This window comes from Diadema antillarum, unplaced genomic scaffold (assembly GCF_040938485.1).
Source record: "Diadema antillarum isolate AM-2024a unplaced genomic scaffold, OU_Dant_1.0 seq00000619_RagTag, whole genome shotgun sequence".
Taxonomy (NCBI): Eukaryota; Metazoa; Echinodermata; class Echinoidea; order Diadematoida; family Diadematidae; genus Diadema; species Diadema antillarum.
In genome coordinates this window covers 396,145-645,248 of record NW_027271542.1, presented here as the reverse complement: position 1 = coordinate 645,248, position 249,104 = coordinate 396,145, and the positions used below count along the sequence as shown (strand labels likewise).

The window sequence follows — 249,104 nt, the reverse complement described above, 5'->3', positions numbered from 1 at the left end:
AATCAAAAGTAGATCAGTAACTTCTGTGTGTAGTTTTCCTTTTTTATCTTGAGATGATATTTGACTGCCATAAAGGCATCCTTTTAGTTTGTTGTTTAAGAATTCATTAATCTGATCGTCTTTCCTGTGTAAACAAAAAAGAAGATACTATTCTGTATGCCATCCATTTAACATTTGTTATAGTTTTGTAGTCATTTGTTAGACACTTTGAATGCCTGAGAGATGTCCATGTACCAGTAACATGTTGCTGTGGAGCTCACATGATGTCATCAGATACAGATTGATGTGGGAAATTACGTCTCCATGGCAACAAAGCTGGTTTTGCATCGCCCATTCAAGCAGTGATGTTCTAGATGGTAATGTCACGATTCTACAGTCTCCTGGGGGAGTATCTCCCTGCCTCTCCGCCCGTATGATGCTTTACTGATGCTCCACAGAGCAGGGAGAGAAAACTAGGAGAGAAACGTGACTTGAGGATGCCACAAGAGATGGAGACGCCTCAGGAAAGAAATCCAGGAAAGGCCAAGAGCTACATCCGTGCGTCAGAATAATGGCTGGACTTTTCTCCTCATTATACTGAACGTTATATAGCCATGGCAGCTCCTGTCCATGTACTGGCCAGAGTGGAGATGTGTGTCATGTAAAGGTGAATGGACATTGGACTGATGGGCTTAAGTCAAGACCAGTTTTCTGTATCATTCTGCATCACTGAGAGGGGGTTTGAGGTGGTGCTAGCCTTTAGACACTCAACATTCAGGGGGACACTACTGCCCGTCTTTACCTCTGTGGTATTCCTAAACCTGTCTTGTGTGAAATTTGCTACCGACTAGACCATCGTGCCTGTTCCCATCTTTCTTTGTGCTCGTCTCACTCTAAAAGAGAACCCTTGTTCCACGGCAACCTGTAGTAATATCTTATTTAATATGATTAGCATAATTTTTCATGTGTTTGTTTTTCAAGCTACATTGCACATGAGGGGGAAAAAAAAGAGAGCAGAACTCGGTGCATTCCAGTTGATATACCTGAAGACTTTTAATAGCAATTGAGTGAATTGATGTGAACACTTTTCATTGAAAGTCACAAAAAAAAGTTGCAGTAAAGCACATACACCTGTAGTTGAAGGCAAAGTTAAGTGTGCCTGGTATGTCTCTTACCATCCTTTGTTTTATGTTGTAGGTAATATTGCCTGATGTAATTCTTTTGTGACAAGCTGTCATTTCACATTTTGCATGTGTGAGTGCTTTTTTCATCTGTACCTTTTGATGCTGCCTTTTTTGCAGGTCAGTGCTTGTGTAATGATGCATAGAGATTATTTGTTGTTGCTTATTCAAGGATTGTGTGCACTGTCTTCTTGTGTAGAATTTTTACACTGTAAGAAGCAAGAGCTCTTCAAGGTTAGTGAATACACTGACATACTTTATGTGTGTTTGCCTTGTATAATTACAGTGACAAGCTGTGTGTCGCAGGCATTGACAGTGGCTGCGTTTATCATCTTTCCCCGTGTTTGAAACTTCATTACCCACTATCAAAACGTGTTTGCAAAGGCCTTTCTGATCGCGTTTCTCGAGTTGGTACGTCTATCATCTCTACAGCGAGTTGAAAGGAAGGCCTTCTCACTGCGCAGCTTCATTGCACTGTTTGACCCAAGGGCCAAAGATCATGTAGTTAGAGTGGGAAGGTCTAAGCTATGAACGCATTTCAGAATGACTTTGCATTTATCATCTCCACAGAAGCATGTATCTGACTCAAACGCATTTGCAATTGCATTTTTTTTGGCATTTCAGGAAGGCGCTTCAAACCCCATGATCAAAACAGCTTTGCATTTCATCATCTGCTCAAACCTCCCTGAAAGTTGTTTGAAAACCTTGATTCTATGCCAGAAGTGAGTTGATAAACGCAACCCCAGATGAAGAATTACCACATGTGTGTGGATGGTTTAGAAGGTAGCAAATCTATTTTCATGGTACAATATAGTTTTTTTAGTACAATCATAGATGATCTTTGCTTGTTACTTGACTGTCTAGCTATCGCAAATTAGTGCCAACCTCATTTTATCTTATATATTCTTGTGTAAGCAGGATATTCCACAATAGTCTCTCAGTGATTTGATTTTGATTTCTTATTGTTGATATGCTTGCATTTATTGTAAGGCTTCACAGTAGCACAAGCTTGCAGTAATGCTGTAAAGATAATTCTTTGAGTACGCTGTGTGTATATAAGTTCAAACAAGCAGTTCTACAGAAGATGAATTCAGCCAAATATAGGAAGAAATTTTGACATGTTCATAAAGCATCAAAGAAGAAAGATTTATCTTTATACAATCAGAATGAGTTTTCATTTTTGTCAGATTTGGTGTAAATGGAATACGAAAGCATTTTGTGGTGTAAAGAAAGTGGAAAAAAAGACTGGTTAGTCAGCGGCTATGACTTGATTGGTTTCTTTATCATGCTTTAATGGAAATGATATTTTGCATTTTGAATTTCTCCATTTGATGCCTGATTAATGGACATCACATTTCATTTTCCATATTTTATAGCAGATGGAATATTTCTTTGCCAATGAATGGGTTATAAGGAAAAATCCAGTCAGATGAAGTCAGATTTCTGTATGTTAAGATGCATCACACTAAGAAACCAAATGAATTTTATAACATCAGATCATACGCTGATCTGCAATGCCCAGTGGTAGAGATATGAGATATCAGGAAATGAAGATAAGTTCTATATTACAATCAGATGGAGAAGATAGTTGGTGTGCATCTGAGATTTACATGCTGAAATTGAGACTGGGATCTTTTTGTTTTCAACGTATATACTGACAAGAATCAAATATAAACCCAAAAGAAAAAAAAAGTGTGTGCCGCTATTGTCTAGCACCACATACTCTGAAGTTCTCTGCAAACTTTTTGTAGAAATATTAGACAACACCTTTCTTTTTTTTTGGGGGGGGGGGGGGGGGCGGGGGGGGGGGGGTAATTTTGTGTGGTTTCGGCAGTCCATATGATACAAAATGTGCATGACTTTGCATAATCAACACTTTTGAACATTGTAATCTTTAATAGTAGAGGCTTAAACTTGTCTTGGCCTGTGTTCGTTTTCTATCAAAAATCTACATTTTTTGTTTCGCTCTCACTGAACTGAAAGGATTGTGAAGCAAAGTATGGAGCACTAGTTTGTGTTTTGTAATCCAATGCAAAGTATGCTACCTGTAGTACACAAACACTGTGTTACCAGCGCTTCTGTGTGTAGGGACTTAAAACTATATTGTACCCTGGAATGTGTGAGTGTGAATGAACTTTGAATGAATGAATGACTAATCCATGTTAAGAGTGTAACTTGTACATTTCTGTATGTGGGGCAACCTGACAATGTGTCAGTGTGATGTGTGTAAATTTTAATGCGGGGCTAGCATTGTATAAATATGTACATTTGATTTTTAGATAAGACTATTCATAAACATAATTTTAATGAATGCAATTTATATATGTGAGCTTGATATTGTCTATACAAACATGTATACTAACACAGATAGATATATTTAACTAGGACAAAAAGTAACAGAAAATCATGCTATATATATGTATCACTGCACAATTGAGAGTTTATCATATATAACACAATATCTATGAAGACCTGTATATTCATATCTGTCAAAGGGGGGAAATATGCTGTCACCCTGTTGCCTAGAGAACATACTATTACATTGTGTGTAACTTATTGCAGAAGCAATTACCATGGTAACATCTCATATTCTAGAAGCAAATTGCCTCTCTCTGGCAGTTGCAGTTGTAGTAAGTTGCTATTGAGAGTTAGTTTTCTATGCCACAGGGCTCACCTTATTATGCTATGTCACACCACATCCTAACCAGTGTCTATTAATGATCTGTAGCATATTTGTGAAATAACAATTTGTCAGTATTTTTGGATCACATTTATACAGCTAAATTGCAACACGATTGCAGACGGCTAACTTACAATTTGTACTATAGATTGAGACAGGGTGTACATATGTATTGATTCATAATACAAACATATGTCAACAGAAAGAAGTCACAAATCATTTTTAAAGAAGAATAAAAATACCTGTATGATTTGAAATCTGTCATCCATCTTGTCTTCTTATGTGTCTGTAGTGTAGCAGTCAGAGTGAGTCAGTTTGTTATAATATCATTGGTCTTATGCCAGAAGGGCCTTAAACCTCTTCCACTGTTATGCCAAAAGGCCCTTTACACTATAGACTTTGTACACTATAAGTGCCCTTTGCATAACAGGGGAAGTTCTTTAAGGCCCTTTTGACATAAGGCCGATGATATAATTATGCAGTTCTGTTGTGTTGCTTTTCTGCCCTTATCTTTTACATTTCTCTACATACTTGAATAGTTTGTTCTCAAAAACCGATAAGTCCATTTTTAAAGATTTTGAAGTATGGTCTCTGTCATAAAGTACAAAATAATACCTTTTAAATGATATTTTGGTCGCTACATATAAAGGTACATTTTTGAAGTTATGGTCAAAAGAAGCAATTTTTTTTTAATTATTCTCTTTATTTTTCTTGACCTTTAATCGCAAATTTTGTAATCATATATATGATGATAATTATGGGACATGAATTTTTACTTTGTTGTAACGAGAATTCCATTATGATAGTGTTCGTTATAACAGGAGTGCACTGTAATAAATTTAAAGGACTTGCCTGTGGAAGGAAGTTTCACATCATAAATACTAGGCAAACAATATGCTCACTGATTGGAAATTATCCTCCTGCATTTTCATGTTCTGTATACACTTCAGTCGAAGTTCTGATTTAAACAGTTTGTGTTGTGTTTTGTCTTGTGTCGTGGGGACTACACACCACAGAAGCTGATATGTCTGTTTGTGTCTCCAGCTTGTATCATATTACCTTATACCAATCCAGATACTGTATGAGATGTATAAACAACAAGTAACTCCATCATGCATACATCTATGTAAAATGATCTAATCTTCCATGTAATGTGAGATGAAACTATGATGTCACTGAAATTGGCCCGTCTCATTGAGTAGTATATGCTCATAGAATGTGTTGTCCCGAAAGTCATATTGCCATCCCCTTTGAGTAAGAAGATCACAAGACTGAATTTTCCCCTCAGTCAGCCCTGTTCAGATGTCTTGTAGCTAGAAATCATAGCAAGAGTCATATTGTTTTAGGAAGAGAACCCTGGCCGGCAGGAATATCAAGCTAGGCCTTTACATGTATGTATTATGTTAAGGAGGTTTGAGTAATGATGATGATGATGATGATGATGATGATGATGATGATGATGATGATGATGATGATGATAATGCTAACGGAATTCTACTGATAATCTGACATAATTGTACATAATGTGTTCCATTGCAGGAGGAAACTGCAAATTTTAAACACAAAGTTGACTTTTTGTTAGATGGATTCATTGACAAGATTCAGAGTCCTTCTTTGTGTTTGCTTCATAACACATGGAATGAACATTGGACAAGACCAAAGACACGAACAACCATAACAATATCTTGGAATTACATGAGAGCACTAACCTTTGATATGTTTCTCAGTGATTAGTTTTAGGACATACTGATGATAGTGCCCTTTTGTCAATCAGAGTAAAACACCACACCACATGCTTTGAATCACTTCTACAGACTCTCTTCCACACACACACACACACACACACACACACACACACACACACACACACACACGCACATGCACTCATACAGCTATGTAGACATTCTATAGCAAAAGGAGGTAAGTAACGACTCAAATATTTGTTGCCGAGTGTCTTGATAATGACTTATGTGTTACTTGGAGATGCCAAGCTTTGTCCACATAATATATCCACCTGAGAGATAATCACAATGTCAACTATGTTACATTGCAATGATGCCGATTGAAAATTACAGAGAGGGTTTGCTTGTGTGAGAAATACTACTTTTTTGGCTTCCTTTGGATGAAGAATGGCAGGTGTGCAGATGCGTTGGGCCCCACACAATGGTGAAATAAAGGTAACAATTAGTGGCTAAAAGATGAAGGAGATAATGACTTGCATCAGAGGGAACAAACAGAAATCATTTCTTGAAGTGTTGTTTAGGAAGATTGTATTAAAGTCTGAGACAAAGTCTGAAGATCCTCAAATGCTCTCCAAAATTGCACTTCAAACCCTGATCTTGAGACATTTTCTTATTCTTAATAACATCCTCTGTTATGGGTTAGTCATGATACTCTTAAGAGCATTGATTATTTCTTCAAAGGAAACCAAAACCCAAATTTAGATGTGAATTGAGAGAAAGAAGCAACATTAGTAAAACACATCAGTGATAGTTTGAGGAAAATTGGACAATCAATTAAAAAAAAGATGAATTCTTATAGTTCTGCACTGTCATCACTTGATAAGGAGATTACTTCACTTTATGCCATTAATATGGACATTATAAGAAAATATAAAGAAAAATTAAACATACATGTATTTTCACTTTTCTAGCATAAAGACAGACCACTTGACTTATCTCTTTCAGAAAGCAGGAGGAATGGTTTATATGTAAGATAATTCAGTAACAAGTCGATGGAAAGTGTACTTTTCATGAAAGTGACATTTTGTGGAATTCTTATACATGTATTTTCTTTCTACTGTCCTTATATCTTCTTTCTATGTCAAGATGTGTAGTAGTCTCCTTATTCAGATGTGACGGAACAGAAACTTTAGAAATTCACAACTTTTCAACAGATTGTTCAATTTTCCTCAAATTTTCACAGATGTGTGCTACTAATATTGCTGCTCTCACTTAATCTACATTTATATTTGGGCTTTGGCTAAAGTTAGCATATTTACATCATCATCACCACCAACTAGTCCAGCACAGCATGCACAGCAGGGCTTTTGTGCGTCACTGCATTATGCGCAGTGTCCCAGTTTATTACATACTTCCTCAAATCCCTGTGTTGCTTGCATGGTTTTGAGTGTTGCATAGAATACAAATATTTGTACTATCAATTCTGTTCCAAATATTTGCTATCTTTTTCCAAATGCTCATATGAAAAAAAAATGACATAAGGGAACACATCAAAATGTTCTGCTGGTGTACAACTTAATAAAATGGTCAACAGTCAAATAACCGTGTTCGTCTTTAAATCACTGACTGGTATTTGACCAACCCATTTCAGGGGCGGATCCAGGAATTCTGTAAAGGGAGGGGGGGGGGGGGGGAGGCGTGACTAATATTTCTGGTGCCACTTCCGGGTTTCATTTCATTTTTTATTTTTATTTCTTTTGTTTTTAACGAAAAATAAAGGGGGGGGGGGGCGTGTGCCGGTTGCGCCCCACTCTGGATCCGCCACTGCATTTAGCTTGATTACATTTTGACCAGGAATTGAACTGAGGGTGTAATACAAGCTAATCTGAGACACGTCACCGCCACAAGTGACTCCTGGGACTGGCAGTTTAGTTCTTTCATTATATCGAAATTTCATTATAAATGAATAAATAAACTAAAAAGATATATAGATGACCATTTTGGACCTGAATTTTTACTCCATTGTAACGGGAATTTAGTTAAGATCATGTTTGTTATAACAGGAGTGTACTGTACCAACGTCTTTGCCTTGATGGTTGTTCTATAACAGAGAGAATTCGATTTTAATCACCATCCCTTCACGCTTCATCTATCCTTGTACAGTTCTTTTTTTTTTTGGTAAACATTTCCATGTCTTCTGTGCTGAACATAAGCTGATGAGAGCTGCTCTAATTTGGCTCGTTATTCTTAGTAACTCGCTTTATATGACTGCACAGACAACACTCGGCAGTTCTTGAGTCTCCTCGATGAATGCTATACAGTGATGTCTTCAAGGGTATTTATGGTGATTAACACCTGCTCCATTTGCCACTGACATCTCTAGATAGAATGCCTCAGTCAACTGGCATGCTGCTCATGCAGAATAACGTGAGTTATAGTCTGTAGTATCATCGTAGTGCAAATCGTTTCAGTAAGAAAATAATATCCTTTATGATCCTATAACTGTACTCACAACTCACTCAGAAAGATGTATGTATTATATACCAATCTTTCTTTTTTTTTTGTATTGCAACCATAACAACGATCAAAATAATCAAACAACACACTACACAATGAACAAAAATATCAAAACTTTTTTAATCACCAGCCAAACTTTGAAGAGGGCAAAACTAGACTGTTTCAGTTTCTTGTCGCTATATTCATACATTGTGGATCAAACTACACGTACTTGACTACGTATATAAGTAGTAAAGTAAAGGATTACCCAATGATTGCAGAGACTATTAGTTTTTTCTTCAAATGGCTCTCTAATTGGCATTTCTTTTGAGCTATAAGCAGTAGGGCCTATGTATTTAATTTTCTGTTTACCTTTTACTAAAACCAAATACATTTCAAAATTCAGGATCGATCCTTTAAGCTATACATCTATAAAACTGTAAATTAATAAAGAACATAGAAAAAATATATACATGAAAGTAAATCTTTTTTTTTAACGGTTATATACAATAATCCTGATATTTAAGGCATTTTGGTTCACAATTTACATCATTGATACTATACTACTACTAGTAGTAGTAGTAGTAGTATAGTACTAGTAGCAGTATACTAGTGGTAGTACTAGTACAGTCTAGTAGCAGTAGTAGTAGTAGTAATAGTAAATCCCCTTCCTACCCTCAAAATCTTATTGACATTGTAGACAGACAGGGGTTGCATGGTTAAAGGGACTGTGTCCAGTACTGGTTGAGGTGAGGATTCAGGTTTATGAAACACTTCTTAGTGAGATAATGAGAAACCTCTTATGAAATATGAAAGAGCATGTAATTTTAAGAAGGATTCAACATTTGATGAAAATTGGTTTTCAAATGTCTGAGATATCCCAAAAAGTGCTAATAATAAAAGGCTACAGGCCACGACTTTGATTAGGATCTCTTTGTTTCACCTTGTTTTTGGATATCTCAGCCATTTCAAAACCAATTTTCATCAAATAAACTTTTGATACCCTTAGAATTGTTTGCTCTTTGACATCTCATAGAGTGGTTTCTGAATATCTCACAAAATGCTCAAAGCTAAATCCTCACCTCAACCAGAACTGAACAGTCCCTTTAATAATGACTGATACCTTTACAGTACAGCTTCGATGGGGAACGGACTTCATTCAGTGACTTAATTAAGTGTGGCCAAGGACAGTGTATTGTGAGAAATGTTTTGTCACATGTTAAGTATACCTCAAGGTTCCTTTTTGGGTCCCTCACTTTTTATTTCATAAGTACCAGTAAATGATTTTACAAAATCCTCAGAGGCATTTTCTCTCTTCTTGTTGTTGCTGTTATTATTTGCAGATGATATTCTGTTCTCACAGAAACTAAGAAGTTGTTTTCAAAACAGTTAATAAAGAGCTTGGTGTACCTGGTATTGACTTATTGCATTCATGTAAATAAACTGCCTGTGAAACCATCAGTGCCGGTAGGATCCATGGTGAAACCAAAGGTTTTTCATTAATAGAGAAATTGACATACATTTTTTTTTATTAGTTAATGCTGAAAGTTTGATTTATCAAAATTTTAGGCCTTACATACATTGATGCAAAATCATGCAAAGAAATGGAGAAATCAGGCAATGACAAAAGAGTTTTGTTCCAAAAGGTGCTAAATCCAGCTGGATCCAATGAGAAACCTGTGTGCATGCTTGACTGCACTTTCACCCCAGTGTAAAGCCAGCATGGCTACCTTTCCTGCCTGGGTAGCCCTCCAGAAAACCTCATCACTCAATTATTGGCTAGGAATATTTCATTTCTATGCATACAAATTATTTCGAGAGATGCATGGAGGACCCGGGGGAAGAATGTGTAGAGATACCGAATCATTCCAGAAAAAAAAAATACACAAAGACACAGAAACTAGTCACTGTGATAGAACAACATTAATTTGTGTGTTGTAGGCCTCCCCCTTTCATATTTATAGGTCCCCCTCCATAAACTTGTTGTAGCACACAGCAAATATACATATGTGAACAAGAGGTGACAAATATATTATTTTAACCACAATAGGATAGCCATTCAGATTGTCTTTTAATATTAAGTTTTCTTACTTTTGATTGAAAACTTTATTTGTAACTATTATATTCCATCAAAATTGGGGGTTAATCCCATTAAGTGGTGCTATCATGGGACACTAGTAATGCCATTGAATGAAAACACTCAGAACCATGTGAAATGAAACTCCAGGTTTTTGGTGTCCTTACCATTAAATGTGGATTTAGCACATTTTGGAAGGAACTTATCATAGTTCAAGACTAGAAATCCTTTCTCTCTGTGAACATGTATCATGATAGTAAGTATTAAATTGCCATTTTAACTCAAAAAATAGATCAATTTTTAATTTAGTGATAGATCTGATATCTATCTACTCTAACTATAGGTGAATGGATTACCATTGTCTCACCCCACCCCCTCCCGCATCATACATACTCTGTATATGCAATATCCCCAAATCTTATTTAGGGTACTTTCATTATCCTTATTACTATTTTATCTGCCTTTATTCTTCTTGCATGCAGCATTGCAGCTATTTTTTGCAAAGGAGATCTGTCGATTTTATGGACCACCTCATTTATTTTCAAATTATTATTTTTTTAATTAAACAATTCATTTTTATTGTTCATGAAGTTATTGTTTTCGCTTTAGTGGAAACAAATAAATTTGAAATCCCCAAACTTAGTCTTATAAGTTGCTAAGCCCGACATTATTTTTTTTTTTTTCACATTCAGCTTATCATACACCAAGCTCGACTCTGGCGGTATTCCATACATTACGCACGTTGTGCATTCTGATCGAGCATCATGCATGTGCGATGTTGAGCGAGGTGAGCGAGCTAGACGACTCGCCTTGGCTGTATGCATCCACGCCATCTACACCTCGCCGCGCCGCGCCGCCCCGTCCCGCAAGCTGTCCTTCGCTAGGCCGCTGGTAGTACCTGTAGCTAGCTAGCTGGTTGGCATAATCTGGGCACTCCAAATTGGCTTGTATTTCATCTCTCTGTCAAGCGAGCTCTTAGACGATACTTCTTCTTCTTTTTCCGTGGAGTGCTGCGTCATTCTTGAAGATTACGCACTGTCGCACTGCAGTCTAAACGACTGAATTAATCAAAGGAAAATGTCAAGCAAAAAGAAAGGTCAGCATGGCCAGCAAAGAAGCGTGTGGCAGAGTATCCGGAAAGGTGATGTCGATGTTTTCATTCAAACCAAGGACGTTGAAAACTTCAGAAAGTTGGTTACGACAGAAAATCAGAATAACGTGGAGCAGACAACGGTGGAGAGAAGCGTAAATTATGTGCTAGATGCCGCCAGGAAGGCTCGGATATCAGTTATTTCCAATCGTGTCTTACTGGGAGAGACCTTACCGCAGGTAGACAAAGGTAGGTTAAATTTACCTTCATTTTTTTTTTCTAACACCAACATTTCAGTCGCTAGTTCTGTTTGCTGAGTTCTGTGATTCTGCTGATTGCCTCTTACACAGGCTACCTGGACTGACTCACATAGTAATAGACCGTCTAGTAGGCCTAAATTTATTTCAAATTCAATGATTGATGTAGAAATTGTTGTAGTAAATTTATCAAATCATGTCAGTGTCAAATGATTGATCAAACATCCTGTCAATTCACAGTGTCAGTGGTGTGCCCTGTAGCTGTAATAAGTGTAAAGTGTTGTATAGACTGGTTGGAAATGTCATTTCTTTACACTCATCAGACCAATAATTTGTCAAATTATATTGTTGAGTTGTCACCCATTAGCATGCTCAGTGTAACTTTATAATTAGATGAAACGGTTACTATACACAGCCCAGTCCCTGTACGTAGGTACGTCGCGACACAGCGTACATACAGCGTCTGGTCGGGCTAATGAAACGGTAGAGTGCAATGTGTCATGTGTTACTGTAAAGTGGTTGGTAGAAAGGTAAATCGTGCGTGGGGCGCGGTAACAAGTCGCTGGTTATTCTCCACAAGGTATCAATGGATGTTTTAAAAAAGTATGCATTGTATTAAAATGTGAGGGTTGATGTGATGATTTTAGGACATTTTGAGTCAAAATTATGAAATGTCTAATCTTTGCTTTCTTTTGAAGGTGTGACCAAACTACCCCTGTCTGCTAAAACTGATGTCATCCAGCTAAACCCAGAGACCATGACCTTGTGTGAACTCTGTATTGGTCAGCCTACCATTGTAACATCTGGCCAGCAGGATGGACCCAAGTCCATCTGCCTGGCCTGGCCTGTCAAGGGGTTTCCTCCAGCGTCCATTGGTGTTCACCCCAGGCTACGGGAGATCTGTGGCTGGAGGGATACAGAGCTGCTGAGAGTGGAAGGAATACATGGCAGTGTTGGGGTTGCTGCCGCTGCAAAGTTGTCCATTCGGTGTGTATTACTGAAAAGAAGTTTCTGATCAGTGACATTTGTAGACAAATGACAAAATCACTTGCTGTTATGTTAGTGCATCATTCCATGATTCATTTCATCAAAGTTTATTTGTTGTTTTCTTTCCTCAACTTTCCTTTATAGTCTTGTAAGAAATTCAATTTGCATCCATACTTTTTGCAGAGTTTACTGTCAAGAGCAAACTGTGGAGGCATAGTGTTTTGATAAAAACAAGTCATCTTCCGTGGGTCTGTATAGAAATGTTTAGCTGTGACAATTCTGTGCAATGAGATATATGAGATGTATGACAAAAATCAGATTATCTTGTATTGTTTGGTTAGCATGAACATAGCTAATCATTGCATTTTTATGTGATTTATTTTTCATGCGATCATTTTATGCAGGCATTATTTATTGTTTGCCTGAAAGTATACAATGTACAAACAGTAGTTACCCATTAACTCTGTCTGTAATCAGTTTCCATTTGCCTAACAGTCTACTGACAGCCATCAGAATGAAAAAAAAGGAGAAATTCAGCAGTTTGGTGGATTAAAAGGTACAGGTATTTTAAAAAATACACGAGAAAGTAATAAACAACACCTTCATTACAGAAGTTCTGATTACAGGTGTGCATTTCCTTTAACAATAACATCTAATCAGATTTCATGTTGTGCTTACATTCACAGTGCCAATGAAGAATCAACGTTGACAGAATCTGCTGACTTCAAGAACTATCTAGCTCGCAGCCTAGTCAGTAAACACATCATGTGCGATTGTGTCCTGAGTGTCTCTTACTATGGCAAGCCAGTTGTGCTAGAAGTAGAAGAGGTCACAACCCTGACAAGCAAGGGACCCTCAAATCCAGACCTTTTGACCCAGAGAGTGGACTGTGATGACCAGTCATCCCTCAGCATGACAAGTGCCGACCAATCAAAGCTTCACAGTTCTCACAATGTTAGCTCACGCCTCAGGAGAACTGACATATCAACTTGTTCAATTACTGAAGATGAACAATTGGATGCAGACAAGAGCATGGAACCTTTGAAGAGTCTCGAAATGGACAGTGTGACTGACATCAGTGACCCAAGCATAATCGTTGGCATGGTAACAAGTGACTGCTCTGCCCTAGAATCTTCCAGTGAACTTGAAAATCAATTCACATCACTAAGTTTGTCAGAGACGAGTAGCGTCGTGGCATCTTCAACTCCCAAGAGGAGTTCAAAATTGTCTTGTGATGATGATGAACAAAAGTTTGCCAAACACAGGAATCTGTCAATAAGCCAGAGTTTGCCAGAAGAGAGTGGTATCTACAGAGTCACAAAAAGAACAGAAATCTCCCTAATCTCTCCCGCTAAAGAGGGAGTGGAGAGAAAAGAAGACAAGATGGCTGCCAAGCTTGGAAGTCGTGTGACCTTTGACATGATGGGAGGTATTGAGAGACAGCTGAAATCCATCAAGGACATGGTACAGATGCCTCTCAAGAATCCAGACGTTTTCGTCTCTCTTGGTAATCCTGGCAATCACCTGTATTTTCTCAGCAAATCAGTGATTTTGCATAAAGGAAATAATGACAATATCTGATGACTTGAAGTAATTTTGGTGTCTCATTGATGTATTATGCAAGGGGCAGATAGAATAGTTGAAAAGAATTGAGTAATGCCACTTATGAGAGCATTCTTAGAGGTTTGTTGATGTTTTCATGATTGGTATCATGTTTTCATAAAGTGTTTGTTAGTAATGGCAGGTTGAGTACTGCACACATACAATATTACCGCAAAATAAATCAATAATGAATGATGACTACAAAAAAATGTGGAGTTTACTATCTCACTAAACCCAGTCAATGTTCACTGAAACTTAACTGGCAAGTTTGATTTTGTTTATGCTGAAGCTTGACAAAAGTTTTATCAGCAACAGTTTACACAACTAAAATGCTTTGCCAATTGTATCTTGGCAGAAAGTGATGGTACAAGACAATTTATGAGCATTACTTTACTTATCAAATTTTGTAACATGGATTCTACTTAAAAGTATCATATTTTTACACTTTTTTTGGTCACTTTTAGGTATTCCCCCACCCAGGGGAGTGTTGCTGTATGGTCCCCCAGGGGTGGGGAAGACCATGTTGGCTCGTGCTGTGGCATGTGAGACTGGAGTCCACACAGTGGTCATCAACGGGCCAGAGGTTCTCAGTAGGTGAGCCAATTAACCAACACAGATGTAAACATGATATCCTCAACAGTGGCGGATCCAGAGGGGAGCACACCAGGTGCACGCCCCCTCTTTATCATTATTTTTTAAACAACAGAAATATAATGAAAAAATGGGGGCGTATGCGCCCCCGTTTACAATTGTAAAGGCGCCTCCCCTTTACAGAATTCCTGGATCCACAATGCTCAATATTCGACACCTAAAAGATTTTAGCTATGGTGATAAGCACAATCAGGGTATGCAGTCATGACTTTCTCACTTTAAAAAATTGTAACTTCTAAAAGAATGCACCAACTGACTTAAAAATTCACATGCAGCATGCTAAGACATCAGTAATCACATGTAAGAAAATAGCTAATTTTTTCTCATTTACTGTTAATTATTAAAGATTAATTACCAAAAAGTCCCCCAAAACCCACGTAATGCGTCAAAAAAAAAACGTTTTACAACTTACGTAAAATCAAGATTTGAGGTCCATATTTTAAGTCTTGTTTGGTATCAAATTAATGGATTTTTTCCTGTCATTGCTTGCACGCAATAAAAAACAGTGGTTCTTTCAGTTGGAGAAAGTTATAAGGTCTGAAGTCCCATCCTGGTAGGAGTGTAATGCTGGCTTATTTTTGTGACATTGTGACCTTTTAACCCATGCTGTACAGCTATACATGGAGAAACAGCTTTCAATATTTTTCTGCTTTTCCTGAAAGTACTGAAGACACACTACAATGTGGTGCGCTGTTTGCCAATAAATGTTCAGCCAGTTTTGAGTTTTGAGCCATTTTCAAATGCTGAGGAAAATAAGTGCAGCCGCTTTTCAGTATTTTCAGTGAGGTATATCCTAATCTGACTACTTTAAAGAATCTTTTCCCCTTATTGAATATCCTTGTTTTTTTAACCATGAATTGTACATATGTAGAAATCTATTGTGTGAAAATTTTAGCAAATTTGAGCAATAGGAACTTATTTTTTTATATTTTTACAAATTGCTGAGCATAAAAAAGTGTGATACACGCCCATGTTATACTGCATGAAGGTCATATGATAAGTGTTCAGTGTTCATATTTCAATGCTTGTTCAATTTCTAAAGATATCATAAGCAAAAACATAGTATTTTGGCTTAATATGTCATTGTTTGAGTGTCACAGCTTGGATATCAACTCAAGTCATCATAAATCTCACATTCATTCTTCTATCTGTGTTTACAAATATGAGAATTGATCCAAACACTGTGCGCACATTCAAGGTCAAACTGTACAGATAATTTTTTGATGAAAAATATCATATCTTCCAAAGTACCAGCCCTAATTTCATAAAAATTTGTAATAATGGCCACTATACAAATGTATGTCTGTTACCTATTCCTGAAAGTTTCGCCTCTTCACTCTTTGGCAAAAGTGAAATATGATAAAATATGTAAAAGTGGTTTTATTTGAATTCAAAATAATGCCTACAAAATTGATCATCCATTTCGAGAAGTGAAAATATGAAATTTATTCATATTTTGTGACATGTCATGGCTATGTGCTGGTGGTGAATGAAAGGGATATTTATCAGGAATATCTAACAGCAATATCAGATGAAAAAAACATTCTCCTTTTTTTTAATGAATTTTTCCAATGTATTAGTCATTTCAATGTAATTCGACACCCCTAATTTAAATGCTAATTTATGCGCAGTTTAATGCAAAATTTTGACTCTTTCTTTACATGAAATGAAAATTTGAACACTCAGCTACAACAAACAACAAAAAAAGCATTTTCACCAAGTTTTTTTTCATTTTTGCCCTGTTACACAATTGCATACCCTGATTGTGCTATTGACCCTATTCGATTCGTCTATGCTTATCATGTGACATATGCAATCAAAGATACCTTTTGTTTGAGCAAATATGGATAGTGCACTGCCAGTGTCACCAACGTAGATTGACTCCCATTTTAAACTTGGTATCAACTCGTAGCTTTTACACCAGCTCACCTCTAACATGACAATAAGCATACATTTTCTGCACTAAATCAGTTACAAGCGTGCATTCAAACTCTCATTTTACTGTCAATGGCTTTAACTGATCACTTTCGTGAATAAGTATCTGTATTGTGCCACCCATTTGTCTTTCCTGCTAAAATGGTTGCAGTTTGTGTACTAAATTCAAGAATTGAGGAAGACTACATCTGTACATTAAAACAAATAGTCGATGGTCTTTACTCATGCAATGGAACAAAATTTCACACTCGGTCACCTTGTTGAATGAAGGGCCACTATTTTTTTACCTGTGGGAAGTGGTCTTATGACCATTCTCTATCTATTGTATACACAATGAGATATGATATGAATTATCCCAGAGTGTAATAGGAGAGAGTGTTTCGTATTGTCACAGCATTATGGTTGACTTGCAGCCAGATCTCCTTGTGTAAACACTGTATTAACCCGTTCCTTACGGGAACCTGGTATACCAGGTTCCCAAGATAATGACAAGAGTGCCTGCTTTCGTGGCCTAAATTCATGTTTCTTTGTGTTATAATGCCCAGAAAAATGGGTTTTAGAAAAAGATAAGAGTTAATTCTATCAGCATCTCTTTATGTTGGAAAAATGCATATAGTTATATCACAGTATTATGTGCCTTTTTTCTGATTTAGTTTGCGCTTGTTCTGCAATAAAACTTGTATGAACATGTACATAGCGATCAAAGCTGAGCTCAGTAGATTTCTGTGTTTGCTGACCCCAGTCATCCCATTCAAGTGCCTAGTTTTGTGTAGAACAAAAGAGTCTGTGAGCCCATCAGCGCACGCTCCATTCATATCTTGCACCCGATCGATATTTTCATTGTTCGATGGCACATGTAGTTGACCATGGAAAGGGGATACATGTACCGCATGACTGCTTTCACACAGGTGAATTACCAACTTGTGCGTTCTCTGTCGACGGGGCAAATAGAATCTCGTTTGGGGGTATCAAAGGCACTCAGAGAATTACGGAAGGAACAGGTGAAATTATAATCCATAAAACTGAACACAAACCTTCCAAGATAGAATGTAAAATTTTTGTAACTGCTAGTAGCAGTGCTTCCAGGATGATCAGTGACTTACAGGGGGTGTAGAAAGGTGCACATGTAAAGCCCTTTATAGCCAACTCTTGAATTATTAATTTGTTTCTTGACTTTCCTGCTGGGGTATTTGAAGAGAAAAAGTGTTAACAACACACATTCTTTTACAGTTTTTTGTGAGTTGTGTAAGATGATTTGATGAGAAATTATTTAAATTGATATAATGGGGATTTGAAATATATTTTGTCCATGATATGTTCTCTCAATGTAGCCCAATGGGTATTTGCTACATGCCTATAAGAAGTCAGCCTGCCAAGCTTCAGTTCTGCCATTGCTTCTGTATTTTCCCCCAAGGTACTATGGCGAGTCTGAGTCAAGGTTGAGGGCGCTCTTCACCGAAGCCACAGAGAATGCTCCGAGCCTGATCCTCATCGATGAGTTGGATGCCTTGTGTCCTAGACGGGAGCGTGTCCACAGTGAGCTGGAGAAACGTGTTGTCTCCATGCTACTCACTCTCATGGATGGCTTGGTAGGAGAAGTAGTGGTACTGGTGGCATTAGTCATGGTAATAGTAGTTGTAGCAGCAGCAGCAGTAGTGAGAGAAGTAGTAGTAGTAGTAGTAGTAGTACAGTAGTATTAGTAGTAGTAGCAGTAGTAATAGTAGTAGTAGTAGTACAGGGGAGGATCCAGGAATTCCGTAAAGAGGGGGCGCTTTACAAAATTATGGGGGGGGGGGGGCACACACCCACCCCCAATTTTTTTCCTTTTATTTCTTTTAACATAGAATAAAGGGGGGGGGGGGGGGGGGCTGCCGCACGCCCGGTGCACCCCCGCCTGGATCCGCCACTGCAGTAGTAGTAGAATTTAGAAGTAACAGTAGTAGTAGTACTAGTAGTAGTACTAGTTGTTGTTGTTGTTCTTGCTGTGGTGGAGGTGGGGGTAGTGGTGATAGTAGTATTAGCAGTAGTCTGATGATAGAAGTCCAATAGAAGCTGTAAAGATAGGGGCAGTAACAAAGGTAATGATGATAATTTAGCGACATTGATGAAGATGATGACAATATTAGTGATAATACAACAAATGGTAATGATAACAGAAAAACAATGATAATGGTGACAGTGATAGTCAACATACCTATCCACCACAGTTTGTACTATCAAAGCTTACACCTTGGGACAAGAGATGATTAATTGAATTTTTTTTTTTGCCCCGTCCTCTGCATCTCTTTCTCCTGAGATGAATAAGAGAAAGAGAGGACAGGGCAAAAGATACAGAAATCATCGTGTTTTGCTGAAAGTAGTTTACGAAGCTAGCTATGCAAGCCTTGGGGGTAATGTTGTTTGAGGTCATATACACAACCTAGATTGTATGATGTTTTCAGAGATGCCATGAAAATATTATTTTGAATATTAATTTCCTGTCATAACAGTACTAGTCTTGCAATGTGTGCCACTAAAAAAAAAAAAAGAGAAATCGAAGTTAAAGGAAAACTAGATGTTCTTATTTTTCTAGCGTAATTTACCTCCTCCTTATTAATTAACCTCCTTCAGAAGGCAGGGGGAATATTTCAGTAACATGTCAAAGGAATATGCACTTTAATAAACATGACATTTTGTGGAATTCTTTTAATATTTTCTTTGTATTGTTGCCCTACTTTAGATCATGAATTGTTGTAGTCTTATCCAGCGATGACAGCACATAGATTTAATCAAAACCTTCGTAACTTTTGGATGGATTGTCCCATTTCTGTCAAATTTCACTAGTGTGTACCACTAATATTTCTCCATTCACTTTAAAATTTGCATGTATATTTGAAGTATATTCTTATTAAGAAATGTATATTTTCCACTTTTCATTTGTTTTCTTGTTTTCAGACAAATACACAAATACAATTTATGCTGTGTATATTTGATCAAAAGATATGTATCCATCAAGCCATATCAGTAAGGCTGCTAATAAGACCAACAGGTCTCGCTACTTTAGACAATTTTTGACATATTTCAAATAACTTTAAAGTTTTAATCATTATATGTCAGATATTCAAAGGAAACTGGCTTCACTCCAGCTGTGTGAATGGCTGATGATCAAAACATACCTCATGGATGATCTGAGACAGCAAAAATGTAGCTGTCGGTCCTGACAGCTTATTCAGTAAACCAAACTTGATTATGGCAAACCCTATTTACTATGATTTTCCATACATGTGATTGATCTTTGCCTTACTGGTAGTGTGGGCTATCCCAGGGACATGTCCTGGTGCTGGGTGCAACAAGTCGCCCCGATTCTATCGACCCAGCGCTGCGAAGACCAGGCCGATTTGACCGCGAGATCGAGATAAGCGTTCCAAATGCACGAGAAAGAAAAGAGGTATATTCAATGACTTGTTTGTTGCCATAGGACATCATCAATATCATCTTATACAGTTGACTCGCCTTAAATTCTGGCTGCAATGCAGTAAAATTTCAGGCTGCAACATCATCCATTCTCTGTTTTTTATTAGATTTGTTTGGTTTTAACAAAATTTCGATATAACGAAAGAAAATTGTCAGTCCTGAGAACTTCATTACAACGGGTGTCCACTGTAGTGTAATTGCAGGCTGATTTGTCACAAAAAAAAGTTCACTTGTCAAAAATCATATGGACAATCACAGGAGACCTTATGATGTGTTATTGCAATGATTATGTTATCAAATCTGAGCATTGGTCATTAACCCGTTGAGGACGAGTCCCGAGTATACTCTGGCAGGTGTCTATGGGAAATGCATCTTGTAGCAAAATCAAACCGTCCTCAATGGGTTAAGAAGAGCAATATATTCCTAGGTGGATGAAACATGAATCATTTTGTATTCATTTTGTTTAACGTCTAAATATTTCACATTGATATGTTAATATCATACACGAATCTTAATCCATAAGGCATATGTGTTAATGTCATACACAAAACTTAATCCATAAGGCATATTATAAAGATACAAATATTGTCAAGATGAATGTGTATAGATGATACATTAGTGATTAAACCACTAGACTCGTGTGATCCATACCTGTCATAATTCTACTTTTATAGTTGTGGTGGTGGTACAGCTAGTGTTGTGCTGCATTTTTGAAATTGCATCTTTATTTTTTTATATATCATCCTAACTCCAGATTCTGGACAAACATCTGGCAAGTGTATCAACTGCCCTGGGAGAGGAAGATGTAGCACATATAGCAGACTGTGCCCATGGTTACGTGGGAGCAGATTTGGCCGCTGTCTGTAAGGAAGGTCAGTACAGTTTACCTGTACCAAGCCATAATGTCGCTTATCTCAAGTCAACATTGAAATTCACAAAATGAACTACAGTTGTATACTGTAAAACATGATATATTCGCGGCACGAAATTTTCGCTAATTGGAGCCGACGGCCTTTTTCGTGGCAAGAAATTTTCGCGAATTGCCTCTTGCGTTCAACGCACATAGTGTAGACAAGAAATTTCGCGTGCATTTTAATTTCGCGAATCTTGGCGCTCGCGAAATTTGCGAAATTAAAATGCATGCGAACATTCCTCGTTTTACAGTACATGTTAGAATTGTTATTCATGAACTGGTATGTATAGACAGATGTAAATGTAATGCCATGTGTATTTTTGTTTATGTGTATGTGTTTTACCTTATTCAGACCTTTATGCATCTTTCCAAACCACTTGCCCAAATCTTGACTATCATCTGTCCCAGGCATTTGTGCAGATGTGTAAATGTATATAGCACATTAGATAGATAGGCCTACATAGATAGGTAGGGGATGCAGATGTGTATCTCCAGAAGTTTGGCCTTCTATAGACAGTTACCTGTTACTTTAAAAGTTGTCCACCAACGAGAAAGTTACCCTGTAGTACATGGAGATGATACACATTACTCTCCTGCCTTTGCTGTGTACACGGTGATCAGAGAGTAAAGTTACAGCCTTGCAAGTGGCCAAAAATTAGACATCAGATGAATTACCTATGCCTTCAAAAGTTATTTTAGTCCTACGAGAGAGTAGATTTAATTGTTCTATTTGTGTTATATTTTTGAATATGAATATAAAAGATTCTCATCAGCTATTGCTACTGTAAAACATGATATTTTCGCAAATGGGAGCCGACAACCTTATTCGCAGCATGAAATTTTCGTGAGTTGCCTCTAATGTTCAAAATTCAATGCATATCGTGTAGACAAGATCTTTAGCGTGCATTTTAATTTCGCGAAACTTGGCTCTCTCGAAATTTGTGAAATTAAAATGCACGCGAACATTCCTCGTTTTACAGTATGTGTGCTTCATTTATATCATTCACAGCGGCAATGAGTGCCTTTGAGCGTCTACGTTCCCAGGGTCAAGTTGAGGTCAGAGATGCCATCCCAGCCAGCAGAGCAGTAACCAAGGAGGACTTTCTTCATGCCTTGACCCAGGTCAAGCCTAGCGCCCTCAGGGAGGTGGAAATTGATATCCCAAAGGTATGAATCAAAGTTCTTTGCACACAGAATCTACTATAGTACAGTGCACTCCCGTTCTAATGAACCAGGTAATAACGAAATGCCGGTTACAACAAAGTAAGAATTCAGGCTGCAACATCCGCTCTATTTTTTAAAAAATTGTTTATTTGTTCGGTTTTGATGAAATTTTGATATAATGAAAGAAAACTGCTGGTCCCGAGGACTTTGTTATAACAGGAGTCCAGTGTACCACAAGCCAAGTGCAACTAGCAATTACATTGTATAATTACAATTTCAGACATATCTCAGCTCATAATTGTATAAGAGTTGTCATTAAGACAGGACTAGTTTTTCTTGAGACTTTATGCCATGATTTTGTGTTTTCAAAAGAGTGCAAATTTTATGAAGTAGTGTAGACTTTTATGAATGATGATGTGTTGTAACAAAAGTTTAGTATAAATACATATTCATGTGCCATGCAAGACTTGACGTTTGAGGTAACGATCCTTGGCAACTAACGTTCAGTGTCAAGCTATAGAAAATACCATGTTAGTGCAGTCTGTTGTGAAACCGAATTTTTTTCATTCAATTTGACTTCCATGGGAGGTAGTTTGAAGATTTGACATCAGTGGCATCAATACGTGGTGCCATCTACAGACAAATCATGCCAGCGGTTTGAAGGGAGTACTATAAAGGACTTTTTCATGTCAAGATTTATGAGGTACTTGACTAGCACTTTAATGAACTACTTGATATCAGCAGCAAATTATGAGAAAATGGTGTCACCTTTCAAATGAAACAGTAGATCCTGTTAATCTTTCCAGAGATCAAATGCACTTTTAATAATTGATTGCTACAGGTGTACTGGTCAGACATAGGTGGTCAAGACAGCATCAAACTCAAGCTCCGTCAGGCTGTGGAGTGGCCCATCAAACACCCAGAATCCTTTGCCAGGTTAGGGGTCACTCCACCAAAGGGCTTCCTCATGTTTGGTCCACCTGGGTGTTCTAAGACACTCATTGCCAAGGCTTTGGCTACAGAGAGTGGACTTAACTTTATCTCTGTTAAAGTGAGTGTTATAACCCCTTTCTGTGTGTGTAAGTGAGTGTGTGTTTTATATTTTGTTATTTTGTGTCTTTGTTTTATATTGCCTGCATGTTTCTCTCTTCCTTTCTCTTTTTCAATCTTCTATGGGTCTGTTTGACTCTTTCACACACTCCATATATCTCTATCTCTTTGTTTATCTCACTACCTTACTGCATGTTTTATTTGTTCTCTTTCTTTTGTCATCAGAGTTGGTCATCAGTATTGTATCATAGGAAATATGAAAGCCTCATTTATGTTGACTTCATGTGCACATTCAGTTCAGAGAAGATTTTTTAATTGGGTTGAAGGGAAGTGTATTCCAGAAATAGATGGCTGATTTCTAAATGTGCATGAAGTGGAATGAGTAATAAACTCACTTAATATTATGGAAACATTCCTGAAATCTTGTGCCTATTTCTGAAGGATAAGTTCATGACTATTAACCCGTTGAGGACGGACTAATTTTTCTACAACACACATATCCCATGGACACCTGCCCGAGTATACTCTGCTCAGGACTTGTCCTCAACAGGTTAAGTTGAGTTTTATGTGTGTTCTATGTTCTATTCACCCAATGAATCAACTATCCTCAGGGCCCAGAGCTGTTCAGTAAGTGGGTCGGTGAGTCGGAGCAAGCTGTGAGGGAGGTGTTCAGAAAAGCAAGATCAGCAGCGCCAGCTATTGTCTTCTTCGATGAAATCGATGGCATAGCTGTAGAGAGAGGAAGGTAAAATCGCCCGTCTTTACTGACAAATGTAACCTGTTGAGGACGAAGTGATATCGCTACAGCACTCAGCACTCATTTCCCATAAACACCTGCCGAGTATACTCGCGACTAGTCTTCAATGGGTTGAAGGGGAAATTTCCCCTGAACATACATTTGGATTGAGTGAATGCAACAATATTAGTATATACAGTGTAGTAGAACACAGCAGAGAAGTTAAAGGAATGTCAGACAAGTTGTTCAAAAGTTATGAATTTTTTAAGCTTAGGTGCTGCCGTTTTCTTGAAAAGAAGACTACAATGTACAACAGTTCATGATGTCACTGCAGAACAATGATATGCAGAAAATATAAAGAGATAATCACAACATTAATTCTTTATGAAAAGTACACATTCCCTTTACTTGTTGCTAACTTATTTCAATGGTAATATTATTCCTTCTGCTCTCTGAAAGCAGTAAGTCTGTTGCTCTTTTATTATGCTAGAAAAGTGAAATTTTGCAGAATCCTCTTTAAATTTCCTGTACAAGTTGTATATCATTTTTGTGACATGACATCACAAGTTGTTTTTAAATTCTCTTTTGTCTGTTGAACAATCTTAAATAGCATCTCAACACATTTCAGCAGATATCCTTCTTATTCTTTTTTTCTTGTAGATTTAATAGATTTAACACGTTCCATCTAATCTTTTTGCAAACTTAGGTATGCAGTGAATTATAATTTAAATAGAAGATCATTATTTCTGCAGCAAAACTTGTTGGGTATATTTAAAGTAAACCTTAATTTAGGAATCAGTTACTTACCTCTATAACCACATGATGACCTTTCACCTTTCTTCACTACTTTGGGTAGTTCTGGTGGTGGAAGCAGTGTTGGAGACCGAGTGTTGGGCCAACTGTTGACAGAGTTGGATGGTGTAGAAGGGTTGAGGGATGTGGTAGTTGTGGCAGCCACAAACCGTCCCGACATGATAGATAAGGTGAGATCTTTTTTTAAAAGCATTTCTGGATAGGGCCTAGGGCAATTATCCCGTGGGCAATTACCCCAGATCATTCCCCTGACCATAACCCTAATCCTAATCCTAACCCTAACCCAAACTCTAATCCTAAACCTAACCCTAACCCTAATCTTTACTCTAATCTTACCACTAACCAGTATTTAGCCGGGGGGGGGGGGGGGGGGGGGGTAATTGCCCTGATACATTCTGGATAAATTACAGATTCTTTTCTCACTGGAAGGAAAATGTGATAATCTTTCTGTTCATATTCTAATAGTAATATGATGTTAGCAAACACTTACTGTGTTAAGTGATGTTAGTGCTGAGGAATTAAGCTTTGCCAACTTTATCAAATTCTCTCAAGCATTTGGTCTGGTAGAAATTGTCACAATATCTGCCTATGTTGATGTTTATACTCAGTACATCCAATAGTAAAAGTATAAGAAATTTGATTTAGGTTTATTCTTCACCTGAAGCAGTTGTATGAATGTCAGTTAAAAGGGCACATTGGTGTAGTGCGCATATGCAGTGTATCATTATTATAATTATCACTTTTTTTGGGTATGAATGTGACTGTGATTATGAAGAGTATTTTTGTTCTCATTATCATCATTATTCTACAGGCTCTGATGAGACCGGGGCGTTTGGACCGCATCCTGTATGTCTCCTTGCCAGATGACCACACCCGAGAAGAGATCCTCCGCATCCAGTTCAGGAGGATGCCAGTCAGTGAAGATTGTTGCCTAGCAACCATAGTCAGACAGACTGAAGGATACTCCGGTGCTGAGGTAGGAAGATGAGTCCATAGATACATATTGTTGCCATGGCGACATATCCTCAAGATAAGTTTGGACATATTAAAAGAGTGAAGGGTAGAAGTTGATCAAAAGAAACAGGAAATGAGATGTGGTGAACAAGGATATTGTAGACTATTAGAGTGAGGGATTTGCGGATGGAAGAAGATGGTGGGGTTTCATGGCATATTTAAGGTGAAAATTTTTAGACAGGATTTGCACACTAATTTGAGAATTATAACTAAATAATGCATCAAAGTTGTTGATATTTCAATCACATTTTATTGTAAATAACCTGACTCCAATCTTATTGCTTTCATTCTTTTATCCAAATGTTTTCTTAAAGTCGGACGATCGTCACCCCTAATGGTGCGTTATTTCGTAATCTCCCGAACGACCGAAGTTTGTGCATGCAATTGCGCAATGCCAGACTCGGTGCTATATCCATAAACGTGTGGGACAATGCTGCCACTGAGACAGTGTGTGTGTGTGCGTGTGTGTGTACGCATCATACACAAACATTGTGACCGCGAGCTGCGGTGATTAGAGGAGAGAGGCCAGAAGACGCATGACTCTTTTGGCCTCTCTTCATGCGCATGCGCACTGAGAGTGTGCGTCCATTCGGAAGCTCTTGTGGCTCGGGCAGCCATTTTGGGTCAGGAGATTTGTAGTCTAAAGTGTTGTTCGCTGACCCATTGAGCCAACGCTATTCTCATTCGGTGTCACTACATATGGTACAGAATGGGGGAGGCAGCGTGTTGCGTTCGTCTCCGTGCCGCGCAAACCACTCGCCACAATTGTAAGGCCTTAATGGTGTGTCAGTGAGGAGAAACTGAAATCTGTAATTAGGTAAATTTGTTTGCAATGTCAAATATAAATAAGATATTATTCCATCAGATGCACCTTTGAACAGATATCTAAAGATAAAGTACAGGTCTGGAATATTTTCTGTTTTCAATCATGAAGAAAATTTGCAGACTTTTTGAAATTGTCTTTTATTTCACACAAATCTGCCATTGTTATCATGATTACAGTTGTATTTGTATCAATTTGCGCCGTCAATTAGCTTTTGATCTGGAAAACAGTAGGAAGGTCAGTATGGAACATATGAACATGCTAGTCAGTTGAAAACTGAATTATGAATTCAAGATATCTCTTCTGCATTATTTGCCAGCCCAATTTGTGTTGAGACAAGATGGAGAGTTTGCATTCATGAAGTGTTCTTTGTATGCAGGTTGTGGCCGTCTGTCGTGAAGCTGCCCTGGCGGCCATGCAGGAGAGTTTTGACATCCAAGCGGTCAGTATGCGGCATTTCAATGAAGCCCTGTCCAGTGTCCAGCCCCAGACCACCCAAGAGAGCATCCAGTTTTACCAGGACTATTTGAAGAAGAGTGGACTCTACACTTTGTGATGTCTGCATCAAAGAGCTGCTTCACAACATTTCATCAACCCTTTTGGTGCTTTGAGTGCTTATTGGCACAGAAACCCCATGTCATTGTACACACAGTCTAAATCCCTGGTGCAGACAGGGTCAAAGACAAACAAACCAACAAACAAACAGTACTCAAACATGTCTTGAATTTGATAATAGCAGAGTATACAACTAAATTTTTCTTGCCAATTCCTTGCTTGTGATTGGATATCACACATGTGGTGAACCTGTGGCCTATGAGGTATAGCAATGCTTAATAGGCAACTCACACATTGTACATAGTTCACCGTATTCCTAAGAGCAAGGAAATAGAAAGATTTATTCCACACTTGAGTTATAAACTTCCATTCAGCAAAGTTGTCTTTGAAAAATTCTTCAAAACTTTTGTGTACAAATTCAACAATTCAATGACAATTATGGCTGCCATACCTTGCACTTGCAAAAATGAAGAGTTTTGGGTCCTTTAATCACAACAACTCCAAATGAAGTTCATTCAGCACAACACGATTGGTAATGATGATGCACTTAGTTGAATTTATTCGCACGATTAAGGAATCATCTGTTCCCAACTCGTCTATTAGGTATAATGTCTTGTAGTTGCATAAAACACTTGTAATGCGTGACTGACGTAGACTTCATGCACTGTTACTAGACAAATCTGCCGCTTGGATGTGTTGTGCAGATAATAATTGGAGGCTTGGAATTCTCTGGCTGCAAACTTGACTTAATAATGGATTTGACTTCTGCTCAGACTGTGTGATTAATTTCTCTCACTGAAACTTTTGCGGAGACTGAGGTGCTTGGCACATCACTGGCTGGTGTGTACCAGGCGATGGGTGCTGTAAAGATATCATTAGTATGACTTAAAGGTGCATGGTCCCGGTGTTTTAGTCAAATGTGTACGCGGGCGCACGGCGCAAGTTTCCTATAGAGACCTACGCTATCGACTCCTCTTTGGCGCTTACGCTTTGGCCCACTTCCCCGAGTCCGAAGAAGTCCGATCCACTGTAGTCAGTGGTCCGATCACAGTTCGGTTCATGATTCGGCTGAGAGGAATGATAGCTTTAGCAAACTTCTTTTGTGAAGTCATAATACGAAGCACATATGCACGCACCATGGCATTACTACAGACTGCGCGATGCGCAGAGAAAACAACGAAGGCAACGTTACTTAGCAGCACCTACGCGCTTTACTCTTGATGACAGCTCAACTTCGGTAATCTTCGTATCAATGCTAACGGTGATCGGCAGTATCATCAATAGCGCCCTCTACACTACCGGGACTATCTACCTTTAATATACTTCTTGGAATAAGGGTGCAACTTGCTTTCACTTTGACCATTGGAATTTCTAAAGCTAAGACAATGTCCACCAGTTTGGTAGTTGCCTTTAAAGGGACTATATTATGTGTTTATGCATTTCTTTAAACTAGTATATCAAAATACAGCACAATTAGCAATCATCAGTAAATTTCTCACTGCAAACCACTGCAGTTACAGCAATTCATAAATACGTTATACACCCTCATATTTGTGTCTTGTTTACTTGGGCATTTTCAATATTTATTTGTATGAGTGGGACATATACTTTCAATATGTACCACCACACAAGCAGAAGTTAGTCTTAGTTGCTGTTTTCAGATCAGTGGCATTCCTGTGCTATTTCTGCACTAGACGACCAAGTAACTATGTCTTGTCATCTGCAGTGGTTGGCATTTCATGAAAATGTCATGCCATTTATCTCGGGTCTGTGTTCTGTGACGACTGGTATTTATGTCACCGATGGCATTGTATTTTGCCTGTTAAAAGATGCTGGAATCAGGCAGTGTAATATCCTCCAAGCCAGTGTGTTATTCGTCAGTGAGAAGGAAGCTTCTGGAGTCAGAGTGGCCGATTAAGTGACAGATGGTCATAACATTCTGTCAAAGAGGCTTAAAGTATTCCATGTAAGTTGCTTGAGAAAGACGACATCAGTATTTGATATGATTGTTCAACATCTTAAACACAAATAACATGATAAAATTGATTGAACATAAGACTAGACATAGCGTCGTGATTACAAAGAAGACAAGAGAAGACAATTTATACAAACATGAAATGTGGGGGATCTGCTAAAAAGTAGAGCTTGTAATGTATAGGTCCCTTGATCCTTTGTTACTTATATAACAACTGCATGCCATTATTTATCATGTGTAGTGATATTGCCATACACGATGTTCACAGATTCTTACCTTCAAAGTGTTTTAAATGACAATAATTCTGTCGAAACAGGTAAAGGGGCTGTACAGTACTGGTTGAGGTGGGGATTCATGTTTTTTACATTCCTAAGTGAGATAATGAGAAACCTCTTGTGAAATATGAAAGAGTATGTACATTTAAGAAGGATTCGACATTTATTTGATGAAAATTGGTTTTCAAATGGCTGAGATATCCAAAAAAGGGATAATAATAAAAGGTGACAGGCCACAACTTTATTAGGATCTCTTTGTTTCACCTTGTTTTTGGATATCTCGGCCACTTCAAAACCGATTTTCATCAAATAAACTTTTGATACCCCTTAGAATTGCATGCTCTTTGACATCTCATAGAGTGGTTTCTGAATATCTCGCAAAACATTAAAAGCTAAATTCTCACCTCGACCAGAACTGTACGCACCCTTTAACATTAGAGAACAATCTACCCTTACCTGCAAGCAGACTTCATGCGATCAGTCAGAAGTCTTTTCATTCAAAGTCATGCACAGCTGGTATGATTATGTAGTTTTATTAAGGAGCAATGCTTTGGTGTATTTTATACAACAGGTGCAGTCGAGAAAGTCATCAATATTTTCTGTTTTTAACCAGCAGTTTCTGTGTTTCGGGATTGATATATCTTTATCAAGATTGGTTTCTTTTTATCATGGTCTTTTGCCATAATCATGTTAACAATTGAAGGGGTCGGTGCAATATAGTGCTAACCCACACTTTTGTCAAAATTGAGATACATACATTTTCATATTCCCTATCCTTCACTCTAACCTCCGTGAAAATATCATATTTGAATTCAACCAATAAGATGGTTAAAATGAACGCATTCATGTTTTATTAATGTACCATGTATGGACAAACATTCAACAGCGATGTTCTCAAAATGACTATTGTGTGGGTTAGCACTATATTGCACCGGCCCCTTCAATTGGAGATGTCATGATTATGAGAAAAACAAATCATTTTTGCTCAGCAGGTGGTAATAATGATATCATGCTTGTCAACTCTGTAAAAATGTATTGATATTTGTTCCATGATTCCGTAATTAATGAAGGACATCATCCTTGTGATTTCTTTGGTTCTTCAATATAACTTTATGTAATTTTTCAACATATTGCCTTCACTGAATGTTGTTTTTTATTTGCTTGGTTGTATGTGTGTGTGTACGTGTGTGTGGTAGACTAGAAAGTTTAGGGTGATAATGTTCATGATGAGGATAATGGTAATAATTAGGCCATTAGCATCATTATTATCATCATTCGTTTTTTGTCACATCCCTCAAGGTAAAAAAAAAAAGACTGGAATTTGTCTAAAGACTGGACCTATTTTGTATGTGCTTGTAACTTCATTCAGCAATGTCGTGATGACATAATTGAAAAGGCAGGGTTGTATTGCAAAAGAAATGCACAACTTATTTGAAGTGATAGTATGAAGGAGAGGGTGGGGGGGGGGATGATAATGATGTAGTTTTGGTAGAGATGGGGATTCAGGATTTGACTTTTTGCAAAATAATTAGAAACCACTTATACACGTATTATTATGAAGTACATCATAGAGCATACAATTCCAAGAGGAATTACAAGTTTACTTGATGAAATCGGTTTTGGAATGGCTGAGATGTCCATAAACAAATTTAAACAAAGTGGTCCTAATAAAAGGTTGGTCCCATCACATGTTCGATTGTTCTTCAGAGACATCGCTTGTCAATTTTCAGCTGGTCTCGAAGATGCTTCCGTGATGTATCTTAAAGTTATCACCTTGTTTGGAGACGTCTCAGACCCTGAGGAGTTGCCTTTTTTGGTGAGAGCGCAAACCATGTCTTGTTTTCGAGTCTTCATCACACACATCACACACATGCACACACACGCAAACACACACACACAGACTGACACATACGCTGTACAATGTGCTCTTAAAGCTGCATGTGCCCACTAAAACAAGGTGTTTCCAAGTTCGAGGATGTTTGAGCTGGTAAATATCACCTCGCACCTGGAGAAGTTATCATTAAAACACCTTTTTCCTGAAAATCTGCAATCTATGTAAAATCTCTGGATGCACGATTCTACTTACGCCATATTTGAATGTTATTTGTCACTGCCTAATGTGATAAACTAAAAGTTACCATATTTCAGTAATTTACGTCTATTTTGAGATATGCAGCGGAAATTGAGGTGCCCTGTGGCTCTAGACTTTCATGAAAGCCGGACAGGCTAAATGAAACTTTCCAACAGCTCCCAGTATGTCGTCGGTCTATATACAGAAGGTAAAAAGAATCAATAAAATACAAAAATTAAACTTCACTTGAAATACATGTACAATGAAAACTTAGTTTAAAGAGTTGCAATCAAAAGACACAATCATAATATATCGCTATAATCCTAACAATTTAACACTATATTATTTTCCCCTTTTCAAATCATCCCTATCTCTATAAGCTTGATTGGCCAATTTCTCCATCGAGTTTATCTCTCTAGGATGTACTGTCCTATTATTATTATTTTTGATTTTTTGCATGTTAGGTCTACTATTTTGTAGAATGTAAAGTTTTCTGTCAAGTGCATGAATAAAGATCAGCTCTACTGAAAGGGCCATGCATCTGGGCACAGGAAATAGATAGAGTTCAACAAAATCTGTGTGAATCGAAAGTATACAAAGTACGAATAGCCTTCACACGGAAGAGTGAAGGTTGCTATTATTGCTAATTTGCTATAATGCTTCATTAGTTTTATAGCGCTTTCGAAAACTGACGATTAAAGAGATCAAACTCCTTGTTATGAGATTAGTAATACCAGGGAGGTGAGAGGACCTCCCTGGTAATACCCTTACTCTAATTTTGTTGCCTCTTCTTGGCACAGCAGGTTAGGGCTCGCTGCTTGCTCAGCTCCCCCCCCCCCCCCTCTTACCGTAAGCGCCTTCTATTTCACCATTTTCCTTTCTTTATCCCTCTGTTGTTCCTCATCTTGTTTGATGTTGCCTCCCTATTCATCCTTATTCTTCAAATTAATGTTGCCCCCTTGGTCCTCGGGATCGTCACTGACCCTCCTCTGCCTTTTGTCTGTCTACCCTCCTGCTCTAATCCCCCTCCCTTTACCTGTTGGGCTCCTTACCCGTGACCTCCATCCCCCCCTCTTTTGTTTTCTTTGTTCTTTGTCCCTAGCCCTCCCCTGACTGTTGTTGTTGTGTGTAGTCCTTATATGTGATTGCTTTCCCTGCCAGTTTGTCATTTTGCCTCTGACGAAGATTCTGCTAGGATCGAAAGCTCAGGCCCCTTTTGACTCGAGATTAATAATCGTCAGTAACTTATTTGTTAGCAGACCTGCGAAGTTCTGATTACGGAGGCAAACTAATTTTCCCCCTTTTTTCGGGGGGGGGGGGGATCTTTCAAAAATCGAAAACCTTCCCGCTGTGGAATTATTTTTACTTATGAATATATTATATATATATATATATATATATATATATATATATATATATATATATATATATATATATATATATATATATATATATATATATATATCATATAGCATCTTGTATTAGTGCTCTTTGGAATAATTATTCCAAAGAGCACTAATACAAGATGCTATATGTCCGATTTCAATGTGTGACTGTTGGAATTAAGCCTTTATTGTGCATGTGTCATCGGAGTGTGCACTAACTTATATACCATGCGTACTCTGTCATTACCAATCTCATAGCCCATTTGACCTGAACAACGACTTTTACGTTGGTGTTATTGCTTCTTCGGATCATATGCATTTGACCTGTAACCCTAAGGCTATAGCCTTAAGGTTGCAGGTCAAAAGTATATGACTGTATTCATCTGCGTGTCGTGGCACCAAAATGACTACACAGGACTTCTTACTCCAGGCATATCTGAACTTTTAGGACTTCAGATACCTGATGACTTTTCGCGGGATTGGAAATTGTACTTTTAGTACACTAGCTTAGGCCCAATGACAATATTTGTGTCGCTGTGCAGTTATTTTGTATGCATCGCTTCTTTTCCATCGACATGAGACATGATTAAACAGACTGTAAATCACTGTAGACGTAATATACATGTATTATGTTCACATTATTATTATACGCTAAGGAAATCATATATTTTGGAAGTTGACAAAATACTGGTGTCAAAACCGGTTACAAATCTTTTGCACACCTGTGTTCCCTTTAAAATGGAAGACGTATGTTAACTTTGTGGTTGTAGTCATGTGCACATTCGAAGATGACTCTGCAGCTCATTTTCAGCTCGTTAGTTCGTCTGCCAGCTTCGATTAGTCATCTGGCTGCAAAACAATTTCTTCTCGGAAATTCGTAGTTAGAGATTGCCAGCAAACAGTCAAATCATCCACCAAGAAGTTGGTGTTAAACGATGTAGATCAAGGCCTCCCTATAGTGCAGAATGGCTTTGCAAAATTGATTGCGCGCCCTCTATTGAAGCCTTCCGCCAGTCGAGTGCCCGTCAGCATTGTCCGTGCCTCCGAGTGAAATTCAATGAACCATTTCATCAATAACAAGGACGAAAGGGATGTTGATTTTTAAATTACATCACCAGACTAGTGCACCTTTTAGATTTGTTTGTTTTTGTGTGTCTATTATTTTGTTTCCCAAGGCGCGGTTGGCCTAAGCCGTGCAATATGTAGCATTTGCAGCGCAGAATCTCACGGTAACTCGCGAAACCCCGCGATACATACTCAAATGACTTACCACCTCATTCATTATCCTAATAAATTTCATAGATAGTATGACGCAATAATTGGTAAAATTTGCACCGCAACTACCTCCCAAAGACTTTTCTTTTATGAGTAACAAGAAAGAAAGAAGGCAATATATGGAGATAAATTTTTACTCTGTTTTCATTGAGAGGTACAATTTGGGTTGCACGCGTGCAGTTTTGAGTAACATCAAACTGATTTCTTCAGATGTCTGTATATTATACACACACAACTCGATTACCATTGCTTACTCTACTACTGCTCACAGCAGCCAGACAGTGCAGTGATGCTGGTGGACTGGAACAGAATCCCTCGATCCATCCCGCAGACAACAGACATAATTATTACCGTCAGTGGCACGGCCAAGGACTCTGTTCACCTTAACCCTTTCCATTCGAATGTGAATTCTTTCCGTAAGCGCAGTTGATGGATGATTCCTTGCTCATTTTTTTTTGTCTTAATTTCCACCGCAGAACGCCCTCACAGTGATTAATTATGAGAGATAAGTAAAGCCCAGCTCTGCTCGCTGACGATAGCTCCCCTTATACCATACATTTCATCAACCAGCAATGATATGTAATTTAGTGTAACAAGAGATGTAGACAGGTGTATTATAGAAATGAAACGGTGACATTTTAGATAGCCTGAAGGACACAATTTGTGCTAACTTGATTAAGCTAGGAATGACGTCATTGATATAGTTTCTGACTTTGTTATTAGCTCCTGTATTCAGCAAATTAATATTGGTGAGCTATCCTTGACGCCATGATTACATGTTGTCTCAATTTCCGATCTTATTTGGTGTTTATACTGTCTGTTTGCCCGTCTGTTTCTCTTGCTATCCGATCTAAAACCGTCGTAAAACGTAAAAAAGATAATATGATATGAATCGGTTGTCAGGCACTTCGTCGTCATTTATTATGTTAACCCATTCTGTACGGGAACCTAGTGACATGTGTATGAAGTCTGTGGGCATTTCAGAATTCAGTATGGAACGGGTTAATGAAGTTTCTTCACGTGTATGATTGTATGCCTTTAATTGTTAACAATATTAAAGTGCATGGATTCCCTTACTAGTATATCCCCCTACACCTACTGTGTCATGATTCAAGGTGTTCTGATTTGTCTCTTGAGTTTGAGTAAAACCGTTTCACACATATCTAAATCTGTATGACGATGCGAATGCATGCGCATGTGTATGAATGAAATGAGTTCCGGCGAATTCGTAAAGCAGACATAACTTACCTCAATAATTTATCTTCCGTTTTCCTCTTAAGAAATGTTTGATTTTCATTGGAACACAACCGTAGGACACCTAGAAAGTGGCATGTAAATTTTTCAAGTTCGTTTTCAATTTAGTGCGAGCTACATTTTTATGCGGAGAACGTATATTAACTTGAATTAATGGCAGAAGTATATAGAAGTATACTGAAACAGTTAAAGGTATTGTTTACCATCGGAAGCAGTGATGTTCAAGTTATCACATTTGATGCATATTATGTTTAGGCCAGTTGTATCACAAAACCTCCTGCCATATAACACAAACATTTTGCAATAAATCCTAAAATATGAGGAGATGCCGCTATTTTTCTCAATAAGCTATAACTGCTGTAAACGGTTTATTTGAGAACAATGTAATAAATATTGTTCGCATTTTTTTTAACAATACTGAACATTTACTATACTAATTGCAATTTTTGCATTGATTGTTTCCATCCCTAACTCTTATATTCGAACAATTTTGGAGCACTAAAGCTTAGTTTTTGTTTCATATGCAAATGGTAAATACTTTCATGTTCGGATTGACCTCATTGGATAGAATATCAACAAAAATGATATAGATTTCAGCAAAATTGAATCTGAGATCTATAAGGTTATTGAAGTGAATGGCATCAAACTTTTACATAGTCCCCTATATCGAGGAATTGAACCTCACCATTGAAAAATCAAACAAGGAAAAGTAGAAATTACGCGGTGCGTAATATATGTCCCCGCCGGAAGTAGCATTTTGTAGCAAAATGTACAATACAGGTCAAAAATCAAGGTCAAAGGTCAAAGAAGTCAAAGGTCAAAATTCTGTGTAGAAGTTTTGAAGCCCTCACCTAGTGCCATCACATAAAGCAAACGGAATCGAAATCGGGTTAGAAATGGCGAAGGAGTAGCATTTTGAAGCAAAACGTACAAAATAGGTCAAAGGTCAAGGTCAAAGGTCACAACTGAAATTCTGCGTAGAAGTTTCAAAGCTCCCATGTAGTAGTGCTATCATATAAAGCAAACAGAATCAAAATTGACAGAGAAGTAGCAAATTGAACATTTTGATCACACACGGACGCACACACACACGGACAGACGGACACACACACGGACACACACACGTACGGAGCCCGTTTCATAGTCCCCTGCTCGAACTCGTTCGGCGGGGACAACAATAATCAACTCAATATGCTTGTTGATATCCTGGAAGAAAGTTCAGAGGAAGATGCAGGAATGACGGTTCCTATCTTTAACGAGTTAACCAGTGAAGGGACTTCTTGGTTAGCTCAAACCGAAGTAACCAGTATTCATGACGTTTGCTGCCTCCAGGGAGGAGTGTCTATAACAGTGATGGTAATCCAAGGTCGCATCTTGTCTTTAGGCAATTATAAGACGGAGAATTAGATGCTTGAAAAGTGTGAAAAGAGCCTTGGAAATCCAACAAGGGAAGTAGCCGACTCCCTAAGGCTGAAGAGGATGTGTGGATGTAGTGTTGGTTGGTCAGTGACGAAGAAAGATTAACTTCTGCTGTCTAATTTTTGACATTATTCAGTGGTGCTGTGCAGCGCCGACGAGGGCGCTATTGTTAAAAACTAGTTCACCCTCCTGTCAAAACAACAGCAACAAAAAAAAAAAAAAAAAAAACAAAACAAAACCAACAAACTTCTTTACCAGCTGAGCTCATTACTGGAATGAGACTAAAAGAATGGCAGTGGTAAAAGAATGGTAACATACAAAAATGTTATTTTTTTCTTTTCTTGTTTATTTATATTTGTATAATCATGTTTTTGATCTCTGTAATTTTGTTTGATGTTGTTTAATAAAAAAAATTGAAAGATAAAAAAAGAATGGCAACATGGGAAAATATGAATAATTTCTAATTAGTAGAGGGTTTCTGTGTGCATGCGGGATCATGCTTTGTGCTAAGATATGATTTGGAAGTGTGAGATGAGGTAGCTTTAGCGTGGTAACGAAATGATTTATTCAGCATTATAGCTTTCTAGTATAGTGCATTTCTCTTCTCAGTTATGTAAGTTTCCCCCTTGTTAATGTCTTAACCCTCTAAATTCGCTCGTGCATTCTAACTAGCCAGCACATTGTCAAATGGCATGAATGTGATGTAATGGGATGCAGTATGATAATGATAATAATTTATTTTACATAATTATCTATCGCACTGTGTGTCTTTAGTCTATTCTCTCCCAAATAAATACACAAATTAGACATTTGATAAAACATGACCAGAGCATGCTTGTATTAGCATGTAAGGGAGTGTTAGGGAACTAAAATCATAATATCGAGGATTTTCTTCATTGTACGGAAAGTGCAAATATCATTAGCTGAAATCTTGATGGAAGTATCTTTAGACTAGTAATACCAGCTAGTATACTTTCTTTTTCTACTTATCTGCCTACACAATAGCTCTGTCTTCCTGCTAAATTTCTTTATAGTTTTTCATTGCATTGTCCGTTTATCGTCCTGTGGTACATCCATTTATCATATTTTCATCTACTCATCCATTCGCCTATGCACTATAATTAATCTCTATTTCTTATTTTTCCATATGTATGTAGGTCCTATAGGGTATAACATATATCTATGTGTATATTATGTATGTATATACATATATGATATCATATATATATATATATATATATATATATATATATATACATATATATATATACATATATATATATATATATATAAAATGATAGTAATAATAATGATGATAATGATAATAATAATTATTACTATTATCATTATCATAGTTACACATGGAAAATATAAGTATAATTATATTCCAATCAATATATCTACATATCAAATTGTGATATTATCCGGTGTCTGTTGTAAGACAGCGTTCTTTTGGATGCAAACATCGTCTTCTTCCCTTCATCATCCTTTATCCATTATTCTCTCCTTCCCGTCATCATTCCTTCTCTCCGTCTATCCTCATCTCTCTGACGTCAGCACTATCTCATCCCACGCCTCCTCCCCTCCGTACTCTAAAATGGTTAATGCGTGTGTAGCAGCCTTCACTTTTGTTTGTTTATGTACTGTATAGTGCGCCCCTGCATCGCACAATGTTTGCCTCTTTGCTCTCGCAAACATATTTGTGACTACGTCTTTCTTGAGGGCGATAATGCGGTTCATTGAAACAATTTAGAGTGTTGCATTTTTTCTAGGAATGAAGAGGGGAAGAAGCGACTTTTCTTAATGTAGACTCATTACACTATTCGAGGAGAGTCAAGCGTTCCTCAAGACGCCCAAAGATGCTTGATGGGAATGCCAGAGGCCCGGGCTGCCCAGGGCGGGTTTGTGGCGTCAAGCGGAATCCACGCCACCTCCATCTTTCTTAGATAGAGACGGTCCATTTGTAGCGGTAGCTGAGTAAACCCGAGGTAATGGTTTGTGTGAGAGTCAATGAAGTGCCTCATTCGTAGGATGAAGGAGGATTATTTTCTCCTTCGTTTCTTAAGACCACATTGACGCAGTCACTTTTTCTTTTTCTTCTTCTTGTTTTTTTTTTGCCAGGCGTAGGCTCGTTGTTCCGCACTTCTCTTTAGCAAAGGAAGATATGAGGATACTTTTCTTTCATCATATCATTTTCTCTTTATTTGACAAGGTAATATTCACGATTAGAAAACGCAAAATCAACAAAAATAATAATAAAAGACTGTCTTGTTTTCACGTTATATACGTTTAAGAGCAGTTTCTTTATAAGTCTTTACGTTTGGATAGTGAATCATGGGCGAGATTACAGCATGGTCCTAGCAATATTGCAAGAAGGCCAAATTATCATTATGTATTAATATATATTCATTCATGTTTGATAAACATACCGAATGTGGGGAACTCAATCAAATAATTTCCTCTTTTGACACAACAAAGCTCGGAGTTGTTCATTTGTTTTGCCCTTAGCTTCTCTAGAGGAATCTGTCATAGATGCAGATAATTTCTTTTTTAAAGCTGATGATGATTACCTGGCACCAAGAATATTTTCCCCGCTTGACTTATTAAACAGACATAATGTGATGTATAGAAAACGTGTTGTTTTGAGAAGAGATACACTAAACAAACCAGAAAGGAACCAAATGGTGCCGAAAGACGATTTCAGTCTGTCGATACGTATAGCTTTGTTGATGCTGAGGAAAAAACTCACTAAGAAAGTATACAGCCCGAAATAAAGTGGCGAACATCAAGACATTTAAGTGTGCTAACCAGCAATATAAAGATTCAGTGATCTATATAGACTACGTGTGTGATGTATGTTTCATTCAAAAAGAGCTGTTGACTACTCGTAAAGCTCTCCCTTTTCGAGATTGCAGCAGTAGTGCGTCAGAATGCCCTTGACTTATCTGGATTATGGATTGGAGTTACAATGACAGTTCATAAGGTTTTCGTGTTATCTTTAATGAATAGAGTACGCTCAGAGTAACAGAAAAAGTTTCATCAAAATCTGACCGACAATAAGAAAATTGTAATGCAAATGTTTTCGCAAATCAGTAAAAGTGACAACCACATAGTCAAATTACGAGTCTCTCAATGAACATTACACAAATAATATTCACCGAAATTCCCGTTTTGACATGGAATCAATGAAAAGATATATTCTTCGCATCCAAATGTTGCAGTTCTGTACAAACCTAGCAAACGATGACGGGGGGGGGGGGGGGGGTATTAGTTGCTAAATCCTCGCCCAAATTGCTTTTATTCGGTGAAAACGTAAAATTGTAAAATTTCGCAACTTTCTTTAATAATGTCCAATGTCAATGAAATCTCTAACACGGAGTTCGTCCGATCGACCTCCATTTATTAATGTTACCTTGGGCAAGGTGTGGCATAACACTCGAGATAGCTGACAGGCACCCGTCCTTTGAGAGCATGGAGGTACAACTTCTCAGCCCCTGAATAATGAAAAATGTTCCGATGTTACTAGAGCCCGGATAACCGACTTGCTTCTCCCGACGCTAACATATAAGTCGATCAATGCACCTCACAATTCATAGTTTATGATTACTGGATACCTTCGTTTGAACGTTGAACTGGCGAAATTTGCCTGCAACCTGCAGACCTGACTATCAGCTTTGCTCAAAGATTCCAAGAAGTCAGCTTTCTGTGTCTGAGAAAAGTTACGTCTGCCAAGGAGGGCTAGTTTACTTGATTGATTGATTGATTGATTGATTGATTGATTGATTGATAGATTTTATTTCCGAATTATGTACATAGCTTCTAATTGAATAATACAAAGAAATCATCACAAAGTACATTAAACTGCGGATGGATGGCACTACTCAGCTCCGCCGTCATGGTGGAGCTTTTCTACCGAGGGGTTCAAAACAAAACACACTCGGTATATCCAAAATTAACACACAAATTTGTATCAACATAAAACTACACTATACAAAAGAAAAACGACATTCATTATTACACCTCGGTTATTTTGCGAACACTATTACCATAATTGCAATAAGTAAAATCAATGAATCCAAAAAATAATACATCTACCCTTCAAAGAAAAAAGAAAAAGAAAAAATACATATACAGATACACTTAAGTTGAAAATTGAATACTCTTATATAAACATACGATCCTCTATAATTTAAAAGATTTGCGGCAGTCTTGAGTTTGGGGTTTGGGGGAGAACAAGAGTGACCAAGCAGAACGAAGATTATATGGATTATAAGAAAATCAAAACAGCTCTTTTAAATACGGTGGAGAAAAATTATTTATGGACTTATGTATCATGGAGTACAATGATCTTTGCGTCGGGATTCTAATGTTTGAAGGTTCATCAAAGTATGGATTTTTTTATTTGAAACCTATTCATAAGGGTTTATTCGAAGAATTATTCTCAATGCTCTATTTTGTTGTTGTTTGTTTTGTTATCTATCTGGGAGCATGATTTGAACCACCGATCTTAAAACTGTGGTTCTAGTTTTCTCGCACAGGATCTCGACACCGACGCATCGTACATTGGTCTCGATAAACAATGGATGACAAATGATAGGAAATTGCTGTAATGGTATAATGGCGTGCCAGCGACATGCGGTATATAGATCATCATTGCAGACTAGAAGAAACAGCAGAAAAAAAAAATCATAAATCATGTCTTGTTGGTTCATATCTCACATATGATTCTGATCTTTATTTCATCAATTTCATCCAGTTTTGTTACTTTTTTGTTTCAGTTCCCCTTGATGGCGTCGGTGATGGTAATAATTATTGTTTATCACTTACTGGATGCACTTGTTTGCGCTCTTCATTTCACTGATGCGATGTGTTGTTGATATACTAACAGGAAATATTGACGGAAATTGAATCAAAATAACTCAATCTTCCTTCCCCACATAATCGCATCAACATCAGTTGTGTCATTGCATTCGACAGCCTTGCGATGTGGTTTGACAAAGGATGGAAGGAAACATTACTACACACACCTTGATTGCAAAAAGCAAAAATAAACCAATCTGCTCATATTATAGATACTGCGTTCGCTGCGTTTTCGATAGACAATGATAGAAGTAGGCAAATGATGTCATACTTCAATCATGTCAATGCTATTCGTTACTTACCTTGCCTTATTTTGTCAAAACTCATAATGTAATCTTGCAATGATTCTTATTTTTTTCCTTGTCATCGTCCCTCTCTTGTCGCTCCATAAATATTTATCAGTTCGTGCTAGTCGCAAACTATGCGTTCTGAGTCATCTACCCTAATCGTTTTTCTGCATGCCGGATGACATCATACATTACACCTGCCTGGCTTTACATTTTTCTCGAGGGAGAATTCAGTCCCTCTGCAAGGGTCAAAGTTCATCATTACTATAATTGATTTCGACTCGAGTGATTCAATGCCTAGCGAATGTTTGCAGCAGTAGGGGAAATCGCTGTATTCATAAATCATGCTTCGCTGTCTTTGAAATATGAATGAAATTAGTCATCACTTTCTTGAACTTATCCGATTTTAATGACAGGAACTGAAATTGAAAAAGATTATGATGAACGACAATGAAAGAAAACGACCTCTTGATGTAAGATGAAAGATCTAGATGAGCATATCTAGGATAATGTTGCTTAAGAAATAAGAAGTAATAGGCCATCTTAAAAGTTACAGAATCATCAGTTTCTAGTCAACATGAAACAAAAAAGTTATCAAGGTTGTGTTAGGAATATCTTATGTTTTCATTGGTCCACTGGCTCTTTTTCCTACCTTCATGAATCTTTAATTTCCTAACGCAGAGTTCAATCAACCAAAAATACGCTTTACAGTCAGTTTATATGAAAGTACATGGAGGCTAGCTTATTTTTGTCTTCTTAATCATAATTCCTTGATTTACATTTCAAAAGAATTCAAGAAGTCGTCTTAATACCAAGGTTCGCTTTGCTAATGATCTTGGGGTATTGTATGTGTGGATGCGTAAGGGTTTGCAGATGTCCATTCGTTTAATTTTGTATATTTCATTGTCAGTAATTATTCCAACCCAATGTCATGACTATTATGAACCGAGTCTGCTAGGTTACAGCTGCTATATGTATAATCAACGCAAATTGTCTTACCACTGACAGGTAGTGTGAAACCACCATCCTTGACGTCATCAATAATATTGAAGACTACAAAATGTTTGTTCAACTGTAATAAAAGAAGCGGCGTCAATGGTAATTCCGGTTGGTCGTACAATAACAAACATTGACTCTATTCTAGTGTTTCACACAACGCAATCCACTTCAGGCACAAACAAATCACCCGTTTTTAGAGTGGACGAGTCCGAGAGAACTTATTTCGCGCTTGCGCACTAGCCACGGAGTCACGCTTCGCCACCAATGACAGACGATCAGAGCTCGCACATATCGTACCGTGCACGAAGTGCGAAGAAAAAAAGCCTTCTTTCTTTCTTACTTGTCTCTCTCCCTCTCTATCTCACCCAGGTTTTAAGGTCATCTAACGTTGCGTCTTTCTTAGAGCTGACGATTAGAGGTTGGACCACAAGCGAATAAGCACAGAAATAAATTTCTGTATCTGTAGGACCTCCGTTGATGGACGGCCGTCAAATTTAACGTAACCTAGCTCCCGAGACAGTAGGCGTGTGAAGAAAGGTAGAAAGCCAGGGACTCCTGCGTTTGGTGCGTTGTCACATTTTGCCGGGCTGCAAGGACGGACGTGCTATCTCCAACGCTTCGCGGCTGCCGACGTTGACGCTTCCCTAAATCTGATGCCATTACCCGCGCTCGTCCACCTTCGTTTGCAACTGTCCTACTTCAGCTGAAACTCTTTCTGTCTTCTCCTTGTATATCGCTGTCGAGGAAAGCTACAATTCTAGAAATTAGCAGGGTCAGAAACAGGAGCGTTCGGATTCCATCCCCTCCTCTTTGAGCTGCAATCTATTCATTCTTACGGATAATAGCTGAAAAAAAATTCCTGGATTGCTTGCCGATCAGAAGTCATCATGCAGATCATTCTGTTTCTTTCCGTTTTGCTTGCAGTCGTCTCAGGAGTCATGAGCAAGTAAGACTTTGAAAACCTGTCATTTGAACTTTGTAACATCTCTGTATCAATGTGTAAAGAAACTTTGTGTGTGTCTGTGTGTTTGTGTGTGTGTGTGTGGGGGGGGGGGGGAGGGTGGTTCTCTAGACGTTATGAAGGAATGACATTTTTGTCGACTTGACAATAGTCAGGACATGCGATATATATAACACAAGGAGATGACAATATTTTCCATCGTCATTTTTCTAAATAAATGAATATGCCTAGCCATCAAAATGTAACCAACTGAGCGAGGAAATTTGCTAGTGCTGATTGGAAACACCAACATAATGAACACTTTTACCTCCGTTTCGATTAAACGCAGTTAGATGCCATGCATGATTTCGTTGAAGACATGAAATGCCGACGTGAACTCTAACTTTCAGCGCTCCCTCTCTCTCCGTTTTTCCATAATTATATCTACATATACATCATACATGGAAAACTGCGCGTCTCTTTTCTTACAATTGCATTTGTTTCCTCCGCAGTCGTTGAGCACATAGCATATTTGCACAGCTTTGTAATGAAGGCAGTATCATCCATTATCCTCCCCAGTAAGACGGGGTGGTACAGACAGTAGATTTTTTTTTTTCATTCTCATTTTTTGATCGTAGGCGATTGGTGTGTAATTTGCCTCAAGCCTCGTACCATCCCTCGCAATGACATTCTAATCTATGTTTGTTAGTGTGCAAAAGAAACTAGAAATTGTTCAAAATAAAACATCAAACAGGAAAGCGATGTCAAAAATTCGATAAAAAAGAGAAGTAACATATCACAGAGAGCAGCAGAGGTAGGATCATCCTATAGTTCAAAAAGGCACTTGGTTATGAGGTCACTGTATGTAGAAAGTACTGTTAGGGCTGTACTGTGTAGGTAGGCTCAAGTATAGATCCAAAAACTTAAAACACGTAAAAAGAAAACAAGAGAAAACAAGAGCTCTGCTTTTGTTTTGATTTCATATACAAATATCAGCCTGGTGACTTAACTAGACACAATCTTTTGCTTGTGTGTCGAATCAAGAAATACATTGTATACTGTATTTATAGTCACTATCCAAAACAGACTTGACTACTCAACGTCTCTTTTTTTCTGATTTACTTGCATTTTTCAATAATCTGTTCCTATGTCACTGCTTTATTACGTATTCAAAGCGTCTGACCACAGTGAACTTTTCGTCATTGATTGAATGGCGCGCACACCAAAGAATGTAAAATACTGCTCTTATATGTCTCGTGAATGAGCAATCGTCATTTTGTGGCCAGCAAAAACCCCCCCAAATACCCAAACAGACAAACAAAAACGAACTCCAACGAGACGTTCTGACACGAGATGTGGAGTCATGTCATATCATGTATAAACACATCTCACCATCTCTCGCTTTTAAAAAAAAGATCGGCCTCCTACTCCCACGAGGGATGTAGCTAATCGAAACGAGATATTACTCTATCCCCTTTTCCGACTTTTGTCGATCATTTCCGGAGATGATTTTTTTTTTTTTTTTGCGAAATAGGGGCCGTGTTAGAGGTCAGGGAAGGACGGAATGGGGATAGTTGATACCTAGGCTAGATGGAGCGTGAAAAAACGGAGGAAAGGTGTGGGGAAAGGGAGAACAAGAGGGGGGGGGGGAATGTAGTGATGATACTGATGATGATGATGATGGTGATGATGATGATGATGATGATGATGATGATGACGATGACGATGGTAGTGTGGAGGTATGACGTACGGTGGTATCAGCTGATGATGGTATCCAGCCGGTTTTCAGACATCACTTGTTGGCTCTGCGTCTAGACGATAAACTGTCCTTTGTCTACATCAAGGAGGCATCAACTACTTAGCTACATCAACGGATGAATGATAATATACGGACCCTCTTCCCCCATCCCCCCCCCCAAAAAAAAAAGGAGGGAGGCAGTGTCAGTGTGGGGAGATTAGATACCAAGTTCTGATTCATTCAATTTTTTGTCTTTTTGGTTGAATATTTTGTCATTTATGTTGTCAGTCTCGCGTCAGCAGCGTGTGTAAAATGCGTCAGAGTTACAGTGTGTAAGTGCGTTGGCATACGTTTCGACGACAGGTAATCTTGTTGTAAAGGGGAAAGTGGTGAAAAACAACAACAACAACGACTACTTCTAAAATGCTTTACAAAAAAGGACCTGGTAATCTCACTTTCTATGACCTCACAATCTCTCATGGACTTGACTGACTTGTTTAATGTGACAAGGATAATGATAGAAATGGATTTTTCTCTAAGAGGACGACGCTGTACAAGAACAAAGAAAAAAAAAAACACAGCCATTTGACATAGCGTGCCAAGCCGTACGGAAGTCGCCGGATTGTCCTGTGTACATTTGCTTTCTACGCAGTCTAGTAGGACAATGTTGCTCGCTAAAGGAACATACGTAGTTTCCATGTGCACGTTTATGACATGTAATATTTCCACAGTCATATTTGTCTGTCTGTTTCTCTCCGACTGGGATGGTGGGGGTGGATTTCTTGTCATCTCTCAAAGCCCCAGATTTCCATGCGAGAAGCCGCGCCCTGTCCGCTCGGGTCAACGTCAGGTTCCCGCTCAGCATGCCTCATCAGTCGTTCCCCCACTCGGGCCTTAAAGGGGCGAGTTAGCTTAACTCTGTCACAAATATTAGGCTGGTATACCTTCAAAAGTCAATGGCACTTTCTTGTATCGTGTTAGATAATTCCAAGACTGATGACCGTATATAGTCAGCGTCTTGTTTGCATGAGTGCAAAGACGCTAAGTACGGCAGAAACTTTGCATGTAGATCCTAAAAAGCGACAAATTAACTCGAACTCTTGTGCGTGCGCAAAACCAACAAAATTTTGACATCATAGTACTGATAGGGTTAAAAAAGATACATCTTTTCTCAGCATTTAAAGCACCTCACCTGTCACATGCGGTAAAAAAGAAAACAAAATAAAATCACCACTGTCGAATTTCGACTCGAACTGCATCCGATTTGATCCGCGAGAAATGCAAACTTCCTCCTCTGATCAATATAACTATATAGGGACATGATTAAGTACGTTGATTTAATGTTAACTGTTTGTTGTATTGCTAATAAACTCAAGCTCGCCAAAACCACAATTACCAGTGTGCTTTATGGATGATTATTTAATGGAGTTCATTATTCACGATTAGCTTTACAAAGAGACACGGATATTTTCCCTAGTGAATATTTAAGTTATAATGGTATTATGCACTTCACTGTTCACGGAGGATTGATCTTTAAAACGATAAATTGGATGGAATGTGTTTCTTTGAAATATTTTCGATACTTTCATGTGACTGAACTCTGACAAAATCTGTACAATTATCTGATGCAGAAACAAATGCTCTAGTGCTCATGTCCCTTGAGTTTTCAACGCAGTTGGCACCCAATGTAGGTAATTCACGGAAGCTGGATATACCTTCATTATTACCACAAGAGCTTGCATCGCATCTGCTACTCAGGCAGAGCGCTCAAACAATGGGTGTTTGTAATGAACCTGTTTCCCTCGCTTTATGAGTCAAAGCGAAAATTAGCCCACTTCCAGGGAAGCAGCCAGTTGCTCCACAGTTACCCACAACCAGGGGAAAAAAACTTGGTTCATTTGATAGACGAGAGCAGCGAAATGACAAACTGTCAATATTCCATTATTAACGTCTGGATACCCAACCCCATTTCAGTCCCAATGATTAATAGGGAAACGAAGCAAATCCAATGAATCAGACATTATATCTCTGTGGCATACTGCGGGAATGTGTTTGCGATATGCCGTCATTGCTGTGCGAATCTATTACCAAGAACAAAGCATAGAGCCAGTTGTAGCTCCATGATCAAAGTCATGAAAGCAATGATTGTACAATTGAAGCGAGTAATCTGACACACGAATATGATTGAAAGGTAACAGTTTGTCTTTTTTCGCAGAGTCGTTCAACAAAACAGTTGTCAAATTAAAGTGAATAAAGTGAAACGGTATAGAAAAGCACTACGTTACATAAATTGCGGGTGTTAGATATAATTATGCACACACAGTGGTGCAGGAATAAAACGCTACAAGGAAAATACTGGTATGAGATGTGGTTCTTGTTTTCTGTGTAGCTGGCTGAGTTGTCTGTAATACGTATATGGAAAATGGAGCAAGCATTTTTATTTTTTTTTTTTTTTTTTGGGGGGGGGGACATGAAAAATTGCTATACAGCAAGACAATTACATGATTATCAGCAAGGGACGTATTGGAACATGATTTCCTGTATAGAGATTTTGTTCCACTTAAAATAAAAAAGAAGGATAAAAAAAAGAACTCTTTTGCCGATATTGGACCTTACTTTTCAAAACCCGCACCTGACCCATAGCGCCAGTTTGATAGAAGTTTGATAGCACAATCAAAAATTATACTATACAATACTTAAATTTGTAAGGTTATCGGCTTGAACTTCACAGTAAAAGTGGTAAGAAGACGTAAATCGCTTAAATAAAATAGCGACATGGTTTACGAGTAATCGATCTTCATGGTGAAAATACGATCACTGTGACAAACGAGTCTTTCTTTCGCACCATATCTGCGATCGAGGTAAATGTCGTATGATGTAGGAGAGGAGAAGCTTGGAAACGGATCACGTTCTTAAAGGCTTGTCGTATCAGGCATCGGCCATCTTTCCGCTCTTGTTTCCAATGTTGAGTGCTAAGAAAGGTCCCGTCTTGAAACATTTCCCACCACAGAAGCTTGCTCCACCGTCCGTTCATGTCACCATGGATTTGAGATTCACCGTGAGAAATGAACAGAGGAAAGAGCTTTGTAAGTGACTGATGACGGTAGACTAATTTGAGTGTCAGCCACGGGCATTTCACTCATGAAGGATGTGACTCGATGCAGCGAATTAACGCGGGCAAACCGGTCCCTACCTTGACATATCAGACGAAGATACCGATTCCGATGTGACAAAAACATATCTATCGTGCCGTGGAGGAAAAGAAAACACTTCTAAAAAGGTCTTTGGTTTGATGAATTCTTGAGCATAACCGGCAGGGTGAGAGGAAAGTAGATGGGCGTCTTTTCGTTTTGTTTTAAATGCATACAACAGATCGAACCAACTTGATACACCAGTAGATCTTACATTAAGTAGTACCAAACTGACACCCTCGATCTTCGTCTGAGCGGGAATCCTAAAGGAATGTTTTTGACGTTGCATCGAAAGGACTGACTAAATTATGTATGAAAGCAATGGTAAGATAATTAAAAAAAAAATCTACTTGGGATATGTGCAAAATGTGTTATCGATATGAAGGTAGCGAGAGACAAAACTAATACCAACAGAAGACAATGTACAAGGAAACATGTCAATGAAATCATGCCACTTGTATCCAAGACTAGACAGAAATATAATATGACATCCGGATAAAAGGCATAAGAATAATGACAAGGGGAAATGACATGTCATGTCAGAAAGCTCATGTTTACATTATTATACATCGAATGTAGAAACCGGAAAGGCAAGGAGGCTCTGCTTTGACACGCATGTTTTACACTGTGGCTTGTTGGAGTCTATAGCGATTAGACAAACCTGAAGCGGTTACCAAGGTTACCATGAAGATGAGGGGGTGGAAGTCATCACACTGACGTCGGAGAACAAAATATAGATAGGTCAAAAGATTTGAATTTGTAGGAAGATAAAAGATATGTTTGAGAGATGAGCGTGTGATAACACAAGCAAGGACAGCAAAGATAGATCATTAGGGACCAGTATAGCTTAAAAAAAAAACTTCCAGTCAATTTTTTCCTTTTAAAAGCCTTTCTTCACTGACTTTCCCTGTGTGCTTATAGCTGTTAAATATGTGTAAGTGTATGTGTATTACGCTAAAAAGGACCTCGGGACAACTTAATGAAAGTGCAAAGCTTTGGGTACTCCACCCCGAGCATTTAGCCCCAGCCTCCGTCCATCACTTAGCGAGTAGAGCAGGAAGTCAACGCGTCCTACAAAACGTTCTTGACATTCTCTCACCGGGCGGCAAGATAGAAGCTCGAAAGCGAGATGACCCAGCCAATAGGGGACGGTATATAAACACACTTTTTGTACCCATCGCATGGTAGGCGATTGAAATGAAAATGGGCAAGTGAAGTCTTGTAAGCACTCGGGGCATATTTCTGTCACGTAGACTTCATTATAAACATTGAAATCCCTCATAAGTAGCTATGATGACCTTGTCAATCAAGCTCAGTACCACTGTCAAAATAATGACCAGGTCCGACTCTCAGTGCCGACTTTAAAAGAGATGTGGGAATCTTTTGTCTATTTACGGTTTTACTATACATCCATTTTCCAAGGTGATGTATGATGCTGGAGTCTGGAGTATGATTTTAGGTAGGCATACTTTGTTGTTGTTGTTTACAGGCGCGATGTTATTGTTTCCTTTATATTTGCGAGGACATTCATTTTAACTTCGTAAATAAGAAGCTCCTAACTAAAGAGTCTATTGAATTTGATGCTTTGTTGGGTTTTAAGATGAAAGTAAGCAGATGGGTGAGGGGCACTGTTTTTCATCAATGCGTATATAGCCACGAGTGGTATAGTGTATGACGTGGGCGTAGAAGATCAAAAAATTGATAGTTTTACAGTATGTTGCTATCGGCTGCACTTTAACTCGTCAGCCACTGTATCACCCTTAATAAATCATCACCATAGCTGTTATACGTCATATTTCTAATGAACATCATCATCCTATCCCAGGCCGTCAAACTTACTTCAATCCGTACACCACTCACTCTCCTCCGTTGCCTAGGATACGCATCAAAAGTCAATTTCACGATATGACATCAATGATCGTGTTTACTCATAATAACGTCCTTGGTTATACTATATCATAGCCGTACACGATATCATCATCATCATCGTCATTATTTTCAATCTGGACATCAATAAAGTCCCTTGTTATAATACATCATAGCCATATATGTTATCATCATTTTCAATCTGGGCCTCAACAATATTAAAGTCCCCACATTATTACTGTTGAGCAGTGAGATATCAACAAAGTCTTGGACCATACGACTCAATCATGTCTATTGTGATCAAATTGTTTTTTCCTGGAACTTCAATAAGCCATATCACATAGTCTCAAGGTCTGCATGATGCGAGGGTATAATTGTGTGCATATTTGTCTTTAAATCTAATTTATTTTTGAGCATGCAGTGTTGAAGGGAAAGCTTGGAGGTCGATGTAAATGAAACTTCTCCAAACTTAAAACTCACCCTATGGCGGGGCAAGAATAGAGCAACAGGCATGAGAGTCATAAAAGGTAAAACATATGATATGCGTCAACTGAGGTTGAACCACAAAGGCGTTACCACGATCCAATTTATCAATCTCTATTTCTCAACCTTGCAGCGGACCCCACAAGAACCGTGCGATGACCTCTGGTTTACTCACTGTTATCGTCAACTCATCTTACTTTGAGGCTGAGAGTATGAAATAATTTATTATAATATTTCAATATCTCTGCAGGCATAACTTCTTTCGAGTGCGTAATTTCTCCTTCCATTTTAAAGACTTCATCCAAGCTCGTGATTCTTCTACTTCTAAGAAATAACTTTGTTTGCTGCTGTGATTCTTTGCTTAGACATATAATATTACTTTCATTTTTATCTATCCACGAATGATAGTGTCAGATAACTCAAGCACTGTGAAACCAAGGCTATCATAACCATCTTCTCGATAAGATGTAATGATTACTGCATTACTGTAATAACTTCTCTCTCTCTCCACGAGATGAATCGGTGACAGCGAATGCTAGAGAAGATGATGGGTTCGTACTTGACGTATAAACAACCACATATCTGTCTGAATCTACTCTATAAAGTCCAATTCCACTCCTTCTATTTCCCATCATCAAATATATTGTTTATCCTATGCCATTGTTAAATGACGTCATGTATGTTAAATGTCATCTTTATGACTGTTGTTACGATATGATAATGGACAAAACTAGCTCATTGCACACATAGCACAAAAATATTGCGATCATCCGGTATTGAAATTGAAGTCACCAATGACACCGATCTACTCTAGATTTTTATGCTGATAAGAAGTTAGTGATTGTTTGGCCACAATTGCTATCAGAGATACATTCCGGATCGATAAAAAGGATGCCATTCTGAAGCCTGTTGCGCACTATTCAATGAATTAGCCAATGTTTTCAACCACTAGTAGTTTGGGAAAAGTTTTCTCGAAGTGTTGTGAAGTTCCTTTTCGTCGTTGACTTCATGAATAGAAAAGTGGTGGGGATAAGTTACTAGTAATAGTTTTCTACCAGCTTCAAGTAGGACAGAGCAAATACGATTTTGCCGAACAAATTTACAATTTCATTTCCTCTGAATCGACGTAGTCCCACGCCATTTAATCTTATGTTTGTGTGGATCAATGAAGGATAATAACTTATAACCTCCGCCAAGTATGGTAACACTTGAGTCTCTCGGGGTTGTTGAAGGTACCTGCTACATGCTCGTCCTAGACCGCAATCTTGCTGTGTTTGCTCAGAGTCAGGCGAGGTTCACTCGACGATCTTAGCAAGGTGTCTCCCCCATCGCTAATCCGTGACTCATGTCATCTAGAGATCAACATCTTAGCCGTTCTGGTCTGACATACAGACATTCATTTCCCAAATAATCCACATTATAATGCAGAAATGAAACCTCACTCTTAAAGATGCACCCGGGAGATGCACCTAGTTAGTTTACTAACGGATGCAGCCACCAGTTCGTGAATAAGAGGTTAGAACGCCATTTCGTCTTGGACCGGATGTTTTCTGCTCATACGGATTAGTCCTGTTCTCAAGGGTATACAGACGTCTGGAAGCAATACTACACTGGTCCACCTGGGAGATTCGTTCTGTCTTCAGGTGGTAAAATCAATACCTTGTAGATGATTCTTGACACGTCAGACTAGATTCTTGGTGGATAAAACGTCTGATGCACCTATGTCTTGAATTCCAACCTCAAGCCATTACTCCGAGCTCAAGTTCACATCCAAAATACGTTCATGTCGCAACAAGATCGAAAAAGTCTCCACCTTCAGGATATATTGCAATGTGCAATCTTCCTCGATTAATTCATGTCTTGCGAAGAATGCATCAAAAACGTGAACAAGTAGATACATTTCTAGGCAGGACAAATGCAGGCAATTGTTCTATATGCGTGAATAGTGATGGAAGTTGTAAGCAAGGTGAATGCAACAGAAGAGCACGCTTTCAGATCACGCAACCAGCCACGCAATCTTTATTGATGATGGCTGAATACGAAGAAAAAAGCTCTGTATAGAGTTGCGGAGGACACAAATTAATTCTCAAAGAAATCGTCTTTTCGCAGCTCAAAATTAATAGTAAGAATCAGGTGAAAGGCACTCGCTCTCGAATACTCACGAAAGGCAAAGTGTTGGATGGAGTGTCAGGGAGAAAGGCAATAATGAGCTAAAAGGCTGAAGGGTTCTCCTCCTTGCTATAGGCTCTTATTTATCGTTATTATAAATTGAGTATGAAGCAGCTAAAATCTCCACCAGAAGTGAAAAACGCTTCATGTGACATCGCCAGTCGAAGGAGTCTATTAAGTCATAAAAGTATGTTCATCCCCCACTCTTATCTGTGCACGCCATAATGGGTGGCAACCTGTAACCCACTTCGTCTGCAAAGCAGAAGTCCAGAAATAATCAAGGGACATATGGAGAGCACCTGGAATAATTTTGTGTTTCCTTCGCCACTTTGCCAACAAAACAGTGGAGCAAAATGTCGGCATAAACCTCTGCCCACGACACCCTTTATCTGTTGTTTCCGTATGGCAAATTTTAGCAGACGCGTCTGTACAACAACCAACAGTATAGTTCAAGGCTCCCAAACAACGTTCCTGCTGGCAAGATGAACTTTATATTAGTAAAACGCCCTTTGTCAACTTGTAGAAACGTAACGTGTACCACGGAGTCTTCACTCGACTTTGAAACGTGAAATTTGACTTTTGAAGTCGCCAATCTGACCTTGTCAAATGAATATATTGAGAGCGCTGTTCAAAATATTTCTTTAGCTCCAATCCAAGAATCTTTTACATATCATCTTAAAAGTAAACCAGGTAATAAATATCTTATGTTCGACACAGCTTTCCTTTTCGAGTTAGATCGCAGGGATTTTATTTCAACTAGAGAGATTTTCATTATAAATGTTTTGTGCGAAAAGGGGTTCCTTCCTTCTCCACATGATATTTACGATCAAGTTCTTTCCGATCTGAAGCTTCACTGGAACTTCGATTCACATTTTGTTACATATCTATTACAGAGTTGTAGAAAGTGGGCCTACAGCGTTTCGCGTTGAGAAAGTGCAAACATGCCCTACAGAGGCAGGGCACACAGAAGCAGTAGATTTGTTTGATCCATTATTATGTGTATACAGGAGCTCCAGGAAGTGCCATATCAAACCATGAAAACTTTGTGTCTGGCATGCAGTAATCGCCGTCGTGTCGAAGGAAGAAGGAATTCCCGGTCGCCGGCGCTTCGAGGATAAGGATGCCTGCTACTGAACTTGAGCTCGCTGCACGGGTTCTTCCGGAACCCCAGAAACCACATTTGGCGTCTGACCTGTCTCTAATCCCATGTATGCCTTTCCGGATTAGCCTCCTCGAAAATGGGATCGATACCCGGATCGGTGACCCCAGAGACTTGTCTACAACCACTGAGAGCGGACTAACATATTACAGCTCGGTCCTTTGGCTCGACCTTTGTCTCTCGCCGTTCGGGCCCGTCAAGCTCGAGCTCGAATTGTTTTCAATCATTTTCGGGATTTATGTTAGAAGGTTAGAAGTTCAAATCAATGCCTTTTAAAGGTGTTTTTTTTTAACTACTGGGATTTTCACATTATGAAGTAATTATAATTTATGTGTTTTAGATTTGAGTGGAGGCAGAATGTCTGAACAAACCCAGACCGGAACCAGACAACCGTATAGATTTCCTTGAGATTTTTTGTTCCATTGTCAATTGGAAATTGTTATTTTAGATTTGGGGAACTGTGCTATACTAATCCATGGTTTGTTTATGAAGTGGCATAAATTAGATTACCGAGCCATATCTCGCTGAAAATATGTGCAGGTGAAATGCAGAGTTGATATCCTTTTCGCACCTCTTTCTACTGTTGTGGCATTGCCACTGACTTATATTTCCATTTTCTCTAGTGGACTGTCTTCCTTTCTCGCAGTTAAATTGATGGAAATTATCTGGAAATCGTTTTTGTCATTTGTTTGACCAGGGCGGTGCATGGAATACCCCTTTCACTTCCCTGGTTTGATCCTCTTGAAAAAGGGAGAAAACCAATCGATTATAGCACGACGTTTGGGTATACGGTTGCAATTGCAACAATGTTATGTATAGTTTACGCATCGTCCTCGAGAACGATAGATTAATTTCATTTTCAATTTATTTTGTTTTGCAGATAATTGTCGGGTCAAAACATTGCTCACTCGCTCTCCCTTCCCCCTCCCCCTTCTCTCTCTATCACAATTGCTCTCATAAAATGTTCACCAGTCCGACGAGTAGAGTTGATTATCGTTGGTCAAGACTAGAATGGTCACCCGTGGCACAGGATCAGACGATGTGCTAATTCAAGATTTCCTCACACCCGGAGGCCTGGGGAGCTCCTGCTTTCAATGCTTTTATGTCATTATGGTGACCATTGATCTTAGGAACTAATCCGACGATGACAGTTGCTTTTAAATAAGGAGTAAAGCAGAGTTTAGATCCTTCCCATGCATTCATAATCATTTTATCCAGTGGGTCATCCTACAATCTTTACACCACTGATGTACCATAGACTCTTCTGAAATTAGTCACGCGAGTGCTTTTTACCTTATCTAAACCGTGCAAAAAAATTGTCCGATATATAATCAGTCTTTCATTTGTATTCATCTGTTTTGGATGATGCTTATGCATAGTTACTTACATCTTAAGCAAAGTTATGATGAACATGCATTTGACACACTTCAGTTTCTTCGAGGACAGAGAGTTTCTCTTCATACTTGCTTTGTTACAATTCACATAGAAACCAGATGAATGGCGCCAAACGTATACAAAGACTGCATCCATGCACCAGTCTGTCTGCAACATGATGCTTGTTGTCAAGCAGACTTTCGAATACTTTGACTGTTTGGCTGTAACCCTTTTGGTCACTGCTGTGTTTTCCTGACACCCCTCACCTTAAGTCACATGAAACCTTTTAAGGGTGTACAAAAGCTGTGCATGATATAGGTACTCCAAGAGGCGGCCACCGTATTTAGTCTTACGTCCATCTCTGTACGGCAAGGTCATGTCAAGACCATGGCAATGGTCCTACTCCCCCTTATGCAGCCTGGCTAACTTTTTGACCAACCAACAACTTAGATAGCTGTATATGTCACTTTTTGTGTTCTGCTGAACACAACCTTGTGATAGTTTTAATGCAATATTAAGTGTATATTTAAGTAGGTTCTGTATGTAAATCATGTCCTCTTTCGGTAACAAATGATAGCTTAGTCACAATTATGGTTTGCATTTTAGTATAGTTTAATTTTTTCTTTTATTTCTTAATCATATAGGCATACCCCGCTTCCCTTATTTAGTACCATTAAATCAGCTGGTCTGAACTTCTATTCGTTCTCCGTTTCTCTTTCACAAACACTGATTATCTGGGGCTTACAGCCAAACAAGCTTGCTTTCATTTAGGTCCCATCATACTTCTCTTTGTACAATTATCATTACTAGATATTTTTACTTCTACCATTACAAGCTTGATTGCTAGCTCCTTTCCGATGAATCAAAAGTCATAAAGAATTTTTTCCAAAGTTCATTGAGATTCATTGTGTAACACGGATATTTTTGCAGACCGGATCATTATCTGGATATACAAAAGGCAGTGATGATTCTCATGCGTAAACTGCACCATCTCAATTTATTTTTCCTAGAAAGAATTATTACTTTTGCTTAAATGTATTATTTCCATAGACATCAAAAATTACCCGCGATTTTCCTAGATTTCAGTCCTGAGTTTCTTCGATCTGGAGGTCAAACCGGTCAATAATTGTGAGCAACTCTTCGAAATTGGCCATATATGCAACCTATTCTTCCTACCACGTCTGACCCTTTTTTTCTCCGCACGGCAATTTAGGACTCCTTCTGGTGATTCGCGCTTTGCCGCTAAATTGTGATAACCTCAGAAGCATGTCTGCTCATCCCTCGCTCCCCTTAAAATAGTGCTCCATATTGGTGACTGCGTAGCTGGCTTTGCTCGCTCCCCTGTACGTGGTGTGATAGAGTTCTGGCTATAATACCTCATTGAAAGGACTGAAACGCGTTTGTGCTTGGAATGACGCCACATCCAGGAGAGGGTGAGACAGACGTATGAGGTACAAACGAAAGGGGAATAAGTGAATGAAGGCCGTTTAGTAATCTACTTATATAACGGTTAAAGCGGCAATGCGTGTCATATGGATTTTAAAGATGCCTAAAGTGAATTATTGAGCGTAGTTCATAACTTGTCCAAACGATTGAGCAACTAGTGCTCGAAGCTACTTAAAATGCCGTAAGAACGTATTTTGCCCCTTCCTTTTGCTGATATGGATAGATTGAAAGAAATAAAAACAATCAAGTGTTGCATTGTTAGGTCTCTTTTTGTCGTGGCTTGTTTGAGAAAGATCGGTAAATTGATTTCTTGTCCCGTCTTGAGATGTGATAAAGAGGTCATCGGTTTATGGTCACGTGGTATATCTCAATAAAAATGTCTGCTGCCCTCACTCTCCTCCAACTGATCAAAAGTTAGAGAAAAGGCGGAGGCGGAAGGGAGGACGGATTCGGCATTCCTAAACACAACCCTCCCTCATTCCGGGCAAGAATTTATACAATAAAGAACTGTCACCAGTTCACTCGCCTTTAGACTTCCTACAGCACTGAGCATTGCTGAGTGACAGCAAACCTCCGAAATGTCTACAAAACATTGAACAATGTTTGTTACATACTAGTAACTAGGTCTGCCGTGAGACAAAACGCAGGAAACAGATGGGCATTCGAATAATTAAAATTTGTAGTTTCCGTCATCCATGCAAAATCATCCCAGTGTCTCCTTTAAGCCTACGATTTGAAGTATGGTGAGCACATGGCTCATATAGTTAGTAAGACTTGTGAGCTGGGCCAAAACAGGAAGGACTGCAGGAGATGTCTAATTAGCCAGCAAAGAAGAAAATAGACTGGAAAGGAACGAGAGGATCAGCGATAGAAAAAAAAAGAGGAAGGAAAGAAATGCTGGAAACAAACAGAACGTGAGTAAACAGGGTTTGCAGGGATGTAGATTTACAGTCAGCACGTCAGGTGTGTACGAGGCAGTATCAAAAGCGCGCGTGCAAGGCGTGATTACCAACAGGCTCTCAAGCACGACAATCTCTTATCGAGACAATACAGTCAACACCTCATAGAAGTTTGAGTGACAGCTCAAACTTCAGACCCTGTAAAAGTCACAAAAATGTAATATTCTCCATGCACTAGGGAATTAAAAAACGGTACCATGCAAGTCACTGCAACATTTATGATAAATGAGCTCTTTACACGAACGAAGTCGACTGGGACGGCATGGGTAAGAAGCATTTTCTAATGATCCAAGAACCCTTTTGATTTTAATTCCGCCCGAACATTGACCGCGGTATTGTGACGTCATGACTAAAGGGCTGGATAGCAAAAACAAAGTTATTTTCATAGCCAGTTTAGCTTTAATTTGTTTCTTTATTCGTCATTGTGTGGCTAGGATGATGGAAAAAACGATTACCTGAGTGTTTTCTCTGTAGGCGTACTTTGTTTATGTCATTAACGAATGTGATCTCGGTGCACTGTTCTCTCCTGAAGTAAATTATATCCTCATATTCAAGAGTTGAAACCAACCTTCTAAGCAGGAAATTAACATTACGATATGCTTTCATTGAATGTTAGGCACAAACAATAAACCAAAAGATAACAGAACAAATCAAGTGTGACTCGTTGTGGGAGGGGGTTCCAAGTCTCGACCGTCAGGACTTTGAAATAAAAGATCAGAGAACCTTTAGACAGAGATATCCGGGCTATTTCGGCTTTGAAAAGACCACATCTTACAACCTCACCCAGACACAGTTTCCTGTATGGAGAATCCCGCTTTGACGAAATATCACAACCTTGGTATGGTCGTTCAACTTTGCACTCAGTGCTGGAGTGTTGGGGTTAAGGGAGTTGGTCTTTTTGTTTAGCGTCAAAATGGCGACGATCTGATACAGCTGTGTCATCTGCACACTGCTCCTATTTGCTTGGTCAACTAACGTGAGAGATCTGAATGATTGATAGGGTTCATTGACCATTATGAGTAATGAGAGAAAACTTCCATGTGAATTACGCGATGATAAGATGTCATAGCTTGACTTAAAGCTCGGGTATGCCACGCTGCTTTAACGGATACCCCGTCGACTCTACCCAGGCTCTACTTCTAATCTCTGTCAGAACACAACAGGAAATATGCGACAGTATGGACTGAGATTATTATCATTCACTTAATGCTGTCATTGAAACATTCAGGAAAAAGAGCAAGTTAGAGCACATTTGGATTATGAGAAATTTGCCTTTGTTCAATCAAGTAAATGAAGTATAGAATACATTTTGTAGTCTTTGACGCAGGCGCTTCACAACTGTAATCCATGTTTTTAGTTGAATTTGTAGAAAAGTGGTAGAGGAAGCAGAGTAAAAAGACGGAAGCCTTGAGGGTGATAGCTCCTGTCTGTCGTAGGGCGATCTCCCGTCATCTTCCCGCTCCAAAATGGATCTTCCTGCCCCTGCCAGCCAAAATTGGTCGCCATATTGAATTTAAGATGTCAGCGGGGGTGACGATGGCACTTTGATGGAAACTGTCTGCACAAGCAGCAATCCTCACCACATTCCTCCATGTAAACTCGATTTCACTTGTCCCTAATTTTGTTTTCTACCCTGGGTTGGTCCACTTATCGTTTCATCGAACCAGGGTTCCTATAACACGAGAAATTGAACGGTACAGAAGAACGCTTTAACGTGTCCACACTTTGGAGGAACTTGTCTATTTGTCACTCATATACACTTCATCGACAACCTGTACAAATGAATAATGTTTTGCTACACATTTGTGTCGCATATATCCACGCCTTTCATGTTTGTGATTGTTACATGTTTTTTGCTTTATGTATGAATATCTTCTCTGTAGGCCTATGTCTTATATGCATCTGTAAAAATATGAAGATATTCAGCTAACTTCATTTCGTGAAGAGATTATTTTCTTTGACGGCAACAAATGCGTGGAGCCATTTGATGTAAACATTTTAGAAAAAACTGTGTAACCATGCAAATGACGTGCTACCGGTATGCATCATCCAAATACTTCTGATTGTATGATTTCTTTTTCAAACTTCTGTCTGAAATCGATGGAAGGCAAAAGAGCGGAAAATGGTGGCGGTGAGCTGTTAATACCTAGGTTGGTGCAAATGAAAAGCACATGTTTTGTCTCGATATCTCCACTTGGGGAAACATTCGCAGGAGGAATGGTATTATTGGTTAACACGAACATCCTCGGCGGCAAAGTCAAGCCCTCACGTGCAATCTGTCTCTCCTGATTTCACCTCAGAAGCAAAACATGTTCTCCGCTCGCTGTTTTCGCGACACGGCTCATGCTTGGCAACATACATGCATTTGAAACGAGACAGGCTTGCATGTTAAGCTAGGGTTGATTGCAAAATCCGGTCACCTGTGAAAAGCGCCACCACTGATCTACACGTAATACCCATACTCGCTGATGCGGCGAAGATGAGACAGTTGTTGAACATCTCCAACCACCATCGTCAACACCTGTTGAACGAGTGAATCGTGTTACTTCGTAAAGGTCGCCTTCTGCCCCGCTTTTGAACTAGATCAAATGCTCCATAACCAAAAATCTACTCGGTAGCACTAATGGGCAATTAGAGCGTTAGACAGGCTGATCTGGCTTATAACCTTTCCCTTGAATTCTCATTTTGGAAAGGGTTTAAGCGTATGTCTATTAGACACAAACTAAGTATGTGAAGCAATGTCAAACTGAGTAAGTCCATGGTCTTTAGGCCCTTGTAGTCTTCAGAAAAAGGCAATATATTTTACTCTTTTTTTTGGTTACTATAGTGATGTCCAAAAAGATTAGTTTATAGGACCTCATTGTTGTCAGCATGGTATTAAAGAGATTTCTTGACTTTCCGTATTGATTTTCCCTTTTCAAGCACGTATGAATTGTCTTCTGGTCATTTGTCATTGAAGTTTAGTGTGGACACAAAGAGAAACATATCAGAATTCAAAACAAGCGTTTGGCACACATTCGCACGGTATATAAGATAGTCTAACGCGATACTTGATGCTGTAGAGTAGCGGTGCGCATGTGTTTTGGCGCCTTAAACAGGATATTATGTAGTCACCAACAGTGGGCTATTTAAAACCTACATTACAAATTACTTTGTAGCATTAACCTGAGCTAACATACACTCATTCAAAGTACATTGTTATATCGGTCGTGCGGCTTAGAGTTTAGATGACAAAGTGACAGTTATGTTTTCCTTGAGCCCTCTCCCCCTCCCCCCTCCCCCGACCTCCCCCCCCCCCCCGACAAAAGAAAAAATATATATCGTAGTTTATGACAAAACCCAGACACAATAGAGTTAAATCTATTTATACTGCACTGTCATTTATTGTAAAATCCTCTTTTTCCGGGTAGAGCTGAGAGGATGCAACCCTCGATATCAGTCGGGTAAACTATGTCATCTGTTTCACTGAGGGGCTCCCCCCCCCCCCCTCAACCATTATGACAGAATTGTTGGGAAGTCCCTTGCCAAACCTGCTTGCAATGAAAGATTCACTTAGCCGCTATCTTCACAGCCAAATGGAGAGATGTCCCCGTATGCTCGCAAGCTTTCTCTATACGCATCCTGGAGAATGTTACTCGTAAAGAAAAGGTCATACAGCGGTCACACATAGCCGCTTTATCTGATATCCATTGCGTAATTTCATAATTACAAGGTCTAAAATGTTTTTACGTCCAAATAGCCTGACGAATACCATGGCCTTCGATTTCAAATGACGTAATATTCAGATTTCATAATTTTCAAAGCTTTTGTGTTTGGTTCCACTTTGAAATGAAAGAGTTATAAATGATCAGTTTAATGTGCCGTTTGAGAATAAGATGAATATAAATGACAAAAAAAAAAGGAAAATATGAAATCACGAATGATTGAGAATATTCGGTGCATCGAGATTCCCCAATGTTCATATTTGATTTACATATACTGTATATATATATATATATATTTCATTATTATTATTTTTTTGAACACTTTATTAAGATTTATTTCTCGTTGCCGGTAATGAAGCAGTGCGTGCTTGTGGGAAAGTGACCACGGGCCCAAGGACATGCTGAAATACACAGCTCGTGCGTTTAGTGGTATCTTAAACAGAATCAATGTTTGTTATACAGTTAGTAACATTTGTCTTGTCAGTCGACATGAAACTTGTCTTGTTTTTGTGTGTGAATGTGTGTGTGTGTGTGTGTGTGTGTGTGTGTGTGTGTGTGTGTGTGTGTGTGTGTGTGTTTGTGTGTGTGTGTGACGTTTCCATCCCTTATTTCATGTCTTATGGCTAATTTCTCTCGCTGTATCAAAGTTTACCAGACTTCTTCCACTGATACTGGAAATGAAAAGGACACTTTTTCAACACCATCCAGCCATCGCCAGATCCTCTCCATCGCGCTACCGTCTCCCGCCAAAATCTCTTTTAATTTAATGAAATTAACTAGTAGCTTCCTCCTGGCTTTCGTTTGCTTTCATCCCCGCCTATCACACGGGGTTACAGGTGCAGCCCCCTTTTCCTGAGCCAGGGGATGAGACGGAATTGAAATAGATTTGGGAGCAATATTAATAGATCTGGAACGTCTGATCACGTATGATAAATGCTTCAGGTCGCAAACCTGCCAGTAGTAATTTTCACGATTCGCCCGCGGGATCACACTGCTTCACATGTTATTAGTCAACCTTCCATGAGCCATTGAGAAAACAGACTCCAAGGCACTGACATACCACAGCATCCATCCAGTCACGAGACATACCATGTTGATGCAAAAATTACTTTCATGGATTTCTTAGGAATACATTCATCATAAATTTGCCATACAAATTATCGAGAATGACCAGATTTAAACAAACCAACCAACAAAATTACAACGATCTATAATTATGATGGAAGTTCTGCAGATCTTGTAGTTTCGTATCTGACAAGAGAACGCAACTTGGTTACGTGAAATGATATCTGCACAGTTGAACCTAAAAGTAAACAAACAAACAAACAAACAAACAAACAAACAAACAAATGAACAAATAAACAAACAAACAAAGAAACAAAAAGGTTCGAAGATAGATGATAATATTTCAGTCTTACGTCCAGCTCCTGCGACTCTGTAAGCCCCGTGGCAGCTAGGTTTGCCTCTCATTTTCTCTCAAACTCCAGGTGTATCTTTGCAATCAGTAGACACGGTCAACTTGCCTGCAATAAAGTAGAGCTTTCAAAAGTGCAACACTTTTTAGAAAGTCATGGAAACAGGTGAAAACAAACAGTACCTTTGTCTGAGAGGCGACCCAGATACCACTCCCGTACCCCTCCGAGACTTTCGGACAGACACCACCCGCTGGGCGGGGCCGTTTGACGAACGACACACCTTAATGGTCAATCGCTGAACTCTCCTCCCATGAAATTGGCTCTGACTGGGGCTGAAGGAGGATCGGGATGGGGAGGAAATATCCTGGGGAGTGGTGGAATGGGACAAAAAATCACCCCTCGTCTGATGTTTGCTTGAATGATGTCAATATAAAGGCCAATGCTATTGTTATATATAAACACTCTACCTCCCAATTTCAACGATTTCTCCGTCAGTGGCATTTGAACTTCTATGAAATGTGCGTAGGACCACCTCCTAGTCCTATCTGTTTCTTTGTTTAACCCTCATGTGTGTGTGTGTGTGTGTGTGATTTATAACACCGTTTTTATAACTACTATGATATTCTGCGCTAACTTGACTTTTCGTGTATTTCAGCGTATGATTAAACCCAACTTTACTGAAAGTTCTATCTCTTATGATTCAATGAATCGCGCATTCCTTGGAATGTACAGACCGGAACGTCACGAGGTATTACTCTGTATGTAAAGCGTTAGAGGAAGGAAATCCATGTCTATGGGCGGGGGCATAATTATGTATATGTCTCATATGCGTGTATGTTTCATATGCGTATATGTTTCATATGCATATATGTTTCATATGTATATGTTTTATATGCATATGTTTCATAAGCATATGTTTTATATGCAAATATTTCATATGCATATGGGTAGTACGTGTATCATACTTTGATCTCTAGGCGTCTTTCATGATAAAAAATATCATTATGTGAATGCTATCATGCTATGCCATAAAATGAATATTTAGTAAAATTTAATCATATTAAGTACTGTACATAACTAACATAATCATTATATTTTTTTTTCAAATTTGCAACGAAAATAACAACTAGAACCAATCATTTTGTAGAATCAATTTGATGGCAGTAGTCCCTACTTCTGCGGCAGTTTTCCGTGTCTGCTTTACAGCATTTTACTTGCCCGAGTATAAAATGTGATTGCCCGAGACTATCCATTAAGTGCCATATTGAGGCCCGCACGTTGTGTCAAACAGCTGAACCATACGTGGAAATAGAAGTCGGTGTATTCTATGAATAGAGAAGACGAACAAAAAAGAAGAAGGTAGGAATTAGAGAAAGACTAATAAGGATTGACAGATAGATAAACAGACAGAAATGTTGTTCAAAGAAGGATTAAATACTTATAACCCCTTAATAAGACTTGAATGAATGAATGAATGAATGCATGCATGCATGAATGAATGAATGAATGAATGAATGAATGAATGAATGAATGAATGAATGAATGAATGAATGAATGAATTAATTAATCAATTAATCTAAAGAAATAAAATGAAATGAAAATGAAATCTCAAGTTCGTTATGATTACCACTTGGTATACATGACTGCTGTCGCATATTGTTCAATGTCTGGGCACCCTTCCCATTCTTTTCCCCCCTTTGGTTCTCTAACTCTCTCCCCCTCCTCCCTCTCTCCCCCTCTCTCTCTTTCTCTCCTTTTGTATCTCTCTGTGGCTTTCTGTCACCGTGACTAATGCAAGTTGGACCGGAAGTTTCGATTTCCGCCTTGACGATGTGCTCGCGTGCAACATTTCTCAGTTTTGCTCTTTTTTTTCTCTCGCTCTCTCTCTTCCCCGCGACATAGTTCTATGATATCTGTCAAATGATTCAAGTTCAGGCAACAAACAGACTTTATTCCTCCCTCACATGGGAATGGTATTACAGACGAAGCGCGAATAGTGAGTGAAGGGAATTCCCGCTGAATACCTGATAAGAGCCCGAGTATGGATATTAGAGTTCAGAAAGTATACAATGGATCCCATGGAATGAATTTGTAATGGGCGATCCATCTTTCTCCTGTAATATTTCATAAGATTCATGAATGATTTATGTATATCGTTTTGTATATTTTTAATGTGAAATAGAGAATAAACAACAAACAAACAATGAGAGAAAGAAAAGAAAGTTCGAAAGAAAGACGACAACAACAAAAAAGAGATAGGCCTACATTGCTTTTTTTTTGGGGGGGGGGGTGGGGGATTGTTTCAGGAATTATGTGAATAAAGGATACAGAAGTAGAACAATAAGTACAATACGATACAATAAGTTTGCAAGGGCGTTTATGCCAAAAAAACCAACAACACAAAAAACAGCAACGAACTATTGGATTTTGAATTTGACTATCAAATTTTGACACATGATTAGAAAACGTCTTCTTATTCAATTCAATTCAATTCAATTCATTTATTTTTCATTCTTCTTTTTTCAACAAAACATAACGCATAATATATTTGGAATTACATCATAAACATAAACATTCGACTTTGTAAAAGATAAATGATACAAATAAACAAAAGAATGCATACTGGCAAAAAAGTACAAAGTTATGCTTCAGTTGAGGAAAAAGAAAGAACTGAGAGGTCCACTAAAAAGCAAGCTTGTATGTTGTGAACCACTCAAAAAATGAACAAACTTATGAATTACTTATTTACAAATACTTATCACAGTTATAATTTACGACAGAACGGAACGAGACAGAGAAATTATTACAACGTACAACGCATCCTTATTTATGATGTTCCTTTTTCAAAGCAGATCCCTGCAAATTCGGAGAGTTTCGTTTTGCATTTGTTACTTCAAGCGGAGTGACAATACAAAGAAAGGGCAGATAAAGGAATGCGACTCGAGACACAAACGAGATAGTGATCAAAGGAAGATGTGACGAGTTTAAAAGGAGGGGAAGAAAAATATGTAGAAGATGACAAAATGTGAAGAAGAAGGGAAAAGAAAATATCAAGAAGAAGAAGGAGAAGAAGAATGAGGAGGAGGAGGAGGAGTAGGAGGAGGAGGAAAAGGAGAAGAATAGGAAGAAAATGAAAAAAAAAGACAAGGAACAAACAAAAGAATACGGAGGATGGGTTTGGCGTCTTTCCTCAGCACACCCCTTCCAGCTGCTGTGGAGACGGATATGTGGGGGAGCTCGTTTGGTGAGATAGATGATGGTCGTTAAACGGTCATTTGTCGGATTTCTGTCGCTGAGAAAGAGGCAGTAAGGAAAGAATCAAGGGTCTATTCACAACCAGAGTCGGGAGAAATGCGTGTCACGGTGCAAAGGTTAATGTAGTATTCCACCAATTTCAAGGCTACTCGAGGAGGACGGGGTGGGGTGGGGGAACCGTGGGGTAGATGAGAGTTATCAAACCGTGATTATAGAATTACCCTGCTCTATCATTCGCCAGGGTATGCCTACATAATTTAGGCATTTAGTTGATAAATGTCGCTTCGTTCGCGCTCCCGTCTTGTAACCTATACAGACACGTTATACAAAGCGCAGTGTACTGTACTCTACGAATAACAAAAGTGCTCTAAAGCCCAGGTTTGTTACCAAGCGTCATAATATGTAAACGCATAGAAGTTGTTACTCCTATAACCTGTAACCGATGGTTCTTTCTTATAGTATATCTAAATCTTCATGTATGTATGTATGTATGTATGTATGTATGTATGTATGAATGCATGTATCTATCTATCTATCTATCTATCTATCTATCTATCTATCTATCTATCTATCTATCTATCTATCTATCTATCTATCTATCTCTATCTGTATATCTGTACATCGATAAATAGGTAGATAGGTTTTCAGTTAAATGCAAAAGCACCATACTGGAAGGTGTTACATGGTGCCATTGTTTGCGGTTGGTAAGTATACACGTAGTAAATGAGCACAATTATACCATCTGTAATTTTCAGAATCTGAACTGAAACTATAAAACCCAATATCAAACATCTGGTCTTTGTTTTATTCTAAATCATCATCTGATATAGATTTAAGCAAATAAAAGAGATTGGCTTGGGTGAAAGGGCATGAAGTAAAAGCCTTTTGACAATTTTCTTTTTATAGTAACACATTCATTTTTAAACAAACCACAAGCAAACACAAATTAGTATTATTGATCAGGTATTTTTTTCTGTAATGAATGGCTTATGCTCATGATATCTGTAGACCATCGAGTTAAAAAAAAAGAATTACAGGTGATTATTGTTATTACGTAGCATCACAGCGATATACATTTTTTTTCCGCCCCGTTGTTCAGCTGGTAGAAATAGTTCGCCCAAAGTGCCTTCTTCTAATCGTGATAGCTGCATATTTTCAGCTTACATGACGTATAGACATGCCTTTTTCCATGAATGTCTGCCGTATGACCAAGGATGTGCGAGAGTGCCTCCTCGGTCATACTCCTTCCACCGGCTGACATAAGAGGGAGTCCAGAGGGGAGATCTAGGGAGCTTTGATATGATAGGAAGATTATTCGTGCAGGAACTCGTTTTATGACAAACACAGAGTATAATCATATCCCCCCCCCCCCCCCCGTCGTTCTCTACCACCCCTCCATCTTTTTTTATTTTTATATTTTTATAAAGACCTCCAGAATTCGCGAGGATATCGGTGTTGTTGACCCGAGCCTGGTTGGTGTTCTGTGCGCAGGAACAGAAATCATTTATTTTGTTGATCTACTTTTCCGTACGCCATCCCACAGTGAATATATTTGTTTCCATGGCAATGGCACCCAGTGACTCACCAAAGTGAAGCATTCCGTCCGTTTTTCGGATGTGTTGTGGACTCATTGAGGTCGGAACTTGGCGAGAAATTTTCCACGATAGAAGAAAAGAGGGTTTGTTTTTCCTTTGCCCCCGCACGTGCGATTTTGTATGTATGAATGGTTTCCTGTGGGACAGAGGAAGCATTTGACCCTGGGTAGTGGGAGGGGACTTCACGCACGCACGCAACGTTCGATTCAAGGCCGCGGCGTTGTCTGATCGACTCGCCAAAATTTATATTTCTACAACACTTTCAAACAAAGTTAAGAAAGGCGTAAAATCATCCACCACTCTGATTACTCTAGCTTCCGCTCCTTCTCTTCTTGTGCATTAAATATTCAAGGTCATATATGTACCTGAGTAAGCCTAGGCGAGCTTTGCGAATGCATGTATGATTCCAGATATCATGTTATTATAAAAGTGTGTGTATAAGAATGTGTACTTTGTGTACTTGTGCGCCTTTTTTTTTAGTTTGTGTATGTTTATGAAACAAGAACCGAAGGAATCCATATTAATTCCACGCCTTCTTTCCCATGTTCTATCTGTCCCTCTCTTTCCATAATACTTACCTCTCATTTAAAGCTATAGGCTTATACTTTAATTTTCTTTCCCATTCATTCATTGCAAAGTCAGAGTTACTAACACGGTAGCTTGGATTTTTTTCGATATTTTTGAATCATGCGACAACGATGTATTAAGATGAGAGGACGAGATGTGCCTACGGCTAGTTGTGAACTAAGCCTGGCTAGGTAGCCGACTGCGACTAATACAGTCTGTCATGGCCGTCTGGTGTCAGAGATTCCACCTGAGCTTACCGACAGGAATGGGAAATTGTGTCTTCCGACTTACACCCGAATTTCGTCTGCCATGGCTTTCACCTTGTCATAACTGTAACGCGGAAGGCTTGTTTTTCGGTAAACAGAGGCAGGGAAACTCATAATCTATCTACAAGGGATGCTCTGTTGAGGCAGTGTAAGAATAAAAATATAACACAAAGTATGGTCTTGTCTATTCGGGATAGAATATCAAGTGTACATAACTCTTCTTTCAGAATGAATTGACAGTATCATTACTAATTAATGACTATTTACCAAACTTTATACTAGAGTCGAGAGGGACATCGTTTTCCAAATATTTTGACGTGTGATTTTCGCTCCTTTGAGGATTTGAACCAGAGCTCAGAATCCCCCTGATCTCCCTTCAAGAGCAGTCTTATCAACTACAAATCGATGCTCCTCAGGTTTGCCTTGGAATACCAAATCACTATTTTTGTCCCCTAGTGAACATCTTCATCATAATTATGATCGCTATGATATTGATAGGCAAAATTTAATATCTCTTAGGGGAAAAAAAGGAGATATCTCTTATTAAAGTACACTTCCCCCGTCTAATTCTATGTAGACGTCTAATTTCAACATCATAGATGTGAAAAGCCTGATCGACCTTTGAGACTGGTCTTCTTGAAACATTGGAACGATTATTCTGAAGTTCACTATATTGTTCAATTTCATTCCTTTTATTAAAAATGTCATCTGTTATCAATGACCCATTGATCGTTAAATGCACGTCATGACAGGCAACTGAGAAAAGTACAGTTTGCAGTAGTTATGTGCGTAGATGATAACTACGGATGACAAATAGCCGCGTGGGCTTAACAGAGTGCATTCGGGTTCGGTTCCCATGGAAACAAGAGGTGGTTCTCGGAAAACCATCTCATCCCACGGACACACCTATCCGCCAACAAAGTGTCTGGTAGTTTGAGACTAGAGTGTGAGGTCAAAGTTTGCTGGATGTCTCAAGGCTTGTAGCACATCCTCATTGAGAGACAGTCAGAGGGGAAAAAACAGAATGCATAAACACTTTAGCATTGACATCTATTCCTGGATGTATTGACACCCATTTGTTGTGACTGATTTAAAGAAACCGCTGGGATATGGCACCCGTTCGGTGGCTTGCGGTTGAGCATGAGAATTATTTATGTTGTGCAACGTTGTTTGTATCGATATCTGCTTTGCCCTCTTTATTTTGGCAATCTACCTTGGCCCTGCGGAAGAGCCGGAATAAGCTCATAATGCCAGAACGCCCTCATACGAAAGCTGTTTAGAATTTTGAGGTTTATACCGCGATTCAGGTATCGCTAGCGTAATTTGTGACGCTGGGAATCCAACACGGACCCAACATACTTCAGCAATCACCGGAATACTCCTCTGTCAGATTTGTCCTTTATTTCTTGGTTGATCCTCCATGATTTAAATAGGATTGATTGTCCCTGTCAGGTACCAAGTCCCAAATCCTCCAGGTTGTTCTCAGAGATTCCACAAGGAGGAGGGTATCGGTGTAACCCTCTATATCCATGACGTCAGGGATAATGCGGTCATGAATATTACATGCGCCCTCTAACGATGACCCGATTAACATTGAGGTCAAGGTGTTGGACTCACACATTTTTGTTTGTCCTTGATGTAAGCTATAAAGACATGTCTTTTTGCAGATTCAATCCCTACCAGTGTGAGTGCAATGCGTTCAATGCTATAGAGGCTCGAAAACACACTCAAAGGCATACTATCGTCTTTTTCTTTAATGGTATTTATTCATTTTTATTCAAAGGATATGAAGGCAGTAGTCTCAACTAGTATTTCTGTACAACTTGGCATGACAAAGTATACGCGTGGTTTGGACAACTTAACAAAAAACATCTCATTTCTGTGCATTTTTTCTACATAGTAGAAGTAAGAATTAAAGGTGGATTATAAAAAATGCTTGACATTGATCATGAGGATGGTGATAATCATGAATCAGCACAAGTCAGCATGCGTTTTCCGTCACATAGTGAAACTTCTCTACAGGTAAAGAGTGTTGCAAGGAGCTATAGTCGTATCATAGGGGCTGACAGCTATAGCATCCACTGATTTTATTAAGATGGATTTGGCATGTACATTCCGAGAGTGACGGTGGACCTAACAAGACGTGATACTCAATGGAGCGAATTGCGTGATACCTTGAGTCACAACCAGTGACAGCTCTACACAGCTTAAAGAAGAGGTGTTTGACTGTGTGAGTACAGTTACTGTAAAAGCATTACAAATTACATTCGCTAAACGACACATGAATTCAACCATATACTCTTTGCAATTGATAGTACTGTCTTCGACCTTCGCGAATCAAATTGAATAAAGAGAATGATACATTTAACCGTTCCATACTGAATTCTGAAATCCCCATAGACTTGATACACAGGCCATCAGGTTACCGTATGGAACAGGTTAAGGTGACGTACATTGCACCCGTTCAGTAATGCTCCGTATAGATAAAGTTATGCACTTTTTATACATTAAACCTCTTCTTTCAATTCTATCTTTATATTCACACTGTATTCCTTATTGTTCGGGTATTATGGCACACTATATTTAGAATGTTGTGCATGATAGGCTAAGACAATCTCCAACTGATTCACATTGGTGAGTTAAAAGAGAGGAGGAAGTGTGGGAAACCAAAGCCACATGCTGACGTTTATGGTTTCACAAAGAGAAGAGGATGACGGGGAGATGGAGGGGGGGGGGGGGAGCTTTGGCCCACCCTCAATTTCTCGATCACAGTAACAGGACATTAACCAACCTTAACCACTGAGTGAATTTCCTCTTCATGCCGATTTTACTGCTTCAGAAAGTTAAGGCTCATACTGCACCATTGTGCTGAGTGAAGATAGAGGAGAATCAACGAATGGTGGTTACTGTAGTATGCATAGGATGTAATCTCTGTTTAACAGACGATGTATCTCTCTCACCTTCCTGCTCGCACCATAACGAATGTAGTTTGCATGGTAGGTTATGTCAAAGCCTTAATCAATATAAATATAAGTACAATCCGACCTCTTCTATCCGGCCTCCCTTTACCCGGATGTCTCTATTATCCGGATGCGATCTTGGTGTGATTTTTTTTTTTCAGTTTAATAATTACGGGGAAAGGGGGGATTTCAAACTCAAACAAAATTCCTACACAATCTCACATGAAATACATAAATGTATTATTCCCAACAAAATTGACATAGATTCACATCAAATTTTCATCGAAACAGCATGCATTCAGACACTCACTACCCCCTCCCCCCCCCCAAAAAAAAAATGACGCTGATGATGACGACAATAATCGTGATCATGATTACGAGAGTAATAACTATGACATTTATTATGATAGAGGTGCTGATACTTATTTTTGTTCATGATGATAGGCGCCTATTTGGATTCTTTTTTTTTTTGTAATGGAGCTGCCAGACAATTAGCAACAAGGATTACGAAAAAATATCAAGTCCACCATTGCAGATAATCCCGGAAATCACAAGGGAGCATATGAACAATATAAGGAAATTTTGAAAATAACCTATTTGTATTTTGAAACGAAATCAAAATAATTTGATAACAGGTTAATGAAAAACGTGACATCGGTCCTACATGGAAACTTACCATGATGACTTTACCCCTGCAGATTGTAGATATTTTATCTCCAGTTATGTAACTGGACAGGGAAACAATATGTAACTTTTGTTGTGCCCATCGAATTATAAAATCCTACAAACTACAAACAAACAAAAACGTGATTGTGCGTCTTTCTAAACTGAAATAGCAATGACTCTTTTATCCAATCCAATTCCCAAATACAGTATATATTGATTGCACAAGAGTGGAGAAAACGGTACCATGTCTCATCCTCCGAATTCGTACCAATGTCACTTCCTATACTCCCAAAAGTTGAATCACCCAGACAAACCTCGTCTCTTTTTAAACAGTTGCGTCCCGTTGACATACGATGTATTTTCATTTCTTCTGTTGTTATTGGGTCATTCGCTAAAACTGCGAGTGAGTGCGTGTCAAGGTGCGCTGCATACGAAATGACGTCACCCACGCGCAGTCGGGCCAGACAGACAGACGATGCGCTGATCGCCCGCCACGATCGAGCTGGGCGGGAAACACCGTGACGGAGGTTGAGACCGCAGAGACACGACCGCCGTGGTGAAGTATCCTGTCTGTCAAATTACCAGAAGTAAGACAAAAACTGTGTCTGGTCTTCTGGCCAGGTTCTTGATAACACTTACCTGGGACTCTGGAGGAGCTACAGGGGGCAGTTATTGACAAAATTATGAATCGTCTAGAAAACTGACTGATGCGAGCGCCACCTACCTATCACTCCTTTGTCTGTCATGTTGAGCCGCCTGTCTGCCTACTTTTTTTCGAATTGATCGTCTGCAAACTTGATGACAACGATATTCAAATGTATGACACGATATCAGGTCACTGCTTCTCTTAATGACTGATGTTGTCTTCTTACTTTTCGTACAAGGGCGGCGAGGTGTTTCAGTCTGGAGCGTAGCTGCATGCCTTGCAATCGAATGGCTCAGGTTTGGGTGGGGGTTCGAGTCCCAGTGAGTCCTACTTAGCAATGTTGTTTGTTATTATGGCATCCCCTCTAACAAGAGGCAAAAACACTGTCCCTCGGATGGGATATAAAAGCTAATTAATGGAGCGAGAGAGAGTCATAACGTACACACGTGAAAATCCCTTTTCATTCATTCATCGCAAAGAGCAGGATGTATATTGCAACACGGAGTAAGTGGTCCGCCCCAAGTACATACAGTATGACTGAACTGGACCTATACGGGCTATCCAGACAAAAGGAAATGAAAACAAACGAAAAAACAAACAAACAAACACACAAACATACAATCAAACATTTTTTTTCTCAGGTCTCTCTGACTTGTGTCTTTAATGTAGGCCTATTGAACTGATGCGTAAAATTGCAAGTTTTTTTAGGCCTATGTCTTATTTTCTGTCTCCTCTTTTTTAAGGGGCTGCAAAATAGTACAAGGTTGAGTGGAAATAAAGAAGCAGCTAATGTAGCACCCCTCATTACGTGACATCTAATAAGACTAATTTTCCCCCTCCTGAAACTCTTGTTTTGTCATTCACCCGCAAGACCTTATTTCAATGCATGGAATAACCCAATATAACTCCCGCTATAACCCTAATGGAATACCCCGTCTCGAAAGGCTGATCTGCCAACTATTTTTTTTTTTTTGTGCCTAGCAGCACTTTGTTTTAGATTGCTCCCTTCGCATAAGCACCTTGAGATATAAAATACATTAGGAGCCATCATCCCCGACTGACTCAGCGAAATGAGAGGAGCCCAGACTTGTCTGCGATGGGGAAATGCCTGTTTTAAGGGGGCTGGAAACCCGGCGAGACACTCTCAAAGCCTCACGATCCCTCCAAAATATTTGGATAAAGTCGAGATGATGATAGTTGCCGAGAGATGAAAATGATTCGATGCACTTAGACTTGAAACCAGACTCATACTCGATATCTTTACTTCACTTCACTTTACTTTGTTTATTGTCTATACTTTGTTCTACTTAAAACATGTTAATTGCAAGTCTACTGTAGTGGGTGTACACTAATACTTTGACCAGACATTAATTGACCTCAGCTTTCTTTCCTTCTGATCAAACCTAGCTCTCCTAGAGCAATGTTCTTCTACACCTTGAAAAGCTTTCAAGAAATATTTGCACCTACCCATTGAGTGGAGAATATCTCGACCTGACATCTCTCATCGTTTCATCCGATGTAAGCTGTGTCTATCAATTTTCCACCCATCCCTTACTGGCTTCTCCCTAAAATCATTAGAAACCAATATTTCTATGATTTAAGTATTACAACTCCCAATTTTGACAGTGATCGCTGCTAAGTCATCACCTACAGAAATCATGATATTAAGGATAAATGTTAGGGTCTCTGTTTGTTTATAGTAATAGTAATAGTTGTAGTTGTAGTAATTAATAGTGAAAACTTGTGCGTAAACTGGTGGGGAAGATATGATATGATATTACTATCATCATTTTGTCCCGTTTTGAAAACTTAATGTAATTGTGAGTGATATCGGTGAGTCGTGAAAACGTATATACCGTTAAAGTTCTCCAACATTTTCATTTTTTTCTTGTCCGATTCATCGAACCCAGTCTCTTTTTCCTGTTCATTGGTCTTTGGTACCCCACTGCACTCGTTGTAGTCAATCCTCTAGATGAAGCCAAACTCAGGAAAAGAGAATCTAGGTGATGCGGTGAAGCGGTAGACCGTTGGCAAGGTGACACACCTGCCCGGGACCCCTGCCTCCTAGCACTTCCATCCCTGATTGTCATGACCACGTAAACTCATCACCAGGGGGCGGGAAATTTGGCAGCCGCTGGGAGGTTAAACTATGAATTTGAAGGAATTTATCCAGGTGCCTTGTGCCAGACGTTCCCGGTGACAAGAAATCGGGCATAAACACGAACCGAAGATCCAGTGACAACAAAAACATATTTTGTTTCATTCATCGGGGTCTATTTAGCAGCTCATATGCTCCCTAATTGTCGTCGATATATTTTGTGTTCTAAAATTTATTGGAAATGCTATCACCTCTCGAAGAATTATGCCACATCTAGCTTTCCTACTGGTGTATAAATTTCTAGACTATCCAGTAACGATGTCAATGATTCTCCATTGGAACTACGGTCCACAAATCAAACATTTTACGTTAAAATAGGTGATTACGGTTGATTCAAAGCAAAATGCGTCTAAGTAACTGAAATTGAGTCTTTGCATGGAATATCAATTTGGCGTTCAGCATGATCTATCCCTCCTGAAGGCTTCCCACTTCTTGTTTATCCGCTAACAGATTCCCACTTGGAAAAATCATCGATGTAATGTATCTAATGAGATAAAAAGGGCGTAAAGTTGCGCCTTCCCTCCTGGATTCCAGTCCGTGCTGCTTTAGTGGCTGCGCTATTCTAAACATTAACCTTTCTCGGCACCGATGTTTGTTGTGCGAATCGGTTTCGCTCCGCCGGAAGCTGCTTGGCATTCATCGTTTCCACGAAGAGATGATAAAAATGAGTTGATGATAAAAACATGACGATAAACGTCGCCGAATCATCCGTGAATTAAAATGATTTCAGGCAGGGCGCGCGAGCTATATCGGGCTACACAGCAGTGTACAGAATAGGGCATCTATAATAGACAACTATTTAAAGATGGATGTCTTAAGATGAAAGACTTAGAAACTCTTCTTCTCCTATGAAAGTAACCCATCTTGAACGCCTTACTTATTTTTAATGGCGTCAATGTGAGTGTCGTGGGAGTTCTGTGATTCAGGTGGTGTAAGGCTCCGAATTCTTAAACCTGGGGGTCTTTGATCGAATCCTGGTCACACTGCAGACAGCCTGGGACAAGACCCATGTGTATCCATGGTAACTAGCAGTGTTCCAGTTCTAGTAATGATATCTCCCTCAAGGTCAACAGTGATTACTGAGTCCACCCTGGGTAGAGATTGTTTTCATCAAAATCATGTAAGTGTGCATGCATTTGACATACATACATACATACGTACATACATACATACATACATACATACATACATACATACATACATACATACATAAACACAGGTCCTACACACACCCATACGTACATGCATACAAACATACATGCATGGGCTACATACATACATACATGCATACATGCATGCATACAAGAATATAATCATGTACGGACCCTATAATATCACACATTCATGCATTCATATATCAAATCTATGTTGAAAGTCACGTTGCTTATATCCGGGGATAGCCTTTTTTTTTTCTTAGTCTGACACCTCCGATACGATCACGTGACAAGGCTAGCGATTCAGGAAAAGTTCAAGTCTTCCGAAATTCATGAAAGATGAGTAAATGCAGATGCGGACTACATCAGCCAGAAGGCTTGTTAGAAACCCGTCTCCGCCTGGACTTGGTTAAATGGAGAAAACACGCCAAGCACGGCGTCTCAGCAGCAGCCGTCCCTTTATCTTAAAGGTGATAAACACTTTTCCTTTGCAGTCGACCAAGATGTCGGCTTGATAGGACGTATTTCTGGAATAAAATGTCTGCGAGTCTTGTCTGAGATGCGTAGAGGAGACGAGCTTCTTGCTTGAGATATATCGAAGAGACGTACTCCTTGCTGTTGATATGCAGAAGAGATAAGTATTTTCCCTGGAGCTGTAGTGGAGGAAAAGTCAGTACCCTTATGCCTTTAAAGTTGGCCAAGATTGGCCCCAAACCGATAGTCTACAACACCGTTTATTTTTGTTTGTTGTTGTTATTGTTTTATTTTATTATCTTTTGTTTATTTGTTTCTGATCTCGTTTGGGGGGGGGGGGGTCATTGTTGAAAAGAAAATCCCGAATTGTCGTAGCATTTTTTTGTTAACTTTAGGAACGATACGTCAAGCGCGGACAACGGAATACAATTGATTTTCATACCAGCATGACTAAGATATACACATCACAGAAGGAGCAACTCTGGCCAAGTGGAAAGCAATGTATGTTTATTCTTGCTGAAGTGTTAACATCATGTTTGAGTGCATTAAAGTTTAAGTCTATACGTGTATTCTAAAAGTGATAAAAGCACGTTCATGTAATGATGCTCATCTTTTGTGTTGATATTTTACAAGGCAACCCCACAACTTAAAGTTTACCGACTGTTACAATACAGTAACACAGGAAAAACACACAAACACATATACACACACACACACATTCAAAAACGCCGAGATCATCGATTTCTACGAGCGAATTCTCTGTCAGGTATGCAGGTCTATATCTTAACGATTTAAACAAATGTTTATCCGGAACATTCTGACTTGTACTTGTATTGGCGGGACAAAAGCCCCAAAATGTTGTCACGCATTCCTAATCAATTGCAATTCTAAGCTTTTGAACGCGACCGCGCACTTTGCACACATTTTATTCCCTCCTCTGGATTTGCGTTTGTGGAAAGTCGAAACAAGCGTCTTATCCATGAATGGATCACGTTTGGCATATAGATTTTCTTCCTTGCACAACAAATTTAAATTTGCTCGTCCTGCCAGGAGTGTTTTACGTTGTTAGCGACACCGTAAATAGCATCACCAACAAGTACTGTCAGTTCCCCTTTGAGCGTCACCGAGGCTGTACAGCAACCCAACGATGGACAAGAGTCCAACCCATGTGAGGTTCACGGACAACGAAAGGCCGACAATAGGCTAGTCTAGCAGACGACTAAAGACGTATGTGAGCATGTGTATGTGTGTGTGTGTGTCCCCTCTCTCTCTGTACATAGTACTATGTGTGTGAAAAGATGAATCCTAATGTAGAAGAGACGCAAGTAACAGTTATTAAAAATGGAAACGAATAGTTGACAGTGTTCTCGTTATGTGGCATTTTCGGAAACAAGTAACCTTACGTTATCTAGATTAATAAAGGCCTATGTTTATTCCCAAATCCAAGATTTAAGGCAGAGTCTAACAAGTTTTTACCTTTCTTATAGCAGTGTCGAACTGAACGTCAGATTGGAAATGACTCCGCATCTTGCATCGTAAGAAGTTGTTGTTACGAGTTCGTGTTTTCCCGATGCTTCACTCAACTGTAACCCTGCAATGTAATCACATTCGGAATGATACCAATACTTGGTAAATCTCTTCCCCCCCCCTCCCCTTCTTTCTCTCTCTCACTTACCTCAGTTTAAATATCTGGATCTTGTTAACTGTGGAACCCAGTTCCCTATTTCCCACAAGCGCTGCTTTTGAAATAGGTTGTTTTGTCCCACTTTCTTTATCATTGTCTCGTCTTAGGCATCAGCACAATGAAATGTAATTTCCCTATAATTTGTTTGTTTGCTTGTGTTTTTCTTATCATAATGTTGTTCTGAATAGGATTATACTACAACCTACTGTATAGGCCTACTGTATATAATTATTGTGTTACATTGGACTGTGGAACAGAACGAATACGTAAACTGAAATGAAATTAAGCCAGGACACCACGCTTTGAACAGACGAGAGATGAAAAAAGAGAATGTCATTTACGAACGTTCAACTTCATCTACTGCTAACTTGTATAGTTTTCATAATTTCATATTTCTGGAGCGTGGTCTATCAAAATGCATCATGTATGTTAATGACAGCACAACATAACTTATTTGATTTCAAGAGATGACGTTATTTAGCAGCACAGAACGGTGACATAGAAACGTTTCCAGTGACCTACATCTGCAATGTCAATAGCTGTCAATAGCCCTATATTAAAAACCACTTCAAAATTGAATGTATTCACTTCTATGTTCATCCTCAAGCATTTAATTTGACATACATGTATTGTCATGGATCTAAAAGGGATGTCTGCAATATATCAAGCAGTCTGTTTATAATAATCATTTGCCGTACTGTCTGACAATTGCCTTTTTAGAGTATCAGCTCAGTCTAGTGCCGGAAAACCGTTGTTGAAGATACGTTATCAACTTTTTGACTCAAATCAACTCCGCGTTGCCCGTTGGCGGAGATGACGAACCTATATACTCTTGACATGAATGTATCTAGATAACAACAGGGCGAGCTTTGTTTACGTCCCCGCGGGAATATACGCTTATATGGACTGATTGAATAGATTTCCTATCGGTTTATGGAATTTCCTCCCGCCCAATCCAGCACAGCAATGTATGTCCGACAACGCGCAGAGTGGGAAGCCTTGTTTTTGTTAGCATGCCCTCGAAAAGCTCCCCAGACATAGAAACATGAGACTGTCGCATTTTGCGTCAAAAAGTGACATGAACGTCCCCAATTTTCGAAAAGCTCTTTGCACACAGAAACTTGAGATTTTTAAGACTATACTGTCGCATCTTAGTGCGTTTGTGGCGCCCTTAAGTTGGGTAATAGCTTCACATTTCTGGAGTATAATTTTATACGTACACACACACACACACACACACACACACACACACATGCGCGCGCACACACTCGCGCATACACTCACACACGTTGAGAGTCACACACACACACACACACACACACACACACACTCACACACACACACACACACATGGACTTTCTTATAATACTTTTATATCCGCCCGCGCGCACGCAAACACACTCAAAAAAATTGCCAATAGAGAGCAAAATTGCCAATAGAGAGCAAACCCAATTTATGAAAACAAGCCTGTGCTCTTGGTGTACGGCTAGATTGACCATGCATCTGGACAATTTTTGACCCCCACTCAAAAAATATTGACGACAACAAGCGAAAGACACTGAAGAATTTCGAAAACATGCAGGCAAATCTTTTCTTTATCATGACTTTGTGCTCGATATAGGAACATGCCGTAAAACCGTGTATTCGAATGTTGAAATTAACTACATGCTTTTTGATGCTGAGAGTAATTTCAACAATTTTAGCAGCACAATAATTCTAAATTTAGTGGCTCAAACATTTATGTTGGTGAAGTAAACGCCTAAATTTTTGGTTTAAGTCAAAATTGACCTCCCCTTTGTTTTTGTTTTTGTGTGTATGTGGTTATTTTGTCTCTTTGGATGTAATATTTTGATGCTCTATTGTGCAATGTATACCATCCCATCTTTATACCAAGTTCTTGTTTTTTCTCGAGTTTAACGAATGATTAGGGAGAATGTTTCAAAACAATGTTGGGGAGGCCTTGAGAGCGGTGGCGCAAACCAACATAATGATATGAAACAGTGCACCCGCGCTGATGTGTTAAATATTCTTCATAGGAAGACACTGCGAAATGTATCAACCAAATAGCTTTATGTGAAGTGTGTGATAAGATTTGAATTCCCTACCTTTATTTTCTGAGTACCCTGGCTCGTGTCTGGATAAGCAAAATCTATAGAGATTCAGTTCTTCATCTAAATTGAAATGGCCGCGGGCGTGCAAATAAAGGCAAAAACATGACACGGAGAAAACAGTTTACTTGAACCGTCTCCTTTTGTCAACGCGTTTACCCTATTCCAAATTTTTCAAAACGACAGCTGAAGTGATGTGAATCTACTAAGTAAATATCATTATTTAACAAAGTTCTCTTGGAAGCCGAATGTACTCCTTTCTTCGTTTTCCGTCATGTTTTTCCCTTTCACATGTCTGCATGCCGCGGATAGAACGGGAAGGTTATTGTCATTATTCGTAATAAGGCTCCATTAAGTTAGGAAGGATACAAATAGTTTACGTCGGATCATTTCATTTTCTACCATGCATTTTCACGTCAACCAAACATGTTACAAAAGTAGGTCTTTTCCTAGGAAGGGCAAACCTTTTGTGCAACTAATATTGAGAAAGATGTCAAGCCTTTTTCTTTTCAATTCAAACGTTTCCAACTTTAACAATTTTCTTCTGCATTTGATGAAAGGAATAAATCATTCCGGTTATTCGAGTTCAAAAACATCTTACACCAGTCCTTACAGACATACACAAATACGAACAAACAATTTGACAGAAGAATACAAGAAAGGCAATTATTCCATCTTAGAGTTCCGAGTGGCAAACGACACCAATTACAAATCGATACCGTATAGATGGCCTGTTTTACCATCATGTCTTATCGCTGAATATCTCCATCTTAAGGAGTTTGGTGTTTAAAACCAGGGTATAGATTGCACGATCGAGGTCGGAGAGCAGGCTGCCAATACCTTTTGCCCTCTCGCATACTTCTCCCTTTGGCTTCAAGCGGGTGTTCTCCTCATCCTCCTTCGTTCTCGCTGGGATGAGGAGCGGGGCTCTCAGGGTGGGAGAGGGTGTGAGGATGGGAGCGTATGGCGAACCTAAGATATGATTAGAGCAATGATTACTTTAGGCAGCGATGGAAGGAAGACGACGGAAAGGAGAAGACAGAGGGGTGAGAAGGCCTGGGGGAGGGGAGGGATCGTGAGAGGGTGCTGGGGCCACAAAGAGCGTAATAAAAACAGTTTCCAGCTAGGCATGATGGGGGTTCAGTACAGTAAAGGGAAAGGTTACCAAACTATGGTCTCTATAGGCGGCGAGGTGACCACAAGCTCGATGTTTAGTGTCACAATGACATTCATTCAGAAAGTTTGTTGGCTTTGTCATAAATCATACTTGATGAGCAGCTGTAAATGTCTGCATTTCAAACCTCCGAAAATAATTGAAGGCGAGCAGTCCGAAAGAGGAGGTGAGAAGTAAGAGATCCAGCGAGAGAACGAGCGAAGGAGGGGGGGGGGGGTCGATTGACGGGTGGAAATACACCACAAAAAGAAAAAAAAGGGACAAAGATATTAGGAATCGAGGGGAGGAGAATCCATAGTGACCTTGGCAATGAGCCTGGCACTGCCGTCGGAAGTATGTCAGAGTTTAGAAAAAGTCACCTCTGCGCAGACGATCTTGGTAAATTTGTACAGGCATTTTTATGGGTAAACCCCTTAACTTTCGATTCCTTCTCCGTGAGTACCGTCATTAGTCAACGTGAAACATACAGTACTCACATCCGTGTATTCTCCACTTGTTGTCTATTTTTGGCACATGAAATCAATTTTAGATGATATCTTGTAAGACCCTGAATGCCTTGGTGATATCATCCCCGCCGAACACGTGCATGTTCAGTCTGCCCCTTCCACGTCTTTCTCCCTTCATCGAGCCATACGTGACTCTCAACTTTCGTTTGAATAATGAAGGATGGGTAAAGCACTTTCTTACATCAGACAAATTATGACGAAGACAAAGGTGTATACACTACGGGCTGAACTTGAATCAGTGACTCTTTCAATTGTCTCTAACCATCAATACTACATGAATAGGGGACAACACTCTGGCGCATGCGCAAAGCTGTCAACTGATGCACACGACTCTTATCACGGGACATTCAGAGAAGTCAAATGCCTGCACGCAAGCACTCGCTGGGATTGTCCCGACTTCCTCAAACCAACATGACTTTTAGTCCCCGGGACTCTGTGATTTCGTTGATAGGGAACTTGAAATTGTCTTCTGGAAGGCATCAATTGTATTCATTTCCTCTATCATCCACACTCCATCGATTGATGTTTCTTACGAGTTACGCCACGGTGAAACAATGCAAAACGTTTGTCGGTGTTTGTCAGATAAGCACCTCTATCCTCCATAAAATGACAAGAATGACAGAGGGAAGATGAGAAATGTGAGATGAGTTCTCGCTGATAATACAGGACTGGAGAAGGTTAAAGAGCAGAAGAGGTTTGGAGGAAAGGACCAAGAGATGGAAAAATGAGACGAAAAGGAAGATAGACAGATAGAGAGAGTCAGAGAGGAAGCAAGTGAGACGGAGAGAAGATAGGATCGGAGAGGAGAGAGAGGAGGATACTTGTGGAGGGATAAGGGGGGGGGGGGTGTGAAGCCAGAACGGGAAAGGAGAACACTGCCTGTGGTTCGTGGGGTAGTTTATAATGATCAGAAGAGGAGCAGAGGGGGCTTGTGGTGAAAATGTCTTTACCGCTGTCCTAAAACTTGTCTCGCCAACTTGACGTGACAGCAACCACCACACACAGCAGCAATATACGCACACGCTATCTACGGGCGAACCAACAGTAATCAGCTGCGGATATGAACGTATCAACGGAGCGGGTGTGCGCTTCCTCCCCTTGTCCGGCGGGGTGGCCTCGGTGACGGGGCGCTGTACCTCCGACTCTCATTAATCTGTCGTTCATTTCAACTGTTTGTTGTCTTTATTTTTACCAGCTTATTGCTAGACAAGAGAAGATAATGTCGCGTGCGTTTAAAGCGCGAGTTCGTTAAGGTCGATGATGTAATCCTTGTGAAAGTCTAAGCATTCTTTCCAAGGCATATTCTAAAAGCGTGGCACCCTCTCTCCCTTCGCTGAGATGAGCTAAACATAGGACAATCTGACCTTGTGTGTATAGAGGTCGTGTAAACACACATCTGTCTTGCCTAGAGAAATCTAGAAGGATTCATTTAGTGCCCAAGGCGCGCACTTTAATACTTTCTACTCGTCGCTTCCCATATTCAGTGAAAGCGGTGAATGAATTGATTGCCTACATGGCGGGAAAAAATACTAAAATAAAATACAACAAGAAACGTTTCTTGCATCATATTTCTACATCCCTTTGGAAAAGGCGACACCACACGAACGATCTGAGTTCTGCATAGGATGTCATATTAGATGATTTATCGACATTGGAGGGGTCATGGTTTTCGTGTTAGTCGTCTAACTTTTCTTAAAGTTTTACTGATTGGTCACCTGCGAGCCCTGATATTTATTGATAGAATAATTATTAATGATTGATTGGTGTTCATAGTTATATGTTTATTTATTTTCACTTTGTTATTAAATCTTCTTTTATCCATCTATCTAGTCATTCAATTCTCTCTTTTGTGTGTGTTTGTGACGTCACCCTAAGGCTCTTAAAGGCACCGCATCAGACGAAAGAATGATGGATTCGGAATGAAACCAAAAAAAATATATAAACATGAATTTACAAGACTATATGAGGAAGAAAGATAAGTCCATTTTCATCGTCCCGACCAGCAGAATCTTAAAGTAGTTCCTTTCGGAAACATCAGGTATCATTTTTATGTGCGTGAAGTTGTCCTAGACCCACCTCTAGGTTTTGTTTTTCGTTTTTCCTTGATTTAAGCATTTACAGCTACTTCATTCCAAATTTACATTCAAAGCTAATTGATTTATTTAATTCATTTACATCTAATTTATTCCAATTCGTCTACCAGATGGAATGCAAGATTCAAATTTGTGAAAATGTTTTTGCCATAATTTCACGTGCAAAAGTGATCTCTGTCTCTCTCTTCACTAACATCTCTGCTATCTTCCACACGTGATCATGAATCGAGTAAGTCTTCGAGTTCAATTTGTTACAAACTCTAATTGGCCACCTAGACCTGGCATCAGGAATGTTCATGACTAAGAATACATAAACATAAATTCTGGCCCACAAATTATATCAGATAAACCTGAACTTTAAGGAAGCCTTTAGTTTTTCATGATTAAAAAACTACAAATACAGAAGGGAGTTGCAGCAGCTGTGGTTAAAGATAAATTTGTCTTCCTTGCGTGGAATAAATTGAATCGCAAAAAATACGTCCAACTCGTTAACGCTTGGCTGGTAATGTGACACAAGAAAGGGACAGCTATCTTAACGTCAGTGCAGCAACAACAACAAAAAATCATTCCCCCCTCACATGTTTCAATGTGAACAGTGTAAAATCATGAATATCAATGATACTGATACACTGTACTACTACTGCTAGTGTTACTGACGGTTATAATTATACCTTTATTACATACCTCTTTACGCTTTGGCAAGGTTTAAAAAATAAATTAAAGTAACGTAAAGTAGCGTAAAGTAGCGTAAAGTAAAGTAAAGTAAAGAGTGAAGGAGGAATGCTGTGTAATGAATATCACAAACACAAGTGTGTATACTTAACATCCGATCACCAGCATTTTTCCAGCATGACTCCAAGTGACCATCATTTTTGTGTGCCTGTACTTCCTCTCTAATGATTTTGCACGAAATGCCCTCGTAATGAGGCCCTTAGAAGTGTAAAAACAGCTAACTGGCAGCCAGAGAAGTAAACAAAAACACGCTGAAACAACATGACGGGAGAGGGCGGGCTTGATATGACTGGAACAGATAAAGTGTTACGTCAGCCGTCCTGCTTTTGTCATCTTATAAATATTGAAGGAGATAATTTCACACAAGCCGTCTCATTGATCTACCTAACATCTGCCCATTTTTCATAATTGTGGCAGGATGATAAATAATGGAAGATTGTTGCAAAAACATGTCATTTTGCGGCCAAGTTGTCTCCTCGGAGCAGCAAAAGTGAAAACCAACTGTAATCTTAATACCTGGGTGTTTAATGGTTCTCACTATCCATCTTGCCTGACAAGAGAGAAATTGAGAGGAAGAGAAAAAGGGATAAATAAAAAGATAGAGGGAAAAGGAAATAGAAAGAGAGAGAGAGAAAGGAGAGATGAAACGGTTCTTAATGTCACTTTGTCATGATGCCTTTAGTTTTTATCACTTGACCACGCAGCGCGGATGAACGTTAGTCGAAATATCCTGGGGAAATATTTGTGTTCTTTCTTGCTTTGAGGTTCACGCCAAATCCCTCGGGCCTTGTAGGCTATCCTCGCTCAGAGTGTGTCGACGAGTTTTCGATGAATCCGTTTCCTCTGTTCCCCTGTTAGTCGCTCTTCCAAAATCTACCCGTGCCGTGTCCATTTAAAGGGCAACTTGTGGTTATATATCTTCTCATTGTGAAATTTCAACTTCTGTATTTGTGTAGAATAGATTACGTAAACGCGATTAATCTTTTTCTCGTTTTAATCATTTAAAACTTTTCCGCTGTACTTCACGTATATAATGATACTTCTTAGATCTTCATATTCAATAGTAATTCATTCTACTTTCTTCAACTCACCTTTCTTCCTGTCTTTCTTTCTTTCTCTCTCTCTCTCTCTCTCTCTCTCTCTCTGCTTTCCTTTCCCACTTTCATTTTTTCTTTTTTTTAGCTTTTCAGGAATCAAGCACAAGGGTTTTATCATTTACACTGCGTAATCGTCCATGAAAATCGAAAGGGTAAAATAATGAAGATAGCATGAAAACGATATCTTATTTTTTCTTCAGCCGCTATACACACTTACTCTTTCTAATGTCACCATTAACGACGACGCAATAAGTCAAATGCAGGTAACGCTCTATTCAGTAGGCCCTGAATTCTGACAAATGTTAAAGCTTGATATCTTTCTTTGAAGCAACTGGTATAAATCGTCGGATTCTCAGTGCTAGATTTCTCTCATCTTCATCTATAGCTTTCTAGAAATATACATTGCAACTAGATTAGAAAGAGGAATTTAGAATATTGCAGGATTTTTATTATTTATAGCCTGATACCAATTGATTTGAAAGATGTAATATGGTAACACCTCACTGAACAAAAAGACTAATAGCTACAAAATTACTCAATAGCTAGGTATTGAGTTGGATAGTCATCTAGATAATAGATAGCTACAACTTAAGTATTCAAGCGTTAGGCATCAAACTATCATACTATGATGACTACTCAACATAAAAGTATAGAACAATTCTGTTCGTAGAAATTTGCAATATTACTTTCTCTGGCTACATTACTGCTGCAGAGAATTCAGAAAATATCTGAATTTATCCCCTCCCTCCGATGGGAAATCCTTTATGGGCGTGTCTCTTCGAGTGCATGACACTTACTCTAATATACTGAATTCTTGTTTTTCATTTCTTTTGCTGAAATTTGTCGTCTTCGCGTTGCGGGCTTAGTGTTTTCTCCTCCGGGAAATGTTCTCATCGTCATGATTGTAGATGAACAAAAAGCTCTGACCGATATGTGTTTGTTCTCCTAATTATTGATGAGAATAGTGTTTTTGTAGCTCTTCGATAAGTCCTTATTTAAGGAGTGGGGCTTAGCCTATATACGAGAATGTGCTATTTTCTGGCTTTATATTGACTCTGTCTGTCTGTGGCTTGACTTATGTAAACGATTTATGAAATGGTACAGTGTGCATTACTTTGCCTACAATGACCAACCATTGGATTTACAATGAAGAGAGAGAGGGAGAGAGAAAGAGAAGATTGTGAAAGAGCTGTTTGGAATTAAAAATAGGAGAAAATCAGAGCTACAGATCAGCGAAAAAAAAAATCAAATCCATTATGACATTTTCTGAGCCGCAAACCTACTCGTGATTTTTATATACCAAGATAACATAAATAAGCTGAACGTAAGAGATGAAGATACGATGCAAACGTGCCAGATACAATATCGGCTATGTATTGTTGCGCTTAGGGCCTATAGACCTTAATGTCTAATCTATTAGTTCAATTATCAGCAAGAGGAACATTCAGTGTCTCAAGATTATGAATGAAAAAGAAAATAGAAAATAATGAAAAAGCTTCTTGATTCACTTCCGCATGAAAAATAATGGAATGACACTGATAAAAAGATACTCCACCCCCAAAACTTCGTAATATACTTATTCATTAATTGATTCATGTATTTGTATTTACTCTTTATTCAAATTTATTTATTAATGTGTTTATGTATTTATGCATTTACTTATTTATTTAAATGATTAATTATATTAATTTATCTGTCTATCTATTCATTACCTCATTCATTTATCTATCTATCTATCCATTAAAACATGTACATCACGTGCAATTGACGTAAAAAGATCAGTACCAAATCTTTGTTCAAAATATCGCAGAATTATGAATCATGTTCTTAAATCCCTTTCATCTTTTCTGGACAACAGTTAAGAAAGATAAAGACAGGCCACTGAACGCTGGCAATGTCGAATGAAATTCTGGGGGTGGGGTTATTGTCTTAATGCGAATGACGCATAGAGGCTCGGAGTTCACTAAGTACATGCAGACGGATAGACTTGTGCGTTATTTGCACTCTCATAGGGTTGACGCTAAGATTTTCAAGATGTTTTCACTCGATCTGTCATTACTTCAGCCGATGTCTCGTATTCGTCAGTTTGCAAATCGAACGTGGATCTTGAAATGTTCATCCCCCAGCCGGTACAATCACCTCGTGCCATCTCTTAGCAGAGTTCGATGCCAGCATGAAAGCAGACAAGAAGAACACTCAATCCGTCCTGCTCCATTAGATTCTTTCGCGCGCAAATGCAAAAATAAGAGCCTCGCGTGAGCAAAACTCTAAATGCACCACAACGTGGTATTTAGCATTGGGTGATTGTATGTTCAGCTTGGTTTAGAAAATGATCCTCTAATTATTTTAGCGTTACATAGCTCCAAATGCAGGGACATAAAGTTACTCATCTACTTGTTATAAACACACATGGTAAGGAGTCCTTGGTTGTCATGCAATATGCATTTTGAACTTTGTTTTCTTTTTGCTTGCGTGCCACAAAAAAGTGAGCCATAATATGTAGGCCAACAATATAACCTCTCAAACCATCCGCAAATGGCTGCTACGACACGATATCAAACTGGACCCGATGGTTTCCCAATTTAGGGGCAATATTTTATTGATTAAGAACTTGTCACTCTCTTCGAGGTCAGAACACTACGAATCAGGGAGGGAGGGATTTTGTCACATCGAAACGTTTTAATGGGTAACATTAAACACCTCCATCCTGTATATGATTGTGGACATTCTTCTGCATGTTATATCACTCGATGTCTCCAAATAAAGTAGATCGACACCATCATTTAAGATCAGAAATATTATTATGCATACCTCACAAGCGATACACCCTGTAAGACCGTCACATTCCCAAGTTGCCATGGTTATTTGTTGATGATGATATGTATGTAGGCGTACAATAGGCTTGAAGAGAAACTCATTCATGGTCTGTTTTTCTTCTGTCGTAACGTACCCACTCTCTGCCATTATCCGGCTCCTTGAGGTTTTTGAATGGAAGACAAGCCATCGTCTTGTAACCTCTCGAAGCCGAACACGTCATAGAGGGGAAAGTACAGCTTGGAGGATTTTTAGACCAAGATGGCGAATGAGACTGACCCAGTTTTATGTTCCAAGTGGACTCTCGGATATGAAATTGGAGTAATCCTCGCCAATGCTATATTTCAGGATAGCGACAACAAACAGAGAAATATTAAGTAGAGATTTGAGCAAATACTCTCCAATCCTCCGTGGCGCTGCTGAGAAAGATAAAAGCTCTGTCGCTTTTGAAAATCGGTGGTCCCAAACTCTTCTTGGAGACAGGCAGTGAATTGAAATACATTTATCTCATTCATTTGCGTATGTTTGCGTTACTTTCTGCCTTTTTATGACTAAATTCGAGTAAATTCGAATGGCACAATAGTGAGAAATAACTTATCAATACTAATACAATGTACCGATTTCTTGGAGACCCAGTAGATAGCAATACTTTTCGAGCATATCTAACCCCATAAAGTCGTTCTGCTATGGTTTTTATTTGCTTTCGCTCCGCAATGAAGACGAAATGCCCGGAGAAAATGCCGCCAGGAGAATTACGCTGTATCCTTCGATGATCATATTCTTGGTAATAATGTTTTCTCAGTAGCTCTAAATAGCATTGATTCTCTGTACCAGAAGCAATAGAATTGATGCCATAAATATGACACAAATACCGATAGTAAATAAGGGGAAAACACCAACTCATGGACTTCAACGTTCTCAGAACTAATGAAAGTGTCTCCATGCTGATCTGTGAATCTCAAATTTTACAAAAGTTTTCGTAATCATCGGACAAACAATAAATTTCTCCATTTTATCTGATTCTAGGTTACCGCCGTAGTATCTTTCAGATATATTTCTATATATTGATTGGATGGAAGCTCATGTGTGTCTTTTACCCGACCTTGGTTACCTATAAATCGTAATATTTTGTCAATCAGCTCGGGAACTGAAATCTTTGAATCTTGTTTTCTGTGAGCCGTTCACTGCCTCATCTTAAAGGGATACCATTTGAGTCCCATTTCATGGAAAACGTAGAAGCAAAATTCTCGCAAAAGAATCTAACTTCCCCTTGTAGTCTATTCAAATGAAAGAAATTTCGCAAGAGAGTCGTGACAATGACTGCCCTGGATTTTGGCGCCTGTTTAAAGACCGCCCGGCCTCATGATTACTGTCGACCGTTAGCAAACACGCCGTCCTCGTAGAGATGATTACATATCAGTTGCTATAGTACACGTTATGATTAAAGGATGCCGCGTTTTTCTCTCACGCCGGGTCGTTCAGATAACCTTGTCTTTTCAGTCATACTGATGTCATTATGCTGTACGTTCAAGGACGGTACTTCGGTTCTCTACGTAAGATTCCCGTATGCGGTAGCAACAACTAATGTAACGTTTAAAGAAGATATACCGTGCGTTTTGCTGACTCATTTCGACGTCCGACCATGATAAAGTGTCCTACTCGTGAATAACTGTGTTAAGGAAAATGAGGTGTAATGGCATAAACAAGATTTGTCTTTACTGTTTTTCTCCGTTGTGCAAGTATGCTGCAGGTGATAAGGTTTATAGAACGGCAATAGGGACCTACAATGTTAATATTGTACCGCACTACCAGTAGAACTAAGTCATTTAAGTATATGTTGCCAAAAAGAAGTTACTTTGACTCCACGGCCGAAATTGCACTTTAAAGGTACTGTTTACCATTGGGAGCAGTGATTTAAAAATGTTCAATATATCACATTTGATGCATATGGGTAGGTCAGTTACATTTCCAAACATCCTACCATATCAAAAATTTCGTAATACAGCCTAAAATATAAGGAGATATCACTATTTTCCCCACTAAACCATAACTGTAGACGGTTTAGTCTAGAAACATTTTCATTATAACTCTTGTTCACATTTTGTATAATTGACAATACGTAAGATTGATTATACTGATTCAAATCTTTACATTAGATGTTTCTATCCCTAATTCACCTTCAAGAAGTATTTTGAAGCACTAAAGCTGAGTTTTTATTTCATCAGCAAAAGGTAGATAATGCCTTTAAGAGAACGTGACGTCAGATTCTGTCTTTCTGCTTGAACCAATCATGACAATCATGGATCAATAAAGGTGTTGATGACAAAGCAGCAGAGTTAATTTAATTAACATCAACAAAGCTTTCGAGGTTTCCATTATTCATCACGGCTGTGCATCACTCTTGTCAAAATAATTAATGAGTCAAAAGTAGGATTACACACAGTCATTCTGCGCGGATCGGTATGGTAGTTGTAAAAATCAAAGCAAATCATTGTTCACAAGACGTTTGCTGTCAGGGAAATGGGGCAACCATGTAGGTCCTAATTCTATAGAGCAGTAAGCAAAAATAGGTCATTTGTACAAGCAGCCATGTTGATTTGTAATTTCGCATCTCTGGTGTAATGATTATTTATTCCTTTTAAATGATGCTTGCCAGCACAGCCACCTTAGAAGAGTAACCCTGGTATTTGACAATATCAATAGAAACAGTTTTTTAATATATTCAATGCAAAATAATGTAATGTATGTTTCCCCAATTCAGTAGTAGCCGACAGACCATTCTTGTCACCCGCAAGGTCATTCTTTGTTTGAACATGAATTCCATAAATTGTTATACATACGTCGGGCAAGCTTATGCATCATGTCGCTTTGAAAACAGTGAAGCACCTAAAAAAAATGAGGAAAAAAAGAAAGGTCATTTGTACCAGGGAGGTGTACCACCTCCCTGTTTGTACCCATGTGCGCATGAGCTAATAACGAACTAACTTATTCCACTTTTGTGTCGGTCTTGCTGGTTGGTGGATGAAATACCGGTAAGTAATCGCCAGAAGTAAAACTGCTCACGTATTGCGTCTTCCTCTGGAGCCAAACATACCCCCATCAAGGGGTGACCGCACACCCCCTGGGTGTGGTGTTTTTCTGCCTGCTCTAGGGGAAGCCAACGCCCTTGTCGCTCACCAGACAATATTAGTCCAATGATCAGCAAGAATTCGCTAGTCGTCAACCAAAGCGTCTCTGAATCTGCAGTGGGTACCAATCAGGCTCAATCACTTGGACTTCCTCGCAGTATACAACTCACACCGGAGGAACATGACACAGATCTTCCTCCTTGTTGATTGTGTTACTTAGAACGCGAAAACTTGATAAATGTCTCAAAACTCGCTGATTTTACCAATATCTGACATATTTTCCACACTCACCTACATTTTGCATTGAAAAATGTAATAAAGTCCTCAACAAGGCAATATTACCTAAGAGAAAAAAGAATAACAACCTTCTTGTCTCTGGTAATGCAGTCACTCATAGGGTGGATAAAAAAAGAACCAACCCCCTCTCCCCTCCCAAATAAAGAAAAAATACACACACACACACACACACACACACACACACACACAAAGAAGGAGCAGACAGACAAACAAATAAACGTACTAGCCAATAAACGTATCGTCCAGCAAAAGTAACAAACTGGCCAACAAATCAACCAAACTAGATAGCCATATACCGGAGGGTATAATTATCTCTCATATCCGTTTCTCAAGGGCAAATATCGGAAGAACAAACAAACAAAGATCCAGCCTCAAAACAAAACCAGACAGAATAATACCAGAAGAGAACGGTCGACACACGTGGTCCATGCGTCCAATGGTGATTTGATTGCAGGGTCGAGCCATTATTATCAAAAGATATTGAGTTGCAGATATCGGATAATGGGAGAGCGCAGTGGAACCACAAGGCACGCTGAGGCACTCGGATCATATATACAGCTTGAGCCTTTCAGCAATTTACTATGATATGAGAATCCGGCTTCTATACCATTTAAGACATAATTGCAAGGGGAACCGCACTACAATGGAGAGCAGTGTAATCGAGTGTTTGCAGACGACGCACAAAATGAACCAACAATGACCCAAAGTAGCGCGGCAACGGTTGTGTTACCTCGTAGCATGTTGTTAAGTTACCGTTTACCTTTATAGCACAGTGCCCTTCCAAATCGAGATAGGATAAACGTCCCGTCCCAAAACAGGTCTACCGTATAGTTATCTGACCAAGAAGATATGCCCGAGGGATGCTCTAGGGGTTGAAATGCAGGCACTCTACATTCTATGTACGTGTGTATAGGGGAATTTCAAACACAAATGCAGCGCCTTTGCATACGAGCCTTTATTAAGAACCCATAGAGAAATCAGGCGACGCCATAGTTTCTCGCCAGTCGACAGGTGTGGTAAACCCGTGAGTACATTCATCAACCCATGTAGCAAGAGAATAAAGTGATGTGAGGCGATTTCATTCAAACTGAGTCATGATTTTTCTTCGAATAGAAACTGACTTTGGCATGATGTGACGTGCATGCTGCGTACATTGCAGTCGTGACAATTTGTATGGTCAATAGCCAAAAGCTCCTACACAGAGCCATTTGGGGTTTTTTTTTCATGATGTTGATGGAAAGACCAGTGCTTCTAGAAGATAAAATTCTCACTCCGTCATGAAACAAATTTACCAAGAGAGACTTTTTTTTTTTGTATCTCCAGACAGCATGCAGTTTTCAAAGTCTGCTTCCACGCATGTGAGAAAAAACAGCAACACTTTGGCAAATATAGGGTTGAAGATATGGTGTGTGCATGTGTGTTTTGAGTTTCAGGTTTTGCTATAAGAAAGAACAAAAGTACGTGTGTATTTTAACAACAAGTTTTATATCAGGAAACTTAATTACGGGGAGGACAAACGACCCTGATTGGGAACTGTTTGATAAGAATAGGTCGCATTGCATTTTGAATGAGAATACTTGCACTTAACCTTCGCAGTTAGTGAGTGCTTACATCTTAGTGGATTCCGCCAAGGTGACATAATTATTGTACTTGTTTTGAGTGGCATTGCTTGTAGTCCCAAAATGATAGGGAGCTACGTCTTTTGTTTAATCGTCATCGTATAAAAAAAACCCAAGTTACAAGTTTATTCTCATTAGTTAATTTGGCAGTGTCATTTTAATAACATAACATCTTTCTTTGTGTTTATGAGTGCGCGGGATATTACGTGTAATTTCCACCAATTACCACGGCTCAAGAAAATCTTATTTTTGTCGCATGAAGCATGCACCATTCACCTATGGGCATCTTGCATGTTCTCAAACGTTAATTAGCGAAGCACGTATTGCTTTCAATTGGACCAATTTCCTGTTCTGTTATCTAAAGATACCGTAGATAGTCCCGTTCAAGGTTCGCCAATTGTGTAAGGGGAAACGCTTTATCTATCGACTAGCCTTGGTTGTCCATTGCGCGCGTGAGACAAATGGTCACGTGCCATCTAATGACATGTCAATGGAAAAAATTATGACACGATGTGTAACCGGACTATCTTTGCTATCGAAAAAAAAGGGAAATACTCACAAGACTCATTCTTATATGATACTTTAATCATCACCTTCCGAGACTACAGGGCTTAGTTATAGGATCTGAGGAAAACACAAAACAATTTGTCTCCATTGTAAGTCAGTTTATTTATGTCCTTTAGATATTTTTGCAGTCCGAAAGTTCATTGTGTCCACAATAGCGGCATAAATCCGGAATTTCGGATAGTTCTGAAATGTCCACTGCACATGCAGTATTGTCAAATTCTAAATTAGCAACAATTCTCAATCGTACAAATCTTTGTCACAGTTATCATATAGATATGATGTGGTCTCTGTTGATGTACAGTATATTGTTTTTGTATATCCATACAGTTTGGTTTATCTATACAAAAATTAATGTTACATTGATTAAGTATTAAAAAAAAATGTACAATCAAAATAACCTAATATTCAGATACCTCTTTTGATCTGAGTAGGTTTTTTTCCTTTGTGTCTGACATGTTAGATTTATTTACGTCATAATGTTATTAAATTACCGTGGATATTTGTAAGTGGAGAATGTGCCCCTCCCCCTAAAAAAAAAAAAAAAAATAGCGAAATTGAAGTTATCAAGAAGAGGGTAAGTATCCAGTTATTGCATATCAAAATGAATTTTCAACCTCTAGTCTGCAGTAAATAATTATTGACTGGTCTGCTAAAGTGTTTCAAAATATCAATGAAAAGAAAATAATTACTGGTTTTTTGCAATATGCACTCATGTACTGAACAAAGAGAAAGAGAGAATGATTCTCCCCTCCCTGTCGTTGGGTTGAGATCAGTTCGCCTGCACATCTCAGACACTTCGTCGGAACTCGTCTCTCTTCCGACTAATCTCACTCTCGTTTCCTTTTCTTACACCTCGTCCCTGGCGGTCTGTCAGAACAGTTTAGTGCGAGACAAAGACATCGTCTCTTGGAGGATAATTCTCGTCCCAGTTGATGTCAAGAGTAATCTAGGCTTTATCGCTATTCAGTATGGCCGATTTCTCGGTTCGAGAAAAACAAACTGACAACAGCCCTTCCTCTTACGACTTACTCATTATCCCTCTACAATCATCATACTGTTAGCGAAATTGAGCGCATTATTATTTGTCCTCGCCCTTACTTCTTCTACACCTTTTCTTTTTATTTGTTCTTCATCTATCTTCATCTTTCATGTCATCATCATCATCATAAACAACACCATCATCATCACCACCACCACCACTACCATCAGTGTCACATCATATTTCCTCATATTATATTCAGTTCTTTCCTCTAGTCATTTTTCTCCTTTCTTCCTTCTTTCCATTGACCTTTGATTTCTCCCCCTTTAACTCCTTCCGGTTCATTCTGGTTTCGTCTCTCTGTTTTGTAAACCACTCCGGGTCAGGTTTTTACCTCCCCCCCCCCACCCCATACCAATGCAACGTATCGCTTATGTTCTTTTGAGCACACACAATGAATATTCCACACATGCACATGGGCACGCACACCAGTGATCATGTAGACACACGTTCATGTAAGCACAAAAGCACGGACAAAATACAGAAAATGTACACACTCGACGGAATACGTCAACCTTGTCTGTATTATGTATTGTTGACGTGTTAGTGTAGTACTAGTAACTATTCCTTCTCATCTATTCCAACTCACCTTTGTCATTCTATATAGGATGTCTATATGTCTCTAGTCCTTTCTCCACTTCTATCTCTTTCATCCTCCTATCTGTCTATCGTTCTCTTTTTTTTGACACTCTGTCTCCTCTACAGACCTCCTATCTTTCTTTCTGTCTTTCTTTCTTTCTTCGTTTTCGTTCTTTCTCTCACACAAGGCGGTTGTACGCCTCAAGAGTACTTCCATATCTGCCAAAGATATCAAGAACATTCCATTGAGGACCTCGCAGCTACACTGGTCCAATGTCGCACGGTATGATCGCTGTGGCGTGGCTCAGAACATTCCTTCAATTGGGGGAAAGGAATGCTAACATTATTGGTACCCCTTCCACACTCAATCATTCATGCCTTCTAGTATAAGGATGGGATTTTAAAGGGAACGCGTACAAGAAGGGACATATGTCATTTTCTAACAGCCTCGTGAATTAGGGATGTGATCCAAGTGTATAGTGCACTTTATTCACCAAAATTAATGTTCATAATGAAATATAATGAACGCAAATTTTGTCCTGTTGTATCCTTCATTACGTATGAGAAAGTTACTCTGCCTGGTGAACCAGGTTTAAACACAGCCATGAAGTCTAAGATTCGTCTCGAGTAGTATTTGCTTGTAGGGGTAGATATATACCCTTTAATTCACCATCAATGTCTCAGCACACACGACACAGTACGAGCGCACTTTTGACGCAATGCGAGCCTCATACTCGCTGGCAAACTTGTAGTCTCTCAAACGGGCGCTGACAGAATTTATGTCCTCAATAAACCCCAGGCATTTCATCACATCACCCTACTATCTCTATGTCACTGGACTGTCCAAATTTATGACTTCTTCTCCTGTAGAGACATCGCGGAGACAATCTGCCATCTGACTTGCATAGCAAGTGGGAAATCATGTAGACGATGTTACCATGGCAACGGAGAGATGAATTATGGGGCGTTTCTTTGCTGGTGTCTAATTTTGCGCTGAGTATCAATCTTTGCGCTCCTGATTACATTTTCTGTGATGAGAACCTCATAGTGTGTTCGTCAAGACAAAGAAGTTCAACTTCGGTATTGGTTGTGAATTTTCCTCAAAGACTATATACATCAACACGTTTCTTTCTACTAGTAGCTCGCTGTGAAGTAAACATTTGAGTCATCTGATATGCATGACTCTGATTGATTAATCTTCATTCACATAGATACCAATCCAGCGTGATACACTTTTCTTCCATTTAGGCAAAATGAAAATTTGTTCCTCATCCCATCAAGTGTCTGTAGGCCTTGTCGGAGATTTTTCTTTATTTTTTTTTGTCTGATATTTCGCTTGTACGCTGCCACCTACAAGAAGCACAGTGTGGAACCGCAACGTTAACATACCCTGTCACCTGTGAGAGACTTGTACAAGTTAGTAAGCTATCACGAGCTATCACAAGCCTAGGGAATTTTGTGTATAATGACCTACACTCCTAGAGGTTCCTGCTTTCGTCATAAGTTAGATTCGTTGACGATGACACTGGTAAATTTATACATTTATAAACATGATATTATTTTCAAATACCTTTGCATTTTAATTCTCTTCGTTTTATTTTCGCTTCAAGTGTAGTCCAGTATACTTCCAGCCAGATTTCTATATCATTATCAACTTTTTTGTGTGTCTAATGGAAGTTCATATATTGTCTTCTCGAATATAATTAAAAACGGAAAGCTGATTTTCGATGGTCACGAAGTGAAATTGCCATTTTGAAACAATTTTGAGTCAATATATGAATTTGTAATTGTTTCATTAACTTATGGTATGCTTCAACGTACGTTAGGGAAGGATGGGAGTATCTGTTGCCATAGCAACGGCACGCGCATCTTTAAAAGGACATCCAAGGTTGATTCAGCTATTTTGTTGTTTTGTTTTCTTTTGTTTTGTTATGTTTTGTTATGTTTTGTTTTGTTTTGAAGAAACGGGTGTTTCCAAAACGTCAGGTGCCCAGGGACATGTGTACAATTAAATGAGCTCTGACAATCTTCAGAAAAAGAGAGGGGTAGAACAGAAAAAAATGCCCTTTTGTTTCCTAAATGCCACGTTTCTGCAAGCTGGATATTGATTTTTTATATCATTTCATATTGAACAATTTCTTTCGGACATTCAATCTTTTGTTCAACGTAGATGCTCATTAGTGTGCCCCGAGGAAGGCTGGAGGCAGTGTATCCTTTGTGGATCGAAATGTCGGCTGCTCCAAACGCAATACCGAAACATACGAACGAAGCAAATGCCCTGACATTTATAAGATTTTGAATGAGTTTTCCTGATATATCAGTTTCAGGGAAAAAGCAGATGTAGACATTGTACATAATCTACATCATATCGGATTGGAAAACATCTGCAGCGAATTCTTTCATAATTGACTCCTGAACTCAAATCAGTAGTTCAGATTGGGGGAGAGCCTTAATAAGTCTCAACAAAAAGGCCTTTATACTTAAGAAAGAAAGTGTACGGCTGAAATCTTTGTACATCGCAATACGAATTGGTATCAAGTTCTGAACACTGTAAAATTTCTTTGTTCTACTAGTTGGATTGAGATGAATCTCAAACGATCATGTCTGTAAGAAGATGTGAAGAATCCTAAGGGAAGTGCAATGTAGTCCAAGGCTGAGTGACTATTGTGATGAAACTATATACGTAAGATACATAGAAGCAATGAGCCAGCGAAAACAGACAATAATATATATCTTGAGATGTTCCACTGGTAGAATGCAAGGCCAATTAGAATTAATTCCCCATCCGCACAGAAAAAAAAATCATAGTGGAATAGAGGTTTTTAAACAGTATATTTTCATTCATAGCACACTCATACTGACAATGACATGATAGTATCATTTCAAGTCGTTTTCAGTTTGTCTCCACACAAAGAACCATCAATCCTGTCCTTATCAGAGTGTCTGCATATCTATTTGTACAGCTAATAAAATGCTTCTCCATTCGGTTCTACAATATGCCAGCCGAGATTTTCACGTATAGCAACCTTACGTTGAGTTGAAGTAAAAAAAAAATGGCTCACAATCAAATTAACACGCTCAGATACATTTCTCGCGTTGTAGAAATAAAGAAATCCACGAAACCGGCACAGAAGGTCAATTTTTACGCCAACAATTTAAGTGGCGGCTGCGGTCCACATCCTCCAACATCGATTTCTTGACTATCAGAAAGGCTGCGTTGGGAGATGAAGCCGGTATATACCTCTAGCAGAGAGAATATTGTACCAATCAATCAATGCATTGATATCATAGCATATACTCAAGTTACGACATAGTTTAAGACATGTTTGCCAAGTAGCCAGTATGAAGATTGACATCAATTTTACAAATTCTACAAGCTTACACAGTGAGAGCGCAAGGGGAAAATTCGTGGAGTGTATCAAGAAGTATAGAACGATAGCTAGAAGCCCAATTTAATCAGAGAAGGCGGACTTGTTGTTGAATCAAGTTTCATTTACCTTTTTCATAGATTGCACCATCCACCATTTACATCAAGAAATGTAATCTTACTGTAAATCACCATGACAACTACACACAAGCTCTTTTTCATTGATAAACTAGCCTTTATAATTTATTTCTAGTTATCCAACACATTTGACTATGTGAAATCGACAATCCATCGAACAAAGCAGTGGTCGCATATCTCTAATTAAGCAATACAATAAATGCTATACCCTTCGTGTAAGACAGCTTAAAAATCTTATATATTGTACCCGAGCACCGCTGCGCTGATAGACAAGGACAAAAATGTGTTATTTTGTTTTAGTGTTACAAAAGAAAAACACGACAATTTCTGATATGAAGTAATTTTGTGACTTCTCAAGCGGAAATGTTCATAGGATTAACTTCTGAGAATGGGCCGTCTCTAATGTTTCCTGTTATCATCTCGACTGGAGACTGTTCAGGAAACAAACAATGGACTGATGTGATTCCTTGCTCAACTCATCCGTGAAGTCAAGCACTTGTAAATGACCTGAAACTCGCATATTATGTGTGTGCGAGCGATGTGCGTGTAAAGGCTTTAAAATATATTCTTCATTTCTTGACAAGAGTGACTGAGTGCATGATGACAACGTAGAGCAAGGAGCTATTTCACAACAGACTTTAATTCCTTGTAAAGATGATAGAATGAATTGGACAAAATGCACTTGAAATTATAGCGTGACGAGGGCAGTCGTTTACAATGCAATGTCTCCTTTTTTTTTCACGCCAGGGTGTAGTTAAAGCGGTTTCTCTTTCCTTGATTTCAATTTGTGAATTTTTCTTGTTTAGCTCTGAGTGTGCATGTCTCGCTGTCTAGCGTGAAACTTCAACAGGCAAACATGTCTTGACATTTTCTTGACATATTGCAAAGAAATCCTTTTTTTTTTTTTTTTTTTTTTTTTTTTTTTTTTTTTTTTACTAAAGCCTGTAATTATTGACTTATGACGCATTTCCTGCCTGCCATGTCGACTGTTTCATTCTAGAGTAATTTCCTGGCATAAACCATGGCTCCGTGAGTGGAGAATGAAATTTTCAGAGAAAATACAAGAACAACATTCCCCAGATATTGAAACGAAATACATGTCATATCAAGTTTTGGTTCTGATAGCAAACTACATAGCATAAAAGTGATGCTTTTAGATGGAGGACAAAAATCAAAGATGTCTTTCAGAGAAATGACACTCAACTTAGCTCTTATCTGTAGAATAAGATCTGAAGGAAATGCCATTACTGTTTGAATTGATTTCGTAGAATGTGGGGGTGAATTTTCATTAGGAATTTCTTATAGTGTTTATCTTTATACCCAATGCTAACAATAAGTTGATTTGAAGATTCGCTGGATCTGAGGACACTTTGGATTGCTGGCACTCTAAATCGGCAGCCATGTTATGATACTGAGGTTCAGTGGGGTTTAAAGTGACCGTCTCTATTTCACCGCGGACGTGAATCAGTGAATGACATATACACCAACCTCACGTCAGACTTTTCAAATTTAATTTCCCACTGCTGGACTTTGGCAAACTGGTTTAATATCTCCCCTCTGTTGACACGAAAACCAGTTTTCGGCATGAAGGCATGATTAGCCGAAAACATACCTGGCCGGAAAGCTGGAGTCTTCTTTCCCATATAACAAGACATTGATCCAAATGGTAGAACCTCATTGAGGAATATTAATCAAACCTTAAATATCGGCATCAGACACATTATGACTTATATTCCTTAATACATCCTTGATGTAAGATATTAACAGTCTAGGTCATGTACTGCTTAGCATATTATCTTGCAACCGAGACCAAAATGTTCCGTGCGGCTTGTATCCTGACTGCTGATGTAATCAACTAATCGCTGTCGGAGGGACTGAATTACGGCATAATGATGTCGATTAGCGAAAGACTAGCCGTTTACGGTGCGGCGAATTCAGATCCACTTTTCTCTCATCAATACGGGAAGGATGAAATGATAGAGATGAAACTGCTCTATCGAGGGACAGAAGAGGTCCTCCGGTCTGTTAAGAGGGATTGGTTACGCGTCTGCGTCGCTGACGTAGTTAACGACTTTTTGAACTTTATATAGTTGACATGGTTGATACTGACTACTGCAGAAGACAGCTTGAAGTCTTACACACGATCGTGTAACCCACTATGAAGTAATATGACCATTTCTGGGGTGCTAGTAATCCAAGCTACAGGAACTTGTTCAAAGTGTCTCAGAGAGAATGTGCATAATTATGATATCATGACAGCTCTGTGAAACATGTGTCTTATGTACCCACCAGGAAACAAAAAGGGTATAGAATTTTAATAGAGTATTGGAGAGCAACTCGCAGCAGAACTGCTCATTTGAGACATTTTCGTCCTTACTTCAGTCTACATTTTAAATATCTTTGCGTTTGATTATGGAGACAATGTTAGTACATACTGTACAACGAATGTATTGTGAAACGTGTGCCTTGTATGTTTGGGTAACCAAGGCTTATGTTATCTTGTCAGAAGTCCGTGGAAGAGCTACTTTTCATCCTTTCCGCTTTAAATTTTGCATTTTTAATGTTTGTGTCAATATTGTGATTATGATATCAAATACATAAGGTATTTTCATGTGTACCCGCTGTGTTAAGAATAAAACAGCTCTGCTTCGAGTACTATTCCAGTAGCATTTCAATGTGTCCAAATATCCTGCAATGCCATTTCCTAATTAATTTCCTAAAAATCGTGCAGAACCTTTCTGTGAGTTGCTCAAAGTTTGTTCACGGTCCTGTGACGTCACCTCATTCTTTTCTTCCACCTGTTGCTTCTCTCCCTCTCAGGGGTTTCATCCACCAATCACAGCGATACCGAGGACCCTACTTCTCGAGGCCACAGAACAACGCCATTTCATCCTACCAGCCCTCGTCGGGCCGGAACGTCCTCTGCCGCTACGGGGCCTTTCGACGTGACTGCTGCTACGGCTGGAAAAGGAACGAAGTCGGCAAGTGCACACGTAAGTGCCCGGATGTCCCGACAAGCAAACTGTCGGCATTTCCTCCTACTGTGGATATCTAGGGAGATGTGTCACGTGATATTAGGCCTGTCACGTGATATCAGGCCTGTCCCAGAGGCAGTATTGGCTTTTCAGAGGTCACATGGGCATGATGAAGTATTAGTTTGACTCATAATGAATAACACGTCTTCCTGTCTGTGTGAAGGTAATAGTAACACCAGGAAATATGTTTATATTAGATCATCAATTACATCACGTACAATGATAAGAATGACTTAAAGTTCATGGTCTTACCCTGGAAAGGAAATCTTTCAGCTATCCTGAGATATTAGATGGTAATTTTTATAGGCCTATAACTTTTCGATTTATGATCTTTTCCTTGTCTACCCTTTAGAGCGTGTAAGATTTTGAATGCTATGAAATGCATACCATGCTTTTGAGTTTATATGCCTTTGAATGCATGTCTTTCTGACTGTATGCATCTTTATACTTATTACGTGTATATGCCGTTACATGTACAATCAAACCTGTCTATAGCGGCAACCTGAGGGAGATAAAAAAAGTGACCGTTAAATACAGATGGCAACTATAGACAGGGTCTTTAACATTGCTTTTCTCGGGGGATTTTTTAGTGGCCGTATGCGGCAGGTGACTTCTATAGACAGGTGGCCGCTAAGACAGATTAGATTGTATGCCCTACTTGCCTTTGAGAGTATACAATCCCCATGAATGTGTTACCGTTGGAGCGTAGGACTTGTAGCGTTAGAGTGTCCATGTATTTGTGTACATGCGCTCTTGAGTGTGAATACCTTGGGGTCATTGGGACTCTGTCTTTGAGCCTACAAGCTTTTCAGTGTATATAGACTACACCTTTTGAGTTCACAATGCAGCCAGTTCAGACCTTCATTGCTTTCAAAGTTTCCTCCACCTTTTCGATATGTGAATACTTGGAATTCTTCCGCCCTAAATCTGTAACCAATATAACAAACAACCCATTCAGTAGATCGATTATATCTGTTTTGTCATTTATCATCAACTATATGATTTGTATGGTTGTTTGTCTGACGGCATGATTGTGTGTGCAGCTATACAGATAACTCTTCGGGGAAGAAAATGAAAAAAAAAACAACTTTTCTTTATCAGACCATGGAGCTGGTACCTCTATGATCAGACTGTAAAAACACATTGAATCAACTGTCATTCTTTTTTTCCTAGAGAAAGTGACGAAAGCAAACTTACACCATTGAAAACAAGGACATGTATTCCTGGCCTCAAGCAATTATTCCAGCTTTTCTTTTTCTCCATAGAAGCGGGATGTTACGTGGCCCGGATATTTACTACTTGTCTCACTCATAATTGCATAATTGGCACATTCGGTGCAGCGTTGGTTCTAACAATGAGTCGCCGAACCAAACCGCACCAGACGCCAAAGCCCGACCTGACCTGGAAACAAACTTTTGGGTCGATTGCCGAAATTTGTTTTATTTTCGCTTTCAGTCGCCAAACAGCAATGAAGATTCAAACAATGAAATGCATTGTTGTTGGTTTCACCAAGCCCCCAACACTACTGTGGGAATTTTTTCTTTGACAGTAAAACAATCGTGAGATTTGCTTTGGTCATATCAGTCTTTTCCGTTCGTCGGTGAGCTATGGATGGTGCAAGCCACACATGTCCAAGCTTTCTAGACATAGTGGATGATTTAAAGGAACTATGCAATGCAAATTTATGTTGACTTGTATTGATTCATAATACCTTGATCATCACTTTTGTGGCCGATGGAATATCTAAATGTGTCAAAGTTCCTTTTTTCTGTATATTATTTTTCTTCACACTGTTTGGACTCGGTCACAAAAAAAACTTCCAATCCAAGATTCTGCCAGTGACGTCATCTGTCTATCATTGTTAAAGTACTGATATGATTAACAAAAGACAGTGAAATGCGCCTTCCCCGAGACCGAGCGTAACTTGCATGTTTCCCTGCAATGTCTTTTGTAAATCATTATCATGAATCTGAAGAAAAATAGTCGAAGATTATTATAAAACATATAACACGCGTTTAGAAATTTATTTCGCCACATAAACAAGGTTGAGGTATCATGAAGCAACACAAGCCAACATGCGTTAGCATTACATAGTTCTTTTAACACTACGTATCAACTGTGGTTACGACAGCTCTTAACGATCTGTCATACGCGTCAATGGTAATTTGTGTACAGAGGAAACGCTTGAAAGGAAGTGGTTCATTGAACGAAGGCTAGACTTGTTTTTGTTTTTGTTTTTCTTTTAACACGTAGTACTTAGGTGAAAAGACATGGCAGTCCGACATCTAATTCTCAGTCGGATTAAAGCTACATACTGACCGGCCTAGTCTCCATACACAGAACCAAATGAGAGGATTTATATTAAAATGACAATCTTAGACTTGTTTAGTTGCCGTTTTATTTAAAAAAACCTTTCAAGTAGACTATTGATCAATGCGAATCATATTCTTTTATTTCCTTACACTCCTCTACATGTTTATGAGAAAGTATGTGAATTACTTTGAATCTGTCAGTGAGAAAATCCATGTCTTCCAGTTCAATGAGGTCTACTGGGAATTTGTTTAAAAGAAATCTAAATTTGTCCGGTTACACACAATTTAAAGAACAACAAGAAGAAGATCTTAATTCTAAGCATGTCAAAAATAGTGGGCTTAAATTACACTCCATATTTTCTGTGTGATCATTACAGGTTTCCCTCCCCGCAGACGTGGTAAGTACGTTTATTAAAATTGGATTCTGATTAAGTTTACTGACCGGTAATCCATTGAGCATACAGCCTTACTAATGTTTTAATTTTCACGCTTTCTCTTTACTTTTACCCTCGGCTACTCAGGGACTTTTCTTGCATGGTTTACATTTCCTGTGGTCAAAGTCAACGTGACCGTTAACCATGAAGCGTATACATATAGGTCGAGCACATGTTGATACAACAGTAACGAGGAAGCTCAAGGATAGAAAACATACTACAGCTTGGCTTAATTAAGGTTCGGCAGGTCGCCGCAGAAACAAGTGAGCGACTGTGTACGTGTGTTTTCATTGAAAATACACGACCGCGCTCTACAGGTAGAGATCAGTCAAAACACGCAAAAGGGCCCACATATGGTTCGGGTATGGCCGAGACTGTAACGAATCCTTCGTTATGGCCTTTTTCTTTTCCGAAGTTGAAGTTACACTGTCAGGAGATATTTGTGCAAATTGAGGCAGACAGAAAGAAATTAAAAGAAAGAAATTAAACAGATCTAAAAGACTGTCCGTACGTCAAGTATATGATGTGACCGATCTTATTGCACGTCCTTCCTGAAAGAAAAAATAATTATGCATATTTAGCATGCAAAAAAAAACTATACCAGAAGAAAGGCAAAGAACCAGTCAGTTGAAAGAGGTGACCTTTATTTAAAGGTCTTTATAAGCGTATATAGGACACTGCGTTGACTGACTCTGTGATATTAAAGGAGTCATCAACAAACCTTTCATATATAACGTCTTCTCTCAAAATGATATGTGTGTGTGTGTGTGTGTGTGCGTGTGTGTGTGTGCGTGTATGTTTGATCGTTTATTTTAACAAGGATAATTATTTAGACAAAAACCTGACCTTCGAATAAAAATGGGTCAACCTAGTATGTTTACCTTTCTCACACACCTGACGATACTGTACTGGATTTTTTATACTTCTATCATTCGTAGCCCTTTTAAGGTAGATTCTGGTTTTCTGTAGAACCTGATCATGAAGCCCAGACGAACGTACTGGTTGCCCCTGTGTGACTGTATATGGTCGTAGCTGTTCAAACTTCCCTCGAAAAATAGAACGCTCGATTAGCTCAATGTCCCTTTATCACTGAAACACATCCTGCGGTGTGGCGGTAAGCTATTTTCTGCAATGGGGTGTTTGTTTCTAAGAGGCCTTTCCTGTCTTTACAACCATAAACTTCTGCTATATCTAGCCCCGGCGAATCTACAGCCTTCCGTTGTTGGCGATAAGCATTCTGCATGACAATGAATGGCCAGAAGCATGCTCCCTTCAAATTAACCCGCTTTCAAATTAGACACGTGTTTGCCCTTGTTCACATGAATTCTCCACATTGTTGGCCAAAAACACTTCAGCAGATCAATACGTAATACCGATTCGAGCTCTACAATTTTTGTTGTTTCCTTTTGCACTTTGTTTTTGCTCCCTTTAACCTCATTTCACATCGCCCCTTGTTTATCCCAGGGAGGGAAATTCCATCGTTTCCATGACAATCTTTATTACAGATGACTTTGAAAAGAAGGCAGGTCCGTAGAAATGCATGACATCGGGTTGCGACTTGGGTACACTGATTGGACGTAATAATATGTTTCGTTTAATGTATAGGTGTATGGACTCCACTGCTTTTGCTTTCAAAATAAACAATATGTGCTTGTTTGTTTATATGTTTTCGTTTTTCATCTGAGATGAGGGCTGGATAGCCCATATTCATCTGTACTATAGCTGGTCTACGTATCATGGAGTCCAGTTGTGAGTACTTGCGGTGGAGCACTTCATTGAGCTGTACATCCTGCTCTTTACAATATGAATGGATGATGGGGGATTAAAAAAAAAATTATTGGTTGAGATGGGGCTTCAGGTTTCCAACGTTTTTGGTGGTGATCTTTTGAGATAATGAGAAACCTCTTAAGAAATATGAAAGAGCATATAATTCTCAGAGAAAATTAAAGTTTCCTACCTATTTTGATGAAAATTGGTTTTGAAATAGCTGAGATATCCAGACAAAGCTATCCTAAAAGGTAGGACCTATGCCTTTTATTAGGATTGTTTTTTTTATATCTCAGCCATTTTAAAATTTGAATTCCTCTTAAAATTGTATGCTTTTTAACATTTCATGAAGACGTTTTATAAGTATCTCACAAAAAGTTAAAAGCTGAATCCTTAGCTCAATCAGTACTATCCAATCCCTTGAATGTGCATGGGTTTTGACTTTCTCACACACGGGACCTCCATTTTCTGTTCTATCCAAGGGACAGACTCTTTTGCCTCTTCCAGTTGGCATGATAACACACAACTTTGCTAAGTAAAGACTCACTTAATAGATTCGAATCAGTACCCGAACTCTAGCCATTCGATTGAAAGGCTGATACGCTACAGACTGAGCCACTTCGCCGCCCTGTACAAAATATACAAATTATGCCAAAAAAAAAAATATCAAAGGATAGCATTCCCTCTACGTCATAAACACTAAAGGGTTTTGACGCCCAAAGACTTGAATTCTTGAGAGAGAGCGATTAGAGACGAATGCATTGAATCACATATCCACATTGTATCTGGCAGTTGTTCCCTTTATTAGGTCGAAGAAACTGAATTGTCTTTCCCAGATAAATAGATAGAAAGATAGATAGAAAGATAGATTTCATTTTTCATTTTTTCATTTTTTATTTATTTCATCCTCATTTTTCTTTCTAAAAAAACGTGACACAAAGTAAATCAAAAATTCAATCATAAGCATATGATTATACATAACAAAGTATGACAATCAATGGTAATCAACAAACTAATAAAGATATGCACACATACTGGAATTACAAAGCTATGTTTGAAGGGTAAAACTGAGAACTGAGAAGTCCACTAAAAAGCATTACTTCTAGATTGTGGACCACTCTAGATAAGTAAATGAATAAGAGAAATGATGAATAAGAGAATGTGAATGAACAAGACATTATGATTTAGTTCATGAAAATAGGCAACATTTTGTGTGACGGAAAACTGTATCACTACAAGAACAACAAACGCATTCGTTACTCATGCAACTAGTTGACTTCTGAATCTAAGAGACGTGCACTGTAGCTGAACCTATTAACTGTGACAAGAATTATTAATTTCGTTAACCACAATGACTGATAAACGTAGTCAAAATTGAGACGTGCATACAGAATGAAATTGAAATCTAGCAGTGATAATTTTGTTAAATCACATGTGAGGGTTGTTATGATTGTTATGACAAGAGCAGCACATATGAACAAACGCGAAGAGACGTAGACAGCTTTATCATGTCAATAATAATTTGAGGCTAGTATTTTTAATGTAGGTTTCTACTTTTGTGCAATCCGTTACGAGCGCCACGATTGGCCGTTCTTAGCTGCGATCGTGGAAGTTTGTTTACTTTTTGTTTTTTATAATACCTATAGGCCGCCCTCATGTAGGTGACATTCTTGAAAGCCGCGTTTGATATAGAGGACCTCATTTCTCATAAGAAACTAAATGATTTCTTCATTTCGCTCAATAAAGGTAATTACTCTTTACTTTCTCTTGGTTTTCTGGGTGGGGTGGTCGCCACCGCCACCTCTGCCTCCACTGGTGCCGGCTTTGATAGGATTGGTTGAGGCTCAGGGGCAGGAGAACCCTGCCCGTTCCCTTCAATCCTTGGGTACCTTTGGTGGCATACCTCGAAGGCTGCAATAATTACTAGCCATTCGTTGAAAGTAAAATGTGCTCTCTTTAAGCGTAGATGAGGCGCAATCAATTTTGTCCTCAGCATGTGCATGTGGGCGGGACAACTCGTAACAATTTGTAAAAGCGTGACTACTCGTCTGACTCGCATCTACTCGTATCAACTCGTATCTTCTCTTGGTTTATTCGTGTCAAGTCGTGAGCTACGGTACCCGACAGAGGGTTACATATCGTTACAGATCGTGGGCGATCGCAGCACGTCTCAATAGAGCGTGGTGTTTATCTTCTCCAAGGTTGATCCAGGGCCGATCACTGATTTGGACTGGATGCAAACTATATTGCGCTTTGTTACCATGTATACGATCTGATGTCAAGATCAAGATTCATTTGTTCATTGACAATCGATAGTTTTGATAGTGGAACATCTTTGAATGGTCCAAAATTTTCCTACGATCAACACGATTGATACGACTGACATCAAGATCTAAGAAGATCTGATAAGATCGACTTCACTCGTGGCGTTAATCGTGATAGTGGGAACATGACGCAAACTAGAAATAACAAGGAACAATTCCAACCGGAGAAAATAATTATATAAAAAAAATGTTGAGATGACAAGATTACGCACTTACGGATTCTCGGTGTTGAAAAGTCGTATGTTCCAGTAATACATGTATTCGAAGTCAGCATTTTATTGCACATAATTATGCCCCTAGAAACTAAATCAATTTCTAATCAAATCTCTGGCAAATGTTATTACTTTTCACGCCATTATGGCCTACTTTTCAATAATCTTGAATACCGTATGATACTTTTCAATAATCTTGAAAGGAGCAAATGTTCTTGTATCGTATCGTTTTGGAGAAATATATCGAGGGTGATCATGAATTAACTGGAGGAAATATGCTACAGGAAACCGTCCAAAACTGTTTCTTCACAATTTAACTCATCACCCGATGTCACTCGGCTACAAATAAAGAACGAACAAACAAACAAGTGAACAAAACAAATCGCAACCATACAATGGAAATGATAAAAGGGTTGAGGCAGTAAAATTCATAGGGTCGAGCGTCATCTTAGTGAAAAAAAAATCAACATTTCTGTTTGGTTTTAGATCCATATTCTATTCTGATCACACTAAGAAGATGATTAAATCTTCGTTTATTGACCATTCTAACGATATTATCACGAAGCTTACCTCGATTTAGAAGATTTTGTTTTAGTTTTTCACAACAGATAATCATGGATACTTGAACCAGAATATTAAAGGGTATGTACAGTTCTGGTCGAGGTGAGAATTTTGCTTTTAACGTTTTGCGAGATATTCAGAAAGCACTCTATGAGATGTCAAATATCATGCAATTCTAAGGGGTATCAAAAGTTTATTTGATGAAAATCGGTTTTGAAATGGCTGAGATATCCAAAAACAAGGTGAAACAAAGAGATCCTAATAAAGGTGGGGCATGTCGCCTTTTATTATTATCACTTTTTTTGGATATCAGCCATTTGAACACCAATTTTCATCAAATAAACGTTGAATCCTTTTAAAAATTACATGCTCTTTCATATTTCATGAGATGTTTCTCACTATCTCACCGAAGAATGTTCAAAACATGAATCCCACCTCAACCAGTACTGTACAGTCCCTTTAACCGAATAGAGGTTTTGTTTCATAGTGACTGTAGCGGCAGGAAGTATTATTTCCATGTAAATCAGTTACCAAATAGGGGTCCCACCCCTTGGTCGCCCTCAAGAAAAGTACTGTGTTTAAATAGGTATGGCACCCCCAAATCCCTTAGATAATCCCTCTGAGGAGAGGGGTAACATTGTGCCACACCAGCAGTTGGCACATCATCCTTTGTGAGGCAAGGACCACTTGCACCCCAGCAGAGATGTGTAGTGAAAAAGTCTGTGAAGTCAGGGACGGATAACAGTCGTGAACCACGCTTATGTGCAGCTGATGCTTCCACATGCCAGCTCGACGCTGCTAAAGAAGAACGCCAATAAAGATGCTATTAGTGTTTGAATAGTAAAGAAATTGGTGCCTGTGATCATTGGCTCGTCGAGTGGAGAGTCTGATTGGTGCACGCGTGCGTTTGGACTGAATCTTAACCACTTCTGTGTAGAAGGCTCGCTTGAGTGCGAGATAACGCTACAGTGACGTCTTGAATTCGTCTCCTTAAATAATCTGTATGATCGCTTCCTTGTTATGTGTATCCAACTTGTCTAAAGTTGCGCCTACGCCAAAAGAAAATTTCTGGTGCCACAGACAGTTACTTGATGGAGCATGGAGATAGAACACACAGCTCTATGTGCCTCGCAGAATATGTGAAACTGGGTCACAATGTCATTTCAGAGAAGAAAAAGAAGAAGAAGAAGAAGAAGAAGAAGAAGAAGAAGAAGGACGACGACGAAGAAGGACCAGGACGAGAAGAACGAAAAAAGAAAAAAAAACAAAAATGGTGGTATATTACTGATCTGTGTTTCTGCCCTCAGGCATGCTGCGAAGAAATTGAGACGTTCATACAGATATCGTCTGCCATTTGATTTAATTTTCGGTAAACTTTTCTCATAGGTTTTTACCTTGTCTCGTGCCAGTTTCGCCACGTGGCGTGCAGAGCTAGACGAGACAAACGTGAGCGAAAAAGAAACAAGATCGTTCTGCTCCGAAAAAAAAAAAAAAACTTATTTCCGCTTCATATATCTATATATACATCCCGAACATTTGAAGCCAGACGGGACGTTAGGAAGATGTGGAATTCAGACGAATCACAGTGGGGTTTGGATTGCAAAATATGGAATTTAGAGGCTTTGTCTGCAGCAGCTGGTAATGTCTGATAGCTGAGTGAAGGAATCCGGTTCAACAACCTTCAACAGGTGCAGGTTGATCTCAGTACAAAATGGATAAAATTGTAGCATCGCAAAAGTTTGAGAAAATCATTTTTGCCCCGGGCTATGTCACAATTCATTGATGCAGAACTGGAACATATTTGGCAGTCGTAGAAGTGTAGTACCCAGCGCCCCCAGTCTCAAACGTTCTTTTGGATCTGCATAGAATCATTTTTTCTTTTCCGGTATCAGATTTTTCGGAGTGCCTTGTGCTCAAACCTGTGGCACATTTAAGTGGTTCTGTGAAAAGGATATCCAGTATCATATAAGACTTGTATCGTGTCGGAAAGATATCGCCTATGAAAGGAATATTGTAGGAAAGCTATGTTGTAGGAAACGAAGTTGCAGGAAATGTACTTGTAGGTAATGTGTTTTGTAGGAAAGGTATTTTATAGGAACGGTATTTGTAGGAACGGTATTTGTAGGGAAGGTATTTTGTAGGAACGGTATTTGTAAGAAAGGTATTTTTAGGAAGGTATTTCATAGGAAAGGAATTTTGTAGGAAAAGTTAGGTTTTAGGAATAGTGTCGTATAGGAAGGGAAACGTCCAGGGAGGATGAATATAATACGGAGAGGATCTTACAGGAAATATTGTTTAATATGATTGTTAGCGTACATGATTGTTTCACGTTACCGTAGTGTTTGTTCGGGTTCAGTCGTCATGATATCAATGTTGTCTTGACCTCAAAGATATCTGTTTAGTGTTTTCCTACGGCAAGACTTCCAGATCGGTCGTTAATTCGTTGATTTCTTTTCTTTTCTTTTTATTCGACCTGAAGGAAAGGCGGTGAGATCAATCGTTCCCATTTTGTGTTAAAACTCAATCGTGGTCATCTTAACCCTTTGGTCCCTGAGCAGCATCAGGTAAAGTTGGTATACAGGATAAAATATAGATATGCAAAGAGGTAGTCAAGTTCACCCATGACTGTTTATAATAAAATATATATATCTAAGTGGGACCACCATAAGGGTTTTACTGAGCAGAGAAATAACCTAGGGTATGTTTGGTTAACTGTTATGATCGGAGAAGGCAAGGTGATGTTTGGCGCTTTAGTGACCTATTTAGGGAAAGTATCATTTGTAGGTATACAGAAATTATGAACGTATATGTTTTTATCCCTTTCCATGTATCTCTCTTACTACGAATCTGTTTTCAAGTTCCCAGTCACCATCCTTATAAATTATGGCACTGTGCCCTTACACGCTCTTGCTGTACTAGGTTAAATCCATTGTCGCGGTTCACTGAGACTCAAACGCGAGAGGTTACCTATGTCCTCTTTTCACAAGATGACACAATGAACGCCGTCCCAGATGCGTCTTAATCACACCCTGACAATTGCATTCAGGTTGTCGTTGGAATCATTATTTTGCAAGGTTCCATGCTTGTTTTGTCTTGTGTACCGAGTCTAGATTACTGAATAATGGACGTCAGTTCCCTGGGGTGTAGTTATGGTTACTCTACGATACAGGCTACCAGGTGAAACACTTTTTGCAGAAAAAAGAAGAACTGAATTATGTATCCGGTGATCGTTCTCACTATACACAGACACTTCATTCGTGTAAGCTATTTTTGCTGAGGAGATGCAAACGCGATCATCATACAATTTTCTATGCCGCCATACAGAGCTCCTTGTCACAACCAATTTACTAAAAACGACCGATAGAGCATCGACGTCTAAGGCAGCATTCCTCCCCAACACGCAATGAGCCGGATGTGGCTCTTATCTGTGGCCATTAAAGAGAGGGTGATGATTAACGAAGCAGCTACACACTGTCAGCTCGAATACTTAACAAGAGCTGTTTCATGTAAATGAGTAGCGCAAACATTTTTCTCACGACAAAATTGTTTCGTATATTTTACGACGAAATGCTAATCGTTTATCACCAATTACGATGCAAAGCAAGACATCGTTGAAAATAGCAGTATTCCTCCCACTTCAGTTGCTCATATACCCACTTCAAAGATATAATATCTGTTGACTCATCGTTCGTAGATGAGGGTTTGCAGTATAATACTTGGAGGATCGTGTCTCGATATGATTATGATAAATTGAGTAAACAGGTGAAGTCGAGACATTCTAGTTTAGATAAAGCACCATGAGCGCCTTTCAAAGGCGGATATCGGCGCTATACAAGAAGCCATCATCATTTTCATCACCACCACCACCATCACCATCATCACCATCATCACCGCCACCATCATCACCATCGTTACCATCATCACCATCATCACCATCATTACCATCATCACCACCACCATCACCATCATCACCATCATCACCATCATCACCATCATCACCATCATCACCATCATCACCATCATCACCCTCACCACCCTCACCACCATCACCACCATCACCACCATCATCACCACCATCACCACCATCACCACCATCACCACCATCACCACCATCATCACCATCATCACCATCATCACCATCATCACCATCATCACCACCATCACCACCATCATCACCATCATCACCATCATCACCATCATCACCATCATCACCACCATCATCACCATCATCACCATCATCACCATCATCACCATCATCACCATCATCACCACCATCATCACCATCATCACCATCATCACCATCATCACCATCATCATCATCATGTGTGGATAATTGAATAGGGTTGTAACAGTACTTCCTGGTGATTTTAGCACCCCATCCTTCTTTCCTTCTCGATATTCAGGATTTTTGAGAACTCTAAGGCTTTCTTGACTGCACGTGTATCACAATACTGCATTTAATAATATGTGACATAAGCTTTCGAAATCGTAGCATTAAAAAAATCATAATAATAAATAAGATAATGCAGTTCAACATTAATTAGGTAGAGAAATTAAGATGTAGTATGGTTGAAAGTGTGGATAAAAACAAGACATCTTAGACTACCAAATGTCATGTGAATTGTTATGTGTTGAGAACGCGGACATGACCTTCGTTTACCATCACCTAAGGTGATGAAATGCCTCTTTCCATTCAATACCATACTGCAGCATCATGTGGCTTCACAACACGGTATCTGCTGTTATTGTCATGCAGAAGAACATTTAAAAATAGTGGCAACACAGGAGAAGGGGGGGGGGGGATCTAAATAAACAGCGTAGCTAAGTTGTCGGAGCTGTACTAGAGTGTGATTAGATTTGGTTTGGAGAGGGCGAAAATTTGGTTAGATTTCAATCAAGGACTTGCCGTTGTGGTTCCACAAACACGTAGGATACTGATTATTTGTCTCCAGTTCGGGTCTACATACAAGTATATAGCACGCAATGATGACAAGATGACGTGTCATGTGACAGGAAGCATTCGATCAATATTGCCCGCCATGCAATATGACAAGATTCTTGCCCGATGCCACCCCATATACTCAGAGAGATTCAATTTGGTAGGTTTGGGTCACGAACACTTTACAGAGTCAAGATTTGGTGATGAATAGGTTTATTTTTGCTTGTTGACCGTCATAAAACTTGGTAGACATCTTCATAATTTAGCCCAGAAGAAATCAAATTATAGGATGTTGTTCAAGAGAAGGATATTTCCTTGCAAATTTGAGAGCGATAGGAAGCATGAGTAAGTATACGAGTGAGTACGGGTACGATTTAGTATCTATTTCGGGGCGGGGGGGGGGGGGGGCAGACGAGTCTAAAATTGGATCCGTGACAAATTTTCTACGAATTACATTGACCCAGTATGGCAGCGACAACCTTTTAGTCCCATAGATACGAATCGGCTGTTGCATAGCTTGAACGTCTGTGTCCATGATTCAACCTGACATTGTTTTGGCGTCGTCAATACCGTCACAATAATAATGGCTCGATTAAAGGGTCAATCAGATGTCAGTAGAGTGACCGACGTCAGCTAAAGGACACGTGCCCCCATCAGGAATTGGCAACGCAGCGGAAAAAAAAAAAGCCTGCCAGTTCGATTTAAAGGAATCGAGACTATAAGGCCATTATGTCTTAATTTTCCTGTTCAGAAACACTTTCAAGGCAATTTCTCATGAACAAAACGATTGCTGTTTGATCTTGACGTTTAATGTTCAATGATGACGTATGCAATAAGCTGTTAAAATCTTGTGTTACACTTTATCATGCACAACGTCTCCAGTCGACCTTGAGAAGCAAAACAATTCGGAGAGATGGAAATACCTTTGCGTAACATTACACTTCTAGTATCTGCAGTAAATCTAAGAATGGGAGATAAAAGTGCGGAAACTGAAAACGTTATTCCAGCGGTAAATTTCGAATGTGCCTAGATCAACCATTCAGACGCTCACAGTGAAGTGTTACCATGAATGGGAGATTAGATTAATACACCAGTGGTCATATTTTTTTTTCTCTACCACGTACTGCCGCAGTGCCAGGCAGTATACTATTCACGCACATTAAGTCACCACGCGCATCATTAAGCATTGCATACGTTTCGCATTACGCGCTTCATTTCGTTGTGCGTCGAAGCGCTGAAAAAATCGACTCTAGGGGAAAGCCACAACGTTACACCCACCACCTTGTCTGTAAAAGGTCCAACATCCGCCCTCCATGCACAATACACCGTTACAGTGTCTAGGTCATGAACTAACAGCTCTATACACTAAGTCATTTTTTTTCCTTATCCTATCATGATGGATGCTGTAGTATGACGTTTAAAGGGAAGCAGTCCTGAGATTTTCACTGTACTGATAATTAAGAAGAGAAAAAAATATAACCTTTCACCAATTTATACGCGTGGACATCAAAAATTGTCTCCGTACGCGATTTTTAAAAAATAATTCCTGCAAGCGATCGTGTAAGAGCCTGCCAAAAGGTGCAACGTCATTGATGCCCTACTCTCAAGTTGACAGCCGTGCCTCAGAAAACCAATTTAAGTGTTCAAAATGATCATATCTGATTTTTTCATAAAATGTGACAATATGTGGTTTTATTATTTCAAACAAAATATTTCAAGCTTATTTATATATACAATTAATATAGAAATAAATAGTAAACATGTATTTATAAATAACTAGGGATGACGAGCAGAACACCGCTGGAAAGAGTTGTGCATCGATGACGTATGACTCTCCGCCAAGACTTGCTCATTTGCAGAGTCACACTTTTTTAACCGAAATGTACGAGCTTATTTGGTGATTTGAAAGTTTGTTTTTGATGAAAGTAGTTCATTGGAGGTACCAACAACAACATATTTTTTTTTTTTAAATTTCGTGAGGACTGCGTCCCTTTAAGAATAACTGGATCCACCGTTCGAAAAAGAGTTTGATCGACTGATAAAGCTGACAAAGATATTCATGTTCATTACCAACCGAGCCTCCCTACTCATTAGTTGAGCTGATCAAAAGAAAGACAAGACTTTTTGATTACTTAGAAGGGGGGGGGGGGTACTGGCCTGACAAGCTTCGTCAATCTGTTGGTAGGTAGATGACACCAAGGAAGTACTAGGCACACCAAGTCGTAGCCTTTCGACAAGGCCTCGTGGTACTCGCAATGCTCGTCCTCAGCCACGATCGATGCCTTGTCAAAAGGCTAAGTCAAGGAGCAGATGCTGCCCACGCTGTTTGGCACCTGAGGGTTGTGCCAAGAACATCCAAATTAAGGAGAGAAACAAACAGAAAGTAGGAATCTTATCCCAATCAACAAGTCTGTCTTGATTAGTTATTTTTTTGGACATCACTAGCCATCACTGAACGGTCATCGCTGATAACGGCCAACAACCATGTCCACATGACTCCGACAGATCCAAGTGTAATACCATGCATGATTTTGATACACTTGACTGGCATCCATTGACCTTAAAGGGAAGTGGCCAGGGAATAAATCACCATCACTGGGGAGATCGGTCTGAACTTTGATTTGAACCGAAACGCAAGCTAGGTAGCATTCTTTTACGAAAAAAAAAAACCAAAACTCAACAGTAGTTGATTATTATGTACACACTGCACAAGCCTTGGTAGAACTATGATAACATACGCTGTAAGATATGGGTCAAATGAATTCATGATGAAGTAAACTTTCATTTAACTCCAGCGTGCAGAGCGAAGGATATGACGTCATAATTAACGAGCAGAAAATTTGCTGATAAACAGGTAAAGTAATAAAGCGTTGAGCATCCATCACGTCAACCAAATTCCCCCTGCATCTTTTCCCGCCCAAAAACCTAGTAAACGAACAAACAAGCAAGCACACAAAAACAAACAAACAAACAAACAAACAAAATCATGCCAACTATGAGACATCGACTTCAAACAACGTTATGACGACATGTTGGTGGCTTGAATAGTTCATCGAACCATGTTTCCAGAAGAATGTGACTTGGCGGATATTTCCTGCGCTCCAGATGTTAGTTTACTGCACTGGCTTCGTTGTGATGATAATAAAGTGGAGGAAAAGTCGAAAGAAGAAGGGAGGATTACATCCTAATACCAATACGCCAACGCGCATATTGTGTTGTTTATCATGTCCCGATTCAGAAATCCCAGTGGGAAATGATGCTCATGAATCTTAGAAGGGGGAACTTGAACCTTTTTTTTTCTTTGTATTGCTATAGATTTTTACTTAGGTAAAAACTACGAAGGCTTGATGACGTCAAAACCCGAAAACGAACTTTTACACCACGTATGAGCTTGGGAAAACGGCAACATCAACGAAATATGAGATGTTGACGACGATCTAACTGGTTTGGTTTCGTTCCCGTCTTCGGAGAAGAGCGGCAATGTCTCCCGCAGGACGACCGCGGGATCTGCATTCGCTGCTACCCAAGCTCCACAGATGAAATGATAACAATGCACAGTTTGTTGACAGATACGATGGTAGCTAGCTTCATCAAAGTGCAGCCAAAAAGGAACTCGTGCTCACCATCCCATTGGGAATAGAGCCGCTGTTGAATTGGGTTTGTCTGTAGGCAAGGGAGGGAAGAGAAAAGATCGACTAAACATCGTCTTCTTCTTCGCTGCCGTCTAAGGAAATTAATATTGGGCGTCGATGAATTTTAGACGCTCAGTTTCGAAGGCCCAAACCTGGAGTCCTTCTAAGATATCTACTTTGGAATAGCATTCATGTATATCATGCAAAATAGCAGGAGGTAAAATGAGTTTGGAAATGATTACGTTTTTTAAATCTATGGGATTCAGTTTCTTGGTGTGTCACGTGTTGCAAGTAACTTTTCTGGAAGAATCTGAGTTTGAGGTGAAACTATCTACGCTCCGATATTTCTTTTATAGGGATACATGTAGTTGCACTCTACCATACACAGAGTTCGATTGACACAATCAGTCTCAATAGGCTCCATACAGAGCAAAAAAGACGAAGAGGGAGTGGGAGAGAGAAAGAGAGAGAGAGAGAGAGAGAGACAGACAGACAGACCATTGCAGACAGACAGAGAGAAATAGTGTGGGGGGAGATTTAGGATTACTGGCAAGATCACGTTTGTTTAACTATTCATTCATTCCCTCTCTTCATGCTGCAGGTTTGAAAGACTGGATTCAGCGCATAGAGAGAGAGAGAAAAAAAAAATCATTCTCTCCCTGTCAATGAAGATATGCTATCTGGCATTGCCAATCCTTAGCGAAAACTCAAATAGATATCGGTAAAGATTGCAAGAAGGAAGTATGATACGACAAGAGCAGTGAAACGTCATTCTTGCTGCAACCATTATCCGATGACGTATGGGCCATTCCATGATCTGTAAGCCTTACATCTTTCACGCAAGCCGGAGAATTTCTCCTCACTTCGACTGCACTTTAATCATTTGTCTGTTATATTTACTCTGGTGCTACATCATCTACTATGTCTGTGACTTTCGTATTCATTGACGTTTACGTGTGACATCCATCGTAAAATAATGTGGACATTTTGGGCGTATACGTACAAAGTGCGCCTCTGCAAATGGTATCTGAACTAATTTGTAACTTTAGAGCTGAAGGAAAGAATATTCTAGGCCCCAAGCTAGTATTAGCCTCCCAACCCCCGCCTCCCACCCGTCCGAAAGTCTCTCTTGTCCCGAATGCGCAACTCCTCTCAACTTTTCAATGTCTGCCCAACTTTCTCTCCAAATTGAATCGAGCGGGAAAGTCAAGAGAGAGGACACAGAGAAGATCAAATCAAGATAGTGTGGGGGAGAGATCAACACACTCGTTGTTCTCCCTCCAATGTGGGAGAAATTGGCACGATGGCTTCTCCCTGAATTGAATGGAAGGCGACTGCCTAGTTTGGAAAAAAGGCGGGTATTAGATTTACACGCTTATGTCAACTTCCCCCGAGTAACTTTTACTGACACGAACTACTTGTTTCCAGGGATAAGCATCTCTATAGGAGCACATGTTGGCTTTGCTATTTCGTAACCTTGAAACAAATTTGGTTTTCTTTTTTAAGTGTACATCAGCCCATGTAGAACGTCATACATGATGACGTCATCTTACATCTTTCGTAGAATGGCGGCGGCTGAGAAATATTTGAATCCAAAGCATTATGTCAAGAGCCGACTAGATTTTCTCTTGACATATTCAAACATTAATATGTGCAAAGAGAGAGAGAGAGAGAGAGAGAGAGAGAGAGAGAGAGAGAGTACTGCAATACTTATAATGATATATGTAATGAGAGAATATGACCGATGGGTAGTTCATTTGTTGAAGTGGGTAATTGTTTCAAACAGCTGCTTAAAATTGACCAAGAAGTAAAAAAAAAAAATGGAGAAAAAACACCACGAACGTATCATATTTGGTGAAAGGGACATCATAGGCAAGTGATGTGCTTGAATATGAATAGGGAGAATCGGGAATAATTTAAAGCATCGTGGGGCAGGCATCAATTCTGATAAATTTATGAAAATTAGAATGACACGTGGGATGTCCTATAAACGCTGTGTTGCACTTTGCACGTGTTTCTCTTTGTATCCTTCCGCGCGAGGGATATTAAAAATTAGTGAACATTAGTCACACATTATTGTTCAATTTCATGTAAATGCAATCGGCGTTGTCCCGTGAATGGGTTCATTAACAGCCATTATAAACACCCTGCTCTCCCTTGCCATTTTACAACGTACTGCTTGTCACGTTCGATATTTCATCTCAGGGTCACGCCGTGTCACAGAGCCTCGGTTTTGCTTGTTTCCGATTTGTCACATATTTTATTGATCTGATGATTCGCTCCCTTGTGCATCGACCACAAAACACTTCAGGTTTGCATCTCGTAGTGAATTGCTCTCCCCTTTTTCGTCATGCTTTCTTTCTCGCTTTGTTTACGATTTCATTGTTCATTTTCACAGCGTTCATCTCATGATATAAGGAGGGATTTTTGTTGTTGTTCCTTAGCATGCTTAACTTTGCTGTTTTTGATGTAAACACTACCGTCAGTTACTAGGGGAAATATCACAATAAAAGATTGCGATGAGTTATTGACAATGACAACCATATTTTCTACATCTTGGTAGGAAAAAAAGTGTTATCATACTACCTTCGCAGGAGATTGGTTATATATACATTTTAGTTTGTGCTTTTCCTTCACTCTCCAAAGCTATTTAGTAGTTGCTGATGTACATAGCTCAGGATATTCCTGTCAGATTTATCGTGCAAGCATAACAAGAGTCTGTATAGAACTGGTAGGATAGAAAGATTACTTTTGGAAACAATCCATTTTCCCATTTAGTGAAATTAAAAAAAAAATCCCGGTGAATCAGACTAAAGCACTCTTTGTTTTTCTGTATTTCGGGAGGACATGAAGTAAAGCAAAAATCTATTTAATATGATGGTTGTTTACTCACTCTCAGGTCATGAGATAAGTGTTGTGTGCTGTAGCGCCTAAACGTATTTCCAGGATACTGTATACAAGTGGTAAGTCATGAACAAAGATTGTTAGCAATTACTCGATCTCAAGTCGGGGCTCACTACTATTTTTTTCCCCTCTGGTTACTCTTTCGAGCCACTAAAATAACAAAGCTGAAATTTTATCGGCACAAAAAAGAAATGTGGTAGCCATGCAGAAATAACCGGAAACATAACAATGCATTTTTAATCTTAAGTGCCCAATCGGGCCACCAAAAGCTAGCTTTTTTGGAAATTTGGTGGCCCGACGTCGATGATTAATGGCCCTGGACAACTGAACCACCGCTAATGTCAAACCGTGCAAGTATACTCCAACTTAAGTGTATATCGATCCTTCCGAGGCGTTTTGTTTTCTCCAGTATCATATCGGCAAATTGTCATTGAGTTCCACCATCAAACCCTGAGATGAAGTCGGTAGGAGTGAAATCAAATTCAGAATCATGGTTCACCCAAAAATGCACGGTCTTTTGTAATCCCAGTTGTTTGTGTATGATGTAATGTATAACGCCATACGATTCTATGCCAAAAACGTAGTAGTGCAGAGCAATGTAAAATTTGTAAATCATCTTCCAACGACAGGTGAAAACATAATTTCACGTAGTATAGAAAAAAATGACTGCGATGCATTTTTAATTTGAACATAATAAACAAAGTCCCCTGACATTTATGGCATAATTTTGCTGGGCGGGGTGTTATTGTGGTGTTATCCTATTTTCCCAATATAGACAATCGAAAATCAAGGGATGGCTCTATTTTCAATGATGTCATCTATTGCTTGTAATAAGGTCGGTGTTTGTCATTTAATTGGCATCGTGCTATAGATTTACGCTGCCCGAGTTACGGAGTATGATAAAATATCAGTCATATTTAAAGTACAGATTTCAACATTAATTGTTCGACAACATTATGAGTCTTCAACATTATGAGCCTTCACCCCTCTGAATAATATCTTTCTTTCATTTAACATTGTGAGTGTTATATTATGCAATCTCATGTACAGATTTTGACATAGTTGACGGGGTGTCGGACAAAAGACCTGTGAGTCATGGTAATTAAGTTTACCTTTTCTTGCTCCTGGGCAGCCCTGTTGATTCGTCCCAATTTAGACCTATTTTTCCATTTCTGCTATGCAGCTGTGTTATGCTGTGCACGCTGTGTCTATGTAGAGAAGTCTGAAATGCCCAATAAATGATGTTAATAATAATAGTAATAATAATAATAGTAATATATGATAATAATGGTAATAATAATAATAATAATAATGGCTACAATATTATTTGCACATAAGGATAACAGAGTAAATATTTGAGTGTTTTTAACAAAGAATTTTTCCAGCCATGCTACACGTCAGAGATAGTGTTTCTTTACTTGAGTACTATCTCTAGGTTACAATGCACCCACTATCCTTTTCTATTTCTCGGTAAAAGATTCTATCAACTTTTACGACATCGATAAATTACTCTGCGAATAGAAGCACAAAAATGTCAGCAATTTGTTCTCGAGGAAAGACAATGCAATTCGTGTCTTTCTTCTTTTTATCATTGCCTTTCCAGCACAAATATTCAATATCACTGTGGTAAAAATAGCAGGGATCGTCAGAAGGACAGTGAGTCGTATCATTCGGGGATATATCACAGGATTGAAAACCGAAATAGATGCAAACCCATCAAGGAAAACCATTGGAGACCGATATGACTGTGATGGCCAAATTGACAAAAGGTCAAAACCTTCAAAGAAAAGCAGAAAGATAGAAGAAGGAAGAAAGAAGAAGGAAGAAGGAAGAAACAGGAGAAGAAAGATGAAGAATGTGAAGGAACAGAAGAAAAAAAAAAGGAGAATGAACTGACAAAGAGGAAAAAGACAAAGAAGGAGAAAGAAGAAAGTAAAGATGAAGAAGAAGACCAAGAGCAGGGAGAAGAAAATAAAACGACGAGAATTTCGCATTTCGTGTTCGTCCAGCTCAAATTCAATTTAATTATGTTCCAATCATGTGATGGAACACCCTCATCAACCAAAGGCTGGCTTTCAGAGGGGTCCACACAGGTTAAAAATAAAATCATCGTACATAAAGTGCATTCACATAAATACAGTTACATACACATAACCGGTTATATGAGAAGATATTACTAGCTTAGCTTTAAACGCACAAGAAAAGGATTACCAACCAAATTTAAGATACAACAAAAAGATGAAAATGAAAAATATGGGCATATCGGAATAAAATTCAAATGGGGAAAAAATCGGTATTACTAATATCTTGATAGTGTATTGATGAGTGCAAGTGAAAGGGTGGGTATTCTATCGGATTGCGTATAATACATTCAAACCTATTTTCTATGATCATGTAGTTATTTTTTTAATGTATCTAGAAAAATATCAAATGGAACATATCGAACTAAATAATTGCACCGAGAAGCATCTTTGTATGCAAAATATCTCCTACCATAATCTGTGTTAGGGCGTATCATGTTAAATTGCGAGTAGCCCGACCTTGTGGTGTAATGCGATTGAAAACTGGAGATTGAATGTCACGAATTACAGCAATGTAACAGCGAAATGAGGATGTACATTGTGTTTATGCCGGGGGGGGGGGGGGTGGTGGGGTCCAGTGCAACAAAATAAAAAGGCCCCTCTGCCAGATACACACAGGCATAGACATACACGCGCGCTCACACACATGAATCTGCAAAAAGGATGTCACAACAGCAGTGTCTTACAATTCATATCTACTTGACAGGCGCAACTGAGAGGGTAACGACAATCAAACGTTTCTTTACGGCAAATTGCCAGCAGAAAACGCTCGTTAAGTTGATGGCACATATCAAATACACTTCGCGGATGAAAAGCGGGGAACATATAGCCAGGCCATGACAATTCTCTTATGTTCCTCACAGATTCTCTATTGTTTCGTCACCAGGGTAGATACTGCAGGCATTTTCTGCCCTTTTTTGGGGGTGTGTACAGACTTGAGATCAAGCCCCAGGCACCAGGTGCAGAATGTTAGCGAGCTGCTGAGAGAACAGCGCAGGTTGTATCGAGGGAATTGGCAGAGATCCGCGTGTTCATATGGTATGGTTTTCACTCCATCTCCGGCTGGTTTGTGCGGTAGTTATCACTGAAACCGACAGACATTGTTCTGTGTTCTTATTACCCATTAAAATCATCCGTTAACACCTTTTCTAGAATTCGTCAAAAGATTCTGCGATGATTGAACCTTCCATCTGATGACCGGAAGTATTTGTGATATTTTGCACAATGAAACAATATTGTATCTCAAGAGAGAGAGAGAGAGAGAGAAAGAGAGAGATGATGATGATGATTGCGTAAGCACACAAGCGGTATGCATTTGTCTGTGTGTATCTAAAAGTGTCAAAAGCCCATTGCCCAACATTGATCACTTATCTCATGCTACCCCACAGACTCCAACACTATCATGCTTTCACAATATTGATTTTGAGTTTTCATTGATTTATTTATTGGAATCCCATTTTCTTTGCTCATTTTTGCACTAATATTGATTTCAAATACATCACAATTGTGTGTGCATTTGTTAGTGTCTGTATACATTGTTTGTGTCTGTATGCTTAGTGGAATCCCTGATGTAGATATCGACAACATGGTAAAGGGAAATAACTACTGACAAGCTTCGAAATTTTGCAAAACAGTGATAGATGGGATTTGAAGTAAAGAAAGAAAGCCAAGCTTTGCTTATTTCAACCACTTCTAGTAGCCTGGCGAACAAAGCCTGACCCAAGTCGCTCCGCCCTCCCCAGCGGAAATCCGTCAAGTATGTCTCGTCTTCAGTAGATCTGAACTTCGTGCACTTTTTCTCTGCCGTCTTCACGGAGGAAAAACCAGTGTGAAAGATGGTAAAATTGTGCGAGCGTTCTTCTGCGCTCACCTGAAAATTAATTTCAAGCATTTTCCCCCCACGACCCATAAAAATAATGGCAGGAATGATGAAACATTACGGAGTACTCTTGAAGGAAAGGCAATATTCGAGCACGCGTCTATCACCACTCGTAGCCTAAGTGAAGGCGGCTGTTTAGTTTTTTGCTACCTAAACATCATCGCATCCTCGTTGTACACAGTGACTGCTAAATAATTCAAAGCAAATATTTACACTGGTAATTCTTTTGCCTTTCTATTGCATAACCCTACCCTGGAGCACAGCTTCGCCAATTCTCAACTGGCGAGGCGCATTTCCCCGAAGGAATTCATCCATTAAGTAAGCTGCAAGGTGACAGACAGGCGGAAGCTAAAGCAATTTGAGGTTGGATCCGTTACATTAGCCTAGCGGGCACACTTCGTAATTTGCTCCGTAAGCGCTGTTTGAGCAGAAACAGGCTTAACGCCTCGCAGGAGAATGGCATATCGCGTCTTGCCGCACGCAGGCGACTAGAGTTAGCTCAACGCATATTTTCCCTTCCCCTGTCCAATTTTCTTACTTGCTTGCTCGCCTCCCCTTACAGGAGATTCGCTCTTTTCTACGCGCAATAGAATGGGCGAGCGGACAGACCTATCGCACTTTCTGCTGGCCATAGGTAAAGACAACCGAAAAACAAATTAACAAACAAACAAATAAATGGGATTGTCCGTGGGAGAGAATTGAGGGAACATGTGACCACTACCTCCTGGGGGGGGGGGGGGGCGATGTACTCTTCTCCTCTGTCCTCCCTACGATTCTCCTTAAGCACACCCCTTTCGACTGGCATTTATGTAGACTCATCCTCAATATTCTTATTTTCTACTTTGAACCCTACAGATTTAGATGAGTCGAAAGGACAAAGAAATCTATGATATGACACCCTTGGCCCGATTTTGAAAAGATAAGCCACTCATAACGTACTCGCGCAAATCGATGATTTGTATTTGCGTTTTTTCTTGTTTTTTGTGTGGCTGGATGGATTGTGTCTACATTAATATGAGAAGATAAGAATTTATTCTAAAAAAATGCTAACACTGGGTCTTGTTTCGACTTGTGAACGGGCTATGGACACACATGCAGGAGGGTGGTCCTGATCACAACTCCCTCCAGTCCCCGCACTACGCTGTATTCAATGATGACAATTAATTGCTTGGTTTCTTGAGGTCTGCAGGCTTGGAGTTACTGTATATACAACGAATTTGCCTCAGTGACCTTTCAGAGGTCAGAGTGAAAATAAGGTTATAAGTCAAACCTCAAAACAGTAAGGATTCATATTTGACTTTATACCCCGCTAAACAGAAAGCAAACAACACACACTGTGAGAAAGCTGGCGTTCTTTCCACAAAAAAAAAGGTTCACCGACCTGACCAACGACGAAAGTAGGTAGGAAAAATCATGCAGAAGATGCACACACATAATAAGTTGAGGCACGTAGAATTTGTCTGGCTCCACGATGATAAGTATCTTTTTTAAACAGGTGTAACAGGAAAAGAGTCGAATGGTATTGGTTGGGTTAATAGATTTTAGTTGAAAGTCTTGACAAGCAGGAACAGAAGATAGCATAGTCCATGAAATGAGCAGATTATTCAAACTGAGTGAGTAATTTTCCAAGATCGAGATTGCTGTCAGGAAGCCTAGGGGAGAATGCGGTAGCCATCCATTGAAGTAGGTTTTCTCATCCATTAACCCTCACAATCAGATTACCAATAGGATTACAGTTCGTTATTCCGAAGGTTCGTTATGCCGAAAGTTCGTTACTCGGAAAATGAAATAAGATTCGGTATTTGGAAAGTTCGTTGATGTGAAAAAGAAATCAGTTCCGTTATTGCCGAAGGCTAAAGATTCTTTCATCCGAAAATGGAGAAAAAAAGTTCGTTATTCTGAAGGTTCGTTAGTACGCACTTTTTTATCCATTTTCAGATGAACGAACCTTCTGAATAACGAACCATATAACATTTTCGGATTAACGAATCTTCGGAGTAATGAAGTGTTCGGGCTTATGAACCCTTTTTCATTTTGAATCATCAACAAGTGAACATCTAGATGTAAGGAACGCGTGTGTTTCGGAATAACGAACCTTCGGAATAACGAACCTTTATCATCTTTGGAGTAACAAACTCTTGAAATGACGAACAATCACCCGCCAATGAGTGATGTCAGATTTGAGTCAGATTGTTCGTAAAAGTGTATTCCCTTGTTCAATGACGTGTCTTGATAGGATCGTCCGTCTGACTGAAGACACTCCTTGCTTCAAGTGTGTAATTTCTGCTGCATTGCTTTAGAGTTATAATCAAGAACATAAACAACAAAGAAGCGGCAACAACAACAGCAACAAATCTTTACATGACTTGAGGTCTCCAATCGCAGGACACTTTTACGCCACTTCAGTAATAGCTTTCCGTGAGTGCACGCAACGGTCGCGCGACCTGTCCCTACGGCGTTTCGTCTGAAACACTCAACCAAAGTTTGAACTGCGATTACAAACTAGTGGATGTATTTAATTGTGTCCTCGGGCTCCAGGGAGTGAGCTCTCTCATCCGGAACGATTCTGTCGAATTTGCTGCCTCCGCGACGCTTCTTTTTCTGCTGTTTGTAAACCCCATTGGTGTGACTTCCATGGGTGAAGGACCTTATGTCCGCGTGTTGACCAGCCAAATCCTGTGTGATTAATCAGCAAGCACCCAGGCGTGGTCACGAGGATAGAGAAAAACACTGGTCATCCTGGACATGTCAAAAATCAGTTCCCATAGCAATTATCTTCCTGAATCACTCTTTGATTTCAAAGCGGTTGAAGAAATTGAAGTCGTTTTTATTCGATTTTAGAGACACTGGAATTATGTAACAGTTAACAGTAGAACCCTGCTAAATGCTTATATGTGAGTTCCCCCCTCTTTTTTGATCTATCTATCTCTTTCTCTTTCTCTTTCTATCTCTTTCTCTTTCTCTTTCTATTTCTATCTATCTCTTTCTTTAACTCTGTCGATCCTCCCTCTCTACCACTCCTTTCTTTCTGTAAAAGATGCAACAAACTTACCGTATTGTGGCGAAGAGCCACATAACATTTCTTGTAACAATACATTCTTATTAATTCCTACTGAATTCATATAGAGGCTCCTTATAAAGCCAGACTTCCAAACATCTGGATGTCACTGCGTTTTGGACGCTGACGTTAATTTTCTTCCACTCAAGCTTTTGTACCGAAAAAGAAAGAAATATACATTGGTGTAAAGATGGAAAAATATCGATTCATTTCATCTAGATGGTAGAAGTAATTATCTGATGTCACATGTCACAGACTTTTCTGTTCACCTCAGAAGTAGTCGGGTTCCTTATGTAATTTCGCCGGATTTTTTTGGAGAGTATCAAAATTATACATTTTTGGAAAGGTCTTTGCATAAGCAATCAGGAAAACAATGTTTCCATTTGCGCCGAAATCTATTTGGCAGCCATCTTGGATTTTTCCAAAATGGCCGCCGTAAAACATGTTTTCTTCAATAAATCGGCTTCTAAATAACCCAGAAATTTGATTTTGAAAGCAAAACTATCATTTTCAAGGCCAAGAAATCCAATGGTAGCAAAATGGATAAGCTAAATTTAACAATAACCTCACATAACTGACATTTTCAATTTTACCAGTTGTTTTACAAGTGACCAGGCATAAACATTGCAATAAGTTAGTGTCCATGGCTATGGGACCTATATGCTCATCATAAGAGAAATGGATTTAATGTCTTAGGCATCTAAGAAGAATTCCAATGGCAGAGGAAACTGCATTGAAAAAAAAAGAACCAGATTCAACTCTGAACTTGCCTGACTGTAATTTCCTATTTAATTGCCTGTATTAAGTAATCAGATATAAATGTTCCACTACTCGAAATCGGTCGAGGCGTTTTAGGCTGTGCTAAAACTGCCCCCCCCCCCCCAAATTCTTGGCCATCAGTAGCATCATTGCGAAGTAATTTGGCATGCATGACACCAGTAATCTACACGAATGTGTCATTAGATTTTTTGAAACAATAAATTTTCAGTCTTTGATTATTAATTAATTATGCAAATTAATCCCAAAAATCATACTTAGTCTAATTAGATAAGTGAGAGTCCACTTTTTGGTTCGTATATTTGTTGTAGCATATTCAACAATTGTACATCATAACAAATTTCTGAAAGTCATTTCATTTCAAATGTATTTTATTATCTTTTTATTTTCTTACATAATTTATATTTTCCTTTTGCGTTTTGTTTTTCTTTTTATTGCAAATTGACACTGACCATTTTTCTAAAGTAATCAGCATAAAATTAATAATCAAGGTGATTAATTGTATCGGGTTTTATAAGTTGTGTCTAACCAAAGAACAAGCATGATCCTCCTGACAGAATTGGTTTAATCTCTGAGGCAGCCAACTTTCTTTCCATCTCATCTCAATCATTGTCATCGTCAGTTTAATTTTTGGTCTGAATGCCCTCATTATTTTGACACTCGCTGTACAGAAACAGAATGGTTTAAAAATCTTTGCTGTAGATTCAACCATAAACTGACATGTTCTATTTCATTAACTGTTCTACAAGTAATCAGACTTAAATGTCCACTTTTGTAGTTAGTGTCCATTACAAACCAATATATACCCCTAATGACAAATATAGGTTTATTCTTTGAAGCAACGACTTTCTCCTCATTAATCATAATCTCCATTATTGCCACCCTTCAGTCCATACATTAATTGTGCTTGCTTGTTCTCGTCATTGTGACACTCAGTGCCGCACCAGCAAAGACATCGAGGGGAAACAAATAATACGCTAGAATCAATCATAAACTCTCACCTGAATTACTGTTTTCCGATTCATTGATTATTGTACAAATCCTGCGTAAATGTTCCACCGAGGAGAAAACATGCTCTTCATGATAGAAATTGTTTAAATCTTAGAGGAAACCATTTTTTTACATCAAAAAGAAATCCAATGGTAAAAGCTGATAGCCATACTGCAGAGGATCAAACTGAGGATCCTGCAGAGCAATGCTGGTGGGTCCTTTCACTCTGGATTGGATATGGACTCTTAGGATAATGATGTCTCACAGCTCCAAGGGTGGGAGGTTGCTTGTCAATTTCTCCCCTATGCTTGCAGAAGAGATGCCATCACAGTTCCGAGATAGTCCTGATGTAGATGCATTTGGGTTAGTAAGCTGCACAGACAAGGCTTGTTATAGAGTAGCCAGCAATCCAATTTCAGTCCCGTCGTCCCCTGTGAAAAGCATCTACAGAGAACTGATTACATCTCTTCTGCCTTCATATAAACTTGCAGCCAGGTTGCTATTCTTATCATATTCCAGTGTTGTCAGCACCAGTGAACGCATAGAAGATTGGCCCTATGGCTCTCCAAGGTTCTATATCCATAGCTCAGAGGACATGAATATGGACGTGTTCGACAGGATGAGCTCGAAGTTTGCTATTAATAAACACCAGTGACTATTATTGCTATGACTTTCAGGACACTAACAGTGTGCAAGAATCTTCAGTTAATTGATTGAGGCACACTTAATCAGAAGAAGATGGGAAGAAGAAGAAGGAGGAGGAGGAGGATATTCTGTGTCTGTAGAGAAGAAAACCTCTGCATTTAATGAGTTTCGCTGTGATGCTAAGACAGCATGGAAGATCAACAGTGTGTCTAATTTTTCAGTATTCTTATCCTCGAATATAAGTCTTTTGTTGCTCCTGGTACGCACTGAAGAAGAGATGATGACGTGTTTATGTGTTGTACTGTAGTACCCTAGAGTCTTGAAGCAAGATAGTTGGTCAGGTCATCCTTTGACTTGCTTTGTGAAAGAAATCCAGCTCCTCGTTCATCATCAATGCCAAGAGGCACCAATAGCGCATACTGTAGCATAGACAACATGAAGTTCTCCCAGTCATGGGACAACTGGGCATTTAAGGTTATGTCTGGTTGGTATGGCTCCTGCCTGTGTCAGTAGCTTGCTTTCAGACATGTTTGAATCGCTCAGCCTGGAATATTGATTGACGTTTCCTCTACTTCCATGAAGTTGCAACAATCAATCTGTAGTTCTTTCAGCTGGTAGCATTCTGAGAAGCCTTTACATCAGGTAACAATGTTGGTCTCCTCTCTTTGCAAGTTGTGGTCTTGACTTGACAAAATGTAGTATATCTACATGGTGTGTAGTGGTAGATAGACTCTAGGCTATGCCAATCGATGAGGATGGTGCAACCGGTTCTCAAGTAAACTCTGCCTTCAGCATGTTCAGGCTGTTATACCATTAATCGTGCCATGGGTGGTTCCTTTCTCATCAGCAGTGTCCTCTGACAAGTCTGTGTAATCTATGTTGTGAAGAACGCACGGCACCCTTGAAGAATGGTGGTATATACAGACCATGGAACATTCTGGTGATTTGTACAAAACCATTGGCAAAGCGCTGTTCCAATTAACAGAATACAGCGATAAGACACAAGATCTACGCAGGTGTATGTAAATCCTATTTTCTGAGGAGATCCATCAGCATTGATGTTATTATCCCTCTTGTCACACCACACCCCCTTTGGTCTGTCCCATACACGGAAGAAAACTTTTACGCAGTGATTCCTACATAACACTTTAGCGACTTATATCACAAGTTGCCCCAACATCACCATAAATTCAGCTCAGTGCTACCTGCCTACAACATCTCATGGCATTCAAATCAAAGACAAATTTATCCGTAACTAGGCCGCGACGTTTCATGACTTTTTTCTTTCAAGTCTCCCGCATCTTTTGACACCAATTTTGCGATGCCCGGGCGCGTGGTTCCGAAGTTGCGAATAAATATGTATGTGCATGTCAGACCGAAAATTGCTCAAAAACGTGAATTTGTGTACAATTTCAATGCAAAATGTGCTTTCAGGCAAATTTCATAAAAGCATGATTGTTTTGGGGTTTCATTGATTAAAATCAATTAATTACATGTTTTCTTGTTCGGAACAATGTCACGGACAAGTTTCATCGAAAAAACAACGAAAAACATAAAGTTGAAAAAACAACGAAATACATAAGAAATTTAAAAAACAATAAAACACTTAAGAAATTTCTCCTGATAGCACATTTTTTTGTTTTATATTTGCTCAAGACACTAAAAAGCATATTTACACAAAAAATGTGCCCATTTTGAGCTTTATTTAGTAATTTATACCAAATTATCTGATTTCATGCACTGATATTACGTAATCTGTTCAAAATTAGTAAGTATTTGCAAAAAAATGCTATAGGAAATGTCTCAACACACATGAAACTGGGATCATTGGAATCTCTGACCCTGAAAATGGTAGTTTAGCTGTCAAAATAAAAGCCCTATGTCACTTAGAAGTCGAGATATATTAACAAAAATATTGTTTATGGCGGCCATTTTGTAAAATCCAAGATGGCGGCCATAAAAAGTTCGGTGCAAATGGAAACATTGTTTTTCTGATTGCTTATACTATAACGATTCCAAAAATGTATAGTTTTCATACTCTCCACAAAAATCCGACGAAAGTTAAAATTGTAACATAAGGAACCCGACTAAAGTGGGGATAGAAACCAGTAACAATAATCATTCTGCTACTTAAGTCCACTGTGATGAGAATGAAAAAAAAAATGCAGTTGTAAAATCAGGTTTCTTGTAATGGTAATTGTCAATACTTGAGGATACGATCCAGTTTGGCAATAATGATTCTATTACTTAAGTCCGTAGTGATGAGAATGAAAAAAAAAAGGTTTTATTGTAATGGCAATTACAATCATTACAATATACCCTAGCATAACTAAATACCATTTTAATCATTGCTATCACAACTATGGTGTATAGATAAATGTTTGCCAAGATTGTTTTATAGGAAAAGAGATAGAGAGAGAGAGAGATGAAGAGAAGAGATAAATAGGGAGATATACATACAGAGAGAGAGATAGATCAATATATATAGAGATGAGACAGAGACAGAGATGAATAAAGAGATAGACAGATAGAAAGAGATATATATAAAGAGAGAGATAGAGATAGATAGATATATAGAGGGAGAGAGATAAAGAGGGAGGTGGAGAGATAGATAGATAAAGTGAGAGAGAGAGAGAGAGAGAGAGAGAGAGAGAGAGACATATAGACAGAGAGCAATAGGAAACGATTACTGTCAGTTGCTTCCCGTGTGATCGACTTAGCAGGGCTGATAGTCTAGAAACCCGGCGACTGTCCACCCGAGTCAAATATATATAGGTTGTATATGTATGTTTATAATTGTGTTGTTTTGTATGTCGTCTTTAACTCTAAAGCTAACACTACATGCACACACTCACACACACATGCCCCAGCGCGCGCGCGCGCGCATAGTTGGTTGGATACATGTACGATATGTACATGTTTTGCATGTCTTAGGTTTTGTAAAACTACAAGTGTATCATTTGTAGATATGTCCCCTACATTTGGAATCTCCTCTCTTCTTTTGGCGAATATATATTTATATTTTTTCCTATTTCCACTGACCTTTTGTGACAGGTCACCTATGTATGTATATTGTCGACTTGACTCCGAGTACCTGACCTGAAGAAACCACAGTAAACAGTGTGGGAAAATGACTAAATTTCATACAAGAAAATCAGGGTGCCATGCTTTAAAGTGGCCATTTCACGAGAAAACAAATTCGCACCTGTTTGTCAGTATATTTGTCATATATTACAGTGAAAAGGGGCGTAGCTGGTAAGATTATGTTCTTTGGTCCCTTTTTTCGAAGTTATTAGTGTTTCTTACTCCTCACCAGAGTGAAAAGCAGCACTTCCTAATTCTAGGGAATCTAAACAAAATCTGACAAATCGAATATGAAATTAGATATAAGCTTTAGTCAGAAAATTAATCAGCATGGCATCCTGTGATCTCATATTGATTTGCGACGTCCACGTAGGAGCTACACCGTTTTTCTCCTTTGTACTCGGCACGCAAAGAAGGAACCGTTAATTCTTTCTGGACGTTGCATGACAGTATCACTTGCCCTGTGTGAGGGAAATTATAATGCAAACAAATACAGTTTGTCAAATGTTTCTCGAAAAAACACACCAAACTTTGGAGCATTCTGTGTAATAAAAGCAAGCGAGGGAAACTCTGGTTATGACGTCACAATCACATGATCGCCGTAGTTCCTTGAAGACACCTCCAGGGCAGCAGTTTAGTTAGGGAGTCATGGAGGAGAAAGTTACCGTCATCCGTTGGTTGAGTTCGCTGGAAGCTTTACCGAGGTGTTGCTTCCATTACACTATCCGTTATGCTGTTTCTTCAGAAGTGGTTTTCCCGTAGCCCGTTACCGATGCACCTGTATGCATGATTAATGCACTCCCATACTATTGATGATCTTGTTTGTATTGTTAATGTAGTCCTGCGGTATCATTGTACCTCATGTGTAAATAATGTAATTCTACGGTAATGGCGTGTCCAATTGTTGTTGCGCTCGAACCTGAGTCAATTATAAATGTTCTCCTGTGACACTGATGTACTTACGTATCACGCCATCAAGCTCGCCGACTGCTGTTGACGCCACTCAGTGTAAATCCAATCCATGTAACCTGTCGGATCATATTACATCAATGAATGACCTAGAGTACCTGGGTTTGTACCCACATACCTATCTCTATGTGAAATCGTTATGATGTGGTGATACCCCAGAGCCTTCGTGTAATCGTATCTCACATTGTGTTTGCGTTCTCTCCCTCTTATATGCAGCAATCTGTGAAGATGAGTGTGTACACGGTGTGTGCGTGGGACCAAACCGATGCAAGTGCGAGTCTGGATGGACAGGGCCAACATGTTCACAAGGTAAGACTGGTGGATGTACTGGTGGATGTCCGTCTCTTCTCTACAGTAGACACACACATCACTTGCCCATGCTAGGTCATGATTTGTGTCATAAATTGGTCCAAAGATAGTCATTTTCATGTTCGCCGGCTGACATTTTTTTTTAGCAGCTAGGCAATATCATTCACACCAATATACCGCAATATTCTCTGCTCATGTTATACATTAATGTAATTTCCCTACATACTGCATGATTATCGAGTTAATGTGATTCTTGTTGTAACAACTAGTAGACGTTGAGATTAACGAACCTGAAGTTTTTGTTTGTTTTTGTTAATGGCTTTCCCTTTTCAGTGGCCCTCACCATTCCAAACATCCATCGAACCCAATGAAGGGAGGATACTGAATGCTTTTGTGGTCACCATATAATCTATATGTTCACAAATTATAACAATAATCGTCACACATTACCCATGAAATATACACGAATGAAAAAGTGCTGAAGACGACGAGCAGAGCTCGAGCGATATTCATTGATATTCCCGCTCGTGGCTTTCACACAATCGGAAAATAATACGAAATGGCAAAGACAAAACCAAATGTGAAAAGAAAGCGACATTTGAAGAGAAAATAAAACACGACTTGACTGGAAAACCCCTCACTACAGTAACAGTAATTTCAATTCTTACGAGCAGTCATTCTTTCAGAGGAATTGAAAATAATGTTCTGATCCCGACTTCGTTTGCCAATGCCAATTCTATGGTTATCTTTGTTATCTTTCTTATCTGATGCTTGTTTATATTGATAACATGACCTTTCAACACCTATCCAAAATTGGCTTATATACAAAACAAAGTATTGAAAGTTTTACTCAATGCCACAAGGTCTTTAGAAGTACCCCGCATTAATGACCATTTTGCTCTACGTTGGCGGTAGGAAACAGTTGGTCAAGATTGTAGTTAGATCGTAATTCCTATTGAAGCGAAAATCCAATGATAGACCTGACCCCATCTTCACCCCTCGGAAAAGCGCTAACAGCTCCCATTGTGTGCATTCAATGTTGTCAAATTTTGGTAGCATATTACCTTGCCCTGTTTTTACTTCTCCCATTTATCTCATTAGTCTCAAACTGCCTCACTATGCGCCATTAGCCACCCTGGAGACAAAGTTCTCTATAAACCCAATCAATCGTTGTAGTAGGAAATAGGGCTTTTTAATGGAGATGTTTACCTGCTAATTTCAGATATTTGATAATTCGTTAAATCCAAAGTAATGTCAATAGAAGACGAAAACGCCGATAATTTACTTTCCTTTATGCCAGAAATGAAATCTTAACTGCTCAACTTATTACACCATTAGATTCCCCGATATCAAACCTGCTAATATGGTCAATGCCACAAGCAAGCATTACCACCCCTGATATTGGGTTAATTAGGCTGTATCTCTGGCTCACGACACGCGGTGTCTTCTGTCTACGGAGAAACGGAGGAGACTGTAGTCTGAGTCAAGAACCCATGGGCCTCATGTTAAGGCCATCAGAAATGACGTCAACATGAAACAACAGCAACAACAACAGTAGCAAGAGCAAGGACAGTTTCCCCATCCATGGCACCATGCTTACTGTCAAATGTTGTGATCTCACGCCTTCATGTTCCTAGTAGAAAAACAGTTGTAGTTTTTGTGCGCAGAAATAAATGTCTTTGCGGTCGTGCGCAGCGAATAATCTCGCTCACTTTGCCTCTAATATGGCGTCCCCCCGAACTAAATCATTTTTTACTCCCTCCCCACCTAACAAGAAGGCTGATGTAAAACCACCACTCCGATTGTCCTCATTCATCCATCCAGCTCCTCAGCTTCCCTCAGATCAATGAGTGATTCGATTATGTCCTACATTTCCACCCAATTTCTCGTCATCAGCTCATCCTTAGTCACCCATCAAAATCCATTCACTGACTACGGTCTCGTAAACTAGGAGGCGGGGGTCGGCGAAGTCACTGAACAAGTGTAAAAAGAAAATCCCCAGAACTCTTGATCACTCAATCACAAATACTCGCTGATACAGCAGCCCCAATATGTTGTCAGGAAGCTCTCGCACTGAATTGTTTGCGTAAAATTGTTATGTAAGAAAAAGGAAATGCGCATTCTACTTGAGACTGGCATTTCAATTTGAAACACCGCGAGATTTACAAGATCCTAAAGTTTCTCCCCTTCCTCCTATTGAGCACCCCCTCCCCTCGTCATTTTATTCCTATATTAACGATCTACGCTGACGATAAGGCTGGAGGTAAGTTAACATGACTCAAGTGTTCTAATTTCCACTCACCCTTCCTTAATTGTCCCCTACTGCACTCCCCTCCCCGCCACACCCCTCCCTTCCTTTAAACCATCCCATAAACATCCCCTTTCCGCTTCCTGTTGTCATGGTTACCCCAGAGCTCACTGGTGCAATGAATCAGACTGCCACATGAGACCCATTGTCTGGTAATGCCTTGAGCTTGACTCTGAACTGAACTTTGACGATTTAGTTCTGTCCTTGTACCAAAAGTAATGATATTACGTATGATAAAATTGTAGACAGACAGACAGACAGACATACATATAGATAATAGATAGATAGATAGATAGACTTTGCTTTATAGTTTTGTGATACTTTTGTCAAACATGCAAACAATTGTTGGACAGCAGTATGGAACTCAGGCAAATCTCCTGACATTGCTCGTGACAAAAAAAAAATGAAAAAGAAACAGAAACATTTCTCAGTAACATTTCTCAAGGTGATTTTTGTCTAATGTCAGGTTTTGGACAGTGATTTCTGCAGATTTTTAGCCATGTTTTGGCCTATATGTATAGCGCAGATCCCGATAACGAAATCAATGTTTCTGTACTGACGCCCTTTGTTGATATTTTCCCCGAAATATAAACTTATGATTTTTTTATCATGCCTATCATTCAATGCAATCTACAACTCAGGCGTACGGCAAAGGTAGACCTACACAGTTATGTAACATAGACCATGTTCCTAGAAGGAAAATTTTAGAAGTTGGAACCAGTGCCAAAAGTATGTTCATTGGTCTTCTAGACATCAAACGCATAAAACCTTCTGTATTCTATCAGAAGTAGAGTATGCAAGAAGAGGAGCGGATGGGAAGTTGGGGAGCGTCGTTGAGTATCACTTCTCGAGGCCATGGATATCATTCGCATTCGTCTCGATTGGCGACATCAAATCGGGGTGCGATGGGATTTTTTCCTCCCCTGAAAAATCAACCTCAACGCGAGGTGCCCTTGATTGATAGCTACATCCTCCGTAACCCCGCAGTCCAAACGAGCTACTTGCATAGAAAGAGGTTCGTGCTTCGCTTCAAGGACAGCCTTCAGTTTCTTGATATTTGATGTACATTGGACGTGAAGTTCAATTGAAACATTTACTCCTGGAAGCAAAACTGTCAAATGAACTACTGCAAATCGTAACAACGTCTTGAATCAAACAGTCAGTCACAGGGCTAACATAAGCACCTTGTTTTCAAGTTTCGACCCAGCAATGAAAAATCAAATGCTGTTTCTCTCGTATCACGAAGTCATTAAATTCTCTTGATAGAAGTTAAATGTTTCTAACCATAAGCAGCTACCCTATGATAGTCGTTCTTGTGAGAAAAAAAAATAGCAAAGTCTCATAAAATGTTTTGTTTATTATTAATCTATTACTATCTATTATTGACACAAAGCATTGACTCGTTAGAACACAGTTCACGAAAATTTTATCCTTATCTAATTATTATGGGTTCTATTTTTGATTGTCATAAAGTTTAATTCTAATTCAAATAACGTCAATAAAGTCAGCAGACACTTATATCTTCATAATTTTCACACAAAGCCCAGCCATGAGTTTCTGTGGTCATCAGTTTACATATGAGAGGTGACAGGATAGATAAAAAAATTCGGTTTAAAAAGCTTGGAATGTACACAAGAAAATAGATCTTATTCAAACCTGTAGTATAGGATGACTGATATGAAGTTGCCGCGCGCATAGCCTAGGAAAAAAGATATACACGGTCTTCATCGCGTGTCAGACTACGCTTTAACTCTCTGCTCGATAATGCGTGACCGGAAAAACCGGAAGTTCACAGATAAGATTTCGGAGGTCACGCTGTGATGCCGAGGGACTGCGTACCTGTTGAAGGGCAGATATGGGCCATTTATAATTCAGGCGATTTGATCCTCCCTTCTCACCATATAACCGTCACATATAACTTGATATACCTTGTCTCTATGAGTACGCCAACCAACCAGGTCCTTCGCATGCCTTTTTTTCCTGTCCATGATAGTGAAGCACAGTTCATTTTATTTCGCCGAACATTCTGTTTGTGTTCCTCGCCTATCACAAATGTGCTAATAGGCCTGTATAATATAGTTAAAGTTCGTTATTCCAAAGGTTCGATAATACGCAGCTTCTTTTCTACATTTGAATTGCGAACCTTATTTCGTTTCCGGAATTACGAACCTTCTGAATAACGACCCTTTGTAATAAGGAATCGTATTTCATTTTCGGAATTACAAACCTTCGGCAATGTTCGAAATGACGAACATCCCCCGTATATTTCTCGTGTATCTGATGTACATATAACATCAGAAAACGGAGGAGAAGAACGATTGAAAAAGTGAGGTTAAGGTAATTTTTCGTCTCTTTTACCTGTCTTCCAAAAAGTGACCCTCATGACTTCCAGCGGGACATCATGTCACGAAACGTCTGGACGCCAGATGGTCTAACAAGAGTGAGCTGACCTCATGGCGAGCCAGGAAATAATCTGGATCGAATTCTGGGGAGCAGGTTTCACGAAAAGTCCACTTTGTTTTGACATGTCCGATGTCCATATGAAAAGCAGGAGTGATCTCTTCCACAAACTGTGACACTGGAGATCTCGAGATGTCAGAGAAATGAATCGATCGTTGTGACTGAAGAACCCAAGCAATAAGTGGAATTAACCTCCCCCGTCGAACACCAGTGGCAGAAAGGGGCTCGCCCTGGTACCTTCTTGCTCTGATCTGTGCTTCCGTCAATTCACACACAGCGTGGGTTCACTTCTTGGCATTCAGAAACTTACGCACTAGATGCATACAGGGTCAACATTTAGTGAAGTCCAAACAAAAATTGAAGAAAATTTTTCAACTTTATGTGAATTTCAACTTACACAGTTGCACTTACACACGTTTATATCAGTCCGGGTTGATTTCTTTTTATTTTGTCTATTCTGGACTCAGGCGAGGGTTACTAAGGCGAGGTTTTCTGTATTTCATTTAAAAGACGCATTCATTCGCCGATTCTTCCCCAAACTACAGGATGAGAAAGACGGTGTGCAAATCTTTATGCTGCAGAGACTGAAATTAAATACAATGATACAGCAACGACTTTTCAACTGAAAAAAAAAGGATCATAAAAGAAATGAGTGTTAGGTCTAGCATTTCTAAAAGTTTTCTGAAACCTTTTATGTTTATGACGTCAATATGTTTAGTGGTTTTAGATACTTGTATCCATTGTTTCTGAGGCCACGCCCCCATGGAACCAAGGAGTTCGCGCAAATCCGTCATTCACTAGCGAGAATATTTGGTTCTCTTCAATACCAGATGGCAGGAATCCACAGCCCTTTCCGCGCTACGTGATTGACGCAGTCCGTTCCGAGACGGCGTTTGTCTAACGTTTGAAATAATCCACGTGCCTTTCTAAATTTACCAAGAATGTAATGATGCATCTATTACCCTCTGCAAACTTCGTATCTATGTAAGGATGTGTTGTCCATCGTGGTCAGGGATCTCAGGGTTGATTTGCATCAAAATACATATTCATGAAGGTTCCACTCGTAAGACCTTCCCTTGATTTAGCAATGGCGGGAATGTTAATAAGACGTTTATCTAAGGTCACGGTTTTCTCTTTGCAGTAATCCAGATGACGACACTTACAGTAAACTTACTCACAGAACACACATCGTGTGCTCATTGATCTCTACATAGATAAACGGTATACAACGACTTCTGGAAGTTACAATATCTGCAACCCATAGCACGCGTGTAGTCACTTAAACTCAACAGATTCCATAATGCCATCACTATTCTGCGGATCCCACTATGCACCTGTAAAGGCTTAAAAAAAAAAAACGAACAGCAAACAACAAAAATGACCCCAAAAAGACTATGTTTCCTGACAGCGTACGGTTTTACAAAATGTCAGGAAAACACGTCAGGATTACTTGAGTTGGTTTCGATAATCGTAGGTCTCGGCAACTTCAAAACTATAGTAATGTAATATCCTTAAACTTAGAAAGTTAAAATCTGGAAACCGCTGCTGCCCCCTGCCTCTCTCCATATAAGTCGCTACTGATCTCGTCGATGTCCTATAGTCATAATAACGCGAAAAAAATCGAGAATAGAGCTTGATGGAATAGTGAACAACGTCCCACTTCCTCCAACATTTCAAACCGATGGTCGATATTACAGATTGTAAAATCTTTCTTACCTTCTTCTTAAACTTAGTCGAGGATATTCTGTTTTTGACAATCCTTCTCATGAATCAGATCACTCTTAAGAGGTAACCATTGACGATGGGATCGTATTGACTTGTTTCGTTTGAAATAGGTACTTTTATGTTATTGTAAATCAAGATACAATATTTGGTAGGGCTTGGAAGATGGCGTGAGGGTAGCAATGTTTGAATAAACCTCATCCACACACACCAGGGCAGCCCACCTTATCGTTTATACATTTAACACACAAAATCCAGCCTAAAATAGAGATTTCAGCTCGCTGTATAAATGCCATTATCGTAAGCTATGTTGGTACACCTGTATATCATAATTATACTATAAAGAGTAACGGGTTACTTTGTCCCTGTGTACCAAGCGACATAGTTGTGACGTTGGAGGAAAAAAAGGTAACACTTCGTCTAGGGTATGATTGGCGCGCACATCACTCTCCTAACAAATCCTTGAACTACGAGTCACTTCCGACGATCATCAACGCTGTCGATCAGGGCTCCGGCGTGCGAGGAATGTGTCGCTCGTCGTTTTTCCGTCTAGTCACGTAGTCGCGAGGAGCGGGGAAGTTCTTCGCAAGTACATGGACACCAGCAAATAGAAATACGTGTTCCCCAAAGCATTGTAGACAGGGGTGTTAGTATTCCAAGGGGTTCTAATTCACATTTATTATCCATGTGCCGATATTGCCTCGTGATTATCTGACACATTCAACCATTTGGTACTCATCATGCGACATTCAGTTCAAGGCGAACAATCTGATGTAATGTATAGGACGAATTTAGAAGTCATGACTTATTTATTTACGAGCAATTGAAATGTTTTTATCATACGGGAAACAGATCGATTGAAATCCTTGTCATATGGAAATCATTTACTATATCATGCATATATCGTATGAGATTGAAATGTAATGAAAAGCTGACATTTTGTAACGTTTCATGACAATAAATTTTTGTACTCTTATTTAGTCCCTCAATAAACCAACCAGTAGCGAGCTACAATGTTGACATCAGGCATCTCTTGCCAGATTTCTCTCATGGTAAAAATTCTTCATGTCTTTCACGAGCCAAAATAACCCTGGAAAATGAAAGCAAAAAAAAGTTATGAATATTTCAGTGTTATGGATTATACATCAAACTGCCCGGCATGATCTCATCTAAATAATATGTACAGATTTTCAAAAGAGATATAATGTTCTTATGGAGGACTCCGTTGTAATCATTGTAATGCTGGCACGAATCCGTGGCGTGCATTTCAAATGCAATCCTCATATTGAGAAGTCGCCTTCCCTGCATTCATTGCACGTTCCGGAGAGAATTTAACCAGCTGACTTGAGATCAAGGGATCTTTTTTTTCCTTACTCACATAATCATTCAGTCACTACATAAAGGACACTAAAGCCTTTTTGTATACAAGATGATCTTAGAAGTGAAAAGGATGTTTTGTGTCTTTGATGGATTGATTCACGGATGAACGAAAATAATATGATTGTCGTATGATCATGATTGTGTATGCGTAAAAGCTGACACAACATTACAAAGAAAAAAGTTCTGCTGACGACTCTGAACAGAGCAGCTGCACCTAAACCTAAGAGTATTATATTGGATGATATGAAGATGCTAGCTTAAAAAAGAATGGCTACCAAACAAACCTAATACTAGTAACTGCGTCTGAGGAATATGATCTTAATCTTAATAGCTAGTAAACACATAAACAATGAACTTTAGCGTGAAAATATCCGAGTGTGTATTCAGTTTGCGACAAGAGGAGCAACCAGTCATTCTTCGTTGTAGACTTGTTGCTATTTTTATGTCTACCGAAGTCTCGCATTCCTCCCCATAGCCTGTTGATGATGCTCAAGGGAACATCGATTCCTGGTTCCACGCGAAGAGGGGGCGGAAAGGGGGGAGGCCGAGATTACATCTCCCAGGCGCCATCCGTCAGAAAGTGAGGACGCCACCATGGAAAGGGCACGATTTGAAATGTCGTCCTCATGATGTTGCGCACCCTACCAATCGACTCTTTCTCTCACTACCCCAACCGCATATGAACAGCCACCATAATAGACCTTGGCCTTAAAAACTTTGCCGAGAATTAATGTTTCCCCCTACGGTCGTGTTTGTAATTTCCCCTACAGAACGTTCGTGTAACCTTGAATAATCAAAACAAGATGTTCTCAGACAGTGTGTAGCTAAGCCGAAAAAGAAAGCGCGGAATTAAGTAATGGGAATATCCGCATACAATCGATTCTTATCGCAGGGCTGAACTACACGTTTGGCATGTCGAATCAAGAAGCGCGCCAACGCAAGAAGTACTGAGAGTTCGTGATCATGTGACACTAGTAGGGCACATTCGGGCTGAGGAAGTCATAGTTTTCAATGTTAGTCTGAATCAAGATCTGCCCACACTAGACAGAAGGCCCCGGGACTGACTGGGCTTCACCACATGAAAACATCTCAGGTCCCCGCGGACAGTGAACAGACAGACAATATTTCTCTTTGGAAGAAATCACTTACACCGTATCGTCTACCACTTCGAAAGGCCACCAGTTTCACCGCTGTCTCGAGATTTGCGAGATGAAGCGATAGCGCTGATTAAGTATCCGTCCAAAAGTCTGAACTGTAGTTCATTGCCATATTGGATGCTAACAAGGCGACAAGGTGCCTCCAGTTTTCTCAGTATTCAAGTAGTGATAACCTTTAGAGTAAAGATTTCCCGCCGTACACGCGTCTACAAATCCCATAGCGTATTCTAAAATCAAAACAACTTAATGAGTTTTGCACTCTTGGCAAATGACATATTAAACGACTGAGAACATGTGCGCGACTCATTCATATTTAGTCGATTTCTGCTATTCTCCTATCCTTCTCGTATTTTTTCTTTCTGTTTGCTTTTGAATTTGCCCTTTTTAGAGGTTAGATAACTGTGGTTTTCAATATCACGCACCAAAATCTCCCAGGGATACCTTCCTGAAAGCAGCTATCAGCTGCTTGTAGACATTTCATGCAGACAGCGAGTCTTCATCTATTTTCCGTACATAATTACTTTTATCATTTGTAACCGTCTTTTAAGAATACAGCAATGAAATATTGTTCAAGACAAAAAGAATATCTGGTTCATCTAGTTTTGCTTTTAAGCTAATCTCCTAATGCAACTGAATTACATCAGGATATTTCTAATAAAAAGTGAAGAAAAACAAGAAAATGAAGCAAATCCAAAGTCCACTCAAGATCTTCTCAACTTCTCAAAGCCTGCTCACTATACGTGCACATCGCATACTCAAAAACATTCATATCCAGGAGCTATAGATAATCATCTCCAGCATGTCGAAATCGTTATCGTAATCGTAATTGTAATCGTAATGTTTGATTTGAGTTCAGCAGTATACGTTGAGACCTCGTTTCCCCATCCTACTCAAAAGTATTATCTTCTTGCCGATATAAAGACCCATCTTTTCCAGGAACTTTGTGACTAATAACTATGTGACATGTGAGAGCTGGACGCCTTTGAATGTTCTGTATAGATAAATGGCACTATATAAGTGCTGTTCAACATTATCATTTTCATCATCATAGCCATCATCATCATCATCTTCATCATCATCATCATCATCATCATCATCATCATCGTCATTATCAAATTCATCATTATTATCATCACCATCCCCAACATCATCACCACCATCATCATCGTATTCATCGTCGATGTTGTCGTCGTCGTCGTAGTCGTCATCGGCATCAACATCATCGTCGTCGTCGTCATCATCATCATTATTCCGGTTCTGCCAGCTTGCTTACAGTCGGTATTTAGGATTTCGCAGTGAATTACCACAGATCTACAAAATACAGAAATAAAGTGTCAATTCTGTCCTCTTCTCTCACCCTCTCCAGATTACAATGAGTGCAGCGTGAGGCCCTGTCAACATCGCTGTATGAACACGCCAGGATCCTACCGCTGCTACTGCGACCACGGCTTTCTTCTCCTCAATGATGGGCGCACTTGCACCCGTAGGTACACGTTGTCATTAAACTCAGATCGGTTTGAGACTTATTGATATATCGAAAAAAAATTGTAGTAAGGTATTGCTTTTTCACTATACCACTGATGAAAACTTCGACTTATAGACTAGCCTTTAAAAAGAGTTACATCGTACCAACATTAAGAGAAAGTGACTAAACATACAAGTAATTAATCGAACAAACAAGCAAACAAACAATACATCCTTTCAACATACACAAATGCATTAAACTATTCATTTTGAAGATGTTTGAATGATATGTGCGAAGACATTACAGACACAGAGAAATCAAACTTTAACATTTTCTGGACTAAAACATGGGGAGTGGGAACGAAGTAACACGTGGTACACAAAAACACAAAAGACAAAAAAAGAGAAAAATGGGTGAACGACCTACTGAAACTTGTTTGTTGACTTCTTGCTATTGACAGGGTGAGGAAATATTCAATAACAAACCATCAGTTATTTTATTCATTAGAATTTACAAAACAAACTCAATGAACATCTCTTTTCTACAGACAGTTCAGAACCAGCGATCAATTAACCCGAAATCTATGAATGAAATCTATGGCGCCAGATTTTCTGGCCACAAACAGGTAATAAACACAATTCATCGTTTTGCAAGAAATGGGGCAAAATCCGCTCGCGGGTGGTTCGGAGTTAAGCCTCTTCATCCTATTCAGAAATATAAAGCGTAATAAGGGAACAGAGTTTAGAGGTTAGCGGGTTAATTGGACAGTTTCCCCATTGCTCTGGGCTCAACTAGCAGGTGAATTGTACCGCAAGACAATCGATCAACACAAATATCGTGGCAAAACTCGACATCGCTCATGTAGAAAGCTAACTTTCAAGTTGACATGGTTGATTCGACAAGGTAGTAAATCAATGCGACTGTTTCACAGGAATTGTATAGCCTCAGGATATCCTGTTTGAAGCAATGTTTCATGCCTGTGAGATATGAATATATTCATATAAAGGTCCTTTATAATTCATTATCTTGGCACTGACTCGGAAATACTTTAATTGCCTGATAATATCAAACCTGGAGACAGGGCCAGAAATAAAATAAAGCAAAACAAAATCGGTGTATCACTTTTCCCCCCACAAGCGACCATATCCAGTTTAGTTGCGGTAAGAGGCACATCAGAAAAGGGAAAGATATATTCGTACGTATAGTTTTTGACAGGATTTCTCCTTTTTTATTGGATAGTGAAAACATCATTTTCTCCATTCAATAAAAGGGCGAAATCATGTTAACGTGTAGGGAAATGATTCAGGTAAACTTATGTTGGGATGGTCGGATTCGGGCAATAAAAAAAAGAAGGTAGAAAACATATATAATTTGAGCATGTTTTTAGCAAACTTGAGCATTAAAAAAATGATTCCGCAAAATTTGAGTAATAAAGAGTCAATATAACGACGCTTAATTGATTGATTATATGTTATATGAAAAAGAATATCAGTATCAACAGTATCACTGCAGTATTACTGCAAAGACTACATCCACGGACTACATCCATGCAGACATCGAAATTATATATTCCGGTATTTATGACCATGTCGCACATTAACCAAGGAAAAGAACCATTGTCAGATGATTCTGAAAATCACCCTTTTCCCCCCGCAACTGGTGTTACACACATGACTCAAATAACACATCTACGGGATAAGTGCATGCATATCGCACCTCCACGCAACCCATGCTGTAGATATCGATTGAGCTATCGATCGATCATTCAAGGGCAAATTAAATATCCCAACGATTCTGCTTGCAACGAAGAATGCTCGGTCGGGTTTTGATGCACATCGAGTGATAAAGGGCAACGAAGAATCGTGAACGAAACAAATAAAACCCCAAACGTGACGGCCTCGCATTTCTTGTTTCCGTCATCTTCGTGTCCAGACAAAACTCCTCTGATTGGAGTTTTTTTGACGAATGGAAGTCGAAACTAGAACCGTCGGTGTTGGAAGAGATGAAAAGAGTTGACCACCGCCTGCTCTCTTGAGATCCACCCTTCTCCTTCCCTTTTCTAGAGAACACTAAATGTCAGGAGTCATCGTGTTCACTGCATTCTGATTGTCATGCCGCCGAAAGTACTCGACTCCCGTGGGGTGTACCTGTATGTGAGCCTATGAATAACAGGAACATCCACATAGGAGCTGAGACCTCGACGCGTGCGAGAGGGGTTTTAATCTGGTGTATCCTACTTCGAAGATGGACAATAGATGAGAACAAAACAATGAAGTTTATGTTTGAAATATGACTAAATCGACTTTCGCATAATCATCTTCTCTTGGTGACTAAGCAAAAATCGATTGATTCTTTCATTAATTCCATTGGATTCTTTCACGTGTAATGCAAGCTCTGAGTCCCAAATGAATTGGCATAGAAGTTAAAAAAAATAAAAATCACAAAGCTCACATAAAATCATGTTTCGAGTGCTTCACAAACAAATTTTAACCAATTCAGACGAGCTGTACTGTCTAGACAAACACCTTAAACAACAACAAGCAAACAAACGGAATAACAACCAAACGTCAATATACAAGCTCAGTATGGACATGAGAGAAAACAAGCCGACAAAAGTTTAGCTCACGCCTAAGCACACATGCCTTGATGATATTCTTATATTAATTCGCTTTTGTGTATCAATGCTTTCTGTTCATAATTGCAATTTTAGGCGAACATGTCCATCCATGTCAGACCAATATCTTCCCACGTTGCCAATTTAACAGATTGCCTTCGAGCACCCAGAGCACCCTGTTCAAAGCCTCTGGAGGTCCCAGAATCTCCAAAGAAACTGGTAAATTGCAAAATCGATAAATGACGCGCACTTTCTGTAAGGATCACTTCTGCCGCAAGGTTAAAAAAAGGAAAAACTTTAAAAAACTATATATTTCATGAAACATTCAAGATGCGTTTGTCTTCCTTACATTGTGTGGCCTTCACATTCAAGAAATAAATTCGTAGGCGCAAGTACGATATCATACCTCAGGTGGAGTAAACCATGGCACTAGCTAGGGAAATTAACTAATGACTACTCGACTTCTACGATCACTTTCATCTCTAAACTGTGACGCTGCCTTTAATCGACTAAACGTCGTTGTGAAAAACCGTCCATTTTTAGCAACAATGATAATCATACGTTCTTCCCTACTCTTCCAACGACTCGGGGTAAGAGATTAAACCAACGCCCATATGACACATTGTAGATGTCATTCTCTAGGCGATTGGGAAGCTGACGCGAAGGAAAGAAAAAAGAAAACAGCGTCAACGTCAAGAATTTGAACTGTCACTTAAATTTGGTACAGTACATTGTAAGAAAATCAACAGCACCACCAACAACAAACTACGTCACATCATGCCAACGACACAGGGGCACACGAGGGTGCGTTGAAGCTGTGGGATATCCAGGTGCTTAGGGAGAAGATTAGGCTCTGTCAAGGGAACCTCGGAACCGCGGACAGGGATCCAGGGATGAACCTGTGGGTGGACCGTACGTGGACGGCTCCCCAAACCTGTTGTTTTCGTCAAAACGGGAACAATATAGATATTGAATTCGTCAACATCGAATATTTACTTCATGGGAAAATCTTGTCCCTTCTGCTGGAGACTGCAAATTCGTATTCTTTGCCTTTAAATGGATTGGGTGTCATTTTAACGTTCAGAGGCCTAAACTATTCGGAAAAACCGTTTCCGGTGTGGGCAGGGTATCATTCACTCCAACCATCTCAGAGCCCCTGAACGAGTACAATTTCTTTCAGGTTTTTCCTCTCAACAGAATTCATTTGTTGCATTTAAGGGCTAAGGGACTGAAAATTTACAATATTGGACTCCCTCTCATGCCTCTGTCACTGTGTAAGCAACCCGTGTTAGGCCAGCGGTACCAAGGGGGTGTGCGTGCGCCCCTCCTGCTCATCAAATTCCATCACGGCGACCATGTCAAAAGTCTTGTAGAGATTTCTGAAGGACTGCACTAGGTCATTTTAAGTCATCTTCGATGTGCATGCTAGATTCAATCAACGTAGTGGAGATATTTCTGTAATGTCTTCATTAAAAACTTGTTATGACGTCTCTCATTGCTGCTTGAATTCTGTCCTGCGACCCCTAGACAAGTCGTAAATTCACTCCAAGTTAGTAAACTGCAACACTATATGAAAGCTATAATTTGGAGAACACAGATTGCTGTTATTCTACTCCACAATTTATGCCATTTTAATTTGAGATGGAATATATTATCTAGTGTATCATGTGCAGTGTCATGACTGGAAAAACAATCCCTATTCTGTAAGCATTTAGCCTCCAACAGGACTGACTAAGAACCAATGTATATTTTGATAATTAGTTCAACCACAAAATGATATGCCGGACACACGATTTGTCCTTCGATCTATTTCATGGTGAAACCGATAAAGGATGTATAATCTGTAACAGACTAATGTCAAATTCATGATTAAATGTGTTTGTAGGAATTGCACCACTTTCCATCATGATTCGTAAATGATACCATAGAGGTCATTATGACCACATATTCCGAGGTCTTCCGGTGTTATTGAGCTTAGCACCACTGAACAGCATTCAGGTTAAGGTGAAGGATTATGCATTTTCATGTTACAGATATCGTTGATAGACAATAATAGCATGTAGATGCGATGAACACCGGTGGGCAAACCTAATGTGGTTACTGAGAATCCGATGATAATGACACACCACTGTCTGATCGACCACAATTCTCTCTGTTCTTGTTTCATGCACGTACAGGTGACGACAGGTGCTACTCGACTCGATGTGCCTTCGGCTGTGTACAGTACGAAGATGGCTTTAACTGCTTCTGTCCTGACGGGCTGAGGATAACCGCAGATGGCCTTATGTGTGAAGGTAGGGCTAGCTAACTCACCGACTCATCCCCCAGACATCATGCCATGGCGTCACGCCACCCTGTGGTTCTCTAACTCTGGTTCCTGCTTCGTGAGCACTCATGTAGTCAAAAACCACATTTATGCACCAAGTTGGGCCCAGGAGCGATCCCGAACCTAGTCTCGAGAGATGCATATAATTTTAGAGTGCTCCAGGGCCCAATTGTCTGCTCGTAGAGAGCTTCGAGGGGTCCAGGAGCGCTCTTTGGGCGCTCTGAATGCCCTGTATAAATGGGGTGAAAGATCTCTCATTCCTTCTAAAGTTTCTCAATGTAAGTCAATCACATTACTGGTTTGTATTCGCAACTGAATATACAATCACAAGCGAATCATAAAAGAGTATATAAAGTCAACGTGAGGTGCAGTCATTTGAACGGAAGCAAAACTCTTGAAGCCAACAGATATGCGAAACATTTGTCGAAATTGGTGAATTAAAAGTGGGCAGTCATAACGACAAATGAACGCCAGAAGAACCTCTTCAAGGTTCTGTTAAGTAGTTTCGTAAGTGTACGCCATGGGGTAGGACCTATGAGTATGCAAGTTATAATGAACTGTCTCGAGTGGGATGGCACAAGATCTGCACGAGGTGAAAGGCGAGACCTTCCATACAACGAAATCTTGTTCCATTGCACGTCGAATGATCGACATAGTTGGTGACGTCATTATGAGATAGCCAGGGGTTTTCAATGGCGAAGAGTACACGGCTGATGCATTTATGGCACGCAACACACGAGTATGACATTGTAGGCAGTGGAAGCCAATGATTCAATATAAAAGTGAGTGCAGCATCAGTCATTACCTCTCGAATCCACTTATTATAAACAGCATTTTATCAAACAAATCATCATGAAACGGCTGCGTTTTGGGGCCATTAATGACACTTACGTACAAAGTCCCGTTTTTTGCAAGACTCAATTGAGTATAAGTCCTCTGCAACAACGCTGCAGAAGTATCAGAGACTAGTACCGAGGGCTAATGGCTTGGTCTTGCACTTTCAAATTAGAGAAAAGAAGGTGGTATGATGCTGTCTGTACGGAGATCGGAATTGATTTCATACATGTATTCTCTTCCTCCTCAAATTTTAGCATAAGGATTATAGAGTCGTCCTTTCAAATGCCATGAAGACTCAAAGCTAAGTGAGTGTACTAAAATGTCCTTTGATACTCGCGTCTGCCACGTACATGACCTATGCGTCACGTAGTCTCATCTAGCGAGTCTGTGGGGTTCGATTGAATTATTGACCATTAACGTGACCTAAAGCCTGCTATTCCCTCATCCATATACCCGTACAGCAATCAGGCTTGTGAATGCGGATCATGCTGCTCTTAAATGATATATCACTCTATCCCGGTCGTCTGACCACCATGGAAACAATATTTCCATAATTTGTCTTTTCCATTGATTTGGAACTAGAAATAATTGTAGATGGATTTTAATGGCATGAATATAAACCATATTGATCATTCAGCCACAGGCAGAATCTCATTTTGTTTTATTCTTATTGGTATAAACAGTCAGGGGAAAAATCATGAGAATATAATGTCTTTGACATCATAGGTAATAAAATTCATCGAAATTCCAGTGCTCATGAGACCTTGAAACACTACAATGAAATAAATTGATAAAGGAGAAAATATGATGATTTGATTCTAGGCAGCTATCCTTTGTATTAGTTTCCACCCTCATGGTAAGGTGGGTGGAATTGTCTCGTTCGGAGAGCGTTTGGAAATAAAGTTGATTATTAGTCGTCTCATGATGGCGCCCAGCACGTTAGAGAATTGACATGTTCTCCTCAATTACCATTTGTAATGAGGAAGATCCGCGTGAATATTCGCTCGTATTCAACATCAGTTGACAATGATCCATCAAAGGCAGACTCACGAATATGTCAAGAACAATCAAGGAAGCTCAGACATGTCTTCGTGAGGCAGACTGATGTAGGCGTTTCTCATCTTCTTTAAATCCTTGTACAAGCAGGTGGTTTCATTGTTACTCTGATGAAAACCGCCAGACGCTTAGCGACAGGTTAATCGTGATGAAGCGAATTCGCACGGCGGCTGCAGGCGCCGCTCTGGATACCGTGTGGAAGAGCAGTGTCAGACATCACGCAAAAAATATTTCCGAGGCTTCGAGACTTATTCGTCTACGGTTATTAATTCCCAGGGTCTGGTTGATGTAGATGAATGTAGTGGTTCTCAAGACACACCAAGTCATCCCGCTGTCTATTGTATATCCGTTGTCAGTATTCACATCTGTTCAATTGAGAGCAACGAAATAATTCCAGCACGTTCATCGGTAGTGCCTGTATCATTAATCGATTTACATCATCCGATCAGGCTTCTAAACAAGCAACTACTATGTTAGTTATCATGAGGTGGTAAGAATGCATCCTCTTAATGATTTGTCGAGTAAGATTGTGCACTTTATCATATACTGAACAGAGAGCAAAACTGTGTTAAAAAAAAAAGTACGAACAAAAAGATCCAGGCAATGTGGTGAAACCGTACATTATAGGCTGATGGTGTGCCGTTCACTCTTAGTTTCGTTTGGCAAAGGCAGAGGGATAAGGTATATTCCATAAATCTAGAGAAATTCGAAGTATCCCTTCCATTGCTACACTAAGGAGGAAAATTGATGATAAAAAGAAAATAAAAGGATGAGTTTAAAAAAAAAATCGATCGACGTTATAACGTACCCAACTCGCGACCAACGTCTGACCCCGTGTATGCAGTCATTTTAGAATTTGTTATATTATCTTCTCTTGATTAAGAAGTTTCAACCTCGTTGATGAGTAATGTTCTTTGAGGGTACACTGATCTATATTGTCAAACCCTTGTCTTGCAAAATGTCAGGTGTGAATAAAATTCTGCTGATATTTTTAACACTTAAAGGCCCACATCAGAGGGGCTACTTCCTGATAAAAAAAGTTTGTTAGTCACCATGACATTGTCCAACTGAGGGCATCGAGGCAAGGAGACAAAGTTGACTTTGAACCCCGGATCTAACCTGGTCACCATGCCGTTATTACCCTGTGGCCGGAAAGATTCGATGAAGCGGGCAGGGCGTGACGGGTAATTTTGGTCACCTGTACCTGTCTCGCTCGACTCCAGGGACATCACACTAGTCTTTAGAATCAGACTGTGTCGAGATATACCTGCTATTATACGCCGTGCCTATTCCAATAAAATTTTTCTTGATTACGGTACGCTGAAATTTCATTTGCTTCTGGTCTTTTTTTTACAAGCAAAAATCTTTTTGTCAAGGTGCTGTTCAGTCATAGTGTAAAGAAAGTATCATATTAATATTTTCATGTTTTCTTTTCTTAGGAAAAGTATAAGATTATAATTCACTGGTATCTTTTAACTAATAAAAGCATTGTGTTAAGTCAACGATTCACCATGGGTATCATTTTACCTTTTGATCTACTTTTGGCTACTTTTGCACTTGTTTATTTTGGCATTGAGAGTGTATTTGAGACAGATTATATAGAAGTCAATTCGAATGGTAAAGAAATGTATGAAGAACTAAAGACTGAATATTTTCTTTGTGTATGCAGATATCGATGAATGTGCGGAAGGAACTGCGAACTGTCCGAGGGGACGTCGGTGCTCGAACACTTACGGAAACTATCTGTGTCTTTGCCAGGAAGGTTATAAATTCCAGTACGTGAATGGAAAGCTAGCGTGTGTAGGTGAGTAGCACTTTGCCAAGCCTTCCACTACGAGGGGTGCATGCGTGCGAGTCACTGTGTTGATGCCCATTTTATGCCTCGTGTGAGAATATGAGTGGTGCAAAAGGGACCTTTTTAACGATGAAATCATCCGTAGTCGAATCAATGTCATGTAAAGCAAAGGGGTATTAAAAAAGTTTCGATTTAAAACACAACAGATTGGTAAACAATCATATCAAAGATAGGACACATAACGAAATTCTTAACCGTTTCATTCATATCAAGAGTTCAAAAGACCGGATTCCGAGTACCTCTTTGGGTCACGTTATTATGACGTCACATTAAGTGCAACAACACTCATTTTAGTTTCTTACTGAATGAGAAGAATGTTTCCTCCCCCAAAGGTAATACTTCAAGTGAATTTGATATCATGACCTCCAATTATAAGAAGAGGAAGTCAAGGTATTCCTATGAAACAACAGTCTTAGTGTTCTCGAATCTTATCCTTAATCCTTCACAAGCGACGTTCTTTATGCAATCATCAATGTTTCACTTATTGCTTGCCTCTTCGCGTTTATCTGGGTTTTAATCGAAAGGGATCTCTCTTTTGGTAAAATGGTCTTTGTTATCCTAATGTGAGAGCATGTGTGATTTTAATGTTTTTTGTAGTGGGTGGGGGAGCGTAGTTATAAATAATTTCACTATCAACGGTATGAGACAAATGATCTTTGTGATTTCAATCGACTTCAGGTATTAATTCTCTTTTTTTTTTGGGGGGGGGGGCATTCATTTCACAAAACTTTAAGGAGGAAAGGCTGGACTGTGATTGTAAAAACTACGGACCTATCAGTATGTGGGTGGGGGAGTTTGGGTGATAATGTATCTGAGTTATGACAAAGTATGTACTTCGTGTACATAGGCCTAAATATGTGTTTATGTGTGTACAGTGCTTGCGTGCAGTTTGTCACATTTTGTGTGTGTGTGTGTGTGTATGTGTGTGTGTTTGTGTGTGTGTGTTTGTGTGTGTGTGCGTGTGTCTGTGTGTGTTTGTGTGTGTAAGACTTTGCTTATGTGTACTTGTTACTGTATTTTTGTCAGAAATGTCATCAAATCACAACAGAAGACATGATGTTTTACTTTTTGAATCTGTATTTTTGATGGTGAAATATTTTTGCCCTATCGCCCAAAGGGGGAAAAATCCATCCCAAATAACAGTAATAAAGAACAACAAAACTCGATACATTTAGCACCTAGCAATATCCTTTTAAGGTTAGAATGATCTATGTATGTATATCTATTTTTTTTCTTTTCTGTCCAAGCTAAGCCAGCATGATGTTTGTGATACGACGCATAAACTGTTTCCTTAACGACCCATCCAGAATGGTTTTATCGTTGGCGTTTGATGGATTAATGCATAATTTATCCAGCTTGTCGTATGGTCCTCAAGGTAGCCTCGGTTATCAGTGGAATAAATGCTTTTAGCACTAGTGAAGAAATTAGAGGAGATTGGAGTCTAGGAAGCAGACATACAACTAAATCTACGCTGACAGAGATGAATCATACATATGAAGAGCTACGATGAAGACACAAAACACAAGACACATAATCGATGTGTCTTGACATTTCTAGTGTGACAAAGAGGGTTTAGCTGGAATATGTATAATGGAGTTTTGACTAGTGAAAATGTGTTGTCAGGAGCATTCTTGACACAATTACAACATGATACTGGAAATAAAGTAAAAACAGTGCCAGTCATGAAAAATTTATGATATCAATCATGGCTGACAACTCTCTAGAAAAAAAATTGCAAATAAAAAGGGTGGAAGAAAAAGTGAAAAGCTTACACTGTTTGCCAATCGTTTGTGACCCACAAAGTATATTTATCCCTTTTTAAGCCATAGATTGTCCGTCAAAAACACCTGACGAAGTGTGACCGCGAAAGACATAATTTCCATTGCAAACAAAATAAGATAGCTTAGTGTGGCCAATCACAGATCTTTATACGCATGTTTGCATGGTTTTATATGAATGTGTGTGTATTTCGTGTGAGTGCTTGTGTATGTAATTCATTGTGCGTGTATGATATTGCAAGTTGCATGTGTGGTAAAAGCGACCTTGTGGTGTTTGATTCTAACTCATCATCTCTAAATTTTCATGATTGTTCTTTGCCCCTTTTTCTCTTAATGCATTCCTTTAATGGATAAATGACGTCACTCAGTCGGTGAAAGTGACAATGATAGCGACTATCACGGTAGGTCAGAAACCGGCCTCGAGCTCCTGGCCGAGGGGGTCGAAGGAGGCCTCTGAGCCTTCCTCGATATTAACGACGAGCACGCTTCGTAGAACACAATAACAGCCGTGACAAATTCGCTTGTTTGAACGTTAACCCCAAAGTCATAAGGACTCAACATTTAACACTGTGGAACACATGTGTCTTACTGTTGAGAGCCGTCGATAGAGTCAAGATTTCTGATTTCTTAGCGCTCTTTAGAAAACACGCAATCAGTACAAACTTTAACGGTTATCTTTACATTTCGTTTTATTCACCTGCAACAACTTTGATCTCAACTTTATCGTTTTTGTTGTGATAAAAAAGCTTAATTTTTTGTTGTTGGTAGCAACCCTTTCAATCTCTGTTTGTGTTCATTTCGTTTTCTTCTTGGAAGAACGCATGTTATCGTTACTTCTCCCCTAAAACAAAGCGATTGCACTCAATATAAAGTAAAGTGCATGTTGGAAGCTGCTTTACAAAGTGTAGAGATATAGATTTCCTGCAAACTTATGATTTTGCAGCGATTTACAACTTATGGTTTACATGCTAAAGAAAGGTCCTTATACCTCAAATATGCATAGAAATTATGTATCAGGCACGAGAATTGAGAACAAAAAAAAAAAACTAAAGATGAAAAAAATCAGCTCTAAACATTAACAGGTAGAATGCCTTAGGAGCGCTCTAACGTATTGATGCATTGTTTCCAACATATGGATTATAGAGTTTTCAACTGCAACACAAGTATATTCAGTTTGATTTTCATTAATTTGCAATATTGGAAAATTATATGTCTGTGATATTTATTTCAGAACGCTAACATCTGAAGCAAATTTCAGTGATGATAGTTTAGTTTTAATATCGCATTTTGTTCTACTAAGACTAACATCAATACACGAAAAGTAAAAATGGTTTTCTCCTATAGGCAAGGGTCATATCGAAACCAAAGGAAATTCTCAACACGGGAACATAAGAAGAATAGAGATTTAAATGCTACATATTCATTTAATATGTCATCATGGAATGTATACAAACCTTTTTTTTTCTTGTCGTTGGCTCGAACACCTGTCACCTTTTCACGTGACAATAGCTTCCTCCTCTATAAAGTCCATGACAAACGGAAGAAGATTGTATTTGACTGTCTACAGACACTGGTACTATGCCAAGCCAAATGGTTTCTCCCTTATTGTTTCCTGCAATAGGTTATATGTGCAGTCCTTGTGACCTTTTGACCTGCCCTCAGCATTTGCTTCTTTTTGTTTTTTGTTTTTTGCAGTGATTGTTTCAGTTCTTGCTTGTGTGAGCTGTGTTGATATGTTTTCTCGTGCTTTTTTTTTCGGTGAATCGTTATCATTATTAGAAGCTTGATATAAAAACACTTTGTACTGATTACTGTAGTTAGATAGTTAGATATATACCTTCAAAGTATAGAACGGATCACATATATCAAAGTTAATTGCGTGTGACTGATACTTGCTTATATCAAAATGGTCTACATAAATACCGGTCTGTGATTGGTCTTAATGTATCACGTGACCGATGCAGCGAGGATCAAAATCGTTAAAGTGCGAGCAGTTGCGTCAGGTAATACAATTTGGGAATTTGACTGGCTGCCGATGGGGAGAAAATAAAATAATATGTATTTATGTGGACCATAATATTACATATATTGCCTTGCCTATCGCTGTTATATGACACTTAACAGTCCTTTGTGAGTTATATTTTCCCCTCGAGACAATATTTTCACTCAACCCTACTTTCTGCAATGTTCTACGGGAAAATATAATCTCTTAGGGAATATACAATTCCCGAGGGGTTCAAGTGTTATATTACACCTCTAAAAAGTCAATATATCTGTATATTCTGATGCGCGCGAGTTTATACACGCTGTGAATTACTTAACAAGATAATTTGCTAATCTATATAGTATATTTCACCACCAAGAATCTGTGGATAACTCGTGTTCTCTAGCATGTTTCCAGATTCACAACGAATCATTATAAAACTGCCATTCTCGCGAGTTGTCTGATTTGTGCATTCTAACGCTTGCTACCTTGTTAACAGTTATCAGTTTTTTTTCCCTATTTGTTTTTCTTTTAGCAATTATTGCTGAATGGTAACTGCTTGTGAAGTTCCCAATATTCTTCCAGAGAAAATATCTCAATATTTAATCAGCAGACGTAGGCAAGTGTAACAGACAAACGGGATATAATTATTTTCTTAAGATATTCCACAAGTTCTCAAAGCTCTAATTCTAATACTTATTTCCAATCTAATTCATAGACTTGGACAGGTGTAACAGGCGACTCGTATATCTGATATTTCTTAAGATCTCATAGCTCTAATTTGGTTCTTTTCCCCTCGTGATTCACGTTGTGATACCCGTTGATACGATTATCCCCATGCCTGATAAAACATTCACAGCTGTAGGTGTAAGGGGATATTGAGGAAGTCAATAGCCAGGGACCAGTAACTTGAATCGTTGTAATTTTGTAAAATTGCTTTCTGTGTGTACATTCCCTTTATGAGAAAATAAATACTTGGTTGTATATAAAAAAGTGATGCATCAAAACAAACAGCTTATGCTGTGACAGCTTTTTGTTTTTAATGCTTTTTTTTTCTAGTCTGCAATATCTTTGCCACCTCTGCCGTGTTATTTCCAAATCGCCTGATAAGTGTCATGAAGCATCAAAAGTTCAAAGGTTAAAACGAGTTCAAGACGTAAACGTACTCTTTTCGATCTGTACAAACGATGTGATATGCCTTGTTTATAGTGTGGTATTGTTTTTGTCATGCATAAAACGTTGACGTTCTCATTGTGGGATAAATGAAATGTCAATGAATATATCCCATCAAACACTATACAGTGACTATGGACCATAGTTTGTGTGCCGACTTTATGTTGTAGGACAGTTTCAAAGCTAACTTGATCTAGTTTAACTGAACATTCATAACATCCTAAGTATTATCCTTACCAGAGAGGGCAAAATATTTTTTGCATAATAAAAAATGTTAGTAGACCAGGTAGGAGGGTTATTTATTCATTTACCGGAAACATAGTATGTGTTTTATTTTATTTTTTTTTGTCGGCATAACATCCATGCTGACACCAAGAACTAAACCCATTGTTGCCCTAAAGTCAAATGGGTGAACGTCATGAGTCTGAAACCCACGAGTCATATACAGCCCTCGAGTTATACGGCCCACGAGCTCGACACTAATCAAATAAGGCCCACATGTCTGACACTAGGCAAACAAGGTCCGCTAGTCCAACACTGGGCAGAAAGCTGTGAGCCGTATGACTCGTGGGCTGTATGACTTATGGACTTTTTTTCAATGTCGAGCTCATGGGCTGTATGACTCGTGGGCGTTGGGCTCGTGGGATGACCCCAGTCAAACTGAGGAGTGTTGTCAGTTGTCACATATCTCAATTTCTTGACAAGAAAAGTTATACCGTGTCATGTTTCTGATTTAACCGAGGACACAGGTGTATCAATTATTATTATTATCAACCACCATGTAAGGGGCTAATCATAAGTTCCATTGAAGATGCGTTATTCTCCACCGTAATGTAGACCAATTGGTATGCTTACACCTTATAAGAGCCTCTCTCTACCCTCGAAAAAGTGAACGAGATTTCGTTTCATACGTATCCTTGTCTGTAAGTTGTAGAAATAAGAATATGTTACGATGAAAGGAAAAGTACTACAATAAAAACTGAACTCTTTAGATTGCCTATAACACATCATGTATATACATACTCATTTTGCGTGTTTGTTGTATAGAACTTTCAGACTTGTATGGGTGAGAATTAAAGAAGATTTGCTGACAATTCGTGTCGTACAGATAACTTTCTTTCTTGCAAGTTATCATCATCCCCAACATCACGTGGTAGGCCTATATACCACGTGTGCATTTGTGGGTGGTCGGAAAAGATATGTGAATTGGCAGCAGGCAGATTTTAAAAACCCTACGGACAAAATGTAGCCTGCTATGGTAAGAACATAATCCACTGCTCGACGTACTGCCCCATATACTGGTACACAGTACTGTAAAAAGGGCGAAGCAAATCGTGAGACAAAGCAAAGGGACTCATGACACAATCTCAATCCAAACAACAACAACAACAACAACAACAACAACAACAACAACAACAACAACTACTACTACTACTACTACTACTACTACTACTACTACTACTACTACTACTACTTCTACTACTAACGACTACAACAACTACGACTGCAACTACAACTACAAATGCAACTACAAGCGCAAGTACAAGTACAAGTACAGATACAAGTACAACTACAACTTCCACAATGCAAAAGAGTGTGTAACAAATCAGTACATATTCTGCTAATTAGGCCTTTTTCATGACTCAAATGCTGATATAATACGTTTAAGTGTTAATAGGCTATCGCGCGGGTTACAACCCCCCCCCCCCCCCCACCCCACCCCACCCCGTCCCACCCTCCCCCATCTTCGGCAGATGAGAACGTCGACTATCCAACCCAAACACAAACCCGTGATATAACGGCAGAATTTTCCCGTGAAACACCTTCCTCCATTTCTCCACTTGTCGTGCATCTTTCAAAACACATACACCATCTCTACATCAGCACGTCTATCATAGCTGACTCTAAAACCAAAATAAGACTTAAACCAGGTGTGAACAGATACATTATGATTATTATTCATGACGCAAGACGCAAGACGAGGAATAAAAAGTTGCTCCACCATCCGCTATATGGTTTGAGCAGATGCATACATTTGTACGTTTCACAATGACTATTATAAGTGTTGATAGAATTAGCACTGAGAGGAAAAAAATAACAACAACTTCAACACAACAAGTTACTCTCGATGTAAGCGCCTAAATACTTTAGTAACTAGTAACTGTAATTGCTATTGGCAGAGTCAATTGATATCATTGCTGTCATCTTGACTTACCTCAAACCCTGAAAGCGCGATATTCTATAGACACTTTACAAAGTTTTAACAAAAAGAAAAAGAACCGGGAATCATTTCCCTGCGGGAGGGATCCGAGGAAGCGCAATTAACCACAATAGCAGTTTTTGACGTCAATGTCCAGGTCAGTGTATGAGAAATGTCTGTCCGTTGGTGCTCCCATTAACCGCTCGCCCTCCCCAAAGACAGACGACAGACAGAATGTAAACAAGCAAAACAGTAATTAAGCGCGGCGCTCTGTACGGTTACAATTCATAACCAGAAAGAGGACTAGTCTACTGACTTTAAAGAATGGAGCAAAAGGCAAAAACTTTCAACAGAAACCATTCATACCATGTTACCACAGAACCTACGAGTCTGTTTTCATAATGTCCAGGTGTCTGTGATTATATACGATACTTACAAGTGACATGATACTTAGAAGTGTGCCCCAAATACACACAGTCAAGTATTACTGGCCATTGAATACGAAATTCTATGCAACGAGAACCATGTGTGACGTGTGCTTTTTTATTCAACGTTAACATCGATATTATGAATAGGTGCTCGTTTACTTTCACTAAAAAAAAAGCATCAATGGTCTAATTCTTCATTGACATAATTGAGGCACATGTATGTCAAGTCCAGATTGGATATATTTGAGGCACATGAATACGATGAATGTCAAGTCCAGATTGGCTCAAGACGGATTAACTTTTGTATCTCGTATGAATAAAAGAAAATAAACACAAACTCATTTTCAAGGTAAAGCATTCACCTCGATGATGATTAAAAATACATGTTTGTGGCAAAATATCAGCTTCTGAGAAAGTCAAATTTCTTTCACGCTTTTTCCTCTCTTTCCCTCCTTAGACTCTCTTACAACTTGCAGTGAAAGGTATATTGACGTTTTCCCTTTTCTCGGAAATTACTGTCGGAAATTTCAAGACCACACTAATTTCCTTCACTCCACAAATTAAACTGCGTGGGTCAGCGTATATAACAAGGAAATCCTGGGTCGGACTTAATTACCAAGTTGAAATAACTATCCTCAGAACAGCGAAGGCTGAGGTTAAACTCGGCTCAATAGTGGTCTGAGATGTACGTGATTTGGAGAAATTTCAACCGCATTTTCACCGGTAATATCAAGATTTTATTATTTAACTTAAACTCAACTCGTGCAATTATCGTGCGATCTATTCCCGACTTTCCCTCTCTCTGTAAGAAGAATTTGCAAAACTGAAGAAAGGAAAAAGAGAGAGAAGAAATGAAAGCTTGAATTTGGATGTTTTCAGGAAATCTCAGTAGCCCTTGTCGAAGTGAAGTGTGTACAATGATTATACGCGCAAATGTTTTCTGAATAGGATATATAAACTATACATTTCAATTCAAGTCAAGTCCAGTCAATTCATTTCATTTATTTTCATTCTTTTTCCAACGTCTTCTCGTCGGAGGTAGAACGTATTTATTGAATACCATCTTTTCAGTAGTACGTATTTTAATGAGACCACACATGAAACAGACTCTTTATGATAGGTTCTCACTCTAGATTCTAGGTTGAATGTCAGAACTAAACAACCAGAAAAAATAAACTCTGTTCAGTTATTTAGCATACCAACCCCCAAAACAAAAACAAAACAAAAACAAAAACAAAACAAACCCTTCTTTCTTGACAAGTAACAAAAATCGTTGCATGATAAACGCATGGAGACTTTTCAACTTTAAATTGACAAGAATTCAATTACCCTGCGGCGGTGATCTAATGCTACGACTTTAATAACTTATCTCTCAATACCTGCATAATAACATTCAACAATATTCCTAGTAAACAAGATCAAATTCGGTTAATTGTTTTCATGGGAGCAAATTACTCGATTAGTATCAATTGACCATTTCTCAATTCAGTCAAGGATACCTATTCAGAAATGGAGTCATTAATGGATCACACAAAGGAAATTTGTATGCAAGAGTCTAGCCAAAACATCATAGCCTTCCATGATTTCTACGTAGGTCGCTTGAAACCAAAATGGGGGTTGGGGGCCTAATGAATAGGGCCTTCTGGGGAAAAGGAATAATATTTGTGAAATAGGGAATAACATGAATTAGGAGAAAATCCTCATCCAATTTTTCAACTTGTTTACCATGGAAATGGCTGTAGTAAAACACGGATCATAAAACTGTCAAATTGCACAAATTTCAGTCCTTCTGAGCAAGGCTAATGCCCACATACGTCTCAGCGTTTGTGTGAGGTTATACCACGCATACGTATCGTGTGAGTGAATCTTACCAAACTAAATAATCTTTCTTATGTAATATTTCTTGCAATTTCGACAGCCATGTAAGCATCCTTTCTGTCAAAGAGAAAAGTCAAAGAAAAGGGGGAATAGATTTTTGTTTATAGTTCACTATTTTTTATCCGATTGCTTATAAGTGAATGCATAAAATACAGAATTTTGTCACGAAACGCGTAATCTCCATTCTTATTTATTTGAGATATTTACGATTAAAGCTGATAAAACAAAGAAAATAGCAAGAAAATATGGGATTTTTTTCATCATAACTTCAAAAAAATCTTTGTTATTTAGCAAGTAAGGTATTGCTGGAAGGTTTTTATTTTGCTCTATCTGATGATGGACTTACTTAAAATTGTTAGATAATGGCGCTCAACCAGTTTTACGATCAAACCCTTCAGTATAGTTTCGTGACACGCCACTCTTTTATAACACTCCAGAAAAGTACCCCTGCGACATGCAACCCTTGAATCCAAGAAGACATTTAAATTAATCATCTTTTTTCGATTGGCCAATGACGGAGAAACAAAGATTATGACAAAAATTATGTCAAAGATTGATGCGTTTACCTCACTCGCGGCTCTTGAACATAACCAACTAGAGTACTTAGCGACACGTCAATAATGGGCTCGTCGTTTTGTCATAATCAGAATTAATTTGATTAATTTTGCGTCAAAACTTTTGGTTTTCACTCAGTGGCGATACCTTTCCAAAGTCTGGCGGGATGCTAAGCTGTAGACGCACCATTGCAATGTTATGATCTAAAAACTATAAGAGATTTTTGCCTCTTTTCGATGATCTTTGATGTGAAGTTAAATCCATTCTCCTCTTTGTATACATCGTCTCCAGTATAACTTTGTAATGAAGCATAAAAATTAAAAAAGGCCATATGGACATTTCATGGATCTCGATTTCACAAGAGCAAAGGAAAATACGTAAAACAAGAAACGCACGCAAAAAATTATATCAAAGCAAATAAAACAATGCAGAAACAACATACAGACGTCATTTCGAGATGCCAGCATCAAACTCCTGCTCTCCATTCGAAAGGCAGAATAATAGATACACGTCATTAAGTGAATATCAGCTATTTACCCATAGTTGGCATTATCCTGTTGGATTCGCATCAATAAAAGTAATAGTAGGCACGCATGGAAGCAGCAGCAGCAGCAGCAGCAGTAGTAGTAGAAGTAGTAGTAGTAGTAGTAGTAGTTGTTGTTGTTGTTGTCGTAGTGTGTTGCTTAACAACGAGTTTCGAGTTATGTAGTAGGTAAGTAGTAGTAGTAGTGGTAGTAGTAGTAGTAGTAGTAGTAGAAATAGTAGCGGCATTATTATCATGATTATTATAGTTATTATGATTATGATTATGATTATGATTATGATTATTATCATTATTATTATTATTATTATTATTATTATTATTATTATTGTTATTGTTATGATGATGATGATGATTATCATAATAATAATAATAATAATAATTATTATTATTATTATTATTATTATTATTAATATTATTATTACTATTACTATTATCATTATCATCATTATCATTAGTAGTAGCAGTAGTAAAGAAATAGTAGTACTTCATGGTGTAGATGTAGCAGCAGCCCAAGGAAATAAAGATGTAGTTGTAGTTGCAGCAGGAAGAGTAGTGATGTATTGTAGCAATACATTTGATACAATTTTTATATCAAAATCATGACCATACACGTTGTACACTGAGACAGCTACAAGTGTACGTTATCATTCGGCAATACAAAGCACAAGGTAACTATCCTGCCCTGTGGAATTCACCTTGCGGGCACGAGGGAAATATCCGTGAGTATGTCTGTGATCGTGAGTCATGTAATAACCGTCACTTCCGCAATGTCTGCACGTCGGTGAGCCACCATCCGCCTCAAGTTCGGATCGGATACCTATCCATTTCCTTCGGACCATCCTCCGCTTCAATTCTCCTCGATACACATGGGCAGTGCGTGCCTAAACGGTTTATGCGCCGCATTTCAACATTTTCAGCCAGGTGGATAATCGGAAATGCCTGCCATAGGTTGTGTAGTATAACTTCGAATAATCGACTCCTTACTAGATTGAACTATGTCTTGATACTTTACAGTGAATTCAGTTGAACAACATTTCAGGCAAAACAAAACAAAAAAAATTAGAAAAAGGGAAAAGCAAGCAGAGCTAAAACTCAGGATCTTATTTCATCGTAACATTGAATTATGTACCATCAGAGGTCTAACTCTATTTCCTCTTGCAAATATACTATCAGAAATAATTAACTCGAAGAGAAAAAAAAATGTCAATTACGATATGAAGAATTTGACTGCAAAATAGGTTAAACGTCATTTTTAAGCTTTTAAATGTAAGTCCGTCATCAGATAGAGGATAAAAAACCTTTCCTTTCGTTGCCTTTCTTTTCGTTTTGCCATCAGACTCTTTATAAGGTTCCCTCAAAAGATATCAAAAAACAAGCTATAGTCTCACACGACATTAACAGTGATGTGGTAAACACTTCCCATAGTTCCCGTGGCAACTAGATCGATCTTGCCAAAGTGAAATCTGTGACAAAAATATTCTTCTCAAAACCACAGTTTACAAGTGGATTTCGATAATGGCACTTTTTGGTATCTTGCCAAACAGGATTGATAATAAACGTGCTTATGCTGGCTGTGGAGGGAGCCCTCGTATTGAAAAGGACACAATGATCTTGATCAAGACGCTACTGTTAAAGGGGAAATCCAGTCCCAAAATAAGTTAGTCTGATAAAAAAGAATAAAATCTTACGATTTCAACGGTAAAACTTTGAAATTTTGAAGTTTTGCTAATTTCTGCAAAACAGTAACGTTCTTGTACAGTGGGTATGAATATGCAAATGAGTGAGCTAACCATGTCATACCCACACAATTTTCCGTTGATCGTGTACAAGAAATGACGAAAATTCAGTGTTTCTGCCATTGTAGTCTGACACATGATGTTATTCCTGGTTGCATAACCTCAGAATAGTGATCAGTTACGTATACGAAGATTTGAGCCTCGGGCATAATTGCGTTTGAATAAAAAACTGGAAATTTTACAATTTTACGTACAAACTATATGGTAAGTTATGAGGGGATGACATGCTCACTTTGCCATCTGCATATTCATATTGACTGTTCAAGAACTGTTTCCCCCAAAAAATTGCGAAACTTCAAAATGTCATAACTTATTCCATATTTTTCGTCCGATTTTGATCAAAGTTTTACCGTTGAACTCGTAATATTTTGCTCTTTCTTATCAGACTAAGTTGTATTTTGAATGGATTTCCCCTTTAAACCTGGCTCAGACGTTTTACAGACCGGAAATAATACTGACTTATTGCTTTCCTCACAAATCTGCTGAAACAGATCGCAAAGGGCTTCCAACCCATCTGACAAAATTTGGTCCAGAGCCATGCTGAACTCTGTATCTCGAGGGAAATATCTGGATGAGAGATATAAAGTGTTTCCTCTATTGCTATGAGTCACACACGCTATCATTACCTCAAACATCGTACATTATGATACTGATATTGCAATATGACATGTACTGAAAGGAGATCACCATTGGTTATGCGGATTATTGCTGTCTACGGCAGCAATCGACTTAGTTAGTTTGTTGATAACGACTCGACAACAGCGAAGGCAGTTTATCCACAATACATGTATTTATTAATTCCACAGCAAACGAAAAATCGCAAGGTTCGGTCTACTAGAATTTAATCCACGTGGTCAAATAAGAAAAAATGAAGTTCAGTGAAATCTTCTACACCCCTATTTCTTACATTATGAAATGCTACTTTTCTTATGTATTGATATTTGACGACAAATCTTATTCGTATGGTAATGAACAAGAAACTGGCTAAGGAATTGGATATTCACGTTCTGGTTATTGATTTATCTTTTAGTAAATAACTGTTTATTATCCATAGTGTCTTCATAATTCGCCCATATCTGTACATCACAACTAATCAAACTTTCTCTTTCTTATTGTTGTGACTCTTAGTAGGTGGAAGCCTTTAATGTCTCTATAAGTCCCTAAATGTACAAAGAACAATCTTCATATAGGAACAGCAGGATTTCATTTGAAAACGTAAATAGGGTCACCCCTTCGGGCCAACGTTTAGGTTCACATCCACTCGAGCAGCTTGTGCAGAAGCCCCCGCCATTGAGGGCGTATACGTCAAACACTCAAACCTACAATATTAGAAGCATACGCTAATGGGCGCAGGAAAGTGCATTGACATGGGACGGACAGTAGAGGTTTCACTTATCAACTTTGTCGACGATCTCATCGAAGAGAGGTTGTACATCATGCGTGTGTCATACTTTATCATACCAAGAAGACACAGCAGAAAACTCAAAACATATTTGTGGATGGTTCCTATACTATCCTTTGTGTTAATCTTGGTATACATGAAGATCAGATGCACGATTTATTGATATGAATATTTGTTTGGAGCCTGCGTGAAGGTGTGTCGCAGTGTCGTGTCGCGGTGTCGTGTCTTGGTGGTGATGTCAGAGTCGACATCGATGATGTCAGTGTTCATGATAATGATGTAGATGATAATGACTATACGTGAATAGTGTACAAATGGTAACGAAGAAGATGGAGATGATGATGACGATGTCGATGACAATGATGATGATGATGATGATGTCGATGATGAGGCTGATTATGATGATAATGATGTCGATAATGGTGATAATGAGGAAAATGATGATGATGATGATGATGATGTCGATTTTGAGGATAATGATGATATTGATGAAGGTGATGATGGAAGTAAGAATGGTGATGATAACGACCCTCATCAAGAAGCTGCTGATGATCATGAAGATGATGTTGACAATGATGACGATTAAGATGATGACGATTTCGACGCTGAATAGATGACGAAGACGTGCATGCTTTTGACCGTGGCGTCAAACTCATAAATTAGCTGATGAAAGAATCTACGTTAAGGTTTACGTGATACACAGGCAGCAATACAGATTTCATCCTAAGGGAGACTTGGGGATTTTTTTTTTTCGGATTCAATCTTTGTTATCAATCACCATTGCGTGTCAAAGTTCCATTCATGCACATTTCCTGGAAATTGCAGTACCGCTGTTGTTGTTTTGACTTGCAAATTAAGTTTGTCAACACCAACGAAAGAAATGATAATACACAAATAAGCTGCCAAGAGAGAGAGAGAGAGGAGAGAAAGAGAAAGAGAAAGAGGGAAAGAGGAAAATTATTACCCCGGCACACTTTACTCGATCTGGGTCGACTCTTCGCACGACTCTGGGGAATTCACACTGCGGAATCTGAAATCTGTCATGTAGAGTAATATCATAGCGAAACATTTGTCATGGACAGTAATGGAGGGGGAATAAAAGGTACAGGCAAAAAGTAGCGTTATGAGCAAGCACATAGATATGTAAATTTTACAAGTGCTTCCTCCAATCGCACAGCACCATCATTTCAATCATGTCAATGTTGTCGAAAAGATTTGAGATACGTGAAATTTCTGTTTCGTATGGATAGATTTTGATAATTGGAGTGTAGGCATTATTTTGATGCTACGTTATTGTGAATTCTCGAGAACAAATGACGCCGAACCGGATGTTTGAAGCCCTTTGATCAAGGTCCAGCTGACCGGGATGCCAAAATGAATTTATTCTGTTTCCAGTATCATTTTTGGGCGATGTACTAGATCTGTGATTCTTTATTTCTTTGGTAGACAGATGTAAAGGTATACGATGTTTCTATTGAACGAAGAGTTGTTTTTTTCGCCCAAATCCCGCTCATTAATGTATTATATCTCACTTATCGATTATGAATGAGACCAAGAGATAATGTTACAGAGGTAAGGCATTGATTATTACTTTTAGCTTCATCATAATTATCACTGCCACGAAATTTCCGTATACTGTCAATATTTTGCAAACTTATACATTATATAGGCCTATTACAATGTGATGTATTTCATGCATTCAAGTTCTGTAAAATTTTTAACTGTTTCTGCTGGAAATAGGAAGAAAATGAATGAATGCATGAATGAATGAATGAATGAATGAATGAATGAATGAATGAATGAATGAATGAATGAGTGGCTTCAGCTCAGTTTGTAGTGCCAGTGCCGGGCAAGCATGGGTAGGTGACGCGTGTTCAAGTACCAGACAGCTTCCTTCTTTGGCAATGGATATTTACAATGATACCGATCGAGCATACGATAGTTACAGGAAGAAACGAAATCGTGAGAAATTTTGATTGATCCTAATTGATTGTGACTGACTTTGATTTGATCTTCTTTGCCGAGCAGACGACAACGAGTGTGCCGCCAACAGAGGCAAGTGCGACGCCAACGCCTACTGCCAGAATCTGTCTGGAGGATACCGCTGCGTCTGCAACACGGGATACGTAGGCACGGGCGAACGGTGTCTACCACTTTGTAAGTAATGAAAGACTGTGTGTCAAAGCTATGCACCTTCTTGTACCTCGTCATAGAAATAATGTCAACAAAAATGAACACCAGCAATTTAATGTCGGGCAAATTCATGTGGATATGCTTTATAATACGTCTATGATAAATCATGGGAACTCTGAGCATTAAGATTTCTCAACTTGTTAGTATTTTGCAAGTATTTGCTGTTGACTCATGGCCACTATACTGATAAAGAAGACAATACGAATTTCCATTTCATGTCATGGCGTGCTATCTACTTTCAACTCTTTGAAGTCAGTGCGACGGATGTTATGATCATTCATATTCATGATATTAATGACAAGCCAGTAGAGAGTAGGAGTCCGAATTGGTCATAAAGATACTGGATGTCTTGCTCAGCTGGTACCCATCACAAACAACGACATCATCAACGACGACGACGACGACGACGACGACAACAACAACAACAGCAACAATAAAAACAACAACAATAAAAACAACAACAACAACAACAACAACTCTTTCAATCAAGGACGAGACTAACGTTGTCATGACTCTGTAATTCATTTTGTTGTTTTTGTGCATTATAACGCAAACAATGCATAGGTTGTTTTTCCCCCTATTAATCGTTTCATTGCTTTATTGGTCACCGCAGCTCTCGACACATGCGCAGACAAACCTTGTTTCGAAGGAGTCAGGTGTACGAATATTAGGATCGATGTTAACTCCCTGGACTACGACTCGGGAGAGCCCGCCAAGCGATACGAGTGTGGTCCTTGCCCCCCTGGCTTCGAGGGTACCGATGGTATCAACTGTGAAGGTAAGGTGGAATGATAGGGTACCGATTACACCACCTTTACTGTGAATTGAGGGTCCGAGAGGGTACCAGTGCTTTAAAGTGTGAAGATGGGAGGGTGTGAGGTTAAGGTTAATGTTAGGGTACCAATGGTGGTATCATCATTCTTTGGAGGGCATTAAGTCGATAAGACGATACCAAATTTGAAATCTTTAAATGATGTGAGAGGATAAGAGGGTACCAATGGTATCAACTGTGGAGGTGCGGTTGGTGAGAGGGTGCCAACACTAACAATGGACGTGGAGGGGATAAGAGCGTACCCTCCAGTGGTATCGACAGTTGTGGTAAGGTGATGAGAGGGTACCATGTTATTGTATCAGCTCTGGAAGTAAAGGGATGGGAGGATTCTAGTGATATTAATTCTGGGGATTAAAAGAGATGACAGGGTACCATTGGTAAAAACTTGGAGGTATAGGGGGATAAGAACCTATATCCCCCAACGGTATCGACAGTTGTGGCAGGGAGGTGGAAGAGAGAATTAGAAGGTTCCATGTGCCAGCTCTGGAGGTAAGGGGATGGGAGGTAGATAACTACTGGTGTAAACCCTGGAAGTAAGGGGTTGAGAGGGTACCAGGGGCAACAGTTGTGGAGGTAAGAGAATAAAAACGTATCTCCAATGCTATCCACAGTCGTGGTAATGGGGTACCAATATTGTGTCAGCTCTGGAGGTAAGGGGATAGGAGGGTACTACTGGAATCAGGGTACCAGGGCAACAATTTTGTGAAGAGTGTACCACCAATGGTATCGATAGTCTTTGAATGGAGATGAGAGGGTACCGGTGGTGTCAACTCTTGAGGTAAGTGACGGAAGGGTACCAATGGTATTAAATGTGGAGTTAAAGGGGATGCGACATTACCAGTGGTACCATCTGTTGAGATAATGTATGAGAGGGTGACAGCTGTAAACGGTAGGAGGGTGAACACTAAAAATGGAGTACCAAACGATAAGCTATAAACTGGCTTCTCAACTATACTCGCGCAAGTAAATTATTTAATCGCATAGCAGGATACGGCCAAGTTTCCATTGAAGGAGAAGTGAAGATATTTTCTATCGAAATTTATTTCATTGATTAAAACTAACTTTTGCCAAGACACATCCTACGAGAATTAAATATCTCTTGGCTTTTGGCAAATATTTTCATACACAACATTCAAAGCATTTAATTACGCAAAACACAGATAATCAATGGAAACTAATAAGCAAAAAGCAAATGCTGCTCATTTTGCCTTTCATACTTCAGAATCTCGAATGTCGAAAAGATGATTTCTGCAAACTCTTCATAAAACTATTAAGTTGTTCTGTGCAATGTTACGCCAATGATTACACACTGTAATGAAAAAAGAAAATCAAAGACGATATATAAAAAGAATAATAAAGTCACTCTTGTAACCGATACTCATACTGTCGTAGTGAACAAATATTTTGAGTTGAGATATATGTATTGATTGAAACAGTGGCTGGAAGTGACATGAAAGCAAGGTTGTATTTCCTACTCTAACAAACTATCGTCAATACTTTGATGTAATCATTTTTAAAACAAGATTGAATAACCGATGTCGATTGGTCAATGTATCTATTGTTCTTTAGCCAGGAATGTTGACGTCACTATCCTAGTCTTGGAGCAAGTCGGTGGCGCGCCGGTGTCTGGTGCCAGGATCCGTACCTACGATATCCGCCAAGGCGGGGATGCTGCCCTCAACGAAGTCTTCACCCAGCTCAACGGCGTGGCGAAGATTCCAGTACCGAACGACGCCAGCATCATCGTTGTCGCCTCTAAGCCTGGTCATCCCACGACATCGACGTCATTTGATGTCCGCAATAACGAGAGTAAGTCACAGTCTTATTAAAGGGATGGTAGAGTTTTGATGGAGATGGGGCTTTATGTTTCCAACATTTTTTGTCAGATAATGAGAAACCTCTCATGAAATATGAAAGAGCAAATCTTAAGACGAATTCAAACTTTACTCGATAAAAATTGGTTTTAAAATGGCTGAGATATTTCAAACAAAGCGATCCTGATAAAAGGTGAGACCCATCTTTTATAAGGATCGTTTTGTTTTACTTTGTTTTTGGCTATCTCAGCAATTTCAAAACTGATTTTCATCAAGTAAACTTTGAATTCCCCTTTGTAGTATTGTATGATCTTTAACATTTCATAAGTGGTTCATTGTACCTCGTAAAAAAACAGTAAAGCTGAATCTATGATCCCAACCAACACTATGGCATCCCTTTAAAGTTCTTTAAAAAAACGGTAATACACAAAACAAGCTATAACAATAATATATTCTAATCGAAGCAATATCGTTGTTTTTTATATTTATACCGTTATAAGCACTATTAATATTGTTATCATTATTGTTGCTATCAACACTTTCATCCTGAATAAATGATGAAATATTTATTATAAATGGGATATGATTATGCTGTACTTATGGAAATTGGTACGAACACATTAAATCAGCGAGAAAAGATTATTTCTTTATCTTTCGGGAAAGGTTGATCATTAATACTAAAAATAAAGATGCCGTTGCCCTCTTACTTACTCGTTTGAAAAAAAAAAAGAATATTGAACAAAAGTGCACAATGATAAGTTACGATTAAACGTTAGTCTGATATGAGAGGAAACCGTGTTGAATGATTACCATGAGTTTATTTGAAAAATAAGAATTCATTTCTAAAGCCATGAAAAATATTTGTGCAGTTATTGACGAATTGAAAGTAAAGTTGTAACGCTGCGTCCACCACGATATACTATTGATGAATATGAAAATAAGTGATGAAAGATTGAAAGGGGAGCTTAGAAATATCATGCATGATGCAATGGTTTCATAACCATCGTCGTTTATGACGTACATCGGTGCCTATTACTTCGAACACTGTGCTGATACTCCTTGAGGGAATTCAGTAAATCCGCAATACATCTCAGCGGGATCATCCTGATGGATGATTCGTAATCATCGTCAATCACTGATGATCGATCGCTTCCCAGCGACGGAATCATCAGCATCTATTTCATGTCCTTCTCGATGTGAATGGGTCGTTAAGATGTGATTAATAAAGCCAGCCCGGGCCATATTCCAACAACCTGTCATATAATAGTTAGTCTCGGCTTAGTTCTATGGTCTCAGATACAATTGTTTTCTCTTCCCCTACCACCGCCATCACTAAGGCGAAACGACATTGGCAGACAAACTAATCAGAAGACACTTCTGATGTAGAATCAAGGGGGGGGGGGGGGGAGGGGGGGTGGAGGATCATGTGAATAGAGTATGTAAAGGGGTAGATCGCAGTCATTAAGGGGGGGGGGGAGTCATGTATTCGATCAAGATACTGACAGATGAAAACGTACATAAAAGAAAATACGTTAGCAAGAAAGACTTAAATTTAAATGGAGAATAACACGCTCACAAAACATGAAAGGTTTTGGTCCACAAAACCTGATCAGAGCGCACTGAATGTTCATAATAATGGACGAAAACTCAGAAGATAGAGATTTACAGTCAAACAAACAAAAAGACACAGACAGAAAAAAAAGAGAGACAGGTAGACAGACAAACCCAGAGGTACAAACAAAGAGAGATATAGCATGGATACTGGTTTGTAAAATATATAGATAGAGAAACAGACAGACAGACTGACAGAGACATCAGGGTCCCGTTTCATAAAAAGTTGATATGATAGCAACTCTTGCTGGAATCGCAATTGTCATGACAACGACAAAAATCCAGCTTCCTGATTGGCTGTCGCTACTGGAAGTTGCCATTCCAACAAGAGTTGCCATCCTATCATCTTTTATAAAATGGGGCCCAGAACTAAGCCCAATGACATTATGTGTAAAATTCGCTCAGTAAACAAACGGTAATACAATTAATAGCTCAAGAGATCAGTCTCCTAGTAAATCATTCAACAGGACTTCTTTAGAATTACGTCATTCAATCTTGGTTTGTCATTTGTTTTTATGTTATTCCATGGTAGTTCGAGCTTGTCGATGTTTTAAGCGGTCTCCAAGTGCTTGGGTTTGGCTTAGAGGAAACGATCAATTAATCCTGTCCAGTTCATAACTGGAAAATAAGAACTTTAACGTAGACGGTATAGATACGCGTCTATTTGCGTTGTTGACGTACGAGATAGAATTTAGTACAGTTTCGTTTCAAAAAACAAAAACAAAAAACTTTTCTGTGTATGACATCCAAATTTCTCCTTTTTTGAGAGAGAGAGAGAGAGAGAGAGAGAGAGAGAGATGAAATGAGCCAAAAAAAAAACAACAAAACAAAACTTGCTTTTAATCAATAATCTCACACGCACATGCAAACAACGTGGGAAAATCCACTACCATCCTTTAAATTGGTGGAGAAGAAGAGATGTATAGCCGAGCAGTTGAGCATGCACGCCGAGATTTTATCACTCATGAAAGATGCATGTAAATCGGCAAGCTGTCACAACATGAGTTATCAGTGAACGAGGTTAATGACACTCGTTATAAGTGGTAAAATGCTATGATAGGTAATCAGCGGATAGGTGAAGATGCAACGCCGACTAGGGCACAAAGATAAGGTACCGAAGAAGAGAAACAAAAGCAGCGCGTGCTGTTGGTGGATTACTGCTGTCTCGTGAGGGACGTCTTCGTTTTTCAATGAACACGTTCTTAAAATACTCTCTTACGACCTCAACCCCATGTTAGTAAAGTTCAAGAGCTGAGTATTGTCTAATATGGACTGTTCCGTAATCCATGATAAGTTCCTCTTAGCTCTTGATCTCACTCTTTACTATAGAGATGGGAGTTCCGAGTTGGCATTCCATATTATATAGGTGTAAAGCAAATGGCGTTTAAGCATTCCATTCCCCTTGACTGGCGGGAAAGTTCAGTGTTCACAATTCGAGATTTATATCTCTCTCTCCCTCTCTTGAGGTTTTCGATTTCTTGTACGACTGTTGTGCCTGTTTGGCCTAGATTGTGGGGAATATTCTTGACTGCAATGATATGTCGTTATGCTAATTTGCAGTCAAAGATTTGTCTAAGTTCTACCAAGTTATTATTGTTATTATTAACATTATTTTTGTTATTATTATTATTATCATTGTAATTATAATCATGATTATTATTATTATTGATATTACTATTATCTTTATAACGAATGCCATTATTATGTTTTACTACTAGCAGCATTATTATCGATATTCTTATCATAACTATTGCTATCATTATTATTGATATCATTTTTTGTTATTATCATAATTGTTATTATCGTTATCATCGATATCGTTGCTACCAGCATCATGTAACGTTGAGTTTATCCTCGTGAGTCATTTTACAATCATCACAATTAAACGCCAAGAGAAATAAGTTGGCGGGGGGACGGAGATGACGAAAGACTAAGAGAATTAGAGCGAAATAAAGAAAATAAAAGAAAGAAAAACGGGGAGTGGCGTTGATATCAACTGACTTATTCATTTTATGAGCTTTAACTCGTAAGTGGTCTCCATTCAGGAACAATATTCTCATTAATTTCCATTTTATCTTTACCAACTCGATTCTGACAGTGTTGTGCTTTATGGCACACGCGGCTCCCATTACAAAGCCAGTGGATTAAATGACGTGGTCACATTGTTAGATGCTAAAGAAGTAACAATAGGTAAATTGCTGGGATTATATTTTTACAAGCATTGATTAGTGTGATCCTCATAGAACAGCTCATTGAGCTGAGGTATCACACCTAGTATATTACTCTCCCTTGTCAACACGGTGCGCAGCACTAATATCTGCGTCCATCCATCTGTTAAGTGGATTTCCCCTTTTTGCTACTGTATCATATTATCGCAATCAAAATGATAATTACATCGTCGATAATGTTAACGCTATTGATAGAAGCTAGTTGAATTATATTTTCATCATGGCCATCCTTATATATTTCTTTTTAATTACATTAAATTCTATTTAAATTCCGATCTAATACATTTAGTTTCTGTGCTCTATTTATATAGGAGAGGACGCAGCATCTGTCCCAAAGAAATGATGCTTTCAAGCCAAAAGTTCATGAACTAACAGTCATATGGCTGGGTGCGTGCTATCTATCTTCGCAGTGGAATTATCAGTCTCTTCTCAGTTGTAAATTCGAAAGATTACGTTCTATTTTTGCAGTTTTCCATTTTCCATCCTTCTCTAATTTATGTTATAGACTTTTGTTGCTAAAAGAGGGATTTAGCAATATCTTGAGCGGAGAAACTTATCCCTTAAGCACGCGTCGAGACAGTGGGAGTGAACGCATATAAGTTATCAGAAGAGCGCAGACTGTACTCTTGACATCAATGCCAACAAAGGATGACAGTTTTTTTTTTTTTTTTGGGGGGGGGGGAGGGACGTTTTCCCGCCTGCTAACCATCATGTACAATTCATTGTTAAATACAGAGGACTCGAATTAGAACCGGTTTGCTGACGATGAACATGTACTACATGTATCATTATTATCGTAATTCCCCATTTGAAAGTAAAGATTTACAAACCTATAAGTATGATTAAGAACAGACAGATGACTTTGGAGGGGGAGGGGAACCCAGGCGAAGGATAAAGGGAAGCATTTAACTTCTCAATTCGAGACGAAGAGGGAAATTGCAACAGCTATCCAAAAGTCTGCTAAAAAATCCAAATATAGAAGGCAACATAAATATGTTGATTGATTAAAAAAAAAAATTCTTACCATTTTTAAAGGGATGATCTAAAGACCATGCTTCGAATTATGAAATTGTTATCATAAAATAAAGAGTACTTTCTAGTGGTTTAAAGTTCATCTCTGACGAAAGAGAAATTGATCTCCTTCGTTAAATTACTAATGATAAAATTTTAGTGTCTCAAGAGGTAATGATGTTGATGAAGACAGTGGGGTATTTTTCTATGTTTTGATGGTAAAGCATTCTAAAAATTAACACATTATAACTCGGGCAGGTAGGCTCGTATCACCCACATACACTACACGTATCACTTTCCCCGTCTGACTGACATCCTAAAACCAAACTTAGTCATGTCCACACTTCCCATATGTTATAACCTTTCATACCTCCCCATTGAAAAGAAAAGATTTAGGGGTAAAGGATTTGGCTCAGGGGCACGATTGCATTGATAGGTCTCGATCCTTTGGACTTCTCATTGAGAATACTTGGCCACTGTACCGTGAGTGCGAAGCGAGTTTTTAATGATATTACTATCTCATGTCTTGTACCTTCTATAGATTGACCAAACTGGTACCATTAAGAGTTTCAGTTATAACTCCATATAATGTTCGAAAAAACGTGATAAGAATCAACCGAAATCATCAAGTTGAGAAGCCCTTTTCATGGGGATTACTGATTGAACTCTAATTCCTTCTGGCTGGTAAAGAAAGCATAATTCTAAGATGCGACATGAGTATCAGCTATCATCTGAGTCCATGAAATGATTGACTTATATGTCACCTCTTTGCCTCGTCAGATAATCTGGTAACCTTGACCCTAACGAACTACAACGACGGTGTAGTCTTCCCATACCCGCTGCCGACAACTCGTACGTTCTCTTTCTCTGACCCCAACGCTGGAACCCTCGAAGTGGAAATACCTACAGGTAAATTTAGATTTATAAACTTAATTTTTGCTTTCTCCTATTGACAGATGGGGGTGGAGTGAGAATTCAATTCTTACAGTTTCTTGTGTTGCCCTTTATTAGACATGTCTTGTTAATTCACTATTTGAATGAATTGATGGATACAAGATATCAACACTATGATGTAAATGGCTAGAAATCGAATCGGGAAGTTTAGTATTATGATGTTTTGTTGCTGATTAAATCTTTTAATGGTTCTTAAATGTGATTATCATAAGTCTACCAAGCCCTGAGATTTTTTTTTTCGTCCCTAAATTGAAACTCTCATTTATGATGACATCTGACAAAGAGGAACAGAATTCAAATTATTTCAGAAGATCTTGAATGTAGCATTTTCAATTCTACAAACCGACAAATTGGAGCATTTACTGTGATTTTTGCGTCATGTTCCATAGTATCTAACTCCAAATTTGTTTCTGTTTCCACTCTTGAATTTTCATTGCTGTATAGTTCCTCTTATATTCAATTACGTTTGGTGGATGGTATCACACTATTTCAAGAATGTTGGCCTTTGATTAGCGCATTCCGCCAGTTATGATTTTTTAACAATGTTTCCCTCCTCTGGCATTCATACTACATTGTTCATCGTAAATTCACATTCGCACTTATATAACATATATCAATTTATCTGTTTAGTCATTCAATCTTCTATTAGCAATGTATGCTTAAATTTGCCAAATGTTTTACCGAGGGCGCCTGCGGACTTACATCAGAGCTGGTTGATAGATAACAACACGCTCTGACTTACACGTATAACAACCACAGAGTATGTACGTAACATTAAAGAATAAAAAAAATATAAAAAATAAAATAAGATGGAAAACATAAGATGAAGAGTACAGTTATAATTGAAAAGTGAGAATTTATTTGAGATTAAGATTATGTAAATCAAATATCATGTAAACACTGTAATATAAAAAAAAATACGCCGTACGCAAAAAAAAATGCAACATAAAAGATGCATCTTTAATACCCTATTATTCTTGCAAATTTGATTTAATGTGTCATCTGACCTATGACCTCTTCTTCCTGTTCTGCTCCACATCATTCCTCCTCACTGTGATCGTTGTCTGTCTCTCACAGGTGGTCTGAACATGACACAGGGACCCGTCTCTATCGACGTCCTCACCGTCGACCTGTCCGAACCGGACAATTCCAAGAGCGTACCGGAATTGAACGTTCACACAGGGGACGGTAAGCACGACAGTAGTATCGCGCGGTGATCGCTTCCTGAATGAAAAAGATAAAGCAAAATAAGATGAAGACGGGAAAAGAAGAAAGAGAAGGAGAAGAAAAGACGATGAAAAAGAAGATGCATATAAACGAAAACGGAAAGCATTAAGTAGATGAAAAAGAAGAGAAAAATTGGGACCACTAATCCGTAATAACGAGAGTCTTGTAAAGTTGCAGAAGATCGATTTCACCCAGTGTTGATTCATGTATCATTAAATATCAGCACGCTAATTTTCTGGTGATCTATAACATGCATTTATGTCGAGAACCAGATTTAGTATTGTATCTTGAACTTCCCATAGAGATTATGTTCTAAAAGATTATTTGAAGAATCAGAATATAAATTCGTTTTCTTTTGGTCTGTCTGCTTTAAGAGCATAACTATTCCTTCAATATCCTTCTCATTCAAATATGATTTTTTACTTTCATGCAATAATCTATTTTATTTTCCTGTGTGCTAATGAGAGGCATTCATTTTCGCCACTCTCCACTCGTTTTACCTTCCCAGGCGAAGAAGCCGATAAGCTGGCCGCATTGGCAGTGGCCGAGATTGCTGTCACAGAGCCCGGGTCCAATTCAAAGGTGGATCTCACCGAAGCGGCTACTATTCGCATTCCCGTGTCAGAACGATTCGCCTCAGTCCAAGTCGGCGACGAGGTGCCTGCCTGGTACTTCGACGAGGCCATCGGTTAGTGCCTTGAACCTTGAACCTTGAAGAAGGCTGGAAGAGTACCTACAAGGATCGACCAAAAAAATTCTTCTCGATTAGGCTTTCCTTTCTCGATAGAGTCACAGATGGGTTATGGTTTGAGCTAGAATCTGGGAGGAAAGAAAAAGAAATGTAAAGACCAGGGAGAGAATTATGTTGCAAATAAGAAGAGAAAGTCACATAGTAAAATTGTTTACCAATTCAAATGATTAAAAGCCATCAATTTGTTTTGCTTTTTTTTTGTCACATTTACTTTCAACTTTGTTAAAAGCGCATTGAATACATATTTGGACATATCTCAATTTAATGTCAAATTAAACACAATTTAGAAATATGATAATCAGTACTCATCATGATTTTAAATACTTTAGATTTCAGTAAGCGCTGTTTTCCCGACACAGACTTTACCATCATGGTACCGTTCCAACCCATGCGTCACTACATAGGTAGCGTAATCATCCCTGCAAAATCATCCAAATTATATTTTTTGAGGTCAGATTTCTTTTTTTCGAAGGAATTGAAGAGCGTCAGAGAGTAATTCTTAAAGATTACCAAAAATAATCGATACCACCAAAGCTTTTAAAGATTTTTATAACACACTTACTCGCAGTTTATCGATATTTCAGTTCAATTCAATTCAATTCAGTTCAATTCAATTCGATTCAGTTCAATTCAATTCAATTCAGTTCAATTCAATTCGATTCAGTTCAATTCAATTCGATTCAATTTGATTTATTTTAATTTGATTCATTTCATTTCAATTCAATTCAATTCAATTCAATTCAATTCAATTCAATTTCTTATTTCATCATAATCAAACATTAAGGGCTCGTATTTGTAAGTTTTCTCATTTGTTGTTAGACAAATAATCCTCTTATGACGCTTCCGTCAAGACGAAGTTTCAATTCCTTTAACCCTAGTGCTTCTAGAAACAGATTTACCTTGTATCAACACTACGGGGAATTACAGTGTCTCAGAGACTAGGTGTTCAAACTGAGAATATGAGACATTGGGAGGTGTAAAATAATGGACAATGAGGGCGTTCTCTTTAGATAGCAATCCATCGAGGACAGCGTTAGGGTGTGTCTTTGAATTCACCGCCAACCTTTCCGGCCTGCATGACCACACCCCGTTCCTGCCTCCCCCCCCCCCCCCCCTCCCCCCTCACATTACGTGGCTACATTGTGGGATTGCTCTTTACCCGCACGCTTTGACAGGTGTCTATTGGAAGTGTTGTTACAGGGAAATCTGCTCGTCCTCAATGGGCTAACCTTTGTTAGAGAGAGTGAAAAAAGAAAGAATAATATTTACGTAAACAAAAGTTTTAAGCTAAGATTTTTATATCGATTACACTGTGTGAGTTTTCAGAGCCATCGAAACAACTAAAGAAACATGTACTTGTTTTTTACTGTCGTTTCAGTTCCATTTTATTTTTTCATCCATGTCACTGGTATAAAATTCATCCCAGCGCAAAAGAATCATTACACATTCTATTCGACATGGAATTATAGTTAAAGCTTGTGAAAAAGGAACAAAGAGATTCCACCGGGATTCGAACCCGAGACCTCGGGATGGCTAGGTCCGTGCTCTTATCGACTAAAGCTATGGAAATCGCTTGAGTGCGTTGTTCGTCGCAGTAAGGTTGATAATTGGCTCCAATTAATGTTGCAAAACCTGCAGATATGGCGACTAAAACGAAGGTGCATGTCTTAGTTTCGTATCCTTTTTTATTTCTATTTTTTGTTCTCTGAATACTTTAATCTCACAGGTCTTTGGGTACAGAGTGGAATGGGAACGATCGAGGAGTCCTCTGATGGCGGGCTTGTCTGGGTGTACCAGACCGAACATTTCACATGGTGGGCGGCCGCCTTTCCCTGGCCTGTTACACAAATAGTCACCGTACACACATGCTTCACTGAAGACTGCTCCACTGTTGCTCCCAACACAAGCGTTGTGTAAGTGTCTTTGATATGTTTGAACATCCATCGTGTAGATTCAATATACAATACAGCATAATCATCCAGACCTTGAACTTTTTTCAGTGCTTTTTTTTCCCCGATATCTGAATAGTGGAATGAGCAACTTTTAGGCCCTACCTGGTATGAGTTTGATATATTTAGTTGTTATTTACAGTAATTATAGTAAATTTGGCCTTGGATTAATTTCCATAAGAATAGAAACATTGAGATTTCCACTTATTATTTGTTTTGGCTGTCCCGAGTTTTTGCGGGGTAAAATCCACTTTATGATATTACAAACAAATGTCTTGGGACCACTATATGATGGTGATGATGATGATGATGATGCCGATTATTATTATTACTGTTATTATTATTATTATTATTATTATTATTATTATCATCAACATCATAATCTTCATCATCATCATCATCATCATCATTATCATTATTATTTGTAGTGGTAGTAGCAATTATAGTAGTAGTAGTAGTAGTTGTTGTTGTTGCTGTAGTAGTATGATTATATCATCATTACCGTCACCATTGATTATTGCCTATATGAGGTAGTTTTGCGGGGCAATCGTAGTTGGTATTTTGATCGGTCGTCGAAGTCAGCGGGCGATATTAGTGCGTCGTTCCGGGTCTCGCCATAAACATGTAAACATTTCGGTCAATCACAAAGAGGCGACATTCACAAATTTGGGACACACGCACCGCAGAAGAACGCCAATAAATCAACTCGTACAAATTCGATCACTTCCAGCAGCACTACGCGTCAAGCAATAACTAGTCCATTTGTGCTCCAGAACTGCACCTTGACCATCAGTTATTACAACTCTCCAAATTGAAACAGAAGCAAAAACGAAGTGTAAATACGTTCAGATGTTTGAAGTTCGCCTGTTACAACTACATAATTATGTACAACGTGTATCGTTGCGCTTGGAGTTGAATGATGTACATTGATGAACAATTTTGCAGTTATTCGACATGTTGGTGATGATCTACAGGTAGTCAAATGTGGCTTGATCTGTATCATAGTGTATAAACGTATTCACATGTTTTCCTAATTTACCTAGAGGATAGGTAATGATTATGATATTGACTGGCCTTGAGGGAGAAACCAGATTAATATTGCCCGCACTGAAAGAATATTGCCTTCGTCTTCGACTCGGGCAATATTCTTTCAGTTTGGGCAATATTTTCTGGTATCTCCCTCAAGACCAGTCAATATTGTATGATTATTCAACTCATGTATATTTTCCTTTTCAGTGTCTGGGGAGTAAATTTCTACTACCAGCTTCAGCTGACCACATCAGAGGATGGATCAGCGCTGGCCATCATGCAGACATTAACTAGGATGCGTATCATCCACGCATGCAGTGGCGAGTTCGCCGACTACGACATCACCGAAGACGTTACCGACATCATCTTCAAAGTCCCAGGTAAGTCGTCTTCCATCAAAACCTTCCTTCGTTGATGTTTGGACGGTCAAACTTCCCTGCTGGAAAGAACACAATGTTCCACAGTGTGAGAAACACAGTGTCAACACAGTGTGAAATCTCTTCACACTGTTAGACTCGAGCGTTTTAACAGGGTAAACGTAATGTGAGTAATCAATTCACAGTGTGAAATACAGCATTACCATGTGCACACTCTGTGAAAACCACATGCACACCATAGTGTGAAATCGTCTTCACACTGTTAAATTCGAGCGTTTTCACATAGTCGACTATGCGAACACATTGTGAATACACTGTGAGACACTGTGCTCTTTCCAGTAGGAAATTTGAAAGGATCCATGATATATTCATGATGATTCGGTCTTTAACTTTTGCAAGATACTAAGAAACGACTTTCATGAAATGTTAAAGAGCATAATAACTCTAAGAGGAATCGAAAGTTTACTCGATTAAAATCTGTTTTGAAATGGCCTAGATATCCAAAAAACAAACAAAGTAAAACAAAGCGATCTTAATAGAAGCTAGGTCCCACCTTTTATCAGTATTACTTTGATTTGAATGTCTCAGTCATTTCAAAACCAATTTTCATCAAATAAGCTCTGAATTCCTCTAAAAATTATATGCTCTTTCATATTTCTTAAAAAAAAAGAAAACCCCCAAACCTGTTGCTCCATCTCAACCGAAACTGTACCTGCCCTTTAAACGGAAGAAGCAGTTTGGGGTTCCACTTTGCGCATGAGCAGAAAAAAAAAATTACTGAGATAAGCATCTGAAATGTAATGATTATTCAGATAATCCTTGAAAGGTGGATTTTGGTAATATCGCTAGAAAAAATTGAAATATTCAATGCAAAATAGTGAAATTGATGCTTTCCCAAATGTTCATTGACGGATCATTCTGGTCACCTGGTCTACGCAAGTTCATCATTAGTTTAAACATGATTGACGAATTCCATCAGGGCTTGTTATGTCGAGCAAGCCTATGCGTAATGTCACTGTAAACGAATGAAGTGCCTTACCAACTAAGAAAAAAAAAGTCATTCGTACCAATGTGTACATGAGCTGAACTCCGAACTGCCTTATGTTTATAATTAAAGACCATAAGCATTTCTTATATAGGTTATCGGTGCCTCGGCCGTTGCACATGGGGAAGAAATGTGAAAGGAGAATATTACAATGAAAATAAAAGAATTTATTTGATGTTGGAAATTAAACCTAGATTGAAATGACTTTTTCCATGCAGGCCAAGATATGGAAGATAGTCAACGCTCGAACATGATATACTGTACACACGCAAACGAAGATATTTTAAACAAAATCCAGCTTTGCGTACGTGCCTAGCTATCTTCCGCTCTATCATTGTCTATAATTATTTTTATCATCTATACAGAAGTTTAAGTGGCTAGTCAGTTAGACACCAGACTGCACAGCACGCTAAATCTTGTCCGTAAACATTCACATTAATTATCCATTGCACTGCTGATTGATGGGAGTGCGAGTACTAAGAATTGTTAGATGTTGTACAATAATAAGATCGGAGTCATGAATCGGATATCTTATATATATTCATGCTTTCATTTTTCATCTTCCTATATCGCTCTACCTGTACACAGAGGTACAGTCACATTTTGTACATGCATCCCTTTGTCGAAGTGACCAAAATTCTCATCGATAAACCTGCAGATAGCCGGGCTTCAACTTTTCACACATATAATACTATCTGCTGCCCTCTTCGGCGCTCTCATTGTATGTCAGTTTTCATCCGTCACAGAATAAGGACGTGGTGGCAAATGATACTGCTTCACAGATATTATCTTGTTATTCAACGTCGTCTGCATTCAGACACTGGTCCTCAGTACCTCGTACTTAAATGAAATAGCATCTCAGCATCTCCTGTTTTCTTTAAAAGTTGAATTACAGCAGAACAATATGATAAAAAAAAATCCCAATTACTGGATAGAATCTGCTAACGTTGCACAGTTTGCATTTCGTACAATTATCAGGAGGAGAAAATTGTTCAACATCGATCTTTGAATATGTAACCATACTTTGCTTGAATACTATGTCTTTACTTTTCTTAACTTAGATTGCTTTCTCTTAATAAGCAAATGATAAAACATAACATGACGCAGCAAACCTCTAGAATATTTTTCATTTTCATTTTATTTTTATTTTCGATTGCAAACACATAAAGCATAACAAATTATGATAAAAAATGATGTCTAGCTTGGATATTCAAAAGAAAATACAAACACAGAACAAAGCGGTGTCAGTTTCAATCAAAGTAAAAGAATGCCAAAGAGAAATAGTGTTGGAAAGTATTGGAAAAATTAATGAAAGACATGTACGAGCAATTCCTGCTTGTTATATACCATTTCATTTCATTTCATTGTAGCTGCAGCCAGCTGCAGTACCTCTTTGTTAAAATAATCATTTACTTCCCCAGAATCTCTCTTTTTTCCTGCAATTATTTCTAAAACTCGTAACTCGCTTGCTTCACCGTTACAGATACCGCAAACCAGGGCTGCCAAGATCCCGGAGATATTCAGAACGGTGTGCGACGCGGTACTGGCGGTTTCACTTACGGTGCCGAAGTCACGTACTACTGCAACCCAGATTACGCCCTCCACGGCAGTTCGCGTCGAGTATGCATGCCATGTGGTGACTGGAGCGGTTATCAACCTTACTGCGAGCTCGAGGAGTATATTTCATCGTCGGTTTCATCGTCCTCCCCGGGAGAGAACACTTCGCCCAACAAGCTGTTCACTGAGGAACCATTTGAGGGTTCGGGTGACCTTTAAGACCAGTCATTATTCCTAACAAAAATTATTTTGCAGGCAGCGGCTTGTACAGCACTTGCTTCGTGTTTCTGATAAACTATCTAGTGTTTCTAACTTCAGAATCTAATGAATATTCATGATCTTCTGACAAGGGTTACATGTAATTAATAAAAGCGTGTGAAATCGACCATCGTGCAAAATGCTGCCTGTCCTACCGGCTCAATAAATAGCAGACATATTGGCTATACGGAATTATATTTGATTCACTTATGGTTTTAATTTTGTATTTGACTCATTATCAACTGCTAATAACTATTCATGAACATACATATTTTGACAGATCAAATACTTAATGATTTCCTTTTTTGTGTTTCCACCTTCACCACATTTGACATATATTGCTTTATTGCCCTCTAATCGAATTTACTTAGTTTTTCAAAGGATAATTGTGTGATACACATAAATTATGGAAGAGATCGGTGACGAGACTTGTTTTTCTTTTCAACCAAAATTAAGTTGAATTTCATCTTCAGTTCTTCCATGAACTTGGCCGCCATTTTACACTATTTATCAAGATGCTGCACATATAAAAACAAATGAAATCGTAAACTTCTATGGTAGTTGGCAATATGTTGTAAAAAAGTAGTCCCATACAATAGAATTATATTCTTGTTTGATTGAAACATAGTCCTCTCGCTAAACTATCTTCTGTTCCTCTTGGCTTTGCGAAGCCTGGTATTGACACCTGAAGAGCTCTGACCTTTATCATTATTTATTATCTATTATCGGGCACTGTTTATTTGGGAGAATATATTGACCGAATTGTGTAAATGGAAACATTCGCGCCCTCTATTGGCCAAATATCATCGTTTTAGAAATGTCAAACATCGAGCTCTGAGCTAGATATGGAATGGCCACAAACTCGAGAGGAAATTAATCTGCTAGTAATTTACGCCAGTGTTGACAATTTTACTGCCGAAAGAAGACAATTTAGATGCTATTCCGTATTATGTACATAGTATGACGTAACCATCGTGCCTTTCAGAATTTTACTTGATATCATTTTCTGACGTCAAATGACTCGTTTTAAGTGCAAAACTTGTTGTAGAGCCTTCAAAAATGTAGTTTATTAATGCTAGTGCTGTCTTGAATGTGTAGAAAAGAATGTTCTGGACAGAGGACAGAAAAAAAATGCTACAAAGAAGTGTTTCTACAGCACTGTTCAGCTTCGACCTAGATGAGATCGTGACAGCAGCCTCGAGTTAAGCATTTTTCTTTCTTTCTTTCTTTTTTCTTGTCATCAGTAATGGTGATGATCAAATTATTTATCTGTCTACATAATCATTAAACTGTTGCATTCTATGTAATACACGCCCACAGGTGCTGCTGTCACTTACACCTGTCAGTGATTAGCACAATCCAGTTGAGACTTAGGAAAACATAGAATAATGTATATATTTTGTTTCTGTGTTATTTATTAGGTTTAAACTATTGACTATGCAATCAACCAGCTTAGTTAAGGTAAACTTCTAGACTTACAGATCTGTGTATGTAATGAAAATCTCTGTCATTATACAATTACGTACTTGTCTTTTTTTTTTCAAATTGCAAATTATCTTCAATCGATATCAGTGTACAGATATTGTTTTGTTGTGTTTTTTTAGTTCAAGTAAACAATGAGATTATCGTATTGCTTTTCCGTCTCAGAGAAGTCGTAATAAATCAACGGAATAATCACTGAATTGTCGTAGATTGTTACTGTCATGTTCTTGTCAATATAATTTGAGTTTCCCTTCATAAACTAATGCTGGCGTTGGGAACGTGTGGCTTTTAGGGCTCACACGGGCAAATATTCCCCCATAGAGACGTGTGTTAAAATTTAAAAAAAAATGGAGAAATGAGGTGTTTCATCTTCACTAACCTGAAAAGTGAGATATATCCTTTCATCCTTCAAATTTCCAAGGGCAGTTGTTCAGCCCAAACTCTGTCCAAGGGTTCGGAAAGCCAGACTACGAATTCTTTTTACTAAAAAAAAAATCACATATTTTCTGTATACGCACCCAATCAAATATAGTCCCTTCAAATTCCATGAGAAAAGCTTTCATCTTCCAACCAAAATGCAGTTTGTAGAGAAATTTATACTCAATATCTGCAGCTATTCATTTCTTTTTTTTTAAGCCAAACTGCATTTCTAATTTTTAATTAATTTTTGTCTTCACTTATTTTAGTGTCTTTGGTACGATTTTGAGATACATTCAGGGACATTCCATTTTATTTACAGGTGTGAGCCCCATAAGCATGATAAGCATAATAACCGATTGAGGACAGCTTAATTCCCGGGTGCATTTCATTGAGGTTTGTGAGGGTCACGCTTAGCAGGTACAATAGTTGCTTCTGGATAGGCCTAGGTGTGAGTTTTGTGTGTGTGTGTGTGTGTGTGTGTGTGTGTGTGTGTGTGTGTGTGTGTGTGTGTATGTGTGTGTGTATGTGTGTGTGCGTGTGCACGCGCGCGTGCCTGTATCAGTCTGTGCAAGATGTGTGTTTACTCGGAGGTCTGTCTATCCGCCGTTTTATTCGCAAAGAAAATTTAGAGACTCTTTTCATTCAATCTTGGAAATCATGATCCAGTTCACGAGGTAATATACTGATATACATGTAGTATGCATGTCTTTTCCGAAATACGGAAAGAAATATATTTTATCCTACCTGTTTTAGACAGTATAGACACAACAACTACGTAGTATACAATTGAAAAGATCCTATTGAAAAATGAGCTCAGCACCAATCTTAAACATTTCAAAGTAAGTCCATCATCAGATAGAGCAAAATTAAACCTTTACACTAATATCTCACTTGTGACATAACAATTCTAGAAGTTATGACTTAAAATATTCTGTATCAATTTTTTTTTCTTTTCATTTTCTTTGTTTTAGCAGCTTTAATCACAAATATCTTAACTTAACAAGAATGGAAAACTCTTCAATTGGAACCTGCAGAAGAATGTGAGTCACGCAGACCAAACAAGCGGAATTTCACTGAACTCGTGTCCGAAAGTTATAGGAGCCTATGTGGTAAATGCAGTCACTGTCCCTGGTTGCTGTATTGTATTATATCAAAGTCTAATTCACAGCATGTTGATCTTCATCACAATGTGATTAACATACAGTAATTGTCCATTCGTTTGGTATGAGGAGATATGATTATATATATATATGAGATTAAAACCTAAAATTGCATTAAAACGCTTTATCCTGGCGAGGAAAGCGCATGTTTTAGAAACAAGACACCAAACAGGTTAGTCATCGCATTCTTCATCAGCGACCAGGATGCGATGTGATGATTAAAAATCCGTTTCTGAAGCAGAACACACACACAAGGGTATACGTCTGCTCCTGGTCGAAGCAGACGTGTATATATATATATATATATATATATATATATATATATATATATATATATATATATATATGTATATACATATACGTATTCACAATTATAGTATACTCGTAGTGTTATCAGATATGCAAAAAACGACAACAACAACAACAACAGTTTGGTCTCAAGGAGGATGCCTATTTCCCCTCAATTGTGATATGAGTTTTGAGCAATTTGATACCATTCTATGTTTCATCGGATGATTACCTCCGCATGCCATCCTGGAAGGCAGTACATTCAACCCGCCCTCTTAGCATCATTAAAGACAAATCTATTTGACCTCTGACCTCGTGATCGGCGGAACGTGCTGTTTGCAGGGGTATTATGTTTCCAAATTCAATTAATGATCAAGGCAGGAATTAGGAATGATACATCTGTTTTGTAGGACGCTCTCTGTTATACCAGTCGCATTAAAGGAGACGTGACTATGAGCACATGTGTATTAAGTTCTCCAATCCTTTACCCCCTGTTTGAATATTACTCAATATCTTTGTTCAGTTGGGTTTCTGTTACATTTTTGTATAAATACAGAAACAAAATCAAATCAAATCAAAACCAATTCTGTCATTGTGAACAGCATGGTATTACAATGTACCACATAGCAGAATAAAGACGTTTCTTTCTCTTTTCTTCCTCTTCCCTTGTTTTCCTGATTTCTCCTCATGAGGGCGCGATACAAAAAAGTTTCTATTGACTCCACTTTTATTCTCTTTCCCTCTCAATGATGCGCAAGGGTTCTGTGCACCTTAAAGGACAAATTCACCTTCATAGTCATAATAATGGGTTGAGTGAATGCAGCAATATTAGTAGAACACATCAATGAGACTTAGAGGAAAATCGGACAATCCGTGAAAAAGTTATGAATTTTTGAAGTTTCTGCTCAGTCACGGCTGGATGAGAAGACTACTATAGCTTGTGATGTCATATGAGTACAACTATATAAAGAAAGTATAAAGAAAATTCAAGATATTCTCACTTTTCCCACATAATAAAAGACCACCCGACTTTTCTCTTTCAGAAGTCAGGGGGAATAATATTACCCCTAACATAAGTCAGTAACAAGTCGAAGAAATCTGCACTTTGTTCAAAAAGTAAAGTTTTGTGAAATTCTCTTTTTATTTTCCTTATATCGTTGTACGCATGTGACATTATGCACTATAGTAGTCTTCTCCTCCAGCAGTAATTGCACAGATATTTTGAAAATAAATAACTTTTGAACGGATTGTCGGATTTTCCCCAAACTTTCGCTGATGTGTTCTACTAATATTGTTGCCTTCACTCAATCCATATGTATATGAAGGTGAACTTGTCCTTTAACACACAAAGGACGATTTTGAGCTGATTTTGCTATATCACGCATTTCTCATAGACGCCTGCCCGAGTGTACCTGGTACGGTATTCAATGTGTTAATCCGCCTCTGTGTTTTAATAACACTTGGAGACAGAGTGAGAATTAAAGGGGAAATAAATAAACGACTTAATTGAACTTAATCATGATTTTTTTTTTTTAACGTGGTGGGATAGAAAGCAATGGATGCTTGTAAGAGAGCAAACTTATGACCGGTATGATTAAGTTCCTACCGCAGGACTGTTGAATGATGCGACGATGACGTACCGCCAAAATGTCCTATATGCCACAATCACCGCTGTTATTGTCACGAAACTCGAACCAGTGACCTCATATTTCAGAGTCCGCGGTCTTATCCAATGAGCCTCAGTTAGCAGCTCTTTCACTTCCTCGGAAATGCGGTTGTGACGTGATTCATGACACTGCTACTTCGAAATGACATCATGATGCCAGTGCCCTCTTAATGTTCGGATTAACTTTGATAGCAGGCGATAAAATGAAATAAAAAGAAACATCAAACCATAAATCCTTTATTTATGTTAGATTTCGCAAAATATTCAAAGTGTGCCAAACTGTGATATCAAAGGAAAGTCAACAAGGACAGTGCCGATTTTGCTCAAAAGTGATATCTGGGAGAAGAGAAGCATACGAGATGATCAACTCCCTCATTTTCCTTCTCTTTTTTCGCTGTAATACTTAGTATATTTTCGGTTTATTGGTGTACCGTTACAATCAAAAAGTTTGTACAAAACAAGTCAGAGGGGTTTCACATAAAATACTTCAGTTCGACGTGTTTGTGTTGGCAGGGTGGTCTCTTACAAGGCTAGCTTAACACAACTTCATAATTAACTGACGAATCGATCCTGACTTTAAGTGCTTTTAACCGTTTTTCAAATCCTGATGCGCTCTCAGTACAAAGAGGCGTTGTTATATGCCTACAAGTGTATCATGTTGGAAATATATTTATATAGGTTTTGTGCTGGCCTTGTCATACAGCGTTTCTTCCCTCAAGGGACCTATGCAATGCATAACTAACAAAATCAATCAAGACATTACATGGAAAAATGCAAGTTATACTCAGTGTAGCTAGGGAGGAGAAGGTGCGTTGCGTTGTCTTTTGTTAATCATAGAAGTAGTTTAGCAGTGGTTGACAGTGATGATGACTGTCATCGACGATTGGATTTGAAAGCTTTTATTTTTTTTGTGGGGGCGTATCCAAGTAAATTGAATAAAAGTAGTAGAAAACAAAATAATATCTTAAGTATAGGACAAATGCCGAGCTGTTTTTGTCACATAAGTAATGATCAGGCTTTTATAAATCAATACCTGTCAACATGCATTTGTATTGATAGGCCCTTTAATCGGTGGATCTCTGTAACGTTAGATATTCGATCGTTACAAAATCCTATAAAAATTATGATGGCACGCTCAGTGCCAGTGTCTCCCTGGATACTGTGTAGACTTGTTTAACTTGGTTTCAACCAACAATGGTCTTATTGTATTACGAGGAGAGAAAACTGAAATCAACGAGAGAGTCCTTCTCAATGATGCCAATAATATCAATGAAAATAGCTGTAAATCAAGTTAGCGAAAGTTAGGCAATATAGGCAAGTGGTAAAATAATAATAGGGACTGGAAGGTCAGGTCAGGACTTCGTGACTGAACATGATGTTCACTGGGGGACCTCAAAATGGACGAAAATGGTCACTTTTACTGTAACGTCCTTACCTAACCAAGAGAGAGAGAGAGAAAGAAAAATAAATCTTCGTTGAATTTCAAAATATCGGAGTTCGTTGTCACTGTTAGCACAATGCGCGTTAACACTTTTTTGTCATTATTTTTTTGTTTGTTTACTCACCTTCAAAGGGTCAAAGAAAAGATAAACGTGTAGGGTAATGAGTGACAGATAACATTTGATCTAGAAAACAACAACAACAACAACAACAACAACAACAACAAAGCATTGAGCATAACGTCAGAGCGATGTGAGCAAGTTTTTTTTTTTTTTTTTTTTTTTTTTTTTTTTTTTTTCCCGAGGCATCACCTGCCTTACACTCAAATTGTATCGCCCGAACCCGGAACAATATCGATTTCACAACAGAAATTTAATTTCGCAACAGTCCTTCAGATATAGGCCCTACCCTCAAAGTAAGATCGTAAATAGTAGACACTGGCAAGTGGCGCATACACTCACGTACATATTCAAGAACGGAAGTAATACGCGTAAGTTGCAGTCAAGGCTGTGCTCAACTCTGATAAATTGATGATAATTCGTGCTAGATAGCACCAAAGCGTCTATTGTGACGTCATGATGGATTTAAATTCATTAATTCTTCTGAAGGTGACCATTATCATGCCATCAAACATTGTATCTATAGATACAGGGACAGTAATTATCGCTGATACTAAAGTGGCTTAATATATACTTGCCTAGGGAATTAATTTTAGTAGTATAGAACCGTAGATGCCGATAACTACAAGGTTGTATGTTAAACCATGGAAACAGATACCTTTGGGAATAAGCAAAAAAAAAAAGTATTAATTTGAATACAAGTGTACATTGACTTTAAAGTCATTCTTTTCTTCTGCAGAATCGTTTATAAACTTTAACTATTCATTATGTGCTTGAAGGAGAACTATTGTTGAGCACGGGCGTGATACCAGCGGACGCCTGCTCCGGTGACCTTCCCAATGGATCAATCGTGGCAGCTGACGTTCCCCGGAGAACCAGTTTCTGCTGAAAAGGTCGTTGTCAATGCCTGCTGCTGGACGCACCAAGTTCCGACGAAAGCTCTTATACTGGTGCTATAGCTGCCTGGTTGATACCAGGGGAAATATTTTTGTTTGGGATAAAAATGTCCTTTAACAAAGGAAATCTTCGATTCGGGAAAGCTGAAGAGAGATCTGTCGGCAACTCTCCTTGATGGTCGATGGTCGATTGTTGCCTCCTGCAAGCACGATGGTTGTCTTCAAGAGATGATGTAGTTTTGGTTGGGATGGGGCTTCAGGTTTCCATCTTTCTTGTGGGATACTGAGAAACCTCTTTTGAATTATGAAAAAGCATAAAATTCTAAGAGGAATGCAAAGCATATTCGATGAAAATTCGTTTTGAAATAGCTGAGACATCCAAAAACAAAGAGGTTCTAACAAAAGTGGAACCCACTTTTTATTAGGACCACTTTGTTTTACCTTGTTTTTGGATATCTCAGTCATTTTAAAACTGATTGTCATCAGATAAACTTTTAATTTCCTTAGAATTATGTGCTCTTTAATATAAGGGGATTCTAATTATCTCCCCCGTTAAAATCTGACTTCCCCATCTCAACCAACACTATCTTATCCCTTTAAACCAAGGAGATTCCATACAAACCTGTAAATGAGGTTAAAGGGAATTTGACCCCAATTTATATGCGTTGATTCAGTAAATGCAGCAATATCAGTAGAACACATCAATTAAAGAAGATTGAAGAAAATGGAACAATCAGTTGAAAAGTTAGGAATTATTCAAATTTTGGTGCCACCATGAGAAGACAACAACTGTTCGTAATGTCATGGTAGTGGAACAATAACATAAAACGATTTAAAACATGATATGAGGGAATATGAAGTAACTCCTTCAGAAGCTAGAGGGAATAATAATTACCCTTGATGTATTATATTACTATGCAATATACCCTTTCATTAACACCAACTTTCTCATCGTTTTAGGTTTTGACGGCACAGATTTTTTTTCTTCCAAATGTGTCCTTTTTAGAGTCCACTACAAAGATTGTCCTGAACTTTGACCTTTAGGATAACTCTAGGGGAAAGCACTGGTCAGCTGATCCTACTGTTGCAAGAATAATAATGCCAGGTGCATGTTCCATATTCATTTCAATCAGAAACAGATGGACAGGGTGAAAAGTGCAGTGTTGAGATAGATGTGGGAAAACTTTAGACAAAGGTAGAAATATTTGACCTTTGAAAATGGCCATCTCGATTGACCTACTATTCCTGTCATAAATTAAAACGGCATCTCTGATTGTGACCCCAAATATTCCACCCCCTTTTTTCTTTCTCTCTCTTTTCTGAATCACTGGTTTGAACAGACCTACCTGGTCTAACTAAATACTTTCCAGCGAAGACAAGCCATTAAAACAAGGCTCATCGGTACGATCAAGAATCGTTATGGTTGCAAGCTGCCACAATATTTGGACTCACAGAGTCAGAAGAACTCTATAAATTACAATATATATGTGTCATATCGGAATGAAATTGGCATATGGAATGCATACTGTATATAGCGCAGGTGCTGGTTTCGTGGAAACTCGCCCAGTCAGCGGTGCGTTGATTATATTGAATGGGTTTTGTTGTGCACCGCCTGAACTCTTAAAGGAAACTGAAACCCAACTATAAATGGTGATTGAATGAAAGCAGTAATATTAGTAGAACACTTCAGTGAAAGTTTAAGGAAAATCGGACGATCGATCAAAAGTTATGTATTTTCAAAATGTCGGTGCCGCTGGAGAAGGAGACTACTACAATTTATGACGTCTTTATGCACAGCCATAAAAAGAATAAATTAGGAGAAATCCGCAAAATTTCATTTAATGAAAAATCCACATTCTATTTACTTGTTACTGACCTAGATCATACTTATCATAAGGGTAATATTATTGCCCCTGCTTTCTGGAAGTTTTCTTTCATTATACGACAAAAAAAAAATCATACCTTTTGAAAGGATCGTCCGACTTTCTTCAAACCTTCACTGATGTGTTCAACTAATATTGCTGGTTTCATTCAATCCACATTAAATTTGGACTTTCCTTTACTACTCTCTCACACTGACTCTGAGCAAATTAGCTCTTTAATCTACATAGTTACCCGCCAAAGATGGTTAGAATGCAAAACGGCTTATGAGGCTGATATCTAACACTTTCCGTGAAAATACATCATTTCTAATACTCATTAAGAAGCAACTAGAATGAATTATTGAATAAGAGCTAACATAAGGATAACTCGATTAACCCATGCATTGCATTGATTCTGCACCTCCTCCAACTTTAAATCAATTTCTTACACAGGTGTATTTGAATTTAAGAGGAACCATTCTAGTGAGAAGTTGGACTCTTGGAGACTCTCGAAACGTCGAGAAACAAGGTTACAGATTAATTTTGTTGAGTGACTTCGGTTTAACGTATTTCAGATTGTTGAGAATTAATCACTGTGGTACATGAACCAAAAACTCAAGAGAAAAGAAAAACATATTTGTACACATGTATATATTTATATGCTTCACCTTTGTGATGCATGAATGTCTCTCATTATGAAAAGGAAATCTAATGTCATTCTGCTGAGCTATCACCATTGCTACAGGGAGTACGTGAGCGAAACTCCTACCTGAATTTGACCTTAACAGTGTGCCCAGACGCCGTACGGAATTAATTACCGGGACTCGGTCTGGTCAGGAGGGTTTATCCAGGTAGTGATCAAACGGCCATCGTTCTGCTATTTTCAGCAGCTGGGCAATTATTTGATCGGCTAATGCCGACACAAGAGAATTCACCTAGAATTATTTATTATAAACATGGCCGAGACCTATCTCGTAGGGTAACACGATGAATAGTTGGTAAAACTCGAGATACTGATAGATCGAATTTCGCGACCTTTCTTTCCTCATCTTGGTGTAAACTGGATTGACCCCCTGATGATGATCAGATTTAAGACTAATTTGCAATAATGCATCTTCCATACCAACTCCATTATCGCTTTTCAAATTCTCTATGACATGATCGCCTTCCCCTCCGATATTTGTGATGATATCTGGGTGTGAGCGAACGTGCCTTCTAGCGAGGACAGAGTTGTGAGTAATATTTTCTCACATGTTTTCACTTCCTTCAATGCAAAGTGGTTTGCGTGAGTTATCACATAATCATAACCTGCTAACCTACTTCCTACCCAAGGATGGCAGAGGAATAAGAAATCACGTTTCTCTGAATATCTTTGGATATCAAAGACCAGAACTATTACCCTATAAAACGAAGACATGGTAAGGAGTATTCACTAAATTGAGAAAGATAAGAAAATGAACTCTGAAGCTTTATTGAGTGGTTGTGTAGTTTTTAAGAATTAAGTTCATGACAAAAGATAAAAGAGCACCAAATATTCTGTTCGACCACTAGGGAGGATCAGGCTGAAGACCTACAATCACTGTAATGTAACATGAAATTTTAAGTCTTTGTAAGTCCCTAATACCTCAAACTAATAAATCTGAAAGTTAGGCAAAAAAATGTATGAATACCTAGAAAGTATTAGTGATGCCCATGTACTTGGATTTTTGGTGATTACCATTTTTCATTCATTTGACAACCAGTAATGATAAAAGTGTTATCTCTGATCATATTGATTGTTCTGCAACTCTCACTACAATGACAAGGATTACAATAATAATGATGATGAAATAATCTATTACAATGAAAATGATGATGATTATTAGCATATTGATTGTTATGATAAAAATGCATTTCGAAACATGACGGGATTTTTAGATTTTAGTCAACATTTTGTTTCACTTATACACAACAACCAGCTGTCGACCACTTGAATGACATGCAATTGTGCCTAATCTAATCTCAGTGGACGAATAAGTTCAGTTTACCCCTATTCGACACCATGCACACAACTATAGCAGATGTCCTCCACATTTACATCTCAGCCAAGCCTTCATTTCGTCCCAGGTGCACGGCAGGCAATTGCCAAGATTGTGGCGTAATACGACTGACGGGCAGTCTCAAGAACTATTATACTTGTTAGGAAAATCTAGAAATGTAGGTCTCGTTCCTCCCAGTGCTAGCGAGTTTCCGCGGTTCTGTTCCTCTATTCGGAGCAAAAGAAACAAAATACATTCTTGAACACTGACAGAGTTTCTTTTCCTCATAGATCTGGAGCACTGACCCACTTCGAAGCTTCAACTTGTGATTGGCATTTGCGAGTAGTACAGATTCGAGGTTTTAACTCACTGATTTACGCCCTCTATGTCTGACAAGAGTTGCAGATGAGTAGGTGACACAATATACCAAGAGAGCCACAGTTATTTTTTACTTCTTCTTTTTTTTTTTTTGGCAACTGTTTCCACATACCAAGTCGCTAATGATTTCGTTTCTCACCGTCTAGGCTTTCCTCAGAAGTTATAAGAAGTTTGTCTGAAATCCTCTCTGTTTCATTATCTGCTCTCTTTGCTCCAGAATGCTGCATTCTCAAATTTGACATAAATCTGGATTAGTTTGCACAACAATGTCCGTTGTGTCGAATAACTCTCCTTGTATTTGGGAATCTGCCACGGTTTTATTTTCTTCTCTTATCAGTAAAGGCAGTAAGTGGTACAATCATTAACAGGCCAACGATTTGACCTGTGACACGTTAATAGTCTTTTAGACGAAATGAAATCGCCTGTCGTGTTTTCTTATTCTTTTGTAATTTTAAATTATACTGGCAAACTACCAAATCTCCTTCGATGATTGGAAATTAAAGGTGCATACAGTCACGTGAGCAAAGTCAAAGGTTGAGGTAAAATCTTGGTGAATAAACACAGTTTTTGTGCTCGAAAAACCATGCCATTTGTGGTAATGACAGACATGCTTTCCACAACGTTGTGTATGAATATTAGAAGATAATTAACAAATAATGAATAACATGGTTGAGACAGTCCCGGTGCCAGAGGTCTATCAGTATTCTCTCATAATACCTTAGAAACCGTTTAGTATTGTGTAATTAAATTTTGTAAACTAAACCGAACTTTACTGACTCAGTTGTAAAATGATGTTGAAATGAATTGAAAACAGTGCACTGTTTAGCATGCAATGGTTTCGAAGTGCTGCCCCTAGCCAGATATCTTTGAACAAATAAGATCATGATAGAAAACCGCCATTGTTGGTATATTATATTTTGGTCATTCTGCAACTGCTGTATGAAGGATAGTAATATATTTAAGAGTAACATATTATATAACATTTTCAATTTTCAGGTTAATTTTCAGACACATTTTAATGTCATTTTGTTTTTCAGCAAATTTGCCATAATTTCCTTTTTTAATCAATATCAGAGATACTGATTATATGTAGGGACTGCACATGTAGGGACTGCACAGATCACAAACATCTTTAACGCGTTTTGAACAATATCTTGAAAAGCGAATGAAATGCATGCTGGTTTCCTAGGTCGCTCAGGATACTCACCGGTTGGCGAAAAAAGGAGGGCGACGAGGTTTGCACTTTTCCTACAAGAGTTAGGAGAATGGTTTGAGGTGACAAGAGCGATGTTTTGACAACTTTTGTGTCGATCAAATGATTCATTGGACCGCATGATCGACTAACCTCTGCTTGTCGAGCAGTGCATTCAGGCAGAAACAAGACTTTCTGCTTTGAAGCAAAGCAAAGGGCGGGACGCGAAGCTTTCACCAATGCGTTTGTGTGCACACCGGCGTAGATATATCAATCTCATTAGGCGTTTTCACATCAGCCCGATGTTTCGAAATAGCGCGCTATTTTGCTGACTATTTTCTGCGACAAAATATCTCGAGCTTGGATTTTTATTGGGCTGATGTGAAAACGCCTATTGATCATACTATCAAACAAAGGTCATTCAAAAAGTCACATAGCTTTTGATGAGGACTGGATATGAGATACATTAACATAATCGATAATCATTGTGTAAAGATAATCTCAATGGTGGCTAATCATCCCGGAAAAAAATGGAAAATAAGTTTCGATTTAAATCACGATTAAATAAAAAAAAAATGATGGAGCCTTTTAAGAATCATAGAAATACTCTACCAAAGACAAGCATAAATAAAAACTTAAAATTACCAAGAATGGAAAGCGATTGTAACATGTAGAACGTATCTTTATCAAGCAGCATATAGGGCCTATATAATCATTAATACGTATTCTAAGAAAAAGGACGACTTTTCAGTCTTATGGTTTATGGTAAGTTTCATCTTATCAGATCTATTTAACTTTAGATACCATGATGTCTTCCTAGTGGGGTGATATGGTTTACAAACAAAACAACAACAACAACAATAACAACAACAAAAATAGCAACACACAATAAAAAACAAACAAATATGCACACACTTGATAAATAAATCTAAAATATTTCTGTTCCAGATTAAGAGAAGGGTCGGACTATTTAGCAACTGACTGAACCCAATGATTAATTTTATATTATTTATACATTGACAATGTTCAAACAAGAAGACATTAGTCTTACATGTCGATATGAAACTGATGAATAAATGCTACGGACAACTGGGGTGCTGTGAAATAATTATGACAACTTGAAAAAAAAAGAACTGTTAAGCGCCTTTCAGATGATTTCTGTTTCCATCACAATGTATCAAAATTTGAAAGATACCAACCAATATCTCTTTCTAAAAGAAAAAAAAATAGCAATACGAAGCCTATACAGGCTCTGTGTACCACGTGACAATGGACATTTTATATAGAGCCAGACATCAGGAGTATTCATATTCAAGTATGTTTATTCTTTGATAATGTGTACACTTTACATATTCTGATACATTCTGCTATAAATATTTGCTGTTTGCTGCAGGCCACATCTCAGTCCCTTAAGAGTTACACATCAGTCAAAAACAAATTAGCACTTCTAGAAAGCGTCATATTCACTCCGTTTAAGAAAAATGTATCATGTCCAAAGGAAGACATTCGGAGGCAAATAATGTTTAACCGATTCGATTAACGTTGCGGTTAGGATCAATTTGGAAAAGTAATTGTCGCTTAGCACCGTCGAATCACCCTCATGGAAAACCATGTAGAAAGATAATCATCCGAATCAATTAAGGCCCGGGGCAAAATTGAAACCATATAGCAGAATCCGTAGAGCCCAGTTTGAACATGACCTCTGTTTAACCCTTTTAAATCACGAAGAACCCTGGATCGCTGTTAACCCTTTGTTCCTGTGCAAATTTGCAGACTTCGGTGAGGAAAGGGGAGAAAAAAAATCTCTGAAAAAGTTACACTTGCCGTCGAATCCCGCCAGATATTTACCCTGGATATTTTCCCTCACTCTTGACCCCTTTCAAATCTTTGCGACGTTGACCAGGGAGTGTAGGGATTTAACGCCGCGACGCCTCAGTAAAAATAGGCACTTGAAAGAGAAGAAAAACAGACGAGACAACCAGTATATTTTTGGCAGAATTTTGCCTTCTTCCATCGAAGCATTTCCCTCCTCACTCTGTGTGACGTATCTGAAAACCAGACTCCGTATTTAGCACAATATAGGGCCTACTTGCCACTCTCCGAGATGTCGAGCGTGTTACTAGGCATTTATATCGTGGTATAAGGTACAGAGGTGCAGTTTGCTGATCTGTCGTATTTAGCAGCTAGAACGCTTTTAGAGGCTTAAATTGGGATTAAGAATTAGGATTAAGAGTTTATAGCTCTGAATTGAGGAAAAAGTCAGAATAAAAGTCGATTGTAATTTCAACTGAAGCGTGGGAATGATTTTAAATACAAACTTAGAAAATAGATAGTAATAGTACACGTAGATCGTCGACATATTGTTCCACTACGCATGGATCCACCGTCGATTGCCGACGTGATGTATTAAGATTGTTTGTTTGTTTGTTGCTTTGTTTTCTTCAACCTGAATTTTTGTGTAACCTTTTTTCTTTTTTTTTCTTTTTTTTTTTGATAATTAACCGTTTCTGTGCTAGGGACTTTGGACAGTATGTACAATGCTATGGGGTTTTCTGTGACAATTGGTACTCATATCAAACAAAGGATTAAGCATCGAACGTTCAGATGCGCTAATTTAAGATTATAACAAAAACAAAAGGGGGTGGGCGAGTTATCTAAGAGACCTTCTTTCGGTAACAATGAGTAAAAACTCTAAATAGATTAACAACTAACAAATTAAATGAATGAATATATTCATGAGAATATCAACAAACAAAGTGTCTATTCTATCTATGAATATTCATAATATATATTCAACTAGTGCAATAGTCTAGCTCGTGATTTTAAATGTTTTAGAAGCCACAAAGCCGACGATCATTCTGAAAATCTCTCCTTCACCTGAATCCTCACCTCCGTGTCCTGGAAAAATGAAAAACCCGTTCTTAGACTGTTATTTTTTTCTCTTTTTTTCGGGAAGAAAACCCGATCCTTTCCTCATTACTGGCCGGTATCACGCCTGACCTGAGCGTCACGACTCTCGCAAACACAATCATAATAGGGTTCACGACAGACCGACAAGCAGCCAGACAAAATAGAATATTTCACAGATGACCGGAACAATGGCTACTTCTCGTAATCCGGCCCAAAATCCCTCAAATATAAGAATTTGCTTTAAAAATCCTGACCTCCCGAACTATTCCATTTCTCTCATGTGAGACGACCATCAGATATCGCCCTTTTTCCGACAGTAATCCTTCCACACCTATAGGGGACGAAATACAACTCCTCTCACAGTCAACTCTAGGCCTCGAGAAAAATACTCTGGCATTTTGCTAGATATTTGCTACGCTTTGAACATAAAAAAAAGTGGAACTATGTTTGTGTTTTTGCCTCCATTGCTCATTTTTCGTAGAGCTGAACAGAAACTACAAACAGGATACTGAATGCAGCCTGCAGTGTCGCTCTCCCCGACTATGGAGGTTAGCAGCAATGCCCTAATTATCGAAATAGTTCACTCCCGGAGTCTGCTGAACAATGCGACTTAATGTGCTTTAATGTGCTTAATGCCTTTTGTTTTCGAGATTCTATAACGTTAAAGGTATGGTACAGTATTAGTGGAGATGAAAATTGGGATTTTAAATTTTTGGGAGATACCAAGAAAGCACTTATGATATAGTACAGAGTATACCATTTTAAGAGGAATTCAAAGTTTATTTGATGAAAATCGGATTTGGAATGACTGAAACATCCAAAAACAAAGTAAAACAAAGCGATTGTAATAAAGTGTGGGTCCCACACTTCATTAGAATTGCTCTTTTTTTTTGGATATCTCCCTAACAAAAAAGTCCTGTGGTACTCCCTGTGGTACTTGACGGTACCACACAATGTACCACACACTTGTAATGTTACCACATGAACTGTGTGGTACTGTACCACAGGCTTGTAGGGTACTCCCTGTAGTACTTGTCAGTACCACACAATGTACCACATAAATAAATGTTACCACAGGAACTGTGTGGTACTGTTTTACAGGCTCATGTGGTACTCCCTGTGGTACTGGTTGGTACAACACAATGTACCACACAAATATATGTCAACACAGGAACTGTGTGGTACTGTGTCACAGGCTCGTGTGGTACTCTGGGATGTACCACAGGGCAGTACCACAGGACATTACGACAGGAAAGTACCACAGGACAGTAGCACAAGACAGTATACACACAAATTGTCCTGTGGTATTTGGGGACGTACCATAGAAGAGTACAACAGGAAAGTACCACAGGATAGTACCACAGGACAGTACCACACGACTTGTTCTGCGGTATTTTGGGACGTACCACAGGACAGTACCACAGGGCAGTACCACAGGACAGTACCACAGGAAAGTACCACAGGACAGTAGCACAAGACAGTATACACACAAATTGTCCTGTGGTATTTTGGGACGTACCATAGGAGAGTACAACAGGAAAGTACCACAGGATAGTACCACAGGACAGTACCACACGACTTGTTCTGCGGTATTTTGGGACGTACCACAGGACAGTACCACAGGGCAGTACCACAGGACAATACCACAGGAAAGTACCACAGGATAGTACCACAGGACAGTACCATACGACTTTTCCTGTGGTATTTTGGGACGTACCACAGGGTAGTACCACAGGAAAGTACCACAGGATAGTACCACAGGACAGTCCCTAACAAAAAAGTCCTGTGGTACTCCCTGTGGTACTTGTCGGTACCACACAATGTACCACACACTTGTTATGTTACCACAGGAATTGTGTGGTACTGTACCACAGGCTTGTAGGGTACTCCCTGTAGTACTTGTCAGTACCACACAATGTACCACATAAATAAATGTTACCACAGGAACTGTGTGGTACTGTTTTACAGGCTCATGTGGTATTCCCTGTGGTACTGGTTGGTACCACACAATGTACCACACAAATATATGTTAACACAGGAACTGTGTGGTACTATGTCACAGGCTCGTGTGGTACTCTGGGATGTACCACAGGGCAGTACCACAGGACATTACCACAGGAAAGTTCCACAGGACAGTACCACAAGACAGTATACACGCAAATTGTCCTGTGGTATTTTGGGACGTATACCACACAACAGTACCACAGGACAGTACCACATGAATTGTCATTTGGGACGTACCACAGGAGAGTACAACAGGAATTCCACAGGATTGTTTATAGTACTACAGGACAGTACCACACGACTTGTTCTGTGGTATTTTAGGACGTACCACAGGACAGTACCACAGGGCAGTTCCACAGGACAGTACCACATCAATGTACCACAGGACAGTACCACAGGACAGTACCACAGGATAGTACCACAGGACAGTACCTCACGACTTGTCCTGTGGTATTTTGAGACGTACCACAGGACAGTACCACAGGGCAGTACCACAGGACAGTACCACAGAAAAGTACCACAGGACAGTACCACACGACTTGTCCTGTGGTATTTTGGGACGTACCACAGGACAGTACCACAGGGCAGTACCACAGGACAGTACCACAGAAAAGTACTACAGGGCAGTACCACAGGGCAGTACCACAGGAAAGTACCACAGGATAGTACCACAGGAGAGTACCACACGACTCGTCCTGTGGTATTTTGGGACGTACCACAGGACAGTACCATAGGGCAGTACCACAGGAAAGTACCACAGGACAGTACCACACGACTTGTCCTGTGGTATTTTGGGACATGCCACAGGACAGTACCACAGGAATTGTCCTGTGGTATTTTGGGACATACCACAGGACAGTACCACAGGACATTACCACATGACAGTACCTCACGACTTGTCCTGTGGTATTTTGGGACGTACCACAGGACAGTACCAAAGGGCAGTACCACAGGACAGTACCACAGGATAGTACCACAGGACAGTACCACACGACTTGTTCTGTGGTATTTTGGGACGTACCACAGGGCAGTACCACAGGACAGTACCACAGGATAGTACCACAGGACAGTACCACACGACTTGTCCTGTGGTATTTTGGGACGTACCACAGGACCGTACCACAGGATAGTACCACAGGACAGTACCACACGACTTGTCCTGTGGTATTTTGGGACGTACCACAGGACAGTACCACAGGGCAGTACCACAGGGCAGTACCACAGGACAATACCACAGGAAAGTACCACAGGATAGTACCACAGGACAGTACCACACGACTTGTCCTGTGGTATTTTGGGACGTACCACAGGACAGTACCACAGGGCAGTACCACAGGACAATACCACAGGAAAGTACCACAGGATAGTACCACAGGACAGTACCACATGACTTGTCCTGTGTTATTTTGGGACGTACCACAGGACAGTACCACACGAATTTTCCTGTGGAATTTTGGGACGTACCACAGGACAGTACGACAGGAATTCCGGTGGTAATTTTCGATGTATACCACAGGAGAGTACCACAGGAACTGTCCAAAATCCCACAGGAAAATTATAATATGGTGCTATTCCACACAGAAGTACCACACAGCAAATTAAATTCGTAAGTACCACAGAAAAATGCTACAGGATATTCTTTTTTTTTCTGAACAGTTTATACCAGAGTACTATCACATCAGGAGAATATCAAACAGCAGTACCACACAGGAGTACCACACAGGAAAATTGTAAGGCAGAATCAACTGAAATTTATAACAAAAATACAAACAAAAAAGCACATATTAATATTCCTCAATTAATTGATAGATAAGTTATGCTGTGAATTATAACAATTGATTTGCCATTACTTATCCTGTCCTATACTCCTACAGTATTACCTATTTAGTGAAAGTGCTGATGTAAAGCATGAAAAATTTCATAAGGACTTCTGTGGTACTCCTGTGGTACTCCTGTGGTACTCCTGTGGTACAAATTTTTACATAGCTCATGAATATTCATAAAAAGCACTCTAGATTTTAGAAAATACATTTATGTCTTTAAAAATCAAAGTATTAATGATGGAACTTACTTTGAACTTTATGAAAGATTGTCTAATTATGTTATATTATTCCCAATATCATAGATATTGTTATGAAAGTGTAATTTCATATCTTGATAATAAAGTATAATCGAGTTAGTAACCATGCCTTAATGCTTTACGGATAGACGGCCATATATATATGTGACCCGCTACAACAAAAAGGTCCTAAAGTCGCGCACGGTCGAAGCCGTGAAAATCGAGTTTGAAGTCAGAGCATTAAAATTGGTCAAAACTTACGATTTTCTGATTTTTATATATTATTGGAGTCTAACATGTCTTCTATCATCCGTTGAAATTTTGAAGCAAAATGATCAAAGGAGAGATAAAAAAATAGCGTTTTTCTGAGCCATGTTTTTTGGCGTTTCAACGAAGCAGAAACTGGTTCGAAAATTTGGATTGAGCGCCACAGATAGGTTCCGCCCCTAACAACGACCAGAGTGATCTCATTGGTCAGTTTGCTGCTTGCTGCTAACCGAAGCGTGAAGCTCGCACACTGCCCAGTCGACTGGTGCGTGCGGGCGGGGTGCACTATGCTCAGCCGCTTCTCGCATCCTGGTCAATGATTGGTTAGTGAGGAGACCGCCGATGCTGATGTGCTTGAATGAACTCTTCTTCGGGGGTTGCTAGGGCTTACCTTCTATTGTCCAGAGGTGAAAACTGACTTGCGTGTCCCTTGATCGCAATTGCATTGAAAGGAAGACTTTTAGGGCGCTTTTCTCGAAACAGTGATTTTCCAGACGTCTCGACATGCTCTCTTTTAAACATCGATATCTCCGCAGCCGATTATTTTTATAAAATGTGTTATATATCAATTTAAAGCAGAAAGATTAGGGGATTATATCATGCAATTTTCAAATAATCGACCTTGCCCGACTTTAGGATCATTTTGTTGTAGCGGGTCACATATGTACTGATAGGGTCGATGGCTACCTAGGAATAGAATATGACTATATAGATCTATTAGTATAGGACTAGATTGACACTTGGCCATTAGACTCTAGTTTGAGGTTATATGTTAGGAGTAGGACAGGTTATTAAGTAGGGCCATGTTTGTCCTGAAATCCATCACTCACCTATCAGGAATATTCCGTGAAATGTGGCTAAAAGTCCTGTGTGATACTCTCCTGTCGTACCATGTGGTACTCTCCTGTGGTACTGTCCTGTGGTACTGTCCCAAAATACCACGGGACAGTTCCTGTGGTACTGTTCTGTGGTACTAGTCCTGTGGTACTGCCCTGTGGTACGTCCCAAAATACCACAGGAATTCCTGTGGTACTGCCCTGTGGTACGTCCCAAAATACCACAGGAATTCCTGTGGTACTGTCCTGTGGTACTGTTCTGTGGTACCGGTCCTGTGGTACTTTCCTGTGGTACTGCCCTGTGGTACGTCCCAAAATACCACAGGAATTCCTGTGGTACTGTCCGGTGGTATGTCCCAAAATACCTCAGGACAATTCCTGTGGTACTGTCCTGTGGTACTTTCCTGTGGTACCGTCCTGTGGTAATTACCACAGGAGTACCACAGGACTTTTTCGTAAGGGCGTACCACACGACTTGTCCTGTGGTATTTTGGGACATACCACAGGACAGTACCACAGGACAGTACCACAGGGCAGTACCACAGGAAAGTACCACAGGAAAGTACCACAGGATAGTACTACAGGACGTACAGTACCACACGACTTGTCCTGTGGTATTTTGGGACATACTACAGGACAGTACCACAGGACAGTACCACAGGAATTGTCCTGTGGTATTTTGGGACGTACCACAGGACAGTACCACAGGACAGTACCACAGGGCAGTACCACAGGACAATACCACAGGGCAGTACCACAGGACAGTACCACAGGAAAGTATCACAGGATAGTACCACAGGACAGTACACACGACTTGTCCTGTGGTATTTTGGGACGTACCACAGGGCAGTACCACAGGATAGTACCACAGGACAGTACCACACGACTTGTCCTGTGGTATTTTGGGACATACCACAGGACAGTACCACAGGACAGTACCACAGGAATTGTCCTGTGGTATTTTGGGACGTACCACAGGACAGTACCACAGGGCATTACCACAGGACAATACCTTAGGATAGTACCACAGGACAGTACCACACGACTTGTCCTGTGGTATTTTGGGACGTACCACAGGACAATACCACAGGGCAGTACCACAGGACAGTGCCACAGGAAAGTACCACAGGATAGTACCACAGGACAGTACCACACGACTTGTCCTGTGGTATTTTGGGACGTACCACAGGACAGTACCACACGACTTGTCCTGTGGTATTTTGGGACATACCACAGGACAGTACCACAGGACAGTACCACAGGGCAGTACCACAGGAAAGTACCACAGGAAAGTACCACAGGATAGTACTACAGGACGTACAGTACCACACGACTTGTCCTGTGGTATTTTGGGACATACTACAGGACAGTACCACAGGACAGTACCACAGGACAGTACCACAGGGCAGTACCACAGGACAATACCACAGGGCAGTACCACAGGACAGTACCACAGGAAAGTATCACAGGATAGTACCACAGGACAGTACACACGACTTGTCCTGTGGTATTTTGGGACGTACCACAGGGCAGTACCACAGGATAGTACCACAGGACAGTACCACACGACTTGTCCTGTGGTATTTTGGGACATACCACAGGACAGTTCCACAGGACAGTACCACAGGAATTGTCCTGTGGTATTTTGGGACGTACCACAGGACAGTACCACAGGGCATTACCACAGGACAATACCACAGGATAGTACCACAGGACAGTACCACACGACTTGTCCTGTGGTATTTTGGGACGTACCACAGGACAATACCACAGGGCAGTACCACAGGACAGTGCCACAGGAAAGTACCACAGGATAGTACCACAGGACAGTACCACACGACTTGTCCTGTGGTATTTTGGGACGTACCACAGGACAGTACCACACGAATTGTCCTGTGGAATTTTGGGACGTACCACAGGACAGTACGACAGGAATTCCTGTGATAATTTTCGATGTATACCACAGGAGAGTACCACAGGAACTGTCCAAAATCCCACTGGAAGATCATAATATGGTGCTATTCCACACAGAAGTACCACACAGCAAATTAAATGCGTAAATACCACAGAAAAATGCTACAGGATATTTTTTTTTTTACATTTTATACCAGAGTACTATCACATCAGGAGAATATCAAAGAGCAGTACCACACAGGAGTACCACACAGGAAAATTGTAAGGCAGAATCAGCTGAAATTTATAAAAAAAAAATATAAACCAAAAAGCACATATTAATATTCCTCAATTAATTGATAGATGAGTTATGCTGTGAATTATAGCAATTGATTTGCCATTACTTATCCTGTCCTATACTCCTACAGTATTACCTATTTAGTGAAAGTGCTGATGTAAAGCATGACAAATTTCATAAGGACTTCTGTGGTACTCCTGTGGTACTCCTGTAGTGCTCCTGCGGTACAAATTTTTACATAGCTCATGAATATTCATAAAAAGCACTCTAGATTTTAGAAAATACATATATGACTTAAAAAGTCAAAGTATTAATGATGGGACTTACTTTGAACTTTATGAAAGATTGTCTAATTATGTTATGTTATTCCCAATATCATAGATATTGTTATGAAAGTGTAATATCATATCTTGATAATAAAGTATAATCGAGTTAGTAACCATGCCTTAATGCTTTACGGATAGACGGCCATATATATAACTGATACGGTTGATGGCTACCTAGGAATACAGTATGACTATATAGATCTATTATAGGACTAGAATGGCACTTGGCCATTAGACTCTCGTTTGAGGTTATATGTTAGGAGTAGGACAGGTTATTAAGTACGGCCATGTTTGTCCTGAAATCCGTCACTCACCTATCAGGAATATTCCTTGATATGTGGCTAAAATTCTCCCAGATTTTTTTTTCCGATCTATCCCGTGTGGTACCATGGAAATGCTGTGTGGTACTGCCCTGTGGTAATGCTGTGTGGTAATGATCGACCTGTGGTACTGTCCTGTGGTACTGTCCCAAAATACCACAGGACAGGTTCTGTGGTACTGTTCTGTGGTACTAGTCCTGTGGTACTGCCCTGTGGTACGTCCCAAAATACCACAGGAATTCCTGTGGTACTGTCCTGTGGTACTGTTCTGTGGTACCGGTCCTGTGGTACTTTCCTGTGGTACTGTCCTGTGGTACTTTCCTGTGGTACTGCCCTGTGGTACTGCCCTGTGGTACTGTCCTGTGGTACCGTCCTGTGGTAATTACCACAGGAGTACCACAGGACTTTTTAGTAAGGGCTCAGCCATTTCAAAACCAATTTTCATCAAATAAACGTTCAATTCCTCATAGAATTACATGCTCTTTCATATTTCATAAGAGGTTTCTCATCATCTCACCAACAAAAGTTAGAAATCCGAAATTAAGTCTCGACCAAAACTATACTATCCCTTTAAGGAATCTAATTTGAGGACACATGAGGGACAGTGTGTATGGTTTGGCAGCATAGGAACACAGCTACGACGAACGCTTGTGGGATGACCTTGTAATATGGCCAACTCTGAAATGTTACGACAATCATGGTGGGATTATTTTTACGAAGGTACTGCACTGCATGCAGCTGTAGCATTTGCAAGGCTTCAAGAAATTACCGGTCAAACCCGCGACAGAAATATCAAATATAATATACGAAAGACTCAATAAAAAGGAGTAACCAGAAAAAAAAAACACCACCATACAATATACATATCACATCTATAATTAGTGTAGAAGCCTTAGAAATGATTATTTACTCTGCGTAATTGTCAGAAAACCGGAGAAGCCTTAAAAATAAGCTTTTCTCAAAGATTTGACAAAATACCGTTATCGTATATCAGATCAAATCAGAATATGTCATTCGAAAAAAAGTATATGTGGTTGAAAATTTAACGAGTGAGTGGGCAATAACCCAACGTTGTTCAATAATGAAAGAATAGGAAAATTACACTATAATGACTGAGCACGTGTGGTCGAAAAAGAAAAATAATTATGGCTGTTGAGTTTCAGAAACCAATCTTTGCTTGAAATCGTCAAATAATTTAAAGAAAGAGAAGAATGTCACCTTCTATGCATCCTTTCAAGTACAATTTCACAAAGCTACACGTTATGCAATCCTTTCGTTTGAGAGGAAGATCTGGTGGCAGTTGTTGTTGTTGTTTCTTGTTCATTTTGATAAGGCTTCAGCTAGCAGACGTTCAGGTCAATAAAATGACCTTACCATGAAAAGGCGTCAAAGATATGCAGTAAGGTTCTTTACTGTCTGTGTTTTGGGGACCATCGCAACATTGCTTCAGTTTCGGAATCTGGTTTGGGGTATTTACGATACCTATCAGGCAAAGTACCAATAAGAGTTAAACACAGTTTATTTGGTATATTCACACAATAATAATCACTTGATATCTGAAACAGCAATCAAAACGTAGTGTCGCTAAACGTGGTGACACGACAGTTTGCTCCTGTGACATTACTCCGGTGTTATTTTCTCCATGTCTTATAAGGTTAGGGTAAGGGTTCCGGTTGTGATAAGGTTTTAGGTTTAGTCACAGGGAGGTGAGCTTCTCATCTCCCTGGTTTAGTTTAATGTTAGGATTATGATTAGGGTTATGATTATGTTTGTGGGTAGACTTTTTGGCTTGGCGTGTAGATATTTCATCAACCATGAAAGCAAACGTCATGGATCCGCAGAACGTATCCACAACCTCCTCTTTGTCAATCGTTGATATCCCTTACGTTATTATATCATCTTCTCTTCTTATTCTGTTATCTTATGTGTTATCCTGTCTGTTTGTATATTTCAATCGGTATTCATCCCGTGATATGGACTCTGTTTCGAAGTGTCCCGTTGAAGACACCATACAACATTTTGGGGCTAATTTCGCCGCGCCGCGCCGCGCCCGCGACCCAACTGTTTAGCAGAAGCCTTAAGATTGCTTTACTTCCGAGAATGACGGCATTATTATGGTATGCGTGACTATTGGGATGAAAAGTACTTCCTGATAATGAAATTTAAGTTTTATTCAGGTTTCTGAGATAGCGTATTGAATGGCAGATGGGATCAAATTTGCCTAACTTGTCACTTATTGAAAATTTCAAGGCATATTCTACTTGATGTTGACATCATGATCGCATATTGCCTGATAGAGAAATATTGACACATACGCCCAGACACACATGCAACGAAATGATTGTCACTCACACAAAATACCACGCATACCATGCACAGATTGTCAATTTAATGATAAGTAACTTTTACAGTTAAGGATAAGGATCTTTGATTTGTTGTTGTCCCCCCCCCCCCCCAGAAAAAAAAAAGAGAACAATTCATATTAATCTAATACAAATCAATGATAGCTCAACTGGTCGAGGCTACTTTGATGCCCCTTGTAAAAAGTGGACTTTCGGGAAGAAAGACATCGTAACAGTAAAAGCATATTTTGTGTTACTGAATAAAAGTAAAACTACACCCATCACATGCGAGCAGCTTTGCGGAGCTGTTTCTGAATCCAATTGGCTTTGGAATCATCTAAAAAAAAGTTGAAACATGTTTACCTCTGGTTTTTATTTATTATTATTTTTTGTATTGGGTTTGTATTCGATTTCTATAATATAATGATACGTGTCTGATGAAATTCGGAGAGCCCGTTTCTTTACTATTTCTTAGATATTGTTGTAAATCTGTGAGCAAATGAGGCATGCCATTCATTACTTAACTGATTCTCTCCTGCATTCATCTATTTCGCTATATATGGGTAACACCAAAGTATACATTCCGCTGGACATGGAGCGGGAAGTGAAGAAATTGGGTCGTAGAGCGCCCCCTCGTCATGAGAATGTGATCTAGTTTTGCCGCCAATGAGTCACACGTCATTAAAACTTTCATTAAACTCAGAGAGAAATACGATACCGTCGCTCGCTCTCGACGTACGATGAAATAACACCTTCCGGTCTGAGTTTGACAGTTCTCTCACGACTATGGAACGCCAGGTGTTGCAAAAGTCGGGAAAACCACTGATCAGAGGTTTTTATCTGCTCGTTTGTGCAAGTAAAAACTACTGATTAGAGGTTTCCAACCCCTGCACGAACAAAGCAAAACCTCTCATCAGAAGTTTCAACCGCTGATCAGTGTATAGTTTTAAACCTCTGATCAGTGTATAGTTTTAAACCTCTGATCAGTTTTAAGTTTGCACGCTCAAAGTAAAAACCTCTGATCAGTGGTTTTTCCCAACTTTTGCAACACATGGCGGTCCATACCTACGACCTGTCCGTCCTTCCTCTATTGACGAGGTCAACTTCCAAACTTTAACAGGGTTGGAGACACGAACAGAGTGCGATTCGATTGCGACTTATACTGTCGGATCGTAAATGTTTGTGAGTTTTCTTCTTCATCTTTCTCATTTTGATAGATCCCAAAACATCGTAGGCATCCTGGAGCCTATATTGTGAAAAATATCAAAAAGTAAAATGAAGGCGAATGGTGCACACGACACCATAATTCATAATTGTTATGTAGGCCTATGTGGTAGTGTGTAGGGGATCGTCCAAAGAGACCAATACCAATAAGTCATGCGGCCCACGGGTTTGACATTGAGCAAAAGTCTATGAGTCATACAGCTCACGACTCATACAACCCATGAGCTTGATACTTGGCAAATAAGGCCCGCGAGTCCGAAGGTAGACAAACAAGGCCCACGAGTTAGACACTAGGCACAAAACACCAACATTACATCACGGGGCTTAACGTGTCGGTCTTGTGAGTTTGTTTTTTCTTTACTTTGCCTAATGTCGGACTCGTGATCTGTTCGTTTGATTTTCGAGCCAAAGAGTGGAGTGGACCTCCACTGCAGCCAGTCTTGTTCCTCCGTAAATCGTGTTAATGTGTTGGTCACAGTTCGTTATTTGGAAGGTTCGTTATTCCGAAAACGGCATTACATAAGGTTCGCAATTCTGAAAGAATAACGAGCCTTCGGAATAACGCCGCGCCGTAACCTAACCCTATTTCATTTCCGAATTAATGAATGTCTAGGTATACATGAGTGTATAGGCACTTTGTGTGTTTCGAAACAAAGAACTCTCCGAATAACGAACCTCATTTCATTTTAATCGAAAGGAATACCGTCAGCTGAAACCTTACCGATTTGTAGAAATCTATACCTTACCCAACCCTGCTTCTTCATTGACTACATAATGATTGTTACAACCTGACCCTTTCCCTATAAACTATGACAAGGGTTTTAACAAAACCATTTTTTGGCTATTAACTGTGGAAAAAAGCACCTAACGCATGAACAAAGTCTCAGATGAAACAACTTGTCGTCTTGTGCTTGAACATGCATTCACAGTCATGATAAGTATTGACCGATTCTGTGACGCGCTATGTGTATTTTTGGCATGGGCGCAGCCATAGTGGGTGTATCAGCCGACCCCCCCCCCCCCCCCTCCGCACTCCCCCACCCCTCTCCCTACATTAGCACGCGCGCAGAATGAAAACCTGCTTTAGCTAATGGGCGTCTCGTACTGAGTGCGCGAATGCTTGCTAGTGCGCGAACCTTTATTACAAGTGCGTGATAAACATGTTGCCCGGGGGTGGGGGAGAGCAGGGGGGGGGGGGGGGGGGTCGGCTGATACACCCACTATGGCTGCGCCCTGTGCCGTAAAATGTCTGCTGCCCTCAACGAACCCGAATCGGTCAATACCTTGAGCTTCTCGCATGCAGAGATGAGCTTTCATTTTGCTTACCACAAGGTCATGTAAGTCGGAAAGGGCTTCATCTTTTCGTAGCAAGTAAACAACGACAACAAAAAAGAACAAAAAATGTGAGAATACAAAAAGGCATGATGGTACAATTTGCAAACTGGCACTTGTCGATCATCATTTCCAGGCATCACCGTCGAACTATTTAAAGGAAAAGCAGACAAGACATTTTACTTTTGTTTGCATGTGTATATGACTGGCATGTGCCTTTATTCTTTTCATTCTTACGTTCATTTTATATTTGTTGTCATAGAATCATACTTCTTGTTTTTTTTTCCGATCGAATGAGAAGTAGAGGTTCATATTTCACATTCTCTACTAATATCAATAAAACTATCCAGGGTTTACGCCCTGTCACGTATGTTTCCATGACTGCAGATCATTTCAGCAACGGCATGAACGTGGAGTTCCTGCAGCGAGTGCCAGCGGAACTGGCATGGCTCTGCGACCCGAGGCTACGCGGTGAATTTTCCCCGCATTTCCGCTCAGCGGTACTCGCATAGCAATAGGGTTGAATGATGCAAGGTGTATAGAGTGACGTACGGATGGGTCATTTTAGGGACAGAAGGCGACAATGACTGATTCGCACTTTTTGCACATTCAATCAAGGTATCATCTCCTGGGTGTGGATTGCACCCATCTGGAGTTGGTTATGAACAGATATCGCATTCGTCGCAAATACTAAATCTTGACTCGTGAAGTGAAGCTAGCATACGAAGACTAGCGTATTGTTGATTCGTCGAGTTTGTATCACGTAACAGTCATTGATTTCGTTGTATTGCACGGTCGTTAAACATATCAATCTATCAATTCGTCCAGTGGAAATCCATATGTTCAGTACACTCACCATTCAAATACTGCACGCTCTGTCAGGTACCACTCTATATTATACTATGCGCTCCCCTTGCTATAATCCTTCATCACATGGCGCTTGTGTTAGTTCTGCATTTATTTTGTGTAAGATTTATACGTGCCGGAATATGCTTCAATGATCGGAATGCATGTGGTGTTTTACATCGATGGAATGTAATGTCTTGATGATAACATGTAGATATTGAACAACTCAAATGTTCCAATCACAACACTATTAATTGCGAAGTGGTTTTTTTTTTCTTTTTTTTTCTTTTTTGGTTTCTTGATACTTCTTTGCATTTCTATGCATTAGCCTGCTCAAGATCTATCCATTTATCGGTAGATCAATCTGTCATTTTATCATCGCATGATAGATGGGAGGGACTGTTTTACCTACTACTACGATGAGTCAATAAAAGATGAATATCATTCAAGTTTTATCGGCATAACTTTGAGCATCTGATTTCGTTATTCCATCGACCCTCTGTGACCCGCATCTAACAGGTGTCTCCTCCAGTCCCTGTTCACCGGGCAACCCCTCCACCTTCGTGCCCCAACCACACGTGGAGAGCGATGCTGGGCAGGCCTTGCGGAGTTATCACGGAAGGCATCCCACAGTGTCCGTGATGGACACTGAGAAGGAATGCCCACCCTGCTGATCGGACGTCGGTTGCTCATCGTTTCGTCATCCAAACATCATCATATTATCTCGTCAATCAAACATCAACCCACTCATATGCGGGAATTATTTCGACTTGACCAACAAGCTAGTATACAACAAAAGAAGAAAAGAAAAGAAAGAAGAAAAATGGGTTAGTTCACGTCGCCCCACATTCCAATGTCTGTATTTTGTACATACCCTTGAAAAAGTTTGGTATACCGGCTTCCTTGTCATGCACCAAAGGGGGAAATGGGTCAAATACGATTATGACTGAAACAGGTGAACACCGGCTTCGTAAATATTGTGAACAAAGTTTGATGGTCAATTTATCCTGAGAAGGGTTAGAGTAGAGGGAAAAAAGCAAGAAAGAGAGAGAAGAAGGAGAGATGATGAGAAAGAAAGAGAGACTTGCTGTTGCTTGGGATGCAACATCGTTACCAGTCTACTGTAGACGATTAACCAAAAGTTTCTCTATTTCGTCACAGTCCCCTTACCACGCACTTCAACACGCAAATCTTCCATCCCTGCAATGACATGCGCAGTGTGTAATGATCATCATATAGAAAACAGTGTGGTGTTCAATCGGTTTTATTGTCTCATTATATTGTGACTGTCCTCTATAACCTCTTTAATGAGTTCTCTTTTATCCGGTGATTTTTTTTTAATGCTATTCTTGCAATTGGTCGTGTGCTACATGGCTGCGCTACGACGGCACTTCCCTCTTTTTCTTCATAAGATCCTGATTACCTTCAGTTTATGACATGTTTAACCACTGATATTTCCTATACACGTTCCATTTATTCACCTCGGTCATTCTCTTCTCGGTTTTTTTTAATTGTCAAACAATGGAGAGTATAGATCTAATGAAGGATGTAATATTCACTTCCACTCAAGGTTTATATTTCTCTCTATCAATTTCAGGAACAAGGATATGAATACTTGTTTCTATCCCGGCATTAAACTTTCCTCAATTTTCTTCTTCCTCCTCTGTATCACTTTCCGCTTCCTTCCGCGACTACTTTAAGTCACCGAGATCACTTACAGCTGTTCAACTTTAAACTCACTCTCGGTCCTGGTTTCCAAAACTTTCCATTTGTTTTATGTCATTCTGTAACCGTTGAAAGGCAACCTTTAGTCCTCACGCACATTTTGACAGGGCTGTTTATGAGGAAACGCGATTATCACGCCAATTTATTTCAGTTTTCCTCATCATCTTTTCTGGTGGACAGATGGTGGACAGTCTTCAAAGCGAAGTCATTATGATATGTGCTCGCATTGGAATATCTAATAGTGGAGATAGATATATAAAATGGATAGACAGACGGATAGATAGGCAGACAAAATTATACATATAGACTTCTTGTTGTAATCTACTGTATGAACAAATACTTCGAGACATTCCATTCTAGTTCGTTTCATTCGAACTTTGAATATCTTTTATCTGTCAACCGAGGAAGAAAAAAAAATAGAGTGTGGATGAAAGTAGAATCCACGTTTGAGGACATGTGAAACTTCAGTTCCAATTACCTCAGTTAGGAAGGCGTAAACATTTGTCATAGCACCCACATTTCCGCCCCGGGAGGGCGGAAGGATCTCAATGTAGAAATCGTTTACCCTTGTCCATTCACCTATAGAGCTGACACCCAACTATACAACGCGGAAATCTGTACTGTCCTTACGATATATATCCGTGTAATGAAGAGCACATCAAGGAGAGTTATAGCACTTTCTTAGCATCAAGTGATATTAAAAGACTCGGAAGGAAGTCTGCATACATTTCCAGACAAAATTAACAAGACGTTCCCCTTCTTGATTGATGGTTTCGGAAACGCTATATGTTAATAACGCTCGTTATGGTGAGATGTGCTATTTGCAATCAACGCGTCTGCTTTTCTTTGTGTTCATGGAAACAGTTAAAATAAACGCCAATAGTCTGAGGAAAGGCTATAAACAGCTGATCCTGTTTATGAGGTCATAATGTAGGGCCTGTATATATATATATATATAATATCATATGAAGAGTTTATTTCCCGTGTTAGTTCAATACACAAAAAGTGAGAGGAGGAGATCAGTATAATGCACTCTTTAAAAAATTAGAATGGTTGCACCAAATTTTTAATTTTCAATTTTCTTTAGGCTTACTAAAATCATTAAACCAACAGAAGACACGACACACAATGGAAATTTTGCGCAAATTTTGAGCGGATATTTTACTCATCTCTTCTCTTCAACCTTAAAATTAAAAGCAAACGAAGATGCCAAGGGACTACAAGAAGCATGGTCAAACTCCCCCCTCCCTGTATAATAAAAAAAAGCAAAAGACTTGACCTAAATAATGTGTTGGATTAGGAACAATAACTGTACGAAATTCAACAAGATTTCAAACACACCGTCTTGTCGGTGAAGATTTTGACATGACTTGAAATGGAGTGAAGAGTTCATGAGGAAACACACCGCTATTTGCCATGTGGCATTCAATCATTTCTTTTTTTCTCTGCGACAAACTAAGTTAATATTTCTTTATTGCAGTCCAAGAGAGCCTTGTTTGCCCGAGGTATATTTACAATGAATCAGAGACTAGACCGGTTTGGCAACAACTACGAGGATGTATCAGGAGTCAATGTTCGATAGGTAAAAGCACAGGGTTTATGATGATTAAAGCCACATTCCGGTTACCTGGTGACCATAATAACGTACTTTAGGGAACCAAAACGATTTCTCTTTCTACATCTTCCTCCGTTTCATTTTTCTCCCTCTCTTTCTCTGTGTTATCTGTTGAGACTCAAAATGTACATTGTACTCCCTCCTCTCCGATATTACAATTCTGCTTAATATAAACAAATAACGCTAGGTACATTATTATTATTATTGTTATTATTATTATTATTATTATTATTATTATTATTGTTGTTATTATTATTATTATTATTATTATTATTATTATCATTACTATTACTATTATTATCATTAATATTATTATAATTATTATAATTATTAGTATTATTGTTATTATCATCATTATTATCATTATTATTATTATTATTATTATTATTATTATTATTATTATCATTATTATGGTTATGATGATGATGATGATGATGATTATTATTATTGTTATCATTATTATTATTATTATTATTATTATTATTGATGAATGGATTTATTTATCAATTTATTAATTCAATTATTCATTTGTTTATTTATTTGGCATTTCAACATAAAATGTGTACAAACAAGAGTCATATAAATTTGTGGCGTTTCTAGGTGCATACCGCTGATTACCAGGGAAGAAAAGTATAGGACATTACGGTCCTCGTAACCATTAAATAAACGTATTTAACTCATGTCAAGATCGTGGTCGAGATGTAGGAAAGTAGGAAGAGTAGAATTATCCATTTTAACTCTCAAAGCGTGTTTTGTTTTTGTTCTCTTCCTGGTGATAACAATCATAGTTTCAAACGTATTTAATTTCGGATCAAGTAAATTATCACGTATGTGTCCGAGTCAGTCTGTGGCGGATCCAGGGGTGGGGCGCACCGGGCGCGCCCTCTCTTTATTCTTTGTTAAAAGAAAAGAAACAAAAGAAATTGGGGGAGGGGGGCAACGGGGCTTGCGCTCACAACCCCCCCCCCCTTTGATTTTGTAAAGGCACCTCCCCTTTACGGAATTTCTGGATTCGTCTACAAAGCCTTGCGTCACATCATGGTACACTCATAGTAAAACGTTGGTCCTGGGCCCAAGTAATAGTACAGGGTCCAGAAACGAGAAATCAGTTGGATTAACGCCCTCTATTGTTGAAGTAGCGCCTGGAAGAATGCAGTGCTGGGTAAGTGTGCTAGCTGCTTGCAGTTTTTGCCGCAAAGGTCAAGAGGTCGAGTTCATGTCTGTACAGTAACGACCCTAATAATGTACCAAAGTGCTCTCCGTTGGTATCACACAACCTAAGCACCAGTGGGGAAGTTCCAAGCCCATATACTAAAAGATGAGTGGGCAAACATTGTACTGCAGGCTATATCGGCTGAAAGGGGGAGGGGGATCCACAAGTAAAATCACAAGCCACGTCTAGCTTTTACTCAAGCCTGATCTTTAATTAACATCGCAGGGAGCAACTAAGAGATAGAAAGTGTTCATGGCGATTACTTTTTACACTGCGCGATGAAATGATAAACATACGGTATCTTATTTAGAAATCATGCAGTTAGAGTCATGAAAATTAGATTGAAATAATCAAATCAGCTGATGAGAAACAGGTGTGAATTCAGAATTTTCTGATACAGATTATAGTTTGACGGAGGGAGGATGATGGAGAATGATACATTGAAAACAAATCATAATATTTTGATACTAAGATGACCGATAGCTGATATTTCAGAGGCTGACGTAACCAGATAGTTTCGGTAGGAAATACGCACGTATGAAAACTGTGCCGAGCCGACATGTGAAATATGTTATTCAGCACAATATTGTCGAGGATTGGATTTCATGGGGGAAGTTACTTTGGGTCTAGGCCGCAATCGGATTATGATTTACTGTGCGAGGGTCAGTAATGGCATAATAACGGCAATAAAGAATGAACATCAGGGCCCTTGAAAATCTTGGACCTACTGTCAAATGAGATAACCTTTAAATATTGTTATTCTACAGAATTTAAGTGTTTCATGTCTTGCGGTCTCATTCTTTCGTTTACAACTCAGCCTCTGTATGAAATATCTCTCATTTTGCTCTCATTCCATGGTAACCTTTATTTAACCCCAATACTGCCGACTATCTAAAGGAATAAACTCTAGTCTTCTTTAGACAGTGAACCCAAGGCTTGCATTGTCATTTCACCTTCTCCTAGAAAAATAAAAATCCCCATCATCGAAGCCAGCCTGCCGCGAAAATCGTTTGGGTATCGAGAAGTTGGAAATGTGAGACGAAGTTTTCGTCTACGCACGACACGCCCCACCTTTACAAAATGCTCAGCCTTCATCTCAAATGATTAGTGTGGAAGATGAAACGTTCGAATGGCGTTGTATAGGAGCAAGAAACCCAACCCTAAAGGGGGTTAATCCATTTACCAGACGGGCGGCTCTAGGAGGCGCAAATTTGGGGTGGCATGCAGGCCGGACTTCAGGAGTGTGGAGGAACTGACACCCTGATCGGAGAAAGATTTCGGGATGCCTTACAGGAACACGATGAGAGGATGACCAGAAAGTTTGGGGTGCATTCGTTTGTGGGGTAGGGTGAGAGAGAGAGGGAGGGGGGGGGGGAAGAGAGGGAGAAGGGAAGAGGGAGAGAGGGGAGGTGTGTAAAAAGACATGGGATTAGGCAACAGAAGACTCAAGTGAACTTGAGAACACAATGCTCAAGTTTAAAGGGGAATAATTCTTTTATAAACTATTAACTATATTAGTGCACTCGTCTTTTTCGATATTAATGATAAGCCCGCTTTACAGAGGTACTTTAAATTGTCATTAGTTTTTTTTCTAGAATTTAACTTCATTAACACAGTGAACAAATCGTTCTTTGTATAACTTGCCTTGTTTCCTATCCGAGCACTACACACTGATTAAGGCAAAGTCCTGAAAATAGTTATGTACATTACATGAGCATATTAAAATCTGTGAATGCCAGTAAACTCTAAATGAAAGTAGCAGTGTGATTCCGCTCTGATCGATAGAAGATCCTATAGGGCTAAATTCATTTACAGTTGGTATTTTCCTTTGTGTGTGTGTGTGTGTGTGTGTGTGTGTGTGTGATTCAGACGTCTTACAGTCTAATTATTTAAATACTCTTTTGATAGTTCTTCAATTGCTGCTATTCATTGTGTCATTTACCGTTCACGCACTTAATGGCACTGATACTACTTAGGGCCTACGTCTTATCCGATTCGATACAATGTATGATTACTATAGGTCCTCAATTGTTATAGTCTTTTCATTTCTCTATGTTCTGCTTACCTTATTCTCTGTTATTAAATGAAGTGAAACATATATGTTTTGTCGAAAAATGAAATAAACTTTGAATTGAATTGAATTGAATTCCACTCGGTTATTGAAGTCCTTCATATACATCGAAAACAGCACAGGTGAAAACGCCGTCTCGTATTCTTAAAGCGCAGTTTGACTCGAAATGTTCATTATGACTCTTCTGACATTTTTAAAATGCTCGATTCCAAATACAGTATAGTTTATGCTAGTCTTCGCGAGTAGCCAAGTTTCCCAAAGAGATCGATACTATTATTATACTATTGTGTCCCGACAGCATATTCGTCGCGTCATTGACCCCGACGTTTCTCGAGGATGGTGCTTTGCTTCTCCAGGTAACAAACTAAAACACCTTTTTCTGTCTGAAAGTCAGAAAATCCGACCTCCCCCGTCTCTCTTTCTTCGCTATTTTTAAGCCCGCGACACGCCAGAAAGCAGGTCACCGTAAGGTTTAAACAGAAGGGTGGAGGGAAGCCAACTTTCCCCCGTCCTTCTGCAATATCGGTGACCTCAGCCGTCTGTAGGCGGTGGCCGACGGTCGCTACGTGCCCCCACGTAGACCCACGTCTTTCCTCCTCCTTGAGGATATCGTAAACCTGTCAAGCTTTACTGGCAATGTCTCTCTTTTGTTTTGCCTTTCTAATTTTTCAGGAATTTACAGTAAAGTGAAATATGTACGTTTTGATAGAGGGAAGGTATTCCCACAGGGGAAGCGGTAACACACACGCAAAGTGCAAGTCCATTATCAGGGCTACAAACGGAAAATTCTCTAAAATGAACCTTTTTTCCCATCTGAACTTGGTCACTCTGACGCAGATTTGCACCCGACTGTGGCATGACTGCGGATCTTTTAATTTGCATCATAATGAGCCAAAAGTGAACAGATATTGCAGTGTTTGTGACGTCATAACTGTAATTTGCTGGTGAGGTACATACAACAATTTCACGACGAAGGATATAAATTGATATGAATAAATAAATTGAGTATCATAAGTCAGCAAAAACGTGGAAATGAGGACAAATAAAGATGGAAAGAATTTCGACGGTCGAATGCTTCATCTTTTAAAGTTATAATCAATGTTTGACTATCGGGAATTGTTAAATCATATTAGCTGCCCAGGACATGAGGGGTAGCCTCTCAGGTCACGTGACTGTTATCGTTTTCGTTTTTTAATGTATGAACTCTTTCGCTTCATCGCGCGTGTAGCGTTTGTGTACGTGTGAGAGTACGTGTAATGTTGCCTCATCTGTGGTACGGCTTAACTACTGAGTAAGCAAGCATAAATAAAACGACACTTTGATATAGAAGGCTGGGACTTTGACACCAAAGCAAATGGCTATTTTTAAGATGACTGACAAATTTCGCTGATGACAGTTTGTATAACATTACTCAGACCTACCGAATGATGTACCTGTGAGCAGTGAAATAAATCAATATAAGAGAGGTGATTTTATCAGCAGGGAGAGCAGGAGAGGGAAAGAAGGGGGGGGGGGTGTTAGGGGATCAACGAAATTAGAGTGAGAGCATATATATCAACATGTTTCTCTCATTATGGTCATTGTACATAAATATCATATATATATATATACATATGTACATTTATAATTCCAAGTATTACATACATGTGCAGTTCTGAGGTTTTCGCAGGAAATTAACATAGACAGGGAGTCTCAACAATGGAGAGAGGGAGGGGAAGATGGTGAGGGTGGAGGTTTAAAGAACTCACCGCTACTACACCCCTGCTTTAGACCGATAAGACCCCAGCATCCGACCAGTGTTTCGCACCAATGGCACACTTCTTCCCTCTCCCCTCTTTCGTCTGTGTGATGGGGGAGCCCAAATTTTAGCACAGAGATTATGATGAAAGGGATAGTACAGTATTGGTGGAGATGAGAATTGGGCTTTTAACTTTTTGTGAGATACCAAGAAAACACTTATGAAATAGTACAGAGCATACCATTTTGAGAGGAATTCAAAGTTTATTTGATGAAAATCGGGTTTGGAATGACTGAAACATCCAAAAACAAAGTAAAACAAAGCGATCGTAATAAAATGTGGGTCCCACACTTTATTGAATCGCTCTGTTTTGGATATCTCAGACATTTTAAAAAGCAATTTTCATCAAATATACGTTGAATTCCTCTTGGAATTACATGTTCTTTCATATTTCATAAGAACTTTCTCATTATCTCACCAAAAAGTATTAGAAATCTGAAATTACGTCTCAACCAAAACTATACGATCCCTTTAATGTCAGAACAACCCTTATAGCAGAACTCTTGAGATGGCAAGCAGCTCCAGACTTACTAAAAGACGACTCGTAGCAAGTCAAGATGGTTGAGACTAAGGAACAGAAAGGCAACCCGATGTAAGATTCATAAAGAGGAAGACAAAGGAAGAATGAAAAAAGAGAAGGAGACGGAGTGTGTGCCTGAGGGGATATTTAGGAAATAGGTACTCTCATGAATATAATTATAGTTAGATGGGAAAATTTCAATGTGTAGCACATGGAAGGCGAAAAAGTCAGACTGGTTAAGCAGACTCAATATAGTGAGATAAAGAAATAACGTTCTACAAAGATAGATAACTAGATAGATAGATAGATAGATAGATAGATAGTAGATAGATAGATAGATAGATAGGTAGATAGATAGATAGATAGATATATCGATAAATAAATAGATAGATAGATATAATCATGTAGATAGATAGATGGATGTACGTATATATGTATGTATGTATAGATAGATAGATAGATGGATAGATAGATAGATATAATCATGTAGATAGATAAATGGATATACATATGAATAGATAGATAGATAGAAAGAGATAGATAGATGATAGACAGATAGATAGATGGGTTGACAGGTAAATGATAAAGAGAGAGAAAGAGTAATAAACAGACCCAAGTATACAGACATATTCATCTGTAAAGAAGACACCCCTAAAATTGTGAAAGGCGTCGCTAGACATGGATCCCCAGTGGAGCTGGAAAACTCGGGAAATTATTTCAGTTTATTGAACCCTGAAATGATGTCATAGTGTATATTACTAAAACATAATCGTCGTATCCATAAGTATTGCGGTTAGTCCACCAGAGGCAGCTATCCACCATCAGCAAAAAAAAAAAAAAAAAAAAAAAAAAAAACACCCCCCCCCCCAAAAAAAACCTTACCTTCGCAATAATTTCTGATGTGTAATTTCTGTAATCCCACGTTGTAATTTAAACGCGATGATCGCCTACTTACGACATTTCCCGACGTAATGCTATCTCCGTTTTCCGCCAATCTCATTGCGCTTCGTGCTTTCTGCCAACGTCGCCAAACCTCATTGAGAGGATATGTGGGAGAGACTGTCGGCTTCTGGACGCCAATTTCCCGCCAAGAGCTTCACACTGATCACAGACAAGACTTGCTGACAAACATATCGTTTGAGATGGAAGACCTTGATCATACACTACAATGCTGCGTCATGAAATATAATGACACATATACCCTTTCTCTCTCTCTCTTTTCCCTCTCACTCACTGTATTTGCGATTTGACTGTGTACTTCCTGTACCGAAGTGTGCGTGCTGTAGACTTTACCTCGGCCCACTAAAACCTCTGACATTATCATGGGGGCATTGTGGCATAGTAGGTGGAACTCTTGACATTCCGTCGGAGGTTCCGGGTTCGAATCCCATCAAGTGCATTACGTCCCTGGGCAAGATAATTTTACCCGCCATGTCCCTCTCAACGCATTGGTATAAAATGGGTGTACCTAGCAACTCGAAAGGCTAATAATGGCAGGGCCCCCTGGTAGAGCCGTGGCAACACTGAATAGACTACCCTGAATAAATTAGAAGACCTTACTACTATCATTCTCCACGTGAATTACCTATGACACACTCTGTGATTGGTTAAAAACGAAGCTTATAAAGTCATAATCACGCCCTTAGCTAACCCTTCATGTGCATAATGAGCTGCTTAAAACAACTTTGTTGGTAGGTGTTCGAATATTGCCCTTTTCAAATCCCCGTGGGATGAAGAATATGATTTTATTTTATTTTGGTTTTTCTTTTCGCTAACACCAAGTAGCAAATTAGATCAACAAAAACTTAAAAACTAGGACATCAAAATTTTGTCACTTGACCGGTACGAGGAATATAATTGATATTATATTTCCAAGTGATTTATATTCCGTCAGAAATTGTGTAAAATATTTCTCGGGTGCTGATTGTGTTCATCGTAACTTTCATCGAAATGAGTAATTGTGATGTAAGATGTGTTCGTGTTGTCATGATCATTCTGCAATAAATTGCCAATGAAAACTAAATTTCCATGTCCCATCATAGACCAATAAAAGATGAATCTGACATCATGCGATGTCTATAGGTATCTTATGACATATCTTAAACACCAGAGAGTCATTGCATAACTCTAGGTAAAATACCCATCTACTACACACCCTTCCATAAGTAAACTCCTATACCAGTCCTCTGGGGACCTTCGCTTAATGGTTTCTCTCCCGCCCCTCTCATGGCTTCGAATCCGGAGCATCGTCTGGGTCTGTTCCATCCCTTCAAACATCCAATTGGGACAAAATTGAAAATACCTTGCCACAATTTGTTCGTATTGTGTTTGACTATTGGTCTTCGTCTCTTGTTATAAGAGTATTCTCTCGATTGGAAAGCTGTAAAATGCAGCTCTCGTACGGGAGGAATTCAGAAAAAAAAGTAAGGCAGCCCCGGGGTGACGCCATTTTGTATGGACCCCTTGAAAGACTCGTTCTTCAGATTGAACACTAGCATTCTTGCTCCCTGCTTGGCAAGGTTAGACCGCACGAGAGAGATGTCAACGACCATTCCTACAAAGACGATTCCAAACGTATCTTAGTTCCAGTATCAAAGGTTTATTCCGATAAGAGTAAAAACAACCTCGATGACCATTGTGATTCATTCTTGTTCATTCCAGGCCATCGGCGAGGTTGGCAGAAAAAGGTTCTTGTCTGTGCAGTGTTCGTCCTTGTCTCGTTTTGTTGAATCGAATAAATGTTGATGTTTGGGATTAGTCAATAGTCTTTCATCACTCAAAATAAAATGAAATCGGTACACTTTTGCGATTGTGGACTTTAAATAGTCCAGGCTTAGGCATAGCTAAACACACAAACGTACCATGTATGGAGAAAAAGAAATCTCAACTCAAATGTGTTAATCTTGGATGTAATTATTCACTGTTAACAGTACCGTCATGACAAATGCTTCGAGACACGTCATTAGAGTTATCATACATAGCAGTTTATCGGAAAGTCAACATTGTCAATATTTAGAGGTTTAAGTTCAAAGATAGGCCCTATTTTGTCAGTTCTCAAGATAAATGACTCAGTTTAGGTGACGTTAAGAAGGCTCCAGTTCTGGGCACTATTTTATGAAGAGTTATTATTGATAATATAGTTGATTTCTATAAAGTCTATGGCAGCCTGTGTGGTAAGGAAATTTATAATCGATTATATCTTTTGATAAAACGGGGTCTTTGGGCCCTGTTTTATGAAGAGTTAAAATTGATTATATAGTTTATTTCAACTGTAAGTCTATGGCAGCCTGTGTAGTGAGGAAATTTAAAATCGATTTTATCTTTTGATAAAATGGGGACCACCTCCTAAAATGTAATTCTCTTAACATGTTAATGAAATTGATATGAAACACGGAAATACACACTCCTGTTTGACATGAAGTAAACACACGCACACACACAGGCACACTAGCACACACACTATTAAACACTGATGGCTCTTACATTGGATAGGGTTGTAATTGCTTAATCATTGACCATGATTTGCCAAGTGATGACGTCATCACCTGCGACCGATATCACCATCCGACCAATGAATCTTTGAAATTCAATAGTTTTTTTCACTTTGATTCCAATTTGATAAAACGTCTTCCGTTTTCTTCTTTGATCTGACTGCAACAAAGCTAATTGCGCTGGAAAAGAAAAAAGATGCGAAGGTTGATCTTTTGTAGTTTATAATGCAAAACTGGTTTTATGCATATCGCTTTAATTTGCTTTCATCTTACCTGACCCGGATATAAAATCGGCTGATCAGAGATCAGAGATCAGGAGCTGGGTATGAACAAGGGGAAAATAGATAGATAGATAGATAGATAGATAGATATGAAACAGAGGAATAGATAGATAGATAGATAGATAGATAGATAGATGAATTATTCATTACTTCAAATGAATCGCGATAAAAGTAATCGAATTGCTTGTGGATTAAAATACATCAAATCAATAAATACGCGATACACAAATAAAATTTACGCTAAAATGATGCATATTCAAAATTGCACCTACTAACTTACACATTAGCAAATGAATTGTATATTAGAAGTAGCGGACTTTATACAAAACAAATACAATAAACAAGCAAGCAAAAAACTAACGCAAACAAAACACAGGTGAGAACGACGAAAGTTATCAGATGATCAAGCGGTCCACCGGACACGAACCTTTGGCATCTTGATTTCAACCAGGTGTTTACTACGGGGTCGACTTCGGGGCTTCGGGGCAACTTCACATGCCATTCACCGGACATGTCAGTTATTTATGAAAACTTTGACAAGATTAATATAAACAATCAAACCAAACGGAAATTAAACAAAATATCGCATCAAAATGGCACGCGACCTTACAAGACCCACAATTCAAATGACTCTAAATATCCAGTATTACACTTTCTGACCTGCAGATTCAGCGTCAGTCAATAACGCGCGCGAAGTTTGGCATGTTCGGTAACAACAACAAAACTACTACCTTGATAACAAACCTGCAGGTCAAGCTTTGTGCAGACTGAATAATAATTACAACCACATGTGTGTCGTCTGCCCCATTTCTCACCTATCGTCTGTCCAGGGCCCTGGTCTGTCTGATCAATTTTCAACGTGCCTGCTTGTCAGTATTTGAACCGTGTAATTACTATCAGTCAGCCAGAAAGGCCTCTTGACTGGACACGATATATACCCCGATTAGTTACACATTAGGCACAAATGAATACTTATTTATGGATACGCTCCATTTCTTCATGTTACTGACGTTTTTCATTTTTGTCCGTACCGGACTAAAAAAATTTCCAAATACCACTACATTGTGACAGTTGTACTTGATTCACGTCAACGTGTGCCATAGTATCTATAACAAAAATATAGAGGTTTATATTCTATGAATTATAGTGTGATATTTAAAATAGGCACTCTATATCCAAATAAAATCCAAAGAAACATAAACAAATATACATAAACTCACATAATAGAAAATATAACACACAAAACATACTCCATTTACATATTCTAATAGGACTACCTTTAAGATAGTACGCGACCCAAAACAGTGGTGCATTAATAACATTCATTTAGAAGTTACCCTGGCCACAAATGACCAGCAGATGGCCAGTAGATCGAAAGCAAGAGGTACAGCATAATCGTCGTGGTGCACCTGGTACAACTGTACAGCTCCTTGGTGCGCTGGATTTATGGTGGTGCCTTGGCTCAAACGTGGTACGGTAGCTTGAACCTTTCAGTACAGTGAACCCCTGGTGGTGCAATAGCCAAATGATGGTACGGTAGCACCTTGTTGGTGCAGAAGCTCGTTCGGGAGCAGTAGCTCCATCATAGAACAGGAGGTCCATAATCATGCAGGTTCATTTAGTCGGACTTTAGCTCTATACTGTCATAGTGGTGTATTACAGTTCAAGGACGGTTTGAACGCTAACTCGCAGTATTGCATCACGGCAAACAAAGGTGTTAGAGTCGAAAATAAAAATGGGCACTAGCTGTTGCAATCTTGTTCACGGTTGTGTAGATCTTTGTTGTTTCAACTGCCCCATCATGATACAATAACTCTTATGAGGTATAAAGCACGTCTACGGAGGATCTTAAAGGTGCAATGTCTCTGTGGAGGTACCGTGGTTCAGTGTTGGTTCAATAACAGCTTTAGTATGGTGCATAAACCGTACGGAAAATGGTAGAACCAAGATGTTATGTATGCTCAAGGAAAGCACAATTCAATGGTGGAAGGACAGTCCTATCACACCTATGGTACAACCAGGCTACAACATCCTACCGGATGTTACAACGTTGTTGTATTGCTCACGATAGCTTCTCAATACTCTCCAGCCGTCCTTATAAGCTAATCTGCTCTCCCCTTCAGCCATCTGATGCCGCGATGCTTTCTTCCCTGCTGGATAGAACACAGTGTCCCACAGTGTGAGAACCACAGTGTGAAAACATTGTGAACACAGTGTGAAATCTCTTCACACTGTTAAATTCGAGCGTTTTAACAGTGTTAACACAATGTGAGTCGTCATTTCACAGTGTGAAACAAAGCATTACTATGTGAACACTCTGTGAAAACTACACCACAATGTGAAATCATCTTCACACTGGTAAATTCGAGCGTTTTCACATAGCCGACTATCAATTATGAACTCGTGAACACACTGTGAACACATTGTTGGACACTGTGTTTTTTTCCAGTAGGATTTCTTCCAACTATCACACGCCTCAAGTGATGTTGACAAATAATAGCTCGTTATTCAACTCATTTCATATGAAGATATTCTATCTAGTACCCCAGGCGAAATTTTCTTGGATCGTTCTAAACCGAAAGTAAAACGGAGATCGAAACAACAAGCTGCCGGGGTAAAACCTTTTCGATATCAAAAGATTAAGGGTTCATAATTCAACGGGCAATGACCTAGACCACTAACACCATCTGAGGTTGCCTTCTGATTGATAGTACTTGAGAGGGAGAGAGACAGAAAGATAGATAGAGACAGAGAGAAGAGAGAGAGAGAGAGAGAGAGAGAGAGAGAGAGGGAGAGAGAGAGAGAGGGAATAAGTCAGGGAGTGCAACCCCGTTTTCGTTTTTTTCCTAAAATTTCTTCTTATCCAAATTTGGATCTAAAAATATAAAGAGGATGCGGTTTACATACGGGTGCTCTCTCGCATTTCACCTAGCTGACTTCTTTTATCATAATGATTTACGTGCAAAAATGAGAATAAATTCTTCATGAAAGACCTCTAGAAACAAAAAGGCGGAAACAGTGCTTGCCGAGCAGTCGGAAATACCTGTTCAGACGCAATAATAATAATAATAATAATAACTGAAACAGCTCCAAACCATAACTTACTGTTATAGTACACTCGAATAGCAGCTAGCAGGAATCGATGCAAAAACATTTTGTCTTGCGAAAAAGGAGGAAACAGATGAAACATTTCAAATTGATGTTTAGGACTATTCCACTTCAAGGATGGAACTGAAGTTCCATGCGTAATACATGACGGGTTCATTTGATGCATTGTAAACACGTGTAACAAACCTTCACCGTTTTTGGTAAACAGGAAGAAGACAGCGAAGACTGTAGACAGTGAAATCGACAACGTTAATACCAGACAATCAATCATGATGATACAGTGACAAGTTGTCGGCTCTTCAGTCCCAGCTCTCGAACCGGAAGAAAAGCTTTATCCACAAAACTGACGATTTTTGACCAGAGAAACATAAAAGGAGACAAACAAGTAACAATATTCAACAACAAATTCTTCGATTCAGTAAACACCATAAAAACAGGAAGACAGGACCACGCCTTGAAAGTTATTGCCTTGAGAAAGGAAAGAAATCTTCTTAACGCAGCCATGTTTGGTATTCTTTCCTGGTTTGTAAAATAGCCTTCGGGCAAAAAGGAAATATTTACAAACTTCGTGCGGGAATTAGAGATCAAGTGAAATTGGGTCTTCTGACAGCGCTGACCAAAGGAAAATGTCATAATAGCAGTTGGCAGTTAACCTCGGTTGTGATCTTTTACTTTATACAACAACCCACAAAACGAATACAGCTCTTTTTCGTGCAGGTAACTGGAACTTGTTCCCACACGGGCAACCAAGCTTTATTCGGCGGCGAAATATCAATTTTGCGGGTGCTGTTCGTTATTCCGAAGGTTCGTTATTCCGAAGATTCGTTAATCCGAAACACACAAATTTCCTATACCTAGAGGTTCGTTAATCCGAAAATAAAAAAGGGTTCGTTAATCCGAACATTTGTGGCGTTATTCCGAAGGTTCGTTATTCCGAAGGTTCGTTAATCCTAAAATGAAATAGGGTTCGCTATTCCGAAGGCTCGTTTATCCGAAAATGAGATAGGGTTCGTTACTCCGAAGGTTCGTTAATCCGAAAATGAATAGGGTTGGTTATTCCGAAGGTTCGTTGATCCGAAGTGATATAGGGTCCGTAACCAACCTTCGGAACAACGAGCTTTGTTTCATTTTCGGATTAACGAACCTTCGTTATTCCGAAGGTTCGTTAATCCTAAAATGAAATAGGGTTCGCTATTCCGAAGGCTCGTTTATCCGAAAATGAGATAGGGTTCGTTACTCCGAAGGTTCGTTAATCCGAAAATGAATAGGGTTGGTTATTCTGAAGGTTCGTTGATCCGAAGTGATATAGGGTCCGTAAACAACCTTCGGAACAACGAGCTTTGTTTCATTTTCGGATTAACGAACCTTATTTCATTTTCGGATTAATGAACCTTCGGAATAACAAACCCTATTTCATTTTCGGATTAACGAACCTTCGGACTAAAGAATCTTCGAAATAACGAACCTTCTGAATAACGAGCTGTAACCAAATTTTGCATGCCTAAATATTAGGTAACCAAAACATTTTATTGAAATCCCATGGAATGTCACCTAAGATAGGCTAGAATGATGGTCCCTCAAAGCAAATGCAGAATGATTTAACAAATTTGCGACAAATTTGCTTGAAACGTTTAGAAAGATTCGGGATTTCCCCAGATAATGACGGAAAGAAACGTAAGAGGTAATAAACATCACGGTGTTCTATACAAAGTGATAATTTCAGAAGGATAAAATGGGCAGTTTTTAATTGTCAACGTAACTGTGATTTAATTGCTTCTATTTTTTTTTCTTGTGGCGAAAAGGATTTTAATAATTCAAGAGAAGCCTTAAACATGGAGCATGATTTCAAATGAAACGTCGAATAAGCAGAAAGGCTAAAATTTCCAGTTATTCTTTGGATATAGAATGGGTCAGGCTGCCCTTCTATTTTCCTCGGGAGGTCAACAGGGATGTGTCCCCCACTCCCATCCTTTCTCTTAAACCACAAATCATGCCTTAGTATTCAGTTTGAAGGTTATTATGTGAGATGAAGTAAAGGCAATCAATTTAACGCTGAAAAAATAGTTGTATTTAAGTATAAAGTCGTCAAAATATAAAACGTGGAAACGTGGTATCAAGACATTCATAGTCCATCACATTGCAAATAAACTCAATATAACTGAAGAGTTTGCTTCGAAAAGGCGCTAAATCCATCATCTTCCAATGAATTTAGCGCCTTTTGGAAGCAAGCTCGTCAATTACTGAATGCATTCTATACCGTAATGATGAATGAGCCCCATACATTTAATATGAAAACATTTCTAGATGACTGTATTCAAAAATGCAAACAGCATAATTCAATGTACACAATCACGGATATGACATTCGCGCGAATCCATTGGTTATTCTTGACAAGGAAAAACCCCACAAAAGTACAGTTATCTCAAGTTCCCTCGAAACACAGAAAAAAAAGGATAAAAACTTAAAGAGAAGATGAAAGGGAAATGATGAACGATGCGTCTCGTGGTTGTTCTATACACCTGCTGCGATAGAGTATTATGACGATGTGACAGGGCTGCGACGTGTTGACGGTACATAGCCTTCAGAAGTCGGAAGTTGGAATAAAAGCAATCAGAGCAGGCCTCAGGTCAAGCAAAACTGGACCAAAGAGAGAAAAATATGTGTCAAGAACATTTCAATTTCCAATTTCTCTATATCTATGTAATAACTCGCCTCTACCCCTCCCTCTCTACCCCCCCCACCAAATATAACCCACATATTATTATTATATCCCATCTTCTCATCTGTGAAGGGAACATCTACCGCAACATGGCGAGTAGTGTGTGTAGCTATCAACCAAGGGAAGCGATTATATATGACGATTTAAAGCATTTGATTTGACTCTTCGACAGCAAGTCTATGAATGCTATTTGAAAAATGTCAGATAAATATATCAGAAGCAAAAAGTCAAAGGGAATCAGACAGATATTTCAAAATATGTAAATGATAAGGCTTACATGCACAGAAATCCCCACTAAATTTCTTTGAGCTAAATTTGATTAAGATGGGGAAAATATTTTAATCGTTACAACCATTGTGCTGTGAAAACCGATTGATGATAAGATTGAGGATAAAAGGGGCTTATGTTACAGAATCATAATTGGCAAAAATGTTTTTGTATAATGGGTTTTAAGATGATTAAGGCATAGCCCATTTAGCAAGGGGAAGTGGCGACTAATGAATTAGTTTTCAGAAAGTATGTAAACTTTAGAATGTCATCGCCTTTTGGTTGTTACTTATTCTGATGAACTCAGTCATGACAGTATCGGTCTGAGTTTTGTCTTTTTTAATTCACTGAAGTCAAATTAAAGATGAGGTAGGATAGGGGGCAAGGAACCAAAGAAAGAATCAACGTTACCTGATCAGCTTTGTATTGTACTCATGTGAAATTTCCTGCTGAATAATGTTATATAATGTTAGTATCAAAGCTCGAAATGAGTAAAAGAAATATTGTTATTTCAGAAACCAGAAATTCAGAATGCTTCAATCTTAATGACTTGGTATTCTGTGTTTAAAATAAGACATTCATCGTAAAAGCAAGAACAGCGAATTTCTTCTGAGCACTTCCTTTGGTTTATGCTAATCGAATTGAATTTCGATAGCACACTGATTTGCAATTACGCTATAGAAAAGACCGTGTGGTAATTTGTAAAGTTTCATTGCGTTCATTCTCCCTCTCGAGTTCTCTTGATTTTCTGATTCTGATTCTGATTTTCAGACTTCATTCTAACCTACCAGCGCCCTTTCGATTGCCTTCGCGTCGCTAAAAATGACACTCACTCGTGCTATTTTTGGCGCCAGAAATGAGGCGTAAATTGGGCAGGCAACGCATACACGGCACACTCCTTCCCCTGTATTCCCAAGCTAACTGAACAATCGACAAGAAATCAGCTAATCCTGCAAAACTCTAAGTCACACACAGAGAGAGAAGGGGGGGGGGGGACCGTGGGGAGAAGAGGTGGAATATAACACTTGAGACTTTTAGGCGTTATGGGATTGTTTCATGTTCTCTTCTCATTTCTAAGTTCACAGTTTTGAATACAGGACATCCCATGTGAGGAACGTCGAGTGGATAGGAAATCCTTTGAAAAGAATGTAGTGCGAAAGGTCAATGACCGATCTGTGAAAATGATGAGAGCCTCCAAACATGAATGATGCCATCGGGACTGTCCTTTCTATCATGTTGTACTTGCCTGGAAATCAGCCATGTTCATGCCTAAATTAATAACAAAAAAAAAAAAAACCCACAAGGAAATCGATTTGTAGAAAATACACGAAGTGAATATTCTGACTTCATCACTTCTTATAATAACAATGCCGCACTTGAGCATTTTGATTCTTTATCAACATATCGTTACGTAAACATTACACGTACTATACTCCTTACTATTAAAGGGCATATTGCAATATTAAACCACGTTCGTCGTTAATGCGTATGTTGATTCAGAACCTTTTCATTGAGGACGTAATAAGAAATACGTCAGAAAATATGAAAAAAAAAAGTTTCAGGTTGCCTCTGTCAGATTTCGTCCTGTCGATTCTGAATGTTTTAAATGCTTCACCCCTCCCTATAAAAAAAAAATCAAGCGAACGGCATTATTCTCAGTGGGGTGGAATCTTAGTTACGCATCTCCCAATTCTCTTCCCAGCATGCTTTGCCCAGCTTTCCAAAAGTCATGTGATCAAGTACATTGTTTACAAATCGGATATGGTTGGAAATAGATTATAATCTCACAACACGGTGAAGAACAATGTGTACACGTGTACTTCGGAGGAGAGAAGTGATGGGGAAAAAAATGAAGGTAATCTGCCACAAATAGTAGCTCTTGCCGAGGGGCAGTCTCGAACCTGATAGATGCCTGTAGTAACCTCCCACCCAGGCTTTTTTGAGATCTTAGCAATTTCCTATCGGAAAAAAAGAAAGATAAGATCTCAAATCCAGGCATGCATGGTTATTTACACGTGAGGCTTACATCCTTCAGATGGAGAACATAATGACCTGTACAAGTTATTGAAAGGTGAATACAGTCTGTTACTTTGAAATGCATAATCTCTTCTTTTTCATTGATTCTGAGGTGGTTCTCAGTTCAAATGTGGCTAAAAGCAAACGATATGTAGGATCATGGCACAAAGTCTCAGTGTTGTCGCAGGAAGAATGTGAACGTGTAAGTATTTTATCATCAATTTATAAAACAAGACAATGAATTGACGGAAAGTAACTCTCAAATATGACTACAGCGAAGTCCAGGGTCAATGCCGAAGAAATGGTGTTGATTGCAAGCGAGAAATTAAAAGCCAGGCTGCCGATCCACTTTTCACTGCACGCTCTAATTCCGTTAAAGATCTGACCCCTACCCCCACCCCCACCCCTTCCCCTCCCCCTCTGGCCCTTCTCCCCCTTGGGGAGACGTGTCTTGAGTCAGCTCCTCCTAAAATATCCTCAAACTGTCGGTTTGCTGTTTCAATAACTTCCTCTCTATTTTTCTTTCGATTCCCTTTTCTGTCCAATATTCAAACGTAGACTTAAAGGACAAGTTCACCTTCATAAACATAAGGATTGAGAGAATGCAACAATGTTAGTAGAACACATCAGTGAAAGTTTGAGGAAAATTGGACAATCGATGCAAAAGTTATGAATTTTTAAAATTTTTGTGTTGGAACCGCTGGATGAGGAGACTACTACAGCTTGTGAGTCATATGCGTACAACAGTATAAAGAAAATATAAAGAAAATTCAACATATTTTCACTTTTTTCACATAATAAAAGAGCACTTGACTTGGCTCTTTCTAAAGTCAGGAGGAATGATATTACCCATAACATTTGTCGGTAACGAGTCGGGGGAATGTGAACTTTTTTCATAAGATGAAATTTTGTGAAATTCTCTTTATATTTTCCTTATATTGTTGTACGCATGTGACATCTAAGTTATTCACACACTGCAGTAGTCTTCTCATCCAGCGGTTACTGCACAAAAACTTCAAAAATTCATAACTTTTGAACGGATTGTCCGATTTTCCTCAAACTTTCAATGATGTGTTCTACTAATATTGCTACATTCTCTCAATCCTTATGTTTATGAAGGTGAACTGGATCGATCGTATCTTCATGTGGCTGTAGTGGTCGACAGTACAAAAACACCAACAAAGGTTTCTACGGGAATTATGCTTTATTCGAAGTTTCGCATTTTCGTTTCACTTGATTCCATAATTATTTCCATATGTGTAACTCCATTCTTAGTTCCATTCATGATTTCTTGCATAATTCGGTGCATAATTCCTTGAAAACTCTTTGCCTGCCTTTTGCAAGGTACTTTGGATCCAATTCTTCAGTATTCCAGCAGAAAGAGGATCCATGTTGCTCACTACAACCTACATGTGGTCCAGTCCATCCTGGCTTCTACCGTGTGTGCATGTGTGTGTGTAGCAGCTGTACATTTAGCTGTGCCTACACATGCATGGTGCTATGTCAGGTGCATTGTCTAAGAATGTGCTACTACATAAAATATGTCACTCTGTACAAGGGTCAAATTGGCAACAGGCTGGGTGGGAACAATTTCAGGTGTACTTTCACCATATTTCATTTAAGCAAAATAAAACATATATATTTTGATCACAATTTTCATTCGAAACAGTTGCCAATTTGCAACCAATTTACTGATCTAATTAATTCTAAATGTTGCCAATTTTAATATCCTCAAACAATTTTGCATAAAATAATTCATATGAGCCAATCCAACTTTAAACTATGATACTTTCATCACATGGCTCCTTTAAATTAAGAATTAATTTACCCTTAACACATTCATTCAAAAATGAAATCAAACTGCAGATACTCCTGATTATCTTTAACATGACACGATTTCATAGAATTGCCAAATTGAGCAATCTTGTGACATATCATTGAATGCATGTAATACTAGTACTTGTAGATAAACACATGCGAACATTCAATGCACTCCTATTAAACTGACTGAATTCAACTCGAATTCACTATAATTGAAAAACCATTTCTGCCACTTAGAAAATTGAGTAGTTTCATGACTCATATTTCTTAAATGATGAAACTGCAAGTACACACATTCATAAGTATGCATATTTCCAATTGTTTTAAATAAAACTGTACCTTTGGCTTAAATTGCATGCATACTCAATACACACAAAGAGGGGGAATTTACATCTCATCAACCCTTTCCTTATGACTCTCAAATTTACGTGTTATTCTGCTCAAAATTAAATCGTGCAATGTTTACCTGTCATATCTTACTAATTATCGTCTCAATTTCATACCCTTTTGAGAGTACAACATAAATGCAATTTCGTGGTAACCTTTATAACATGAACAAGGTACATGTAGAACACATGAGATATTCTTGACCAATTGATATATAATCTTTTATATTTAGTCTCATTGTAGTACACAAAAATGGTATAGTCTTGAATTCAGACCCTAAACACAAAAAGGAAGCATTTAAATGGGAAGTTCACACACTTTATATTCTTCCAATGAGCATCCATTGTCTTTTGACTTCACCACAACAATGGAATGTATTAAATACTTATTGGTATTCTTGAGTTCAGTCTGTAAGTTGGATTTTTCACCAAATTAAGTTCCTGATGGTGAATTGGAGTTCCAATCATCACAAATGTCTGAAATTTGTCCATTTGAGGCTCAGTCTATTTCAAATAGTCTTAAATTTCAGTCCTGTTGGCTCTTTGGCTGGGAATTATTCCTGGTCTACATTAGAAACGAGGAGAACCAGCTTGTGAATGGGGCGATCAAGGTAAGTCACTGGGCCCTTTCGTTTTCCCTTATTGTCTAATTTCGTGTCCCCTACTGCAAGTTTCACCTTACGAACCAAGTCATCCTTCGATTCATATACCTCAACAATTCTTCCAAGAGGCCATGAATTTCTCGGAGAGTTATCATCCTTGATAATCACTACGTCTCCTACTTCCATGTTGCGATGTGGCTTGGTCCATTTCTGCCGCGCCTGCAGCAGATTGAGGAACTCTTTCCTCCAGCGACTCCAGAATTCATTAGCTAAGTGCTGGACTCTTCGCCAGCGTTTCCGCGCATAGACGTCCTCACGGCAGAAGCTTCCCGGAGGTGGAAGGATGATCTTCGTCTTTTGAGTCAACAGATGATTAGGAGTCAGTGGAGTTGGATGAGTAGGTTCATTCAGAAATTCAGTGGTTAACGGGCGACTGTTCACGATGGCTGCTGCCTCACACATCAAGGTCCTCAGGGACTCGTCGTCTAGTTGCTGACCCGCCTGATGGAGCAGGACATCTAGGACTTGACGTATGGAACGTATTTGCCGTTCCCACACTCCGCCCATGTGGCTTGAAGCAGGTACATTGAATTTGAAGGCAATGAAGTCGCATCCTTCCTTGAGAAGAAGGTCCTTTACTTGACCCTCACTGGATTCAGCACACCGCTTGAATTCTGCCTCGGCACCTACAAAGTTGGTTCCCCTGTCACACCTCAGTTGCTTTACAGGGCCTCTCACAGAGATAAACCGCCTCAGAGCGTTGATGAAGGCATCCGTGGTGAGAGCATTCAGAACTTCGATGTGCACGGCTCTGGATGCCATACACGTGAAGATCAGTCCGTAGCGCTTTAGTTCCTTTCTGCCTTCCTTGATCAACCACGGCCCAAAGCAATCAACTCCGGCATACGTGAATGGTGGGGCAGGGGTAAGACGGTCTTTGGGCAAGTCCGCCATTTTCTGTAGTTGCGGTGGTTGTCTGAGTCTACGACATGTCACACATTGGAAGATGAACTTTGCGACGAAGTTGCTGCAACCCAAGATCCAAAATCCCTTCGTTCTGAGATGGTTGATTGTCATACCCCTTCCTCCGTGAGCAACATCGGCATGACACTGAGATACGATTAACTTGGTGAGATGTGTCTGAGGTAAGATGGCAGGATGCTTGCTTTCGAATGAGATGTCCGACCTTCTCAGACGTCCTCCCACTCGTAGGATGCCATCATCATCTATGAAGGGGTCAAGATGATGCAGACGGTTAGCGGCCTTGCAATGACGTCTTTTTTCTCTTTTGCTGTGACGTTCATTACCCTCTACTGCTTTCATTTCACCAAGGGTCTCTCTTTGAATCAGCTTTATGATTTCTTTTTCCGCTTGAAGCAGTAGTTCGGTACACAGCGGTTCCATTACAACCTTCTTGGAATCCCATTTTCCATCTCTTTCGTCCCGTCGTGCTTGGCAACGTTTCCGTAGGTGCGATCTGAGACGAAGACAGTTCGCCACAGCTCTTTTTGCTCGATACCAGCTGGATAGATGATCAAATCTTTCAAGCTCCAGACCGTTTACTTTCTGCAAAGAGGCATGGGTCTCACACTTCACTTCAGGATCTTTAGGAAGAAGGACAGCTTCCTCTTTCGTCTCGTCTGGGATTTCCTTTTCCCAAAGGAAGTCTGGACCAGTGAACCACTTTGATGCTTCAATTTGATCGATCGTCAGTCCCCTTGAAGCACCGTCGGCTGGATTTGTTTTTGTGCCAATGTGCCTCCATTGGGAAGATGAAGATTCGTCTCTGATCTGGCACACTCTGTTCGCGACGAACACATGAAATCGTCTTGTCTCGTTCTTGATGTAGCCTAGGACTACTCGACTGTCAGTCCAAAAGATCTCTCTGTCAATGTTGAGATCTAGTTCAGTACGAAGAAATGAGCTCATTCTCACGGATAGGGTTGCTGCAGTGAGTTCCAACCTTGGTACGGTGACAGTCTTGATTGGGGCAACTCTGGCTTTGCCTATCACCAGTGTACAGCGCACCTCTCCATTCTCGTTTTTCAGTCTCAGGTACGTACAGTGGCCATAACCCAAGTTGCTGGCATCACAGAAATGGTGTAACTCTGCATTCTTGATTTCTCCAAAGCCTTTGGGTTTATAACACCTGTCGATGGACAGCCTGTCAAGTTGGAGAATGTCAGCTTTCCACTTGTCCCACTTGGATTGCAGTATGTCTGGTAGTGGATCATCCCATGCAGCGGAACTCCTGCACAGCTCTTGCAGTATTAGCTTCCCAGGCAACAGGAGGGGAGCTAACAGCCCAAGGGGGTCAAACACTGACATAACGGTCGACAGAGCACCTCTCCTGGTCAGTGGCTTGTCTTGGAAGGTCATCCTGAAGCGGAACTTGTCTGACTCAACACACCATTGAACCCCGAGTGCTTTCTCGATAGGCAGATGGTCATGTAGAAGGTTCAATTCTTTAACTTCTTTAGCTCTGTCATCTACTGGAACTGATTCTAGTACCTTCCTAGAGTTAGAGACGACTTTGTGAACATGTAGTCCTCCATGTTCACACATTTTCTTGGTTTTTGAAATCAGTTCAATGGCCTCTTCCTCTGTAGCTACTGCTTTCAACCCATCATCAACATAGAAGTCCCGATGGATGAACCTGGCCGCATCATGACCTATCTCATCTGCCTTGTCTGTAGCTATCTGTTTCAGGCCATAGTTCGAACATCCAGGGGAAGAGGCAGCCCCAAACAGATGCACATTCATGTGATAGTCAACAGGCTCTTGATGGTAGTCTCCATTTGGCCACCACAGGAAGCGCAAGTAGTCACGGTGCTCCTCGTTGACATGAAACTGGTGGAACATTTCTTTTATGTCACACATAAAAGTGACATTCTCCTTCCTGAACCTACAAAGAACTCCGGCTAGAGCATTGGTCAGATCAGGACCCGTCAGAAGGTGGGAATTCAAGCACTCTCCCTTGAATTGTGAGCTGCAGTCGAAAACCACTCTAAGTTTTTTCGGCTCCTGCACCCCATGATGAGGAATGTACCATCGTTTGCCTGATTCGCCTGGTTCCATCACCCTTTCAGCATATCCCTTCTGAATGAGGTTATTCATTTGCAGGACGTACTGCTCGTAGTAGATGGCATCATTTTCAAACTTCCTCTTCAGGTGGTTCAGACGCTTGAAGGCCACTGATCTATTGTTAGGCAGTAAAGGCGTCTTTTCTTCTTTGAAGGGCAGTGGCATTTCATAATGCCCACTCTGTGTGATGTGGATCTCCTTCTCCATCATCCTAATGAACTTCACGTCATTCTGTGAATAGGGTTTTTGTTTCCTATCTGGTGTGAAGTCGGCTTCTAGAAGTTGGATGACATGAAGGGGAGCTATTTCTTCCTTCATTGTCGTTGGACGCACGAAGATCACTTCTGATCGACATCCTTGTAGCTGAACCTCTTCAGGCACAACTCGCACTGCTGTACGATGGCTCACACCAATTGGATCGTCGTGACTGTCAGCATACTCTTCGTTCACTGTGCCAACAATGGTCCAGCCAAGGTCTGTCTGGACTGCGTATGGACCTCTATCATCAGGAGACTGGATGACAGCACGTGGAGCAAGAGCTTTAGCACAGTCGTAGCCTATCAGGAGCCCAATTTCAACATCTTGAAGAGGAGCTATCATGTTTGCAATCCTGGACAAATGTTGGTAGGATCTCGCCATGTCAGGGGTGGGGATATGATGTCTATCTGCTGGCATAATATCTCTCGTGTAAGTAGGAGGGAGGTTGATTATCTTCTTGGAGTTGTTGAAAGCTTTCACTTTAAGACCAGTCACCTTTTCACTTGCTATTCTCTCATTCGCCTTGGTCATCGTAGAAAGTAACAGGTTCACCTCAACTCCTTTAATTCTCATTGCCTCCTTCGTTTCTGTGAGGATGAATGATGTATCTGATTGAGTATCCAGCATAGCGTAGACTAATCTGTCCTCATGGCATGATTCATGCGAAAGCCACACAGGAACTATCATTGAGGATTTTGATTCCAGCATTTCCTTGACATCCCTTTCTTTCTTGGCATCCTGTTGCCGTTGCTTCCACTCTTCATCATGCAGAACTGTAGGATGCTTTCCTTTACAAGACGAGCAGGTCTGTCTCTTCCTGCATTCCTTTGATAGGTGTCCCCTCTTAAGGCAGCCGAAACAGAGTCCATTCTCCCTGACGACCTGTCTTTTCTTCTGCATCGTCTCTGCACTGAAGGAAGAACATTCGGCTAGGTGGTGCTGACCCTTGCAGAAGATGCATGAAGGTGGCCCTTTCGCTGCAGATCCATCTCTCTGATTCCGATGCTGGGTTCCTGTCTGCTGAAAGCCAGAAACAGCTGATTTCCTCCTATCTTTTGGTGTCTGCAGTGACTGAAGAGAAGTAACAGGGTCACAAGCGATGACAGCCTCTTCATCGATGAAGCTAGTGAATACAGTGAAGGGTGGGAATGTTCCCCACTGTTGCCTCCATTCAACGACTTTCCTGCTCCATTTCACGACCAGCCAATCTGGGAGTTTCATCAAAAGCTTCCGGTTTTCTCTTTCATCATCGAGATGACTTAGATGAGGAACATACTTAGAAGCTGTGTCACACTGCTTCAAAAAGTCTCCAAGTCTCCTCAGTCCGGTTGCATCTCTCGCTCCTATCTTCGGCCAGGAGTCAAGCTTGTCACGATAGGCATTGGATACCACAAAATGATCTCCGTATCTCTGTTCCAGTGCCCTCTTAGCCTCATTGTATCCAGCAGCATCTCCGATCATTGAGTAACCTTGCACCAAAGATCTCGGCTCACCAGTGAGATACTTTAACAGGAAGTAAAACCTCTCTCCAGGGGGAATTCCTCGATGCTCAATCAAGGCATCATAACTTCTCCTCCATAATGTATAGTCCAGCGGGTTACCTGCGAATATGCCAGGCTCGGGAAGGGGCAGTCTGTTAAAGCAGAGCAGTTCCTTCAAACTGTTAGCGAGAACATCGTGAGTACTGTGCTGGTCTGCTGGCTGCTTTTCTTGTGGTGAAGATTTAACATCATCGTTCTTGGGGGCACCTTCCACAGGAGAGGTATGGTCCTCCATCTTAATCGCTGATTCGACTGGGGGAGGGCTGACTTCTTTGTCAACTGAACTAGCCTTTGAAGAGAACGATTCTTGACTGTTGATCCAGTCCTGAACTCTTCTTTTCGATGAACGGGAACCTGGTTTTGAAGACAGAGTTCCTCCTCTCAACTGTAAGATGATCTTCAAGGTCTCTCTCATTAAAGATGTGTGCTCCTCTTCCATCTCTTCCAGCTTCTCTTCAATATCATCATCTGTATTTGCTGAAGGAGCTAAAGATGTGAGCTGTTCTTGCGCGGAAATGGCCTTATCCATAGCCTCTTGCACTAGGTTGCGGGATTCTTTGATCACCTCGACTTTGACGTCATCTTCAACCATAAGTTGTCTATGTTTATTTGCCCTTCTCCTCCAAAGTCGAACGGCATCTTTCCATGTCTTCATGGTGACGTCTGTTTGGTGTTGTAAACCCTTCTCTGTGGGTCTTCTATCCCGTCTGCTACCATCTCCTTCCGACATGATGAAGTTCTCTTAATGGTGGAAGAGTCACACGTAAATGAAACAGTTTCCTAATCAGAAGCAACCTTCATCGTACTGGTAGTGATCTCATTTTTCAATCATAGGGCAATTTCATAGCACGAGCTGCGAAAGTTTTTTACTGAAGGTGTTGTCGTTCATAGTTTTCAGCCAAGAGTTTTCGCAAAGAGTTTTCACTGTGGCTGTAGTGGTCGACAGTACAAAAACACCAACAAAGGTTTCTACGGGAATTATGCTTTATTCGAAGTTTCGCATTTTCGTTTCACTTGATTCCATAATTATTTCCATATGTGTAACTCCATTCTTAGTTCCATTCATGATTTCTTGCATAATTCGGTGCATAATTCCTTGAAAACTCTTTGCCTGCCTTTTGCAAGGTACTTTGGATCCAATTCTTCAGTATTCCAGCAGAAAGAGGATCCATGTTGCTCACTACAACCTACATGTGGTCCAGTCCATCCTGGCTTCTACCGTGTGTGCATGTGTGTGTGTAGCAGCTGTACATTTAGCTGTGCCTACACATGCATGGTGCTATGTCAGGTGCATTGTCTAAGAATGTGCTACTACATAAAATATGTCACTCTGTACAAGGGTCAAATTGGCAACAGGCTGGGTGGGAACAATTTCAGGTGTACTTTCACCATATTTCATTTAAGCAAAATAAAACATATATATTTTGATCACAATTTTCATTCGAAACAGTTGCCAATTTGCAACCAATTTACTGATCTAATTAATTCTAAATGTTGCCAATTTTAATATCCTCAAACAATTTTGCATAAAATAATTCATATGAGCCAATCCAACTTTAAACTATGATACTTTCATCACACTTCAGTTATTGATCGAAAATCTTGACGAGGAAACTAAAAAATACGCCATGAAGTCACAACTCCTTCCATGATGCCTGTGACACAATTTAAAATGGTGATGGGCTTGAGGGGATATGCCTTAGATGATAGGCCTTTATAATTAGATGATAGACCTTAACTTGCAGTGCCGAACCGCTGATGACTATTGTAAACTTGATCACGAAGAGCCATTTCACTTTAAGAGCTAGATAACATCGAATCCTCACCAAATATCTCCTGCATATTAAAACCTTTGTTAATTATACATCGCAAAAGGCGATTGCAATTCAACAGAGAAGGAATTATCAAAATTAACAACTATGATTTGAATTTATTATATGACTATTTTGATGTCGATCAAATTGTTAGAATGATAACACTTTGAAACATTAATCCCATAGCGTTTTGTTGAGATACATTTTTTTTTTTGCTTGCCTTAACATTGGCAAGACTCGGTAGCATGTATTGCGATAACCGTCGTAACTGCAACTTTTTTTTTTCTGAAAGGGGGGTCGAAATGCCCATATTTCGTCACCCATAAGTGCAAGTCGTGTACTGTAAACTTGCTGGACCATGACCACTGGAACGAAGGCCTAGGCACCTGTTAGAATCAGGAAAGTATTACCCCTCTGTCAAGGATTTTGCTATCGTGGGGAATTCATTCTGACTTTTTCATACATCATTCCTGCTGGAAAGAACACAGTGTGTACACAATGTGTTCATATTGTCAGCTACGTGAAAACGCTTGAATTCAACAGTGTGAAGATGATTTCATAATGTCATGAATGTGGTGTGGCTTTTCACAGAGAGCTCACACAGTAATGTTCTGTTTCATACAGTAAACTGATGATTAATGTGTTCACAGTGTTAAGACGTTTGAATCTAACAATGTGAAGAGATTTCACACTTTGCTCACGATGTGTTCACACTATATTTTACATTGGGAACCACACTGCGGGACACAGTGTTCTTTCCCCCTGTAATCCTGGATTTTAACGTGTCGAAATACATAACATTTAAGGAACGTTTTTCGCTCCCATTTTCTTTATTGTTTAATCATGTACCTTCCAAAGTTTGCCCAGACGTGTAACATGTATGAAAAGGTGGTTAGTTTACGAAATCTAATGACGCTATCAAGGACAATGCAGAGCGTGAAATGATTGGTAAAAAGAACGTTGGTAATAACATCGATTCTTCGGAACCTGACTGAATGATCTACTTTTCGAGGTACCCTAACGCGGAACGGGTACAGTTGATGATAATACCCAGAAAATTTGATTGACCTTTCAGCTACAACGAGACTGTTTGTTTGTTTGTGTGTGTGTGTGTGTGTGTGTGCGTGTGTGTACCCAACTGAAAAAAAAACCACAGTGTCCCACAGTGTGTTCACATTGTGGTCACATAGTCGACTTTGTGAAAACGCTCGAATCTAATAACAGTGTGGAGAGGATTTCACACTGTGGTTTGGTTTTCACAGTGTTCACATGGTAATGTTCTGTGTCACACTGTGAATTGATTATACACAATTTGTTTGTACTGTTAAAACACTCGAATTTAACATTGTGAAGGGATTTCACAGTGTGTTTACAATTAATGTGTTCATATTGTGTTCACACTGTGGACACTGTGTTCTTTCCAGCAGAGGAGTGTGTGTGTGTGTGTGTGTGTGTGTGTGTGCTA

General features: G+C 39.2%; 3 protein-coding genes across 3 annotated transcripts; 2 read left to right on the top strand and 1 right to left on the bottom strand.

The window, feature by feature from the left end:
- Positions 1–11,172: 11,172 nt before the first annotated feature.
- On the top strand, positions 11,173–27,281 carry LOC139736015 (ATPase family gene 2 protein homolog A-like). The gene is made up of 14 exons (XM_071646761.1): positions 11,173–11,289; positions 11,323–11,434; positions 12,141–12,429; positions 13,116–13,936; positions 14,496–14,625; positions 18,032–18,215; positions 19,907–20,044; positions 20,825–20,942; positions 21,993–22,150; positions 22,989–23,198; positions 23,809–23,942; positions 24,790–24,916; positions 25,558–25,722; positions 26,963–27,281. Exons 1-14 carry the CDS (start codon positions 11,173–11,175, stop codon positions 27,137–27,139), a joined length of 2,880 nt encoding a protein of 959 aa, XP_071502862.1. The 3' UTR covers positions 27,140–27,281.
- A 16,016-nt stretch (positions 27,282–43,297) lies between these two features.
- On the top strand, positions 43,298–188,062 carry LOC139736023 (uncharacterized). The gene is made up of 15 exons (XM_071646770.1): positions 43,298–43,884; positions 102,886–103,058; positions 135,885–135,977; positions 146,371–146,487; positions 151,261–151,377; positions 154,972–155,106; positions 170,924–171,052; positions 171,702–171,866; positions 173,490–173,729; positions 179,365–179,493; positions 180,616–180,726; positions 181,274–181,453; positions 183,243–183,429; positions 184,702–184,874; positions 187,400–188,062. Exons 1-15 carry the CDS (start codon positions 43,826–43,828, stop codon positions 187,690–187,692), a joined length of 2,301 nt encoding a protein of 766 aa, XP_071502871.1. The 5' UTR covers positions 43,298–43,825; the 3' UTR covers positions 187,693–188,062.
- A 52,832-nt stretch (positions 188,063–240,894) lies between these two features.
- On the bottom strand, positions 240,895–246,555 carry LOC139736013 (uncharacterized). Its single transcript, XM_071646760.1, has one exon. The coding sequence runs from the start codon at positions 246,553–246,555 to the stop codon at positions 240,895–240,897; it is 5,661 nt and encodes a 1,886-aa protein (XP_071502861.1).
- Between the last annotated feature and the right edge of the window lie 2,549 nt (positions 246,556–249,104).

What these genes read in the sequence shown, in the direction of transcription:
- LOC139736015 (XM_071646761.1), top strand. Translation starts at nt 11,173, where the DNA reads ATGTCAAGCAAAAAGAAAGGTCAGCATGGCCAGCAAAGAAGCGTGTGG. An exon ending in AGACGTTTTCGTCTCTCTTG is followed by an intron (nt 13,937 to 14,495) that starts GTAATCCTGGCA and finishes GGTCACTTTTAG; the next exon opens with GTATTCCCCCACCCAGGGGA. An exon ending in GTCCCGACATGATAGATAAG is followed by an intron (nt 24,917 to 25,557) that starts GTGAGATCTTTT and finishes ATTATTCTACAG; the next exon opens with GCTCTGATGAGACCGGGGCG.
- LOC139736023 (XM_071646770.1), top strand. Translation starts at nt 43,826, where the DNA reads ATGCAGATCATTCTGTTTCTTTCCGTTTTGCTTGCAGTCGTCTCAGGA. An exon ending in TGATGTCCGCAATAACGAGA is followed by an intron (nt 173,730 to 179,364) that starts GTAAGTCACAGT and finishes TTGCCTCGTCAG; the next exon opens with ATAATCTGGTAACCTTGACC. An exon ending in GTACTTCGACGAGGCCATCG is followed by an intron (nt 181,454 to 183,242) that starts GTTAGTGCCTTG and finishes TTAATCTCACAG; the next exon opens with GTCTTTGGGTACAGAGTGGA.
- LOC139736013 (XM_071646760.1), bottom strand. Translation starts at nt 246,555, where the DNA reads ATGTCGGAAGGAGATGGTAGCAGACGGGATAGAAGACCCACAGAGAAG.